The 278,619-nt window shown below is 47.5% G+C and overlaps 12 protein-coding genes across 52 annotated transcripts; 5 read left to right on the top strand and 7 right to left on the bottom strand.

Annotated features, from left to right (window-relative positions):
* The first annotated feature begins 6,672 nt into the window (after positions 1-6,672).
* Positions 6,673-56,664, top strand: CRTC1 (CREB regulated transcription coactivator 1). 5 transcript variants are annotated; one of them, XM_074851781.1, is made up of 15 exons: positions 6,673-6,831; positions 26,694-26,810; positions 28,362-28,409; positions 31,333-31,470; positions 32,251-32,312; positions 33,193-33,287; positions 34,598-34,683; positions 35,086-35,129; positions 35,453-35,673; positions 38,778-38,914; positions 39,484-39,735; positions 41,981-42,082; positions 47,316-47,402; positions 48,239-48,419; positions 49,184-56,664. In XM_074851781.1, the coding sequence occupies exons 1-15, from the start codon at positions 6,706-6,708 to the stop codon at positions 49,393-49,395; spliced, it is 1,908 nt and encodes a 635-aa protein (XP_074707882.1). In that variant the 5' UTR covers positions 6,673-6,705; the 3' UTR covers positions 49,396-56,664. The 5 variants fall into 5 exon arrangements, with proteins under 5 accessions (XP_074707882.1, XP_074707879.1, XP_074707880.1 ...); XM_074851778.1 differs by having other exon boundaries at positions 6,681-6,831; positions 48,320-48,419; XM_074851779.1 differs by lacking the exon at positions 47,316-47,402 and having other exon boundaries at positions 6,681-6,831.
* A 4,188-nt stretch (positions 56,665-60,852) lies between these two features.
* On the bottom strand, positions 60,853-100,348 carry COMP (cartilage oligomeric matrix protein). 14 transcript variants are annotated; one of them, XR_012626566.1, is made up of 25 exons: positions 99,044-99,609; positions 97,391-98,404; positions 87,427-87,516; positions 83,641-83,703; positions 79,255-79,376; positions 77,270-79,093; positions 75,095-75,180; positions 72,872-72,923; positions 70,511-70,683; positions 69,116-69,253; positions 68,244-68,321; positions 67,957-68,115; positions 67,170-67,274; positions 66,891-66,998; positions 66,281-66,440; positions 64,624-64,742; positions 64,183-64,235; positions 63,566-63,759; positions 62,984-63,162; positions 62,726-62,774; positions 62,278-62,474; positions 61,962-62,134; positions 61,655-61,794; positions 61,120-61,475; positions 60,853-61,031 (listed from the first exon to the last, which is right to left on the bottom strand). XR_012626566.1 is itself a non-coding variant. In XM_074851758.1 (25 exons), exons 7-25 carry the CDS (start codon positions 77,370-77,372, stop codon positions 61,429-61,431), a joined length of 2,313 nt encoding a protein of 770 aa, XP_074707859.1. In that variant the 5' UTR covers positions 77,373-79,093; positions 79,255-79,376; positions 83,641-83,703; positions 87,427-87,516; positions 97,391-98,404; positions 99,044-99,087; positions 99,880-99,898; the 3' UTR covers positions 60,853-61,428. The 14 variants fall into 14 exon arrangements, 13 of the variants coding, with proteins under 13 accessions (XP_074707859.1, XP_074707863.1, XP_074707861.1 ...); XM_074851758.1 differs by adding an exon at positions 99,880-99,898 and having other exon boundaries at positions 60,853-61,475; positions 99,044-99,087; XM_074851762.1 differs by having other exon boundaries at positions 60,853-61,475; positions 77,270-78,115; positions 78,958-79,093.
* Positions 100,349-100,444: 96 nt separating this feature from the next.
* UPF1 (UPF1 RNA helicase and ATPase) lies at positions 100,445-123,813 on the top strand. Of its 2 annotated transcripts, none has more exons than XM_074851743.1 (24): positions 100,445-100,798; positions 107,120-107,262; positions 107,691-107,780; positions 108,334-108,501; positions 109,408-109,588; positions 110,180-110,341; positions 110,985-111,069; positions 111,240-111,338; positions 111,521-111,638; positions 112,457-112,616; positions 112,741-112,859; positions 113,130-113,294; positions 113,500-113,614; positions 113,809-113,952; positions 114,390-114,603; positions 114,815-114,932; positions 116,450-116,606; positions 117,615-117,757; positions 118,443-118,617; positions 119,332-119,413; positions 119,930-120,091; positions 120,450-120,667; positions 121,114-121,236; positions 121,349-123,813. In XM_074851743.1, exons 1-23 carry the CDS (start codon positions 100,574-100,576, stop codon positions 121,231-121,233), a joined length of 3,363 nt encoding a protein of 1,120 aa, XP_074707844.1. In that variant the 5' UTR covers positions 100,445-100,573; the 3' UTR covers positions 121,234-121,236; positions 121,349-123,813. The 2 variants fall into 2 exon arrangements, with proteins under 2 accessions (XP_074707844.1, XP_074707845.1); XM_074851744.1 differs by having other exon boundaries at positions 111,530-111,638.
* Positions 123,800-129,085, bottom strand: GDF1 (growth differentiation factor 1). Its single transcript, XM_074851864.1, has 2 exons — positions 127,802-129,085; positions 123,800-126,738 (listed from the first exon to the last, which is right to left on the bottom strand). Exons 1-2 carry the CDS (start codon positions 128,076-128,078, stop codon positions 125,903-125,905), a joined length of 1,113 nt encoding a protein of 370 aa, XP_074707965.1. The 5' UTR covers positions 128,079-129,085; the 3' UTR covers positions 123,800-125,902.
* A 258-nt stretch (positions 129,086-129,343) lies between these two features.
* On the bottom strand, positions 129,344-143,808 carry CERS1 (ceramide synthase 1). 2 transcript variants are annotated; one of them, XM_074851835.1, is made up of 7 exons: positions 143,162-143,808; positions 133,774-133,933; positions 133,028-133,208; positions 132,491-132,652; positions 131,475-131,622; positions 130,724-130,872; positions 129,344-130,222 (listed from the first exon to the last, which is right to left on the bottom strand). In XM_074851835.1, the coding sequence occupies exons 2-7, from the start codon at positions 133,886-133,888 to the stop codon at positions 130,180-130,182; spliced, it is 798 nt and encodes a 265-aa protein (XP_074707936.1). In that variant the 5' UTR covers positions 133,889-133,933; positions 143,162-143,808; the 3' UTR covers positions 129,344-130,179. The 2 variants fall into 2 exon arrangements, with proteins under 2 accessions (XP_074707936.1, XP_074707935.1); XM_074851834.1 differs by lacking the exon at positions 143,162-143,808 and adding an exon at positions 142,277-142,606.
* Positions 143,809-144,830: 1,022 nt separating this feature from the next.
* Positions 144,831-150,372, bottom strand: COPE (COPI coat complex subunit epsilon). Its single transcript, XM_074851845.1, has 10 exons — positions 150,212-150,372; positions 149,815-149,877; positions 149,284-149,384; positions 148,924-149,076; positions 148,405-148,458; positions 147,846-147,927; positions 146,621-146,776; positions 146,289-146,357; positions 145,706-145,780; positions 144,831-145,169 (listed from the first exon to the last, which is right to left on the bottom strand). Exons 1-10 carry the CDS (start codon positions 150,335-150,337, stop codon positions 145,122-145,124), a joined length of 927 nt encoding a protein of 308 aa, XP_074707946.1. The 5' UTR covers positions 150,338-150,372; the 3' UTR covers positions 144,831-145,121.
* A 165-nt stretch (positions 150,373-150,537) lies between these two features.
* DDX49 (DEAD-box helicase 49) lies at positions 150,538-156,260 on the top strand. Its single transcript, XM_074851801.1, has 13 exons — positions 150,538-150,696; positions 150,781-150,904; positions 151,003-151,088; positions 151,334-151,455; positions 151,549-151,736; positions 151,876-152,016; positions 152,569-152,644; positions 152,738-152,814; positions 153,040-153,137; positions 153,482-153,556; positions 154,162-154,250; positions 154,628-154,699; positions 154,979-156,260. The coding sequence occupies exons 1-13, from the start codon at positions 150,582-150,584 to the stop codon at positions 155,168-155,170; spliced, it is 1,455 nt and encodes a 484-aa protein (XP_074707902.1). The 5' UTR covers positions 150,538-150,581; the 3' UTR covers positions 155,171-156,260.
* Positions 156,261-160,414: 4,154 nt separating this feature from the next.
* On the bottom strand, positions 160,415-190,229 carry HOMER3 (homer scaffold protein 3). Of its 5 annotated transcripts, XM_074851826.1 has the most exons (10): positions 178,729-179,155; positions 177,497-177,644; positions 175,418-175,574; positions 174,378-174,509; positions 173,832-173,939; positions 170,309-170,430; positions 169,262-169,418; positions 167,304-167,414; positions 166,409-166,489; positions 163,510-165,584 (listed from the first exon to the last, which is right to left on the bottom strand). In XM_074851826.1, the coding sequence occupies exons 2-10, from the start codon at positions 177,508-177,510 to the stop codon at positions 165,396-165,398; spliced, it is 1,071 nt and encodes a 356-aa protein (XP_074707927.1). In that variant the 5' UTR covers positions 177,511-177,644; positions 178,729-179,155; the 3' UTR covers positions 163,510-165,395. The 5 variants fall into 5 exon arrangements, with proteins under 5 accessions (XP_074707926.1, XP_074707927.1, XP_074707928.1 ...); XM_074851825.1 differs by lacking the exons at positions 177,497-177,644; positions 178,729-179,155 and adding an exon at positions 189,870-190,229 and having other exon boundaries at positions 160,415-165,584; XM_074851827.1 differs by lacking the exons at positions 177,497-177,644; positions 178,729-179,155 and adding an exon at positions 186,737-187,309.
* A 4,415-nt stretch (positions 190,230-194,644) lies between these two features.
* On the bottom strand, positions 194,645-219,880 carry SUGP2 (SURP and G-patch domain containing 2). Of its 11 annotated transcripts, none has more exons than XM_074851733.1 (17): positions 219,243-219,702; positions 216,429-218,111; positions 215,503-215,580; positions 214,770-214,887; positions 213,576-214,084; positions 213,277-213,388; positions 211,937-212,457; positions 210,947-211,011; positions 210,134-210,270; positions 198,895-199,039; positions 198,503-198,562; positions 198,213-198,317; positions 197,964-198,063; positions 197,685-197,795; positions 197,227-197,378; positions 196,735-196,910; positions 194,645-194,830 (listed from the first exon to the last, which is right to left on the bottom strand). In XM_074851733.1, exons 1-17 carry the CDS (start codon positions 219,355-219,357, stop codon positions 194,740-194,742), a joined length of 4,278 nt encoding a protein of 1,425 aa, XP_074707834.1. In that variant the 5' UTR covers positions 219,358-219,702; the 3' UTR covers positions 194,645-194,739. The 11 variants fall into 11 exon arrangements, 7 of the variants coding, with proteins under 7 accessions (XP_074707834.1, XP_074707835.1, XP_074707837.1 ...); XM_074851734.1 differs by lacking the exon at positions 194,645-194,830 and adding an exon at positions 195,369-196,569; XR_012626561.1 differs by lacking the exons at positions 194,645-194,830; positions 196,735-196,910 and having other exon boundaries at positions 197,259-197,378; positions 197,968-198,063.
* A 39-nt stretch (positions 219,881-219,919) lies between these two features.
* On the top strand, positions 219,920-226,611 carry ARMC6 (armadillo repeat containing 6). 3 transcript variants are annotated; one of them, XM_074851803.1, is made up of 8 exons: positions 219,920-220,039; positions 220,963-221,115; positions 221,575-221,657; positions 222,369-222,939; positions 223,431-223,576; positions 224,153-224,284; positions 224,802-224,939; positions 225,806-226,611. In XM_074851803.1, the coding sequence occupies exons 2-8, from the start codon at positions 220,995-220,997 to the stop codon at positions 226,016-226,018; spliced, it is 1,404 nt and encodes a 467-aa protein (XP_074707904.1). In that variant the 5' UTR covers positions 219,920-220,039; positions 220,963-220,994; the 3' UTR covers positions 226,019-226,611. The 3 variants fall into 3 exon arrangements, with proteins under 3 accessions (XP_074707904.1, XP_074707905.1, XP_074707903.1); XM_074851804.1 differs by having other exon boundaries at positions 219,937-220,008; XM_074851802.1 differs by lacking the exon at positions 219,920-220,039 and adding an exon at positions 220,285-220,404.
* Positions 226,612-227,872: 1,261 nt separating this feature from the next.
* On the top strand, positions 227,873-248,154 carry SLC25A42 (solute carrier family 25 member 42). 4 transcript variants are annotated; one of them, XM_074851838.1, is made up of 9 exons: positions 227,873-227,954; positions 236,687-236,809; positions 237,953-238,064; positions 240,406-240,431; positions 241,280-241,446; positions 242,099-242,215; positions 242,696-242,847; positions 243,229-243,550; positions 243,781-248,154. In XM_074851838.1, exons 2-9 carry the CDS (start codon positions 236,726-236,728, stop codon positions 243,806-243,808), a joined length of 1,008 nt encoding a protein of 335 aa, XP_074707939.1. In that variant the 5' UTR covers positions 227,873-227,954; positions 236,687-236,725; the 3' UTR covers positions 243,809-248,154. The 4 variants fall into 4 exon arrangements, with proteins under 4 accessions (XP_074707939.1, XP_074707943.1, XP_074707940.1 ...); XM_074851839.1 differs by lacking the exon at positions 227,873-227,954 and adding an exon at positions 231,647-232,138; XM_074851840.1 differs by lacking the exon at positions 227,873-227,954 and adding an exon at positions 233,976-233,995.
* A 1,162-nt stretch (positions 248,155-249,316) lies between these two features.
* TMEM161A (transmembrane protein 161A) lies at positions 249,317-254,977 on the bottom strand. 3 transcript variants are annotated; one of them, XM_074851799.1, is made up of 13 exons: positions 254,920-254,977; positions 254,212-254,315; positions 254,047-254,127; positions 253,671-253,768; positions 253,398-253,554; positions 252,926-253,077; positions 252,785-252,845; positions 252,507-252,650; positions 252,172-252,285; positions 251,803-251,977; positions 251,629-251,725; positions 251,193-251,376; positions 249,317-249,332 (listed from the first exon to the last, which is right to left on the bottom strand). In XM_074851799.1, coding segments are annotated over exons 1-13 (1,371 nt in total). In that variant the 5' UTR covers positions 254,923-254,977; the 3' UTR covers positions 249,317-249,331. The 3 variants fall into 3 exon arrangements, with proteins under 3 accessions (XP_074707900.1, XP_074707899.1, XP_074707898.1); XM_074851798.1 differs by lacking the exon at positions 249,317-249,332 and having other exon boundaries at positions 250,460-251,376; XM_074851797.1 differs by lacking the exon at positions 249,317-249,332 and having other exon boundaries at positions 250,460-251,376; positions 251,629-251,977.
* Between the last annotated feature and the right edge of the window lie 23,642 nt (positions 254,978-278,619).

Here is a 278,619-nt window from a genome sequence, read left to right on the forward strand (position 1 = left end):
GTAGAAAAGCTGTTAGAGCAAAAGTTACCAGAAGGTTTTATAAGCTGTGGAGAGCAAATCAAAAGGTTCTTGGCTCAGTCCCTGAGGCTTTGCAGTTGCTATTTCACACCCAGGCCCCTGTCACGTAATTAGCTAGAACTAGTTTATATGGCTTCTTAAAAAATGAAAATCTCTTTTGCTTGTTTATGCAGGCTACCAGCCAGTCTGCTTCTGGCTACACTGCTTTCTATCTGGAGCGATTCCTTTGAAGTCACTGGGGTTGCACTACATTAACACTGGAGTACCTAGAGCAGAATTTATCCTTTTAGCTGAGCTTAATAGTTTTGATGTGTATCTTCCGGTCACAGTGCTTTGAAAAATGTACTAAAAAGCATTTTACATATGGTTATCTGATGTTTGTAATCGGGCTGCTAATCTGTGTCTCCATACAAAGTTTGCAATTATTAGCTTTAAATGCATCCTTTTTTTTTTTTTTTTTTTCCCCCTCCTCACCATGACCTGGGGTCTTGTTTACACATTCGATCCTCCTTACAGATGTAGATTTACTCTTTGGCGGTATCAATACTTGCATTCAGTATTAGTGCCTTAAGGATAGTGGTTTACAACTGGATTTAGAAGGAATGTATGAATTTCACTGAGATTTGGAAGAGAGAAATCTGCCTTGCAGTGCAGTTTGCATGTCTGGACCTTCATTTTGCATGCTTCGGGGTTCTCACGTGATGAAAGCTTCCTTAAGCCAAAAGCACGTACTTGTTAATTCTTAGGAAGCAAATCAGAGCACATACCCTGGAAGGGGTCAGGTTTAGTCCCTGGATGAGCAGAGATGCTCTCCACCTGCAAGCACACTTGCGGTTGCCCGTGCGTTGTGCAGGCTGGGGCAGCCATCCCACGCAGCCTTCCATGGGGCTGCACCGTGCTCGAGGCTTTTCCTGGGGGCATCGGAGTCTTTCTGAGAGCCTGGTGCGTTCTGCTGGACCGCAGCTGCCGCCGTTATGCTGGGGGTGAGAGGAGGAAGGAAGAGGGACCCCATCCTTCCTGCTTTTGTTGGCGGTATTAACCTCAAAATGTGTCCACCCGTGTACGACCATCAAAGCAAACCTTGATCCCAGGCCAGATGTTGGGCAGGTTTTCAGCTGCAGGCTTGCAGTGGAGAACCTCCCATTTTCAGAGTGAAAAACAAGTTGTTACATTCCTTCTGAGGCTTTTTCAGGACAGCAATTAGAATTTGAGTGACTCGCTGCTGCTATCCAAGAGGCCCGAAAGGAACTTCTTCAAAATGCACTTTTCTGGAGAAAGGGATCCTTCACCTGCAAAGCCCAGAGACTCACAAGTAGTGCAGGGCATTCTGTGAGGCACTTAAGGTGGTATTCCAGTCCAGTGTTTGCTGTTAAACCTAAGTGGAGGTATTTTGCTGAAATAGGGTTTAATGAAGTTGCCGTGTACTGACGTGCTCTGCTGAATTGCAGCTACAGCCAGCGACCAGATCCACGCTACAGGCTTTGCAAGAGGAACCTGCCAGTGTCCCTGAAAAATAACATGGATTTCTCCCTTGTCAAATTTGGCAGGTTTATCAATGCAGCTTGTTTTGCTTCGGTAGCGGGAAGAGGGAGGGAGAAAGGAGACGCTTTTCCTTTGTGGCTACAAAAGAGTTTTGCAAGCATGGCTGCGCTGTAGAAGAAATGAATTGCAGCTAGGGCACGCTGCTGTTCCCGTCCCAGCAAAGCCGTCCTCGTAGAGACCTCCCCTGTGCTGCGTTTGCACACCTTGTTCACTTGGTGTGCAAATGAAATCGGTGGGCGTAGGGCAAAGAGAACAGCTCAGTCTCAGAAGTCACAAAAATGGGACTACTGTGGTGGTTGCTTAGTCTCCTGCTGAGAAATCGAATTTCTGTAACGCTCCAACTTCACTGAGAGTGAAATGATTGAAATTCAGGAGCTGCCTGAATTTGGCTGGCATGTTTGTCGAACTGTTCATCAGGTTTTCATGCAAAAATTACCCGTACCTGCAAGAAAACACACTGAGTTTTTCTTCACCCTGAGATTTATTTATTTTTAATACCTTCAGTATGAAAATCGAGCCTTTAACTTGTAGGTGAACGTCTGTCCTAAGGCATGGAATGAGCAGAGGTTGGTTTTGCACTGGGATGGGAACCAGAGGAGTATGCAGGTAGTTGACTCCGTGGAGCCTGCTAGCCCCAGTTGAAGCTAACGGTTCGTAGTATCGTATTTATTTCTGCTGGAGTATAGTAGGAGAGAGCAGGACAAGGCCTGATCCCCGAGCGGATTCACACCAGGGATTGTTGCCTACCCTATAGCTGTTTTATTATACACGAGTGCTCCGGAAACGTCTGCAAAAAACTTTGGATTTCAAATCTGTTACTTGTGACCCTTTTAGCACACGTGTCTGAAGCTGAACCATGAAATTTAAAAAGAAAATATTTTCTGCTACTTTATATATAGAATATCACCAAATTCTCTGAACTTGGATTTGACAGAAGGCTATGGAAGGAAACATCTTGCTCTCTGACATGCTTCTCTGTCTGATCTACAATTTGATTTGCAATGGTGTAATCTCTTGGTGGTAAAAAAGTATTTCCCGGTTTCCTGTTTGTTTCAGTAAAGTGCACGATTCTTACTGGTGCCTCCCTTTTTAGTGCTGACTGTGAATGTACCTGGGTAAGATACTCTGCCGACCGTCTGAGTGTTATCTTTGGAAAGACATGAAGTGGCTGCTGCTTCACCGGCTCACCACATCACCTCAGCATCATGGGAATACTTCTTGCTTCAGGGTGGCACGAAGCCAAGCCTTGATTCTGGGAAAAATAACCGTAACAGAATCCTCTGTGTGGTTGCCAAAGTATTTCAGAGCACCAGAAGATATGACTTGTAGAAATGAGAATAATATCTCAGTGTTTGCTTGCTTTCTGTAGTTTTAGAATTTACAGGGAACAATAAAGAAACTAAACGGGAAGGATGACCAGGGAATATTGGTATGGAGAGCAGAACGCAGCTTTCTGTGCCACTGTGAGTTAGTTGGCTTGGGCTGCTCATCAGATTTGATGAGTGGTGTAGAGAGGGTAATTCAGGTGCTTTCATCTGCCCTCTGGAAACAAGGATATCTTAAATTAAAGAAGTGGTCACAAATTCCAAGCGAAACGAGAATGTTTTGCTGCTGAAAGCACAATTTGGAGCTCAGTTCAAAATGACATTGGAACTAGGGACTCTGTGGACTTCACAGGATATTCTTCTCTGAGGATAATGGGAACGTCAACAGGAACATGAAGTAGGAAGTGTGAGAGATCAAAATCTTTGTGTCTGTAGGCAAAAAAAAAGTCAGCTTGTTTGTCGATCAAGGCACAATCTCATGCTGTCTGTTGTTGTGTAAGTTGTTCAACCTCACACCTTCCTCTGAAGCCTCCAAGGGAGAATACGGAAGTAGCTGGATCTCGTCTGCCAGAGCAATTCCAAAGGACCTGGAGGATAACAAACAAGTGATAAGTAAACACAACCTCCTCCCTGCAACCCGCTTGCTCTCGGCTGTGTCTGCTCTGAGAAGCTGCAGGTTGCTCAGTAAGGAGCTGTTTGCAGCAAAAGCAGATGTGAACACAACAGCCCGGTCCTCCGATGACTCTTTGTTTGCTTCAGAGCGAAGCTCTGATTCTCAGTTACAAGAAACTTTTTCATAACACGTCTGGAAGGCTGGGGGAGACAGAGCTGCTGTCTCAGGGGAGCCCATCGCAGCTTTCTAGTGAGATCAAGTTGTTCTCACATGGCCCCATATGTGCTCAAGGTGAAGACGGCAGGAGACATAAATAATACTTACGGTATGAGCTCATCATTTTGTCAAATGCATGGTATATCTCCTTCGGTGGAGGAAGAAGGAAACCTGGCACCCGTCTAAAAGGTCTCCTTGCCAATGCCTTAATGCAGTCAAGATTTACATTGTCTGCTAGGTCATGCACTTAGCAGCCATTCAGATCCACCCACACCCCAAAACGTGGAGCTGTGAGTGGGTGAGAAATTCCAGAAGCAACTCGGCAAACACAAATGTTGTATTGAAGAGAGGTTCGTTACGCAAACTGTTTTAAAACCGGAGAATTTAAGAACAGAAGCGGGGTCCAGGTTGCACACTGGAATTCAATCTGATAAAGCTGCACAGGCAAAACAATAAGAAAAGGGAGCCTTCTTAAGGGAGGAAGTTGTAGGCCCCCCCCCTCTGCCTCCCTGGCCATCTGCATTCCTTCCCTGCGAACCACGAGCAGGAGCAGCCGTCGGAGGGGAGATTTCACTCTCTTCAATCTCAGGAGATCCAAGAGGGGAAAATTTATCAAGTTTCATCTTAGGCACTTAATCTTTTGGTGCTAGAGAAGAGGCAGAGTGGCAGCTGGGTCACTAGATGTTTGATAATACCACCTATGGTATTAAATCCAGGATAAGTCAACAAATTATTTATCATCGTCTCGCTTCTCAAGCAAAACCGATGTGGATAATAGGTATCTTAGCGTTCAATCTTTGTGATTTATATGCTTTTAGCATGACAGGCCAATTTTGCAGGTCATACGCTGTTCATGTACACAGCTAGAGGGTATTTAACTGAATATGCGTGCCGGTTGTTTATTCCTGGTGAAAAATGCAAGAAGTGGTTAGCCTAACATCTGCCAGGAATGACAGAGGAAGGCTGAGCCTGCCAGGGCCTGGATGATCTTCTGAGTCCCAGCTCTGTTTTCTGCGATGGTATCTCATACCATTTTATAAACTCTTAAGTGCAAGCTGGCAACTAGAATTTAGGGTAGGACGTGACTTTGTGGCTAATACTAATCCTGACAGTTGCTGAACTGAGTTTCATCCATCCATCTTTAACAGCCTTGCAGCGGTGGATAATTATAATCTCTTGATTTTTACGTGGGCAGGAAATGCTTGTAAATGACTGGTAAACTGACTGACCCAAGGCCACAAAGGTGATCAGTAGTGGAAGTGAGAGCGGAGTCTAATTTCTTTGATCTGATAGTTCAGCCGTGACAGGATTTGGTTACTGGTGTAAGCACTGTTCAGGGGCAGAGCGACGCACCAAAAAAAGCAGAATGTCCACTTTATCTCTGTCGCTTTGTAAAAAATAAAGCGTAAAGGGCAACGTGTGGGTGTTGGGAATCAGTACTGTCAGGATTTATTACTGCCTAATGCGTGTGTCCTGCATATCACAGTGCTTTGCACCCGTCTGATGTTAACACAGCTGGAATCAATGGCTTAGCAGCCTAAGCTTGTGTTTCGAAACGGCTGGACTCCCTCGAACTGCCCGCTCACATCCCAGCAGGGTCATCTCCTCCTGTCATCCCGTCCCCGTGACAGATCCGCTGCGTCCCACACACATCACCGCCTGCGTCGGCCAAGGTCCTGACTCCTCGGCAAGGGGGAACAAGCCTCTGGTGGTGTTGACGTAGAGTTGGGGTTCACCGGGAAGAAGTCTGCGTCTTCAGGACGCCCCAGGAGAGGGAGAAGGGTGGAGCTGGAGGCGCTCGCAGGAGTTTGGCAGCGAAGACGTGCTTGCGTGGGAGGACTGTGCCGTTTTGTTCTGCGTAGTTTAGAACAGAGCTGCAGTAGCACCTTCTGCTTCGCTGTACAACACACCTAAACGGTCCAGGAAAAGGGGAGACTTTCCCCAATTGCTAAACCCTTCCCACAAATAACACCTTTACTTGGTACCTTGGTACTAGATCTCTGCTCTACAGGTATCGCCTGTCTTGTAGCTTCATTTATCTCGCAGGAAGAGGCAGCAATCGCAGAGTAGGAGCCGTTGCTGATCTTAAAAGACTCGCTAATGAATTGGAAGCTTGTTTTTCTTTCCCTGCTGCACAGGCGGCTCCATCCCAGCACGAGCAGGTGGATGAAGAGGAGCTGGGTAACTTTTTCACCTCACGTCTGAACAGGGCCCAGCCTGAACTGTGGGAGGTGCTGGGACAACCGGGTCGTGCAGGAAATTCTCCCGACTCCATCTTCTGAAGGGGGAAAACCCCCTCTGAGATAAGCGCACTAACCTCTCAGTAACTCCAGAAAAAAATGTAATTTTTAGAGATTTGGGGTTTACGTCCCACTTCAGGGTAAGGAGTTTGCTGTTTGAGTGCGCAGTGGGGACACACGAACGCAGACCCCCCTTTTTCCAGCTGGCATCCCCCACTCCCGCCAGGCTCCGTGGCCAGGCCGGCTCGCGGTGCTGCGGAGGACACGGGAGACGACACGAAGGACCGCGACAAGTTTGGGCGGGAAGAGCCCTCAGCCGCGACGCGCGGGGCCTGGCGGGGACGCCAGCGAGCTCCGGAGGAGGCTGCTGCGGCCCAAGCGAGCCGCCCCCCCGGAAAACACAACGAAAGCGACGGGAACGGGGAGGGGGCGGCGGTAGGAGCGGAGACACCGGCCCCGCCGCCGCCGCCTCAGCGCGCCCGGCCGGCCCCGCGCGTGCGCGCCGCGCGCCCCCTCCCCACGCACGTCGCCGGGGGAAGCCCCTGCACTGCGCAGGCGCGGCGCCGGCCGCCTCCTCCCGCGCGCGCCGCCGGCGGCCCCGCGCATGCGCCCCTCCGCCCCCTCACCGCCCCCTCCCGCCCCGCGCCGCCGCCGCGCAGGCGCGCTGCAGCCCCCCGCCCGCCCGGCCGGCCCGCCCGGCGCATGCGCCTCGCCCCCTCCGGCGCGGGGAGGGGGATGCGGACGGGGGAAGATGGCGGCCTCGAACAACCCGCGGAAATTCAGCGAGAAGATCGCGCTGCACAACCAGAAGCAGGCGGAGGAGACGGCGGCCTTCGAGGAGGTCATGAAGGACCTGAGCCTGACCCGCGCCCACCGGGTGAGCCGGCGCTATCCACCGCCCGCCCGCCTGCCCGCCTGCGCGCGCGCGCCCCCGCCGCCGCCCGGCGCGCACGCCCCCGGTGGAGGCGGGAAGGGGGGGGGCAGTGGGGGGGGAGGGGCGGCGCCCCCCGCGGTGCCCCCCTCAGCCCGGGGGCAGCGGCGGCGCGCGGCGGGCGGGGCGGCGGGCAGCGCCCCCTGGCGGGGGCGGGCGGGGCCCGCGGGCGGGGGGCCGCGCGCCCCCCCCCCCCCCCTCCTCCGGTTACCCCCCCCCCGTCCCCGTTTCCCCGGCACCGGGCCCGGCCGGTGCATCCTCCTGAGAGCGGCACCTGCCGCCAGGCGGGACAGCCCCGGGCGGCGGGGGCAGGTGCGCTGTGCGGGGCTCTCGGGGCAGGGCCTGGCGGCGAGGGGAGCCCCCGGGGCAGGGTCGGGACAGCCGCCTCACGTCTGCGCCAGAGCGGGCCCGACTGCGGGGCGGGGGGGGACTCCTCTGGGCTGGGCTGGGTCGGGGGGGACCCCCACTCCCCTTGGACGGGCCTGAGGAGGGGCCCGGTCCCTCACCCGGGACAGGCCCAGGTCTGAGGGGGGGCTCGGGTCTGAGGGGATCCCGGTCCCTCGCCCTGGGACAGGGCCCAGGTCTGAGGGGGGGGCCCGATGCCTCCCCCTGGACAGGCGCAGATCTGAGGGGGGGGTCTCGGTTCCTCACCGCGGGGCAGGCTCAGATCTGAGGGGTGGTCCCGGTTCCTCACCCGGGCCAGGCCCAGATCTGATGGGGGGGGTCCCGGTTCCTTCCCCAAGGGCTAAGGGGGTTCCCAGTTCCTCACCCTGAGACAGGTCCTGGGTCTGAGGAGGGGTCCCGGTTCCTCAGCGCAGGACAGGCCCAGGTTGGGGTGGGGGGGTCCCAGCCTTGCACCCACCTGCCTCAGGGCCCTGTGGAGCATCCGCTGCTCCTTCAGGTTTCCCGCTGCGGGGGTGTGGGGGCCCGGGGCCCCCACGGGTGCGCAGAGACCCCACGGGAGCTGCCGGACTTGGTGTCACTCATGTTGTTCCTGTTACACTCCGGTTGTCGTAGGTGCAAATTGCTGCACTCCCAAATCCTCTCTGGCTTCTGATGTCTCTGCAAAGCCCATCTGCAGAAATTACCGGCAGAACAAATGCGCTTTCTGAACATCAGATGCCTTTTCTGGTTTAGATACAGGGATGTCAGAGCTCTTTCATATGGTTCTTGTCTCACCTGCTTCTGTCAACACTTTTGTTTTTCTTTTAACTGTTTGAAGAAAATTTACGGTCTTGTTTGTGGCTGAACCTTTGGAGAGTGGGAACAAGAAAACGTACCGTTGGATTTGCAGTAAAATGTTTCCTTTTGTTCCTCTGTGTCAGGATAGGGTAAATATTTGTTTTGAATTGGTGCTGGTCAGATGTGAAAGAGAGACATCCTGCTTCTGTCGGCTCCCGCTTGGGAAGGTGCGAGGCCGAAGCTTTGCTCACGCTGAACTCTTTGTTGATGTTTCATAGAGGATGCTGTTAGAGTTACTGTCAGTTGAGAGGACAATTCAGAGATGTTTGCGGTCGCTGGAGTCGCCTTGTTTCTTGCACCTCTGTCGTGTAGCTCAGTACCCCGGGATTTTGCCTTTTGGTGGTCAGTCCTTGGCTGCCACTCCAGAGTTGGGTATTGAGAGAGAGAGTTCCTCAAGTCTGCAATTACAGGTTGTCCTTCAATTAGCTCTTATGTTTAGCATTCACCTTGCGCGAGATAAGTCAGAATCCTAATTCGTTTTCTCCTGAATCTGCGTGTTCCTAACCCAGGTTTTGCAGATGGAAACCCATCTTATTTTCAAGAACCTGGTATTGAGAAAAGGACCCAAGATTAATAAGTTGTCTGAGGATTCTGGGTACTGAAGTGATGGAAACACTGACCAAATAGCTGAGTAAAATGTCTCCTTTGTAGACTTTTTCTTCTAAATTCCATGATTTCATCTGTGTTTAAAATGCAGTATAAAGCAAAAGGGGTTAAGCACAACTTTGCTGTTTGCTCTCATTTTCATTTGGCAACCAACACTTTGCTGTCAGTTTGAAAATGCGTTACTCAGTTTGTGGAAGCAGCCCAAAATTTCTGTTGCCTTTTCATTATTAGTAATTGTCTTTTTGCAATGTTTACCATCTTGTCTCTTTTCTTGTTAGTTACTGGTCGTAGCAGAGGCAGAGAACTACTGCTCCACCATTTCTTGTGCATACACATGCTGTGTCTGACTTGGTAATCTTCCACCTATTTATACTGTTCGATCCATCGGAGATTTTTAAGTTATGATACGTCTTTCTTGCCCAGGACAAAACAGAGCATGATATTAACTCCTTTCTCTATGGCCCTGACCATTCAGTTGGAAAAAAAGGAAATCCTTTGAAAAATAAATCGCTTTGGTTTCAAAAGTGTTCCGCTGTTCTCAGGAGCAACAAAGTCCTGTCTTTCAGCTGGCAAATTCAAGAATGCATTTTGGCTTTTCTGGGAGACAGAGACCTTGCGGAGAGCCATGGAGGTGGGCGGCCGATAGAAGCACTGGAGCTGCTTAATTGTCTTGTGAGTGGGACCTTGGTGTTTATAATCCAGAGATTTCTGCGAGTCCCATAGTAACAAAGTGGGTGAGAAGAGGGGGAGGGTTTTTTTTTCTGGGTGACATTGACTCCTGTATTTTGCTTGTGGTTCTGCTCCTTTCCTTTTTTATGTGAAGCGGGGAATTTCAGAACTGCGCTGATTTCTGGGTTTTAAGGACGGGTTGTTTACCAGGGCCTACTCTCAATTTCTGTTGTAACGCAGCCCGGTGGTGCTTGCTGCGTTGCATGAATTTACTCATACAAGGCTGTCGCTGCCCTTTAAAATTGTAATTAACACAACATTAACATGCAGGATAACACAGATAGTGCTGAACTCTTCAAATACTAGAGAATGTAAGATTTTTTAAAGACAATTTGGGCATAGCTTGTGACCTGCATTTTAAAGGTGGTTCTTGTTCAGTTGGAGATGTTCTCAGGTTTTCAGGATTGTTTTTTTTTAGTATACGTTGTTAAAGTCACTTAGTTTTGAGGGATTTCAGCCGGAGCTGTGTTTGAGCTCCCTCTTATGGACCTTGTAGTTTTTCCTTAAAAAAAAAAAAAGACACCCCCCCCCCCCAACCCCCTAACTCCAAAAACCTGCCCACCAGTGCTGTCTCCCAGCCCCACCTGCCTGGAGAGCTGTGCTGATGTTGATGGTACTGGAGTGAAAACAGGGAAGAAAAACCAGATTAATGGTGATGTTTGGAAATATTCTGCAGAATTGCAGCACCGCTTATACAGTCTTTTCCTGCACACAAAGCCCCCCCCCGTGCAGGCAACTTGTGGAAGGTGTCTCAGTGAGCTACTACTAACAGCTCTTCTCGAAAAGAGGATCTTTAGTAATAACCTGTATTCCTCAGTGACACAAAACTTATTTTCTGTGTTCCCAAGTACGTAATTCAATGCTTTGTCAATCCGTATGATGGTGGCTGACAGGGTTTGTTTGTGTATTTTCAGGTGTTACCAAAAGGTGTGCGTGCCTGCGTTGCTTTTTCGAGTTCTTGAAAACTATGTGAAGTAAAAAGTCGGTGTTTATATTTTAAACCTGAATATTTTTAATATGAAGATCCCGTTTTAGTTTAATTTTTTCAAGTGGAATACATTGCAATGGCATAGCTATCCATAGATGGCCATTTGACTGAAGTGAAATTAAATAAAAATCAAGCAAAAACCCCGTAGTTTGTATTTGTGTGTACGACACATACAGAGGCACACACCTCCCTGTAGCCAAATTTGTACTTGTGTATGAGACAGTCACTCATTTACTTGTTCAAAATGGCTCTTTGTACATTCACAGATCATCATTCGATGTTGATAGTATGCAAAACAGTATTTAAAAGCTGAGTTAAATCAGGAATGCTAATCTGTGGCTTTAAAAATGAGAAACACTAATGATGATGATACAGTGCTGCAATGTTTCCTAATGTATTCAGCATGTTTTTATTAAATAATTTGATAAAAAAGAAATTCCTGACTACATAATAGTATTTTTGAATGCCTGAAAGATATTAAAGAAATACATCAAAATCAGGGCTGAGCCCTCCAAGCACGGAGATGAATACTTTCAGCTGGCAGTAGTTTTGTTCAAGTTAATAGTATCGTGAGTTTCTCTCAGAATAGAAATGTTAATTTGTCAAGCTCTAGATGGTGTTTTTCTTCTTTGTTACTTCCCCAGATAGAGGGTTTGGACCCTGAATTTGTGCATTTCCAGACCAAGAAATAGGTTGCTTGGGCTTCACCTGTGATCTTCCTCTAATTCCTCCGATGAAGCAGGACACAGACCCAAGTCAGTTGGTTTCCTCACCACCAGATTCGCTCCCCACGTCTGTGCTGGCTGTGGGCATCCTCCTTCTTTTGACAAACACGGGCTGGGCCGGTAACCGCACTGAGCGTGCTGAACTAACGGTGCAGTCTCGTTAATTCTTTGAGAGAATTACTGTAAATCAGAGAGTGAAAATGCCGAGGTGAGCTACCCACAGGGGCACAAAGAATCTCTTCTTGTGCAACACTCGGCTTTCCCTAAGGCGTCTGAGCTGTCCAAGGTAAACACACGAGTCGGCTTCTGATATGCCATGCTGGAGAGCTCGCATACTTCAGTTAGCAGTGTAATGTTTCTCCTGGTAGACCCAGTCAGGTTTTTGTTGTGTTTAAAAAAAGAAAAAAAAAAAGACTTTTTTTATTATTATTCCATCATTACCATGCGTTACAGCTGCTTGCTTCAGCTCTCAGACAAAGTCTTTTTCTGTGCAGTGGCCAAGTCTTTCTGTTTTAATGATGGAGCAAAGCTATGAAGGATCTGTAGGCACGTGAAACTAGGGTTGTACAACCGCTGTATTTCAATGTATTAATTGTAATTCACAGGATGAACATGTGGAACTCGGCTCAGCGTGCTGCGTTTCAGTTTTCTTTAGCTTCAGCAGTGAAGAGCATTTGTGGTAATTTGCATTTATAGAAGCTACTCATTTAGTAAGAGAATACGTTCTTAAGGTTATGTACAGTCAGTTTTTCCAACTCTTTGAGGGTGAATTGGGGTTTTCCCTTGAAGAGAATTACTGAGCTGCAAAGCCGTTCTTGCAGAGGTGATCTTTGCCTGTAGTTAAGATCCTGAAAAGTTTTAGGTCTAGATACTGATTTTCTTGGTCTTGTTTTTACAAACTGAAGTATGTGGCTTTGATGACTCTGAGTTATAGTTGCGAATATAGGAGCTACAAACCTCCTGTAGAAGCTAGAGAAGGCAAAACCATCAGTCACCAGGAGGAGTTGATGCTGTGTTAATCTGAATTACGTGCTGGCATCAGTAGAAGGGCAGAGGTGGATGAGTGTTCTCTGCGTAAGTAAAGCATTAAACCACAAAACGATACAACAGGAGTCGTTTCTTAAAGCAGTTTTCAAGAATATGTTGTACTGAAAAGTGATTTTAGTAGCAGTGTGGCCTAGGCAAAAACTTTCTTCAGTACCTGTTAGATGAAACAGAAAAGAGCTGTTCTTTACACAGTGGAAAAAAAAAAAAAGGAGAGGTGAAACCCCTAAGCCCTGGAAAGCCCATAATGTGATTGTGTGAGGATGCCCTGTTGAAAACCATTTTTAACTGTAGTCAGGTTTCTCAATCAGATGACTTTATTTGGTTATTTTTTTTTAAACCATATAAACTACATTTTAATTTTTCTAACCGTCTTGGATTACCTGTGCTGATTTGGAAGCAACGTTTATTTTAATCTGCCGTTCATCAAACGGCTACTTCTAGCACTAACTCTTTGTTTTCAGGTTTATAATCAATTTATTCATGTCATTGACTTTAGTTATGAAGCATTATTATCAAGATCAAGACCCTGATTCTTTGCTGAGGCAGCAGCATCGTGCATGTTTAAGCTTGTGTAAGCTTTTACTCCTGTGGCTGCCCAGCGCCGTGTTAATGCGAGCTCCGGTACGGCCGTGCGGTGGGTTGCACCGGGGGTTGACTGTATTAAATCAAACCAATGGGCTTGGGGTTTTTTTGAGGTGAGCTTTAGCCCAGGCAGTTTCCTGCTCTGACTAGACATGTAAGTTGTTCCGTTAGAAATTATTGAGCATTTCTAGACACTTTCATTGTGGGGGTAATAAAATACTAATTTGGCAAAAAGTAGATGTCATCTCAAAAATGATCAATAGGGATTTAAACAAAATGTCTTAAAGGCTAAATATTTGGTTTTGGTTTTTATTATCTATCTCTAATTGCAAAGGAGCATTTTCTTGGGTGGCGTTATAGTGGTTTTGTCAGACAGCATCGATCAGTCTCTAATGGTACGTTCCACTCTGGCATCAATACTTCTGTACCTCAAGTAGGAGCTGAAGCTGAAGTATACTTTGGGGCACTTTTCAGCAAATGTAACACTGTATCTTTTTTTTAAAAAAAAGGCAGATATGCTTTTCTTTTTTTTAAAGTAACATTTCTGGTTGTGATGGCTGGAATTTCACCCCAGTGTTTTTGTAGATGTGCTGGAGTAGCTGCTGCTTTGTAGTCAAGAGTATATGGTAGCTGACAGGATTGGAGTAAGTGGGTGAAAAGAAGCAAACTGTCAAAATCTGGTAGATTTTTTTTTTTTTTTGTGAACATAAGCTTGCAGCAGTGTTCATTTTGTGACAGCGACTGGTTGTGACCTTGGTGCTGCTTCCCTTTTTTTCTTCTTGGTCTAAACTACTTGCATTTTGATAACCAGACGCAGTCTCAAAGGCTTTGGTGTAAACTTCAGGTGGTAGCCAAGCTTGTGAGTCTTCATTAACTCATTAGCTAAGATCAGTGTATCTTAGTGTGTAGGAGTTAATATTTAAAATGTTGCTTTGATTTGTTTGAAATGATTTGCATAGCATGTTTAGTGCTGTGTAAGTGATATCCAGGAATAAGATTTCTGTCGAGATCTCTATTGGTACTTGTCGAGCCAAATGAGCATTGCAAAAGCGGGTATTTGTCAGCCAGGGATGTTTCCGTATGATCTCACTGGTACTTTATAAATTATAAAGTTGTAACTGAGTGTTGATAATAGCCTTGGTTTACAAATTATTTCTTGGGAACTGAAAATTCTTCCCCTTGTACCAGAACAATCCTTCGCAATAAAACACCACCACCACCCACAAAAAATGAGTCTTAAATAATGAAGTAGAGGAGAATGAAATGATACATTCTGGCTTTAGGCTTCAGTAATAATTCTACAGCACTTCATGATCCGTGTCTAAAAGTCTGTATTTTACAGGCAGATTTTCTCAAAGCATATTTTACTTTCTTGTCTGCGTGGTCTATTGCTTTTCTTGATGACTGGGAAAATATCCTCTGTGATATCCCTGCTGGGCTACTCGCTTGTGTTTTTTGGTATGGGTACTTATCACTGCGAAGTAGTAAGATGTGTTAATGGCAGACTGCAGTTCTGTTAGATGAATTTTCAATTAATTTTGATACCCAACTATTACTATTTATGTTAGTATTATTTTCCTTGGACGGCTGAAGTCTCAAAGGGGAGGGAATTTGAGTTGATTTTTCAAAATGTATGTATTTTCAGGCAGATGGTGTTAGTTCTCAACTCCAAAGCGTATCTGTTATTTGTGACCTCTTTAGGCCTGCTGTAGAAGCAGCATCTTGTAGCAATGTGAAGCTGTGCAGAAGATTTTTGTAGCTCTGGAGTCTTTAAGTAGTGTTTTGAGATCCGTAAACTGGATTAAGAGAGAAAAAACAACCTCAGTGGCAAAAGGGAAGACTGATTGTTTAATATACTGACTTTTTGTCTTTTTCTTTCCTTGCAAAGTCTTACACAGATCGTACTCATGGCATCTGTTCAGCAGCCACCAATTACTGGAGTGGTGTTACTGGGTGTTCCTCCTTGTTCTGTCTGTACACGCAGTGGACAAGGATTGTCCTTGTCGCAGTCTTTTAATCACACGAGACCCTGTTCCCTCTCACCACCTCTGTGGCATTTCTCTATTGGTGAGGGAAGAGCAAAAATAATCTTAAATATTGCACAAGTTTCCACCAGCCTACTCAGATTCAAATGTCTTATTGACCTTCTCATGGTAATTAGATTTTTCTCTTGTGCAGTGAAATGATTACATTGTACGAGCCTTTTGCAATCGAAGAATTTTGACTCTAATGGCAGATATTTTTAATACGTAGAGAATGGTCTGATGCCTCATCTTAAGAGCTACAAACAGTTTCTTGAGCTGTAATAGGAGGTTGAGCTGCAGCGGGAGGAATTGTTGGAGGGAAGAACACGCTGCAAAGGCCGCGGTGGTGTCGGGGACTGGTGAAGTGTTACCTTGGTATCGTGGACTGAAGGGCATCGTGAAATGGCTTTCTCTGTGCGTGAACCAACGTGAGCCTCGGCAGCAGCTCAATCACACATTTATTCTGTACCGATACGTTTTTAACTGAACCAGCTGTGCTTGTGCCACTATCAGTGCAGAGTTAGGGGCTCTCCCGGTCGCTAATACACTCAAAGAGTGCAAACATGCCCTGCTTGTCTCCTAGTTTACAAAACTTGTAGGGTTACATAACTGAATTTTCATTCTTTAGCTAAAAATAAAAAATGGAACATAAAAGCTATTTTTATCTTGCTTAATGAGGGCATCTCGGCTTTTATTTCATCTTTTCTGAGACATTTCAATAGGAGGAATGGGGATGGTTTAGGAATGCTTTTTTAGCCTGGACACTCCTCCTCTGCTGTTCTCTGAAGTGTTGTCCATCAACCAGCAAGCAGATACGTTGGCCTGCTCAGAATGAATATTTTCTTTAAAAGTACATTGTTAGCTAAAAATGATCATGAAAATAGATCTTGAGAGCATCGCGCTAGATTTAAATATATCAGAGGGGCAAAGAATTCTTTTTGCTCTCAAATAATCAATGAGCTTCAAGTATGAATCCTCTCTGGTGTATTACATGTTATATGTATATGCCTTTCTCTTTTCAAAACCCTTTCAGAAAAGAAGGGTGGCATTTGCAGAACTGACACGGGATCTGGTTTGTTTTTAAAAACAGTGCAAATCAGGTTTGGTTCATATTGTAGCTTAGCTTGGCGCTCTGCCCGGTGATAGAGCAGAACTCTGAAGAATAGTCACTATTTTAAGTCTCTAGTTGTGCTGTATCCTGTTTTTACTTGCTACTCAGTTGTGACTGGTAAGTTTTAAACAGTAAACCTTTGTTCACCAGAAATAGCAAAGTGTTTTTAAACACAAAGTGACAGCCTGTGTATGAAACTTTATTATTATTATTAATTTATTCAAATTCTGCAAGGTGTGTTCTTACCAATTCTTTGCCCTCAAACCCCAAAACACCAGTTCATTGTTTGGAGAAAGTTAAATGCAGCTAATGCCTGAAGAAGTGCCACTGTTCAAAGTTCTGCTGGTGTAAACCAGAAATAAATAATAAAAAAAAAAAATTGCAGCATTAAATGCTACTTCTTTCTTCCCTCTCTTCTCCTTCTTTCTCGACAAAAGTTAAACACTCTGGTTTGTTCTTTTTGGGTTCACAAGAAAAAGGATTTTTGATTTGCAGTGTAATGCGGATTTGGGGTGCTTTATAAATAGCAAGTGTACGTTAGGGGGTGAGATCTTTTCACTTTCACATGAATTCTAGAAGACATCTGGGGGTAGAGGTCTGACTATGTGTGTAATTTTTATAACCCCGTTTCCTCACAATTTTATAGCTGAGGCAATCTGGGGAGTTGGTTGCAGCTCCTGAAGGAGAATCTAATGGTGCCTTGGAATTTGTAGATGACTCATAACAGGACAAAACAATCCAGTTAAGCGATTTGAGGTCTTAAATAATCTCTTGAACAGGAAGGTGAAGAAAACATCATGAACTCATGAGTAATAATTGGCTCTCTTGGAGTGCTAAAAGTGCAGTGATCGCTAGTTGGCAGGGATTCAGATGATTCCTGTTTAAGCTTTGCTGATCAATATATATATCTCAGCTCTTATGAATGAAATTTATTTGGCTGGACTATAATGCTTTTAACAAAGCAGTATTACAGTTACCAGTTGGGAGAAGTTTATTTTAAGTTGGCTTATAGTAATGACACTTTGCACCTCAGCAGCGTGGGCTAGGGCTGTGTCTAATCTTTTCGGGTTTGCTTTTTCTCCTTTTCTCTGCTCTTTGCTACGTGAATCAGCCAGGTGACCAAGATGTTTTTTCCATGAGGAAGAACCTATGATAACGGCTGCACCTCGAAATGAAGAAAAAATGATCTTTGCTTTTGCAGTTCTTTGCTTCCTGGACATGCTACCTGCAAAAATTAAATGGTTTTAGATAGTCCCCAAAATGAACCGATAGGAATACCTTCCTCAAGTGACTGGGATTGTCACAGATACTGGAGATGAGAACTTTCTCCCTCATCTCCTTTCTCCTTTTCAAAGCACAGAATCATTCAGGGCTGCCTTAGTTTTGTAGAGGCTTTTATGCAGCTGCAAGGGACTCATGCAGGTATTCCATTAGGTGCACGCCCTCTGAGACCCCACGGTTTTACTGGTAAGCAACTGGAACTTTATTACCTTATTATTATTAACCTTTATTACTGTCAGGTAACCTTTAAGCTTAATCAGGTTTTTAAAATCTTAAGTTAGCTATCTTGCTGTTCTCTTTCCCCTGACTAGCAGTTTTCATTACTGTAATGATGCAAAACATTTCTTTTGATTCCCGGTTTGTTTTTTCATGGCATCTGGAGAGAGCTCCTGTTTCATTTCAAGAGATAGAGAGGGAGGATTCTGCTTCCCCTTCCCTCCGTGCAGACCCTGGTACCGAGTTCGTGTGAGCAGGGACACTCACAGGCTGTGGCAGAATCCCTTTGGTTCTGGTCCTTGAATATGTCACCTGCTGTTTTGTTGTTGATTTCTGAAGTCTTTGAGAAAATTTGGGTATTTTAGTGCATTGGGAAACCCCTCAATCCTTGAACAGTATTTGGTAGCATGCTATAGCTGTCCAGTGGTAAAAATCAAGTGCAGCGCTGGCCTTGTGTTTGCAGCCTGCCACGAGTAGAGTTGGTTGTGAAGTGTTTCAGCGTGGCAGAAACAACGCTGTTGCTCTTTTGTGGCTGCTAAATTCCAATATATTACAACAGATTCCTTCCCTAAAAAAAAAAAAAAAGGAAGCAAAAATAGGTTTTTTTTCTTTTCTTGAGTTTTTGTTCTTAATGACTGTGTTTGGCTGGCCTGCAGAGTTTTGCTGTTTGTGTCCTGGCATGTCAATGTGATAATGGAACAAATACTTGAAAGTGACTTAAATGACAGTTATGGTGATGGAAGAGTAAACAGTGATGTAGCAGTTCTAAAAGCATGGGTTCAAATCCAGTTCATACCATATGTCTGGATTTTTTCGTGGTAATTTTCACTTAGTTTGTAGTAGACATTTGGCTTCCTGTTTTGGCTTGGTAGGACTTTTCTCTGCAATATCTATTCGCGAGGATGCTAATAGCATTAGAAGGCCAAATATGATTGGCAGAGGCAACAAGGGAAACTTTTGCTCGGCTTGTCCGCACTTGTCTGCTTCTAGCCAGTGTTAAAATCTTCACTTTTATGAAAATAAAAACATGCTAAAATTAAAAAAAAACCCCACCATTGCAAAACATTTTGTTACAGAGCTGATGATGGAATATTTTAAATCCCAAGTGACCCAGACAGAGCAGCTGCTATCACTGCGGATTATACCTTTCCTCTAAACTTCAGACTTCATTTCCTTTACCAGTCTTCCTGGGAGGAACAGCTGTGCGTTTGGATCCTCTGCTGCTGTTGGATCAGTACTTGAAACTGCAGGAAATAAGTTACTTTAGAAATCTGGCTTGATGGCGTTTCTTCCTGATTGTGACAGCCCAAATGAGAGAGAAATGCAAGGGATTCTCTTTTCTTTTTCTTTGATAAATTAGTCTGTGTAGTCTGTCTCCATTAGGCAGGAAGAGTTGTGAAGAAGCTGGCTACGCTTTTTCTGTTCTAGCGTTACTCCGTGTGCCGTGTTCGCTTTTCGTTGTTGCTGTGAATGGTTGATTATTCAGAAATAAAAGCACAGTGTCGCTTGCTTTGCATTGAAATGTGTTCTGATTTTTGAGAGGAACGCAGTTTTCAGAGTTCCCTTTTTATATCTACAGCATGCATTAGCTTTAAGGGGTTGATAGCAGATTGCACATTTCTGTGTAATTCTAGATAATTTTTATCTAGCTCCGTGGTCAAGCCTTTTTCTAGAGAGTCAGTGTCTTTTACCAGAGAGCTTGAACTGTAGTTTCCTGATACTGTGCCTTTTTCTTTCTATTAGGCAGAGTAGCATTGGGTGCTCCAAAAGACAACATAAAAGAAGTGGATTTACATGATACAGTTTATTTTCCCTGTCTATCAGGACATGCTTTGGATTGAAAAGATACATCTATTTTATACACACTTCTGCGGGTGCGTGCTCAGATGAAAAGGGAAAGTATTGATGTTATTAGATTCCATTATCTAATTTTAATGACTTGGAGAATGAAAGTAAAGGGCTAAAATTGCAAATAGACGTCCATCTCTTCTTTAGCCACCTATTCAGTTATTAGGTAACGTGTAGGTGGATCTTAATCTGTAACATCTAAACAATCAAAGTCTTTTTAATTATTTGCAATAAATTGTCCAAAACCTAATAGAACTATAAAAATGGTCAGTATTAACTTACCAGTTCTACTCAAACTATAAAAATATTACATAGATTAAAAAGTCAAGCATTCCAAAAGTCTTTACAGTCTTCATTCGCCGCCTCCTGCGTGAGCAGTATGACAGTCTTTAATTAATTTATCAGATATTCCCCACTGCCCTAGTGAGAGGGAGACCCATGCCTCCTTCAGCACAAAAATAGATAATGGTGGCTTACTGGGAGGCTGTTAAATGTCTTGATTTATCTGCATTGTTCATTGTGTTGCTCTGGGCCTTAGAGTGCCCCAGTCAAACTTGGGTTTGCTGATAGGATAATTAAAGCCCCAGGGAAGTGCTCCGTGCCTTACACTGTTAAGGAGTCTGAGTAGTTCCAAAACAACTTTACAATATTCTTCCGGTGTGATTATTCTCATTTTATAGGAGGATAACCAGGATGCAAGCAGTAAAATAAAAGAAACTGATGCTTTCAATGTCCAGTTTGATGCCCTTGATACTCAGGGGGAAAACCCAAGAGCAGGTCTTCAGTTTTTAAAGTGCTTTAGGTGCTCACAGCACAGGTCCAGCTGCCCCCGGGAGAAGTAGTACTTTAGACCCCAACTGGTAATTTTGACAGACCCCCGATATTTTGTGTTGAGTGGCCTGAAAATTAGCAAATGCCTTCGCAAAAGGCCTTAATTGCTCGTGTAGTGTCCTGAGGAGCTTTGGTAGCAGAGAGAAGATAGAAATGCCGGGTTGCTGTAACACGAGGCCCCGTTATCTCGTCCCTCGTTTGACTCATTCTTTTCATACCTTCCAGCTTCCGTGAGAGTGAAGATGAGGTTTGCTCAGACATCAGCTTCAGTAGGCAGCCCTGAAACGTAGTGTGGGATGGGACCGTACAGCTGAGGGAGTCTGAATGGTGAAGAAACCGTCCTTTTGTTGGCTCCCGCTGTTCTCTCCTGTTTCCCCACTACTGTCAGAAATTCATCTGGTTGTGGGGTGAGCAAGTTAAGAGAAACCAAGCTAACCCACAAAGTTCTTCTGCTAGTTCAGCTTCTTTAACTAGATTTCTTTCAGGTCATAAGAGTTCTGGTGCAAGGAGAGGGGCAAGGTTATGCAGCTTCCCTGGGAAAGAAGAGGCAGCCAGAGCACTGGGACTGTGTTCTCCATGGTGTGATCGGCTTGGTTGTGTTACAAAGCTACATCCTCTGTTCCTCGTGAAACTTTTTTCTGCTAATAACTTTGTGTCTTCTCATTATTGGTATTAATTTTAGGTTCTTGGCTTTAATGAGATTGTGTCTGGGTCTGTTGATGTAGAGAGGGACTGGCAGCTGAATACCTGCTATAATTAATGCAATTGTGGCTAACATTTAAATTTTCTTTTCCTTGGCTTACTAGGATTCTCTTACTGATTTGTGAATCCTTCCTCATTTAATTAAATAAATTCTAGACAGCTTTCATGGAGGTTGGTTTTAGTAACTGAGCAGTTATTTCGATATATATTAATTTTAGAAATTGGTTGGGTAGCAAGGGCAGAGTTTTTAAAATTCAAGTTCTAATATGAACTTTAGAATTGTAACAGAAAAGGGTTAGTTTGAGGGGAAGGGAGGAGCCAAACTATTTTGGTGGTCAGAGCAGTTAGTTAATTGTTGGGTAGTTTTTGACAGCTTGGACACAAAGACGTAAAGAACTTTTAAAATGTAGTCGTTAGATGTGTAATTAGGTGATTTTTAGCTAGCGGCTGTATTGCCACTAAATCTAAATGCAATAACTGTGAATCATTAAGTTGATGTTAACTTATCTTTCTTTTTAAGACTGTTTGCTTTTCTTATCAACATGAGGATTGTGAATGGGAAGACATCTCCCTTTGAAGAAAATACTTCCACTGGGATTCCACTGAGTAACTGACTTGTCTTGAGGGTTTGTTTGACTTAGTGTTTAATTCCATGTTGGAGAAAGCTGGCTCACAGGAGAGACAGAGCGTGCACACTTGACCTGGAAAGTTTCTCTCTTGCTGCCCTACCTGTGCAGCTTGAGAAGTCCAGTTCTGAGGATAAAAGGGCACTTGGTCTTTACGGCCTATCTTGGTCTTTTCTGAAGAGAGGCCAAAAATAGTAATATAAGTGCCTTTTCATTGAGGCAGGCCTTTCTACCAAGAACTGGGCTCTGAGTTCATTCCTAGGGAGAGATTAGAAAATAGCAGTGACATATTATTGAGGATGCTAAATCAATCCCAGTCAGTTTAAAAACTCCAGTCTGCTGTATATTCTCTTCTGTGGCAGGTCCTGCCTCTGGTTGCTTTAGGAGAAAGCCTTCCTGAGAAATTTCAGACGTATCCAGCTGGGAAACTTTGAACTGATCCGAACAACAGGATTTACCTATAATGCAGTTGCTAAAACTTCCAGTTAATCCTTTAGACAGAATTTAATTTCCAATTAAGCTTTAATAATACATTTCTAACTTTAATCTGCGCTCATTTTACTGCTTATTAGCCTCAACATGCTAAAGAGAAAGCTTTCTAAAGTTAAAAGCTAAAATTTATAAGAAAGCTTGGTATGGAAACTGCAAGCCGGCAAAAGAGCAGTTATCGTGCAATCTTACTTCCTGTATTCGTCAGATATCTTAGGGGTTTTTATCAAACGGACACTCCACCCTTTTATTACGGTTATGGGAATCAAATTTTTATGTATTAAAAAGGGCATTTTAAAATAAATGGTTATGGTGGGTTTTGATTGACTTAATTCCAGCGTCAAATTTGCAGTTTGATTATAGTTAAGTTCTGTCCATAGGTTTGTAATTTGCCCAGAATTTTTTGGGAAGAATTTAGAGAAGCTGGAAGTGTTGAATTTTAATAAATACTTCATTTGATTCCCATCTGCATATTTTGGACACTTAGAAAGTCTCTAGGAAAACTGGATATGCTTTTAGGGATATGTTTCTCTCTCTTTTTTTTTTTTTTAAATTTATTGTATAACTTGAGTCTCTCCCTGCAAACACAGCTGTATATCCAGCAAACTTTAACCCAAAATGGAAAAGTTGAGGTAGTTCATATGTGAGGGTCCACACAAAAGCTAGTATCTGGCAGAATGTTCTATTGTTAGCAAGTCAGTAGTTGTGTTAAATCTAATATTTTTGATTTCTTACCAAAGTTGTGTGTGTCCAGTTCCGTTAACCAGAGTAAGATCAGGTTGTGTTACTCAACTCTTAGCTAAGAATGTAATTGCTTGCAAATTCCTACTTACTACATGGAAAAGTAACTATTCCTTTCCTGTTTGCTGTAAAGATGCTGCTGCTGCCTTGCAGATTGTTACTCTTGCACCTTTGCAGAAATTTATTGGTTTTAACATCAAATCTGGTAAACCCACGGTGTGTCAACCTTTTATTTGGGGAACATTTTCAGCTGTTCTAGAAAACTGCTTATGCAGAAGTATTTGATCTTTAACGATTAAATTGGATTTTAACTTAAAATCTTAATTTTTTTCTTTAAGTAGCATAAGAGAAACGCTGGTGGAGGGAAAAGTACAGATTAGGTTAGGATCTGTCGTTTGGGAAACATTTCTTCTGAAGAAGAATGCCAAGCAGAAATAAAATGGTTTAACAAGCAAAAAGCTTTTTCCTTACCAGAAGCTTTCTCAGGAAGGAACTGGAATATTTAGCAATGTTTTCAACTGTCAGGGAGCTATTATCTTGGCCACATAATACAGAAATGGAAAAGCTGTAATGTAGAGTCACGAAGTTCTCGTGGTTCAAGAAATTAATATATCTGGTGAACACTAAGTAATTCATTATCGTACTTCACTATCTAAAGTCATATAGAAAGCAAGTCTCCACTAATTGAATCTAACCCCAGGAGATAAAGCTAGAGTTGTCATGAGACTTGTTAACATTTTAAGAGTAATCTGAATTTTTCTATTAAGAAAAGGCTTTTTTTTCCCTTTTAAAATAAAACCCCACAATCCCCCTCTTCAAACCTAATCCCCAAACCCCAAATTGTGCAATAGACTTAATTCACCTCACAAGGTAGTTGTACAGAAAAAAGAGGAAGTGTTGGTTTTAGTCACAACCGATGTCTGTTTTCATTTTCAGCGCTGCTTTTCTTTGTGCTCAGGTCCACTTAGTAAAACTTGAGACTCCCGGGTTATCTCAGGCATGACAGTGAAATTTGCAGGTTTTTTTGCTGATCCTCTGCTTTGAAAAACTTGAGCTGCTTTGCCTTGAGATCTCCAGTTGGAATGACAGTAAGGTCTAACGTCGCAGTGATTAAACATGCTTTCTTGCCAGCTAAAAAGCTGGAGGTTTGAGGCGCTCAGCAAACTGGCCTGCTCTGCTTAGACTTGATCTTCATAGATTGCAAGTGGCAGTTGTTGATGGTCTCCAATAAACCACGTAGTCTGGGGGCCGCTCGCTGTTAAAAGGCAGGAGGCTGAAGAGCGGAACAAACACAGATCTACACGCTGGTGTAATGATATATGACAGCAATAACAAGCAATCGGTTTTCTTATTTTTGGCACGGATCTCCAGAAGTGTTTATTGAAGGTAGCGTTACTAAAATTAATGATACAGCAAAGCCATTTAACAAGCTCGTTTTTGAGAACCGCTTTAGTTCTCGATCTCTGGTGTTTCCTCATTTCCATGTTTAACTGCAGTGGAAAGAGAAATGGTTGTGACCTCCCTGTTACATTATGCTCTGAGGTAGGTATATACTGGGGAAGGCCAAAACATTAAAAAAACATAAAGCAACCCCCCCCCTTCCCCGGGTGCCTTATAGTAAGTTCTTTAAAAGAAACCAACACCTGTTGAAATAGTTACTTCCATGTTTGGCACAAATCCTAAGCAAGCCTTTTTTTAACAACAAAAACATATGTACGGACCAGGCGAAAAGCACAGCTAGTTCTGATATTGTGCTTTTAGTGATCTGCAGCTATGAGTTAGAGGGGCTGTGACTCATTAAGTGATACCGGCGCGGAGCGTTTCTCTAATTTCATGTATTGCTTAGAGAGCACTGGATTGTAATTGCGTGTCAAAAGATTGCGAAAGAAAAGCTTTTTAGATGGGATCTTTTTGAACCGTTTGAAATGGCACACTGAATATTTTATAAATCTTTGGGCTGAGGGGATTTATCTGCCCTTTTGTTAAGAAAAAAACCCATCAGCCACTTTGTGACTGGTGTCTTGCCTGAATTGAGGCTTTTGAGCGTGCCCGTTCCAGAGAGAGGTTTCATCTCTAAGAGCCGTCTCGTAAGTTGTGGATTAATTTGGTCCCTCAGCTAAAGCATAAAGGTTTTGGCTGTGTATTTGGAAATTGGTGACTTCTAAGGGAGATTCGGTGAATAAAGGGTGTTTGAGTTGCTTTCCTAGGGATAGTTCAAAAGCTGGAGGAGCGCACGCACTGCTGTCCTCGGGGTGATCTTGTTTTCTCCTCCTCTGTTCAGGGACTATTTTAATACATATACTGCGAAGTGTCGGCATGATGCAAACAGACTGGGCCCTTTTCTCTCTGTCCTATCTTGGTGCTCTCAGCGGGCAGTGTGATATCTTCTCTGTCAGCCCCGCTCCGCATCCCTGCTGGTGTTGTTACTGTTTTATCAGAGGACTCTGCATAGATCGCGTTGTCAACACGGAAAGAGCTAGCTCTTCCTTCGCTTTGCTAGAAACATCTTCACTCAACCTCAAGGCCTTTGTGGTAAAGCTGTAGAGGCAGGGCCACTCGTTTCCATCCTGCCATTTCCTTTGCTTGAAGAAAGTGTAAATTAAAAACCCGTGTAAACATCCAGTTTTGGGGATGCCGCATTTTCTAGTACTTTTCCAAACTTTGCTCTTCAAAATTCTGGTGTTGCGAGGCGAAGGCTTTCAGATCTATTTGAATGAAACTAAACCAGATTTGTTGATGTACACACTACAGTACCTTAGCAACCAACCTGCATCTAGTCCAAGATCTGAACATTTAGTCTTTAAACAATTCTTTGCTACCAATCTAGGAATGTTCTTGCATTTCAGAGTGCAAAAACAGCCAGTTGACATCTAGTGAGGAACAACATACATTATAAAATATGTACTCCTCCACAGTGGGAGGAGAGGGAACTTATGTAAGCTCATTTCTTTGCTACTTTAATTGTAGTTTCTTGAGTCCTTGGAAGATGCATCCCTGGGAGCAGGATTGTTGTGTTCAGATGATTACAAATTCTGCTTTATCAGTCTAAAATAGGTCTTTGGTGGCAGCGTGGTATTAAATCGAGCTGTGTTGTGTGGCAACGTTACAGAATTGAGTGAGAAATTATTTTAAATGTTGGTGCTACTAAACTAAAAATTTGAGAAAGGTCACCAACAAAAGATTAATCAAAACCCGTAGCTCTTACTAATGAGCGGTTGAGACAGTATAGTCGCCTGAAAGAAGTGACAATGAAAGTAAGTTGATGTTTGAGGAGAAAAGAAATGACTTTATTGCACACCAGAAATGTATACAACTATGGGAAAGCAAACTAGAATATTTAGTAGAGAGGTGTCATTCAGAACTGAGGAGTGATACCTGGCATTTATTGAAACTTTGCAGACTGTCACATTTATTCTTTGCTGTTTTTTTTCTTTAGTTGGTTGCGTTTTCTTTGAAAACCTGTGTGTCTGCCCTTCCTACCAGGCTTTTCCTGGTGCAAGAAACCGGAACGCTTTTCTAATGGTGGAAAGCTACAACTTGCTGTAACATCTCTGTTACCTAGATTGCTACAAGGTTGAGTGTTTCGTTAAACGGTATCCTTAATATACTAAATGAAGATGACTTTCTTATTTGTATGTCACACACATGACCAGCTGGTTAACCCTGATATTACAGTCATGAGCAGACTGACGCAGGTGTTCTACGTCCTGGTTTTCAGAATAGCAGGTGACATAAGAACCATGTGGTTTCACGTGGTGGTTATTTGTTGGAAATTGAATACGATTGCTGGCTATGGAGTTGATTTTTCTTCCATCACCTTACGCTATCACACAAGACCTAACATGGCAGTTTGCCAACCGTGCTTTTGTGGAGAAGGTTGACGTTCGCTCGCAGAAGTTGAATTCCTGCTGTTTATAGACGGTATCCGTTCTCGGTGATAACGGACATGGTGTCGAGTCAGTTAAAACAGTTGAAAAATAAATGAGTTGCCCTTACACTTTCCTACTCCTTTTCTTTTAGTTACAGCTGCAGAAAACCCAATATTTGCAACTGGGACAGAGTCGTGGCCAGTACTACGGTGGGTCACTGCCAAATGTGAATCAGATTGGAAACAGTGCCATGGATCTCCCCTTCCAGGTGAGTTTAATAGGGTGTTTCTTTTTTTCTTTTTTGTTGATTAATGCTGTGCCTGGATGCTATTTTTTCCTCACAGGAGACCATGAACTAGCTGCTGGTTCAGAACATAGCACCACAGCCTCGGGAGATCACAGTTTTAAAAATTTTCGCTCTTTTGGAATGGAGTATAGTTGTGTATGGGACGTGTAGAGATTTTTGTATTGGATGTATCTGGTGTTAGGTATTAGTTCTCCAGTCCCCAGTCGTGATGCTTTTGTGTCAGGAATACGCAGAGGTGATGCCATTTCTTTGTCAGTGAATATTCATGGTGGTGGGGGGTGGTTTTTTTGTTCAGTACCAAATTCATAATGAAAGCTTCTGTGAAGATACTGTAGGCTCAAAGCAAAAGTGGAAGCGAATAAGGCACGATGGTGTGGAAGAAGGTACACGACGGTGGCGTGCATGTTCCGTGGGAGTAATGCATGGATTTTAGGAGAGGAGAAGGGGGAGTGGGACACAAACCGGTATCAGAATAGTCAGTTTTCTTTGGGCTGGCTGAAAAGTAAATGTAGGGGTGTACTGGCTTTATTTTTTATTCCCTGCCGTTGTGACTCCAGAGGTAATGCACTGTAAACAGAAAATCAGTGCTTTATGTGAATATTTTGCTGTTAGTAAGCGTGTTTGGACAGAAGATGTTGTACAGTGGATAGAATTAGGGGATAGGATATTTTTGGGACTTGTTAGTTGATTACAAGGTTCTCAAAATAATTAAAATTTCTGCATTAGTTTTCCTTTCCTTTTGTAACATTTACATTTTCTCTCACAAGGATGTGGTAAGAATTAAATTTTGCAGCTTGCGGTTTGCTGATGAAGGCTGGCTTAATAAATATGGTGAAACTATCGATGACATCCTCTAACTATGCCTTTTGAAATACATGTAGGCAGCTGAATTTGTGGTGGTTAAAATCTTGAACCTTGTGCAAGAGGAGAAGCAAACGTCTATTTTAATCTGGTTGCCTTTAGGCAATACAGTGCGGAGGTTTGTAATGTTATGAAGTCCTTAGTCTTACTCCACAAGTGTCTGGTCTCTTCAAGATTTTGTCTTCAGTTTTCTTGTAAGGAGGTTCATATTTGCTGTTCTTTTTAAGCAATAGTATTTCAGTATTTTTGTCTTGATGGCCATTACTGATGGTTATTACATAGACTCTTTTAGTCCTGAAACTACCAGTGCTTGAAAGTGAATGTTCAAAGATTTGTGAATGACTGGAGGAGGATACAGAAGCACATTGTCTTTAAACTCCAGATTTTTATACATTTTTTTCACACACACACACACACACACACACACATCCGAAGTTGATACTATTACAGATAACAAATGGTGGCAAGCAACAAAATAAACCCAGGTATTTGTATCAGCGTTGAATGCTTTCCAGGTTTTTCAATTTTAAGCTAAAATATGATGAAATTGCCAAAAGATACTTGTACGATGTGCCGATCAGGTGAAGCCTGTCTGGTTGTCTCTGGTGAGAGCGTTAGTGTCTGAGAATCTTGGTTCTTTGCATTTTACAGCACAACGGAGCTCTGGCAGAAGCCTTTGGAGCAGTTCCTGTCTCTTTGGTAAACAAGTATTTAGGTTTGTGCAAATACGTATTTAGGACTGGTGTACTCTTTGCCCAGGTAGATACGTATTTTCGCACATGTTACACTTTTTTCTGGTATGCACAGTATTTATTTGATTCACCGTCCCAGCTCCAAAGGAGTTATGGTCTGTCACATAAATACAGGTTTTGCCATGCATCCCAGTTTGGAACATGCATAATAATTCCTGTACAGACTCCCTGGACTTGCTATGGTCTGTCATGTGATTACTTATGATTTATGGGGGATTAAGTTGATGCAGACGGTGGTTTATTTGGCACTGTCTTGGCCTGTGATTTAAGCAGTCTCTGAGCATGTGCACTTAGCTTGCATGTTAAACTCCATCGGGAAAGGCAGAATGATTACCCAAATGCTGCTTGTCACCAGGAGGCACCGAAATGTAAACTGTCAGTAGGTACCACTCCTCTTTGCCCCTCATCCACCTTGCTTGTTTTGATTTAAGTCAATGTCTTGATAAATCTTAAAGGGACACTGTTGCTTTAGAGCACTGAGCTTTTTCCTTCCTGTCTGTGAGTATTTAGTTTAATTATTTTTAATGTTTTGTGGAGTTTTGGTTCTGATCTCAAATCCTTGAGTGTTTTTCACGGGAGAGAAGCAGTTCTAGTTCTTCATTTTCTAAATAAAATTGATGCTGGGATCTGTTCTTTTTTTTTTAATCACGGTTGTTTACTGTAGTTAAGTATCACGTGCCCTGCAGGGTTGGGATTTTAATGAAGGCACCTTGCCTGGTGTTTGGACCAGACTAGGTTTCATGGGATGGTTGCTGAGGGAAGCCAGACTTGTTGGAGGAGATACCCATTTTCTCAAGTGTTTATACTCTTTTCTGCTTTCCCTAAGCAAGTTAGAGATTCACTTGGGATCTTTGTTCCTGGAAAGCCAGAGAACAGCATTACCCAAAAATTCCTCGCTCTATAAATTGTAGCCCTGTGACAGGGCATGGCCCATGTTTACTTGTGCCACTCTTGCACTCAAATTAGATTTCTGTTGTGTTTTTAATATGGAAGTTATGCCCCCAAAAAGGGAAAACTTAAGGAATAACTATTCTTGCATTCAACTTTTTGTCTGTGTACTCATATGCATTGGCTTCCTTTTAAATTCCAGGTGAGGTCTGTGTCCTGCATGCTTCAGACTGGCTTCTCCTTTTTTAGTAACGTTGTGGTTGAGACCACTGGCATAGGAAATTGCTTTTCCTGTTGACCTTCCAAGCACGCATGTATTTGCAAATTTTGCTGCCTTTTGGGGTAGAATTGATGTAGCAACTGTACAGGGAAAAGTGAGGCCTTTTTGTTGTTGTTTTGGATTTATGAATATTCCCAGTTCTGTGTGGTACCAGTTAGGTGAAACTAGATCGTTGTTTAGTGTTTTCAGCAGGGATTAAACCATCATGCTTTAACTTAAATTACTTAAAATTGAGATGCTATGACTTGAGGTTTCTACGTCTTCATAGAAGAAAATTATACTTACTAAGGAACTGAAGCAAAACACCACGATCCTAATGGCTGAGAGTACAGTAAAAAGTCACTGTGCTCTCTTGCTAATCCCATGTTGACTTAAGCAATATTCTGCTGAATATAAAGTGTTGGCCCTGGAACGAGAAAATAAACACCACAGCCACTTTGCATCCATTTATATTAACACAGGTTGTGTGTGCATAGAGGGACAGGAGACTAATATTTGCTAAAGAGAAAAGAGTTTAAAATAGTAGAAAGACTCTTTAAAAAATTATTACAAACAAAACATTTAAAAATTAATGTAAAACTTTTTAGAGATAGTAATTTAAACAGCAAAAGCTGGACACTTAAAAAAAAAAAAAAAAGGTAAAAAAGAATAATGTGGAAGCCAGATGGTTTCATGGCTTGGCAGACAGGACAGTGCATTTGCCACGTGCAGCACCTGAATGGAGGAGGAAATTTTGGATTTCCAAACAGATGGTGTTGAGGGACTCAGCAAAGCTGTTCACATTGGCAAGGAGTGGAAGACTGTGTAGCTTTTTTTCCCCCAGAGACCCATATATTGCTGTTGAAGTATGAGTAGAGGTTGACCATTCGGTACTTCCTTTTCCCCCCCCGCAGGTATACACTGGGAAGGGCTTTGGAAAATGTAGAAGTTTTCCAATTTAGCCTGGGAATTCATCTTCCCTGTCCTTTCTCTGCCATCCTCGTACTCCGAAACTATTTGCTGACAAGTAAACGCTCTCAAGATATCGGCACCGATAAGGTTCAAGGTGGAATCAACCCACCTTGGTTCACTGTGCAACCTGAATGAAATGAAAATCACTTAAAAAACATTGGATGCCGTAACTTTTTCTAGACAGAGGAGGAAGGAAACTGCTTTTCTTTTTCTTTCAATTCTATCAGTGTCCCCTTAAAATAATTATGCTGAAAGGAGGGGTGAAAGGAAGTTTTGAGAGAACACGGCGTGTTCTGGTGAACGTTAGGCTCACTGTGCATCTTCTTCCTGCATCTCCTGCCCTTGTAGTTTCAGCTCTGGTTGTCAGCATGTTCCTTCTGGATGCATGCTGCATGCTACGCCGAGGGAATGTAAACAGCCGCTGTCGGTAGGCTCCCTGCCACACTCACTTGTGGGATTTTAGAGATATGAAGGTTGGAGAGCAGTGCTGATTTATGAGAGGGCAGGTCTAGCATGGTCTGCCTCCACTTGTCTCTAATCTCTGTCTGGAAGAGATAGCCTTGGTAATTGCTTTCCATGGCTATAGTGAAAACGTTGGTGGAGGGAAAATTTACATGGTTACACTTGTCCATCTCTTTTTTTTGAGTTTCATTTCTTAGAATAACACAGCCTTGCATACAGTATGAATAGCTTCTGGGCAGACTGCTCCCGCATGTGTTTTTCTGCTTATAACTTCATGTGTCTCTCTCAGACTCCTTTTCAGTCGTCGGGGTTGGACACGAGCAGAACAACTCGGCATCACGGTCTGGTGGACAGAGTGTATCGTGACAGAAACCGTCTCGGCTCCCCGCATCGACGCCCTCTCTCTGTGGATAAACATGGAAGACAAATATCCTTTGGTTCGTGAGCTGGCAGCAAACGCCTTCCTTTTCAACAGTCTCACAGTTTTCAGTTTTTACAGTCCCCTTCTTCCTCCCCTCCTCACCTGTCAGCAGAGTTGCTTCCCATCTCGGTTAATGTCATCAGCTTTTTCTGAACTGTGATCTAGTCTATAAATACCTACTATTCTGTAAAGTAAGCATTTACCTTTCTGTTTCCTCAGCTCTAAGTGGAGATAATGATACATGTGAAGCTGAGAGAGATTGAGATCCTTTGATGGAAAAGACAAGGCAGTCTTGGTGAAACTGAGTTTCCCTTCAGAACTGAGTAAATCCAAACGAGAATCATTCTTTGTAGTTCATTGTATATTTTATTACAAGTTGATTCATCAGTTTAGCATTTGCCAAGCGCTATTTCTTCTTGTCATTTGCGAAAAATGAATTAGCTTATTATTTCTGACTGGCTTAAAATGTGCCGCAGTCAGACTGGCTTGATGGGGCTAAAGGGGATGTGTGAGTGGGAGAGAGGAGAGACGATGGCTTCTCAGGGAGGAGTTAGATGCTCAGAAGGAGGATGGTTGTCCTGTTGCTTAAACATTACAACAACCCAGATAATATTTGGAGTGTCCTTTTAAAGTCAGTATGTTCCCCATAGAGAGTCTGCTTGCCTTTCTCATCTGAGCTTAGAGGTTCTGACGGGGTAGTTTGAATTATTCTGTAGGAAAAGATTTCAAATAGGCCTCCCACTTAAGTGAGAAAGTGGAGTTGTTCTCCTTAACTGATGGAATCACGTGGACAGCTGTCCGTACGGCACTGTGTATCTGTCACCTCCGTCAGACACGAGCTGGAGAAGGTTGGTAGCACAATCGTGTGCGTGTGTGTTAGTAGCTGGGCTGTGTTCTCTGATACGGCAGCACTTTCATGTGCAACAAAGGCCTTTATTGTTCCCCCAGCAGCTGGTCATCTGAATTGCCATGCCTTCCTGAATTTAGAAATTGATTTTTTTTCTTCTATTATGCTTATTCTTTTAGATGACCCGCTTTTAAAATTAAGGTGTGTCAGCTAATGTGATCTTTTCAAAGGTAAATATTGCCAGATGTTCCAAGGCATACCTCAGAATTGTTGAGTTGTAAGAGACTTGGATATTTCTCACTGCGCAGAAACTGGGTTAGTTTGAGTGGAAAGGAGCACTGAGTTGCCTGTTCCTACCCCTCGTGCTCCTGCCACTCGAGGTGCCGAGTTGCCTGTGTGGTGGCCTACATTCCCACTCCAAGGATGGCTCATCACGGGGGATGTGTTGCCCGTGGAGGTTCCCATCTCCACGACATACTTGCATCCTGAACCAGTCGTTTTCCCTCCCTATGAAACAGGGACGCTTGCTTTTCAAAGACTAGTATAACCAAAGTATGTATAAGCAGCTTTCAACCTAAAAATTGTTATTTGATCATGCATAATCTTAACAAAGCATATCAAATTATTTTCTAACAATGGCAACCAATTTATCCTGTATTCCTCTCAATCCCATTAATGAAACAATTGTTCTTCAAACTTGAACTAATTTGTTCCGCGAATTGATTGTTGCACAAGGAAATTGTGCCTGGTATATGCCATGTATAGATTTTGTTTTTTTAATGCAGAACATTCACGTTTCACTGAGTTGGTTACATTTATCTGAGATTAAGCATTCTTTTATTTAGAGAAACTGACAATAAAAATATTTTTTTGCCTTTCAGGACAAATTCTGATTCTGCCTTGCACCAGAGTACTATGACTCCAACTCAACAAGAATCCTTTTCAGGAGGGTCACAGGACATGCAGCAGAAAAGAGGTAAACAATAAAAATATTTGTAACATTCAAAGCATTGTACTTCAGATTATATCCACGTGTATTGGTGTTCATCTCCTTCTATAAATGCGTGTGTGCATAACGCTTTCTAGATTGTTACACAGGAATTGGAACAAAGGACCACTTGTACTCTTCTGGGTACTGAAATAAAGAAAAGATTATACAGAGCTGAGATAGAACAACAGAATACGAGGTTCAGGAAAACGTTCTAAGACCTTGCTTTATGGGGAAAAGTAATCTGGGCTTGGGGGACTCTGGTGGTTAGACTGCCCTCAGCACTACTAGAGGTTTGCCATTTGTAGTAACGCCTAGACAAGTGTAGAGATCACAGGCATTTCATGGTCAGTGATACAATATCGTAAAGCAGCAAGACTTAATCTAGTTTTTATTTATGGGATTGAGGTCGCTGGTGAATACACCCGCAGAGGCAACACTTACAAACAGTGCTCTGATAACATTTGCAGTTACAAGCTGGAGCAGCACAGCCCTCCGGCACTAACAATTCTGGTGCCCTCTGCTGGCCCTTGTTCCTGCTGTCAGCTCAAGAAATACATGAAAAACTCTTAAATCTGTGTAGAGAAATATAATCCTTAAACAGCCACCCAGAGACAGGGGAACGTGCAACACTCAGAGGCTATTCCATATATTTCTAGAGCTGTAAAACATTAAATAATGATCATCTTAAAAGGATTACATAAGTACAGATTTATAGTCATCAATGGGAAGGCTTCTGTTGATACACCTCTCTGACGGGGCTTTCTTTGGATGTTTTTTGTCACCTTGCTATTAGGATGATGAAACAGTTGTTTGCCGCTTTGAGCAAACAAACGTGCTTGGGAGATGGAGAAGTACCAGCTTTATAGCGTTTCTCTATCCCGGGGGAGATGATCCGGGTTTTTCCCCACTGGAATTGTCCTGTTGGCCACTGGTTCGATGTGCCGGGTGTACATCGCTTGTGCGAAATGCAAGAGAGAGGAAGAACTAGGTCCCAAGATACACTCTTCCATTTAGATATAAACAGACTAAATTGGAGGCCAGATTTTTTTTTTTAAGCGTTATTTGGGATTTTTTTGGAAGCTGATAATGTCTCCTTGCTAATTAAATACAATTTTAGTCTTTTCTGGTGTTCTTTTTTTTTATAATTTTGATCTCATAACACTAGAGTGCCACTGTTTCATATTCATTGATAATAGGTTACTTCAGAGCTTTCAAATGCTTAAACTTCCAATCTGAAAACTTCTTACTGAGAAGCTTAATATAGTGATATGATTCCTTTTGTTCTCATTTTTTAGTTTTATTACTGACTGTCCCTGGAATGGAGGAAACCACCTCTGAGGCAGACAAAACCCTCTCTAAGCAGGGATGGGACACTAAAAAGGTAGGAATCTTACATTTCAAAGTGTAGAGATGTTATTTTCTAAATTTATTTAAGTAAATTAATGCTCTAAATATTGTCAAACCAAACCAAACTACTTGCAGCGATTAGAGGTGCTGTATTTAGCAACAAATCACTAAACATTAGACCAGGCACTTTAGATGTATGTGCCCATGCAGATGTTTGATTGTATCAGGAGAAACTTTTTAAATTTAAGCCTTGTTGTGTCAATAAAGCAAAAAAGGTTACAAATATCTTCTAAGAGCTTCATGGAGCTCTTGTGTTGAAGAATAGCTCTTCTGAAGAAATGTATTAAATTAAATAAAACTTACTAATTGAAATATATCCTAAGCATTAATTTCTAGCAGTATCTTTGCCTTTAAAAATGTCTTCCTTCTGTTTTAGACTGGGTCATCAAGACCTAAATCATGTGAAGTTCCAGGAATCAAGTAAGTTTTGAGCAACTTTTTTTTTAAAGAGCATTGACATCTTTAAGAAAGAATGTTGTATATTGAATGTCCTCTTGCTTTTGAGTTTTCTGAAAAGCCCTCGGACGCTATAGCACTGCAGTAGATACAAGAGAAGCCAGAACCTCTCTGAGTGACCCATTGGCTATTACATCTCTGGTTCATCAGATAGACAATATCTAGTTCTGTATATGGCACCTTCCTTTTTTAAAAAGACTTTATAAAGATCTGTCCAGGCTGAAATTGAGATGTCTTTTTTTTTTTTTCTTTTTTTTTTTTTTTCCTCCCCTCTCTCCCTTATTTAGCATCTTTCCATCAGCTGACCAGGAAAACACTACAACACTGATTCCTGCTACGCATAACACAGGTGGCTCCCTGCCAGACCTGACAAACATCCATTTCCCTTCCCCTCTCCCAACACCGTTAGATCCTGAGGAATCCACATTCCCAGCCCTGAGTAGCTCCAATAGTACCGGAAATCTTGCTGCCAATCTGACTCACTTGGGCATCAGCACTGCCAATCAGGGTAAGATCATAACTCAGGTGCTATTACAGATTGTCCATAATATGTCACTTGTGTTAAATTATGGAAGTCGCATTGCTGGGTAGTACTGTTTTGTCTGAGAGGTAATTGCACGTCACTGTTGATTGACATTTCTTTGTAAACAAGTTTTATCAAGCCATTTCTGTATGAAAAAGTGAGAAAGCTGTATTTAGTTATATGACTTACAAATTGTCTTTCGTTTTTCTTATGTTCTTGGTGCCCAAATCTGCTTTTTTTGGCCTTTTTTTGGTTTATTTTATGCAAAGGACATCGGGAGAGACTAGCATCCAAAGCGTGCCTCCCTTGTAATTCATCGTACTTAACCCCAACAGCACTTGTGTTATGAAAAATCTTCAGTAGGCCTTTTGTTTTCATTCCTGTAAAATGGCTTTTTTTCAGTGTGAGGATTCTTTTGGAGAGAGAACGTTGCTTGCTTCATCTGAAGCAGATTTTCTCTTTTGAGCAATCAAGAATAATGTCGGAGACTTTACAGGGCGCCCTAGGTTTTGTAAGCTGGACTGCTTAAGTTTTGAAAATATCCTGAATATACAGGCTACATAATGTAGCGGGGCTTTAGGAAATGATACCAAGTGCACACCTGAATTTCTCACAGCTCTCGCTGTGGTGCCTTTGTGTTGAAATTGTTGCCTTCTGAGCCGTGTAGTTTTTGTTGCAGATTCTTCTCGAGTGTTGCATCTGTTTGAGCTGTTCAGCGTGGCAAGTCTGAGTTATGTTTGTTGGGGTTTTTGGACTTTGGCAATACTGATAATTTTATTAAAAAAAAAAAAAAGAAAACAACCTACAAACAAATATTATTTGCCATGTGGTAATTTGTATTATTTGTACTGGTCACCTGGTAATTTCAGGATGTGTAACATTATGGGCAAATAGCCTGGTGATTGTTATTTTTTTAAATAATTTCACTGGGTCATACTCAAATAGTTGTGAAGAGGGTTGCATTTTTTTATTGTCAGTGACAGTTGCAGTCAGTTGATTCCTAGAATAGAAATGAGGCATTGTATCCAAAAATACAAGTATATTTCCTGTGTTAGGCCGGCTTCCCTCACCCACTTAAAAATCCTCTTATATATTGGGAAAAGGAAATAATTCTAATCAGGTTCATGTAGTGTTATGACTGAACAGTTATATTTAAGAATGAAGCAAGAAGACAGCTTAACTGTTTGAGTACAGAGTAGGTCAGCAGCTTTCAGCATCCTTTAACAAGTTTTCTGGTCTCAAAAGAAACTACACAAAGTTTCAGAGGTGGGCTGTCACACAAGTAGAACTTAGCGAGCCTGTGCTGAGAGCATTATCCTGTGTATAAAAAGAAACAACCTACTTGCATGGAGTTAGGCCAGATTGGGTCGCTACATTTTCTGCCGTACCCATAATTAGCAAAGTAAACGGTGTAAAACCAAACTGGTAAGTATATAATTGCTTTGAAAACATTTCCTGATCTATCAAAGACATAACAAATTAAAAAGATACACTCATTGATGATTTTCCTGCTTCTCTTTTGGAGACTATCCCATAGTTTAATCATTGGCATAGTCAGTGTTTGGTGCTTTTTTAACTGATTTTGTCCAAACTGTCCTTGCCTCTCTTTATCTTCTAGCTCTTTAGCAGAAAATGTAAAGGCTTTTGAACCTTTTGCAGGAGCTCTGTGCGTTGCACAGGCCTGTCCTCAGCAGCCCCAAGAAAAGGTGGGGAAACAAACACCTGTCAGGTTACAAAGAACAGCCAGCCATTGAAGACTCCACGTTTGTGCATTTGGGTTTGTCAGTTCGCTGACATGTTCCGTGAGACGGTGTTGATTTTGAAAACATGGCAGGGGAAGCCAGGCAGTCTTCAGAATCTGCGCGGTTTGAGCCAGTTTGCCTGCTGGCTCCTTGGCAGCCTGGACTTCCTGGCTCCCTGGCAGCCTGCCTGGAAGCCTTGAACATTTGCCAAGTGCCTAGGAGCTTGCAGGCTCTTGTGAATTCCTCCTTTCTGGCAGCTCAGGAAGAACAGCTCACTAGCTAGATTGTCCTGAAATCACTTTCCAGGGTGTCTCGGTTCCTCTAGGGTAAGGCAGAAAATAGGAGGGGTTTCAAAACTTCCAGATTTTTGTCTTGAATTTGAAGAAAATTACAATACTTGAATTGTTTATCACTACCCCCTGCCTAGGTCATGACTCTTTAGAGTGTGAAGGATATTTCCTGCCTTCCTGTGCCCAGGTATGCTATTAAAAATGGAGTACTTCCTGTGTAACCAGTTTTTCTGCTGCATTTTCCTAAATAGGTGTTTGCTTTTATAATATCATAGAATCACAGAACGGTTTGTGTTGGGAGGGACCTTAAAGCCCATCCAGTCCCACCCCTCTGCCATGGGCAGGGACACCTCCCACCGTCCAACCTGGCCTTGAACCCTTCCAGGGAGGGGGCAGCCACAGCTTCTCTGGGCAACCTGTGCCAGGGCCTCCCCACCCTCACAGGGAAGAATTTCTTCCTTATATCTCATCTAAATCTCCCCTCTTTCAGTTTAAAACCATTGCCCCTCATCCTACCCCTACTCCCCCTGATAAAGAGTCCCTCCCCAGCTTTCCTGTAGCTCCCTTTAAGGACTGGGAGGAAGTTCCCATATCTCAGGTGCCCTCTGATAAGCCTCGTTACATGATCTGTTATCTTTCTCCTGAAGTTTGAGCCCTTACAAATAGAGCAGGACGTGCTTTTCCCGGGTCCAACGTGTGCAGCCCGGGAGGGGTGCGAGAACAACACCTATGGTTTCTGTAAAGCACTGGAGATGCTCTGCCTGTTTCAATTTCAAGTCCATATTTGTGCATGAACCTGAACAACCAGGACTGGTTTTGGTCCAGGATAAACCACAGGGATCTTCCTCTCATCCTGATGCTCTTCAGCCTGACAAAATTAATTGCGAATTAGCTAACGAGTTTCCGCCTGATTGGCTGAGGCGCATTCAAGCACTTTGCATTAAGTGGTTGTCCACTTACACCATTCATTTTTCATCGTTTCGGTAATTACCTCCATACAAGTATCAATAAACCAGTGCCGTGTTCCTGTTTAAGCTGGTTTGTTCCTTCCTGGCAGGAATGACGACGACGCCGGCCCCTTCCCAGCAGCACCGTCAGCCAGCCGTCAGCCCCCTCTCGTTGAGCGCAGACTCAAGACGACCACAGTCACAGCAAATGTCTCCTACGCTTTCCCCTTTGTCACCAATTACTCAGGTAGGAACTTACTTGGAGAATTAAAATTTTTCAATCTTGGATTTATTATTTTACCTAGGGAGAAGCTGGCTGTAACTTCATCTCTTTCGTTCTGTAATTTTCTTCTTCAAATGTTTTCATTAATTCAGAGTCTTAAAAAGGGAGAGGTTTGTAGAGGGGACAGGTTTTACTTCCACTTTTCTAGAACCGTGGTGAAAAACATCTATTAGGACACTTTTCTGTAAGGGTATTGTCCCAAAGTTAGTTTTGAAATTTGAAAGACATTTCTCTAATTCACGAGAGAAGCTCAATCAGCTTTTTTAATTGATTTGATAAGTGTGACTGCGTGACTGACTGGGTTATCAATTTCTGAGCTGGACATTCAGCTGGACTTCTAGAGCATTTGTTCGTTGTACACTGGAGGTGATATTAAGTCTTTTGAAACGTGTTCTTGACTGTTTCTGAACCTTTAGGTAACATTTCTTAAATGCGAGATGAGATAGTCCAGTTCTCTTGGTGTGAAACTTGATGTTCTTAAAAATAAAGGGAGTTACCTGCCAACATGGATGATTTTGGTTCTTCTTTTCAAGGCCGTGGCTATGGATGCATTGTCTCTGGAGCAGCAGCTTCCCCCATATCCATTTTTTACCCAGACAACTTCCCAGCAACAGCAGCAGACCCAGGTGGCAAGTACCCTGCCTCAGAATACTCCTTTAATGCAGACCTCTGGTTTACAGCGAGGAACACAGCTCCCCCCACTCTCCGTCACGGTACCTTCTTCCATCCCCCAGTCACCTCCGGGTAGCCAGACCCAACCGTCAATGGGAATAGACATCAACTCGGTAAGCGGGGGCGCAGCTGAGAACGGTAGAGCTTCCCTTTGAAAGCCTGGTAGCGTACAGCGTGGTCTCAGAGATCCAGCTGGACAGCCCTCCTGAGAAGTGTTACACTTAGGCGGAGTCTGAAGTAGACCCAGAATGGGTTTGGTTGAATCCCATTTCACTGTTTTATAGAGGAAAATTCGGGTTTAAGTTGTGCTTAGGGTGGCCGTAGTTTCATAAAACCGTGTCCCTTATGACTCTGTGTTTGATTAGACCAGCTTAAATATATCAGCTTTTATTTCATACCGTGCTGCTGCCGTTGCACTGATACGTTTTCAGGCTGTTAAGTGCAGTGCACCCCCAACACAGTCCATGTTACAGTGTGCTATAGACCGGAGGCGTTGACAGGAAAAGTCCTAAAAGATAAAGAAACCTGCTAACAAGCATTTTCCAAAAGTTGGAGAGAACCAGGTACTTCCTAAACTTTCTATATTTAGAACCCTTTCATTTTAAGGAATTTTTGAGCGTATGTTATTATCTTCAAAAATTGGATTTCTGGCTGCCTTGCGATGCCCAGAAGAAATGGAGTGTATACATACACACACCAATGGTTTATGGACAGATTTCTTTTCTCGCTTGTTTTAACATGGTCTGTTATGAAATGTTCTGTCTGTCTCAGCATATGAAAATCCAAAAGGCAGAGCAGGATCAGGGTTACAGGCCAGTTAGGGAAGAATGTCACAGCTCGTTCTCTGCTCATTCTGCCCTGCTCTGTAGGATGTTGGTTGTCTGACATGTTGTGTCCTCCTGGTAGTGTCCTAGTGACAGTAGCTGGTTTGAGAATGAGAAGAAACAAACCATTGTGTATTGATCTAGCACTTCATCGTGGATTTAATTTGTGGATGAAATTTTTAACCCTTTGTGCTGATAAGTGCTTCTTGAAAGAAGCTGCTTCCCTTTCAGGGTTGGAAGGGGAAGAGGGAAGGACAAATCCAGCAGTGGAAAGGACACCGACCCACTCAAAATGTGGCCCAGTGTTTTGATTCTAATACGTAGCCTCCAGTACAGATGATTCTGATTTTCATTCTTTGCTTTCTGTGTTGCTTTCCTCATCCTAAACTTCTTTATGACCTTAACTTTTAGGGTGCTGTGCTTACCTTTTAAAGCAACTGAAATCGTACATAAATACACTTTAAATTTAAAGCTAGTTTATTGGAAAGCCTTTTGAGCTGTGTTACAGTCTCACTGACAGCTTTTATGTAGTTTTTATAAAGCAGTGCTGAAATTCATTTTGCTGTAGTTCGGACATCTGCTTAAAGTGTGTAAGTAGGAATGCATAGCAAAAAGGGTTAGGACACATTTGGTTGAGATGTAGGGAATTCAGTGTCAGAAAGCACTGGCAGTGCAGCGTTCTCCCCCGCTGCAAAGCTATCTGATTAAATTACTCCTTTTCATAGAACTACTGGATTGCAGGTTTTCCTCAGTCATCTGTTAGCTTCTAAAGGAAGTATAATGAGAAGAGCAGTTCTTACTATTTATGTTAATTAGTGCAACATTCTATTTAAATGCCATTAAGATTATTAATTTGTTCAAATCCAGGGTTCTTTATGACTAAAAGAAGGTAAATCTTTGAAAATGTGTTCTCAGGGCGACTGAGAACAATGTAAATATAACTAATATAAACCTTCAAAACATAATGTGAATTCTCAGACAACGTCTGTTCCGTGTCCTGGGGTAAAATGCAGCTTTGAGAAGGGTTTCAGTCTGCATGGTTCTACACTTCAATCTTGATAAACACCGAGGCTGTTTAAGACTAGGCAGAGTAATATGAGAAGGATTTCCAGAGCAGCGTAAACACAGGTTAAGAATGTGTGGGTATGGCGGTTGGATTGAAGAATAAATTACATTATTTTCGAGTTATTCCCAGCTTTCAAGACTTCTTTTTTGTAAATCGTTGGCTGACCAGATTTTTATTTTTTTTTTAATTGAACGTAACTGAGAACAGTGAGAAAATGCTTCAACAGTTTTGCTTGTACAACAGCACTGCCCTGCTCTCAGCCATTCAGTCAGACAAGGCCATGCCCCGCTGATATCTTAACTCTCTCCTTTTTGCGGCATTGTTCACAGTAATTGTGTCTTCATACATAGCCAAGAGCTGCTGAAGAGGATGGTTTCTCCCAGCTTCCTCGACCTGTATACGCCAGAAGTTTATAATTTTCCAACCTTCCATCAATCCCATGGTCTTTAATTCTGTGTTGTTCTGTAGGCTTCACTCCAGCAGTACCGCAGTAATGCTGGATCCCCAGCCAACCAGTCTCCCACCTCTCCTGTCTCCAATCAAGGCTTCTCTCCTGGCAGCTCCCCTCAAGTAAGGGACTCTGTGCTTCCACAGGCCTTGCTTCTTGTGTTTGTTTTCAGTTGAGTCTCTCCATTACTGACCCATAGTTGTCTCACTGTAATTGTACGTGCCTCATGCATTACTGATGTCTCATCTTGTTTGCAGTTTCATTCAGTTCCAGAGTTTTTCAATAGCTGGTGAATTGCCTTTTTATTGATCAAAGCTGCTATTTGAATGCTATTAGAACTCAGTTATTTCTTTGGGGTGCACTGTGGACAGAACCTCCAGGTAGACCCCTTTCAATTAGCAATATCGTGTAGGAGCTGACAGATCAGGTTGGGAGGGCAGGGGAGAGAGAGAGAGAGAGAAACTTAAGTGCCTCTTGCAGCAGAATAACTCCTGTGGCACTAAATATCCCTTGTGTGGCCAAATGTGTTTACATCAGCACCTTTTTTTACGTGGAAACATACACTTTGAAAGAAAATGCTGGAGGAAATGCTCTTGAAATTGGCAATTGTATCTTGTGGCTTGCAAGTAATGCGTTAGTAAGCACGCTCTCTTGCATGCTAGCTGGTTTTTCTTCCTGTGTATGTATATACTCATACATCCACACGTCCTAGAGGCAAGTCAGAGCTTGGGGTGTGTGTTAGCCTATGAAGGGCAATTTTTCTCTGCCAGCAGCAAAGACAGGTAAAAACAAGGCAGACTTTGGGGGTGCCCCTAATGCAAGGGACTGGATTTTCCGTACAGAAATAATCTGATGCTGCTAAAATAGCTCCATATGGCTGCCCTTTTCCTAAATCCCACCTGTAGGAACGAGGTGCAGGAAGTTCTTCCAGAGCATCACAACAGAGTCTGAAAATACATTTTCTGTTTCATCGTTTAACGTTTAAGGCTGTAAGGAGGATCCTATCTAAATAAGTGCTGCCCCTTCATGGTTCCAAAGCTGAAGCTTCGTCTCTCCTTGCCATTAGCCAGAGACAGGTCACTGGTAAGCTCAGTACTAGATCCGAGTGTCAGGACTGTCTGGATTTTCTTAACCCTTGCTTAACTGCTTCTTAACTTCTCTCTCTTCTGCCTGCTTCTGCCAGTTCTGCTGTGTTCTGTGTGTGGCTCAAAGAAAACAAGCGAACTTACTCCTCTAGGCTGTCATGTAGAGCAAAGCTGTTGCCAGTCTTGCTGCAAATTCTCAGGTCCAGTTCTCATTTGGGCAGTGCATCCGATTTTGATTTTTTGCATTGATTTTCTTTCCCCCTTGACTTCTCAATAACTCTTTCTTGGTTTTGTCCACAGACTTGTTGCCACTGGTCAGTCCAGAGTACTGGAGTGCAGCCAGTGCTCCCCAGTGGAGCGCACACTTGACTGTCATTTTTCCTGCTGGGCCTGTTTTATCCTGTAAACTCTTGCTTAGGTTCTGCTGTTTTCAAGTGGGACACCATAACTCTGCGTGAAAGGAAGCGGGTTTATTAATAGTGCCTACTTTCGTATTGGCCTCTTAAAAATACCCACACAATTCTTTATTTTTGCTAAATTAAAAACGAGACAGCTTTCCTGCCTCCATCAATGAACTACAAGCGAGTAGTGGCGAGCGAGCTATCTGTGGTGGTGGTTGCAAATACTGAGCGTGGAGAGAAGCAATGGGGGAAGAAAAAAGAGTTCGGAAGAAAAATTTGGGTTGGTTGTGATTATGGGGGCAGCTCCCAAATAGCAGCATCCATTAGACTGTAGAGTAATCTGCCAAAAGCAAAGGCAGATTGGTTGCAACAGCAGAATATGCCCATTGTGGAACAGTCTGGCACTGGCTGACAAGAGTGGAATAAAGTAGGTGTGACCGGGTAGGCGTCCTCCACTTGCTCCTGTTCCTCTGATTAATTTTAGGTTAAATCGTTCTGCAGCGTATCAGTACGATGAGTGACGTGCTCTAAAAATAGAAACCTGTGGTTTGATTTTATCACATACGGTTCATTCACCAGAAGTTATTTTTCATCTTTCCACATCTCCAAATCTATTTGCTCTTGTGTTTTAGATGTGTGTTTGTTACGAAGGTCTTCCTGTTCAAACACGAATTGAAAAGCTCTGCTTGTAGTTCTCAGCTTTGTGTTTGCATGGCTTTTCATTGACAATGGCTTGTTTATTACTACCTCGCTTTTCTCCTCTAACACCTGGCATACTGTTCCAATTAGACAGAAATCTGCTTTTTTTAGTAGAATGGCTGTATACTGGATAATATGGTATGTATTTTTAGATTAATAATTTAAGCCAGGGGTTTTGTGGTTTGGGGTTTTTTTTTCCTTGCAGTCACCACATCATTAACCCAAGAAGATGTACTGTTGACAAAACAGACCTCGTCTAGTGTTTCTGGAGGAGATGGTGTTAGCAAGATGTTTTTCACAGGGTTGTCGATAAATTATTCTGGGACTCTGAAGTGTTGAAGTAATGACATTTCCAGTTGATTTCCTTTGGGACTTTCAGTGCTTACAGATGTAATAACCAGTATAGTTCGGAGATGAGGAATAAATACAGGCTGGTATGTTTTGTTAGGAGTTACTAAAACAGAATTGCACTAATAGATTTTGGTCTTCTGTTTATTATTTTTCACGTTGCCCAAACTTTTTAGGATGGGAACAATGCTTAGTGGAATGCAAACATTTTAGGTTTTGCCCTACTTCTGAAAAGCTCCAGTAAAAATGAAATGTCGGAAGTTAAAGGGAAAAAAAAAAAAGCAAGCCTTGATCCTCTTTGGAGCTCTCGAATAGCAATTGTATTTCTCATGCTGGTCCAAACTGGCTTTGATTCACGTCGAGTACGTGACATCCTGAAGCGCACATTTTTCATTAGAAATTGTTATAAAGCATCACACAGTTTTGAAGCCATGCCTGCCACTTAAGACGGGAACGATTTTCCTGTGATAGAGTTAAGCTTGGCTGGTCCTGATGTGCTTGCTTGAGTTAGCTCTAGGTTGACTCCATTATTTTTTTTTTTAAGAAGAAGAAGGTAACACATGTGGCGGGTTGAATAATGTGGAGACTGAGTAGTTGATCAAAGTGTAACTGGGCAGCAAATAGGATGTCGGTGGTTTAAAGAAAAGTGTGGGGTTTCTTTTATTTAAGTAGTGCTTGGCTTTTTCTCTTATCAGGTATAATGTGGCTCTTGCTTGTGTTGTTTGATAATTTCCTCGTAGCCCTGTCTCATGCGAGGGATAGAGCAGCCACGGTAGTTTTGAGGACCGGATGATAAATTGGAAGACTGGTTCCAATAATAACCATTTTCTATTTTTACCTGCTTCTAAGGAGGGTGTTAAGCTGCAAAGATGTCATTATTGTTCTGTGGTCATTGCTGTGACAGATCATAAATGCCCAGGAAAGTGAATCAAAATCTTATTTTTGTCCGTAAAACCCTATTCTTGGCTCAGGCTCCATTTAATCAGTATTGAGGATGAGCTGGCTTCGTTCAGTTAAACCATTTCTTACTGAGAAGTCACCGTCACGATCTTCTCTGACAGAGATGTGGGGCAGTTGCCTGCTACCTCTTCTGACTCTGCCAGTGTCGCACTTTAACGTGCAGCACCGTGGAGGTCGTAAGGCTGGTGTTTCCAGTGTTGGGACGTTATCCAGCAGCGCTGTTCTGCAGCAAATTTCTCTCTTCTCCAAGTGCATTCAGATCGTTCCCTCGCATGCAGCCGGTGGGAAGTGCTTCGCGGGGACGCTCGGGGCCGTTCTTGGATCCCGCAGGATCTGCTCAGCGAGGGGTTTTGTAGCACGCGCAGCATGTGCTGAACTTTCAGCCACCTTCCCCCACAGAGTCTCATTCTGGGGCTGTGAATTCCTCCCTTGATGCCACATTTATCCATATAACGTGATAGCTGAGGATTCTGGCTGAAGGTGGCAAGGTTTTTGTTTGCTTTAAAAAGAATATATTGTTGCTTCTCTCCTGATAGTCGCCTCTCATAGAGGTTGCGGGCAATTAATTTATTTTTTTTATATACAAGACTTCTTTGCCTTGCATGCAACCTGCAAATAAGCTGCACTGAGATATGCTACTGATGCAGGAGGGAGAATGTTTAAAATGTGATGTTTGCTGAAATTTTTATGTTCACTGTTGTGGACATCATCCGGTGGTTTTTTGAGTATCTTAATCTTTGGCTGTGTTCAGTGCTCTTAACGGTGGTGGCTGGTGTAACTCTGTTCTGATACTTCCTAAGCTTTTGCTTAATTTCATATGCTGCTTAGGTTTTTAAGGAGAAAATTTGTAGCCTTCCTCTTTTCATGTGTAGATAAACCAGCTGGAAAATGCTATGCAAGGTATCGAGGTTTTTTTCAAGATTGATACAAACTCTCTGTGTAAATTGTCTTTTATAGGCACCATCTTTTATAGATGCTCTCTGTCAATAGGTGGAGTTTTTCAGCTGGAATATCAGAATTTGTCAGTTTTAAATAGAAGTCATCTCTCTGTGATTTCTTTTCTATCTGGCAATTCTATGGGACAGTACTGAATAGTATTAAAACATTGACCTCGAATTCTTGGTCACCTTTAGAATAATTGATAAATGATGGAGGATAACTGATAAACGCTTGTCGTGACAGAGGGGACATTAAAATTAGCAAGGCTGAGGAATTCCTCCTGAGATTCTTGCCTTTGAACTGCTGATAACATGCTTTACTGGGCTTTCTCGTTAACTTTTCTGAGCTGCAGCTAAAGAGAAATGACTTTAAAACGTCCGTTTTGTTTTGGCATGTTGTTGTCTCGGTGGCTGTTCCGTGAACACGAGGTCGCAGGGACAGTGAGCGGCCACTACCCGCGTGCTGGCAATCAGCTTTGCATTTTGTTTTAACGTGCAGTTTACTGCTGTGTGGGGTTTGTCTTTCACACACACACACACACACACACAAAAAAAGTTCACAAAAAAGCTGAAGTTGCAGAGTGCTTTTGTTCTTCTTTTTGTTTCTCGTGTTACCTAGTGCACTCGTCTGTTTTCATAAATCAGAAGTTTTCTGTGTTGTATGTCCTCCGTGAGGAAGTTTGTTTGGTTTACTTGACTGTATTTTTGTGCTTACCAAGAGGCAGCGTAACGTGGAAGGATTTGTGTGTTGGAGGGGAATACTGACTGTGTTTTGAATTTGCTGGTGGTTAGTGGTTGTTAATAATAAAGGGCACTGCTAACTAACTGTGAGAAGAATCGGTCGGAAGGCTCGAGCCACTCGCACACCGTGGGTACGTCTGTTTGTGAGATTTTTGCACCATAAAGACTCTGTTTTGTTTTCAGCATTCTTCCATTCTGGGGAGTGTATTTGGTGACTCCTATTATGATCAGCAGATGACAGCTAGGCAGGCTAATGCCCTATCCCATCAGGTGAGCAAATTCATCTCAGATTTTCAGCTATATTTCGGCCACTTTCAGCTTAAAATAAATATAGATCAACTTCTGATTATTATATGTGAGATCACATTTTGTCCATATACTTTTACTTCTGTTATTTTTAGTTTGCAATACACAGGATTTATTTTCTTTTTTTTTTTTTAATTTTTATTCCCCCCTCCACTCTTTCTTCCCCTTCCTCCTTCTTAGCCATTGTAGCAGATGTTTGTAAAGGTGTTCTGCCAAGTTTACTGGATTAAAAATAATGAAAATAGATTAAAAAAACCCCCACATCTCTGGCCATAGTGGCATTTAGGAAGGATTCACTTGTAGGTGGTAACAATATTTACTCCTGAATTTGGCAAACAGCTCATGCATGGTACCAAAACCTAGCAAGCAGACCCCTGCCTTCGTTAGTTCGGCCAACCAGCGCATCGATCTGTTCGACTGTGCAAAATGCTCTGGTAGCAGGGAAAAATAAGACAGCTTCTGAGAGGTGGTGCTTGATGGGCAGATCCCTGAGGTAGTAGCATGAATTATGGGGTTTTTTACTTTGTTTTAAAGCTACCTTTTCTTTTGTTCTTACGGTATCGAAAGCAGCAATTTTATTTTTGCATCCACCCCCTCCTCATTCCCCTGCACTCTGAAATTGGCAGTAAACTATTCTGGAAAGTTAAGTGAAAATAGACCATATTTGATCAACAAAACCTAAAGATGAATTTGTTTGCCTGTCTCTTTCAACGTTACTTCCCGTACTTGAGCTCTGTAAGTTGTTTTGCTGTATTTCTTCATGGTTAGAAGTAACAATTCCTTTGTGCCTTGGTCTTCAGCTTGAACAGTTTAACATGATAGAAAACGCCATTAGTTCCAACAGCCTGTACAGCCCTTGTTCCACCCTTAACTACTCCCAGGCCGCCATGATGGGACTTACCGGCAGTCATGGCAGCTTGCAGGACTCGCAGCAGCTGAATTACTCCAGCCATGGAAACATCCCCAACATCATTCTTACAGGTAAGAAAAATCACAGACTTAACCCACAGGTAAAAACATCCCAGTGTCGGTGTTTCTCTGTTGTGCAACGGCTCCCTTGGAGCCAAGAAAGGAGAAGCGTTGAAGGTTTTGTTTCACCTGGTGTAGAGGTTCGTGTTAGCGGTCTGGTGCGTCTCCCGAGTGCTGGGGAGCCCGACAGCCTCGTTTAATCCCAGCAAACAGGTAGAGCTGCAATGGCAGCACTAATTATCTTACAGATTTTCCCTGCCTCTGAATTTACTGGGTCCTCTGCCGCAGTGAGGGAGAAGCGGTGAAAGCTGAACTCCTTCCTCTGCTGCTCTGCTCGAGCTTGCCAACAAAGGATTTTTTTAGTGTCACATATGGTAGCGAATCTGGTCACAGTTGGACATTTGGAAACAATTTCTGCACAGGCCACTGAGAAAACTGTAGTTCAGTCCATACTTCAGCCAAGGATTCTTGCTGATTAGAATCACATAAATTAAGGTTATTCCTCCTAAACCGAAGGGAGAGAGACTCAAGTGACACCTTTGTGGCTCCTAAATATGAATTTTGCTTTGTGTTGGGTCATTGTGATGGGTTTGAGATGCTCTGACAAATCTGTAATTCATCCAGGTGGAAATGAGGATAGACGTTTCTTGTCTGAACCTCAGCCTTAGTTCAGTAAATTATTCCAGGATTTTTGCAAGCTGTTTTATGCCTTGTCTCCCTGGTGAATATGTATTTGCTAAGTCCTGCCGACACCTTTCTCGTCCTCTTCCCTGCAGTGACAGGAGAATCTCCTCCCAGCTTATCAAAAGAACTGACCAGCTCTTTGGCAGGAGTGGGAGACGTCAGCTTTGACACGGATTCCCAGTTCCCTCTGGATGAACTCAAAATTGACCCTTTAACCTTGGATGGACTGCACATGCTGAACGACCCAGACATGGTCCTCACCGACCCCGCCACAGAGGACACGTTCAGGATGGACCGGCTGTGAGGCGTGGACGCCGGGAGCGGGGGATGACGCTTGTTCCTGGAGCCCGGCCGAACTCGAGAGTCCAGTGGGTCAGTCGTGTCAGGACAGGACGTGTCCTGCACAACGTGTACAATGAGTAAAGCTTGTCGTTCTAAGCTTGCAGCGCTGCAGACCCCTACTCCCTGTCGCGCCGTATTTCACCCCTTATCCACTCATTGCCATTAATGAGTAAGGAGTTTCCATCAGCCTTTTCCTCTCCAGAGCCCCCCCTTCCCCCCACCAAAGCTCCAGCGTTAAGTTGTCAATTTATCCTTTGCACTAGAAAGGGGGTGTTTTTGGGCAGGCGAGGAAGGTTCAGAGCCAAGGGTAAAGAGATTCTTTCTAACGTACCGACTTGTTGGCTGCTGGTTGAGGCGGGGAGGGGGAAGCGCCGATTCCACACCCCCCCCCCCCCCCCCACTTCTCTCTCCCCCCACTGATTCGAAAGCAAATCCTGCGTTGCCACCCTCTGGGAGGGGCTGGGGGAGCTTCGGCCGTTTTGACTCTGCTTTGTGACAGCCGCTTTGTAGAGTAAAACGCTTCTTCCTTTATCGATATGCCATGTTTGTTTTCAGGTTTGTTTCCTTGATGTCGTCCCGCACCCACTGCCTCCTCTCGTGCCCTGAGCAAACGCGCGTTCTTGGCAAAGCGGAAAAGCAGCCTGGCAGCCCAATGGCCTTTTGTAGCCAGCTAGTCAAAAAAGGCAACTGTAAACACTATTTTCAAAGCTTTTTTTAAAAAAAAATATATATGTAATATATATATTTATAAATATATGTATACATATATAGAGAGAGCATTTCTGAGCACACAAAAAAGTACTATAATTCATTACTTGATTAGCATGGAGGAAGGATCAGAACATTTTAAAGCAGCTAAAAGAATATAGGAGACTAACTTGCAGAGCATATTTCTAATTTTACTTTTGTGAGAGATTCCTGGGCAACAGGAAGGGCATTTCTATAGCAATGCCTGGCTCAAATCATGATGACTATTTTTTATTTTTTATTCTTATTCATTACTTATTCTGTTACCATTATTTATGACCTTTTTGGGTTTTTTTTATTTAAGTGTTTGGATATTAGGAAAGTAGCTAAACTACATACAGCCATTTGAAGCACTCTACATAATACTTGTACAGTACATTCTTTTTTGTGTTTTTATTCCAGAAATATATTATATATATTATATATATAGGTATTTTTAACTAACTGGAATTTTAAACAGATGTTAAGCAGAAGTGAGGAAGCCTAAGGCAAGTCTAGATGTTTTCCTTTTATATAGTCAAAATAGGGTGGCAGGAACTTAGACATTCCTTCTTTCACCCTGGGGAAAAAATAGCTTGCTCCACAGTGAATAGTACTGTATCCTCGAACAGGTTGAGATTCTGTTAAATTTATAATAGACTATTTCTGTTAGTCCTTGTTAATATTCTGTGCTGCAGTATAACGGACTGGTGAATGACACTTTATCAAGGGCAAATTGGAAAGACCAAACCCAAACCACAAACCACCCATTGACTCTGAATTGGTGGCTTCACTTAAATGCTGTGGCTGAACTGATGAGGATTCCCAGATCTCGGCACTTGGGACTCTTCTCAGATTTGAAAAATGCGTTTAAAGATTTATCAAGAGCCCAGCAGGCTCGTAGTGATTGCCAGGGGCACTGCTAAATCCTTGTCTTCGTTACACTAGAACCTGCGCAGTAACAGAATCTGTAAGTACAGGACCCTTCTCTTCAGTAGAAGTTACGAATTAACATTATTTTCAGTCTTATTAACAAATTAAAAGTTACGTTGCGCCTAACACCCCGAACGTGAGATGGACAAACACCTGCTAGAGGAAAGCGTTTCCGTGCAGTAGGGCTTGAACACCCACCTCTCTTTTTGTTCAATACAGCCTCATTAAAGAGCCATTTTAGTTTCCATTCCAAGAGGAGTTGTGTTTTGTTGATCCCCCCCCTCTGGCATGGTAGTTCCACATCTGCTCTCTTTCCACTCGATCTGCATCAGCTGGATTTGCTTTTTGTCTAAAAACGTGTCCGCTCTTTCTCAGCTGTCATGACTTTAACGCAAAAAAAAAAAACAAACCCTCAGCGCTTCTCCCCGTCCCGTTCCCCTCGAGAAAGAGTTTTCTTTGCTGTTTTCAGCAAGTGATAACGAAGGTCCGCGGAGGAGCTGGCCTGCTCTTAATGAGTTATACTAGGTTTCTGTGTGCTTCCAGAAATCGGTGGGACGCCGTCCTGAGATTCATGCAAACACTGCTGAGCAGAATCGTTGTTGGGATCTCTCTAATCCGGGTGCGTGTTTGCTCACGTTTGTGCCATTAGTTGACCATTTGCACTAAAAATGTTTTTTTTTCTTTCGCTCTCTTCGCTTACCTGTGTCTTTTTTTTTTTTTTTTTTTTTTTGTTCCTTCCCACGCAATTGAAAGGTGATCCTGCATCTTTGTTGAAAACGGTTTTTGTCAGGATCTGAGCCCAGTAGTACGTTAACTCCTGGTGTCTGCTTATTTCAGATTGCTAATGCTTTTTCAATTTAAGGAGGAGAAAAAAAAAAAAAAAAGGTAGCTTCAAACAGGAGGATACCCTAAAAGAACAGGAGTAATTTGGTCACAGGTGACTCGGAGTCCTTTGCTTTGAAACAGCCAAAGGTACAGTGGGAGTTGACTACGCTTCTTGCAGTTCACGTAGTTCCCTGGTGGGATTTCTGTCTGTATCGCGCTCTCGTTCCAATGACTCTCATGCATGTAAATTCTTGTTTGTGATCTATTTTTTTTAAAACCAGAGTCACTTCAGAATGAAGCATCCGAGTAGGAGATGAGATTCCTCACTGGAGACTTTTACAGGGAGCTGTTGCTAAATGCTACCTTCTAATTTTTTTTAATCTACATGTGTATATAAGAAATCTTGTTTATTAGACTTGTAAGTAGACATTTAAAATGGCCTTAATTTAAAAATAACACGTCTGGATGCAACTGTCAAAATTAGGGACCATCTAGTTGAGAGAAATCCAGGTTTTTGTTCCTTTCGTGCGGGGCAGGCGGGGAAGGTGCTTTGGGAGTGGGAAGGAGGCCGCCGAGGTCAGCGTGGGAAGCGGATGAGGGCTGTGTGTGACACGATGTGCTTCATCTCGGAAGCCCCGGTAGTGGGCAGGAAAAAGCTGCTTTTAGTCCCGACCCTTTGAGAACCGGAGCAGTTACTCTGACAGCTCTTGCATTTTGCCTCCCGGGAGGCCGGTTTCCTGACAGCATCATGTAGGAGCTGCACTTCGAGAGGGATTTTTCTCCCCCTCTCCCCTTAAAATTTATGTTTTTGTAACGTGTGTGTGCATAAGGCTGATTTTAAAGCAAACCCAATCCATTAAGTTGTCAAGCGTAAACCTGGAGCGGATCCCCAGTGTTTTCAGCACAAGTAATCTGATTTGATTTGAAAATTCAGTGGTTTTCATTTTAAATTGTGTGTGTAAGAGCGAGAGCTGTGGGGAGCAGCTGGCCCTGCCCGCCCCGGGGCGGACGGGAGCAGGAAGAAAAAAGATCACTTAGCAAAAAAAAAAAAAAAAAAGTATTATTATTTATAACTTTTTGAGTTAAATGATGTTGAAACTGTCTGGTGTCTCAAAGGGTTACTGTCCAAACATACCTGCTGAGTGAACCCTACCCCTCCCTACAACATGTGTTTTTATATATATATATCTATCTTAAAAAGTTCCCAAGCTAGACTGTTGCATTTGCCAATACAATGGGGAAATAATAGGAATAAACCTTCAGTGTATTAAAATACTGTGATTTTCAACAGAAAACCAGAACTTTTGCGGTTGGTTGCGGGGCGGGGCGGGGCGGGGGAGGCTCTTTTCACTGTACATAGCGTTCGCATCCTCTCTGGAATGAATCTGCACAGGCCGGGTCCGGTCACGGCCGCATGCGTGACTGGCCGCGGGCAGCGCCGAACCTCTCGGCTCGCTACGGCTTCTGCATGTCAGTGAACACTTCGCAGCGACCCTTAACTGTGCGAAACCTTTCCTGTACAGAGACCTTCCGGTTGGATTTTTTTCCTTTTTTTTTTTTTTTCCTTTTTTTTTTCCTTTTTTTTTTTCCCAAGAGGGGAAAAGGTTTCCAGAAAGAGGCTGCAAATTCATTTAAGAAATTGTTAATTATTTGTACGTTTTTCTTAACCTTCTTTTAAATAGAATTGATTTTTTTTTTTCCACAAGCGTTGCCTGAGAACCCTGGTGCGAATCCGTGCGACGAGAACGCTTGTGGAGGAAAAGGAGCTGCCCTCTGAGTTTGCATAAAAGCAGCATCCGATAACTTAGAGAATCATTTAACTTTCCCTCAAAAACAAGGCCTTGACTGTGCTTGTTTGTAAAAGCTTGGATTTCTGCAGAAACAAATAATTAAGGCTTGAGATCTGTCCCTTAACGAGCATGGTCCTCGCCCTGGAAACCCCCTCTGTACAAGAAGGAAGAGGAAGCCCCCTCATCATCCCGTAGGTGACAATGTACGCTGTGCTTTCAGGAGACAAAAAAAAAAAAAAAAAAAAAAAAAAAAAAGCGTTTATTCCTCTGAAAAACGGAACCCCCGTCACTGTGATGGCAATGTGAAAGCGCAGGTAGCGTTTGTTACGTGTGTCTGTTCTTTTTAAAAAACAAAAAAGCAAAAAAAAAAAAAAAATAATTTGTAGTGTTCCTGTTCTTTGTATTTTTAGTTGCATATTATTTATACTGCGCAGTGTAGGCATGGATTGCATGTCAGTTTTCTATGCGGGCACCATGATGACATTATAACTGTGTATTATAAATCATTTTTACCTTTTTAAACAGAATCATTGTGTGGAATTTCTATACTGCAAAACAAAACACTACATTACGTACTATATTCATTTGTGTTATTTATTTTATTATTTTGTGGGGGGGGAGGGGGGTGGTTTTAACTGTGGTGTATATTGCCTTATGTGGGCTTGACCAATTTTATCAAAATAAAGGCCTAAAGGGGTAAAATTACGTTTACTGTTTTCTTCAGTAAATTGACTGGTGGCTGCCCCAGGGGCCGCTGCGGAGAACTGTGTAGTGGGAAGCTTAAAGGGAAGCGAATCCGTAGCGTAGAGGGTCTGTACAGAGGGAGCTGCGGCTGGAACGTGTTCGCTACCGGGAGCGAGAGGGGGTTTGAGTCCTTCAGGGCGATTTGCTGTCGGTGATCGCGTGGCGGGTACGAGGAGCCTCGTCGGGCCCTTTCAGATCCGTCTCTGTGCCCCGATAGACTCGGCACGTGAAAAACCTCTTCTCGCGCGACCTAAACCCAAACTGTTCTGCGATTCGGGGACTCTAACGCTGCCCAGAACCGGGCAGCAGGAAGATCCCGCTGCTCTTTCTCCGTTGCAGGTTTTCCGCTTTCGAAACACGAAGCGTCTTGTCTGAGCGCTGTGGAGTTCTGAAGGTCACAGGTAACCAGACCAAAGAGAGAAGAGCAAGACCGGGCGCCTGCGCCCCCATTTTTGGGCTCGGGGCGAGCGTGGCCGCCCAGCGCGGGGAGCCGGCCCCGCCGTCGTGCTCCTGGTCGGCGCTTTGAGGTCCTGGGGGTCGGGGGCAGACGCGGACCCTCCCCTCCTCGGGTTCGGAACGCGGCGGATCCCTCCTGCCCCTGCGTGTTGCCGGGGAGCCGCGGCGGGGGGCAGACGTGGGGGGCAGACGCGGGGGGGTGCTTCTGCCGCCTTGCGCTCCGGGCCCGGCCCTCTCCTTGTGACCAGCTCAGCCTGTTGCTTCTTTAAGGGTCACACGTGTCGTCTCGTAACTTAAGTTGCAGGAAAATGGCAAAATAGCGTTTGTTTTGTTTGATCTTAGTTCTTTTTACTTTATATTTTGCTGTTAAGTAGCTACAGGAGACTAATGTAAATGCTACGTGTTGTGTTTTCTGACGTACGTTTTCCGCTTGCTGGAGAATCCGTGATCTGACGTCGGTGTTGGTGTGGTCAAAGGTCCTATTTTGTCGATCGTGTTTTAATTTAGTAATTGGTCCAGCTTTAAGACAACAGAATTTCAGGCAGAAAACCCATGTGGCAAGACACACATCTGTTTTTTTAGGAGACAAAGGGAAAAATTCTGATGGTTCTTGACCCGTCTCCAGCCCTGTGCTGTCAGGCAGCAGATCGCTGGTGTCGGTTCGGCTGTCGGGAGCCGGTTGCTTTGAGTTTGTCCAACTGCTCGTCCCGGTTCCCAGGAGCTTTGGTGTGGCCGTGCAGCAGGGCAGGGCAGGGCAGGGCAGCCTCCGAACCGCTCCGCCACATTCCGCAGCTTCGGAGGGACGGGCGAGGCCTGGAGGTTTCCCCCCGGAGCTGTTCTGCTCGGAAGCCTCTGCAGGACCCGAGTCCTTGGGACAGAAGCGAACGCCTCGGGGATCGCTGCTGCGGGGACCTGGCGCCGCGGGATCTTCTCCGAAGCGTGTTGCTGCCGTAGGTGCTTCCGTCTCCAAACGGTGACGACGCTGCCGACGTTTTCTCACAGCGTGACAACAGGTGGAAGTGGAGGTGACGGTTCAGATAATTTTACTCCATAATCGTGCCTGCCTTCAGCCTGGACCGACTTCCAGATACCGCTACTTTATTTCTTTGGAATTTGCAGACAGTACTTCCCGTTGGTGGCTGTTGATGTGTTCAGGCAAGTGATAAAGCTACCAGCCGAAAAACTAATCCCAGCATTTGCGGGGCTGCGCGGCGTTGGGGATAAACCGCGTTTTTTCTTGCCATCTTTCTCCATTTTTTAAGAAACTGGGACCTGCCGCTGCGGACGGGCCCGTGTCACAGCGGTTTGTTTTGGAGCGTGGACGTGCTGATGTTGAATTTGTCGCTGGTTCTAGTCTCCTTTTATTGAGCTCAAAACCAAAAATAAATCGTGTGAGCGGTTGATCTGCTCCCTGGGAACATGAATTACCCGTTTCCGATAGCTGCGTTGTAAATTGGCAGTTCTACCCGTGTGCAGGAGGGGCGGCGTTTTCCGAGCTGGTGTAAGGATTCCTCCTCTTCGATAAATCGTTTTTCAGGAGTGACGGAGGTTTTCCGGGGGACGTAGACCTGAGCTCGAGGTTGGATTTAATTGCAGCAGGAGACCTGAGCTACCTTGGGACTGGTTTGCTGGTAACAGCGTGGCAGAAACCCCCCTGGGAGGGAACTTAACCTGGGCTAACGCCGGGAGCTCGGACGGATGCGCCCTGGCTTTGAGGCATGTTTGTGTCAGTTGGTCTTAAAATTGTGGATTTTTTTAATCTGTGTTGGATCAAGACTTTGTTTTATAGTCTTTTCTTTGCGCTGTGTGGTGGCTGAGGCAGAACGAGGTGGGCCTGGCTGTGTGAGGAGCTGGTGGGTGTTGAACGTGCTGGCAGGCGACAGTTGCTGCCTGATGCTGTTCGACTCTTCCGCTCAATGTTTTGCAAACCCTGAGAGGCCGAGGGGGGACACACACACCCAGTGAACCGACTCCAACCTGACCCTGAGTTCATCTCCCCTCTGCCTTAGAGAAGCCTTTGGCAAAGAAATGGGGACAAACAGCCCTGAGATTGTAACAGACGCTCTCAGAGTGGAGAGGCTGCACCCCCCGCCCTGCTGCTGTCGGGAAGGGTGCGTTCCCCAAAGGGGAGCCGGGTCTGTGCCCCATGTTAAGGCATTTTACGAACAAAGGAGGCGTCGCTCCGCTTCGAAAGCCTCTGAAACTGAGACAAAACCAAAATAGTTGGTGCTTCTGCTGGAGAAGTTGGAGACTGTTGAGGCTCCTGAGCAGCTTGTGCTGAGCAGAGCCTGGGCAGATCCCATCGTGCTGAACCAGCCCCATCCCCAGCTCCCAGGTTTTTGCAGGAGCGGATCCGCTCGCTCGCTGCACGCGTCTGCAGCACCGTGCTCGTGCTCGGCGCTTCCTCGTGCTCGGCGCTTCCTCGTGCTCGGTGCTTCCTCGGGAGGCGACGCTGCGTGGTGCGAGGAGAGGGGGGGACTGAGCTGACGCGTCGCTTTGAGCCGCTGCGGGACAGCGTGTCCGTGGGGGAGCGCTTTGCCGGGCTGTGAGCTCCGATTCATTCCGGTTTTCTGTATTGAATATCGTTACAACCTCACGCAGATAAAGCTTGAAAATCTGTCGAAGGGTGCCCTGTTCTGCGAGTAAGCTGAGAGGTTTTTAATTGCGGTTGAGATTTTTAAGTGGGAAAACGTAGAGTTACAGGGAAATGTGTATCCCGCCCCGGGGAACGTTCTCTACCAGATGCAAATTGTGTGAAATCTTTAAAGATCAGCCTGAGACCTGTGCAGATTCATCCACTTTCAGTTCTGCAATAGGAGTTTTTCCCTCGATACCTTTAAATCGTCCTCGTTGAGTTGGGTGTGGGCGATGGGCAGCCCTGGGTGAGGCGGGGTCGTGGCGGGGGCTGGGGCCGGGGGCAGCGAGGCGGCGGGGCTGGGGCGCGGGGGGCGGTTCAGCCCCCGCCGCTGGAGCCGCTGCGGCCGCGCAGCGAGCGGGAACGTTCCTGTGTACGTGTCCTGGGGGTTGTTCGAGCCAGCGGTTCCATACTGTGGTGTAAAGAAAAGGGATGAAAGGTCTCCGCTTAGAACTCGAACCGGTTTCTGCAGCTGGAGCAGTGGAGTTGTCAGTGTTTCCCTCAGAACTTTTACAGGCTTAAACTTGCTCGTAGAAATGGGAGTTGGATTATACCACACCAAGGGCAGTTTTTTAATTCAACAAAACCTGCTCTGGCTCTTTGACAAGAGAGAGGATCAGCAGTTCTCAAATCTCCTCGCTCGTGTCTGATGTCACAAACCTCCGTTTGAAAGGAAGAGATTAAGCTTGGCTCAATTTTGGAATGTCTACGACATTAAATATAGAGAAGATAAATAGGTAAAGCTTCTGTCCTTGCAGAGTAGATGAGGACTATAAAAGTTACATGATAATATTTATGGGGCAAAATGCTGGGGGGGGGCATAGGGCTCGCTTAAACAAAACTGGCTTTACTGACCGGGTCCGGAATACTCGTGGAAGAGGACTGTGTGTAAATGTCCCCTGCACCCCCCACCTCCCGGCAGCGTTACACCGCGTAGGAATTAAACTATTGTACTTCAGTCAGCTAGTAACTAATAAGACAGTAGATACTGAGGTTTTATTTTGGGGAGGAAGTAGAACTTTTAGATGCTTTTTCTTCTGACCTTAACAGAGCCCCCCCTCTGTGGAAGGATTCCTTGTAGAAGAAGTGGAAGTGAAATGTGTTAGTGCTCATGAAGGGAAAGTTTGATTTTAATAAAATTAAACACAGCTGCTTTGGGCAGCTTCTCTCACAGACTGGCAGCTAAAAACAACTTTATGTAGTTTGTTGAGCTTGGGGAAAAATGTCAAATTTATGCATTTTCAGAGACAGTATAATATACTGTTCTTTACAAGCTAAACTTTTTCTATTAAGATAATTTGTGGATTATTTCACTGATATATGCAATCCTATATTCAGCTACAGCGTTGGTGGCACAGGAACTCTGGAAAAGTTGTCCCTGCGACATAAAAGTTTTATTTATTGTGGTTTTTTTTCTATGGGTAAAGTGGAAAACTGAAGTTGGCTTTAAGTGTTTGCAATCTGAGAAATGATGTGAAAAAGCAGCTCAACTAAATGTACATTCTTTTCAATCTTTTCTTTTTGTGTGAAGGCTTTTGTCTTTGTATCTTTGCATTATTTGTAAATGAAATGTAATAAAAGTTCAAATGTTTTTGTCTCTGGCTGCTTAGCTTTTTCTTAGTTTTGTTTGTTGTTTGGTTTTTGACTGGTGGTTTTCAGTGTTGAAATATTGGCGTTTCAGTGCTTATAAACAGCAAAATCAAATGATTTTGGTTGGCTGGCTGCTTACAGCTGTGAAAACTGAACTCTTCCTCTGCAAGTGGAAACTGCAGACGGATCTAAAAGATGCAAAGCATTGTCAGGAGCCTCGAAATTTAAACTCTCTCCAGAAATATCCCCTGCGTTGTGACGTCTCGTGGTGACAGTCTTGACTTTTCCCAGGCCAGAGCCTCGGCCACGCTGCTGCGGAGCTTTCAGGGGTAAGGAGTGTCTGTCTGTCTGTCTGTCCAGTCCAGGTGGATTTTTGAAAGAGAAAAGCGTGTAAATGTTCAGACTTGCTTAATTAGGTTGTCGTACGTGCGCGCTTCACCCGGGCGTAGCTTCACCGCGGTGCCTCTGGCGTCGGGGCGGCCGTCGGGGTCATGTTTGACGTTCCGAAGGCGGCTGGGGCAGGAGGACCGACCCCCTCAGCTCAGGCGGTGATTTCAGAGCTTTTTGAGTGGAATTCATCTTTTTCTGATACTGTTTTACGCTCGTCTGTGGGAAAGGTTCCCCTGCGGTCAGCGTTGTGCTGGGCAGAAACCTGTCCTCGGGCTGAAGGTTGTGTGGAGCGTGACCAGGTCGCTCGGCCGCGAGGCTGCGCGAGGGCACCGGGCGGGCGGGAGGGAGTTCATTTGTTTCCACCCTCGGCCTGGAAACGCGCCGGCTCTGGCCAGTTCCACTTCAGAACAGATTTTTAGAAGCTGCAGAAGGTCCCTGCAGTACCCAGAGCCGTGCTGCGGGAGGAGGAGTTCTCTGAGCTGCTTCCTCTGCCTCTTTTCCTCTCGGGGGAAGAAAACTTCCCGGTGATTTTCGTGAGTCTCAGAACGGGGACGGGAGGTTCTCCCAGCGCTGTGACCAGCGAGCGGTTGGTTCTGGCAGGTCTCTGCTCCCGCTGCTGCCTCCGGAATGTGAAATTCAAATGCCGGAGACCCGCGCCGGGGGGAGTTTTTGCAGTTTTTAGCCATCGGCGTTGCGGGAGGGGCTGTTGCGTTTGCGCCGTGCCGGTGAACGGTGTTTTGTTGTGCGGCCTCCTCCTAGGGAGGAACCTTGAGCCAGCTCTCGTGGAGCCGCGCGGGGAAGCGTTGGACAGGAGCTGCCTTTCTGCTGAAACCGTGAGCAAGTCTCCCGAAACCACCAGCAAGTTTCAGTATAATTAAGGCAAACGGCTTACCTGAAGCATCTTGCAAAATCTGGCTTTTATTGTCTCTTTAGGCAGCCTGAAGGCTGCTGGGTCATTGTTACCTGGCAGGGAGCGGGGATTACAGCCGGGCAGGATTTAAGATTTCCCAGGTTACCAACTACAGAAAGGTTTTGTCTGCTGGTTCCAGCTTGGGTGAGCACCTGCGATACCAACCGGCTGTCCCGGGGAGCCCTGGCACGGTGTCACACACAGATCAAACCTAAAGCTTTCGTTCATCGTTTTAAACCTGACTGCCACTTCCCAGGACTAGCTAGGACGGCCTAACGCCGGGGAGGCTCCTGCAAGGAAAAGCAGCCCCGTGTGTGATGGAGCTGAGGGTGCCCCAGCAGCGCCGCCGGCTGTGGAGGGTTCTGTTACACATCTGTATCGGGAAGGGGTCAGAAGAGGAAAAAGCAACATGCACGTGACCAAGGAGAATCTAGTATTTATTATCCAACATTCCAAGGATTTATTACCCAACATTCCAGAACAAAGATACTCTCCTTAAAGTGCTTTTTTTTTTTTTTTAAATGTTTTGTGAGCAACTTGTACATAGGCTGCTCTCTGTGTCCTTTTCAGACTAGTGCTGGGTTTGCTTTGCAGTAGGTCTTGAAAAGGAAAACAAAAAACAACATTCACACTTGAGAGCCTTTGAGGAGGGAAAAGATTCCTGGGGATCATCCACTCTAAACTTACTCAAACAATTCCAGCTACTGCCGGTGGCCTCTCAGCACATCTTTCTCCGTGCAGCGTAGAGAACTAGTGTTTACAGCAGCACAGGCTTCTATCCACACTCGCCGTCTACACCTCTGCCGTTCCAACAGGGGTTTGTAGCGTTTAAAGAAAGTTGCTGTTGTAGGAAAGATGCCAGATAATGCGTTGCTGGGTGGCGCTGTGCGGAGTGCAGTGGTACGGTACTTACAGTTCTTTACACCAGAGCAAGAGGGCGGCAGCTGAGCACGGGTTTTAAAGCAAGTTTGGCTGGACAGAGGTTTAAATCGGAGGTTAGTCTTGCTGAACTCTAAATGTTTCGTAGTCTTCTGGGATGGTGTCTGAGGAGGAGGAGAGTAAAGGAAATATAAGATTATAAGTAGAACCAGAAATAAAAAATAGACTAAGCCGCTGCGTGACATCCTGTTAGAGCGGCGTGTGTAGGTAAGCCAAGAACAAATAAACATCTTGAAAGCAAAATGGCAAAAATGTCTGGATTTGACCTTCAAAACGAACTCACCGTTGCAGCGATAACGCAGGTTCGACCAAATGATGTTCTCCTGGGAGAAGCAGAAGACTCCCAGGCGTCCCCCTCGCATGGTCGTATCGAGGACAACTCCCGTGTCTGCTACGACCTCGGGGCCTTCGTAGAATCGAGCTCTGGAAGAGAAGAAGCGTGTGTAGGACACGAGTGTGAGGCTGATAGAGCCTCGTAGGAACCATTCCTCGGACACTCCCCCTCCTCTTCGCCACGGGACGGCCCTCAAGATGCTGCTTCTGTGTGTTCAGCGTCCGCTCAGCCCTGCGGAGGAAACGAGGCCCCTCACCTGATGTAGCCGACTTGAGGCCGATGCTGCAGGAACCAGCGGTAAGACGTCTTGTCCTTCCAGCCGGAATTGCGAGGGTCCTTCCACAGCAGCTTCACCTGGTCTGTGGTGTCGCCCGTGTGCCACAGAGAGTTGCGGAGATACTCGCCTGGGCCTGTTTTAGACTTCACTGCCTAACAGAGAGACGAGACGGGGAAAATGTGGGGATAAAGGACTGCTGGACCGGAGCTGCTTGTCCCACTGCGTGTGTCCAAGCAGCACAGCAAAGAAAAAGGCAAAAATCTGCTGCTGAATTCTTTTTCAATGGCAGCTTTACCTTCAGTTGGATTCCAGGTTCTGCTACTGCTCGGAAGGGGTTTGCCTGCCAGTATGTCTGTTCCATCTGCTTCCACATGACCACGTAAAAGCTGGAGCTGTCCTGGTAGCCAAATATAAAGCCGGCGTAATCGTCATCTGTGGCAGTGTTGACGTGGAAGGTGCCCTCGAAGTCCACACCATTGAATGCCGTGTAACCTGTAATTGGCAGGAAAACAAATACTCTGTATTCCGAGACAAAACGTAGATCCCGTTCCTTCCACATTCAGATGGGGGAGGTGGATTTTGCTAAGCCAAATCTGAGGCTCTGCCTACTACAGAAAATATTTTCCCAGGAGGTGGATGGAATCATTAAGTAGTGTCTGAAATACTTGTAAAAGCTGCACAGAGAAGTACGCGGTTAACGAGCGATAATTTTCCAATAGGACAAAAATAAGCGTGTGCCTCACCTACAGCCAGGCCCGGATCACTGTTCATGGTCTGGACGATTTCCATGCCCTGAGAAAGAGGAATGTTGACTCGTTAGTGTAGCTCCAAATTAACTTTACTTGTTACGTGATCGGGGGAGTACACCGGGGTTAGACACCACGATTAGGACACTGTTGAACAGCCCCAATAGGCCTGCAGAGTTTTTTCAGGCAAAGGGCAGCCCCTCTGGCGCAGGCTCTTCCCCCGGCCTCGCCACCCGCTCCAGAGCAGTCTCCTACCTGGTTGAGGACGATCCAGTTGGGGTCAATCTGCGCGTCACCCTCCGGGTCCAGGACAACTGTCTGGAAAGCCCTGAAGTCCGTTAGTGTCACTTCTGCGTTCTCTGGGCACACGTCGATTCTGTCAATCACCATGTCTCTGTCAAAGTCATCTTCACAAAGGTTTCCCACGCCGTCCCCTGAAGAGAAGGAGTAACAAGTTTTCATTTCTCCTGCCCCTTGCACCTGAGTGTTACTCGGCCAGCTTTTGGCTAGCACAAAGGTAGCCACATCCCTGCAAGATGAAGGGGTGTTCAGAGCACTGCTACACTCTTTAAGTCAGCTCAAAGAAACCCTGAGGCTTCTCCTGTTTGTGGAGCTGCTGCGAACAGAAGAAACACCTCAACTTGTAGCTACTTCTGGAAGATAACTTTCCCCAGCTCTGATCCCGCTGTCAGGGTTATTTGAGGTCTGAGAATGATGCAGGACCGTCTCACGCAGCGCTGTTCTTTCCTGTTTATCTCTCGAGGTCCAACCCCGGGGCGTTGGTCACCGGGAGCGGCAGCCGCCCCTGCAGGGCTGACGTGCCTCCGTTCCTCTTACCGTCTGAGTCTTCTTGGCCAGGGTTAGGGACAAGCCGGCAGTTGTCGGGGCCTGGAGGTTTCTCATCCGGAATCCCATCGTCGTCGTCGTCATCGTCACACTCATCTCCCAGCCCGTCGTTGTCTGTGTCCACCTGGGAGCTGTTGGGCACCGACGGGCAGTTGTCCCGTGTATCTTGGTGGCCATCCCCGTCACTGGTGGGGAAAATGACAGGTAAAGCTTATCTGCTGACATGTGCTTTTCAGATAAGCATGCAGCACCTTTCTGCGAGCTGAGAACAGCACAAGTTGGCGATTTTAGCCTTGTGAAGTTTTAAGCTGTTCCTTACACCAGCGATAGATCAGAAATATTCCTGCTGTAGTCTGTGAACAACCTGTGAGCGGTGGCTAACGCCGAGCACACCTGCTGTGGGCAAGCTTCAGCCGCCAGCCCTTGGGCCTGGTTTTTTGGGGCAAGTTTTTTTGAGGTCTGAGGAAAATTTCACTTCCCTTAACCTCCGTCTGTTTATCGGATGAGGCCAAGCCAGGTTGTCACGGAGTTGCCAACACATGCCTTTCCCCTCCTCCATCCCCAAGAGTTCATGCAACTGAAGTGAAATTTTTGCAGCAAGCTCTCACCTGTCCTGGTTGGTGTCACAGACATCTCCCACTAGATCATGATCGGTATCTTTCTAGTAAAATAAAGCAATAATAATTTAAACTTTCCATAGATCAGGAGGAGGATTAGCCTCAGTGCCACAGTTATTCTGACTGAAAACAGAGCTGACACCAGTGGGAGAGTCCCTTACTGCAGTATTTATGGGTTGCTCTGAATTCAAGCAGCGCTGTTTCTAAACACAGGTGAGCAGGGCAGGACAAGAGAAAGCCAGAATTCAGCGCTTCCTCTCTGACTTTTGATTTCAAGGGGCTGTACTTTATTCTGCAGCATGGCAGCTAAAATTTTCAAGTGGTAATGTGGGTGAGTTACCAGGCGCACACACCTCGGGCAGGTGACACGAGCACTGTCTTGAGTGAGAGAAATGAACCCGTAAGATGGCAGAACTGGGAGTGTTTGCTCACCTGGTCGGGGTTGCTGATTGTTGGGCAGCTGTCACACACATCCCCTACTCCGTCACCATCGCTATCTTTTTGATCAGGGTTAGGAACTCTTCTGCAGTTGTCCACAGTGTTTCTGATCCCTGTAAAACACAAAGTGGACCCATCAAGGTGACAGGACTATTAAGCTCTACGCAGCAAGATCTCTTTTGGATGTAAGAGATGGCAAAAATCTAGGATAGCTGAATTCACGTAATAACAATTTCAATTTTTGTGTCCATTTGACACACTTTTAAGTTATATCCTAGCGGCTATGGAGGATGGAAGAGATCAGCAGCGACTGATCTTAAAACATACTCCAGGCTGCATCACGCTGGATGTCTGAGCTTGTTACTGCACGTGAGCCTGAGAGGAAACGTCCTTAACTGTGTTCCTTAGAGAAAGCTACAGAACGTGGCTCCGACCTGGCACCGTACCTGTGCAGGAGTGAGGGGCCAGGAGGATGAAGATGAAGCTGTCTGCGGTTCCCTAAACCGTGACAGAGTCTTTTTCCTCTAAAGTAGGTGTCTATATATAAAATAAGTCCAGGTTAATCTTGGCTGTTTGACATGGAAGATTTAGACAGTGTCTTTTCAAGGCCCGAGACAGGACAGGAACAATCTAATTGGCAGCCTGTATGACTTCACTTCCCCCTTCTCTGCATTTACCTACTCCACCAGCAGATCATGGCAGCAGGGAGCTACTTGGCAGGATGCAGCCAGACCCAAACAGCACTAGATGCACTGGAAATACTCTGTAAATAAACATGTATGTCCCAGGCCAGCACCAGTTGTGATTTCTGGCTTTTGAAGGCAGGCTTTGTGCAAATACAGCGTCATTAGCGCACAGACTGTTTCTAAAGCCAGCCAGGTTGGTTTTTTTCTGCCAGAAGACAGCCCTGACACACACTGCCTTGAGCCAGAAGCTGCTAACTACTTGGATATTCCCGTAGTTCTTCATAAGCTTAAACTGCAGCACAAAGCAGTGTCCTCGTCTGGACTGAGATCAGTTTGCACGGTGCATCTTTCTTTTTTAAGTCTGACACAGGTTTGATGTGATTGTGCACAATAAGAGTGCTAATAAAAGATTGTCAGCACCATCCTGAAGACAGATCTTTAAACGCTGCAAGAGCTGAACTGTGAAGGATGTTGGCTTGGCTGTTCCTCTTGGCATCTTAAGAACTGAGCCGTGCTTCAGCCCATCAGAAATTCACACAGAATCCCAGAATCATCTCAGTTGGAAAAGACCTTGAAGATCACCTAGTCCAACCCTTCACCTAACATTGACAGTTCTCAACTCCACCAGATCCCTCAGCGCTGGGTCAACCCGACTCTTCAAGCCCTCCAGGGATGGGGACTCCACCCTTGCCCTGGGCAGCCCATTCCAACGCCCAACAACCCCTTCTGGAAGAAATACTTCCTAATATCCACTCTAAACCTTCCCTGGCGCAGCTCGAGGCCATTCCCTCTTGCCCTATCGCTTGTTACTTCGTTAAAGAGACTCAATTTGTTCTATTCTTGTAGAGCTCAAGCCTCTGCAGGCTGGCACCTGCCCTGAGGATCTCTAGCTGCCTGCTGCACGGCGTTCTGGTTTAGGGCAGTACATATGCAGCTCGCTGAGGATGCTCTCCAGCTGCTCTTACCATCTCCATCCATGTCATCGTCACACTCATCTCCCTTCCCGTCGCCGTCAATGTCCCGTTGGTCGTTGTTCTTCACTTGGCGACAGTTGTCACAGGCGTCGCCGAAGTTGTCCTTGTCCACGTTGCGCTGGTCTGCGTTGCGCGTGTACACGCAGTTGTCCTGCAGGAGAGAGGGTCTGGCTGAGGGGAAACCTTTGGCACTGAGCATATTACTGAGGAGCAAGAAAGACAAAAGCTCTGAGGTATGTGACCAGCTGCTCTCAGAAGCCCAGCAGCCGAACTGCGGCCAGGCTTGGTTTCCTCTATTCAGCCTCATCGCTGCCTGTTCAGGGAATACCAGTAGCACCTGAAAATCTCTCCAACTGGTGCTCGGCCAAGTGAGAGAGAGAATCCCCAGCTCTCAGGGGACCACAACTTGTAAAGTCCCTTCAGTGCCACGATGTTCTCCCCAGCCTGCTTGTTTTGTGCTTCAGACCATCCAGATGAAAAGGAAACATTGCATGCTGTGACCTGCAGGTTCTCTAAATTCACATTAAAGGTGTAAGCAGTTTCTTTGCAGGACCTCTGGGTACATTTGGGTAGGGCAGAGCTTAAACATTAGAATTCAAACCTCAGTATTTAATATCCCATCTCCGTCAGCATCGTCATCACAAGCATCTCCAATTCCATCCCTGTCTGCATCCTCCTGGCCAGAGTTGGGGACAGTCATGCAGTTATCCTGAAAGAAAAACAACAAAGGGCCTGCTAGCAAGCTGTGCGTGTCCTTTAGCCGGAGTTGTGAAGGTTGGGCAGGGTCTCACCAGCACCCAAGCCCTGCAATCGCCCAGTTCTGGTTAGATGTTCCTCTGACACCCTGTTTGCAGCAAAACACGAGAGAACTGCATCTTACCTTGCGGCATTTTTTGTCCGAGCAGCGTTGCTTCTCATCAGGGACTCCGTCAATGTCTGTGTCCTTCCCACAGACGTAGCCATTCCCTGCCCACCCCACGAGGCACTGGAAGACAGCAGATAAACAAAATGAGGCTGCCGCTGAGTCCCCTGATGGCTGTATGCCTCCAAAATTGAAGGCTTTACACGAGAACCAGCACAAAACATCACAAATCCAGGTACGCAATGCTCTCCAGGAGAAATGTTGTCTGGAAGAAACAGTAATGCTGTAAACAGCATTTTAAATAGCTCAGATACAAGCTCTCTGCTTGTTCCTGCGAGTATAAAGACAGCTGCAGCAGCAAAACATCTTGGCTGCAGCAGGTTGCTGCACAGTGCTTCTCCCTGCTCAGCCGTGTGTAATGTTCCATGACTGACAAATTTGTAGTGCTTCAGGCAAAAAATACCCCAGACAAGCAACAACAGTGGATCTGAGGTGCCAGGAGCAGGCCACGTCTCCAGAGAGCACTGAGACGGATCCTGCCCGAGCTGAGGTGTTAGTGGGGAGCAGGGCTGTGGCGGGAAGGCAGGCTCTCCAGGAGAGGGCAGTGGCAGACCCCGGAGAGCAAGCCCGGCGCAGAATCACAGAATCATCTCGGTTGGAAAAGACCTTGAAGATCATCTAGTCCAACCCTGAACCTCACCCTGACTGTTCTCAACTCCACCAGATCCCTCAGCACTGGGTCAACCCGACTTGTGATGGAAACCGGAGCGAGCAGCCCCCAGGCACGGGGAGGTTTGGCCCTTACCACGCAGGAGAGGGACCCGTCGCGCTCCACGATGCACTGCGCCTTCTCGTGGCACGGGCTGATCTCGCCGTTGGGGCAGCGTCTCACCGTCTGGCTCTTGCAGCCAGTGACTTGATCCCCAACAAAGCCAGGTTTACAAGCCCCGCACTTGTAGGATCCCTGCAAGAAAAAGGGAATTAACTATCACATGAGGCCTGGGAAAGCTTTGCTGTAACCTGCCACAGCTAACAGAGGCCCCAGGGCCTGGGGAAGTGAGAGCCCCCATGAGGCTTTCCAGTAATATTTACCCGTGTATTGATGCAGATAGAGTTTGGGACACAATTTCTGGCGGCACCCGTCTCACATTCATTGATGTCAGTGCAAACCTGCCCAGGAAGAACAAAATAGCCATTAACTTCACTCTTAAGCAGATACCACATCAGATTACAGAATTAGGGCATCACTAGATGCAGAAACAAAGCCCCTGACACACCTTACTAGGACCCACAGCTCAAAGTTTTCCTTCAGACGAGCTTGAGCCAGATCCCAGCAATACTCCTGACCCCAGGCAAACTGTTCACCCTCTACAGAGTCACCAGAGATTTTAGCCTGGCAAAATAGCTTAGCTCTGAGCTGAGCTGTCAGAGTATCTCCTTACTGTGAAAGGATAGAAGAGAGTCCATGGAGCAAGAAGGTCAAAGACTGCGTCCTGTGACCAGCTAGCAGCTCTCTAAATAACACAAGCCACATGCCGTTCCTGCTTTTGGCAATATATTCTTATAAACCATACTAACACTAGGTGGTGGTTGGTTTTTTTTTACTTTAATGTGTCTATAGCTGTCAGGGAAGGGGAGGGGGCAATAGCTGCATCAACTCTTCTGTGTCCTAGTATGAAGGATTCCCCAGGCCGGCTTCACAGCTGCAAAGGTGTCAGACATAACATTCTGTCCAGCATAAATTCAGCAGAGGTAGGGTCTGGGGGTGGAGGTTGCTTTGCTGCTGAAGTGCTGGGATGTCCTTGGCAAGTCTCCCCCCTCTCACTGCATCAGGCTTCCCACCAATACAACTCAGTCATCTTGTATCTCCCCCCATTTCTTTGAAGGATCCAACACTTTTTAAGTATAATTAGGGGAGAAAGTTCATGGCTTCTGAAGGAGACAGAAACATTTCTGAGCCTTACCTGTTTGTTGGCCCTGGCATAAGCTAGTCCAACCCCTTCGACCGCTTGCCCAGTGAAGCCGGGAGGGCAGGGATCACAGCGGAAGCCCGGGATGGTGTTAATGCACTGGACCTTGGGGAAGCAGGGGTTTGCGTTGCACTGTAAACATGAAAGAGGAGGTGCAGAACTGTGAGGCAGGCTCGCTCGAGGCCAGCTGTGAAGGCAGCTCTCAAAGCAAGCCTTGCTGGGTGAGCTCCAGCTATTGTACTTTTCTTTTGAAAGAATAAACCAAAAATGCATAGAAGTTCCTGGCTTTCCTTGCAAGTGGAAAATGCAGCTTCCCCATCTCAGTTGTTCTCCCGAGTTCTTATATATGCAGACAAGTAAAACAAATCAACTTTCAGGACTAATTCTTCTTAGGTGACATCAATTGCCCAGGCAAAGAGCTGGCTTCACTTCACACTTTCCTTCCTGGCAGTCTCTGAATCCAGAGAACTGGATAATTTCTTACTCTGGTTTTGAAAGACAAGAACAGTTGTTTGTGTACAACTCTGGGAAGCAATTGTCTTTCCAAAGTTGCTGTTAATGCTTGTTTATTTTCTCCAACACGATTATTTTCACTGAATTCTTATGCTCTGTACTGGCAGATGCATTACATTAATACAGTGGTTCCCACATTTTGGTGACTAACAGATTATCATCAGTCTCAAAATCTCTCCTCATCCCTTTTAACTTCAGCAGGTTTTCAAACTGAAAGGCTATAGAGGTGCTATGGTTTGCAAGACACTTGGGAGTTGCTTGGTGGACTAACCAGCAAGCACAGGACTATGGTTTGGGAACCACAGAACTAAGGAGTCTTAGGGACACGCTGATAAAGCTGTGCACACACACACAGAGTAAACTTGGGGGAATGCCACACTTTCTAAAAAAATATAAAATACAGTATCAGCCTAGCAAGGTTTGATTTAAAGGCAGAAGTAAAGCAATACGAGTAGTGTGGTAGGATTTATTGCATAAAGGACTGTTGAGGAAGCATTTGATTCTGTTCCAGACATAATAAATCTTATCTCTAACAACTCATCAGCCATTAGCTCGGAAGATTGTAAGACCAAAAGGGACCGTTCTGGTCTTCCAGACTCACCTTCCTGTGTGGTACAAACCAAAAGATTTATTTTGTTTGAGCCTATGTATCTTTTAGAAAGAAATGTCTAGCTAAACTGGATATAAAACCAACATGGAGCAGAGCCTAAGGGCGGCTGAGATACAGACTTTCCTCCAATGAAATGATGTTTCTGTCAAACTTCAGCTCCTAGGGGAATTGCAAGACTTTTCTTTATAGCCACAAGGCAAACCTGCAACACTCTAAGAGAAGCAAGCCAGTTTTGTAACTTCCAGCCTCTCCTACTTGTTTTTTACCTCATTGATATCTGTGCAGTGGGAGCCGTTGCCTGAATAGCCTGGGGGACAGGGTCCACAGCGGAAGCCGGTGCCGGTCTCGGTGCAGGCCACTCCAGGGAAGCAGGAGTTTGGGAGGCATCTGTTAAACTGTGTGACGGTGATGACAGGGCCTGTCGCCTCGGTGTGCATGCCTAGAGGACAAGAGGAACGGTAAGAACAGAGCTGTCGCTGTCAGAGACTATCATCAGGTGGCCCCATTGTCTCAGAAGATCTCAGTGTGCTTCACACACAGGACATTTCCTCACATCCTTTCTGATGGTTGAGTTGTAGCTCTATTTTGTAAACGGAGAAAAATGAAGCCAGAAGCAGCAGTTTGACAGATTTCTGAGTCAGTGCAGACAAAAAATAATTAAGAAACCCCACAAGTCTTAGCTCCCAGTCCAAAACTCTTGTTGTGCCACCCTCCTTGCTGGTGTAATGCCCTTGCTTTTGGAGTTCCAGAGAGATCGGTTCTCTCCCTGGTTCCTCCACAACTACACCTCACTGGTGGTATGGACTCAGACACTTGGCTAAAGCAGAACCCAGGCTTAAATCTGGGAAGCATTGTGGAGGGCTGTCAGCCAAAATCTCTGCTGCAGAAGGCAGGCATGTTAAGCAGGTCAGCTTGGTTTGCAGCAGAAATACACTCACATCAGGCTCACGGAGGGCTCTCAGGCCATAATGTTACGGATAAAATGCTACCTGTTATCTCCACAAGGGCTAGGAAACCTCCCTTCATCCTGGCAGATGAGAAATCCATCTGTAACTCAGATGGTCATCACTTCTAGGCTGGAATACAGCAATATGGTCTATCTAAGCATGAAGTACTGTGTGTGATGTGTAAGAAATTCTAACCCATATAAAATGCTCCTGCAGTTCTATTCAGCACTCTGAACACATCAAGCCTGTCCCCACACCGCTGCACACCAGCTTCCCTTAAGGTTTTAGGCCAAATGCCAGGTTTTTGTCCTTATCCTCATGACCTGACCCACAGCACAAGAAAACTTGCAAAATTAATCTCTATGGGACACAGAACTTTACTGAAGGTCAATTCAAGACTGTGGATAAACTTTCCCAGAATCTAGAATTGTCACATCTCCCACACGCACTACTCTAAGTGACAAGGACACTTTTTGCTCCTGTTTTCTCCAGCTTAAAAGCCCAACATAGAAAACCTGAAAAAAACCAAACCAAAACAAAAAACAACAGTCTACCACCAGCAGCAGCAAAATCTTCACTAAAAACAAGGCCTCCTCTCTTCATGCTTCTCTTTCTGCAAAATAATGAGAAGCACACGACTGCTGTGAGTCACGTTGTTCAATGCCTGACTAAAAGAGGCTCAAATTCTACAGTAAGGAGTGCAGGAGAAGAACGCATATAAAGCAGAATAGCAAGTGGGGAAGGCAGAAATCAAGTAACAGAGAGAAAGTTCAGGACAGTTTTACGAGCAAATTATTAAAACAATTGCTGTGGATGAATGCATTTCTGTACTGCAGGTCCCAGAAGCTTTGGCTAATCTCTTTTCCAGCAGAAGTACAATCTCTCCAAATGCAGAAAATGGTTATTGCTCCACCCTTTGAGTGTACTGGCAAATAACAGAGCACCTCCAAGAACCATGCTTTCTGAAAGCCAGATATACTGGAGGTAAGTTCCAGTCTAGAAAAAAAGCCATTTATTGGGGAGCAAGATTTATATGGGAAAATTTATGACCCTGTGTCCTGAAGCCTCTATAAACAACCTCTTTGCTTGGATGGTGGCAACACTAGGACGGAAGGAATAGCAGAGTGATGCCTCTTGGGGGTGATGTTCCCTTCCACTTGCAGCTCAGGAGTAGCCAGCTGTATCCCAGAGGATCCCAGTGTGCATTCCCAGGCAGTTCTGACACCGGCCAGGGGCTGGGTACGTAGGAGACGTGGTTGGGCAGCTTTCTGCTGCAGAATGCAGCTGCCCTGAGCAGCACAGCGTGGTACGTCACAAAACCACTAACAAAGCTTATTTCGGAAATAGTGGAAGGAAGCGAACGCTGGGGTTTCGCTGGAAGGAAAGAGGAGCTTTTTCAGGCTACTTCTGCACCCCGTGCCCAGGAAAGGGACAATAGCTTCAGCTGCTGTTGAACCACAAGAACAGCACGGAACACTGGCCCACGCGTGCAGAATGTTGTGGGGGAAAAAGAAGCATCACTAGTATTGAGTATTACCTTGTGACACTCAGGGTAATCGTGAAACAAGCTATTTCCTTTGGGGAGGTGGTCACAGGTGGCATTTTACTACTTGTTTGGACACAAAGGTATGAAGGACTTGGAGGAGGCCGTTGAACATAGGACTCAGCTCAGTAACTCACCACAGGCATCACACTCCATGACTGTATTCTTCAGGAATGTTATCTCCTTAATCTAGAAGAAAACAAGAATCACCACTTAGCCAAAGGCTGAGTTTTGCTCTCACACAACTAATCGCCCCACTGCCAGAAAGCAGGGTGTCACGGTGAGGCTGCACAGTTACTTACAACCAAATTAACTCTTAGCCCAAGGTCTACGTTGCACTTTCTGGAAGCTGAGGTGGCTTGTGTTCCCTGCTGTAAGTCACTCCCTGCTGTAGCGTTTCTACAGGCTAACTTGATAACACTATTCTATCACAGATGCAGGAAACACTTGACTTGAATACACAGAAACAAGTATCATAGAGCAAGAGAAATCTGCTTTATTTGGGTGTTCTACCCTAGAAGATGCTGAACTAGCAGTCCTAGAGAGGGCTGCTTTATCTGCAGTCCAGGCACTGCATAAGTCAAGTCAGGAGGACATTCCCCTGTGAGCGATTTTTGTAGATATACTAATAATCTCTGACATTGCTTATGCTATTCTTTGGCCCTAATGCCCTTGCCATGAGGATATTTAGAATCTGTTCATGAAAGCTCCTCCCTCCGGACTTCCTCTGATCTCCTCTAGGCTCCTATTCCTTCAAGCTTGCTTCAGTAAAGAGATCATCTGTAGCATCGGCAGTGCAAAGACGCTGTTCCTTTGGTGAAGAAAGGAATATGGGACAGGCACAAGCTAACGTTTATGTGACTCTAGCATCTTAGAGAGCAATCCTAGCAGGCTTCTTTCCTGCAAAAGCCTTACTGGCTATCTACAACTGATGCTCGGCACCACCCTTCCACACCCTGTGGACTTTATGTTTCTGCAATTAAATCATTTCACTTTGACAAAAGCTTCTACTCATGTCCCTCTGCCAGCTCCCAGGTATAAGAGCAAGCTTTCATTCTCCCTTCCCTCCAACATGGCCTGGGGTCATGTATTTTGAATAGTTAATGCAGAGAGAGATGTAACCCAAATCCCCAGAACAGGGCGACAGAGAGCAGAGCGGAGAACTCGGAGCACTGCTAATGAATATTAGTGGTTCCTTTGTGCCAAGAATCTTTCAGCCTTTGGCTCAGGAGAGTAGATCTGGCCTTTTATTGTTGTGCCTTTTGCCATCCTTACTGCCAACATCCCAAGATGCTGAAAGTAAGTTTTAGAAAAAGCTTTGCACAGATTAAGAAATGATGAACTGCCACCTTGGCTCTCCAGTTGTAGATGCAAGTTTCTCTTCTGAGGAAGAGCTTTCTTGAAAGCGCTGTTGAGAAAAAGGCCATGGATAAAAAAAAAAAAAAAAAAAATTAGGTGGCAAAAGCGAGAAAAAGAACAAATAGAAAACCTGTATGGAGAAGCAGTGCTAAGCTGGATGGGAACACTGGAAATCATTGCTCGAGGCTGCCAGGAACCATGTCTGACCTGATTCCTAGTAAACACTGGGTATTTATGCAGTAGCCTGAAATGTGAGAGTAACTCAATGCAACAGATGTTTTTGCAGATTAGAGGCCGCCCAGTTTGCACTGGCACAGAGACCCGTCTGCCATTCCAATTATCTGGCAGGCAGAGGCTGCTGCCCCCAGCTCCCAGAGTGGAGCAAGGGAGAATGGAACCTTTTTCTATACTTAAAGGAGAGTTGACCAGACAAACCACCATCTCCTCGTTAAAATGGGAAAAGATCTAAGCACCCCAGAAGTTCCAAATTCCCTAAGAAACTACCAGAGCCAGAAAGGTTTAGGATTAAATCAACAAGAGGAAAGAGTGAATACAGAGCTTGTTTAGACTCCATGACTTCCCTTTCCAGGACCCTAATAGGGCTGAAAGGTCTCTTCCATCTTCCAAGTTTGGACTCTCTACTGATTTCATAAGCCCACAAAACCAAGGAAAAAGTTACTTGCTTTTCCAGTGAAATATATACCCACTGTGTGTGCGTGTCTGTTTCTTAAGAGTTGATTCTCCATGTACGCTGTTTTTCAGCAGACACGGTTCTAAGCAGCAGAATTTGGAATTCAGAGGAATCCACTTTATTTCAGAATTACAGATCTTACTGTGACAACACCACTGTGGTTTGCAGCACAATAATTCTATTGCTTATTTCACTTAATGCAGGAGACAGCCCCCCAGTTCCAGACTGGCACAATCCTCAGCACGTAAGGCAGAGGATTCAGAGATCTCTCTTGTGCAGCATGTAAGGAACTAGTCCCTTTCTCCCTTACCTGCTGTTTCAACAAGTCTCGAACTTCCATTAGCACACGGTTAGTTTCTCTCATCTCTTCCAGCATTTCTGGCCCAACTTCACCTCCTAAAAAACCCAAAGTGGTTGGGAAAAACACAGAAGAGCCATTAGCAGTACAAACTGATATTATTAACTTCAGCTTAAAGATACAGACCCCTCCACACCAGTCTCTGCCAGTTCCTAACTAGAAGCTTGCTGGAATTCACAGAGACTTGCCCATCGGGTGGAATTAGCTCCGGGCAGGGCAGACGGTGATAATCAGCCATGCCTGTCAGGTAGGTAACAGTTACCCCTCAGCAAACAAATTGGCCTGGCAGGCTGGCAGTTGTGGTAGCTGTTAATCTGGCGTGGTCGCTGCAGTTCACACATAGGAAGGTTTTGCTGCCAAAAGAAGCAAATTAATAATTCAGTGCTATGGAAGCTGCTATGATGGGCACCACTAAAGGAAGGCTTTTTGCTGAGTCTATCCCAAATGTGCTGCCAAGCACTGAACGTGGAAAACCAGCACATCAGCCGTTGCCTCGCCTGTTCTCAAGGTGCAGACTTTTTTCTTGCTGGAGACGAGTTCTTTTTGGGTAGCGGCAGTTTCAAATTGCCATGTAGTGGCTTTGGGACACGAAGGATCCATCTGCTCATCCATGCAACACTGCAAAATCCTTTTTCAACTATGCTGAATAGAGGATATAAATCATTTTACAAGGTCATCTAGGGCAGATTAACATCACTTTTCCCTCCCATCTGCTAGATTCTAGACTTGCCTAGTTCTTTGAGCTAAAAATCTAGTCTAAACTCCAGCTTCGCTCAAGAAGAAAGAATGCAAGTAGCTCATTGTTTCTAGAATTATGTAAGTTTTAAGAAAACTTGAACCACTTTAAAACAATTAAAGTTCAACGCTGGTATTCTCCTGTCTGCCATGAGAAAGTACAACCTCATTTCTCAGTTTTTTCTAGATTAACTGATCCCCTAACAAGTCACACCTTGCCTACAGTGTAAGAAAACCTTTATGAAAAAAGAAATAGCAGGATCTTCTCCAAACAGCACTGTGTGTTCGGGAGAAAACGAGCTGGAGTTAGGGGTCTGCCTCCATGAGCGTGAGGAATTTGCCAGTGCCAGAGGCAGGATGTGAGCCTGTGCTACTCGGCACAACAACTTCAGCATTCTCATGTGACAAATGAGCCTGAAAGCCTCACGGGTCTTCCTCGCACAGAACCAAGAGGACTGTAGGAGTATCTGTAACCCCTCCAATACATTCTGGTTTGGGAACTCAATTGAAAGTACCACAAATGTGTCATTCTAAGACAGAAAGACTGAATTAAACTGACGTTTCTTTTTTTACTGAAAACAAGGAGCTTGCACATAATTTCTAGCTTCAAACAGAGGTTTTGAATAAGCTCTGCATGAAGGCGTCAGGCGGCTTCCGTTATTCCTGGGAAGAATTTTCCATCCCTAGTAGCAAGCTGTAATTTAAAATAAAAATTTGAGGGTTTTTTAATACTCAAATTCACAGTAATGATTCAGCCACGCAGGAGTGATTTCCAAAGCGAATCTATGCACTTGCAGACATTTCCATCACTCTGCATCCTTCCCCATGGACTCATTCTGTCTCCACAACACACACCTGAATCTCTGGTACACAGCCTGAGTCTGCCGGATCTCACAGATCCTCTTGGAGTTGAAGATTCCCTGAACGGGCTGTTCAGAGAAGTGGAAGTTTTGTTCTTAGCATGGCTATGTTCCTAGAAGTCAGGGCTTCCCTGGGCTCTATGTGCACAAGCAGAGAGAATATCCAAGGATCCTGGCTATAGGACATTCTGTATGATCTGTTTTTTTAACTTAAATCACATGCAAAATGCAGATCAATGTAAAGTGTCTCTTGCAGGTCATTACAAAACACAACAACATTTTCAGTTGCCCTTTTCTTAAAAAACTTCACTACTCAGGAGGGGAACTGGGGAAAAATCTAAGACCGAACATTTACAGTTAAGCTTCAAGTTTCATATGAAACTACAAAATCCCTAAACATTGCTTTTAGGATTCAGCAGATGCAGCTGAAATGTTAACCTTCTTCATCATTCCCTTCTGCAAAACAAAATTTTCATAGGAATCTAGAAAGCATACGAGTCCAGAAAATACAGAGAGAATTAAAATGACTTACCTGCTCTTCTCTGCTGACATGATGAAAAAGGACAAGAGAGGCAGAGGAGAAAAACAAATGCTAGAGCTGAAATCATCTTTGAATCTCCAGGCAGTGTGGACATATGGGCTTCTCTCGCAACGAATTTTTAACCTGCAGGTTTGCCTCTGCTCCCCATTAGTGTCTGTGGTTTGCTATTTATGAAGTTGCATTCCTTCCTCTGAAGTTCTTATTCTCTGATGCTGGACGAGGGGTGGACGTCATTTCTGGCTGCTAGTCCACAGAGAACGTTACAAAAGTAAACAATATGAGAAACTCATCAGGAGAGTAGTTTAATTTTTTTTTTTTAGACCGGCTTGTACCAAAATAGGTCAGAAAATTCCAGAATTAAATGGATTCTTTTTGGATTGGGGTTTTATTTCTTCTTCATGGACACAGGATAGACGGATGATTCATAGCCATAACCCTCACAGATTTTCCTTCTAAAACTGCTCGCAAGATCACAAAAGCTACGAGACATCTGGACTTCACTAGAGTTTCAGAAAAGACTCTTTAAACTCCCAAAAGACAGTTTCACCACTCACACTTGGGGTAGAACTATTGAATCATCTTCCAACTCCAAAGAGGAGCTGTCACATCCTATTTCGGAGAGGGGTCGAGCAAATGTACTAGAGGCTGATGTTCTTATTACCCCCCACCCAGGCTTGTCTAAAGGAAGGATGCAGTGCAGAAGTGACGGCATGAAAGGAAGGTAGACTTTGCTGTTTCTTGTCTGTGAAGGAATGAGTCTCAGTCCAGCATTTTCCATCAGTCAGCCTCAATCCAACACTTTCCATCAGAAGACACAGAGAGGATTGAGAAAGCCATCTAGACCAGCCAAAGAAAATCGGCCCAAAGAAAATCTTAAAGCTGCTACATTGCATGTTAAACTATGACCTGTAAGAAGTTTAGTGTGAAGACCAGTGAAATTCTTGATCACACATTCTCACTGTTTGATTGTCAAATCTGTCTGAATGTTGATCATACAGCTCCCTTGGGGACACAGACAGGAAAGCCCCAGGAAACAGTAGCTCAGTCTTTAAAGTGTTATAGCAGCAGGATCCCTGGATATTTACACAAAGATTTTTTTCTCATTTTGAGCTCAGACCTCCCATGTTCAGGAAAAAACTTGCCATCCTTGTGGCTGTGCACAATTCTGGAAGGTAACTGCGTGCAGTCTGGCAGGCACTGGTGAGCATGCAAGTTCACTAATAAATATTATTAGTTTTATATTACGGGAATGCTGCAGCAGACAGATTATACGTTTTCTTGCACCAAGCAAATTTATATGCAAAATAAGGTTAATTTGCATGTGTTACCTAGCTGGCATTTGCACGATTCTGCTTGTCTGGCACACATGCCATCTCATGTTACACACAGCAAGTGACTTTTTGCTGTCAAGCCACAGGTAAATCAGCTTTGAGGGTTTGATACTTGTGGTAAGCAAAAGTGGTTTAGAAGGAACTCAGAACAACTGAGTTTCCCAGGTTTTAGCATTTCTGGGTCCTTCTGGACAAATCAAAACCATGGCAACTGATGATTAAAGATAAAATATACTGGTTTTCCTAGTGATGTTCTGGGAAATATTTACAATTTTTATTTTATAGCAACAAATGGGGAGTGAATGAAAAATGCCCCGTCACACATCCCACAGGGAGCAAGTTTTTCACCAGAAACAGGAATAGTTGATGTCCGTCCAGCTTATGTTTGAAGGTGCTGTTGTCAAGAGGTGAGAGAGGCATCCAGACCTTGCAGACTGCTCAGTCCAGAACCCTGCTGGTGGCAAGCAAGGAGGCCCATTAGTACCTGTTATGGTAGTGGAGAGTTTCAAGGGAAAAGCACATTACTTCAACAGAAGCCTCATGGGTCATTAATAAAGGAAGATTCTTGCCAACTATTCAGAAAAAATCTGTTTTCTTCAAGTTGGGAGAAGTCATAAAACTCCAGTAAGAAAAGATGTAACTCACATGGAATGAAGAATGGACAAGGGTCACTTGTGAGGTCACCTCAGAAACAACTGACATCAGATTTGCTTTCTATGGAGAAATATATGTCCGTATAGAATGATGAGACAATCAAAATCCCAGTACTACAAAAAAGAAATTAAAAGAAAAAAGGAACTATTCAATACAAGGCAAATAAAATATGTATGAGCAGTAATGATGTTTTCTGCTATCTAAGCAAAGTATTACTCAATGATATTAGGACATAAAACCAAACCAACCCACAATAAAAAAAACCCTTAAAGTCAGACACCTAATAAAACAGGTGTTTGAAAGTCCAGTATCCAGCTACCTGGAAACTTCTGTGTTTCTACGTTTTCAGGGGCCAAAAAACCCCCAGGTTTTGAGAAGAGATAGTAGGCTGACTAGTAACAACTGTTTCTGAGACCACATGAAATTCGCTTGTAAAATGATGGGACCCCCAGCCAGCAAGGGAGCGGTATTTGTATCTAGGAAGAGCTCTCGAAGACTGTCAAGAAGAGTCCTGCTTCCTCTGTACAGAGTTCAGCATTTTTCCGAACACTTTCAGCTGCCCAGAATCTCGTGCCCTTTTACAATACTATAACCTGGTGACCACGTGTCCTGGTTTCGGCTGGGGTAGAGTTAATTTTCTTCCCAGTAGCTGGTGCAGTGCTGCGTTCTGGATTTAGTGTGAGAATAATGTTGATAACACGCTCATGTTTTAGTTGTTGCTAAGTAGCGCTTATCCTAAGTCAAGGATTTTTCAGTTTCCTGTCCTCTGCCAGCGAGCGGGCCTACAAGCAGCAGTAAGGGGGCATGGCCAGGACAGCTGACCCGAACTAGCCAAAGGGCTATTCCATACCATAGGGCGTCATGGCCAGTATATGAACTGGGGGGAGCTGGCTGGGATGGGCAGATCGCTGCTCGGGCATCGGTCAGCAGGTGGTGAGCAGTTGCATCGTGCATCATGTGTCTTTCTTGGGGTTTATTTCTCTCTCTTTTTGTTATATTCCTTTTCATTGCTATTATTATTATATTTTATTATTGTTGCTGTTATTATTATATTACATTTTATTTTAGTTATTAAACTGTTCTTATCTCAACCCTACTTTTTTTTTTGATTCTCCTCCCCATCCCACTGGGAGCAGGGAGGAGTGAGTGAGCAGCTGCGTGGTGCTTAGTTGCTGGCTGGAGTTAAACCCCGACATCACATTATACGTAAAATTCACTATATTTTCTAATATGTCTATTATTTAACATCTAAGTTAACTCATTAAAACCATATTATAGAGAAATTAGATAATTTTCTTTGGTTTTACTATGGACTGAAGAAACTCAAATAACTGACATTAAAAAGAAGAAATCTCCCAAGCTCCTGCAGTCACTGCACAGGACAAAAGGAGAAGAGTGAACCCCTCTCTTTTGAAGACTTCCTTGTATGGACAAGCTGCAAGTCACCAAAGTATTTAAAACACTCAGGGCTACCAGCAGCAAACCTGGATCTCTTCAAAGGAAAGAGAAAAAGAGAACTTGGGTAATGTGGACAATCTGCAAGTACATCATCATCTGTGCTCTCCTCTGCAAGAGAGTCACAGACAGTGAATTTATTAGTGGAGGCTGGAGCGTACACTGAACTGGCTCACAAGGAGCACGTGTTACTGGTAAGTAGCTTTGCAGTTAGCTGAGGTGTTACAGCACAAGAGGCAAACTGTGAGTATGTACTGAGAAGATGCAAGTTCTCAAACTCAGTAAAGTCAGGTTCACTGCTGAGAAATGACACTCATTTCCCTCAGCAATAATTAGTGTAGGACAGTATGGTGACAGAACAGTGCTGCTCACTTATTCTAAATGAAATGAACCAAAGCATATTAAATCTGCATTACACCCATTTTAAATATTTGAACAAATAAGTCTTCTGCATATTAAGGCAGCGATCGGTATGTCTTTACCTTCTTCTAGAAACCCAAAGCCATTTCTTTTTAGTCTAAAACAGTTTCTGGGAATCATTTCTGTTCACTGACAGTAGCAAAATAACTGTACAAATTAAAATGTAGCTAATTTCTACAGAGCTTTCTTGAGTTGAGCAAGACACAGTGTCTCCACAAGGTGAGGTCATTCCTACCTTTATTTTTCTTGGACTCATTCTACACCTTTCTATATTCAGATCTGAGGGCTAGAAATCCCTATAAATCACTACTCTTAACGTAGCTTAAACACACAGTAGCAGATCAGAAAGTGTTTGATTGTGGCTGGTTATTTTTGGGTGCCTGTGCCTGTTTAAAAAGGATAAATTCAAAAGTAGCTGATGTATCTGAACTTGTTATTATCTGATGGGGAAACATCTTCCAGATTTGTCAATATCATTTTTTAAGCATTACTGATTAAAAAAAAAAAAAAAAAAAAGTGAGCAGCAGATAGTGTTTATTTGGGCTCCAGTGTAAAAAGTGTTTTTGCACTCTGCGCAGTGCCAGGTTAGTTACACCTTTTTCCCTGACTGGAGTTGACATCACAAATGAAACCAGCACACAAACAAGCAACAAAAAGAAAAGCTCATACTAGTTTAAAGTTTAAATATTTTCCATCTCTGTGTTTTTAACTAATCTTTGCCAAGTGAAGGACAAAAGTCAGAAGGAAAAAGTTATTTTTCAGTCTTGTAAGGTCAAATTCTAAAAATAAGTGAAAAACATCTACACCCTCTGAAATTGTATGCTAAGTGTTTTACAATGTTTCTTATATATTTATGGTCGTAAGAAACCAAATTATATAAAAGATGATCAGCAAGGATTTCAGAAAACATCTCCTCCTTTTCCTCCCAGTACAGGATCAATATTACCAATGGAACTCGTCACTAAGCCTTCTCTACCCTGTTCTTAAACGCTTCCAGTGATGGAGACTCCACAGCCACCCCTGGAGCCTTCCAGTGCTTTATCTTCCCACTGTTAGAAAACGTTTCCAAGGGATGCTATTTAAGCCCATTGCTTCTTCTCTTATTCACCATGGACCCAAAGAGCAGGCTAGTCCTTCCTTTGAACAAGCACTATATATTTGAAAACTTGCATCTCAATTCTATGATTTCGTAAGAGCCTGCTAATGTATGCAGCTTCCAGGCATAGGCATTGCAGACTGTCAACAGTTAGTCAGTTCTAAGAGAAATCAAAGTCTTGAAGTCTCAACTAAATCTTAAATCGGTCATGATTTTTGTAGTTGTCACAATACATAAACTATCTATGACTCAGAAGACACATTATCTATCATGGTGAATTGCTTGATTACAGCTGAAGTTGAACGAATCCGACACATTTCACTCATGAGCAGATCAGTAAGCAGCCCAATCCATCAGAATTTTTCAGCCCAAGCACAGTATTTTTCAGCTTGTACTTATTCTGAATGCTATTGTCTAACATTTGCAAATTCCAAAGATCCACACCATGAAAAGGACTGGACACTGAGGTTTGAGGCCCAGCTGCCAGCAGAATCTTCAGTCTTGTCCTACCTTCTGCTATGTGCTTCCAGACTAAACAAAAACCTGCTTTCAAAAGTTTGCAAAACATGATTTTACAGCTTGATTATGTACAAATACTTATCAGTTGCTAAAACAAAATCTCAACAAACAGGATTCCTAAATGATCTACTTAGAGCTATTTGCAGTCCTGAGGTAACAAAGTTTAGGTATTAACTAAATAATGTAAATAATAGCACCAATGGTGCTTCTTTATGGAAAACAGATTCATTATTTGACATAAACACCTAGAGCGATGCAAATATTACCCACACAATCCATCAGTCAATAGGTGAGAACATCCCCATCCCCTCCCTGTACACTTCATTCATTGCAAGATGGAATAATCCATTCTAGGTTGTGGTTTGTTACATGTTTGAAGAGTTACAGTTTGCTGCAGTCTGGTTTATGTCTCTAACGTTGAATTTCTTAGCAAAGCAAGGCACTGAAGGTCACGGAAGACCTTTTATAAGTAAGTACTTTTAATGTTTTTTTCATTTAATCAATGGCAAACTGCAGTGACAGAAAATCAAGCCTGCAAAATACAATAAACAGACATGGCTCCACTGTGCACTATGCTAGCTTTATCATTCGGTCTTCTTGTTTTCTACCCTACTGATGGAATTCGACTAATGTCAGTAAAGCCGTTTACATGAGCTAAAAACAAAAAAAAAAAGTCACACAGCTTGCTGTGGCACTAGGCAGGATGACATAACGCTGGGCCACAACCACAGGATCACAGCCACTGGCACATTGTGACAGGGACATCTCCTGGGAGGAAGCTACTGCCTTCCACCGCAGAAAGCCCGGCCTTCCTTGAAGTAAGATGAGAGTTCCAGAAGGGTCAACTTTCCCGCTTATTCTTCCGATTTGATGACTTTTATACTTACTGCGTATGAATAGCTGACTTTCAAGGGAACATCAGTTTTCATCCTGAATATTTTCTTAGAGTTCTGAATGCAACAAAACAAACACCATAACGTTAGTGTACAAAAATAGCTGCAAAATGGTTTCTGAAAAAAGGCGTATAGATGCTTTCCAATGTTTGAGGGAGGAATCCCACAAAAAAGACACGATGAGCCAAGAACACATTCAAACCCTTTGTTTTATCCTCAGCTCCTAACCCCCAACCAAAAATAATAACCAGAACCAGTATGACCAGAGTAGGCATTTTCCAATATTTTTGCCATTGAATAGCCAACACAACAAATGCACATTTAATAAGTAGGAGACATTTGTAAGCCATCAGACACATATCAAGAAATTGCCAGCTTTATCACCTCCTTTTTCTTTCTTTTTTTTTGAATTCAGTGGGACAAGAAAGGTGCCAGTCTGAAAATTTCAAAGTGTGTCATCAGGACAGATTCCCTGCACCTCTGGACCTGACCTAGGAAGCTCCTAGTAAGAGTCGGAAGCAGCTCCTGTCCCACAAGGCTTTTTGTTTCTTGATCTCTCTAATGAGACTCCCAACAAGATAACCAATTTGTAGCAACCATGAGAGAGCTAATTGGCCTGACTCTTTATTGCCACATTACTCTTCTGAGGAAGCAAGAATCGTGCTCTGCAGACGTGGAACTGAATCACTCAGAAGTTAAGCAGCTTGCGCTAGGTCACACCACGCAAGTAAACTGAACCTGGAAGCCCAAAGCTCATGCCAGCACTGAAATAACTAAACCGTCTTTCTTCTCTGAAGAAGGGGAATCTTCATTCACAAACATTGGCAGGGAAAGATGCTAAAAAAAATAAGCACATGCACATTCATCTAAAATAAGTGATACTACATATTGTCTGGGCAGCCTTACCACCACTGTAAGTGGCTGATCTTCCTGGAAGTGACTTTCTGCCCACATGGGCTGAGAGAATGACACAGGATGATGTAGGAACTCTGAGAAGCATCGGCAAGAAAAGCTGTATTTTTGCAAGAGAAGAGAATATCAAACAACTATAGCCCTGGGACAAATAAAAAGTGTCTAAGTGCACAGTAAGAACATCACAGTTCAGTTTCATCACAGATGTGATACTGAACTTCCAGTACTCAGAGGGCAGCAGGAAGCATGAATGAGGCTAACCTAGACTGCTTGGGTAGTCTAGGTTACTAGATTACTTGGTTACTAGTAGCTCCATCCAGGGAGTGTCCTCAGGAACAGCAGGAGATGAGGCCAGTGACAGGACTGGTGACAATATGGGTCCAAGGTCTATCCAGAGACAGGGCTACAAGATCACCCTGAACATTGTCCTTCATTTAAAATACGGTCCAGAACTTCCCAGTGACTTGCTGAGTTTTGATAATTTAATTTGTTGTCTCTAGAAAGGTCGCAGCACTGTCAAATGTTCTGCACCCCTGGGTCCCACACTGATAATCCTACCCCTTCCAAAATGCCTGAGCCATTGTGTCAGCATAATCCTGTCTGAAGAGAATTAAGACACCTGGAACTAAAATGCTTTTTACAAAACTGAGGGCAGGAGGCCAATCAAAGGGCCCACAAATTTCATATCGGCCCTCAGTTTTGCTCTACCCCTCATTCAAGCTGGCCAGAGACACACTATGACAAATCCCAGGGGGATTTGACAAAGCCCAGGGGGTGAAAAGCAGTGGCATGTACAGATCAAGACGAGCTGTCACCCATCCTTCCCTTCCTTCTAGCTGCTCGCTGTAATGAACCTTACAGATGGGGGTGTAAAATCCTGCCAGAGCTCCTTCTCCCCACCGCCACCCTGCTCAAAACTATTCCCCAGCATATGTCGCAATCATACACCCAGGAGGGTTGTTAAAACCTTACAGGAAACATCTCACATTTTTTCCTTTACTATTCATGCCATTTTCTATTAGGGACAATAAAGACTTCTAACACTGGATTAAGCTCATTTGCAACAATGAGCTACTATTGCTCCAGGAGCCAGCAGGAGCTCAGACTCATTGAGGGAACTGGGAATAATTAACTGAATTGTACTGGAAAAAAGGAGAAGACTGAAGGCTGTTTTGACCAAGAGAGATGCAAACTGATGCGATGGTTTAGGCATCACATCTCGCAGGGAATTATTGTTGGGAGTATCATTAATGCTTAGAGTATGCAGTTTTTTTCAGTAAAACAGCTTTGGCCGTGGTGTCCCTTTTTGGATTTTGCTACTAAAAGACACCTCCCAGAGTCATAATGACAATAACACAGTTTTACTGATTGCTTTCACTCGTTGCTCAGTATGCACTAAGTCACTTCCCAAAACTCTTAGGGATGGCAAACCTTAAAAGCTTTTCGAAGCAGACTGGTTTTCCTTTTCCCCTAAATGATGTATATAATTCACCTCCGTGGTCAAACCTTCTTATTGTGTAATCCAGGGGTCTTCAGCAAGAGTGTAAACAGGAATTGTCTCATTACAGAAGGGACTGGAAGTGCTCAGTGCTCTGAGATCACACATGTAGGTGGGCAGACAGCATGTACACTTTTTAATAGTCTGGGGACCTCTCCTAGGGAGCACTGACTTGGTTTTGATCAAGTACCAAGACTTATTAACTCCAAAGAAACATCTGGCAGTGACCCCTTCATAGGCAGAATACTGAACCTGAGGGACCCTGGAAATCTACTCTGATATGTTGCTGGAGCTGTCTGCAGATGATTAGTTCAGTAGTCATACATAAATGCACATACTGTGTATGAATAATACTATTTCTGTATCTTATATACAAGTATTACATAGATGAGTATTTGCTGTCCTCAGATTACTGCCTTCTAGCCACAAGCTGGCACATGCCATTAGCCTTTTGACATGCAGCTTCAAAAAAAGATCAAGTTTCCATCACGCCTTTCAGCAAGGAAGATCCCAAGGAACCTGACAATCTATTCATACCTAATACCACCAGAACATAGACACCTTTGGGACAGAGAGCGCAGCCAAATACATAACAGAGTGTAGAACAGCATTAAAAAAAAAGGGAAACATTTGGCTTGGGACTCCAGAGAAAACCTTTGCTTTTTACAGGGAGCGCCAAGGAATGGTTAGCATCCATTCACGGGAGACAGAGCTGTGCTTTCTGTGGTCACATCCCAAAGACCCACAGAGAAAATTTGAACTTCACGGTTTATTCTGCCTCAGAAGTATGAAGTGGTAAGTTACCTTTCCCAGCAAGCTGGACCAGTAGTTCTAATAACTGTGTTCAGACAGACCACAAAGCTGTCCTTTCTGTGGACACCTCAAGGGAACACCAACAAATTTTCCATGCCAAAAGTTATATTAAGAAAACCTGTTCAGGTCTCCTGGATACATGCAGCAAAAAGCTGTAGCTTTTTAATAAGTGTTGATTCAAGATTAATGATAGTTCTCTTGACATTTCCTCTCTTACTGACTGCAACAGGGGCCTTTTTTTTTTTTCTTCCCATTTGCTCTTTTTCACATAACCTCTCCATAGCAATTAGCTCCTCTGCTTACATTTAAAAAAAAAAAGCACACCAAAAACCAGAAGGAAGATATCTAGTGTGATTTAACAGCTGGAAAATAGCAAAACCAGCACCAAGCAATCAGGTCTTTTCAGGACACCAGTGATCAAAAGACCACTGTTGAGGGACTCTGTAAAAATGTAATTTGCAGTCAGCTGTTTGCAGGAGACATAAACCTTTGCACTGTTGAAAATTAGAGTTAACTTGTAGGAAGAGGAAGAAAGGATAGATCACTGTATTACTCACCCCTCACATCTTGCACTGGCTGTGGGGATGCTGAAAACATTAGGTCAGAAGCCTGACCACTGCTTTCTCCAAACTCAACTCTTCAAAATACTGGATGGGACAGAGAAAAGGGGAAAAGAAGTTGATCACTAAATGCAATACTCTTCGTCTCATCTCAGGAAGAGGCTACACACTTAAGTTCAGTTTTAATATGAGTAGTTTAACACTTGCATGCAGAAATATGACTTTTTCTTATACAAGGAAAATGAGAAAAAAGCCTTTATGAATTACAATGAAAATTCTTCAAGCGTAGGTGCTTTCTTTGATCGCTGTGGAATCAGGATGACTAGGAGATTCATGGAGGGCACAAAAATAGAGGGATATAGGAAGCACCAGCAGATTGTCAAGGCTGTTCTCTAAAGTGGCCTCATTATCCATATGTAAAATAAGAATCCTGAATATGAAAAAAGAAAATGGGATTATTATAATAGCAGATCCTTAGTATTCCACAAAAATCATTCTTCCTCTTATGATGGTGGTAGAGCAGAACATTGTCTCAATCTTTCTTGCTTATACCCCACAGCAACTGATTAATAACTTCTGTTAGATTTTGAGCAAACAAGAATGAATCTTCTTTCTGGAAACTGTCTTTTATGCCTTCATTGATTGTTCCCAAAATCTTGACCACAAAAGGATGCCAGCTCCTCAAAGGATGAGCAGAGAATGACAAACCCAGTATCTTCTAGACAGACCCATTATAGCACAAGGCAGTATCTTCTCCACACTGCTGTCCCCCTTCTAGTGTTTGCCTGAGGCGTTCCACAGGCTTTCCGTCAGAGATAATTACGGCTGTCAGAGGAATGAATAGACAAAAATGTTCACAGGGCCCACGCTCTGGGGGCGGGGAAGGACAGGTATCGTCCTCAGAAGCAGGAGAACCTTGTCTCTCTGTAAAGAGAGATCTCATACAAAACGAAGATGAATTTTCCAACAGAAATAATAGCACAGAGCCAGGCAGCCGAGCCCTCATTCACGTTTGGTTCGATAACAACGTTAAATACTCAGCGATTCTCACGCAGACATATCTCCCCGCTCAGGCCTGAAAGCGCTCTGGTACGACTCAGAAATGTTATCTGAGTTACAGCTTTTGCAAAGCTGAAGAGAACATCTGTGCTACCTGGTCCAGACTACTAGAAAGTTATTAACAGATGCAAGTCAAAAGAATCACTTTGAGAGGCCTATTCGCCTTCAAGCAAACAGTTTCATTGGTGAAACTGCTTGTTTCACCAACCTCACGGACTGTGGAAACAAAGAAGCCACTGGCTACTAAATGCATGCTTTTCCTGGCGTACATACTGTCAGCTCATCTTGTCATACATCTCTTTTCACATGCACATTTTACTTTCATAAGCTTTGAGACATTACAGATTACTGGCTTTATCCAAAAAACTTTGTACAACATTTATAAACTCAAGAGGAAAATTCAGCATCATCCAGACTATGGGTTATGGGTTTTTTTCACCCCTAGAGAAATGGAAAAATGGCATGTATACAGGCTCACAAGTGGTGGGAAGCTCTCCAGAAAGATGGAGTCTGGAGACTAATCCAAACCTCTTGAGTTTTCAAGAAAATATCAGACCAGAAATCTCACAGGAATGAACTGGCTCTGGAGATTTCTGGCAATTCCTCCTCCTGACCCCACCCAAAGCTGAAAAACAGCCACAAAAGCAAATCTAATCTTTTTCACAGTATTTTTCAGTATCACGGTCTGTGTAAAGATTCAGACGAAGTCCTTGCTTCATCTAAACTGCTCTTCCCATCCAAACATTGCAAGGACACATATTTAGCCTAATTGCGATGGTCGCAGAATTACTCTACTTTTAATTCCACATGGAAACTAGAAGTTTGATCCTCTGTATTTTCGCAATGCTTCCTTCAATAAAGGCCAATTGCTTTTGGCTAGCACAGCAGTCAGCTTCTTCCATTAACCTTTACTCAAGCCAAAACACTTTGGGTGTAAGCGACATCGAGTTCCTGAGACAATGACGGCCAGAGAAATACCTATCATGAGAGTGGAATCCGAGAGCTCTCCCTTAACTCCAGCTGCCTTGTCTCTCCTTGACATCTTTTCAGTCTTTGAACGCTTTCTGCACAAGCCATTACACCCTTCAACACTTCTTCCAGGAAAGCGCACACAATTCCAGGAACCCCACGCCTCAGGTGAATAAATAGCAATGACAAAAGCAACTTTCTACTGGCAAGGCAGGAGACAATGTTGAAACTTTGAGTCTCTATACACAAATGCAGTAAAAGCTACCGTGAAGGCCAATATTTCCCAAGGAAATCAAATATCAATGCATGGTTTGGATAGGAGATCTTCTGGAAAGAGTAACGAACATGTCTAACCCTGTATACTCAGCAAAATCTGATCTCACAGCCTGAGATCATTTGCTGGCTCCAAGTCACATCTGGGAGTTACTCCTAACACAGCGGGAAGAGAAGTTGTTTCTAGGGAGATCCAAGTTCCACTTCTAAATCTCCCTATAAAACAGGAGCTTTTGCCATTTAATACTGCAGGTGCCCCCTCCCTTTCTTTTTTTTTTTTTTTTTTTTTGATGAGGCTTGTGGTGGCCTCTAGCGGAATATGGAACAAATGGTATAAAAAGGAAAAAAGGAGGAAGGCATGTGCAGTCTCCTACTAAACTGACCAGGCCTTCAGCTGTTCATAGCTGAATCCAGTGGGGATTTGTTTAAAACTACATGTACTTGCTAGTAAAGGGCTAATCTCTGTCCCCTAGCCTGAGAGTGATCCATCAATTCAGACCACTTGCAGCACCATAATGGGTCATCCCATAATGAAAAACCTATAACACAGTTTTTAAATGATATTTTTGATGTTTCCTGATGTTCATCAAGTTGTCAAGTCCACAAGAACAGTACCCCTTGTTTTGTTTCTGCCTTTCTGCTTCCTCAGTAGAGGAGGTGGATGCAGGTTGTAACTGGATTTGTTTGGAGCCCCAGCCCAAGATCAGCCTGGGATCACAGCAGGCCTGTGGGCTGTTCCAGGGCAACAGCTAGCCCAAGATTTGGCTTCTGACTTCAAGACGCATGGACCGATCGTGAGTGAATATACTATTTGACTAGAGTTATAATTCCTTCCTCCCCTCCACTTCCTAGTAAGCCCTCACGCTCATAGAAATACCGGGTTATTTATCCTGCCACTCCTCAGGATTATTCTAATATGGCTTTTCCATCATGACCTTGCATGCTTTGGACTTTCCACAGCTCTTTATTACCCTGTGCAACTTCTCCTGCTGCAGAGGTTCTTCTGCATCTTGGCTAGTGGCCCTGTGTTGCTCTTGATCCAAAGGAGTGCATTGCCCAATGTTTAACATTATTTTTTTGTTTAAATGACATCATTACTAAAGCACTATTTAGAATTGTTGCTCTCCAGACCTTCTTCATCAACTTTTTGCAATCACCCCTTCCAGCAAAGTCATATACTAACCTGCTGCCAGGAAGGTGGCCTCATATGTATCTTGTCTGAGACTGGAATGCCACTTACTTGCCAGAAATCTTCCCATAGCACCTCTGCTCTGTCTTCATACTATAGCTGAAATCAAGGCCGCAGGATCTAGTTTGACATTTCATTTTCTTAATAACATTTGCTAACAACCACCTAAAAAAACTTCTGTGTTCTGGGTTTCCTCCATATGACATAAGGCTCATGGATTTCTGGACCAGAATTGAGGAGCTGTTTGAAAACTTCTGTTTGATCATAAATCAAGTTCAGTAATTACCTTTTTACTAAAAACAGCCTCAGTTCACAGTTTCCAGACTCCACGATGGGTTCGGAGCGTTGCCATGAGCCTTGCTCAGGGTCCAGGAATTCAAGCAAACTCCACTTTCATTACAGCACCTGTAGCAGCTTCTGCAACGTGAATCTCCAGTGGCACCACTTGATAATTGCTGGTCTGCATGACACTGAGGGAAGAGCGTGAAGGACTCCTTATCTCTCTATCTTTTCAGAGCTCTTCCAGCACCTTTCCATTTACTTACTCACTGTCGCACCGGCTGCCTTCCACCGTGGCTTGCTGCCTCCTCACGCAGCCCATGAAAAAGCCAAAAGCAAAGGCTAGCTGGGTAGTTCAGTTGGAAGTGCCGTTGAAAGCCTGGTAGAAGGCAGATTGGATCAGGTCCAGAGAAGGTCCCAAGGCGTTGCCATCAGGGTGCTGCTGCTCCCAAGGCAGGCCAGTGGATCTTAAATCATCCAGCCTGAGGAAGTCTCAGTAACCAGCACCACCAGGCTGGGGTGAGAGAATTACTCCACCTCTGCCCTGGCTTAGCAGCTGAGGAGCAGGTTATGAAACTGCACTGAGAAAGGGAACAGCAACAACCCTTAGCAAAGGAACTACATGAAACACTCCTTAACACCAATCTGGTGGTGGGAAACCTTGTTTCGAGCAAGTAGGGGCAAATCCACTGGATTTTAAGCCACTGTGTTTAGGAAGTGGGTGGCATCCTGGCTTGTATTAGAAATAGTGTGACCAGCAGAAGTAGGGAGGTGATAGTCCCCCTGTGCTCTGCACTGGTGAGGCCACACCTGGAGTGTTGGGTCCAGTTTTGGGCACCTCAATACGAGAGAGATCTCGAGGTGCTGGAGCGAGGGCAGAGGAGGGCAATGAGGCTGGGGAAGGGCCTGGAGAATAAATCCTGTGAGGAGCCATTGAAGGAGCTGGGACTGTTTAGTGTGAGGAGGAGAAGGCTGAGGGGAGGCCTCATCACTCTCTACAGCTCCCTGAAAGGACGTTGTAGAGAGGTTGGTGCTGGTCTCTTCTCACAGGGAATTAGTGACAAAACAAGAGGGAACGGCTTGAAACTGCAACAGGGGAGGTTCAGACTGGACATGAGGAAAAAAATTTTCACAGAAAGAGCGGTCAGACAGTGGAATAGGCTGCCCAGGGAGGGGGTGGAGTCACCATCCCTGGATGTGTTTAAGGGTTGTTTAGATGAGATGTTGGGGGATGTGGGGTAGGGGAGAACTTTGTAGAGTCGGGCTGAGGGTTGGACCCAAGGGTCTTTTCCAACCTGAATGATTCTGTGATTCTGTATAATCAACTGAAACGTTCACTCTCAGGAGTACTGTTAAAATCTGGGACCCCACTGTCCTCTTGATCTTTTCCTGTGCTGTTTGATGAAATTCCACCACTGGCCTGGGTACATTTCCAAGGAACTCATGACTTCTGGGAAGGCATTACAAAGCTGCACTGTAACCATTCATGACCTGTGCTCAGTGCTGGCTTGGTTCCTCCTCAAATCCACAGCATTCTGCAAAGAAAACATTCTTTCCACTTCAAATAAGCTTCTCCATCCTGAAACCAGTCTGGTTCAGGCACCCAACCTCTCCTTGCCCTGCACTCACCCCCAGACATCAGAAATACAGGCTTTCTGATGGAAGGGCTTCCATGATGGCAAAACAACTGCAACACCATCTAGATTTGGGTTTTTTCAGGCAAGAAATAAACTAGAAGCAACTGTTAATATTCTGAGCCTTACCTATAGCTGCTACTGTGAATGTGTGAAAGTTCTCACACTCATTGTTTTCTGAACCTTTAATATTTGCAACAAAAAGATAAGGCCTAGCAGGTGAATTTTGTGTTCCACATCAAAAGGAACTGAGATGTCCTTGAAAAAGCCAGAAAGGATAATTCTTGAGAGCTGGAGACCAGAAAATGAAATGGTTCATGTTTCAGGACAAGGGCCTTCCTGGATGCAGGTGTTTAGCCCAGCAGGAATCTGAACCACCCCTGTTAAGTCATAAGTCACATTATATGGCTAAACACACATTCTTACATGCATGTTTAGATACCCCCCTCAGCAAAACCCAAAGGGCAACACACCTAATTATTGGATTGCTTACATTATTTCATTTTTAAGACAAGTGCCAAATTAACAGACTTCTCCCACAGCAGGAAGAAGGATTTATTTGGAAGGATTTACTTTACATGTAGAGAATGCAAGTATGTTATTCACTTAAACAAAAAGCAAAGAAAAAGACAGGGTGGGACTCAAAAAACACTGTTTTTCAAATGATTTTTTCTCTGAAGATAGTCTTTACAAAAACAACCTCATATTTAACCCTGCGCATGCTGCCTTCCCCAAAAGTTAAAAACATGTCTGTAAAGCAGTAATGCTTTGAGGAGAAAGCAAGCTGTTACCACATGAGAAGTCATGTTGCTAAAACTCAACGTATTTATAAATTTAAATGAGACACCAGGGATAACCTGAAAATTCACCACTCTTCTATTTTCCCCACTAAAACAGAGGGAGGAACACCAGTCCACAAGACTCAAACACACATCAAAACCCTTTGTGAAGTACTGGCTTTTACATTATACTGAAATAACCTCACTGCTTCTCCATCTGCCTAGGATAACTGCCAGAAATTAAAACAAAGAAACATGTACACTCTTTGTAGTCAATCAAGAGCTTCAAAATTTGTTTTTAAGCTCAGATACAACAACATCTGGTTTGAAGAAACCCCATTTAAAGAAACGTTGATGCCCCTTTAGAAACCGAATATTTTTAACAAGTCTGCTCCTTCCAGAACTCCTACCAAAGACAGATTTAATAGGTAACAGATACTCTCAAACATCTTCTTGAATATATCCATCAATTCCAGCAAATCTTTTTCTTGGATTTTATAAACTATGCCTTTTTGCTAGCGATCTCTAACTTCTGTGGCCAGTTAAAGAGAAGTAGATCACCTCACATAGTACTTTTGCCACCGAAAACCTGCAGAAAGCCAGAAGCTCTGTTCATAAAAAGATCTTTCCCCTACATTAGTTCCTTGAATTCAGATTCTGTGCTAACGTGGCATTGTTTAGGATGAACACACACTTCAGCTATTTTCAAGGAGTGGGAGTTAGAAAGGAGTTTAATACATTTTTGGAGAGAAGGATTTCAAATTTTATACTGAAGCAAAGTACTTTTAATTAGCATTTTAATATTAAGTTACCTTTTCACAGTTTATTAGTTTTTAGTATCCACTTAGCTTAGACAGTGAAAAAAAGCTGGTTTATAGCACAGAGTTTATAGCTAGTTTCATCCACTGGCTTTCATATACTGCTATTATCTTTTTATGTCACTCATCACCCTAATATCTAAGTACCTTCTTCATTCAAGATCACTGAAGAAATGTCAAGATCTTTTCCTTCATTGTTTTAAGTTACCTACCCATGACTTGTTTCAGGAATACTTTTTATAGCCACAATCAAACCTGCAGGTAAATCAGTCAAAAGGGAAATATTGCACAGTTTCTGGAAGGATAAAAGCATTGAGACTCTGCTGATAATGAGTAATAGCCCTTTTCTGTGAATTTTCTGTAGCACATTACTTGTACTCCTGAAATCAAAGCTGGGTTGCATCTACTGTTGCACTTAGATTTCTGGGACCTTAGAGAAATTCTTACATTTACACAACAATACTTTTCTGACACACTTTTAGCTTGTGAAAACATTCTATGCATTAAAGGGCTTTTAAAAAATGACCGTTCAACCTAGTACCACTTGATAGAGATCTTTTAACGTGATGTTAAAATACCTGTCATATAAATTTAGGCATTAAGACTGAGGTCCCTAAAGCAATAATTAAAAAAAAGTCTTTATTTCTACCTTACTCAAAACAGCCCTCTCTCACAGCATCACTGTTCAGATCCCATAAAGCAGCATGCCCAGCTAGTGGTGCCTCTGTCTCACCACGGCTGGAAGTAAAGCTGTACTGGCATTAGGGATTAATAGACTGCATATCCTTAAACATACACGCTGCATTACTTTCAATCTAGTGCATATTAAGACTGTGCTTTTTAATTCCACAAGAGCCCAATAAACCCTTCAATATTTACTTAAGGGGATTTTATGGTCCTCTTGTTTCACGAAGGCATTTATATGAGCTCTGATCTTACGACATTTGCATCATCAGCCATTAATTTGTGAAAATTAAATAAACAAAAATAGCTCCATAACCTTCTTCTCCACATGCCTACTAAATGCTGCAGTATTTGTTGGTCCAGCAGTTAGAGATGGAACAAAAATACAGCCAGCCCAACCGCTCCCTGTCCCGACACTACTACAGACATTCCAATAGGAAAAAGCTGAGGAAAGAATATGAAGTTCTGGGAAAAGATCCATTTTAACTCTTAATGCTTATTATCACATTTTCTAAGGTCTATAAAGCTTTTTAAAGATTATATGGGATGAAGGAAGCTATAGAAATGTTATGATCCCAGAAGATCTTCCTAAACAAAAGGAAAATGTATGTTGCTATGAACCTGCGTCAAGCTGTTCTTTTGAATTTTTTTTCCAGCGCTGCATTAGCTTTCCTTCTATGTCCCTCTTGTGGTAACTGAGAAGAACTGTAACATCTGCAATGGAATACCTAATTCATAGCCTGAACAATTTTTTGCTTTGTTGCTGCATTTTTGGTGCATTTTTTTTTAAATTAAAAGAAATTCTGTTATTGAAATTTTGTCATTGTAAAAGGGACTAGTTTTTCTTTAAAAAAACCCCAACAACAGGTATTCTTTTCTCTTCCATGTACTCGTACTCAGGCTAGGTAAACTAGGTAAAATCGTACAGAATTTTCATCTGAAGATTTGTTTTAGCGAAGAGGCGAGCAAAAGGAAAAACAGAGACACACAAAATTAAGAACTTTTAAAACAATATGAGCTACCTGAACATTAAACAACAAAGAAATAGAGATGTGAAGTGGCAGAGCAGATAATAAAGTGATTAAATATGCATAATATATTTACTGATTGCATTTATCACTCTACAATATGTTAATGTATTGCTACAGTACTTATTATATAGCTACTTCACCATCAGATGTGTAATGTGTGAGCATCCCTTAAGCATTCTTTGTCAAGAACATCTGATTTCTGCTTCATACTCATTTCCCTCTAACCTGAATTGTTTTATCCCAGGATAAAAATACACTTTTTTTTTTTTTTTAAATCCAACCCTGTCAATTGAAGTAGCAGTTTTGCAAAGAGTCCTCACACTCAGTTTGATTGGCTCTGGACCCCTCACGTCACGATGACACTTTCTAGCACTATCTCCATGGCTTGGAGTTTGCAGAGACCAATCAGTTCATTCCTTCTCATAACAGCTTGTTTTCAGCCCTCTCTTGTGCAGTCCTGAGTGGAGGAGGTTATCAAATCCCAGTGCTAGTGTGTCTTGGAATTGAAATGAGTTTCAAGGAAATTCCTCTGGCAAAGCCAATTATTTTGAGTGAGGACTGTTATTTCTACCAACACTCAAACTGCTGTATGCATCAGTTTTACACTTATAATCATCAGGAACCTTTATTATCACCTCTTCAGGATAATCACCTTAAACTTTTTAGCTCATGGAAGCAAGCAGAAAGCATCCTTTTTAAAATTAAATTCACCCACATTTGTTCTCTTGGATAGCTTCTTATGGCTAAGTATGTCCTGTGAATTCTAGCTTCTAACTATGCACAAAAATGGTAAAGCAGCAACATTTTCAGAGAATGTGTTCCAATTTTCTGAAGTGTTACCTTTTTAAATTTCATATTGAATGCACAACAGTAAAGACCAATGAGTCAGAGTGCCATCTCTCTGCATTAGCCCAGATTTAAAAAGAGAAAACTTTCACAAAATACGGCTTACACAAAAAATATTGTCTAGGAGCTTTGTAGTGTAACCTGCATATGTACCTCCATGTTCATCTTTAAAAGCACCAAAGTAGTCCACAGTTTCCAGCATGCAGTGAACTACGATTAAGCAATAATGGCATGAAATTCAAATGTACCCTCTTCACCAGCCATGCCTCTATATTGGTATAAAGACTAATCACAGCCTCCATTTTTAAACGCAGTAACCAGGAGCCCAATAGGCCACAATTAATTCCCAGTTTGATCCCTCGTCTAAATACATCAAAGCGACCTGCAGGCTTTTACTCACTCTGGTTTTCCTTCTGCGGTGTGTGACAGGGGAGCAGCCCTTCCGTGGGGTGGGGGAGCTCCTCGGAACCCTCCAGCTTCAGCACCTCAGACAGCAGCACCATCCTGTCCCGGAATGTGGCCAAGGGTCCCTGGTGCCTCCATTTCAGAGGAAAATTTACCTTCTGATGGCGTCGTCAGCTAAAGGCCTGCAATTTTCAGCGAGTTTTCCAAAGAACTGCTCTTTAAAAGCATTGTTATTTTCTGTATTGTGTAGGGGAAAGCGAAAGAAATCCAGCAGCGCATCAAAACTTGGATCGGTTTCCAGAACTTCTGAGGATTCTGTAAACCAGCCAAATGTTGCAGGTACGTTCAGTTTATTAAAAAATGAGTGTTCTCACCAAGCAGCCTACCTGGCTTTATAAACTTCTTCTTCAATTCTGCTTTCATCCTCAAGGATTTCATATTTTCTCACAGTTATGCTTTCCTTTGAACTACAAAACAGTCAATTCCTGGTTTGTTTTCAGAAAGCACCGCTTTAGTTCACCCATGGATGCTTTCCAACCAAACTTCTGGTGGGTTTTAATTCAGTTGTGTTTCACCTTTAGGAATCAAGAGTCTCAACATTCAAACTGTCTTGTAACACTTATGTACGGGTATACGCTGACTTCTCTTGACGTCACCATGTTAAACTGGAGCTGATGTGACAGGCATAATTCAGCAATCAATTTTCCATTCTGCCTTTTGATTTTAGTGGCTTGTTGCATTAACCTACTTTAATCTGAATCCTGAATTAGGATACATTTATGATAAAATATTGGTACAGACTACTCTTCCTAGAGGCTTAAAGCTAAAGATTAATTCAAACAGTCTGTATGCAGAAGTGATGACTCCTGTATTCTCTTTACTTGTTCTTTCCCCTCCTTTATTTAGTGCACAATATTCCTAGGACAAGGATGCTTTTCAGTCTTCATCTAGATCTTTTCAGCCTAACAGTTGCAAATTGGTACATGGTGTTTCAGTTCCAGGCTTTATCCTACACCAAAAGCAAAAATAAAATTAAAGTTACTTATAAAAGAAGATACATATTTGCATCTTATAGCTGAAGGCTTTAGTAGGGAAGAGGGACTGAATATCTAGCCTTTCATATCAATGCTTTTCAGAACACACAGAAGTTATCTTAGGAGACATTTGTTGTGTGCTAATAAAAGGATGTTGAGGGCACTCAAATCCAAAACTTTGTTTATTTATGGGTAGAAACATGTGCTAATCACCTTCTCTGAACAACCCAGTCATTCACCTTCCCTGACCCCGGAGAATCTCCGTGGCCAACTCCACTACCCTCACCTCACAGCAATTCAGCTTTCTGACTATCACACTGTTACATTAGGTATTACCGGCATAATAGGTATTACAGCTAGGGCAGGTATTACTATAATACCAGATCCTTCTTAATCAACATGTCTGTCTCAAAACACTTAAAGCCCCTGTGTAACTCCCTTACCCGGGCTATGCCTCTGTGAGACCCTACGCCCTCGTTTCCAACAGGAACACGAGGCAGGGAGGCCACCGAACCAGCAGCTGCAGCTCCAGGCTCACAGCGGCCACAGGGGGATAAAGAGCCCCACATTGCCTCCACAGGGGCAACTGCCACCACATCTCCCCTCACACAAACCTGGTACTGATGCCTGCAAGCAGCTGGTGCCTGCAAGTTGAGGCCTGTAACAATTAGTGATAAGAAAAGCATTCCATTATACCTTAAATATTAAGAAATTGTTTTACCAAACGTTTAACTTTGTATTTAACAAGGCCTGAGCGATTAAAATGTACAGAGAAGATATCCTAACCTTGAGAATAGATACACCCTGGCAGAAATGCTCAAACAAGGTGGATAAAAAAGAACATCTTGGCCAGACAACAGAGTTGAGAAACATCCAAGAAGAAGAAATTGTCCTCAAAAGACTTGTGACCATAAAAGGGAACAAGGAATAGGGGGCTAACTCCCCAAACAAGCACCGACGACCACCTGAGACCCCCGCGCATGCATGGCGTAGTTTTGCAACGCCAGCATTACGTAAATGTAATAGATAGGCAGAAAGGTGGAGACTTCTTGGAAAATGTGTGAATATTCACATCTTTAAGGTATATAAAGGATGAACTTTTGGTTCAGTGTATGCACATTAGGTGGAACGATCCCCCGTGCACCCAGCGCTGCAATAAAGAATGCCTGCTTTCTAAAACTCCAAAACGAGTCTTAGAGAGTTCCTCTGCTGGGTTTTAGGGTGACAGTATCACCGCAGGGCTCCCACCGCCCCCACAGAGGCCGCAGCCTCCACAGGGCCCATCCACCCCCACAGCCCCACCAACCCACCGGAGCCCACCCTCACCACAACCCCCCCCTCACCACACCCCCCCCCCCCATCGCCTCCACAAGGGTCCACAACCACCACAACCCCTCAGCTCCCTCCAGCCACCCCAGCGCCCTTCGCCACCACCAGCCCCCACCGCCACCTCAGGGCCGAACCGCCACCTCAGCCCGCCACCGCCTCCGCAGCCCGCCCTTCCTCCTCATCTCGAAGACCTATTGGCTGGAAGAGCAGTCAGTCAGAAGGCAGGCTCCGCCCCTCCCCGCGCGGGCGGGGGGGGGGAGCGCCCCTGACAGCGACCCCCGCCCCGCCCCGCCCCGCCCCGCCCCTCCCGCCAGGTGGCTCGCGGCGCCTCCCCCGCGCGCCGCCGCGCGAACCCCTTCGCGCCTTCCGCGGGAGCTCCGCCCCCGCCGCCCGCCCTCCCCAGGTGTGTGCGTGCTGCGTCACCCCTCCCACGCGTACGGGGCGTGCTGGCGTCGGCGTCCTCCGTGCGCTCCGCGTCACCGCTCCTGGCCTGGCGCGCGGCGGCGGCGGCAGCAGCGGCGGCCGGACGGTTCCGCTCGCAGCGCCTCGGGGCTCCCTCCTCCGGCGGCGCCCGCTCCGCCGCCTCCCTCCGCCGTTGGCTCCGGCCGCGTGGGACCGCCCGAGCGGGGCGGCCGGTAGGCTCGTTTGGTGGCCGGCTCGCGCGCGCGGCCTGGTGCGAGCGGCGGATCCCGCCGCTCGCGTAACGCGGCGCCCGGGTTCCCTGAGGTGAGGCCCGGCCGGCTTGGGTGAGGAGGAAGGGGGGGGGGGGGGGTGGTGGTGCTGGGGAAGAGCCGCTTCTCCTCGCCGCCGCCGCCATGAGCGTGGAGGCGTACGGCCCCAGCTCGCAGACCCTCACCTTCCTGGACACCGAGGAGGCCGAGCTGCTCGGCGCCGACACGCAGGGCTCCGAGTTCGAGTTCACCGACTTCACTCTCCCCAGCCAGACCCAAACCCCGCCCGGGCCCGGGCAGGCGGGGCCGGGACAGGGCCAAGGCCCCCCCGGAGCGGGGCAGGGACCGCCAGGACCGATCGAAGCACAGGTGAGTCCGCGGCCGGAGGCGGGGGGGGGCCGGGGGGGGGTCAGGGCGTCTCCGCCACCGGGGCGGGGGGGGGGGCGGGGGGGGGGGGGTCCGGAAGGGGCGGGCGGGCCGGGCCGTGGGGCCGGCGAGGGGAAGCCCTGGGCGGGCTGCGGGGTTGGGCGCTCTGCCCCCGGCAGCGGCGGACGGGGAAGTAGAAGCCGCATGTGGCTGCTCGCCTGCCCCGCGGAGAGGAGCCTCCCGGCTCCGGAGCGGGGCCGCCCGCTGCCGGCACACCGCGGCCCGGCCGCGCCTGGCCGGCAGCGGGGAGCGGGCCTGGCAGCCGGGCGCTTTGCTGCCGCCCGGGAAATGCAGGAGAACGCGCTGAGGAGGAAACTTAGGGCCGGTTATCCGCTGGTAAAACCGGCGGACTCCGCGGTGGTGTCGTGGCAGTTGTGTCGCTTTTCAGTGAGGTGTTGGAAATAGAAATCAGAAACACTTCTGCATGTCATTTCAGGTTCTTTTACTCTTTAAAACAAATAACGGCTATAGGTAGTATTTGGCTATCAAAAGTTGGGTACTGAGGAAATCCAGCGTTACTTTCTTTAATTTCTTTCTTCCTATGACTAAAAGCAAAATACGCTTTTAACTTTTTATCCTTATTATTACGTTTACCCTTACTTTTTTGCCACCTTTTCTGCTGCACAGTTGCTAGGTTGGTTTGTTTTGGGTTTGTATGGAAGTGCAAGGTGATATGGCCTGAGATTTAAGTTCAGAGGTCTGGTTCTTCATAACTTAAGAACAGGTGATATTTTTTCTTATTATAGTCGGTGATTGGTATGTACACGACAAATTGTATTTATTGAACAGTTCACAAAAGCGAAAGTAAAGAAGGAACTAGGGTTTTATGCTCACAAGTGAAGAAGGGTTGCAAATGAAGATACTGTCACTGTGCTACAGCTTGACTGTAGTAAAAACAAAAACCCTGAAGAACTCTTCCATGTCTTTTTAGAAGTCAAACTTTCTGCATTTAAAGATCATGGAATATTCTGCTAAATTTCATTACATCTAGATAAGTACTCATGTAGTCCCATTAATAATTAAATGTTTGTACACTATCCACGTTTTAAAAGAGTTGAAAGGCTTTTGGTAAGTTTTTAATCCTGAACCAAACATCGTTTGAGTGTGCTTGATTTTTCCTTTTGCTTGTAAAACGTGAGGTATCAGGGTCTGTAAAAGGTAGAGCTGTGAGTACAAACACTGGAAACAGGCCAGTGTGTCCAGGCTCTGAGAATCTACAGGTGTGCGGCGCAGGACTGAAGGTGGTATTATCCTGTCCGAGCCGTATCGGGTTTATCCCAGGACGAATTGAATGACTTTCTTGTGCTTGAAAGTGCTCAAGGTAGAGCCTGGGTGTAGCCACTGTGCGGTGCTTGCTCCGGGTTAGTGTGTTTATAAGACAGAATTAGAGATGTGACCCCATGGGCTGTTTACTTTCTGTTTACTTACAGCTTTTGAATTTGGGCTTGGTAGACTTAATCCAATTTGAGCATTGCAATATCAGAATTATTAAGTAGTAATAGTAGAATCTTGTCTGTGTACAGTCAGACTACACACTGATCGAGTAAAAAGGCAGTTTTATTAAAATCTTAGTTTTTAAAGCTTTAATAGGTTGTGATCATTCCAGAACTGAGTAGAGAATGTGGCCAAAAGAAGAAGAAAACCCACCCCAGTATAAGCCTCGTAAGCTAAAAGACCAGACGAGAGGATTAATTTGTCTTTTTTTGTCTAAACATGTTTGAAAAGCCTTTGAAGTAAAAAAAAAAAAAAAAAAAAATCTGGAGAGCACGTTCAGGTACTAGTATGTCTATAACCGTCTGTCCTGGCAAAAAGGAAGGGATTTTTGTTTTTTTTCTAAACCAAGTGCATTTATGATGTTTCTGCAAACTCTTGCGGTCATCCTGATCCTCGTTTTGACTCTAGAAATGTAGGTTTTGGGGAGGGTGGGGAGAGGGAATGGACCTATTGCAACAAGAACTCTCAGAAGGGTGGTAAGTACAGTGTCCTGAGCTGAAGCACAGCAGAACCCAGATCCCTGGATCCGTTTAGACTTGTACGTTTCAACGGTCTCCTGAGTGATAAGATCAGAAATTATGTGTGTTTTAAAGATTCTGGGGGAAATTTTGCTGCTTTCAACAAATAATTTAAACTTGTTACATCTTTTGGCAGGGGACATACTAAATAACTTCTGAGGCTCCAAAATTGATCACACACGTTTTGCTTAATTAAATGTTGTCCCTGCGATTATAATTAAAGCTATTTGAATAAATAATCTTTATTTGAAGCTGATAAACATTGGAGGTACACACTTTTACTGTGCTGTTTCACATTTTGGTATCTTTTTAGTGTCCTAATGTTAATAAAGATTAGTTGAGCGATGCAGAGCACCTAATTTCTTAAGAAAATGTGATTGATTTAGGCAGTCTATAAGAGCTTCCTTTCCCACTGTATATTTAACTAATAGTTTAAGAGGATGTTGTTACAATTGATTAGTGTCCAATTGACAAAAGGTAGTGAGAGGTTAGTAGCACAGAAGCAATGTCTGCTCTTTTCAGAAAACTCTATTTCTATTGTTTACATATAATTAAAACCAAACATAGGAATAGATTTTTATAAATATTTTAAGATAAATTCTGATTTCTGCCTTATTTTTTCACCCTTCCAGGCAAGGACTTAGTTATGATGCTAGGAAGCAGTCACATGCTCAACGGGTCTGTGATGGACAAGGCACATGGTGTTGATGTGTTAGAATGGTTGAAGGAGGCTGGGCCAGCTATTCGATTTTTGGTCTAGACTATGGGGGCTGGATTTAATTTCCAGTTCTAACAAAGACTTTTTGTCTTACCAAAATGACTTACTCCTTGTTGCTCAGGTCCCCATCTGGAAATACAGCTTTCACTCCACACTGCTCTGGGGGTGTTATGGGGGTGAATGTGCTCAGTAATAGCCTCTTCCTTATTTTGAAAGGAAAAGCAAATCAGTGTAAGAGACTCTAATAAGGTACAGTAAATACTCTATAGCTTTAATGTAAAGAATGTGAAAACAACAAATAGTTGGGTTATCCATGCAAGTCCAAAAGTGTATATTTTTCTCCTAAAGCACGAGGGAAAATTACCTGAATCGGGGCAGCGTGACTGGGTGTCCTGCGGCTGCCGTGCAGCGTTGAAGTGTATTGCTGCGATTGATTGGACTGCAGCCTTGTAACAGGAGGACTCTTCTAGCAACACACCTATTTAACTGCAATTAGTTTTCTTGTTACAGCTTGAAATGTACCACTTTAAAGTAGAACTACATCAAGTGGATATAGCTGCGTTCACCTGTGGATCAGCTGCTGGTGTGGGTGGGGTGTGTTAGCCAGAAGCACTGGGAGGAATTGAGATGGTAAGATTCTGGTACTGCTGATCTGGGGACTCCACACGGTCGGTAGAAGCCGCTGCATAGTCTGGTTTACTATTCTGTAACTCAGCTCCCTGGACCTTTACTGTTGTCTCTCAACCAGTATTTTAGTGACCAAAAAAGGAGCAAAGGAGGGGCCAGTACCTTGGTGATAGTTTCAGAGCACCTCAGTGTTCAGATCCCTGTAGCTGTTAAACTTGCTGTGCCAGAAGTTTCAGTCAACACTTTTAAAATAGAGAAGCCCCCCCCACCTCCCTTATACAACAGTTGATGGTGCCAGATTTTTAATAATATGCACATAGGCTAACATCACAGTAGGTTTTAGAACAATAGTTGAGTCACTTCCTCATTGTGTGCCTGCCAAGGCCGAGTACTCGCTGCTGGATTTTCATAGTAACAGGTGACATCACTCCTGCCGAACTCCCTGAAAGGGTCGGAGCTCCCCGGGGTGTAACTAACAGTCACCTGCTGCAGAAGTACTAATAATGTGCAGTTGTAGTTTCTTGGGTTTCTGCCTTAAAAAAAAGTTTTACAGTTTCATTACCGTTCAGCAATCCAGCTTTATGAGCACCCAAAAAAAAAAAAATTGATTAAACTTGTCAACTGATGTGTATAATAATGTATTATGGCTCTTTGGAATAGATTGATAGAAATGCACTTGTGAATGCGTGGTATTGTGCTTCTAAGAAATTCAAATTAACTGAAGGCTTTGGAATACCACCTGTTCCGCAATAAGTTAATAAGTTATCTTCATATTTTGTAAAATGGCACTATCTATTTAAAATGGATATTTATCATCAAACATCTGTGGAGTGCTATTACACAGCGAGCTGATCGGATTTGGGTTCATCGTACTAATGGGTTGTTGCGTGCTGCTGCAGTTTCTTTCATTTTTTTTCCTTGTTCCCTCTGCTGCTTTTGCACATTCTGTGCTGATGGTTCCTCTTGGCTGATCTTTCTATTAAAAGCCTCTACTTGGAGGTAACATCAATAAAAAGTCATACCATTTAGACTGTGTTTTGCAAATGTACCTCATTTCATTTGAAGATAATGAAACAAAGCTTCTGCCGTTGAGTCCAGTTCCTTACTGCTGAGGGCAAATGTGAAGTGGCTTGCACTTATTTTTAAATTTAACTCTTGCAATTGGCTGTTAAATTTTAATGTGCAATACTGAAACTAGCTTGTGTGGAATCTAAATTAGACTTTCGGAGAAGTAAGCTTGTTTTGATTTGCGTATGAGTTGTAGCTTCAAAATGCTACAGCTACTATTTTTAAGTTTCTTTTAATAAAGATTTAGTGTTCTTCTTGCTGTGGACAGCTTTCTTATCTCTTGTCAGAGAATTAAGTTACAGATACCAGATAAATTGCATTAAATGTCTAAGTGCAAAAGAGTTATTAAAATACTGTATTGATAGGCAAAGGCGTTGAGTGATTCTTATGCTCCCACTTATTAGCTAGTTAAAATTTTCAGAAATAAATATTTATCTCACCTTGTCTAACCCAATAACTTTAGAAACAGTTGGGGGGATTAATACATCTGATGATTTTGCTTTGATAGGGAAACTACCTCACAGCACTCATCTCGGATGCTTTGTTAATATTGCGCTAATCATTGCCGTCACTGTGGTGGTCCATTTCCTGCTAGAGCTAATGTGGATTATGGTATGCTTATCTCTTGGATTTTAGAGAGATCTTGCTAGAACCAAGTGACTGACCAGTTTTGGGGGGTGTGGGGGTTCTTGACAGCGTCGTGTTAAGGCGTGGAAGCTCCCCGTGGCTGCTCGTCTGTAGAGATGCGGCAGTGGAATGAAACCAGAACACCTGTGAGGCCCAAGGGGCAACGGCTGCTCTAGCTGTGCCAAAATCTGATCTGTGACATTCGCACTTCATGGTGCTTCTTCCTGGTGGTAAACGCACTGTACTCAGTATTGCCAAAAAGGAGTTATTTTTAACATCAGTAAGTGTGTAAAAGTTGCTGACGCAGTCCCAAATGTTGCAGAACTTCATGGTTCTGGCAGAATATTGTCTGTGGAAAGAGCACACCTGGTTTGTATGTGCTGTGTTAGCACACTTGGTCTGAAAATTTGAGCTGCATTACTAGTTTTGATGGACTTTTGCCATTTTCTTGGATAACTTAGACCTCTTTTTTAAAGGAAATCTTATCGTAGCTAAAACAGATCTAAAGTAACACAATAGTGACTGTCCTACCTGATGTATTTTGCAAGTACATTTGATTCAGTATTTGGTTAGTAAGTACATCTTGAACAAGCGATACTGCCTGGAGAGCTAAGACATTGCTGAAAACCAATTTCTGGTATTTCTTGCACTACTTAAATATTTTTTAGGCTTACATGAGAACAGGTTTCTGGATTACCTGCTCTGTTGTCCAAGTTGTCACTCTCTGTTGTCACTTGTCCAGGTGTCATGAAGTTGTGGTTCTAATATCCGTGGAGAAATATTGGTGGATAGAGAACAGCAGAAATAGATGGGGAAAGTGCTGTACAGTAAAGATCTTGTTTTCAGGTAGATTTCTGGACTAAAATGAGGGATGAAAAAATGATGTTTGATACTGCTAGAAATGTTTAAATGGAATTTTGTGTGTTGTGTAAGACTAGGGAAAATATAATCTGCAGAAAAGCAGTCTCCTTCTAACTTTTTTCTATTCATCAGTTGGAGTTTAAATAATCCTGTAAAATAGGAGCTAGTGAAGCAAATATTGATTATGTAACTGGTATGTGTTTTCAGCTTTTACCAGCGTTTTTCCTTCCTTTTAAGATTTTCTAAATTAACCACAAGTTTTTGCTTTGAGGAGTAGGGGTTACTGTCCTTGGCTTTATGTTTTGGAGTCTGTTTTGATTGTATAACCTAAGCACTGACATTGTCTTTCAGGTTAATGGGCCTGATGGCATTCTGCAGAATGGAGCTGTGGATGATAACGTGGCTAAAACCAGCCAGCTTCTGGCAGAGTTGAATTTTGAAGAAGATGAGGAAGATACCTATTACACAAAGGATCTTCCTGTGCATGCTTGCAGGTGAGCCCTAATCTTTGCCCCAGGCTTATTATTTCCAGAGGGCAGGAGCGCTTTGTGTGAGTGAAAGGTGTATGCTTAGAGGATTTTTGGGTTTTGAGAGCAACTTCCTTGGAGGCATCCGCGTTCTGGTAGGAAAATGGTGCCCTCTGGTGAGCTCTTGTGTACAGCTGCTGCTCCAGCAGGTCTTTGACCTCCTGTGAGGAATAGCAGGCTAAGCCAGCCTAGGGATGGTAACGGTGGGGAGTGTTAAAAAACCTGTGGCTCAGAACAGACGTTTTGCTCATGTTCCATGCTTTTACCAACACTCGTGATCCCTAATTTTCACTTCCCCTTATTTTTGTACACTACTAGGTAGTTTAAATCTTGTGTTTGAATTTTCCTGTAAGCAAGTACCCAATCACTTCTTGGTTTTTTGTTTTTGATTTCAGTTACTGTGGTATCCATGATCCTGCCTGTGTGGTTTACTGTAACACCAGCAAAAAGTGGTTCTGTAATGGACGTGGAAATACATCTGGCAGGTAAACGGTCAAGTGATGGAAATAACAGTCTTGTTTTAGAGTGTGTGTGTTTTGAGGTGGTATGAAGGCTGGGACTTGCATATTGGTGATAATCGAAGTCTAGTGACTTCAGTGTGAACTTCCAGCTGCCTCTTGCTTTTCCACTGTTACCAGCTTAACCTCGATCTCAGCAAAACTTGAATCACTTCTGTGAAGTGAGCTTGCTGCTTCTTCCCCCATCCTGTGTTCCTGCAAAGCACAGTAGAACTGATGCTCTTGACGTGTGGAGCTTCGGGAGGCTTCTTTCAATTACCAGTAACATGAAAAGAATTATTTTACACGTTTCCTATTCTTTCATGCTCATCTACCTTAAAGCATTTGTGCACTGAGACACCATTGAAGCTGTGTTAGCCGTATCTTTGCTTGGATGAAAAGAGCAAGATCTTACCAATGTCTGCTACAGTGTAAATAGAATTTGTTTGTGTCTCTTAATAACTGAACTGGTACATTATGTTAGGAATAAATCTGGTTTTCCTGTTGACTTCACATAAATGTATGTCCTCTCTGGTTTCAGCCACATTGTTAATCATCTTGTGAGAGCGAAGTGCAAAGAGGTGACTCTCCATAAAGATGGACCTCTAGGAGAGACTGTCTTGGAATGTTATAACTGTGGATGTCGTAATGTGTTTCTCCTTGGCTTTATTCCAGCTAAGGCAGACTCTGTGGTTGTTTTGCTGTGCAGGTGAGAGAATGCCTTTGTTGGCATGTTTGTGTCAAGCCTATTGCATAACCTTATTTCTAAAGGGCAGTGCTTGCTTTCATTTTGTACCAAAATATATTTTATACTAGTAATTTGCCACCGTTTTTCCTCTAGATGATCGTATAGACTTCATGAATACACAAGTAGATAATGCTATAAAAGAACATTCTGTTATGCTGGGCAGATGTCTTAGTTCTAGAGAAAAGTATTTCTCCCCAGTGAAATGGTCCTTAATGGAAGAAGGGTATTTTTCCCCTTTTTTTTTAAACTGATTTTCAGATTTGGAAGAGTAACAGATCAGTTCAGGAAATTACTCTGGAGCCCTACTGGAGCAGTGGCTCTATTACATTGGACGTTTTTCTGTCAGCTCATAGAATTGTTTGAAGATGACAGTAAATCGGAAATTGTTCTCTGACAGATTCTATCAGAAATCGTGATTTTATAATTGTATTTTAATTAAATGCTGTCACTTACCATGTATTTGACAGTAGAAGGTGTATTTCTATGGAACAAGTTCTTCTATTTATTTAAACAGCAGATGGGAGGTAATCCTGAGTGTTTTCTGATATATGTGTGCATAGTCTTAATGGACTGTAACCACTTTCAGAGGTGAGTGTCATCTTCAATATTTTAGATACTGAAACTTTCAGTTACAGAAATGCCTAAGAAATACTACTTTACCGAGCCTTCCCAGTGTTGAAACAGCAAATACAGGAACTAAAAAATGAATTGTCCCAGCAGGCTAGGGTTATTTTGTTTTTTTTCCTTTAAACTGAGATATTTGAGTTGTTTTCAGAGCATGATAAACATATTTTTACACTTCACACAGTAGACTTTTTCTTACACTTGTCTAATTTAATAATTTTTTTCAATATTTTGGTTGTGCAGGCAGCCATGTGCCAGTCAGAGCAGTTTAAAGGATATTAATTGGGACAGTTCACAGTGGCAGCCCCTTATCCAAGATCGCTGTTTCCTTTCATGGCTGGTAAAGATTCCATCTGAACAGGAACAGCTGAGAGCACGTCAGATTACAGCTCAACAGATTAACAAACTGGAAGAACTTTGGAAGGTATGTGCTGCTTTTTCAAATTCTGGTTATGTTTTACCAAGTGCTAATTTTGTGTTTTTATGAAGGAGGGACAAGACTGTTTTAGCAACTGCACAAGGCAGGGAACGTACTTAAATCACATGAGGTTTAAATCCTGCAGATTTGACAAGCAATGCAACTGGGAATTAATCAAAGGATTCAGGAAATTGTTTATCGAAGTAGGAAAGTTTCACCCTTAGGTTCTCCAGCTCTGTTCAAGTTGCACTGTCAGGCAAACTGAAAAAACAACTTTCCTTGCTCACATCAAATCTTTCACTTATTTCTGCTTTGCGTGATGACTAGCTGAATAGGGAACTGTCAGTCCATGCTTGGTATTCAGTTACTGCTTTTTGAGGGGGTTTTCTGTACATGCTTTAAAGCATAACAAACCTGGCGGGATGTGAGCGAGCATGACATATAATGTCTTGGTGAGGTTTTAACAGGTTATTATACCTTGATATCATTTCCTGTAGTAGTAAAACACAGTATTATCCATCCTGTTGCACAGTGAGAGCTTGTCACTTGTTTGTACTTCAAACTTGGAAACAAAAATGTGTGTGCTTTAAATTCTAGGAAAATCCATCTGCAACGCTTGAGGACTTAGAAAAGCCTGGTGTTGATGAAGAACCACAGCATGTCCTGCTTAGATATGAAGATGCTTATCAATACCAAAATATATTTGGTCCTCTAGTCAAGCTTGAGGCAGACTATGACAAGAAACTCAAGGAGTCTCAGGTAATATTCTTGAAATTGCCTGTTTGAGGGGGCTTCTGACCAGTTCTCTGGTACCAAACACATGGTCACCGTTAACAGCATAGAAAGAGGGCTCAAGTGAAATAAATATCTTTATTACAGTACTGCTACATCAAAGTAATGACAGTAGTAATGGTGATGTTTGATAGCAGGGAGAGGAAAGAAAAATCCTCAAACTGAGATTTTAAAAGGGCTTGAAATGCTTGAACTTCCATCTTTGTGTTCAGAGTTTCTTTCCAAGACCCATATTGTGTCATGGAACTGTGCAGCTTGGCCACCTCTTACGTTGTTATCCTCATAACCTGCAGTTACCTTAGAGTTTCCAGACAAACTTGAATTATATGAGGTCATGCAAACAGGGAATGTTTTAAAGGTGGAGGAAGAGAGTAACGCAGGTGGTGATTAGGACTTTGTTTCTCATTAAGTAACTCTTCTGTAGAACAGAACTATCTTCTGTAGATGGTGTAAAGCCATAAGAATAAATACAGGTGTTTGTCTACACTGTGATGCTGGAACAGCAAGTTTTGTATTTCTAAACTATTTTGAACTATAGGGCAGTGAGGACTGTAGGTAGTTGGCAAACATCTCTTTAAGAACATAATAGATGCCTCTTCTTTACCATTAGACCCAAGATAACATCACAGTCAGATGGGACCTGGGCTTGAACAAGAAAAGAATTGCTTATTTCACTTTGCCAAAGACTGATTCAGGTACTGACAGCTTGATTGTATGTTTTTACTGTTTTTTTAATGCCTGGTGAATAACATTCAGTGTCTAAAAAAAACTGATCTGGCCTGGGATATAAGTACTGTGAGTTTTGTGTTGGGGGATGGTTGTTCATTGGTGAATGTTCTAAGAGCATTTTTTCCTTCCTTTGTAGATATGCGTCTTATGCAAGGCGATGAGATCTGCTTGAGGTATAAAGGAGACCTGGCCCCTTTATGGAAAGGAATTGGTCATGTTATCAAAGTTCCTGATAGTATCCTTTACTTAGCGAGCCTTCAGGAAGGCTTAATCGAAGGTTCAAGTCTCTCAGAGATCAGTAAATGCATACAAAAGTAATTTTGAGATAATTTTAATTTGTCATGGGGATCTGCTAAAAAAAGTCAAAATTGGGAAAAATAAAATTCAAATTTTTGCTATAGATTACTACTTAACGAGGTTCTACAGATTATGGTGATGAGATAGCCATTGAGCTGAGGAGCAGCGTTGGAGCACCTGTGGAAGTTACTCACAACTTCCAAGTGGATTTTGTATGGAAGTCTACTTCGTTTGACAGGTATTGAGAAAGCACTTCAAAACTTGGCAGATAGCGGGTGCACTTGGTGCATATTTTTTCTTTTACCTTCAGTGGGCGTTTTTAAACAAGTTGTATTGTTTCGTGACGCTAGCAATCAGAAATCTGAGTATGCCCCATGTGTTGATAGCTGGTTCATAGAGCAGCAGGCCTAACTTTTACTAGAAATTGAAGCAATCTGAATGCCATCAAACTGTTAGTTTTTCTCATTTTGAAGGCATGCTTAAGGTTTAGTGCAAATACATCAAGGGGGGGAATCGACCTTATGTTTAGTAATACTTGGAATGGAAGAAGAAAAACTGTTTTGTAGTTCAGCTTCCTGAGCATGGCTCCATCACGAAGCATGCTCTGATTTTAGTTGGCATTTCTAAACTTTGAATGGCTTTAGCTGAAATTTGAAGGCTTTTGAGTCTGCTGTAGGGTCAGTAGGCTTCGGATGTACCTGTACTGCATTTTGTAAAATAGGAGCTTGTTTATTACCCTGAAAGAGATAGACTGAGTACAAATTTTCTTCCATTCTTGCACCTAAAATTACTACTGCAGATTCTGTCAAAGGCTGGTGTTTCTCTACAGGTTTTTCTGGTTATAATACTTTGTAGTATTCCTGTAGGGGGAAGACAAGATCTGTGTTCTCAGTCTAATTTTTGTCTCTTAATTCTGTTAAATGTTCTACACTATTCTCTTTTCCCAAGGTATATTTTAATTTGTGCCTGATGTCTGATTAACAGTAGGACAGTTGTGGATCGTTGTATTTGAGGTCATACTGATCATTTTTTTTTCCTGTCCTTCCCTCGTTTCAGAATGCAGAGTGCTTTAAAAACGTTTGCTGTGGATGAGACTTCGGTGTCAGGGTACATCTATCACAAACTGTTAGGTCATGAGGTAGAAGATGTAATTATTAAATGCCAGTTGCCAAAGCGCTTTACAGCACAAGGACTTCCTGATCTCAACCATTCTCAGGTAACCTCATCTCCTTTTTACTACGTGCAAAGAATATGATAAAGGATTTATGAATAGAGGCTGAGGAACTTTCTAACTTCCTATGCATTGAATGCTAAATAGCAATAAAAAAATTTTTGTATAGGTTTATGCTGTGAAGACTGTCCTGCAGCGTCCTCTGAGCCTTATTCAGGGTCCCCCTGGTACCGGAAAAACAGTGACATCAGCCACAATCGTCTATCATCTGGCTAGACAGGGCAACGGGTGAGAACTGCTCTCTAAATCTTTATGTATGAGGTTACTTTATTAATAGTCAAAGAATCAACTTGATTTTAAAAACTTAAATTTAATTTGTATCTTTGAACTAAAAAGACTTTCTAGAAGTATATTCTTCTGGGAAGACTTGTGCTTATTTCAGAAAATATTCTTCCCCGGCATATTTTCAGGGGCCATGTGTCATAACACATGATTTTATTACAAGTCTAGTGGATTACAGCTCACTGAGATTTACTTTTTGCTTAATTTTTTTTCAAGGCCTGTGTTAGTCTGTGCTCCGAGTAACATAGCTGTAGATCAGTTGACTGAGAAGATCCATCAAACTGGACTGAAAGTGGTTCGTCTGTGTGCTAAGAGTCGTGAGGCAATTGACTCTCCCGTATCCTTCTTGGCATTGCATAACCAGATCAGAAACATGGATAGGTAAGACATGGTTGAGGGGAACGAAAAAAACCAATTTAAGTGTGCTGGACACAACTGATTAACTGTAATGACGACAGCGTGCATTTGCTTGATGTGATAACTTTTTTGGTTCTATACATGTGTCATACTTAGTTTTACAAATGAGTTCCTCTGTAATCATATCAAGTTGTTAATTAGGCTTAAAACAGGTTGGGTTTTTTTTCAGCATGCCAGAGCTTCAGAAACTGCAGCAGCTTAAAGATGAGACTGGAGAACTGTCATCTGCTGATGAGAAACGTTACCGTGCACTGAAGCGAACAGCAGAGCGTGAATTACTTATGGTAAGGTTTTGTCTGTTCTAGCGGCCTAAATAATTGCCTTCTCCCACTTGAGGCTCAGTTGCAATTTGCTGGTGGGGATCAGGGTACAGTTTAACTTTTGGGGGGATTCCTGGGATGGTACTGAATATCTTCCATGTAGGAATGCTGTCTAGTGATGTCCTGCTTGATTAACTTCGGTTGCGTTTCTGTCTCAGAACGCAGATGTGATCTGTTGCACGTGTGTGGGAGCTGGTGATCCAAGACTTGCAAAAATGCAGTTCCGCTCCATTCTGATTGATGAAAGCACACAGGCTACTGAGCCAGAGTGCATGGTGCCAGTTGTCCTGGGAGCAAAACAGGTAGGAGCCGTTGGATTTCCTTAAAGAAAGAGTTTTATAAATAGAGAAAGTAGCATCAAGCAGTAACATTCACAGCGTAAGCATGTAGGGATACAAAATCCTTTCCTTTCATGGAAGACGCTTCCATAATATAGATCTAAATGACTTTATTTTGTCTTAGTCCTGCTAGTTTTCTGTTTTCGTGGCATAATCTTTGCCTAGAACATGTTGGTCCTGTTGGAACAATCTGGAGACTAAAGATTTTACTTGAAAATGATCAGCTGAAAAGCTAGTTGACACTAAAGGTTTGTAAGCCTTAGATCAGATCTGAAGCTTATTACAAGTCAAACTGATTTGTTCCTAATATATATGACAGTAGATTATTGCTGTTGTTTCTAGCGATTGATCAAGTTTTAGAAAATAAAAACTTGAATATCTGCCAACTTTCTTTTCCACAGCTTATTCTTGTGGGTGACCACTGCCAGCTTGGTCCTGTTGTGATGTGTAAAAAAGCTGCAAAGGCCGGCCTGTCTCAGTCCCTCTTTGAGAGGCTTGTGGTGCTGGGGATTCGTCCCATTCGCCTGCAAGTGCAGTATCGCATGCATCCTGCACTCAGTGCTTTTCCATCCAATATCTTCTATGAGGGTTCGCTCCAGAATGGTGTTACTGCAGGTAGGCAAGAGCGGGACTCCTGCAAATTACTTTCTTTGCCATTCATTAAAGATCAAAGAAAGGATTCTTTAATCTAGATGAGTTCCCAGTACATTTGCTTAAAAAGAGAATTGCCACTGCGCTTAGAGTTGAGTCATTAAGGTGCTTTGATATGAAAGTGTTCTTGCTCGTAAAGCTGTGCTAACTTTTTTACTTTTTTTGTGCTCTTCAGCGGACCGTGTGAAAAAAGGCTTTGATTTCCAGTGGCCACAGCCAGATAAGCCAATGTTTTTCTATGTTACACAAGGACAGGAAGAAATTGCCAGCTCAGGCACCTCTTACTTAAACAGGTAAGTAAAATTCAACAATGAGAGATAAACTTACACTGGGACGAAGTATTTTTAAGTATCTCAAATGTAAATCCAATATACAGTTCCCTCAGCAGACCAAATATCTGAACATTTCTTTATCCTTCAGAATCTCTGTAACAAAATTCATAATACTCTGTATTCGCCATGACGTCTGGTGCCTTGCTGTGTGAATAAAGGCATAACAGCTAAATAAAGGCTCGTGTTTTTGAAGAAGAGTTACTTTCTGTTTCTGTGAGGGTGGTATCTGTACTTCAACTGAGCCAACCCACAGACCTCAAAAGTATTGTGTACGTCAGTGCTATTGATTCTTATGTTTTGCAGTAGTTCTAAATTAATAAAATGTTTCCTATTTAACAGCTATGATTGAAACTGCTCCTGTGCTTTTTTTTTAATAAAAGGATAGTGCAGGCTGAGCCACGTTTCGGACTTGATTTGCCCTAGGCTCCCTTTACAGTAAATGAAGAGAAAAAGGCATCTCCAGTGGGAGCAGTTCAGATCTTAAGTGGGTTCAAATTGTTCTGTGGAGGTGCCTGTTTTCCTTCACTGGTAGTATAAGGAGCACAGGACAATTACGTGCCTAAAACGTGGGATGAATTTGAGCCAGCAAGTGAACGGGCTGCAGTTGCAGCAGGAAATGCTGATCAAGTCGCATTTTGAAGCCAGAATTCCAGTAGCTCCTGAAGCAGAGTGCGAAGTCTTGGATTTTGGTGGTGGTGCGAAAGGGATAGGAATTTAATTTTTTTTCTATCCCTTTTTTCTGCAAATTCCAACTTCTTTTTCAAAGAGTGAGTTTAAATCCCTTTGCTCCTCTTGGTCGTGTGTGTTTGTTCACGTGCCTGGAAGGGAAACCAGACCAACTTATGAAAAATATCTGCTGTGATATTTTTAATCTCGGTCTGTTTCCTGAACAGCATGTGCAAGACTGCTGAATGCGGCAAGCCAGACTGTGCACAAACAAATGGCACAATAGTTGGCTGACAGGGAGAGTGGCATTAAAAGCATTCTATATTTAAAACTTTAAGATAAAGCAACTGAAGGATCTGTTTGCACAGCAGCCTGGAAGGTTATTAATGATCTTGCTCATAAAAGTGCCCATGTACGTTTAACTCTACTAAGCAGTTCCATTTTGGAATGGTGGCCACCATGAAATTTGCTGTTCCAGGAAGTCTTAGCTGTGTAGCTCTGAGAAGGTGGAGGTATATGTAAGGAGAAATTTCTGTGTCGTTGAGACCTATTTTGAATGTTGGCTTTTGCCCATATTCCTCTGGCTGACAATATCTGTGTGTGGTGAAGTCAGGAGGTGACAGTGGTGGATGTTCCTGCAAAGCTTAAGTGGAATTAATCGGAGTGCTCGAGCAGTGTGAAATCGATCTTTTTCTCAAAGTAGCCTTTCTGACAAAAGGCTGGCACAGCATACATGTCCAAGATTTTTAGACCCGTTAACTTGCAAAAAGTTAGACTTGATTGTCATTAGATAAACAAATCTCTCTTTCTAGGACGGAAGCTGCCAATGTGGAGAAGATAACTACAAAGCTATTGAAAGCTGGTGCCAAACCAGATCAGATTGGCATTATTACTCCGTATGAAGGTCAACGATCCTATCTGGTGCAGTACATGCAGTTCAGTGGTTCCTTGCATACGAAGCTCTACCAGGTAACAGAGTCGTTGCACAAATGAGAACACTTGGATGCAGAGAGGCTAGAAAAGTCAGATATTGTGAAACTTCAATATTTTCATTTTTAGTCTGGCTTCTTAGGCGTCAGTCTGTGTTTACTCTTTAGTAATTTTTGAGTTTTTTAGTTGATTGTGGTTAAAATAGAACAGGGAGAAGAGCTTAGGAGGTATCCAATGCCAGTAAGTGTCAGGGGAGCAGCTGGCCAGATAAAGGAGAAAGGCTTGTTAAGGTCTGTTGAAAGGAAGGCTTCAGTGAGTCCATCCTCTGAGGACTCATTGAGGCACAGAAGGGAGAGGTCATCAGTGCTTCAGCTGTGGAAAAGCTTCAGTCAGCTTGTGTCTTAGATAAAAGCATCATGCCAAGAGACGTGCAGGAAGCCAAGCTCCATAAATTGTGATGCTCAGACTATTTATTTTCTGGGGAATATGTCCTCCCATCAGTGGAGCTCCTCTACCAAACATTAAAATTTGTTGCTACAAACAAGACAGTTGTATGTTTAATATAGTCTGTTTTGCAATATTGAGAACTTGGTCAGTGTTTTCACTGAAGGAAAACTTGGTGGAAATACTTCTACTTCTGCCAGGAATGATCTGTCCCTCTGATTCAGGTTTCTCAGTAGCGGGGAGCAGTGGTGCTAATTTGGACCTGTCTTACTACGAGGTTTTGGAATAGTCAGAAGCCTTTTTGGCAGCATACCTAGAAAAAGGACACTTTCCATAGCACAGATGCCAGTTTTGGGGAAATATGAGAACCATAAAGCAGTGAACATAAAAGTAATTTGTCCTAAACTGAGACTGTCTGTTCTCCTTTAGGGAAACTATTTAGTGACCAGTGGAATTACTAAATCATTCGTCATTACAAAAATAACATTTTTGTCAAACGATGGGAGCTGGTAGTGCACAGCCAACGCATTTGGTAATGCCTGTTGGTACCATTAACTGTTTTGCACTGTGCTTCCGTGATTTACATGTTTTGCTCTGTTTCAGGAAGTGGAAATTGCAAGTGTGGATGCCTTCCAGGGACGAGAGAAGGATTTTATTATCCTTTCTTGTGTGAGGGCCAATGAACACCAAGGAATAGGGTTTCTGAATGACCCCCGGCGTCTTAATGTAGCTCTTACGAGAGCAAGGTAAAGTAAAATTGGGCAAACTTTTATCTATTCTAGATATTGAATCTGGTCTGCTAAAGCACTGATACAGCCCGACTAACAAAAGGTGTTTTGTGGGTGACAGGCCCGTTCCCCACCCCGCCTGGTTTACGGGAGCCTTGAAGAATTTCCACATTCCCTACAACTTACAAGAGCAATCTCATCCTAATCAGCGTTACCTTTTGGCATCAGTAGTTTGCAGAAGCTGCCCTGTCGTTCCCCTTTGCTTGCAGGACAAAACTCTTCCCTTCACCTGCTGCTTTATCCCTTCCAACAACCGCTTTTACCATTTTGCTTCTCTCAGTGGATCTCATTACTGAGAAGGGGTGATGTGGAATTGACACTGCTGGTTGGCTTCCCTGGTTTCTGCAAACTTGCAAACCACTACGGTGCGGTGGTTGGTTGGGTACGCTGGTGGGTTTGGCAAGCCTGCAGAAGGAAGCTTGTGATTCTTGAGAAACTGGCTGCAGCAATCTCAAGTGTTTTGTCATAGCACAGAAATCATCTGCTGTAAACAAAACAATTGCTCAGGGTCTCCTACCACCGTGGGCTTCTGTGAGGTGCCTTGATTCACTGCAAAAGGGATTGACTTCGGGGCTGTTCTGACATTAATAGGTAGCGTGGCTTTACTTTTGGTCAAAGTTAATATCTGTCTGCTGTTGTACAGGTATGGAGTAATTATTGTTGGCAACCCAAAAGCACTGTCTAAACAACCACTTTGGAATCACCTGCTGAATTACTACAAGGAGCAGAAGGTTCTGGTGGAGGGACCACTGAATAACCTCCGGGAAAGCCTCATGCAGTTCAGCAAGCCCCGGAAACTGGTCAATACCATCAACCCAGTAAGTTGCCCTCTCCTGTCTCTCAGATGTTTGTGGCATGAAGCAACTGGGGGTTGATTGATCAATGGATGGAATAAACAGTCACCCACACAGCTGCACACACCCATAACTTTCCATTTTTGTTGCCTAGTTAATGCAGTGTGACCCAAATAAGTTGCTGATTCAGCTGTTTCTAAGTTGAGCTTTTATAGAAAAGCCTTTTTGGTGCTTTTTTTGTTGCTTTATTTACTGCAAAATTTTATGAGGGGGGTGAATGAAACATAAAGTAACTGTTTTATGTGGAAATGGCAAGCTCATTAGGTGTGTGTACTTAATAGCATTGCACTTTAATCCTCAACCTGCAAGTTTTATACTTTGTGCTTTAACATAAATAGTCATTTGGGGGAGGGAGGGAAGCTTGTCAGTCATCACAGGACAGTGGTGGGGATGGAGCAAGGAACTATCATCAGAACCTCAAAATAGACTGCAATTTCATCAGATGTTTCACAATTTGAGATAGGCTGCCTGTAGAATCTTACTACTTGTTGTCATGATGTAGTTGAAGTGGTAGTTGGATGTTTTCCGCGTATTAGAACTGTATAGTTTCCTCAGCACTTGTAAAGTATGCATGATCTGTGGAGTTTTACTGGGTTTTTATCCAAAATAACTTAGGCTGAATTTGTGGTGTGACGTTTTCTATGCCAAGGCTTTGTCTGACTCCTGTAATGCTTCCAGGGTGCCCGTTTCATGACTACTGCCATGTACGATGCCCGTGAGGCCATCATACCGGGATCTGTCTATGACCGGAGCAGCCAAGGTAAAGGAAGATGTCAAAATTAACACTTCCTCAGGTTTTTTTTTTTCCCCAGCTAGTCCTTGGCGTATGGTATCTTACAGACTTCAAACTTTTAAATGTTTGAAGAGCCACCACAGAAAAACACAGAATTTAAGATCTGAAAATGTTCGTGCTGTGCGTGGATTTTGCTCGCTGTATATAGAAGCCCCTACAGTCCAACTTGGTGTCTGCAGAGCAAGTGAAAAATGAGGGGAGAGGGAGAGTGTGTGTGTGAGAGCATTTCAGGAATCTTAAATGGTGCTGTAAAAGAGTAACTGTGTAGGGATGAACATGTGTTAGACGAGGCTCTGAAATTTTCAGGTGTGGAATAAGCAGTGAACTAGAACTGTTGGTTCTGGGCAGTGGTAGGCTTCTCCTTTCAGGTTCTGATTTATCCCGCTCACAACTCCTCCCGTTACTGTTAAAAACAGGAATAGGAATCGATTTTTAACTCTTCAGGCTGCCTGAGATCACTGTGGCTTTTCCTCCCCTCCCCAGGGCGCCCATCCAACATGTACTTCCAAACCCACGACCAGATCGGGATGATCAGCGCTGGCCCCAGCCACGTCACCGCCATGAACATTCCCATCCCTTTCAACCTCGTGATGCCCCCGATGCCGCCGCCGGGATACTTCGGCCAGGCCAACGGACCCGCCGCAGGTACGGGGGCGAGGCTGGAGTGGTACAAACAAACGGTACAAACGCCACATTTTAGGTCAGAAGTTGGAGAATGGCTTTTGCTGCTCTTGCAGCGGTGCTGATGAGGGAATGGTGATGTGCTCCAGGGATAAATCTTAGTTCTTTGGGGTACAAACACAACAGCGCTGCCACTTCCAGTCAGTGTCCCTTTGCCCTGGCTGTGCTGGTGGTTCTGCCTTTTGTTTTCTCTGCCCCTGCTGCGTTGGGTACATATAAAATGTTGCCTCTTGCGAGTGATCAAGACTTGATAGAAATACAAGAATATTTAATTCTCACATGTAAGACTTCTCACTGTCGGTTGGGATAAATGCTTTTCCAGGACGTGGGGCGCCAAAAGGAAAGACTGGTCGTGGTGGGCGCCAGAAAAATCGCTTTGGGATTCCTGGAACTAGTCAGTCAAACCTCCCAAATAGTCAAGCGAGCCAAGATGTGGTGTCCCAGCCTTTCTCCCAGGGTCCACTGACTCAGGGGTATATCTCCATGAGTCAGCCATCACAGATGAGTCAGCCTGGGCTCTCCCAACCAGAATTATCACAGGTAAGTGCAATTTGATACATAGTCTGCTCTTTCCTGGGTTTGTTGATCTGTGTGCATGTGCATCCTTGTTTCCTAGTGGAAACTGAGGAAAATGGCGACCAAATGTCTTCAGTGACTCAGCCACAGCGTTTCATACTCCTCTGCTTGGTGGACTTGCTAAGTACCCTCATGTATGAAAGTGAAATGCTGCTTGTGTTGACTTCAACTTGAGCCTTAACTTTGAACTGCTTGCCTGTTCAGCAGCCAGCTATCGCAAAAACCTTTATTTGTGGAAATTCTGCAGGAAAAGTTGATTTTATTTTTTAAAAAAGCAAAACACAACTAAAAAATCCCCAACAAAACCTCTCGGATGCTATCATTAACCTTGGCTGCCAGGTATTCTGCTTTGTAAGGGAGCACTTGGGCTTGATTTGAGTTAGAGGCTTAACACACACTTTCATTTTCAGGACAGTTACCTTGGTGATGAGTTTAAATCTCAGATTGACGTGGCGCTGTCACAGGACTCTACTTACCAGGGTGAACGTGCATATCAACATGGTGGAGTGACGGGACTGTCACAGTATTAGAGTGTAAGGCACCTGAGGTTCACTCCTCTGCTTCTTCCTCCCCGATTTAAGTTCATGAAAGTTTGTCTGGAGTGACATCCCTAACGCAACTGTTGTTTTGCCTCCTTGCTTTCAGGTTGAGGAAGAAGAGCTAAGCTTGCGTGGAGCTTAGTTCATCAGCATTTTATTCTGGGTAATAAAAAAAATAAAATAAAATGGATACCTGTTTTCCACTGCTAAAACTGAAGCACCACTGTGTGAGAGCAACAGGAGAAAGAAACCAACCAACGGAGAGGAGAGAGAGAGAAAGGAGCGCGCGCGAGAGAGCCCACTGCTAGCTCACTGAGACAAGGAGACTGACCGGAGAGGAGAGAGCGCACTGAAGGACTGGCTGGCGCCTCACCGGGGAGGCAACTCACCCTGAAATGAGTGGTCAGCCGAGTCCCTGCTCCCCCAGTCAAACAAGCTCGAGAGAAGGGCCTTAAGCAGGTTTCACTTCATTCCATACTTCTCTTTGCGAGCAGGGCATTACTTTTCAGAGCAGATGGGGAGAGGAAAACCCTCATCTCAGAGTTGTTCTCGTTTTAAAGGGGTACTATATTTTAGCAGTAACCGTTTACATTTTAGAAGCAGAGTATCTGAGAGAGAGAGAGAGTTCCTGACTAAGTGACAGCGAGCCAAGCAGAAATCCGGCGGAACACAGCTGATGCTCAACTCTGAGATGCAGGTTTTGTTGTCCAACACTGGCTCTGAAATCCTAGTGTCATCGTGTCGCCCACATTGTGAACGGGTCTTTCGTGACAAGGTGGTTTTTAAAGAGATTCTTTCAAAGGAGCACTGAATTTTTAGAAGTTTGTCTCTGAATTTGTAGTGGTGGACCTGGGAGATCCTTGTTCTGAGAAGCTTACAAAAAGTTTAAAACAAAACTAAATTAGAGCACCAACCTTGAGAACTTTCAGTGTGATTTAAAGTTGCAGCAATCAGCCTCTTCTTCCTACATTGGATAGCAGTTAGAGTGAAAGGAGCCTGCGCGCTCGGGCAGGAGGAGGGTTTCAAAGTGTTTTCTGTATGCTTTAATTGGCTACTGTCTGGACTCTACTCTGTGAAAAACAAGCCTTTCTGTAAGATGAACTTTGCGCTTGAAAGGGGATGGGTTCCTGTGCCCTTCGGCCCTGGAGGAAAAGATGCTAAAACAGGCCTGCTTTGCTCCCCCAGAGCTGGGGGAGAAGTAGTGGAAACTGGGGATTATATTGGTTCTGAAGTACAGACTCTACAATGTTACCGAAGCAGGTTGGAAAAATGGACAAAGCAGGCGGTTGTTGGAAGGTGGCCTCTGATCGCTGGGTATAATTAGAGATACTGGGTTAGGCTTTTGTGTGGCTTCTTCGGTGATTAACGCAGATTAGCTGAAAGATTCAGGTGTTAAACCAAACCCGGAGCCGATTTTTTCAGGTAGTGGACACGGCTGTGCCATCAACGCTGGCTTGAGAAATAGCTGGAAGTCAAAACTGAAAACAGCACATAAGAGAAGCCATCCAATTTCTAAGTTGTACCCATGTCTTAAATAAGTCATATGGGAACACTGGGAGCATTTTATTTCTGTCTAAACCTTTTTAGAAACAGCGCAGAGAATTTCAGATTCCTACAGAGACCCATTTTTATCAGATCCCTAAATTAGACTAACCTCTACCTCCTAATTGGCACAGAACAGTAGAGTGTGATTCACTAACCTAGGTGTTTTTAAAGTTGGAATTAAGTTAGCTTTATACTCAAAGGGCTCCAAGTGTTTCTAGTCTTTTTTTTGGGGGAACTCAAAAATACCTCTCATATGAATGTACTTAAATGACGTAAAACCCACTTTTTGTAACTGGGGGGAAAGCCCTTTCATTACTGTCCTTTCTGTAGATTGTTGACCCGCTTTCATAACCTGTATTTGCTGTAGTTTTTCAAGAGTGTCTCTCCCCCAGTGCAGACCTGGTGTAGCATACCCACAAACCGTGAGTAGTGTGCACATAAACATGGAACAGGTGTTCAAGATTTTTGTTCAGTCCTGCAGCGAACGTAGTTCAAGAACTGCAAAAGAAACTTTCCAGAAATGAAAACCATTCTTTTCTCATAAAAAGCCTCCAGAGTTTAGACTTCTAAAATGTGAAAGAATGGAGACACAGGCCACCTTCCTTCCTTGTAAGATGGACTGTTTTATTTATTAACATTGCCGAAGGGCTTTTTAATTTTTTTCCTTCTGTAGGCTGCGTAGTTGCATAGACTTTTCCGATAGGTTTAAGCTGTAACCCTCTGTGCAATGCAATCCATTGAGTAATGTAACCCCCTCCTCTCCCCTCACCCCCTTTATTTCACTGATGGGAATGCTTGCCTCTGCTTTGTGCTGGTTTTTTCCTTTGTAGCAGTTACTCTGAGTTTTATAAATCCAGACATCAGTGCTAGCACGGTGTTACTCTTTTTTGATTTTGTCTCAAGTTTGTTTTAAACCTGTTTGTCATCAATAAAATATTAATAAACAGCTCTTGCATTCAAGGTGGCCCCTACCTTTCAATGATGAAACCATGCAACATTCATTAAAACTTAGTCTGATTGTATAAACTTCAAGTTTATTACTTTTTTTTTTCTTAAACACAGACTAGTACAAAAGTGTGGTGTGTGCATAGCGTACATGGGTAAGCACATGAACGGTGAAAACTGTTAAATGCCCTCCCCTTCTTCCCCTGATTCCCCCCTCGGGCTCAAGGGGGCCTGGTCCCGGTGGGGGGGGCTGCAGGAGGCACAAAGGCCGGGCCTAGAGGTGACCTGGGCCTAGATCCGGGTCCTCCCACCTGCTGCCCCTGTGCTGCAGTGAATGTGAGCCTGGCTTGTACCTGTGGGTGCTCAGCAAAGCTCGGCCTGGCTCAGGCTGCAGCGCTGCCCCTGAAATGCTGCTTTAGGCCTGGTCTTGGCCCCAGCCTGGGCCTGAGCTCAGCACAGCTCTGGGGGCTGTCACCCACCTCCTTCCCCCTGGGGTGGGGGCAGACAGCTGCCCTCCCTCACGTAGGAGAAGCAAGTCAGGAGTTCAGTGAGCTCAGTCTGCCACAGCACAGGGACCAAAACCCAACACTTACTTAAAGGTTTTCTTAATCCTGCCCATCTTACACTGAAAGAAACAGCTCCTGCTCGCTTTAGTTAAGTCCTGCTCTAAGCCCTTAAACCACTGAGGTGCTGGCCCCAGGTCTCAGCTGCTGGGGAGCAACAGGGGCTGCGCTGCCCTGGATGCTCTGCTGGGCCCTGAAAACATGAGTCCAGGCCCCAAGTCCAGCACTGGGGTGTCACAAAAACACCCTCACTGGGGCCAGGAAGACATTTCCCCCCCCAAAACCCCCCCAGTGGTTAAATCTTTAGTGTTCCCAGGAGGGAGAAGGCCCAGCTCAGCCGGGTAACACATCATCAGACCTTGTGGAGACAACACATCGGTACAGACCAAACAAATCTATGCGAGGGTGTCAGGTTCACAGTTAAAAAAAAAAAAGACATAAAAATTCAAGTCTAACTCGGATTCCTTTTCCCCCCTTGCCCCAGACAAAAGCAAAGCTGCAGCTGTGAAAGAGAGAGAGCGAGAGAGATGGCTCAGGGTGAACCTTAAACACAGGCCATGCTCCTGTGAGGGGCTGGGTACCACAGCCAACCAATAAAAATAAAAAAACCAAAATAAACCTAAAATACACAACGGGGTGAACGTGATGCCTGACCAGCTGCTGCGCTGGGCCGTGCTGCCTGATGCTCGGGTGCCATCTGGCTCCAGCCGCGGCTCAGGCTGGTCCTGCGGCCGCCAGTGAACAGGGACAGACCCACCAATTTGCAAATGAGGTAAATAATTAATTACTGACTCAGAGCAGGCTGGGAGGGAACAAGATGCCACCAACTCCACTGCCCCAAGCCCCTGCTTTACCCCTTTCTTAGCCAAAAATGTGTCATGCAACAACCTGCCCCCCCCCCCCCCCCCCCGGGCCACAGCTCCCAGGGGCTGCATGTGGCCAATCCCTCCCCCCACAAACCACCCCCTCGCCAACCACACCATAAAAATAGCTCCGGGCCAAGTTCCCGCAGCACCAAACGCGGCTGGGGGGGGGGCGGCCTTCCGCCCTGACTCTGTCCCTCTTCCTGGAGCAGGACCAGAGCCACCATGTCACCTTCTTGGAACACAGCCACCAAACCCCGCACCCAGGCACCACCAGCACCATTTCACCAAAAAAACCCAAACAAATAAACAAACAACACCCTCCTGCCTTTTTTGCACTGAGAACGCTGCAGCATGTCGCCAAAAAGCACCAGCAGCAGCTCAGCCAAGTGCGAGAGGGGTCTGGGATTCACAACCTGGTGCTGCCATCACCCGTGGAGAACGGGATAGACAACCAGCGTCAGACTTGATCATAATCCCATAATAGTCTGCCGGCTGCGGCCGACAGCTGCTTGGAGGGCTGAGCTGCACCTAAATCCCAACTCCAGCACCGCTCCCTTCGTGCCAGACCTCCTCTCCCCGGCTGCATGGGGAGAAAGGCGGCCCCACCGCTCAATGCCCCCCAAGGGGAAACTCCCTGAACACCAGCACAGAGGGGATTTAACACACTTGGATTTATTCCATCAATCATCCACCGCCTCAGCCGGGAACCCCCGGCACACGCTCCCCCCCCCCACTGCTCCGCTACCGGCAGCCACACTCATCCACCACCATGTCCTCGTAGTGCCTCAGCACCACGTTGTCGTTGTTATCATAGTAGAGGATGGAGATGGGGGAGAGCCTGACGGGGACGCAGCAGGGCTGGGGGGTCCCCTTGGGGTCCAGCGAGTGCACCATGGTTTGGAGGATGGCATGGTTGGTGCTGTTCAGCTCCGCGGTCAGGGGAAAGGGGCACTCGCCCAGGCAGTAATTCGCCATGTAGCCCTGCGGGGCGATGATCCAGTTCTCCCAGCCAACGTCACTGAAGCTGATGTAAAGCCGCCGGGGCTTGCAGAGGTCGCTCGCGGTGACGGGGAGGGAGTGAGCACTTCTCCTCCTCCTGGCAGCTTTGCACTGCTGCTGGCTGAGGGTCACCACCAAGAGCGAGGTGTTCAGGAAGGAGTCGATGCTGGCGCAGAGGCTCTGCAGCCCCCCACGTGCCGGGGCTGAGGCCCCATCGCCGCCGCTCACCGAGATCTCCAGCACCAAGCCCAGATTCCTGCTGGACGTTCTCCAGTCCTTCGCCACCCCGCTCAGGTTGAAGAGAAGAGACTTGTGCAGCCGGGCGAAGGACTGTTCCACCAGCAGCTTTCGGCGGTGCTCGTGGGAGGGCACCCCCCGTAGAGACAGCTGGGAGGTTTGGTAGAGCCTCAGCTCAAAAACCTGCCCCTGGCTGGAGGCGTGGTAGGAGTTGTGGCTGAATTTGATCTCCAGCTGAGCCATCGTCAAGTGCTCGCCCTCCTCCAGCACCGAGAGGTTAAAGTACAGACGCTTCTGCAGACACAGCAACCTCTGGGGCTGCCCGTTATGAATGAAGTGGCCTGACAAAGAAGGAGAAATAGAGGTGGTGGTGGTTGAACCCTGTTGCACCGAGCGGGATCAGCCTCCCAGGGCTCCAATTTAAGCTCCTGGCTGCAGAGCAAGAGGAAGATGGGGCTGGCAGAGGCCGGCAGCCGAGCGCGCCCGCAGTCGCTGGATGAAGGTGACAAGGCTGCAGGAGGGGCTGTCAGCCCGACGGCACGGCCTCCAGACAGGGCTGGAGCCACAAACACAAGCCCGGGCTCCAGCCTGCGGCACTGGGACGCTCCAGCCCTTCCAGCACCTCCTCTAGATGCTACTTAACATCTTGGTGTGTTATTTTTCCCCAGCTGTAAATATCTCCCCCCAGGACAGGGGGGTTGCTGTTTGGGATGGAGGGGAAAGGAGGGCAAACGGCCACAGACTTTAGGAACTGGTCAGCTGCCTGTTGTAGCCAGCCCTGGGTTTCCAACTGAAACGCAGAAAGCGAAGCGAAGCGAGCTCCGCGGCGCCTCCAGACACTGACCAAACCCTTCCCAAGTCACTGAGAACAGCTCGGAGAGGCCACAGGCTGAAGCAGCCAGATGTGCCAGGTGGTCAGGCAGAGGCACGAGGACAAAAAGGAGGCGGGGGACACACACAGAGTCAAATGGCCGAGTGTCCCGTCCCTGTGTGAAGCGGGGTGCTGGTCCCACTCGCTGCACCCACAGCCCCAGCGCGTGGAGGAGCCACGTTACCTCAGGCCAGGAGCCACCTCCACCACCGCGAGCTCAGCGGGTCCAGCTGGTCACCTGGGATCAAACTGGAGCGCATTAGGTGACCAGGACAGAGCCTTACACAGCTCCACACCCTCACCCCCTGACTCATTTCTAAACTGTAAATAATTGTCTACAACATCCAGAGGGACCAGAGCTGTCACAGCTGAGATTTCTCCTGGAGGCTGATTCTGGGCACTGCCCGTTCTCCCCCAGCCTCTCCTACCTACACCCAACAGACAGAAAAGGAAGGACTGGAGCAAAGTCTCCCATAGTCCAGAGATCAGAGGGGCTTCCAAAAGACAGGACCCAAACCACGGCGTTTCTGTACCTTGGTCAGCGAAGACGCGGATGATGTTCCCAGGGACATTAAATTCCTCCACCCTACAGGCATCCGCCAGGTCTTTGTTTGGAGAGGGCAGCGTCTTTCTCTTCTGGAAGATCCGCCAGAGCACAGACGGCACAGGAACGGGGGTTTTCGGGCTGGGCTTGGCACTCAAACCCAAGGATTTTAACAGTAAACTTTCCTGCAAACTTAACTCCATCCCCAGAACCAGGCTAAGGAGAGCCCAGGCCAGGCTGGCTTTAAAGCTGGGGAGAAGCCACATTGCTCTGCTCTGGTCCCAGACAAAGGGCAGCCTGGGCCAGGGACCTGAAGACAGGGGCCAGGGGGGTGTTGATTGCCTGATTGGAGCCTTTGATCTGGTTAGTGCTCAATTAGCACAGAGGGATTCCCAGGATTGGGCAGAGGGTGTGAATGGTCCCTCCAGGCTCCTCGGGACCTGTTAACCCTTTGAGGCTGCGTGGCAGGAGAGCGGCTGCCCTCCTCCTCCCTCAGAGCTCCTACAATCTCTCCCACATCTCCATGCCATCGAGGTCCAACCACAAAGTCCTTGGTGGTGGGGAAGAGGCTGCTCATCCCCGCACAAAGCTGCCGGCAAGTCGAGTGCTGCTGCCATCCACTGCAGACACCCCAGCCAGATCCAGGGGCAGACACAGATCTGGGTCTCCTCTTGCTCCCTCCTCCCAAATCAGCTTTTTTTTTTTCTAGCCCCAATCACAGCATCCAACATTTCTCTCTCAAGACTGTCAACTTCCAGCACACCAAATCATCAAACTCTCCACACAGCCCCAGGGCCAGCACAAAAAGCCACCAGCACCCACCCCCGGCACGGGGTCCCTGCCCCAGCCAGGCAGAGGGAGCCCCACGGCCTCCCCGTTCAGCACGCCCGATGTTACACGCACACAACGCTGGCCAACAAGTTACCCAGCTAAATCTTGCAGCCTGGGCAAGCCAGTACTATAAAATTCAGTTTAGCCACACATGTGCTGACTAGGGACCACCGTTACCGCCCCAACTCTGCTACAACGGAGCAGAAAGAGGCCTGGGATATCTGTTCCCTTCATTTCCTCTTTCCTGCAAATCCCACTTGAAAGCCAAGGAACCCCTCTGAAATCCTGCTGGACAATGACGAGCGAGAAGACGACGGACCCTGCCACAGCCTGGGACAGTTTCTGTCAGCCCAAGTCACATTTTGCTTTCTGTTTACTGAGGAACTTTCCCTGTGGCTCACACAATGAGCCTGGAGTTGAATCAATACAACAAACCAAACATGATAAAAAAAAAAACCAACCCAAACAATTAACCACGCTCTGATGCCTGGAGTTAATGCCCTGAATCCCCCCTGCACTGTCTGATGTCCCCAGCTGGGAGGCAGCTCCGTTTCCCAGTGGGTTCTGGCCCCGAGAGCAGAGAGCGATGGGACAGTCCTGGTCTGAGGGGCTGTAACACCCACAGGGCTCCCCAGAACAGAGACACAGCCCGGCCCAGCAAGGCTCAGGGCCAGTGCTGCCTGGAAAACCAACACGGGGAGCAGAAACTATTTGTTCTTTACTCGAGCAAACAGCCATTGCAGGGTGAGAGTCTAGAGATCCCTCAGCAGGGGACTCAGAGGGACTGGGACTGGCTTTTTAAGCAACTATAGGACTCATACAGGCTTTTTAAGCAAATTAAATCTTCCGGCCTTCATCATCAGGACAGGAGGCTGGACTAATGCTCCAGGGCTGGGTTTCCAGGCAGACCTGCTCATGGGAACGGTGCTGTGGCTCCAGCTCTACGCGGGCAGCTCTGTGTCAGTGACCCCTCCTGAGGAGGAAGGCTCAGAGGTGTGCTGCGTCATCGCCTCTCTAGTCCCTGCTCGGCTGCTAGAGAAGAGCTGGCTTTGGGCTCCCCTCGCCTGGGACGGTGATGCCAGTGGAGAGGCTGTTGCGCTCCCCAGTTTGATGCTGGGTCAGAGAACCCCTCAAGGGCTGCTGAGGAAGGGGCAGGGTGAGGGTCCAACAATAAAGAGGGGAAATCACAAAGGGGCTGCGAATAGCCGGGGGATGGAGTGACAGAAGAAACACCAGGGGACCTAAAGCCAGCTCCAAATCCTACCTGGACCAGCAAAGCCACCAGCCTCTCAACTGAACCAGCACAGACTGGCCACGGAAAGCACGTCAGCATCAGGCGAAGCCGGGTCACAGGCAAGCCCTGGGAGGGGCCCGATCCTGTCAGTGGCATCTCTTCCCCGGCTCCGGGCAGGGGACGAAGGGGGGTCGGGGATGAAGTTCTTCCTTGTGCCTTTCATTCGCTGGGTTTGAGTGCAGGGTCCTGGGTCAGTCCCCAGATCCAGCCAGGCTGCCCAGGCTGCAGCAGCCACACTGCCCTTATAACCGCTTGTCTTTTACAAGTCCATTCTTCAGGTGCATCCTGTGAAAGAGCACAGCGGGCAGTGAGCCTCAGCCTCCGCGCAGACTCTCCCTTCCTCCCTTTCACAAATCGCTACCGAGGTCAGACCTGTCTTGACAGGCTCACACAGACAATTTGTCCCCTGTCAGCCAGACCAGCTCTGTGGGATCCAGCATCTCGCCAGCCTCTGTGCTCACCCCACGAAGTGCAGATGCTGCTCAGAGAGAACAGCCTCGAGCAAAGAGCCAGCCCGACACGGTGAGCAGGGGAACGGGTGGGCAAGGATTCACGGGACAGAAAGCTGGATGGACACGCCCCAGTGCTGAGGCACAGAGACACAGAGTCCTCCCTGCTACCTGCAGCAGTGTTTTACACTCTGTGTCAAGGCATCCTGCTCTTCCATCTTCCAGCCCCGTGGCAAACCCTTTAAGAATGGCTCCAGGGCCCTGGGGGGTCTGCCAGCACCCCTTCCCCAAGCCCACAGATGTTGTCCCTGCATGTCATGCCCCCCTGCACACATACCCTTCTTTCAGAGCACTGGGCAGCTGGAGTCCAGCCTCTTTCTTCTTGGCCGTTGTGGTTTTCTTGCTGTCCTCCACGTCGTACTCACGCACATCATTCACCTCTTGCATCTGCCCCATCAGCACCTTGGCCACAAACAGGACGATGTACTGTGGGGGGAGAGGCACCGTCAGCCACAGACGCCAAGGTTTAGAGCTGTTCCACCCAACCTGCTCACTCCCTTTTGCTAAGCGGGACCTTTCTCCACTGTCCTCAACCCCAAGGAGTCAGAGCAGACCCCTCCGGATGGCCAAAGCCCTGGGATGCAGCTGATGACCCGCAGCAGGGGAGGCAGCACTGCTGCGACTACCCTGAACCGATTTCATCCCCACAGGATGAGGAACTCGGCTGCTGCCCTGCTCTTGCTGATGTGAGCCCTCCAAGTCCACCCTTTTCACCCCCTCCCCAAAGCTTCAGGGGATGCCAGAGCATTTACACCCAGATCAAGTTCCAGCCTGCCCCAACTGCTGATATCGCTCCCTCCCCGTGGATCCCTGGGGTGCCAGATTGTCCAAATTCCAGCACAGAGGAGCCTCCTGGGCACTGACCTGGGGTCCCCTCCTCCCCTCTGAGCCATCCCCCAAGTTGTCCGAAGCCAGCTCCATCCCTGCAGCCCCCCAGCTGCCCCTGGGCCAGGCAGGCAGCAGGCGCTGTGCAGGAGAGCAAAGGAGGGAGAAGCTAGTGTAGGGGTTGCTGAGCTCCCCCTACTCACCAGAAACCAGTAGATGTTCATCAGAGTGAGGACAAGGAGCAGAGCATTGAAGAAGAAGTAGAAGGGGATATTAGGGACCGACTGGAGGCTGGAGTAGCAAGTGGCGTAGAGCACCTTGAGGGGGAACCAGTAGAGACGGAACCAGAACCTGCCAGGGCAGAGGGAGCAGGGTGGGTTTAATGGCCCACGGGGATCCCGGGAGAGGCGTGAGACCCAGCACAGCTTCCCCCAGCACAGCCTCCAGCCTCGGGGCAGCCCTCAGCAGCTCTCCTGCACCCCACAGTCCCTGCGCAGCTGGCTGGGGGCTGGACTTCACACAGACCCTGCAAAAGGGCAGCTGTGGAGGGCAGAATACAATTTCTGTGGGCAGACGAGGCTTGGCACCAGAGGCAGGGCAGAGAGGCAGGTCTACACTGCAGCTTCTCTCAAAGGGATAGGGGACAGGAGGGGAATATAGCTGGAAGGTTTTCTTAGTCCTGTGCATCCCCAGTTTATCACCAAACCCCTTCGCCGCTCTCCTCAAAGCGAGGGCTCTCGTTGCCACCCCTGCTGTTCAGCGGAGAGGGAGGAAGAACACAAAGGGACAAATGAGAAGTGACAACCTTCAGGTTCCCTATCTCTATTCTTCATTTTGTTTTTTTCTCCTGCCTTGCCCCAAGAGGAACAGCAAGGCTGGAATCTGAGACAACCCCATGTCCCGTTTTCTTCTTGCAAAAAGTGCTTATTAGTGCTAAAACCAAGCGAGTGGGAAAATGGAAACAGCTCCTCCTCCCCTGGGGTCATTTGTCATGCTGCAAGCGAGATTTCGCAGGCACTTCTGTGGTGACAGACAGCAAAGTGACTACAGAAGGATTCCAAACCCAGCATGGGGTCAGGCTCTGCGGGAACCTCTTCCCAAACAGTTTTTGAAAGGGTTTGTTCCCATGCACACAAACCCAGCCAGCTGCACCCCGAGGCACCGGGGGGATTGCAAAAGCTGGCAAGGACGGGTGGAACGTGGGATCAGACAAACTCACCAGCTGACGCTGAAGGTGAGGCAGCCAATGTTGGAGATGACGTCGTTGAGGCGATGATAGACTCCCCCCCGGTGCTTGAAGTAGACGTTGAGCTTGGTGAATTCCAGCTGCACATCATTGACGTCGTGCAGGAAGAGCACGAGGATGCCCACGTTGTGGTACCTGTAGAGGAAAAAAAAAAAAAAAAAAAGGAGCAGGGAGGGAGATGTGTGGGGAGGCAGGTTGACGTTAGCACCCAGGACCCACAGTCCGTCATGCCGGGAGCAGACAAACTCCCCGAATAGTCCAGACGTGGCACAGCACAGTGCAGCCACATGCTGCAGCGGGGGTCTGGCACCAGGCAACGGCTCACGACTGCTGGGGTTGGTGCCGTAGCAGGGAGGCAGGGGAGAATCCACCCCAAGCCAGCAAGAGCCCTCCTGCTACATGCCCGTGAGACGCACGTGAGCACAGAAAAGCTGCAGCTTTTGCTGCGTAGCTGCCCAAAGCTGGCCCGGGCAGGTGGCAGAGGGGCAGTGTCACAGCCAAGGGCCTCACCTGAAAGCGTACGAGAAGGCGATGAGGGTCAGCGTGACCACGTGGTGAAGCAGCATGACAACGGAGTCCTTGCGCCACGTGTCCATGTAGGCGGTGGCATAGATGGAGTGTCCGTAGAAACTGCACTGCAACAGGTAAGCGATGGCGATGTCCGTGGGCACGTCCATGCCCTTCTTCCAGTCTGGGGTGGGACAAAGACACCCAGGTGAACCCAGAGCTACGAGCGCTGGGCTCTGGCAGCAGCAGAGGGACAGGAGTGCGATGAGCAGGGAGCGAGCAGCAGGCAGAGCTGCCCCAGGCAGCCCCCGCGCTTTGGGGTGCTCAGGTGCTCCAGCTCCCTCCCCGGAGCTCATCAAGATGCAAAGGAAGTAAAGGCTGGAAGGGAACCCAGGCAGTTTGGCTCCCAAACTCTGCCTTTGGCATGAGGCCCGCTCCCTCTCCCAGATCTAAGGGAGAAGCCTTGATTTATTTCTCTCCTACTTTAAGGACTCAATCCCATTCCCCCTGTAGCTGACACATCCCAGCCCTTGCTGTCTGCAATAGCCACTAGATGACTCTCTCTGTAACAAAATGAAGGGAGACAGCCTGTCCTGCCCTTTCTGTACCCACAGCACCACAGAAAAGGCAATTGAGGGGTTCAGTCTTCTCTTCCGCTCACCCCAACTCCCACTCCCTTGTTCAACCCAGACGTTTTATGAACCTGGACATGCAAACCCATCCCCACTTCTCCCTGGTTCTTACTGTACCATAAAAGACAGATGGTGGGTCGTAGAAGAAGGGGTAGTCGGTGAAGAAGAGCAGGTAGATGCCATATGACCAGGATAATGTGTAGAAAAGCAGCTTCCAGGCACTCTCAGGCATCTTGGCAGCATCTTTTGGCTGCAAGTTGCACCACTCCCCAAAGGGCTGCAAGGAGAGGGGAGAAGTATCGTCACAAGGGGCAAACAGACAGGCCCTGGGGAGCCCGGGGCCAAGGCCACCAAATCCCCAAGAGACCTAAGCGCTGCACGGTGTGTGCGATACCAGGCAGGGCAAAACCAGGGCCACGAACACCATTTTTCTGGCTGCCTTTACAGCATGAAAAAGGAGGTCAAAGAGGCTCTAGAGAGAGCCTGAGAAACACGAGGCTGGAGATCCTTCCACTCAGCCTTGGGCACGGTGGGAAGCTGCGAAAGCAGAGCCTCGTGGAGGAGGCGGGGGCCCACGGCACACGTCCCGCAGTCTGGGCGCTGCTCCAGCACCCTCGCTCCAGGAGCAGGGCTGACCACAGCTGGCTTTTGCAGAACAGAGTCAATAACTAATAAAATAAAAATCAAGCCCTATCTGCACAGGGAAACCCAGAAGAGGAAGCTGTAACAATACTATCCTGTGCATACGGACCTCGCAGCACTGCCAGCTCCCAGAAAAGAGCCTTTTAACTGAGGAAGCAAAGGCTTTGCAGAGTCCTAAACACGTGGCCGCTGCTGCTCCCCAGCCAGCACGGCACAAGCCTCCCCTGCATGTGCATCCTGCGTCAGAGGGGGCCAGATTTGCACATAACGAGTCAGTAAAGGCTGGGGCACGGGGACCTCTTGCTCTCTCACACCTACCCATCCTCACCCACGTTCCCAGCAGGTTTTCTAGCTGACCAGTGCTGAAACACTGCTGGTTTTTCCCCTGGCTGTGGTTTGCAGAACCCCTCCCACCCGTCAGGACTCAGAAATAGGAGGCAAAGCCTCCCCAAATATGGCCAAAGTGAGGAAAGATGAGCAGTTCTGCGGGTTGCTCGCACTAATCAGAACGAAACTTTCTCAGCCTGACTTGCCCCCGGTCCTGAGGCTGCCGAGCACCACCCAGCTCTCCCGACTGTCTCCCTGCAACAGCAAGACAGCTGGGCCACCGAGGCCAGGGAAAACTGGGAAATCCCAGCCAAAGCAAAGCCCCAGCCCTAACCAGCCTCAGCTCCCCGGCAGTAAAACAGAGCAGCGGATGCGACCCTTCGCCTCGGAGCACGTGCTGGGGAGCGAGCGATGCCGCACATCGAGCGGGCCCAGGGCTTGGATGTTTTCCCTCCGTGGCAGCTGAGCAACACCAGGCACCATTTCTGCTTCTTGTCACAAGAGTGACGGAGCCGTATCAGCCCGGTCAACCTCCGCACCCCCCGGCTGGGGCCGCAGGGGAGCCAGTCAACGCGAGGGAGTGTTGCTTAAGGTCCAGAGGGAATCATCGCTACCCGAAACACAGATAACACCCAAACACCCCCCCAGCTGAGAGCACCCCAGGGAGAGACCAGATAAGCTTGAGATGAAAACAAAATGCCTGCAAAGTAACCATACCCCACCCCGGGTCAGCACTCTCTGCAGCCGACGCTCAGCTCCTCAATGCTCAAAGGCTATATTAAGGCCCCAGCTGTCTCCAGGCAGTGGCTGGTCTGGCTTTTAGCCCCTCTCTGCATCAGATTTTCAAAGGACTCCACTCCAAGCATTGTCCCAGCCTAACAGTGTTTTGTTCTAAGCTCTGAATTTCCCAGCACTGGTCAGACCTGGAATCACCGGCCCCACAAAGCGCTGCCAAGTTGTCCATATCCCCTCCAGCTAGAGGCAGGGTTCTGCCCGCCCCCCCCCACGCATCTCGCATTCAGAGCACGGCTGTCCTCACTGAGACCAGGAACACGCTGCTGCCAAGGCTCCTTCCAACAGGAGCCACGGTAGGAAAAAGAGGAGGAAGCTTCAAGGGTGAATAAATAATGCAGAGACAGAAAGTCCTGGGCCCAGAAAGCATGAATTATTTGTGTCTCCATAGAGTGGAGCATAGAAGCAGCTCAGATATGGGTTCAGCTCACCACGCTACCGACAGCGAGCTGCAGAGCCCCCTGCCCTCCTCAGCCAGGCCTGAATTTAGGATGCTGAGCTCAGCCTCAAATCCCTGCTTCAGCCTGGCTGCTGATCGCCAGCCAAGTCATTTCACTGCTTTTCTGAGCCTCAGTTCTACCTGCAAAGGGGGGAAGAACAGCACGTTTCTACCCCAGGTAGGCAGAGCTGACGACAAGGCCCATCACCCACAGGGCAGGCGTGTACTACTGAGACAACCCCCGTTTTACAGGCGCTTGGACCCTGGGCAGGGATGGCAACAGCGCAGCAAATCGCCACCACGAGCCTGATGAACAGTCCACTGCAGGCACGGCAGCAGCTCCCAGTCTGGAGGGAAAGCAAGACCCAGGGAAGGGCTACCCCCCACCCCAGCCGGTGGAGAGGTTTTAGCCCAACGCTCAGAGAGGTTTCAGCCCTCACTGCATATGTGGTTAATGACAAGACCTCGACGGAGCCCTCCTTGTCCCTTAATTAGCCACGGGGCACCTCAGGCTGTACCCAGAGCACTACAGAAATGGGAGCTGGCTCTGGAGCAGGCACACGGAAGGATCGGAAGGGAATCAGCATCACGTGGGGGGCTGGGGGGACAAATTAATGTCCCTGGGATGACCCCACCAAAACCTGGACGCTTGCCCGGGGAAGCACAAGCCCAGGAGATGCACAGACCAGCCCCCACCATGCAGAAGACTGCCCTCTCCTTGGGGGTGGGAGATGCACAAGGAGGGGGATGTCCTCCCATTACCCGGCTGCCGTTCCCACGGCAACGGTGCAGAGATGCCTGTTGCTAAGGGTGACGGGTGCTGCGGCAGGAACAGCGGATCTGGCTCTGGCTGAAAGAGCCCAAGGCTCTTGGCAAGTGATGTAATGGGGCTTCGCTTAAAGGGCAACCAGCTCTTCCTCCCTCCTCCTCCTCGTTACCCCCACGCAAACCTTCACAGGCATCTTCTGATTCACTTGTAAAATTAACGGGTCTGAGGGACGTGACTGTTCCCCCACAGCACCGCCCTGCACAGCCTGGGGGGCCGGGGGAGGGAGGGAGCAAAGCCGTGGGTGAGAGCGCGCTGCGAGAGCAGTTTGGAGCTGGAAAGAGAAACCAAATGGAAACTGTCGCTGCCCACAGCTCTGCTGAAGTGTCAAAAAAATACTCGTAGCAAAAAGCAAACACATGCTCTCTCCCTTTTTACAGCCTCCGGCACTAAAGGGAAGCAGCCAGTCCCCTTAAATCTACAACCAGCTAAAGCAGCAGGACACGAGTCCTTCCAGCACGCTGGCAGGCTTGCAGCGATGGGCTATGAATTGAGGCTTGTTAACAGGGGAATTGTACCCCCCAGACCGCCCCCAGCGCCTCTGCCACCTCCCCAGCCCAGAGACGAGGGCCTGGGCCAAATCCCAGCCGTGCCGCGTCTGGCTTCTGGGCACAACTTGTTCCCCAGAGGAACACAAAGGAATGGCTGGCACCAAGCATCCTCAGCCCAGGGAACTGGCAGCTTTACATCAGTTTTTTACTCAATGCAGATGATAATGATGAGCAAGCGGAGCTCCAATTCAAAACCTGGCCACAACCAACAACTACTGCCCCTTCAGCGGCGGCACAGCTCCCCGCAGAACCGTGTGTGTCTGCTCAGAGCTGTGACAGTGCCCTTCCACCCCAAAGGACTATGTCCCCTCTGTACCCAGCCCGGACACCGCTCCCAGACTGGCTGCCACCCCCTGCCACATCAGGGATGGGGCACAGAGCCTGCAGCATAGACGCAGGAAAATGTCACTGTTCTCTAAACCTGAAAAAATTAATCTCGTGGAACCTGCGGACCCAAGGGCAGTGGCTGTCACGCCACCAGGAAAGGGGGATGAACTGAGCACAGCATGAAGAGCTCCAGCTCTCGTTGCTCCACCCTACACCAGGCCCCGAGCCGCTCAGTGCCTCAGTTTCCCTTCCTGCCCAGCAGCTAAGACACTGGGAAGCTGGGTTAGGCTCTGGACAACACTTTCCAGATAAACATGTAAGAAAAAGGCACTATGACAATCACAACAAACCAACAGACATTATTTCTTCCTCGATTCCTCTTGCAAACAGTAAAAATTTGCCCCTAAGAGAGAAAAGCAATAGAAGACACTCTTTGAAGACAAGACACAGCTGCCCACAGGGTGCTGCGGGGGCTGAATAACCTCCTCATGCCTGACTGCTGACACAGCGGCACGGGGAGAGCAGCCCCCGCGCCGAGACGCGGCAGCGCAGCTTCAGTCCCCAGGGTGAAGAAAAGACCCATTGTTGTGGTTTTCTCCCCTTGAGTTTCCAGGGTTTGGGCTTCAAAGAGCGGGCAGAGCCCAGCGGGACGAGCCGAAGAAACGGCATGGCAGAGCCTTCTCCCACCCCGGGGCTCAGTCAGTGTCCTCAGCTCTCAGCAGAGATTGTGCTGGGGGGGCAGCTTTCAGGACAGTGATAATTCACCCCCCCTTCAAGTCACACGCCCAGTGCTGGGGCTTGGAAAAAACAAGCCTTGATGATACTGTAGGGTGGAGAAAAGTTGCGTACATCACTGAAAAGGATAATAGAGACCCTTGCTTTTCAGCTTCCACATCCCTCCCGGGGCTATACTGTATCACTCACCTAGAAACCCTGCTTTCCCGAGCACATTTTTCTATTTACACACCACTTTTCCTTGCGGAGGACACTGCAATGTCCTACAAATTTTGACACTACTAAGATAGCAAGCTGACTAGTGTCTGGGCCAAAAATGGAAAACATTTACCCACTGCAGATTAAAAACAGACAGCTGGTAAGGATGGAAGTGATACCTGATGAACATCACCAGATTCAGAAGCAGCGTTTACCCAGAACGGATTTTGCTCGCTTACGGACTTACACTTGGCTGACTTCAGGGACTTTAACTCCCAGCAGCAAAGAGAGCTCAGGGTAGTTGAGGGCTGGAAGCATCTGCCTAGGCTTGCCACAGCTATTCTGGATCACCTTTGAGCGTGGATCTAGGCGTGCTCTTAGTTTTGTCCATTCAAGCTCACTGTACTGCTCAAGACCTGCTCGGGAGAGGAGTCTGCCAGCACAGCTCGCTGAGCTCCAGGCGTTTCACCAAGCCTTTCCCACACGGAGCAGCCTGGTCCTATTCCAGCGGCACTTGGCCTCAGCACTGCTGGGCTCAGCTGCCCTCCAGGATGTTTAACTAATGCAGAGATGCTCAGGTTGCTGCTTTTTAATCAAATTCCTCAGAGCTTGGCTGCAGCCGCTCTCCGCACAGGGGACACACCAAGGACGGTGGCTTTCAGAGACTGGTGGAGCTCAGGCACTAACGGCGGCGGGAGGAGGGGGGCACACAAACCGAGGAGGCTTCCAGGGATGGGAACGCTTGCCTAGAACAGGTTTGGTCTTCATTTCTGGAGCTGGTCTGCAGCTCCAGCAAGCTCCTACAATCAGACATGCCCTGAGTATCATTCAAGTTGGTGCACTCAGAAGTCCAGAAGAGCAGAGACTCTCAGGTCAGACCCCAGGGAGGAAGGACACATCCCTCAGGCCCTCGCAGGGATGCCTGTGCTCCCAGTAGAGCTGACTCTGGGGGTCTCTCCCTACCCAGTAATCCACATTTGCTCACCTAACTGGCGTCTTTCCTACACCAAAACAACTCCTTCCCATGTTTACACCAAGTGAGGATTCTGTGAAGAAGAGACAACGGACCAAAAATTATCTTTGCTCAGAGGATGACGGGAAAACCACACCTAACGCACAGGCACCCACCGAGCCGTTGTAACAGGTGAAAGTCCGCACTTCCCAACGCCAACCAAAGCCCTCCCATCCCAGGCACAACCTTCACCCCTTCTTCAACCCATCTGGGAGGCCTTTTGTGACAAAGATGTTGCAGGATAAATGCTGCTGTGGCCCTAGAAGACAGCAAGGAGCCTACCTCCTCCCCTCGATCCCACTGATAAAAACGGGGTCACGCAGACAGCACAGGAAGAGGTATATGGCTTTAACGCACTCGTTTCTCAGAGGAGCGGTCACAGCCAGAGCTACATAAGGTGCACTTTATGCTCCAAGCTTCAAGGCCTTGTGGTAAGAGCCATTTCCTCTTCAGATGCAGAGAATCACAATCCAAGCTACAAGATTTATTATTTATAAATAACTGGCAGGAAGATAGTGTTCTCCGGACACTGAGCGGATTCATTTTTATAACTGTGTTTCAGTCCTTACAGGGAACACGAAGGGAGTCAAAGTGAGGAAGGATGCCCTTTGAGCCTGCACTGGGAAGCAAAGTCCTGTGCAGGGGAGAAGTTTCCTCCCAGGGTTGAACAGGTCTTTTTTTTTCTCCCTGAATTTCCTCCTGAATGACCCCACTCCAGTGCTGCCCATATAGGGGTCATGCAATACCAACTGATTTCCTAAATACTGCCAGAGGTTTTAGAGGAAAGCCACAACCTCCATCTTTTCCCATGGCAACTCCAGCAGAATAAACAGAGAAAAGTTTCAGATCCTTTTAAAATATATATATATAGGGAGAGAGTTGTCTCTCCCTGCTGCTACCCTTCCACCTCTTCACTGGGAGAGAACTGACGCTATCACAATTCCGCTCAGCATCTCATCACTGACACATGCAGATGTAGCCACAAGAACCGGCTCTGATCAACCCCCCCTCACTCTTCTGCAATTACAAGCGTGACCCATTTCTCCGAGGGAACGATCCCTCAGCACTCGCACAAGCTGCCAAGCGTCCTCCGAGGGCACCGAGCAGCCTCCACAGCACGGAAGAGCTTTTTTCACGCTCTGATCACCGCTGGCTCTGTAAAGGTGAGCGTCACACAAGGAGAACCTGGAGCACAAAGGAAATTATCTCCAATTTGTTATGACAGGGTTACCTCCAGCCTCATTCAGCCCAGTCCTGGCGTTCCCAGGCGCTGTACACTGCCCGCCAGTAGCCACAGGCAGACAGGGGTGCAGGTAACACAGGGAAATTCAGTCCTACGTAAAAAGCCAGCACGTTACCTCACCTACACGCCGCTTTGGCAGCGTCAAATGACTCCAGAGGACTTAGACTGGAACCTTCCACAAGGTCAAGATCTACCTGGCACTACTGGATAAGCAAAGAAAGCTCTGAACAGCAAAGAGAGCACCACTCATCCAGCAGACAGGGGCAGCAGTAACTCCCGCTGGCCTCATTATGGGATGCAGGCAGCTGTCTTCAACCTGTGAAACAGCCTCTGAAGGAAGCAGGAACGAGGCCTGTCCCACGTAGCTGCAAAGAACCACACACAGTCTTGTAGCTACTCAAGGCCTCGTGCCACCACGCTCAGGGGTAGGAGAAAAGGGTCATCTCTGTGTCCCTGAGAGCTGAGGACTATCCCCTGAGCCAAAATACTGCATTTCAGTAGCTTCTGCCTTTCGGGTCCTACCAAGGGCAGGGGAACCGCGGAGCAAAGCGCCCAGCGTCTCTCTAGGAAAGCAGCGTGGAAGAAATCACCTCGGCCAGGACTGAGCCATCGGAGGGAGAGGGGAGAGCTCCCTGCGTTCCACTGGCTTTTCCCACAGAGAAATTAAACAGAGCTGAGCTTCGCTCTCAGGGATGTCCTGCTCATCCTGTCCTTTGCAAAGTCCTGTATCAGCAGAGAGGGGACAACGGCCAGCAAAGCCCTTCGGAGGCTGCGAGGGCCGGACGCTCACATCCCCGCGTCCCCCGCTCCGAAGGTCAGCGCGGCACTGCGGTACAGCAGCCAGCCAGCCCCACGCCATCGCCGCCGCACCGGCGAGGGAAAGCAGGGAAGGACATTTTTCATGCAAACCACGGATGACACGCAGAAATGTGGTCCTCTCCTTCCCCCCGGCGAGAAAAAAAACCCCCAACCCCTGCCGGGATGCAGCTAAGGGAACATGGCGAGGGGGGGGAGCTCTCCCAGTGCAGCGGGATGCTCGGTCCTCCAGGATGCAGCCCCGGGGGAAGAGGCGGGGGGGTCCCTCATGCAACCCCCCCACCCCTCCAGGATGCAGCCCTAGGGGAAGAAGGGGGGATCCCTCATGCAACATCGTCCCCCCCCCCCCCCCCACCCCGGCATGCAGCCTCGGGGGAAGGAGAACGTGCTTTGCCACGCAACAAGCTACCCGAACCCCCGGGTGGAGGAGAGGAGCCCCCCCGGTGCAACCGGCCCCCGGTTGAGAGGAGAGGAGCCCCCCCCAGTACAACCGACCGCCGGGTGAGAGGAGAGGAGCCCCCCCGGTGCATCGGGCCCCCGGGTGAGAGGAGAGGAGCCGCCCCCGGTGCAACCGACCCCCAGGTGAGAGGAGAGGAGCCCCCCCGGTGCATCGGGCCCCCGGGTGAGAGGAGAGGAGCCCCCCCGGTGCATCGGGCCCCCCCATCCCGCAGCCCCGGCGGTCTCCGGTGCCCCCCCGGCAGCGGGGACTGACCCGAAAGAGGCTGCGGACGGCGGCGCGGCGCAGCGCGGTCCAGCCCAGGGCTCCGAGCCCGCAGAGCAGCACCTCGCCCCAGCCCAGGTGAGCGTTCTCGGCCCAGGTCCGGCGCGACAGCTCCCAGCCGCAGTCCCCGCAGCCCCGCACGGCCTCGGCCAAGCTGCCGTAGCCCCGCCGAAGGAGCTGCCCGTAGCCGGGCATGGGCTCGGGGGGCGGCATGGCGCTCCCGCCGCCGCTACCACCGCCGCCGCCCGCCCATGGCCCCGCCGGCTCCGCGCAGGCTCCGCGCGGGGCGGGACGGGGACAGGGACTCCCCTCCCCGCCGTTACCGGGTGCTAAGAGCCGCCCCCCCGCCGCCTCCCCGGCCCGGCCCCTTCGGGCTCTGCCGGCCCCCACCGCCGAGCTCCCGGGTGGGAGAAGCCTCTCGCCTCCCCCTCGCCCTCCTCCGGAGTGGGAAAGGCGACTCATTAGGTGGTTGTTAATCAGCGCGGAGGGGAGCAGCGGCTCATTAGATTCCTGTTAATCAGCACGGAGAGTCGCAGAATGAAGTTATAGCACAGTTTGTTACCAAAAAAAAAAAAAAAAATTTAAAAAATAATCAACAATGCGACTGCTCTCTCGGCCGATGAGCCGTGACAATGGGCTGGAGTCACTCCAGCAGCGAGAACCGGGGACAAACACTGAGATGTCAGCGCCAGGGGATGACAATTGATGCTAAAACAGTGGAAAACTGCGGTGCCTGCCAAGGTGCACCCTTGGGGGGGCTGGAAGTCACCCACCGCGCCATCGTCCAACACCACAGTTCTCCCTGTTCACCCTTAAACACCTTCTCATTCGATAGGCAAAGAAAAACATTTCTCCAGGTCTTCCTTTTTTCTGTACCTCTCAGCAAAGGCCTCCAAGCAGCAGCAGACTCCCCCCTTCCTCACAAAGAAGCCCTCGGGGTGTTTCCAGCCTACGGCCACAGCTGAGCGGCAGCACCTGTTCAGTCAAAGCAGCTCTGGAATGATGAGATGCACCTGAAAAATGCAAACACACACTCCCAAAAGGTCACCTCCGATGAAAGATTTGACCCAACGCCCCCTCCAGCAGGCAGGCAGCTTGCACTCTGGCTAGCTGCCGATTCACACAACTGAAATCTTGTTATGGGTATGTTTAAAATTAAAAGCCATACATCCAGAGTCACGTACAGACGCTTGGCTGGCTGGGAGAAGCATGACTTTAAGATGAGGATTCTCCTAAAATGCCAACACTTAAATTGTCTCATGGGAGGGCACCACAGGAACCTCGGACACAGGCAGCACTGTGGTATTCGGTTTCAGCCGTGGAGGAGTAAATGGGGTTCAGCTGTGTCCTCGTGCACTAAAATTATTGGCTAAATTGCAGCTGTGGGACCCTTCCTACATCATGATGATGACGATGGAGAATAATCATTATCATCATCACAGGCACTTGTGGAACTGTAACTTGAACCAGCTTAATAGGGAAAGAAAAAGACAAAATATGAGTTTTATCTCATTTAAAGTCATTCCTCTGACCACAGCCGTTCCGCCTTCGTTTTCTGGAACGTCTCTAATTGCTCTGGGGCAGCAATGAGAAAACACAACCCCGTTCCCCTCCGAGGTCCAAACAACATGTCCCCCCACTCTCACAGTGACAGCGCTGCCTCCTGCTATGCCACTTGCTTTTATTGTTTACATTTTTAAGTCAATTTATCATGGCCCATCAAGTGGGGAATGGCTGCCCTGAACACACAAGCCCCTTTCACATCTCCCTCCGACAGCTCCACAAAGGCAACATTCATTCAAGACTGGACCATGAATAACCCCTCGTTGAAAAGAGCTGCTCGCTAAACAAGCCAAGGAGAGAGACAATGAGCCCTTTCAGAGCGAGGTGGGCACAAAGGAAACGCCAGTTAGACACATTTACAGTGGAGTATAAACCCCTCTTCTCCCCCTCCCCAAACGCAACCCAAGAGAGAATTCAAAAGATAATTTGGGTATCAGAGAGCAGGAGGTCCCAGCTGAGGGCTCCACGGGGACATCTCTGCTCTCGGCACCCCTGGGGTAGTCTGAAACGCCAGACCGGAGCCCGAGGGCACAGCAAAGCGTGATCATGGGGTGCTGGATCACATCACGTTCCTCGAACCATCAGGTTCAACAACTACATTTTGGAAGCGCCGGGTGACAAGTGCCCTTCCACACACACTGCAGGATGTACTTTCCTGGCCCCAGGACACGAGCTACTGCATTTTACCACCTTAAGATTAAGGCTGAGCCTATTACAACCGGATTATTTTTATTTTGGGGAAGCTTTCCCTCTCACCAGCAGTAACCCCTACAGCTGTGTATGCTTCTTCCAGAGGATGCTGAAGTTAAGGGAGGAGTCATCAGTCAGACTGAAAAAAGAGCCGTAATTCAGGATTCATCCATGCACTGAATGCTTAAAATTAACCTTCACACTCCTCCCACAAGTACAGCCTTGGTACAGATGACAGAGTTCCATCCCAGAGTGGAATTACTTGAATTCCAGAAATTAAGGGGCACACAGATCCAGAAAAGGCTTTATTAGGAATGTTTAAGGTACAGTGTTGCATACTCGTGATTCGCACTGTATTTTAAACAGAGTTCAGGACCCAGGTAGGCCAGAACACAGGCTTTTCAGCTACCAAAATCCAGTAGCTACATGTTATATACAGGTTTAGCACCGGCTTGCTGGAATGCAAGACCCTGCCACAGCGAGTTAAGCCAGACCGACTTGCAGAGGGCATTTTACCCTCTTAGCACACCAACCCTGTTCCCAAGGTACCACAGAGCAGGTCTGCAGCCTCCTTCCCCTCTCCTCACGCGCTGGGGGCATACTGCATGGCCAGCCGGTCAAAGTCATTCTCCTTCAAACCGGAAACAAAAATAAAATGAACAAATCTTGAACTTTACTGAAAACGTAGCAAGATCTGCATTAGCTGTAGAGAACACTATCATGGCTCACCAAAGCAAAAGGAACTCTAAGAAGCAAAATCACCTGTGTAAGTTCTCATTTTTTTCGATTTGTTCCATTTTCCCTTCACTATTACCTTTATCCTTCTTCCCCCTCCCCAAATCCTCTCTTCCAAAAAGATGTTTCCTGTATTTAAGCACAATGTCTGATGGTAACAAACTTCTGACTCAGATTAAGAACCGTTATCTCAGAGCTGTTCTTTCAAGACGTTCCCAGGTTGGGGTACATCTCTCCTTGGCTGAACACCTGGTGTGAGCTTCCCAACACCTCTCACAAGGGCTAGAAAATGTGCTGGTAAGTGACATGACAGAGAAAGGACATGGACCTGCCCCCTCAGAACTGCAGTTGTGTACTGGTAAGGAATGCGCTTGCCCCAGCAGACACTGGTATGAGGCATGATAAATTCAATTTTATATTAGAAATTAGTACCTTTGCCTGATACTCCTTTATGAACGGGTGATTTTTATGTGCATCTTTCAACTGTGACAAATAGCGATTCGTAACCTGATGGGAGGAGACAGATAAATTTAAATACTGAGATAACATGAGGAGAAGCCAAGAGTTTAAAACATCACACTTCAATCTATTTGTTTACAGTGAGTAAAGACCTGATTTTCTCAGTGTCCTGAATGTTAGCAGCCCCAGTTAAAACCAGTAAGATCTGTGCATACTCTGCACTTAAAAATGAGACCTTTAATAGTGGGTTCAAGAAAACAATCAGTGAGAACTGAACTCAGAACACGAGACATTTCTTTTTCCACCCAGGCCTTCCTCTCAAGTATATACCATTGTCTACAACATCTGTATTTCCCCAAAGACTTTATTAAACATTGAAGAGGCGACCTCCCCGCACCCCAAACTATTCTATTTATTAATGCCAACCCCGATGAGAACACACAGAATTGCAAAACCCACACAAAGTTACCACGTGCACTAGGAACACACAACCTGCCCTCAGCAGCAGAACAGGTTGATCGTATCGGCTTGACGAGTACAATAAACCAAACCTCACCTCTGGTGGTTTGCCCAAGTGCTGCGACAGGACAACAAAGTTGATCAGGGTCTCAGGATGGCCACTGTCCTGAAAAGAAGAACAACCACCCGATCTGACTTACCTCTACCGTGACTCAGCGTAAGAACCAGCATAGCTCTGCAAGAATAAGTTCTGCCAAACCTACAGCTCACTTGGCTGGAAAAGGCAAAGTGGGAGAAAAGGTAGGTATCAACAGCAACCACCCTTAGCGATATATATTGGTATTTTTGTGAAGTTTAACAGTGAAAGTCCTTGCTGTTTTACTCTATATCCCCCTGAGAGCAAATCTGCCTGGCAAAACCAGAAAGTACCTTGTCCAACGCCTCCTGAAGTACTCCCTCCGCATCGTCCCACTTGCCCTGAGCCATGTAGCAGGCTGCTTGCCCGTTAAGCAGGAGGAGGGTGGAGGAGCATTTGTCTGCCATCTCTTGGAAGATGTAATAGGCATCCTGTAACTTCTCACCACCCTGCAAAGGGAGGAGACAAACACCCACAGCCTCATTACGTGTTGCTAAGAAGCCTGTACATTCTCACCATGGTCAAAGGACTGGGCACAAAGTCCACTTCTAGGGTTGTAAAGCCCAGGTACGAAATGCAGAACCACCAACATGCACAGCTGTTGGCATTCGTGTGATCTCCTGTACCACAACAGATCACCGTCAGACCACAGATGAAAGAAATGCAAAAATGTTAAAAATTAAGAACCATTTAAATGATCAAAAGATCCAGGCTTACATTCAAATAGAAGAAAACACTTCAAAAGAACCACTTCAGATGTTTGACGTAATAAAGGATTACGAAATGAGATTTTTATAATTAAATGCAGGTGTGGACACCTGGCTTTTCAAAAAGCTCCAGCTTCAGAAAGGTTCCACATGCAGTGGCTTCCACCAGCTAGAGGCGGGATCCCTCGTGGGAACTAAGATCTTATGGAAAATCTAACCCCACACTATTGTGAGGCAACGGCTACGTATGAGACACTTCATAGCAAAACCAAGTGAATGCTAAAACCAGAAATCTTAATAGTGTAACAGGTTATTGTAAGCACAACCTTGGACTTCACTGAGTTTTAGGAGACTACTTATTTTCAATAACCTGATTATCTGGACTACCAAGAAGTGTATGTTTTTGTTTGATTCACAAACATGCTTAAAGACAGCCTGCTCTAAGCAGAGAATTACTTTTTTTTTTTTTCAGTTTAACTGCATATTCTGGATGCTAGCAACACTGCAGCTTTCCATTTTATATTATAATGTTTTGTGAATTATTTAAGCGTGGTTTAGCTCCTTCTGGTGTGAGCTGAAAGCTAAAGAGAACAGATAAAAGAATGATGATCAAAATGGCCAGTTATTTGGTGAAACCAGCTACCAATATTTTCTGTGTACTTGAAGGAAGGGGGGAAAAAAAAAAAACCCAAACCAACAAAACCCTGCATGTTTTTCTGAAAGCATGATGTGAAAAGAGCAATCGGGAACAAGACACGGAGGGGTGTTTCTCAGCTGTTCTAGGCTTGGGATCCCAATTTAAGATACTCACTATGGCCAGGTTCACCCAGGCAGTTGCCAGCTGGGTGAGAGTTGCATCCTCGTCTTGCTCCTGCATCTTCTTAAGTTCCTTGCTGCAGAAGCAAAAGTGGGAGTCAGGCAACAAGGCAACTTCTTTAAGATAAAAACAAAAAGGTTGTAGTTTCTTCTCTCAGCTCCTCCATTGCCCAACAGCCACAGCAAGCTGGTAGCGTGGCACAAACACCTCTTAATATTTTACTGAAACAATCTGTGAAAAACCTCCCTGTTTTACTTCCCTATGGGAAGTTGGAAACCCAGGACTAGAGATTCAAATCACATTCTGCTGAAGGTTAAGATTAAACCAAGAGGTCCATCTCTTCCTTTAGCTGCCTCTGACTCTATCATCTCCACAGCTTTTGCAACTTGAAGAATACAAACGCTTTGCAGCACACCCAAACCTACACACAAGTTGTTCTGTCCACTGCAGGTGTTAGAAAGCTGCACCCCGGGGGAGGCTGGGTGATGAAAATTCTCTTATCAAGGCCCACCCCACCAGAGCACCCTTAAGAAGCAAAGGGACACAAACCTACCGAGCCAGATCGAGCCTGTCAAGCTTCAGAAGAATCTGGATCATCATGGCCATGCTGCAACGAACAAGAGCAAAGTGATTTTCACCACTGCAGGTTTTACTGCTCCCTACGCTCTGCCTGGGAGCCTGCTGCTCAGCAGAGAGAGGCACTGCCAGCGCCCCGGGACAGGCCTCCCTGCTGCGGGGAACGTCTCGGAGCAGGACCCGGGAGGGGGAAGCTTGTCCCTAGCCCCCAGCAGCTCCCTCACTGAACTGACAAAACGTTCATCTCGGCAGTTCTGAACACAGGCAAATCAATAAAGCAGCTTCTTAAGCTTCACAAGGGAGCAACAGTCTTGATATTGTAGGACGAGCACCAAATCACTTACTACTAAGACAACAAACTTCAAAGTAGTTTCTCAATGGTTTCAAGACTTTTTATAGATAAGCCAGACCTCAGCCATTTCCACGGCACCTCGCCCTAGACAAGAGAGGCTTTGCTAGCACACACCTCCGCGATGCCAGGTGAGTTAACGCTTACCACTCCAAGCTCTCCCCTTGATGCAGAGTACGCAGAGCCGCATCGGGATTTTTGTCGTGGAAATAGATGGAAGCAGCCATCAGCAAGAAAGTAGTATTGGCTATATCAACGCTTTTTGCCATTTTCTTGTCCAAATCAGCAACAATTGCATCCCTATGAAGAGCAAGCATGAGAATTTGGGAGCGTTTCGTTATTAAGTGAGACAAAGAGATCCTGCCCCCACACAATTCTGCCTTTTTGAGATTCACTACAAAACCACAGAAAATCACAATAAAACCCACACTTCTGCATGAAACTTTCCACATGGAAACATAAGCCCTGTCTAACCAGGCTTCAGTTCCACCTTGTTATCAGACTTACCTCTGACTCTCGTTTGAAAGATATTCTGCAAACATCCTCACTGCTTGGAGCTCGGGACTAGCACTGGCTTTAATTTCATCCAGGACAACACCATATTTTCTCTGTTAAAGGCAATGAACAAAAATCTGTGACTTACTAATTTTTCAGAACACAGGAAATACTTGCTTACTTTCTAAAACCTCTGTTAGAACAACAAAAACCAGGAATGGCAAATTTCTACTTTATGTCTCGCATCATGCTCTACAAACGCAGCCAAATTTCATAACCCCAAAGAGAACTATTTGTCCATAAGCCATTGTAAAGATGATAAAGTACCTCCCAAAGAGGTCTCGTTAGGCCATCCTGACCCTACACACAACATGTTGCATTCACAATTGCATTACTGCCAGGAAATACATCATGTTCCAGCGCTAAAGGTGGAATTATTACTAAACTATAATGCTGTAATCACAGGACTCAGATCCACAACCTCCTTGACTCCAGCCCCGCGGTCAGATTATGTTGCTGCAAATGCAGCACTTGCAACCTCACCTGGGCGATGTAGGCTCGGAATAAGAAAACATCCCTCTCCACTTCCTTCTCTGGATTAGACGGCTGAAGGGATGACAGGAAACAAAAAACTCTCTCAGGGATCTGTACAGCCATAACTCAACCTCGCAACAACACGCCTCCACACGTGAGACTTCCCCAGAGAAACGACACCCCCACACACGCATTCTCGGGGCCCACGGGACCTCCTCTTCCACCCCAGTGTCCCCCTGCTAGAGCAGGGAGGTGGAGAGCACTGAAAACAGCCTGCGACAAGGCGGGAAGGGACGAAGAGCCCTCGGGGAGCCCCAGGATGGCGCCTTCAGACGTCGGAGCAGCCATGGGGAAGCAGAACCCGCAGGCCACAGGCCAGCCTGCCCCCGCCCCGAACCACCCCTACCTTGACCCGCTGTGCCTCGTTGATGGCGGTCTGGTAGGCCCCGATGTAGAAGCTGTTCTTCACGTCGAAGAGCTCGTCAGCGTCACCGCCCTGACCGGCGGAGCCCGCACCCGCCCCGGACGCCATTTCTCCCCCTCAGACACGTCTCCGGAAGCAGCTGAGCCCCGGCGGCTGCCGGGAGCCGCGGTCTCCATGGAGACCTCCTGCAACAGCCAATAGAAACACGGGTCGGCGTAAACGTCACCAAAAGCGCCGGAAGCGGCTGCGGAGCAAAGCAGGCTGGGAGGGGCCGGCAAGAGGCAGCCAATGGCGGGCGGGCGCGCCCGGTGACGTAACGGCCGGAAGTGCCCCGGTGCAGGGAGGGGCCGCCATGGCGGAGTTCCGGGCGCTGGGGCTGGCGCCGTGGCTGGCGGAGCAGGCGCGGCAGGTGGGACTGAGCCGGCCCACGCCCGTGCAGGCCGCCTGCATCCCGCCCGTGCTGCAGGGTGAGCGCGCTCGCTCCCCGTCCCGCTCCCGGCGCCGCGGTTAACGGGCCGCTGACGGTCACCGTCCTTCTGCCTCTCTCGCAGGTCGCGACTGCCTGGGCTGCGCCAAGACGGGCAGCGGGAAGACGGCGGCCTTCGTGCTGCCCGTGCTGCAGGTGCTCGCCGAGGACCCCTACGGCATCTTCTGCCTGGTGCTGACGCCCACCAGGTACCGAGCGGCCCCGGGAGGGCCCGCACTGGGCGAGCCGGGCCCGGAAGGCCCCGCCGCGGCGGTCGGCCCCGTTTTAATTCTCTCCTCCCCGGCAGGGAGCTGGCGTACCAGATCGCCGAGCAGTTCCGTGTCCTGGGGAAACCCCTCGGCCTGAAGGACTGCGTGGTGGTGGGCGGCCTGGGTGAGTGCCGCCATGCAGGTGTTGGAGCCTCCACCCTTCTCCACCCCCAGAACGGTCGGGAAAGCGCCGAGCGCCCAGGGAGCTTCTCTTTCCCCATGTTTTCCTCGTGCTGACAGGCCCTTATCCTGTGCCTAAGGCAGCAGAGGCTATAGGAATGAGAGTGACGTTTTCCAGCTTTACAGACTAAACGATTCCAGGGTCTGTGTTCAGTTTCCCCTGACTGGGCTCTGTGGTTCTTGTTGCAGACATGGTGGCGCAGGCGCTGGAGCTCTCCCGGAAACCCCACGTGGTCATCGCTACGCCTGGCAGGCTGGCGGATCACCTCCGCAGTTCCAACACTTTCAGCCTTAAAAAGCTAAAGTTCTTGGTAAGGCAGTTTTCCAAGGGTGGATTTTTTTTTATGCTTTACCTTTGTAGGTGTGGGTGCAGCTGATCTCATTGATTTTTCGGCTGTGCCTAGGTTTTGGATGAAGCTGACCGGTTGCTGGAGCAGGGCTGTGCTGACTTCACCCCGGACCTGGAGGTGATTCTGGACGCTGTTCCAGCACGCAGACAGACGTTGCTGTTCAGCGCCACGCTAACCGATACGCTGAAGGAGCTGAAGGGCCTGGCCGCAAACAGACCCTTCTTCTGGGAGGCTGTGTCCGAGTAAGTCTTTATCCACTCTACTGAGCAGATGAAGAATCCCATTTTCTCTCCGTTATCTTGTCTCCTTACTGTCTTTCATATCCCTCGTGTTCCATCTTCACTTACCACCACTTGGTGCTTTGCCTTCCCCTCCTGACAGGGTGCGGACGGTGGATGAATTGGACCAGCGCTACTTGCTTGTACCCGAAGCACTCAAGGACGCGTACCTTGTCCATTTAATCCAGACCTTCCAGGACGAGCATGAAGACTGGTCTATTATTATCTTTACCAAAACCTGCAAGTGAGTGGCATTGTTCCGCATGATTCCTCTTAATGTAGACGTGCCTTTATGTTTCTAGTTCAGATTCCAAATTTGCACTGTTTGGGGTGTTGGGCTGGGCTGGCATTTGTTTCCATGGTCTGTTCTGAAATTTGGTAGAGAAACAATTTTTTCTTTGAGCAATTTGGCGCTGAACGGCCGCCCAGAAATGTAGCACGCCAGGAGGTCAAGCTGCTTTACTTCCTGGCATCTTCCTTTCCTTCTGCTGGCAAAGGGATGGGGAAAAATAGCTCTGTCTGCTGCCCTGTGCTGTTCCCTTCCTTCGGGTGGTTCAAGGGATGGGACTGAGCCGTGGAGCGTGACACTCCCCTGAGTGCCAGTGGGGTGCTGTCCCTGGGGCGAGCAGCTGTGGAGTGGGTGTCCTGCTCCTCCCTTCTGTCAGGGTGCTTCAGTAACGAACTGCGTTGTAATTGTAGTGTGAGAGCTGCTCGAGGAGCCCCAGCTCTTTCCTGATCCATCAGCTTTACATTTCCCTGTTACATTCTGATTTTTTTGGTTTCTTTTTCCTTCAAGGGACTGCCAGGTCTTGAACATGATGCTTAGGAAATACAAGTTTCCTTCCGTAGCTCTGCATTCCATGATGAAACAGGTGAGTGACACCGAGATGCAGGAGACGGATGCTTCCAGCTGCATCCCTGAGCCAGAGGCCACAACGTCCCTCACACGGGCTTTTTCTTTACAGCGGCAACGATTTGCAGCTTTAGCAAAGTTCAAGTCCAGCATCTTTAAGATTCTCATTGCCACTGATGTTGCTGCCAGGTAAGGGAAAAACACGGTCTCTGTTGCCAAAGGTCTCAAGCCTCTTTTTTCAGAACCACTGTGGAGAGCTGTATGAGGAGAGGGTCTGTCCTAGAATCAGCCCGAGCCAGTAAAGACTGTACTCATGAGAACAGGGAGCTCTTGGAGAAAGCAGAGGACAGGAACTTAACCTGCATATATTAAAATAGTGTTTTTCAACCTCTGTTCTCTTTTCCCGCATTCCAGAGGTTTGGACATTCCCACAGTACAAGTTGTCATCAACCACAACACTCCCGGCCTGCCGAAAATCTACATTCACCGCGTTGGCCGGACAGCCCGTGCAGGTGAGGGGGGAAAACCGCGTGCTGTTTGCTGGCTAAACTGGGATCCCAGTGCTGGGGCCAAGCCCTGGATGGGTGCGAGGAGGCTTTGCAGCAGCTGCCGTGCAGCCTTTTCAGTCAGCACCAGATCTGCTCGGGTCACTGGCTCAGCATCCTGCCTTAAGGTTGCAGTGATGGCTCACCCCGATCTGTGTCTGATCTGCACCCAGAGTTAACTGAATTTTCAGAGCAAATAAAGACCCCTCTGCGCACCCCGGCACCGTACTGTGCTACCGACTCACAGGGATGGGTGCTTCATCTCCCTCTGCTTGTCAAGATTCACCTATCGCCGTATTTTCATCATCCAGGTCGGAAAGGAATCGCTATCACGCTGGTGACGCAGTACGACATCCATCTCGTACACGCTATTGAGGAGGAAATCAGTAAGTGGAGCACCATTAGTGCTGCTAAAATGTGGGGTTGTGTATTTTCCTTTGTGTTTGTGGTGCTTGCAGCCCTGATTTTGTCAGTGCAGGATGTACGACCTAGAACATCAGCACAAAAATGGTTTCTCTTCCCTGTGTGGCCAAGGCTTGGGAAAGAGCGGGAGCACCTGAATCTCTGTCAGCTTTGATTCTGTTCTTGAGTGTGGCAGGTGTGAACGTGTTTGTATTCCTGCTATTTCTAGTGGAGGAGAAACAGCACGTTGAACTTTCTCTGTAGCCTTTTTATTAAAGCAGCCAGCTGCTTCCCTGCTACTGCGTATGCTGATGTGGACAAAAAGAACAGGTTGCTTTGCATAGGTTCAGACTTTGTATTTTTTTTAGGGAGTAGATCTCATAAATGCAGCATCTTGTGCTATTGGGAACTGTAGGCAGAGGGGAGGATTTAATCCTTTGTTGTAGGCTGAAGAAGTCAGAGTGATCATAGCATATGACAACAACTCCACTGACAATCGGTGGAACTATATCGGGTTTTTTACTAGTTGAAAATCTGCCCCTGGATTTTGTAACCAACCACAGTCTGTAAATGTCTCGCCCTGATTTAGAACTGAAGCTGCAGGAGTTCTCTGTGGAGGAGCGGTTTGTGCTTGACATCCTCACCCAAGTGAACGTCACCAGGAGGGAGTGTGAAATAGTGAGTGTGCAAACATGAAGCCCCTTTGCTCAGGGGAGATCTTGGGCACCTGGGTGTAACCAGGAGAGTCGCTGCAGTCTAACGCACGGCTCTGGATATGCAGCTTTGCTCTTGGGCACATAAATGAGAATTTTTGTTCCTTTTTCTAGTGGAAGCACTTGGATGTGTGTGTGTGGAGGGGTGTTTTAGTTGTCTTCCCTAAGTTTGCTCTATTACTGCACATCTTTGCAGCATTTTTATGAGGCTGGTACTTTGGGGGAAGGTCTGCAGGCTACCAAATGTGTGCATGCTGGGCTCTGCTGACCCTGTAGAGCTTTTCTCCGTGTCAGACCCGGTGCTTGGTTACTGATTCCCCTGCTGTATTTTTGCTTTGACAGGCACTGGAGGGAATGGATTTTGATGAGAAGAAAGAGATAAATAAGCGGAAACAAATGATCCTTGAAGGGAAGGTGAGAGTTGCTGCTATATAAACCACTTTGATCAGTAGCTGGGGTAATGCCATTGATGTGGAAAAGTTCCTCACTGCTGTAGTGTGTCTGCCTCGCTCCCCATCAAGGTGGTGAAGTTTTAGCTTAAAGGGTGACTGATGCTGAAAAGCTTTTGGAGTAGCATCTGACTCTCACAGCCTGCTTGGTCACGGGCTAGAAAGCAGCGTGGGCATCTAGGAAAGGCAAAGCCTGGCACTGTCCCTAGGCATGTCACTAGTGTCCTGGTGTTTGCCATTGCAGGATCCAGATCTGGAGGCAAAAAGGAAGGCAGAGCTAGCCAAGATCAAGAAGAAAAACAAGCAATGCCGTGAGAAGGTCCAGCAGACACTGCAGAAAAAAAAGCAACTGCAGCTGAAGAAGAAACTGCAGAAGAAGATGGAGCGGCGGAACAAACTGCGTGCTAAGGAAGAGAGAGAACCTCCTTCGGCCTGACTTGCTTGGCTCGAACTGCCCTGACGTTGCTGCTGCTTTGGGACTACCGGGATCTTGCGTGTTTTAATGTGGACACTTCTGACCCCAAATTGGTGGCGGGGGGGTGTGGGGAAGGTCGGTGAGGGGAGAAGGGACACTTTGATAAACTGTCTCTGTTATTTTCCTTCCTGCACCGTGCTGCTGGCTTGGGCCGTTCCTGGCAGGCTGGATCCGTCTCCTGGAAGAATGTCTTTCAAGAACATGTTTCCTTCCTCCAGCAAAGGAGAGGCCAGACCTGAATTCTTGGTGACGTGAAGGGAAATAAAGATCCTCTCTCTCTTCCCCCTTCATTCAGTCATTGCTCTTCCCCTTTCAAGGGCTGGTGCTTGCCACTCACCCTTGTTCCTATCAACAGATTCTCCCTTGAGCCAGAGTCTAAAAATACTGTGACAAAATGAGCTCAGCCCTTATCTGTGTCACGGCCCAGAGTTTTCTTGAGAGGAAAATTCCTGAAATGTGTGGAGAGGTTGTATTGTGTGGCTGGTCCTGGGGTCTTCTTGGGATAATTCTGCTTTATACATTTAAGTGATGCTCCTGCCTGTGATTGTCTGCCTTGGCTCGGACTCCAGCCCTGGGCTATCCCCAGGGAGAGCAGAGTCCTGGTTTGGAGACCAGGGCTGCTGGGGACTCTCTTTTCCCAGATAATCAGTTCAAAGATGGTTTCTGGCACAGAAGAGGAGCCCCAGGAGTAGGGTTGCCTTGTTTCTTGTACCACCCAAGCGGGGTTTATATTTGGGTGTGCTCTGTAGGTTTCTGGGCCTCCCTCTGTAGATTTACATCATGTATGTTTGGGACAGGTGGGTTGGGCTGGAGGGGGCTGAGCTCTCCTAAGAAACAGTTGTGTTTCTCTATGGAAACAGAACATAAAATCCCAGAGTAGCTCAGGCCAGAGTTGGGCCAGCTCTGCTCTGATGTCGGGTTTGATCCCCAGTGCCTTCTTTAATGTTCAGAGCTTTCTATGACTTGAGACTGAAGATCTGTTATTTCTGTCCTCTGGCTTACAAAAATAGTTTCTAAGGCCAGTGCCCAAATAAATATTTATTACAAGTGACTGGATGTTTGACCTTCTCCAACACACGGGGGAGTTGTGGGATCTTAGGGGTGGGGAGCAGTGCTTGTGTGGGCAAACAGCTTGGAGATAAAATCGGGTTTTATTTCAAGAGATGAGTTGGGTAAGGGTTGAGCTTCTTGTGGGTGTTACATGCCTCAGTCCCTTCACGCAACCCAAGCCCAGCTCCTTTCCCAGGAGCACGGAGTACCTGGGGTGACCTTGCCCGACTCAAGCATGGTCTGGGCGCAGTGAGGCCTCGCAGAGGAAAACTGGCATTTCCCTGGGGGAAACTCCTGCAGCTGCACACAGCAGGGCCTGGGGTGGCTCCCTGGGGAGCTGCGGATCCAAGATGGCTGTGGTACCATTGGGTTTCAGAGGTGCCTGAAGTGTTCCCTACTTACCCTCTTGGGTGCCCTCCAGGAAGGAAAAAGCCCTCGCTAGCTGCTGTGTAGCACAGTTTGCTGTCACGGGCAGCAGCTGCTGCAGCAGCAGCAAATAGATTTGTATCAGACTGATGCTTTCTGAATGCTAAATGCTTCTACAGCCTTGTGCATGCTAATTTGCGGAGGAAGCCTGTTAGCTGGAGATTAAAAAGACATCCTCGCTGGGACCGGCTGCTCCTGCCTTCCTGGGAGGGTGCTGATAGTGCCTCCGAGTGTCACTTCCCCTCCCTCTCGCAGACACTTCTTCACCTGCTGTCTGAAGGCTCTTTACTTCATCCTGGTGGGGGTTTCTCTGTTCATCTCCTTCCACATGTGACGTGTGGGGTTTGATCAAGGCTTTTGTCTTGAAGCTTTATTCAAAATTCCTTTTAATACATCCCTTGTCTTTCTTGAGCAGCCTTCCCTGTGAGGGTAGGACACGTGCTGGAAATAAGAGCTCTCTGTAGTGCTGACTAGATGGTCTTGCTTCAGATAATCAGTTTTGGGAGTGGCCGAGTAGAAAGAGGTTGCTGTGGTAGTTGGGATGTAGAAAGATGCCTTAAATTCCCAATCAGGAATTTACATCTTGCCCAGGGCGAAAGGACATTGGGTGATGTTTCTGTACGAGGTGTCAGTACTGCCCCCCAAGTAGGATATCCCATCCTGGGGTTTCTAAGCATTGTCAGAAACCTTTGGGATCCCCAAGGACTAGAAGGACTTCCTTCTCCTCATGGCCTAGATTACATTTCGGCTGTAAAACCACCCTCTTCTGCACACGGCTCTGCCTGCCAGTCCCCCAAGCAGGCGCTCGCACACTTCCCTGCCTGCGCTGTGCAAGACCTGGCCAGAGCACGGCTGCCTCTGTGCCCCAGTGGGCCCCAGCAAGCCTCTGGCCCCTTGCAGGCTCTGCCCGCTCCCCTCTCTCAGCCCAAGCTCCCCAGCTCGGGGGGATTCCCTGGCTGGGTTACCATGGAAACTCTTCTCAATTCAGCATCTCTGATTGCTGCCTCTTCTCTCACCCAGACCCTGCGCGAAGGGGGCTGTGCTGGGGGGTGTGTGTGAGGGGACAGTCCTGCACCCCTCCTCATCCTCCCGTCTCCTCCGGGTGCGATACCAGCACCCGGCCCTGCTGCTCCGAGGGGCTCGGCCCATCCTCCTCCGCCTCCCACCTTGCAGAGAAATTCTGTCTGGCCTTTACGCTGATGAGTCTGTAGGCATGTGCCAAGACTGGCCGTTTTGTGTGTCTTTAAGGAAATATTTGTTCCTGGAGCATTTCCCCCCACCTCTGCCCCTATTACAGAGGAACAAACCTCTCCGAGGAGTGCTTCCCGGAAGTTTTCCAGGGAGAGGCTGGGATCCTGAGATACGCAGTATTTGATAAACCCTCGCTCCTGGCAGTTCTGCTGAGCAAGGAAACGTGGAAGTGGGGACAGGCTTGGTAACACAACAGTCACCTTCAGCGGCTGGCACCCCCTCCCTCTACGGATGCTGTATCAGGCAGGAAAGCCCTGGATCTCTACAGCAAAGGCAGCTGCAATGAAACAGTCTGGGCTAATCTTCAGGCAGGGCTTTTGATTTCTCTCTGCTGAGACAGCAGTACTGCACTGGAGCTCGTGTTCCAGCTTTGCTGCTGCTGGCTGCAGGTGCAGCCATTTTCAGCTCTGCCCTTGCAGGGGCTGCACTTGGTGCTCCCACACCATCCCCGTGTGCATTTAACACACTGTACGTCCACGTGGGTTCTTCGTGCTGTCCGAAATCTCACTGGTCCAGCCTGCGCTGTGTCAGCTGCTGCTCTACCTTTGCATGCTCTCTGCAAACACAAACTCAGCTGTTTTGAAAGCCTTAAAAAGCTGCTTAACAAGTTTTTTTACCAGGAATGGCCTTGTCCCCTCCAAGCCCTTCTCCTGGGGGGAACCCTCTGCCAGTGTAGCCGGCAGATGGCTCTGGACACCCTCACCGCTGGCTCTGGTCCTTGTTCAGGGGGAAGTACAGCACTGGGCTTCTTGCCTGGGCAGCTGGATATTAAAAATTTGGCTTGAGAAAGCAGGGAGACAGTGGGGGGGACAGGGCTGCCTGTCCCCAAGACTTGCCCAGGCAGCAGTCAGGCCCCCATGGGGTGATGCTGCTGGCGGGACCCTCCTGGGTCAGCGCTTCAAGCCTCAGCAGTTTCCCTTTACTTGCAGGGCAGGGCTGATCCTGCACCCTGCAACGCTCCATCGTAGTTACGGCTGCTGCTCCCTTGCAGGGCTCCCCTCCCACCTCCTTGCAGTTTCTTTGTTGAATCTTCACCTTCCCTGCTGCACCTTAAAGCTCTTTTTGCTGATGAAAGCCCTTGTCCATGGCACACCCTCATTCGGGGCTCGGCTGTGGCTGCCTGGACGTGTCTTCACTCTGGGTATGACATGCTTGACACTAACTCCCCTAGTTCCTCCCTGCCAGCACCAGGACTCCACAAATGAAACAGAGGGAAGAAATACCTGGATTTTTTTTTTCTTCTTCTCTGCTAAGAAAACCTCCTTGCCAGCTCTGTTTAATTCATACCCATCTCTGACTCCCTGCAGCAGCTGTGTCTCCTGGGAACACATCCCTGCATGATTTGCTTTGGATTCCCATCACCTCTGGGAGGGAGAGCAGTTGTCAAGGAGCAGTCTTCTGCTCCTCCTCGCAAAGAGAAGCTGTGAGCACAGCACTAGTCTATTGCAGTGGCTCATCCCCATCCCTTCATCTCTGCTCAGTACTTCCCAGTATCATTCGAATTCCCAAGCCCAAACATCACAAGCTGTGCCGCTCCCGTGGTGAGACCACAGAAGAGGTGGCACTCGTGCCACCAATCTCTAGGCTCAGACATTGTTTTCATCTACCCATAACAAGGTCTGGACATTAATATCTCCAGCCAGCAAGGCTAGAGTGAAATGTTTTCCATCTGTTGCCTGCTGGGATTTGAAACCCTGTTAGCCCAGCATCGGTGGAAACAGAAGGCAGAGACTATATACAGCATCCTCTCTTGCTTGCTGTTCTCCCAGCCCTTGGGGAAAAATAAGATCGTAACAGGGTGAGGAGCTAGCGCTGAGGCAGAGGCTGCCCTCTTCTCTCTGGAGCACAGTGTCACACGTGTGCAGACTGGAGGATGGGACGTGTGAGAAAGGGGTGACAATTCCCACGTGTGGCAGCCTGGGTGAGTCCCCGTGAAGCCCAGAGGGGACACATGCCCGGAGCAGCGCGGGCTGCAGAGCCCTTCCCTGCACACCCTGGGGACAGAGATGCTGCCACGGGGACAGAGGTGACCCCAGTGTCCCGCCCCTCTCCACCCAGCAGCTTCCCTCAGCTCCAGTTGATGGTGGCACCCAAGGAGACGGGATTTGGTAGTTTTGGTTCTCAATTCCCAGGCTCGCACTCAGCAGAGCCCGGGGAGCCGAGAGGATGCAAACGGTGCTTCAGCTGTGAGCTGACGGGAGCGGGCACGCGCTGCTCCTTCAGATTACCTGTTGCTGGAGCTGCCACGTCTCTTGGGTCTGGAGTGCTGCTTGCTCTTACCACAAAGTGTCTCATTTCCAGCATTATTCCAGCCGCTGCTTTTTTGGTGGGGTGGAGGGAAGCTGATAGAGGAAGTAGGACCTTGTGCAGAGATGATTAGTGCTGTAGCTCATGTTCTTTTCCCTCGGAGCAGAAACTGCCTTTACACACCACAATCTAATAATGAAAATAATTATAAATTACTCTGGGAAAGAGGACTGTGAACCTCACTGGATTTGGGGGCTTTATTATGTGGACATTTTCCAAAACACACATTTAATTGCCTTCTCTGATGCACACGGAAATTGTCTTCCAGCGTGTGCAGGGAGGGGTGTTACACTCACAGAGTACGCTTGCCTGCGCTGTCAAGTGTAAACAGACCATTTCTGCACTAAAAATAACCTACTCTCTGAGTAACAGAGCAGCTGATCTCTGCAGCCCAGATGCAGGAGCTCAAAAGGGTTAGGTCACCTATTTTTCATTAACGGTGCTATTTAATTACAATTCCCCCAAGTTTGATCCTTTGGAGATTTAAAACAAAGCGTGTAGTTGCCTTCCCTCCATCAAGAACTTGCTTCAGTGTGTTCTCACAACAGTACAGATATCAAAGACAATCTGTTAAGTAACTTTGATGTGAGGCTGCCTAACAACACAACATGCATTACCAGGGGGCTCTGCAGTGGCTTTTGGGGAAGAGAAAGATTTTTATCTCTTGTTTAAAATCACTCAATGCACTTAGGGTATTAATCAGTCTGGCCTGTGCTAACCTTTTCCTCTCTTGGCTCTCCAGGCACCTTGTAGATGCTAGTAATTTAAGTCCAACAGTCCTTCAGGGAGAGTAATTATCTACTCTGTGGAGGAGGAGGAATCAAAGTCTGGAGAGGCAAGGGAGACGGCAGAGCGAGCCCGTGGCAGAGCTGGTGGTGGTCTGCTGCTCTGCCTGCCAGGGCAGCTCTGTGTCTGGACTGGATTTGCATTCCCGTTCAGCCTGGAAGGCCTGTATTGGCATCTGTCAGATGGCGTTTGCATTAGACACATCCTTTTTCTGAGGCTCTATTATTGGCACGTCCTGTAATAGCAAAGCTTCACTTCCTCTTGCTGAGCTGGGCAGAAGGAGCCGTCTTGGGTCTGGATCCAGAGCAGAGATCACACTTTGCTGCTGTCCATCTGAACGTCGTGCAAAGAGGGGAAGGTTGCAAGATTTTTTATTTGTTCATCCTGATCTCATATGTGAACCATTCCATTCCCTTTATTAATGTTCTGTCTAGGTTTTCTATGAATAATTAAGATCCTAATTTGCCAGAAGAATTAGGTCTCTCAAGGTACCTGCAAGCAGTAGCATTTCTCCTCCAGCAAGGAAGCCATTGTTAGTTGCTGACAGTAATTGTTATTGAGAGACAGAAGCAAACATTAAAACTGCAGGCTTGCCCTTCAGTGTTGGCTTTTGCAACACAAGATTTTCTCCTTTTGAAGGAAGAAAAGCATAAACAGGGAAGGGGTGAGGGTTGGAAAGCACGTGGTGGGGACGCGTTAGAGTGCTGCTGTTCTGAAACATAATTGAAGTCCTTTTTAAATGCTCGCTAGAGTGGGGCAGATGGAATTAGTGCTTTGCTGCTGTACCGTCTACAGTAGGGTTGTCTCATTGCTCACCACAGATTTAGGGCATTTGTGGAAATAGCAGGTGATGAATGGGTTTTCATTAGTTTAGAAGAGGGGAAGACTGCAACGGAAAGTGCCTCCCAGAACCATCCATCACACTGCCCTGCGATGCCTCAATAAAAGACTTTTAACAGACAGATCTCATCAAAAAGCCACTATTCAGATTATTCTGGCAAGAAAAAGAATTGCAACCAGCACCCGTGGGGAAGAGTGTAAAGGAAAATGGCCTCTGTTCCTGGTTCCTGACAATGGAAGAGCAAAGGAGCACAGCCAAGACTGGGACGAGCTGGCAGAGCAATGCACAGCCGACACACGCAAAGCGCCGCTGGCCTCGAGGTGCCGCAGCGCCGGGTGCAGGGAACCAGCTGCCAGCACCCTGCCAGGGCAGCACCAAGGGCAAAGCTCCCAGGGGCTGACAGCACCTTTTGTTTGCAATGAACAGGCTGCTCAGAAGGTTCAGTGAATGGGTGACCTTTGTTCTGAGGGCAGAAGCGTTGATTTCACAAGAGCCGAGTGGAAGAATTTGCTCTTCACAGTAGGACTGGGGGGAATAATTCCCCCACCAGACAGAAACAGGGTCACACCTCCTCAGGGTATCAGATATTGGGCTGCTGAGTCTCCAGGGGAGGCACTAGTTGAGGATCCCTGCACGACCAGCGCGTAGCACCCCCATCTCATTGGTACCCCAATTCCCTCCCTGCAGCCTGAGCTCAGCAGCACTCTCAACACTGATTTTACACACCACAATGATGGGGGAGAGACCTGCGTGTGCAGTCACACCCGGGCTTTGGCTTCATGTGGGTCACGAGGATAAGCAGCAGCCTAGAACTTGTGCTTTTTCATAGCATTGGGGTTTTTTCTCATGGCATTTTTTAAACAGAGTCTGGCCCCAGCTGACTCTCAGCCTGACATGAAGAGGTTGAACGTTGTGTGAAACAAGACGAGCTTCCTGCAGGATGTCAGTGGAAGGTTAGCTGCAGATCTCTTGTATTTGTGACTTGTTGCAGGACTTGTAGACCTTCTTGCACTCACCCTAGATTGTCACCGGGTCACTCGTCTTTGCTGTAGGTCTAGCTGGAGTTCTCCAGCGACACTAGGTTGTGCTTTGAGAATGTAAAATCCATAAGGGAGGCTGAAATAGTGGGGTCTCACACCATTCTGCTGCCTGACCCAGGCCAGAGAAGGTCCTGGGGAGAGCGGCCGGCAGCACGGTGCTCCATGACGCTGTCGGAGCTGCTGTCTCAGCTGAGCACCACGCTGTAGCTTGCGGCCGCTTCTCTCCCACTCCGAGAGAGTCCTGCTGGGCTGCACAGCAGCTTGACTCGGGTCCTCCCTCTCACTTCTTGGGAAGGGTGGGAAAGTGGCCTCCCTCGGGAGAGGTGACTCACCCAGGCGTGGCCCACAGGCGTCTGGTCAGCCCCCAGCAATGAGCAACACAGGCACTGGCCGAGTTGCTGGGCTATGAAATGGCCACTGCCAGAATTTAAGGGTCCATATCCAGCTCCACCTCGTGGGTCGCAGCCACAGAAGAGAAGTGTGAGAGCGTAGTAGTACAGAACGTAAGAAACTTTTGCTCAACTTTCTTTCTCCCATACTCCCAAATCCCACCCTCCTCCTTCCACATTCCAGTGACAGAGATGCAAACCAAACACACCTTTCTTGGAGCTGATCTCTATTTCAAAAGAAGGCTGCTCCTGTAGGAATAAAATATGAACACTGGCACAGGGTGGTAAACAAGTCCCTAGAAATTTTTGCCACCTAGTTACTTCCTTCTCTTCTTAAATACTCCAAAACAAATATTACTACAGTAGCTCCAGCCCCATACAGTTGTGAGAACACTTCATGCAAAAAAAAAAAAAAAAAAAAAAAAAAAAAAGTAAAAACCAACCAAAAAAACCCAACCCCAAAACAGAAAAGCCCTTCCCTGGCTATGCAGGTCTGGAAATCTCGCCATTTCCTCATCACCCCTGGGAAAGGGAAGGGCTTTGCTTAGACACAATCCAGCAGAGAGTCACCAGCAGTTCTCCACTCCAGCAGATTCCCAAGGTGCCAGACCCAATGCTGCCCTGACTTGCAGGCAGCGTGTGGAAGCTGTGGGTTCCTGCCGTGGTCACTGGGTGAGCGAACGGAGAGGCAGGCCCTGAGGAGTCACACCGCCTTTCCCCAGCCCTGCCGAGGAGAGGGCAGCGTGTACCGGAGTTTCTGCAGACCTGTGGGACGTTCCCAGGATTACTGCTGTCTTTGCGTAATTTATAGTGGCAAAGAGGGCAAAAAAACAACAACAAAAGCCAAATCCATCAACATCCTGTAAGGTTACTAACTACTTTACACAGACACTGCTTCGTCATTCAGCACAGGGCTAAGCATGCTCCTAGGTAACTACGGGGGCGCAGCGGGTGCCATGGGGGGGACACAACTTTCCAGGTTTCTGTGGTGCCTCCCTCAGGCCTTGCTCAATTCCTATTACTAGACAACATCTACAATAACTCACAAACTTCCCACAGGCCCTGCAGGGCACCAGTCCCAGCATGCTCCAAACGCCTCCATTCTCAGTTAACCTGGCCAGGCGTGGCAAGCTGGGACCCGTACCCTTCGCAAGGAATACTGCTCAGCTGACATGGAGCAGGACATCTCTGTGGACTGTTTCCCAATAAAAAAAGAAACCAAGAGCAACTGCGATTTGCTCCATTTAATTTCAATTAACTGCAGCCCTTAGAGGCTGGGAGAGATGCCAATCTAGCAGTTTGTTGGCCATCCCCTCAGGGATGTCCCATTTCTCAAATGCCCCTTTCCCAACCAAGCCTCTACTCTTCTCTGCTTAAAGTTTTAACAAGTCATTAAATCCCACTGTGTTAAACTAATAACAGCTTTAAAACCTGCAGTTCTTTTTCCTCTGGAGGATGTGACTGAATAGTGGAAAGGACCCACAGTCAGGCAAGCACCCTTCTCTGCAGTGGGGACTCTGCTACCTCTGGAAGCTCCTGACAGTGGCCAGTGTTACTGGATCCTGTTAGAAAGACACGATGTAGTTAGGGCTGGGGAAGAGAAAAGGGAGCAACTGTTGTCCTTGGTATGCTAGAACTCCTCCCTCCCTAAGTGGGGAAACAGGCAGCTTATTTGCAAAAGGCAAGTGGTTTCCTAAAAAACTACTGAAAAAAAACCATGAAGGCTGCTCAGCCCCTTCCCCTAGAAAACTGTAAAAATGTTGGAGACACAGAGTGGCAGCAGGGAGGCTGGGAAGGCAGCACAGGGACAGCTGCTGTCTCTGGACCACGCCACAGCCACGGCAGGGTCCAGAGAGGTCTGGCTGCGACTTGCAGCGCTCCCTGTAGAGGATTCAGGAGCTCAGGTCCTCCCTGCCCTCCGTCTGGGTGTTCAGCGGGCAGTGAGTGGCTGCGGCTGGTCTCCACACTGTCCAGGCAGCTGCTGGTATGTTGGTGTATCCTGCCCGAACAGAGCTCGAGGCTGTTCTTGCTGTCAGTGACCAGTCCCAGCTCGGGCTCCCCTCCTCCAGAGGTGTCTCCTCTGAGCGCGCTGCTGCTCAGTTGCTCTCTACCAGCTTGGCTAGTCCCTGCCGGATCTCACTGAGCTCAAATATCTTCACATCCATTATCTCTGCCACCTTGGTGACCTCATTCTGGATCTTCTCCCTCTCGGCCAAGGTCTCTGCCAGCGTCTGCTCAGCCAGGTGAAGGCGTCGCTCCAGCTCGGCGTTGCGTGCCTCCAGCTCCTGCCGAGGGACACCAGTGCAGTGAGCGCCGACACGCGCCGCTCGCAGACCACCGCCCCTTATCTCCACAAAACAGCCCTGCTCGCACCCTAGTGCCAGGCCACCCGCACCCAGCCAGCCCGGGGCTCCACCACGTCCTTCACCGAGGGATCGCACTATCTTGAGCCACAGCACCCTGCCACGCGCACGTGTGTGTTCCCCAAAGGTGTGTAAATGCAGATCTACCCCCCCCCCCCACGCCTCGCATCTCCAGGTCTGATGGTGTCTGGAGATATTCTTCTGCCTTGAAAGCCAGTGCCTGTCTATGGGGCCGAGTCCCGCAGCAGATCCCCCTGTTCTGTAGCTCAGAGGTAAACACAGGCAGGCCATGTCCCCAGAGACGGCACAACAGATCCTGCTTCCATCTGTGTCCTTGCCCTGAGGTGCAGAGCAGCTTGCATCCCTCCTGCCAGCCAGACTGAGTCAGAGCTCCGCTCCCCAGCCATCCCTGGCCATCAGCAAGCTAAGCAGGACTTCTGAGAGATGGAGGTCACGGGACATCATGGGTCTGGCTGCAGTCCCATGTCAGGGGCTACTGCAAGCACTGGAGGAGAGTACGTGAAGGCTGGGTTTGCTATTGCCTGCTGATTGTGCCCCGTGTCATCTCTCTGAGGGATACAGGGAGCATGGAAGAAGGCAGAAACATAGGCAAGGACCTGTTTCCATCATGCAGAGGCAGAGACAGGCATGGCAGCTCTGCGGCATTCACTCGTTGGCTCAAAGGGGAAACGGGGACAGATCTCTCTACTCTGAGTGCAGAGGTGTCCCAGATCTGCCATCCTTACCTGCAGCTTCTGCAGCGTCTCCTCCCGCTCGCCCTCTGCTTCCCATCGGCCACACTTCTGGCTCTTTAGCATCTGAATCTCCTAAAACACAAGGAGGAAGAGCACCATGTCAGACCCACTCCTGTACCTGCTGCCTCCCTCTAAGCCATTAGCCCCTAATCAAGACGACCAGCTGAGTGCCAGAAAGGTTCAGTGGTCTCTGCACCCTGCTGCATCCTCACTCCAGATCAGATCCCAAGCTCTTACGGCCAGGGTCTCTGCTCAGCTGTTGGGTGAAAGCCTCTGCACACCTTTGCCCCAGTGCAGGCCTGGGCAGGGGGGAAGAGATCTCTTCTCACTAAGGATCGGGAGCCCCAAAACACTTGCCAGCCCCAAAACACCTCCCCCCTTCAATCCTCCTTTTGCAGCTCCAACCCTAAGGCTCCATCCCCCCACCCTGCTGAAGCAAGGCCCCCAGAGCCTGCAGCTGTGTAAATCGGAGAGATTCTCTCCACATCTCCCTTCTTTCACAGCCTCTGTAATTAAAACTCTGCTTTAAATCATTCATTTAAATGCAGTGAAAGCGAGAAGCAATTACTACACTAGAGGCTAACTGCAGCTGCAGACGCTGAGAGGGGAAGGGGTAAGACACAGCCCTGTCGTTTGTGCAGTGGCTGAGACTCTCCACTCCAGGCTATTTGCACGGAAAACTCCCAGCACTTGACTTGCACTCAGCTTTGCCTCTCTGGGGAGGGGAGACCACTGAGGGGGCTGCGCTGCCTCACAGAGGCTCCAGGCTTCCACAGGCAGCACATGCAATGGCAGGAGGGGCCCTCTGATCTCATACGAGCTGTAATGACAGACAGGGCGTTGGTGACTGACAGGCCACCCAGCTTCAGGTTTTGCCGCGTTTTACCTCATCTTTAGCCTTGATCAGTAGTTCCAGCTCCTCCAGGGTTTGGCTCAGCTCTTCCTTGTTGTTCTCGCTGGAGGAATCGTGAGCCCCCTGCGACTCCAGTTCTGCTACCTACACGGAAGCAAGCCCAGGAAGGTGTGCTCAGAGGTACAGGAATGTCCTGACACCTTATCACCCACAGTCATTCTGTCACATTTTGGCTTCCTTGCAAACCCAGCTGGGCTTACAACAGGGCAGCAGCTCCCATCCTGGAGTGATGGGAGTGAAACTCTGTCTGGAGACTCTATCTCTGCTTTCTCCTGCAGCCTTGCACTTCAAGCAAAGCCTGCCTGGCAGACATCAAGCACGTGAGCCTACAACCCAAAGCCATGGCAAGATCCAGCTCCATTTACATCCCTGGGCAGAGACTGCCGAGGGCAAGGGAGTTACTGCAGCTCAACCACAGCAGAGCTGGGGGGAAGGCTTTGCCCAAGCGTACTCCCCATTCCTGAAAAATTCAGCCCAGTGGCTTAGATTATTCATGAGGAGGATTCGTTTTTAAAAGCTCACCAGAAGGTCTGCAGCAGCTATTGCTGGGGCCCAAGCTGTCCTGGGGCCTGCACGGAGCTCTCCACGTGCAGCTCCCATGATGGGCACCCTCACACCAACAGGACTCGGACCCTGGCGTGACGCTTTCCCACGAGCAGGGCAGCCGGGTGACACTGGCTGGATTTGGCCTCCCCCAGGTCCATATACACAGTGGTTGTGAGCTGTCAGGCTCCCAGGGTCATGGCCAGAACCAGCCACTTCTGCTCCTAAAATGCTCTGGTTTAGAGACAATAATCTAGATGTTTCACTGTATTACAGTTTCTTCTGTGATTCTGCAAAGTCCCCAGCAGCTGCCCTTCACCCAGGGCTCACAGAATCCTCACTCCTAGCTCCCAGCTGTGAGAACAGCCCCCAGACAGCTGAGTATGTCCAGAGCAACAGCAGGGAAAAGGCAGCCCGGTCCAGCCCACCCCAAAACCACACACATAGACACGCACAGCCGAGTTCTCTGCTGTACCTAGGGCTGACTCCTGCTGCAGAGGAGAAAATTTGTTCTGTGCAGCTCTTTTGCCACCTGACTCCAGCACTGAGAATTAGCAGCGGGCACAGGGAATCCTGGGGGACGGCTGCTTACTGCACAGACTGGCCACACAACAGCCATCAAGTGGCAACAGCTGTTAATTGCTATAAATCCCTGCTGTCTTTTGAATGAGCTCTCTAGAAGTGAAATGGCTTTACGCCTTCTTCTCCGAGGGCTCCAGAGTCCTTTCCCAGCCAAACCCCAACTCTCCTAAAACCCTTTCCCAAGTACTCCGCAGTTCTTCCCTCCCAACAAACCCAACCGTGTGACTGTCACTCCTCTGCCCAGACACACAGAGGCCTCCTCAGTTGATCCGTGACCTCTCTGACATCACGTAGGTCAAAAGATCCTATTATTCCAACCGAACAAGGGCTTGTTTGTTCTGTGCCACCCGGATTTCATGATGTCGCATCTTGGATTCGAGCTAATTATAGCAGACAGAGCAATCTCCATCCTTCCTGTCAGCAGCCAGAAGATTGCCCTGATGCCCAGCTCAGGGCGGGCACAGACCTTACTCAGTGTTGCTGGCAGCTGGGAACTACCCCCAGAAAATCTGAAGGGAAGCTGGTATTCTTTGATTTTGTGCTCTGACTTCCTCCCTTTATCCACAGGGACTCTGCACACCCCCAACCTGCTCTGCAGAAAACAGGAGCTCTTGTGAGGGCTCCCTAGTTATGTGGCCTTATTCCCTGACATGTTTTCCCTGCCAGGCTCATGCAGCATCCTGGATTTCCATCCCATCTCCTGCTGACACCCATGGAAACTGATGGGAGAATGGGGTCAAGGGCACCATCTGGCTCTGGGATGGGGCTTCCTCTGACCTGCTCTGCAAGGGCCCTCCTGTGCTCACCCGCTGCCGCAGCGTTTCCGTCTCCTCCTGATAAGCAGCCAGCTGCTTCTTCCACTGGTCCACGTTGGCGTTGGCTTCATGGAGAGCAGCCACAAGCTTGTTGTTGTTGTCCTGGAGGCTGAAGAATTCAGCCTCCCACTGGACCTCACTCACCGACCTGTGTGAGAGAACAGGGGAAGTGTTCAGGAGAGCACAAGAGAGTCTCAGCATGGAGGTTTCTTACCCCAGTGCTAACATGTACTGAAACAATGCCCTTGGAAGTGCTCCCTGCTCCTCCACAGTCTTCTATTCAGCTTTCATATCGCTTCCCAAATATAAATGCTTCTTCCAGCCCCAAATCTGCATCCCTTTCCTTTATCCCTGGATAATATTGACTTTGAGGCCATGTGTGCTTGCTTGAAACTGCAGAAACCACACTGTGAGATTAATGGGGTGGGGGGTTGGGGGATACAGCTACTATAAAGGAGCTTTACAGTGTGGGACTGTGAACCCATTTTTAAAATCCTTGTTAGATCCAAGTTTGCTTTGAATAAAACCCTACTACCCCAGACTCAGGAGAAGGTAGCAAAGGACACTCATTTTTGATTTAAAAACATTCTAAGTGTTCAGCTGGGAGCTCAACAGGAGCCACACGGCAGAATCCAGCCCAGAGTCTTTTGAACAAAGAGCGGAAGCAGCAGGGACTTTGCCAGAATCATCAGGGGAATTTACACAAATGCAGCCCTGGGCCAGTTGGAAAAGTGTGAGCATCTTCTGGTATCACAAACTACTGATCTGTAGATAACTGGCATCAACTCATCCCTGCTGCGGACACAAAGCATTCTCCTCCCCACGCCATCTGAGCAGCGGATTCACCTCCAGGCTGGAATCACCTTCCACTGGGGAAGAGGGGAAATTGGTACGGTGGAGGGTTTGAGCAGCAGCAGACATGGAGCATTTATCAGCTACCTAGAGAAGTAACATTTGGGATGACAGGGACATGCACCAAATCCTGCCAAAACAGACAGTTTAGGAGTCAGGAGCAGAGAGCAGTTGTGGCAGCCTCACCCTTCTGAAAGCATCTTCTTCAGCCGTTCCTTCTCTGTTGTTATCTCAACATCGGCACTTTGGCTCCGGAATAATTTATCTTCTCCTGGTCCATTGGAGCTGATGATGGGGCTGGGAAGTACCTGGGGGATGAGGAAAAGGTGGTTAGCACACGGCAGCAAAGACAGGCCACGTGGCCACAAGGTCTCGGCCCGGGGTCACAGGGCTAGTTCTCAGTCCCTGCACTCTTGCGAGAAATGCGGGCTTTCGCTCCTAACCCTTAGGTCGTGATGTGCTTGTCGAGGGGTGGCAAAGATCCTCGTGTATGGCTCAGCAGCACCAGTCACAGCACAGCAATGACTCCAGAAGCTACGGGGACACAGGGCTTTCTCCTGGGTACGTAGGTTAGTGCTTAGCTCTTCCAGCAGCTGTCCTGCTGCCACGTCCTCCCCTTCCCTGTCTCCATGCCATGCTGGGGCAGCGATCCCAGTGCACAGACAGCCCGAGCAGGTGGGCTCACAGCTTGCACACACCAGCTATTCCTCCCTCCCAACTTGAGGTACTGAATTCTCTGGCTCTCAACTTCCCCTTGACAAATGCCAGCGATGCTACAGCCTGTAACCCAAGTCCCGCGGCCGTGCACAACACTCCAAAATGCTCAAGCTGGTTGTTTCAGGGTTTTGCTGAATTCTTAATAGGATTTTCTCGCTGGTTCTCAGAGCAGTGGAAAGCCTTAATAAACTCTAAACTCAGACCTGCCAGGCCACCTGGGTTCAGTCGCAAGTCCAACTTCTGCACCTGGAATTAAGACACCAGGTGCCACTGGAACAGTGTTTCTTGGGTTCAAGGGAGGGAAACTCAGCTGTTGCTCAGATGACAGTGGCACCCACTTTCCAAAGATGTGGGAGAAGAAACTCGCAGACCCTGCACCAAAGTATACCCTTCTCTATAGCTTCGTATTCCTGTGCACATCAGAGCTAGCAGAGACAAACAATTCACTCTCGCAGGCTGGGGGGAACTGACAGTGCAGCAGAGATGGATACGTAGAAGCCAAGGCAGACTTTACATCCTCCAGCCCCTCCAGGAGGTCCTCTCTGCACGGTCTCCTCTCCCAGCAGGGAAGAAGCTTGGCACTGACAGAGCAAACTGAGCTATAAAAAGATGCTCGGAGCACTGAGTCTCTGGGATCCTAAGTTGGGGGCTGTGAGACCAGGTGGCTGGTGAGCCTGCTGGAGTTCTTCAGTAGCCCTCAAACGCCTGCAGTAAGGACAGCCACCTGCTTTCAGAGTCGGCTGACTTCTATAAATAGAGCCAGAGGGGGCCACGGGATGTACTGAACACCCGCTTCAGGAAGCCTTCCAGCAAGTGACTGAGCAGTGGGAGCTGCAAAACACAACCCTGCCTCACCTTTACCACAGGGTGGGGAAACTGAGACAAGGAAGGGGCAGAAACCCTCTGTGAGTCCAACTGAAACCAGTAACAGTTGAAGACACTCCACAATGTTTTGGTGCTTACATTACCCTCAGTGATATATTCTGTGATGGGGATTGGCCTAAAAGGTACTAGAGGACAGAAGAGAGCAGCTGTCCTGGGATTTCCCCAGCTCAGAAAATCTGAAGTTTAAGTGATCTAGTGCAGATGCAGAAAATGAGGGAGCCCTGATATAATTTCAGGAGACAGATCCGCTCTCTGCTCACTTGCAAACAGAAACACAATCAATTATTCAAGGGCGAAACTTATGTTTGAAGCTCTACTAATGTAGAGACCGTGAATCAGCAGTGGGAGATCGGCTGATGGACAGGCAGGCTGAGGACGGCAGGAAATGCAGGACAAGCTCTGCATGCCCGCATGGCAGGGGACACTGGGACACTGCCTGTGTCACTGCCAGCACGCTGGCTGCAGGACGGCTGCGAGCAGGGGCTGCAGATACGAGGCAGGCTGATTGGGAAGCAAATGGGGGTTCACATGGTGCAGTTTTAGCACTGCTGAGTCAGGCATGAAGAACAAACAGCCTTTGGCCATTTCCCTGATCTGTGTTTAACCTTCACCTTCTGACCTCCTCATCCCTTCTGTTGCAAGCTGCCATCACAGCACAGGGGAGATGGACATGTCCTGTTGTGGCACCTGATGAGTTCTGCCTGGTGTAAACAGGATAAGAGGGAGTATCCCTGCTCCCAGCCTCCATCTCCCGGCCAGGGGAGCTAGATGGAGGCCACAGCTGGTCATGAATCTGTCTTGGATAATTATTACTGACCAGAGTTTTTTACCTAAAACTTTCATTCTGCTATGAATGCTCTACTCTACCCCCTTCTTCATTTGCCACGCATTAGGCTGGGGCTTAGCATTAGCAGGAGCCTAAAGCTAGGCAGATTTTCCCCATTTTTGCACCCTACATGACATTGCCAGTCTCTGCAGAGCCACCACCTCCACCTCCCCCTCTTATCCCTGCAGGCCAAGGTACTGTTCACCCTCCCTCCTCCTCTGCTGCCACTCCACCTGTCCTCAGCCCAGAGAACACAGCGTCCTCCATCCTACAGCTCCTCTCCTACTGCCGGGAGCTCTGGGAAATGCAGAGCCACCTCTGGAGTGCACTGTTTGGGAGGGCAACTTCATCAGCAGCACCATGGGAAAACACAGGGTGGAGTTCTCCACAGCTTATGCCCTCCCCTCCAGCCCGCCGCTGCTGGAGTTGGTTTAACTGTACAGGGAGAAAGGCAACAACTGCAAGTGCAATGCGTGCAAGAATGATCTGTGATGGGCTTAACCTTTCTGGATGGGTCTCCTGGGGGAAAGAAAATTGAATAACTGGTTGTCATGTGTGCCGTTCTACCTTAGGGGAAACTTCCCAAGGGGGGTGTGATTTCTACTCTCACAGCACAGCTTCTCTTCCACAGTGGAAATATGACAAAAACAGAAGATGTCTGGCCAGGGCTCCTCAGTCACCAGCTCTAAGAAATCTCTCTGTCTTTCCATGGGCCCCCAAGGACAGCACCATCACCTATCAGAGACACTTGGAGAAGAATCCCCTGCAGCCCCAGAAGAGGAAGAAAAATGGTTGGAAATGGTTGTCTTCCTTCCTATGATCTTCAATCAGGCAGCATCCTTTCCTGCATGCTACTTGCCTGTTATTGTCACACTGAGCCCAGGGAGAGCCAGCAACTCCAAAGAAAAAAAAGAAACACAACAAAATCCCACCAAACCAAGAAATCCCATCCACCACAACAAACCCACACCTCCAGCATGGCTTTATAAGACAGCAAATGGTTTTGATAGTTTAACTGGCACAGAGGGAGGAGCGTGAACCTTCCCAGGAGCTCCACTTAAACACTGGTTAGTTAAATCTACTTCGTGTGTTTCAACAGTGACCTCAAGGCCACAGGTGTCATCAAAACGTGAAGCTCCAACCTCAGTGTCTGGCAAGAAAGCTCTCAGAGAGAAGGGGATGACAGCAAGAAGTTACTAGAGGAGATCAGCACAGTGGCCATTTTCCCCAGCTGTCATCGCTCTGCAGCGAGCTTTACTCAGGCCTCTGTTCAAGCATTACCTGGTGAGATGTGATATTCAGGGCCGGATTGGTCAGCTCTGTTTTATCCTGGGACTTCTCCCTCGCCAAACGGGCTGCTTCTTTCACTTCCTGGAACTTCTCTGCAAACTAGAGGGGAGCGGAAAAGTCACTCCAGTGCTATGCTGAAATGAGGAACGAACTAGAATAGATGACTGGGTTACTCCTCCCTTTGCAACTTTATTCAACATGATTTTTAATTTCTCTTCAGCTAACAATAAAATTCAGGGAATAGCCCCTTCCTGCCCCTGCCCATGATTCTGGCACTCAGGGCTGTGGGGTTAGCTAAATAGCAATGACAGAAATTGAGCCTAAAGTCCTAATTCAATTTGTGATGCTCAAAACACTGCAAATATTACTTTAAAACTCTTCCTAGCATCTTTGCATCTTACATTAGATTTTAGCACAGTGCAAACAGCATTACATCAGGTTCCTCAAGTCTCTTCTCCAGAGGCTGCTCTGCCCTTCAGGGTTTCAGGGACATTTTCCCTGCTAGTGGCAGGTTTCTGCCAGCACCTGCAGCATTACCTGGGAGAGATGTTGCTCCGAAGCAAAGCCCAACCCATACACTGTGTTGGCTCGGCTGTCTGCCCATTGTCCAAACTTCTGGGACGTCTTTGTGAAGGTCATGTTGGGGGTAATAGTGCTGTTGATGATTGCCTGTAGAGAGAGGCAACAATGAGAGTCTGAGAAAACTCTGGCCTGCTGCCCTGGGCTGGTGGTGTGGGACTGATCACTCTAATCCCTGTGTACTCTAGGAGCTAGGGGTAAAAAAGTCTGGTTTTTAATCTATAAAACAACAGTTCAGGCTTTTGGTGACCAAAAGTCTTTGTAGTCTGGCTACGTGACATAAACAAATCTCAATCATCTTGTCTTCTGAAAAAGAAAAAAAAAAAAAAAAGCCTCAGTATCATCGGCTTCCTCCGTTGCTGGAGAAGAAGATAAGAGACAGCATGTCTCTGGGGACTTAAAAACTTTCTGATGTTCTCCATTTTCATGGCAAGTAAGAAAAAAAAAAAGGTTTAAACAGCAGTCAGGACTGCTATTACAAAACACTCTCTACTGGTTGGGGTAGCAACAAAAGAAATTGCTTGGGAAGACTGGTGCATCTCTGCCACTGGAGGTCTTCAAGAAGGAGTCAGGAAAATGCCTATCAAGAACAGTTTAGGGAGAGTTAATTGCATTTTGTGGAAGCGACTGTACAGACTACTTCTGAGTGTCCCTCAACCTCTGTCTATCATTTTGTTGTATCTACAGGGGTTGGCTTTAGCACGGGATGAAGGCTCTGTGTTTTTGTATGCGCAGGGGGTGAGAGGAGCGTGGAACAGGGAGGGACAACATCTGACCCTAGGGCACATATTTCATCAGCACGAATTCTAGTGTCTAACACTAAATACACTTGAGCATGGAGGCAGTGTTTTACCTTCCATTCCCTGCAGTGAAGATGCCAGAGTGCCCATGCTGAGAACGGACCAACTTGACAGCAAAAACATCAACACCAGAACAGATTTTGGCTGGAGCAAAGCCTGCTGTCAAGCTGTGTGATGCTGTCAGCAAATGCCCCCTACCTTGGTGCCCCCCACGCTGATGATCCGGTACACATTGCGCGTGGCATCGTAGAAATAGGAGACAGTCAAAGCGTGCTTGCTGGCAGGGATCCAGTTCCGTTTGGTGGCAGGGTCGATCTGGAAAACGTGGGCCCTCGTGCTGAAGATCGGCTGCTCCCTGCAAGAGAGATGAACAGGGCTGTCAGGGCAGAGGGGAAGCTGAGCAACGGGGGAAGCGCATCGACTTCCTGGTGCTTGTGTTGCATTATGCACCGCCAGCAGCACTTCTGCTCTTCGCCTTCTCTCCAGGGACGCGAGGCAGGAGGTGCTCAGCAGTGCAGCCCCCAAGGACACAGCGTCTCCCAAGCAGCAGCCCTTCGCTGAGCCTCTGGGCAGGGAACAGCAGCTCCCCACTGTCTGGGCTGGTATCACCCAGTGTCCCTTCTTATGAGGGCAGTCACGACCCAAGTTCTTCATCGTTGCTTTTCCACAACCTCTGGGCTTCTCTGTGCTCCCTACAGGAGCCCTCCACATCCTGAGAACTCTCCTAAAGCCCATTTTAGAAGCTGGGGGACCACCGGCTGATGGCCCTGCAAAGTAAAAGCCCACAGCTGTTTATGCTCCTATTTGCCCACCATCCAGGCAGCACAACGACAGCAGCTTTCACTGCACACTAGTGACCTTGGTCTGTGAAAATACCCTTGGCACAATAACAAAGCTACCAAAAGGTGTTTAACTACAGGTACAGGTTTTTACCTTCCTCTAAGAGCTTCTCTGTCCTCCTCTGCAGTCTTCAGACATTTCCAAAGACCACAGCCTGGTCATTCCAGCAGTAACAGGCTGTGCCCTCAGGTTAGTAGATCTTATATGTACGTTCACCACGGATGGGCACAAAACTTGCAAGCAGAAGCACAAATAGGACATGACAATCTCATGTTTGGGGCACACCGGATGGTCCTTCACAATGCGGCCAGTTAGGCAGAATTATGCTAATGATTAGGGATTATATTATTTTTAGCCTGACTTGAAGCTTTCTTTCACCATCCCTTGGCACCTTGGTGGTCAGTTCATGGCAGCTCCAGCAGGTATAATATAGCAACCAAAGAAATCATATCTGTACTTCATAGGATACCTCCAGGCCAGAGCTCTAGGGAAATGGATGGATGGAGGATGTGTTTGGGATGTGAGCACAAAAAGCGCCTTCCCCTCAGCACAGCTCTTCCTCCCTTGACTCACGCTTGGGAAGCGCATCCTGCAGCGAGAGGTCACATCGCAGGATTAAAAGCAAGTCACTTAACAATGAATTAAAGGAAGCACTTCACCACACAATGTGCAGCTGCTGCAAGAAAGCACCGAACCAAGCACTGTGCGGCTTTTGTAACCAGTAATATCTGAGCTGAAATAAGAAGTTGAATCTCAGGCATCAGGATGTAACTCGAGTGTTTCAGGAGGCAGGAAGGAATGTTTCCATGACACAACAGTCCAGGTGCATCAGGGCTTGGGGTCTTCGTTTGACTTTGGTTAAAACCCAAGGCACTGGCCATAGCCACACTCCTTACCCAAACCGAGTGAAATCTGAGGTGATTGGAAACATCCCACGCCCCCACGACAGCTGCAAACAAGGCACAGTCACAAGCCTGCTACGTGCAAGCTCCCCAAATCCAGACATTTATATTTCCTCCCCATTCCAAGCCCTCACAGCTGCAATGAGCAGACCTTCCCATCAATCCAAAGACAAATGTATCTGGTGCTTTCTGAACTCATCACCAAAACTTAGGAAGGAAATAAAATACTCCCTGACACCTCCCAGTTTCAAGCCTTGTTCCCAGGTTACAGCCCTGACTCGGATCTCTTGTGACTGCATGAGGGTCTAAACCAGCCCCTTCTCCGCATCCTCTCTGTCTGGTTTTATTCGGCCACAGTCTGTTTTCGGAATGAGATTCAAATTTTCTAGGCTCCACTAACAGATACTAAATTTTACATGGATCATGACTTATCCTTTGAGACACAACCTCGACAGAGTAGGGAAAAACTAATGTTTCTGCACCTTAACCCCTGAGTCCTAGGCTAGTGTCAGAAAGAACAGAGGAAGGACATTACCTAGTTGTTGACATTTGTTAGTAAGAAGGGCAAGACAGACTACAGGCCAGTGGAGTTAGTATGTGTCTCTCCTCCAACAGCTTCCTTCTCTGGTCTCCTAGCTGGACTGAGGCTCCTTTTTGGTTTTGCCTCCACAGTGATTCATTTCCTAGCGATGGAAAAGTCAGCTGTTATTTATCACACAGAGCACAGAGAGAGTGTTCAACCAGGCAGCGTTTAGGGGCTTCATTTGTCCCAAACTCACAAAGCTTGTAATTTGTAATGATTTCTCATCACTGAACAAGTTTTCTTCCCTGTCATGGGAGATAATTGGGTGAGCTGTGTAACTGGAGTAAATCCCTTTGGCAGCAGACTGTTGGGAGGGGGCCACAGAGGAGCCTGGAAGGCTCTCGTGTTTCCAGTCACACACACGTGATGCTGGCTGCATGATGGAAAACCCTCCTCAGAGATCACCCCGCACACGCACAGCGGCTATTCCTGTGCTGACTATTCATCAGTGAGGTCTGCACCCAGAGTCAATGGAAACCATCCTGCTGACTGCAGCAGGTTTCGGACCAAGTGATGTTTCAAACAGCCCCCTGCCATGCATCCCAACGGAGCGCTCTGACGATCCCAGCACAACCTTTCTCTGCCCGCAGGGACGGGGTTTGCAGCCGCACTGGGGAATTCACCCACCATGTGCAGTCCCTGCCCCGTGCTCCACAGAGCCCAGCACGATCCCAGACCCCAGACTCCAGCAGTGAGGAGCCCCTGGGGCTGCCCTGTGCTGTCTCCCCATGCCATGAGACAGCTGTGCTATTCATTTGCTTTGTAAATGAGTCTCCCCAGTAAATGGTCCCCACCCTGCTCTCCCCCATAGCAACTGCGAGCGAATATCTCAAAAAGGGAGAAAAAGGGTAAGAAAGTGAATTTGCATCATGAAGGATGCCTGTAGAAGGGGTAGAGAGCCCAGATGTCCCAGCCTCTTTGCTAAGTCTGCCTTCAAGCAGATCAACTGAGACTGTCTTAATATTCGGAAAACCCCACTGCCTTCCTACTGATTACTCCAAGACAGGAGAGGCTCAGGAGGCCACGCAGATGTCGACTGTCCTGTAATTGCAGTGTCACTAACCAAAAAAGCCAGCATTACTTTCCTTCTGAGCACCAGGAGTAGAAAATAAAACGCCACTGGAAGGCCTGTCAGACAGAAAAGCCCATCTTCACAGGGGTGAGCTTGTGCTTTTTCTACTCACATGAGGCTGGCTTGGCTGCTCCCTCGCCCAACACACAGTCCCTGGGCATGCCTGTGCTTTTTCTGGTCTCAGATACACCAAAATATGCACCACCGATGGTCTTGATGGGGAAGGCTGCTCTATTTTTTTGTGCCTTCACATAATCACCGCTGTCTCAACACTCCTCACGCATTTGTTCATGCCTTATGGTCTTCCCTAGAGCAACAAAACTTCATGCTGTCTGGCAGAGGTCTATCCCTTCCAGTTAAAAATGTAGAAGTCTCGACTCTCCGAGCAGGCCCGCTGCCAGTTACACCAGATGTGCTTTGCTTCCAACAGATAGCAAACCGGCAGCAACAGCAGCAGGGCTTGTCAGCAACTTCACCTGCCTGCCTGGTGCCAAGGAAGGAACTCCTGCACCCACCTCCCTCCGAGGGAAGCAAAACATGCAGAATCTCCTGAAATTATCTTTCACGTCTCCCCTTTCCTCACTGCAAATGGGAACAGTTGCTGCCAACCTGCATGTCCCTAATAATGGCGCCTGGAGATTGCTTTATGAGGCCAACACATTACTGCCTTCTCACAACTACCTGAGCAGAGTGCCAGCCTGGCGTGGGGACAGCGCTTTCTAGGAAGCAGTTGCTTAATCTCTGTAGGTAATGCTCAAGGAGAGCTTTGTGCTCTGCCTGGGAACAGCACAGAGATGTTCATGCTCCCTTTGCAGTGTTTGTGCAGGGGAAAAAAAATGTTTGTTTGTTTGTTTTAAATCCAGAAAATGGTACAATTTGTATCCAGTTAGTACAAGAATTTAATTGTTGAGGATACTGGCTAGCCTGCAAACTTGCCTTTCCGTACTCGCTTGTCTGACAAGGTTAAAGCAAACACTACAAAACAAAAGCTCTCCTAGAATCTAAGTGGTGAAGCACAACAAAAAACATTCAGAACGAGTAGGCAGCAATGCAAACCAAGAAAGAAGAAAAGCCAGAAAGTCTGCAAATCTAGGGACACATCTCTAAGAAGTCACAAATGGCTTATTAAATGGAAAATGGCTCTACCTCACCCTTCCTATGATTCCTCAGCAGCAGAGAACCACACAGGGTTTGACAGAGCTCAGCACAACTCAGTGGATTCGCAAGGTGGGGACATAGGCAGGACTGGGGGCACTGGAGTATGTGCTGAGGGAAGCTCAGAGCGGGAAAAGCACAAGTGCCAAAAGCCAGATCTGACATGAGTGAGCACCCGTCTGCATTCAGCTTGCTTCTGGCCAGGCTGCTGACCTCTTGTTTCTAAACCCACTATAAAGCATTTAAAAATAGTCCTGAAAGTGCCCAGGATTCAAACTGTCATGTTCTCCCTCCCGCTACAGCCTCTTTCCCCCTGTATTTTAAGTGTATATGCTGGATCCACCACACATCCCTAAGTGCTGACACTTCTTTTCCTGCTCCCAGCTGGGAGTCCCCATAACAATACAGACACAGCAGTGAAAAGGGCATGTGTAAATAAAACCACTTACATCCCCCCAGGGCTGTTCTTCACAGATAATTAAGAAAAACCAAAGCAAATGACTGAAAGGACAAAGATCTGGCTGAGACACAGACATGATCAGCAAGTGCCTGATGGCAACTGGAAAGGATCCAGGTTTCATCACTGCCAGCATTTGTTCCCAGCCCAGGGGGGGAGGGCAAAATTCAATATCCCATGTCCCGCTGATAGTTTAAAAATGACCTGTCCCCAATGAATGTTCCCTAATGCTCCAGCGGCAGGCTTCCAGCTACCATGGAAAACCAAACAGCTAAAAACGAAACAAAGAGATGATCTGACTAATCTAGCTAATTCCTAATGTGTTCTTCATATCAGCAAAGCACCTGGCTCCAGGATGCTGCCCAAGTGAAGACCCAACTGCCTCTTCTGTGGCTTCTCCTTACAGAGAGGCTGCAGGAAGGTCACGGGGTGTTTGGGGAGGACACGTGAATACAGGGTGCGGATCAATCATTTCCAATTTGCTCACTGACTGGAGTCTCTGACTAAGTGGTCATTAAGACAACATGTAAAAGTGCACGCTGGCCTCATTCCCACTTTGGTTCTTATATTATGCCTCTCTCTACAGCATCCAAATTGATTTCTTAATGAATAGCTGCTTATTTCACCACTGCCAGAAGAGCAAATCATTATCTGTCCTCTTAATTTACGGTCTCAGCAGAGCAGCAATGGACTGAGGGGGCCAAAGGGTCCGAGTTCGCTAAGGCTGGATGAGGGACGGCGTCAGGTTAGGACACACGGACACACTGCCAGGACCCCGCAGGAGAAGCACGCCCTGCGAGCACTGCCCTGTGCCAAGGAGGTACAGATGGCATCAGTTCAGTCCCCTGCACCACTGCCACGTTTCACCTAGCAGGGGAATGGTGGCCATAAAAGGTGTCAAAGTCTGGAGAGGACTAACACCAGCGCTGCCCTCTCTATTCTCTGTAATCTGAACACGTATGTCACTGGGTGCACGGACTGTCCTTGAGCGTCCTGTCTGGATGTGGGCTCTACCCTCCTCTTTACAGGCACGTGTGCCTCTTCCCAAGTGGGATCTTCTAAAATAGCCCAGTGCTGCTGCAGAGAGAACGCAACAGAAAGGGAGACGAGCCACCTGAGAGGCCTCTCCAAAGAGGGACGGCAGCATCTCCCGTTTAGGAGTCAGCACCAGTGCCAGGATCATCCCGTGACGCACCTGCAATGGATGGTACCTACAGAGACATCTAGCACAGACCCATCACACCGCAGTAAAACAATGCCCAAGCTGAAGCAGAGCTGCTGGGAGCTGGGCTCGCCAGTCCTGCCTCAGAGCCCAGCTCGCACAGAGGGTTCAACACACACATTACCTGCTTTGAGCAAGCCACCTTTAATCCCTCTGCTAGGTATGTCTTTAATTGGAGGATTTCAGAGAGTTCTCTCTCTAATCCTCACCAGGAAAATACTCTCAAACCTGCAGATGGGTCTAATAGCAGAACAGAAGTAAAAATGTGAAGAGATTTTTGGTTTAAGCCACAGGAGTCACAGACAGCTGGGAATGGGGCACGTTTCCCACTGCATCCTCCGGCCTCCCACCACAAGGTAACGGCATACAACCCTGTAAAGAAGCAGATCCCATTTTAAGGAATAGACCAGGTCAGACGAAGGGACAGAGCTTTTTTTTTTTTTTTTTTTTTTTTAAGAGCTGTTCAGCAAAACATTTGTGTCTAAATGTCAGTAGCACTGTGGCAGCTCCAGTGTGTTTCAATGCATGCTTGCTCCCTCCTCTTTGCCCCATCCCAACTTCAGCTGCCTGTTAGGGTCTTTACACCTCGGAGAAACTGTGTTTTATTGCTTTTACTGTCTCAAGGTATTTCCAATGCAAATAGCACCTCTTTGGGAAAATCCTGTTTGACAGTGACAGGCTCTCTCTCCCTTCAGCAGGTTCCTAAACCTAAAGGGCCACTGCTAAAATGCAGCCCTCCTGGCCGACCTCTTCGAAAGGGGGAGAGGGAGAGGAAGAAATCAGGTTTTTATTGTTTGCTTTAGATTTTTTTATTGCATCCAGCGATGTCTTTGCTCGATAGCTTCTCCACCGGCTGTGGGGAGGGGTCTCTTTCTGACTGCACAGCTGCATTCGATTTACGCTTTGTCCTTGTTCTTCTCCGATTTTCTGTGCAATCTGGAAGATTTTTCCCACTGAGATCCTCTTACTTTTTTGTTCTCAGTAATTCTCACCTCACAATCCTGTCTGCCTGCCTGTGACATGGCCATTTAGTTAACTGAATTACTTACCACATCCACCCTTTGCTGCATGACCAGAGAGAAGAAACCTTATGTTTGCTGTGGAGAGGGAAGCTTTGAGAGTCACCATTCCCCAAATTTATATTAATGTTTCTGTCCTGTTTTCAGTCCCAAAGCGAGGTGTGCGACAAAACGGCAGGATTCAATCCTAGACACAAGTATAGAGTTTTAAGAAAGAGATTTGGTGGGTGAGTCCGAGTTCAAAGCGCTCCAGAGACACAAATACTGAATAGGTCTGAGGTTTAGAATAAAGTCTTTTAGCCACTTAAGGCAGCAGCTGGAATGTGCTGGGGAGGCTGAGCTCAGTTCTCATTAACTACGTCCGCCTTGGTGCTCCTGGATGGGGTTCAGTCAAGGGCATCTCTAGGAAGTCCACGTGCTGTTCCCCAGCCTGCACCTCCTCTCACTCACTGCAGCTTCTCTTTGCAGGGATATTCATTTACTTGTCAGAGAAAGGAGCCTCTCTGCACTTGGACACAGAGGATAATCACTTCAAATACCTCGCTCTGCATCTAGGCAGTCTGTGGTCCCTCTTCATCTAAAAACCAAACCAAAAATGCCTTGCAAGAAATCACAAAGTACCCGATCAGCAGGATCGTTTGTTTCTGTGGATCATGGGCAGAACAGTACTCAGGGGCAGGGAAGGGCTTCGGGGTGTGACGGTCCTGCTGACAGCAGCGGGATACCTTCAGAGCACAGAGACCTATGAACAAGTTTTTGCACCGTGGCTGAGCTCAACATGCAGCCACAGTGAGCCAGGCCCCAAAAAGAGGTCCTCTTCTGGTGAAGGCCCATCGCCAGCCACAGCGGGAGGTAAAGGATCTCCCAGCTGCTGCGGTGGGAACTTCGTAATTCTCACTGCCATCTTCCCAAAAGTCCTTTCCCTCTGCAAGGTCTGGTTTGCTGGACGGGTGTTCACAGGGCAGCCTGTGCAGAGCAGAAGGGGGTACGTGAGAGCATGCGAGCATGAAAGCTATGTGGCTCAGCTCTGGCACTCGGCCCACCGCCACGCTGAGTCAGCTGGGAGGCCGTGCTGGCTGCGTCAGGGCCAGGGCTCTCCCTTCTGTCGGATCACCAGCCAGAGCACTCAGCTGTGAGAAACCCTGCAAAGCAGCACGGCCCAGGATGATTTCAGGGAGGGAGTTGGCCAGAGTAGATGGGGGGCGGGGGGGGTGGAAATGTGTTTCAGACAGAGCCCAGTTTTTCAAAAGGCAGAACTGGAGAACAGAGAGGGCCTGAGAACCAATCTCCTCCTCCTCCACTGCTGTCTGTCTTTGTTTCCTTTTATCTTCCCTCAGCAGCTTGAATAGCTGCTGCTGTATGTCAGTGCTGTTTGGGGAAGGAGTGAGGGTTAGCGAGAGTCAAACCTCATCTCTTTCCCTTTGCATTTCTCCCCAAAGTCTAAGCCTTCCTCTGAGCCAGGGAAGGGGTGTAACTCGCCCCAGAGCCTATGGGCCCCACTGTAAATGGGTGCAGAGAGCGTGCTTTGATATTGCCAACCAGATTTGGGCACCAGCCCCCAGGACACTGACTGTTACACATGGAACTGCAAAACTGCTTTGGGAACAAAGTTTGGGAGGGCCAATTCCCAGCCCTTTGTTCTAACCACCAAGCAGGTTTTCAAGCCCTCTCAGTTGCAGCTTCCTTTTCTTTCCGTGCTGCACAACATGACCTTGGGGAAAATGCGTAGATGCTGCTGGGGTCCAGATGGGATTGAAGGACACCAGACTTCTACCCAAGAGCCACAGAGGGAAGGTGGAGCAGTGCAGCTCCAGCAATGGGGGCTGGCACGGGGCTGCTTTCCCTTCTGCCTCCCCCAACTCCTCAGAGATTACCCAGCAGGGTTTAGCACAGGAATGAAAAGCAGCTGCCTCACGGCCTGTCTGCAGATAAAGGGCAGCAAAGGAATCCTGGCTGAATATGCTCCTGTTGGATCAGCGTGGGGAACTGCGACAGGCATGCAAGGTCAGGCACAGACAAGGGATCAAGGGCATCTAAAGACACAACACAGCTGAGAGAGATTTCTCTTCTTTTAGAAACCAGTCTCCATCTACAGAGCATCTTGGCTGCTGAACACTATGCTGCTGGGTGTCTACAACACAATCTGTGCATTCACCTTCCTGGGACAACCGTTACTTCTGCTGCTAAACTTCAGCAGCTCTTTCTTTTGAGACACACAGACCGTTGTTGGAAGTCTGGACAGCAATTAAAAGTTAAAAAACCCAGCAGAGCCAGACTGCAGCTAAGTGATTCTTTATACATTCCAGAAAATATGTCCAGTAATAATTAGAACCAGAGAAGTGGAGATACATGCACATTTCAAAATGCTCCATGCCTCTCTATCTTCGTTCTAAGCTACAGGAGCCGTAGCACTTGTAGGCACAGATGCCTGCTCAGCTTCACTAGGAAGAACTCCCCAAGATCTGCTGCTATTTTTGACCTGCCCTTGCCAGACCTCCAAAAGCACAGCCAGCAGCCTCTCTGACAAGGACAGCTCAAACTGCCTGTTTAGCAGGGGTCAGGGGGATGACAGCATAGGTAAGAGTGGGCGAATTAGTTTGCTTAATATATGTGACAAGCAGGTAAACTCTATACTGCTCAAATTAGAAGCCAGTAATTTGCATCCACCTGTATTTATATTTGACAATGCTATCAGCAGAGTGAGAGAAATGTGAGTAAGTGTCCATTGAAAACTCAGCTAGGACCCAACTAAATTCACTTCCCTCAGGATCAAGTGTTATTTACAACTGTCCTCTTCAGAGAGGAGGCACTAATGCATTAATATCTACAGCGCAGTGGGTACAAGAGTCCACAGAGAATTCATCCATGAAAACCGTAACATGATGTTACAAAGAAATCTAATATGGAGCAATGAAACCAGAATTCCTGCTTTAAAAATAAGTTAACTAAGCTCAGCTGCCAGAACATAAAGGGTGATGTGCTTTTAATCTCTTTTGTATCCAGAGTAATCTAAATGCTGCTGAAAGCTACTCAATATCCCCATGTGATCAACGTACAAGAAAAAAAGACCCTTTTATCTCAGGAGTTAAGTGGAAATAAGGAATTTTGGGTGGAAACACTATCTCTGGTTTAACAATAGTTTTGCTACTACACCACTATAATTATACAGTGAAGTCTGAGCAGATGGAGATGGTGACACCATCTCAACATCTTCCATGGGAGTTGGCGACCCTCTAAAGAAATTACGTGTCTGCTGGGTGTACCTGTGGGTAGGTCCAGGAAGGATTCATCCACGAACTCCAATAAAGTGCTAGTCCCAAGGTATCTGCTTGTTAAACCCTTTCTGGCAGTTCTAGAAGTTCTACAGTAACTTTGTGGATCACAGGAAAAGTTACAGGAAAATAGGGACACTTTCTGATTTCACCTGGATCAGCACGTACTCTGCCAACTTCAAAGGATCTATGCCAGACTCACGCTGCTGTCACTTTTGATTCCTCACCTCTACCTTTTGTGCCTCTTGAATCTGTGTTTGTTCAATCATTTTATCTAGGTAGTCCAAGAGGAAAATTAGCAAAAGGAAAACAAGCCCCTAAGAATGTTATTTGTTTCTCTCGCACTGTCAAACCACAGGTTTGGAAGGAGTTGATCAAACAGGCCTCCCACAGACCCACTCTGCTTTCAAACAGTCACAGAGAGTTTATTGCACAAGAAACTCACAACACGTCAGGTCCTTAAAGTTACATGATTGAGACTTATAACTAGGACATAAACTAAATACCAGACTAAGCTCCTATTTCCATGCCAAAATCCACTGCCACATCCATGCAGCATTATTTCACTCTTGAAAAATCTGAGGTGGATCATAATCGAAATCATCAGGGATTTTCAATCAGCTATTTATCCATTTAGAAATGCAAACAGGATCCATTTTACTGAATGCCAAAGTCACAACAGCCAAACAAAATGCCTAATTTCTAACTTCTGGAAAAGTTTGTGAACACAACCCTACTCCAGTCCTCCCACCCAGCCTCCCAGTTTGGATTTCATACAACATATAGATCACTAGAGGTTTCCCTTACATGCAAGTTTATTTAAAGAAGTTGCAGAGACTTGCAATTATCTACTTTCCAACCCATAAAATAAAAGGCAAGTCTAAACTTTAAACCTTGCAATGTAGACAAAATGCAATTTAAACCCTTCATTTCTTTTGTCATTACCTTAAAAATAGCTGAGTGGCCATGAATAATAAAAGCAATTCAAGTCTCACCCCATCTCTGCCGGGTGTCAGCTTCTTTCTCTCCCGTCCTTTCTTCAGCTGCCTGAGATTCTCTCCACGTTTTGATTTATTTCTCCCTTCCTCTTTCTTTCTGTCTTTCTCCGGATCCGGATGCTCTTTAAATTTCCTCCGGAATTTCACTTTGAAATCTTGCTAGTTGCGCTGGTGGCTCCAAACACCCCGATATCCGCGAGGGTGCGGGGCAGGGAGGGCAGGGGCCGCCCGGACCCCCCCGGGCTGCGACCGCCCACACCCAGCCCCAGCCCGGAGCGCTCGCCGGGGAAGTTCGGCGGCGCCCCCCGGCCGCAGTGCCCGGCGGTTCCCCCTCTCCGGCTCCCAGGATCCCTCCTTCCCTTCAGCATGGGAGGGGAGCAGCAGGATTAGCTGGTGCTTTCGCAAGCCCTGTTAGACAAAGCCGGCTGCTGCTCCGGCAGCCCCGCAAGTTTCCCCTCGCAAGAAGTGCAGCTGCACTCCGGATCGTGATTTCTTTGTTCTTTCTCTCGTTTTTTTTTTTTTTTTTCCCCCCACTCTTCCCTATCCGCTTCCTCCCTCTACCAACTGCCCCATCTCGGTCACATTTCTCCCCTGCTTCTCCCGACTTTATTCCCGGGCCCGGGGCCGGCTCGGCGGCTCCACCTGCCGGGCAGAGCCCGCCCTGCGCCGCCGCCCCCGGGCCCCCGCCCGCCACCCCCGGGGCCCGGCCGGGGCACCCGGCAGCTCCCGGCGCTGCGCTGGGACCGTCCTGGGCGCTGCCTGCCCATGAAAACAACAAAAAAAAAAATCGCGTTCTTTCATCTTAGTCTAGACAGCTGCTATCAGAAATAGGGCGCTCTTTGTTGTTCTGTCTTTTATGAAGTCGTTTATACAAGTGGAAAATTAACGTCAGCCGTGAATACAGTTTGATGAAATGGGAAAATACCCTGGGAAGAAGGGAGGCTGAAGAGGCTTGGGGAAGCGGAGTGGATAATTAGCATCAGCCACTCCCAGCGTGCCGCTGCGGTCAGAGGAGCTAACGCAGCCCTCAGCCCTGACAACCAGGCACGGAGAGGAACCGGGACCAGGACCAGGCCCTCTGCTCCCCTGGGGAACCCTCTGCTCCCCTGGGGAACCCTCTGCCCACCCCCTCAGGATGCTGAACAACTGGAGAGGGGTCACAGGAGAGCCCTGAGAGAGAACAAAACACACTCTGCATCGGAAGAATAAAAGCGCTTCACCTGCTCATCAAAGAAAGGACACGGCCTGACTTGATCATAACCATAAAAAACTTCATGGTGGAAAGAAATTTTCTACACGAGTCCTTTTCTGTTTAGCCAGCACAGGCGTGACAAGCTCCACAGGCTGGAAGCAGACGCTGAACAGGTCAGTCTAGGAATAAGATGTATTTTTAATCATGAGGGTAGAGAAGCAGCAGCAGCCCAGCCTCATGAAGGCAACAGAAGGTGAGACCAGGAAGGGACCTTCCTTCGTCTGCTCCTTTTCAGGGTTATATCCAACAGGTTTGCAAACGGCAGCGGCTCCGGGTGCTGCTCGTGTTCTGCCCCATAGCTAAAGCCCAATGTGCATCCGCCCCAGCGTGGGCCCACACATGAACACCACCTATTCTAACCTGTTTGTGAAAAACATCAGAATTGACCTTTATCAGCTGTGCTGGGCAGGGTGCAGTTACTCTGGGCTTCAAGTCAGTAACTCTGAAGCTGCAGACAAGCTTTACACGGTTTGTAGAGAAGACAGTAACAGTGCGAGCGTCTCGTACGAACATGCCTAGTAAAGAACCCAAAGCTTGGCTTTGGCGGGAAACTATCCCCGCATTTCCTCCCAGACACCCCTACCAGTGCACTCAAACTCTAACTGAACACCAACGCTCCTCACTCGATTCCCACAAATGCCTCAGTTTTGCCTTAAAATATGCCACCACCCTAACACGAAGCTTCCCATGGGCAGACTCAGCTGAGTTATGTCACTGCTGGATGATCCCAGTCCCCTTCACACTTCTTACTTATCAGGACACTTTAATAGGAAATCTTCCCAAGAGAGATTTTGTTAATCCCAGACAGTTCTGCACATTAATTTCTCCATGGGTTAATAACTTCAGAACTTGCAGCAAAATAGTAAGCTCTGTACTACTAATTTTACACTAAAAGGTGGAAGTAGCATTCATAATTTAGCAATATTCATATCAGAGTTCAATACTAGCAGCATAAACACTAGCAATGACACCACTTCCCATACTCCACTTTCAGCGTTTTACCTCCACCCTATTTTATAACGTATTTCAAAGGGAGGTTTAGTGAGACGGGTGTAATTCCTCGTCTCCAGTGTCCCCACTACTATTGCCCCTGTGCTTGGGGTTATGGTTTGCTGCCCATAAGTTTAAGTGTGACATCAAGACATGTTTGGAGCACACTGAGGTAATGCTCAGCTTGAAACAATGGCAGCAGCTGCCAGCACAAAAGATTTTTGGCACCAAGCAAGCTGGAGTGAGGTTAGAAGCGACGGGGAAGGTTTGTGTTTCCACAGCATATTGGGGTACGCTCACAAGAGTCATTGCAGGGCGCAAGCCGGAGCAGCGCTGGGTGGCTGTCCTGAGCCGGCAGCTGAACAAGCAGCTCAAGGGCTGCCTCTGCTCTGTCGCAGCGCGGAGCACCAGCACTCCTCTCACCCCATATTCGCTGTCCTTCCGCCGTGCAGCGTGGCAACCAATGACAAAAGGACTAAAACTGCTCCAAAGACACTACTGAAAGTAGGGCACAGTATCTTTCATATCGACCTGTTAACTGTAACTTATCTACGACTTCTCTTAGAAGCTAATTATTTTACATGTTTAAATTAGGGTAATTAGATCAGCAGGAATTGAACTAAAACCAAATGCTGGTAGCCTTGTGAGGATTTTCTGAAATGGGGTTTTATATTCATCTGCACTTCCTTCCACTATGGGAAGAGAGTAAGCGTCCCCAAAGAAAAGAATGGAAATTTTGATCCTTTCCTATGTTATTAGTTACACACCCCTGTCCAGCCTCTATCATTAATTTCAATATAACCCTTTGCATACAGGGAGTAGGACTACAGGGAAAGGAACCCTGCGAGGAAGCAGACTCCCTTTCAAACCGCGAGACAAGATACACACCTCAGGTCTTGTTTCTGCATTGCACTGACACAATCGCTGACACGCAGCCAGGCAGGTCTTGGCATAACAGTTTGCCAGCAACTATCCAGTCTTCTAATTTTCAGACGTCCATTTTATATAGTTTTCTTGTTCACACTTCGTGTCTCTGGCTTCCCCTTGCTAGAAAGGCTGGTGTTGTCCCCACCTTGACGTCCTTCCACGGGAAGCGCAGACATCGCTGTGTTGGTAAAGAGCAGTGGAACAGAGACAGTAACGCGTGAATTCGCTTCTTGCAAGTTCAACGAGTGGCCTCAACCTTCCTTCTATGGTATTTGCACATAATACACAAGAACCTGTTGTTATGAAGCACAACAGAAGAATAATTTGATCCATGGAGAAAGCAAGCATTCAAAAGAAAAGAGACTGTGACTTTGCTCCAGTGTAAAGAAACTTAACCTATTTATGTTTTAAGGGAGAAAAAACACCAAATAGCCACTTATCTGGTTTTTCGTCCCATCCAATTATCTCTGATGTACACCTCATCTTCATTTCCAAGCATTCCTGTTTAACTGGAAAGCAGGGGTCTTGCTACAACTGGTAGACACTTCCACATAGGAGGATCCACTTCCAAGCAGGTTTCTCCTTCCATAGCTATGTAAAAACTGGGAAAAAATGAGCTGTCTGTGTCTAGAAGAGCATCAACCTTGTACTTTATGCATGTCTGGCAAGAGACAGAGTGAGGCAGCATAGCCTTTTGTTAAGGGATTTTCGTGATCAGGAACCCATGTTCTTTTTCAAACAAGAAAATATAAGAGAACATTTATTTGAAAACAAAGAAAGAAGTGTCTCAGAAAAAATGCTCAACTTTCAGTGGCCTTTAACAAAAGGAGCTACAATGCCTGAATTTTGACCACACCTCAGAAATAAAGTCAGAACAACGATGCAGTACATGAAATGACATTTTTGGACAGAGGAAGATGTATCATAAAGGTCACTAAAAACACATTAGAAAAATAAATGCATGGAAAGTGTTTTGAAAGCCTAAATAAAGGGAAAGGAGAGGAAAATAGAGAAAGATAAAATACAGGAAGATGACTCAGGAACTTCTAACAAAGCACCAGATCTGACACCAATACTCGCTATGGTCAGTGACAAGTAATTTAACCTCACATGTAAAATGAGGATAGTAGCAACCTCTTGGGGCACTGGGAGACTTAATTAGTTGCTATTCGTAGATTAAACAGAAAGTCTGAAGGTGAAAGCACTAAATGCTAAGTATTAATAGCTTCTGAAGTATTAATTTCTGTAATTGGGCAACCCCAACATGACAAAAAAGTGGATCAGTGTCAATTTTTGAAAGAAATTTATTCTTATGGTTCTATCATGTCAAAAAGGTACCCAAACAAGGAATTGTGCTTTTAAAAGCAGTAACTGGTAACACATCTATTTAATACACAATGCAGCTTGTCATCTTCAATTCAGAGTTTCTGACTCTTACCCAAATTTACATTCCACATTCCTGAACAGGAAATGTTATGTCATCTCGACCGAAGAGCTCTGTGAGCTGCAGACTGCCGGAGCTCTCGGTGACACTGGCACCGTGCCGCGCACGGGCGCTGCACTCCTTAAGAGAAGCTCGCGAGCACCGATTCGTTAACACCAGCTATGTTCGTCTGCGTGGCTGAACTCTTCCTCACACTGCCTGACCCCTCCGTAGCTGGTGCTGGACTTCCCAAGCCAGCTGCACCGGTGGTTTTTGACCTGGTTTCTCTGCTCTTCCAAGGCAGAGATAAATGGCCCCTGTAGAAGTTCCAAACCAACAAGAAAAAGAAAAGAAGAGCAAACCCAGCCCCCAGGAGTTTTAAAACAAGCTTCTCTATTTGGCTGTCCACAGATTCCTGTTTTGGTGCCTCATTCAGTAGAGAAGGTGGTACTGAAGACTGAAAACACCCAGCTCCTGCTTCATTATGCTTATTTGCTGTGGCAATAACATTTGCTTCCTCTGTCTTTTCTTGGGCATAAAGGGCATAGCGGGCCACAGTGGTAAGGAATTCCTTCCCTTTGGATTTCTCTACCGAGAGACAATCACAGAATCCAGCCGCATCGATTGTTATGTTAAATATTGCTATTCCTCCATCACAGAGTTGATATTTAGAGTCCTCGGCCTGAAGTCTGCTCCCATTAAACTTCCACACTATGTTCGCCAGATTCGACAGAGCACACTTCAAATGAACATTGTTTCCCAATGTAGAGACATTTTCTCACACTCTTTTCTGAAATTATGAAGATTTTTTTTTTAAAGACCACTGGGGATTTAGTTTAACTTATATGACCAAATACATATTCAAATAAATATAAAATTAGTTCCCCAGTCTTGACAATGGGTAATAAACAGGTAAGGGGTGAAGACAAAGAAATCCCATCACTAACATCTCTGACTATCAGTGACATCTTGCTGGCCTTATTCCCACTGATGTGTAACACAATGAAAATGGGACTAGAAGTTTAAGACTTCCAGATTTTACTCTGATTTGGCCTCACCTGTACACGTCATGCATAAACAAATTCACCTTTGTGTGCCTCAACCTCTATACTGGTTAATGACATCTCTTCACAGAGATGCTTTGATGTCTACACAATGCTTCTATCAGCTATGTGAAAGTTCTGTCCTGCTGATTGCCTGATTAACATTTGTCGTGCAGTCTAAAATATACAAGACTAAAGACAACTCTGCCTTTAAAGAGACATAAGTGGGGGTAAGAGATACATTTTGTGTCATGAAGAAAGCCGTGTATCTTGCAACTCATTATGAAGTTACTGCATAATAATACCAGATCACACACACCTGCAGTTCTACATTAACAGTAATTCATATCCAACTCCCACTAAAAATAATAAAAGTAATTTTAAATGGCTGATAACAAATAGCCTTCTTTTTAAGTGTACTCTTGAGTAGTATGTCATGTATCTGCAGAACAGCATCCTGAAGTAGTGACAGATTTAATGGGACAGCTGATGTGTTGATGTGTCGCATGATTTCTGCAAAGTGGGTGTGGGAGGGACACCAATAACTTCCAACGGGTCACATTTATGTCTCCCCTGAGAGTCAGAGATTCAGTCTGAACTGAGGTGTTCTGACATTTCGATTGAGAGGGTTAAGAGCATTAGGCAGTACCAGCTCAGTGTGGTTTTTAGTGTTAGTTCAAAAGTAATAATCAACATTATTTTAATTCTTGTGGTTTTCTATCACGCAAGAATTCCAGTGCGCACAAACTGAACAAGCATTTTGGTCCCATGAAGTTAAAATATTCTTTTGTAAAACAAACATTCACATACCTACACTAAGGCAGCTGGAAGCATCCCCATATTTCACGCTTTGAATTAAATTCCTGAAAAAAAAAAAAAAAACCACCAAAAACGAAGACAAAACCTCCCCAAAACCAAACAGATGAAAACACAGACAAGAAGTGTTCCAGCTTGTACCATTCCATTTCTAGGAATCACCCTGGTTCTGTGTTACAGCCATTACAAGTGCACTGATAAAGCAATCTCACCTCAGGCGTGCAGCTGAAACAGTAGCTTTTCACTTACTCGGTCTGAGCGGTTTGATTCGCCAGCAGAAGACATTCCTCAGCAGCCTGCGACCACGCGCAGTAGGGATCTCATGCCAAGACGCAATCCGAGCGGTGCTTGTACCGGTGGCACATGGACACTGGGACCTGCACCACTCGAGATGGGGACCCGATGTAGAGCATTCCCTGGAAGTGCAGGAGGGAGTTCTTTTACAACAGCGAGTGAGATTTTAAGCTGCTATTCTCTAACAGGGATTGTAAGATTTTCTGGTATTTATTAAAAATATCAGTAAATTAAAAATCTTGTAAGAATAAATGGTGATATGAATGAGAAAACCCCCAGCTTTCCATAGCAATGACAGAGTTCCTCCCCTAATTTTTTAATGAACATGAAGTCTTGTTTCAGTTATACTTTGACACACACAAATTCTTCTTCTACAGAAAAAAAGATGTTTCGTGCTTCCATTACTAACGAATACACGATAGAAGCAGAATGATGAGACATTTACAGGCTCTATAAAAGGCAGAAGAACAACACAGAAGAGCAAGGCCTGAGGCAAGCTATTTCAGCAGCTGCTTTCCATATGCAGGGACAGAAGTTCTACCTTTTCAGAAGAGAGCCGGAGAGATTGTACAGGCTCCGGAGACAGAAACAGCTGTAGCTCCTCCACAATGAACATTTCCCCATCACAATTGAAAGCTTTATGCAAATATCCATCATCTATATAAAATGAAATGTATTCTAAAGATAAGCTTGTTTAAACATAGCATAACATTTTAGCCTGATAATTCACATTGAATTTAGATAGAGATTCAGAAGACATTCCTGGGCATAGGGAATTTTTAAAATTCTTCAAAGCGATTCTTATTTTTTCTTTCAATAAGAGAGAAGCAATGATTTTTTCAGGGGAGAAAAAAAGACCTCAAACAACCCCTGAATTTGCAAATATTATTATGTCAAGTCTCCTTTGATATGGAAAGTTTCTAAAGAGAGCCTTTTAATGTCCAACAAGCCAAACACATTTAATCTAACTGGGATGAAAATATTAAACTAGCAAGACAGCTTCTGAATGCAAAACTTCAAACAGGGCTGATGAAACTTTCACTTTTTTGAAGGCTCAGAAAAGAATTCTGAAACAAAATACATAAAAATGTATACTATTTTTTCCTAAAATAAAAGCACTTACCTGTTCCTAGAAACATAACATTGTATGTTTGTTTATCTAGGCCAGTGACTCTGTCTACTACAATCCAGGTATAGCTGGAACCTCTCTTCAGTAGCACCGGTCTGTTACCAATTGGATTTACAGAATTATCCATTAGAGGGTGATCTCTAACAAACTGCAAAACTTTGTCAGGCAAGTCAGAAGAAGTATTATACCCAACACTCCGGGCAAAATTATCAATGCACTAGAAACAAAACATAAGGAACATGATTACAATTGCTTTTACATTTCACCGAGGTATATAAAAAGGTGTATTTCCTTCTAAACATTCAGTTATTTCTACTTATTGTCAAAAGATAAAAATCACTATTCTCCTCACACTATATGAACTAGATAATAATCCCACATCCCTTGTGGAGCAGAACTGTAAGCAAGGCAGCTTTTCAAGGAACCTTTGAAGGATGGAAGGAGAAAGCAGGTATCTCTCTGCTGATTGTAAACACTGCATTTATATTGGTAAAACATGAGCTAATGATTTGCTACCAAAAAAGATAATCCAGAGGCTGTTCTTTAATTAGAACAAGAAAATTCATATTTACAGCACCAGGACGTGGAACTGGCACTTCTCCCCTATATACCATCCACTTAACAGGGGAATGTTCTACCGTTACTGGTCCTTTGTAGCTTCCTTTGGAGAAGACTTCCTGAATATTTTTCATACTGTATGCACAAACAGCTGATATGTCTAATCTTCCCCTTAGAAGAAAAAACAAAACAACACACAAAATAAAAGCAAGTTTTATTGGCTTTTATATAGAAAGAAATACTGTAAAATAACCCAATCTCCACAGTGCACACTGCTGTATCTTTTTCAGGATTAGTCAAAAGATACCTAACACTAAAAATAGTTCTCTGTTGCAGTTTTCATGATTCACTAAGAGAATAAAACAAAGACATTCATAAAAGACGGTATTAATTATGTTTTTGTTAAAAATCAAGTAACCGCCCTCAAATAAATTGAAACAACTTCGAGAATGGGGACCTTTTGACAACCTTTCTTGTGAACAGACAGATGAGCCCAAGTATTATGGTAATCAATGTTTTGACAGGATTCTCCTCCCTTTGGCTCCACACTTCTGACACAGACCATTAATTCTTCTTCTAATCCCTTTAACTCATCTTACTGAAAAACACAATACTTTTCCTCTTTGCCTCCAATTACAATGCTTTTCAAAATGATGACTGAAAACTGAAGTAGACATTTGGGAGTGTCTGGATCAGACACTGATGTGATTTCAGTTCTACCAGTGAATACAAAGCCTAAATCTCTTTGCCCCACCCAAAGGAATAAATGTTCTACAAACTCCTGTTTTAGGACACATTGAACCCAACCTGCCATAACCAGAAATAAAACTCGCATTAGCTCCAGTGGGCATAAACTGACAGGTAAATAGGTGGCAGCAGGTTAAGCTGCACAGTGCTGACTGTGCTGCATTCCCACAATTCTGATGCTTTTATAAAACATGAGAATTACCTACTCACAGCTACTTTGTCATCGGTATTTTTTGACATGTAAAGTTTTGATCCACTTTGTCTTGTTTTTCTTCATTAGTCAGAGCATTAAGAAAAAGCTAGTTAATGCTAAAACTTGTATTTGTTTGGAGTCTGCTTTCATTTTCACAGAACATTAGACGAGCAGGCCACGACAGATATTTCTTTTGGAACAGGAGAATAATTCTGCACCTTGAAATGTCAGCTATTTCCTTTAGTGCTATAAAGACCAGAAGAATCCAGGGCTTTGTGTATGTAATTATGTAATTTTATATGTAATTAGTTTTAATTGCCCCACCATCCGACTAGAGAAAACATAACTCTAAAAACTTGGCTTAAGAGAAGCTTTTGGTTAGTCTTTAATTGAAGGCTCTGGCCCAGGAACCAAAAACATTTTGTTTCAGATGATAATGTTTGCTCAGTTGGATCAAGCTGTAAGAAAAACAAATGTGGTCCATTAAAACACGCAGCGTAAGTAGCTGGTAGCTTCTTGTTCTGAGTTAAAGCCAAAAGGCTGTACTCAGACTATTCACACTGAAGTGAGAACCCTTACTCAGTGCATTACAAAGTTTAGTCATATGTAGCCCTCTATCTCACCATTGTCGGGAAAAAATTCCATAAAATATAATGTCCTGCCACTTCCTTCTCCTGAGTAAAAAGATGTCCTGGACAATATTGAAATGGAAATTTAATTCTGGAATGGAACAGGAAAGGCGGGATTTTAAAAACGATGTCCATCTTCTCTGCAATATGCATTTTCCACCAAGATCACCCTAAATGAAGAAATAACATCAACACTGTAGAATGCATAAAGAAATAGACGTAATTTTCACCTAATAGCATTGGTTTGGGAAAAAACATAGCTGGCTTTTCAACACAAATCTCAGTGCAAAGGCAAAGAAAAAAGGTTTAAATCTCAAATGCAACCTGAACAGCTGATTCTGTTCTAGCAGGAAAAAGAGGAAGCTAGTCCAGAAATAAAATGCCTGTGACAGAATTTTGTTTGGTTAGCCAGCGTAGATACCATTGTTAATCACTCGACTTCATCTGAAATACACTAAACAAAATCTTTATGCTACAGATACTAACTCTGCAGATACGGGCAATTCTGGACACCAGAAGCTTGTCAAAGAATTCAAATTCAACAGCTGTTTCAGTGAAGAACACATAAATTTTATCATCATCTCCATTAGGATTAGATTCACTTTCATGCACTATTTCCATGTCGACAAAGCTTGGTTCTGAAACACATAAATACACAAAACATTTAAAGTTTATTCCAAGAAAAACATAAATGGCAGATATTTTAAAATTAAGTCTAATTGAACTTTTTTTGCAGATTAGTAGACAAGGAAAGGGCTGGAAAGTATTTATGAATCTATTAAACATTAAGAGAAGGAGAAGAGAAAGAGAATTTCTTTCAAATTCTGTCCTTAGTTCAAAAGTTCACACTACAAAATCAACACATAACATACTACTACATTCTAGAGAGAATTTATACACCAAATTAAAGTTCAAGAGACTGAAATAGATAAAAAACTTCTTACCATTTAGCCATGATGTTTTAAACTCTGTTCTTACAGGGTTTCTCATACCGTGGAGTATTATAGGTTCTGTTCCCAGGAAATTATTTGAAGTAGCTGAATAAAATTCCCCATCTGTGAAGATTTGGAAGAAACAAAAAAGTATAAAGTACTTATTTTTAAAAATGCAAAGACATATCATAAGGAAAAAACCTGAGGTTGAATGCAAAAATAGAATTAGGGTCATGGTATCCAAAAATTTAGTGTAGATTAAGAAAATCATTTCAAGTTGCATGTCAGTACCTACAAAAACAGATGCGTGCTTTTGAGCTGGTTCAAACGGACACTTTCTTCTGCTCTCTTCAGCTTTTCCTTGCAAGCTTATGTTTGTCCCATGGATAACCTATGGCAAACAATCATTTAAATACGATGAAAAAAAGATTTGATAAGTAATTTTCTGATCTTTCATACTTTTATAAAAGAATTAGGGAAGTTTCTAATTTTCAACAGGAATATTTTGAGACAGGTCCGTATGTATTCAAACATAACTACCATATGATCACAAGTCGGGTAATACGCGTCGGTTCCACAAACATGTAAGTCGGAGTCATTTATCTTATGGAGGCAGAGAATGTAGTTCTGGCATCTTATCTGAAACTAAAAATAAAATTTACAAAGTGTAGTGGATTGCATCTGAAAATTTCCTGGTGTCTTAGCAGCAAGCGAAAAAACCCCACAGATTTAAATGAATTTGATTTTACTTCATTTATTAAAAAGAAGCTTGATACTGTAGCCATTTTCATTTTAGTTAGTAACTTAGACAGGGAAACAGATGTTCCTACCTTGTCCTTTCCTCTAGGAATACATTCCAGTTGCCTTTCCTGTGTAGCAAACCAGTATTCCTAAAAGCCAAAAATACTTGTAAGGGGGTATGGTGCAATCTTTTTCCCACAAAATTATGTGGGAAAAAAACCCCTAACTAATCCTAACTTTGAACCTACTGCAGTAAATAAGTATTCTTCTATGTATCTCCGTAACATACAAGGAATAAAAAATAACCTGAAGCATTGCTTTGCTTAAAAAAAAAAAAAAAAAAAGATTCTGTGATAAAGTTTCAAGCCTTGAAATAGTACACTTATACATTTAAAATCAGAACATTATGTTCAAATTAAGAAAACCACAACCAAAGCAATTTTTAAAGAAGGTATGGGGAAAAAAAAAGTCTTTAATTTACCCTGGCTATTTCTCTAGAAATATTATTCAAGTCAAGAGCAAATACTGCATCTCTGCCTCCAACAAATAAGGTATTGGCTTCTTCATTCACAAGGAGATGGAAACATTGGATAATCCTTCTTTCATAAAAGTGTTTATACTTCCAGCTGCAACACATAGAAGATAAGTTATTTTAAAAATACTTAACACTAGAATCACAGCGTTATGTAATAAAAATTCCAGATTGAAAACAAATTGTAACAGAACAAAGGCAAAAGCTCATACACATTTCCAGAACATTTTTTAAATAACATGAAAGTATTTGAATAAATGCATGGCTATTCTTTTCCCAATTTATTACAGGAAAATAAACACCACTATTATTATTACTTATAAGCCAGAACCTCCAGCTACAGCAACTATTGTTGAGGCGTTCCTCACTATCATTTGGATGAGTGCATCTGCAACACTTGAGGTGAAACAGTCCATAGCAATCTTTCTATGCCTAATAAAAAATAAACTCCCAACATTCTGCTGTGTTTTTCTGCTTGTGAAATTACTATTTTTCACTTACTTTGGTATTTTACTGTTTTTCTGGGAATGCAGTTCACAACAGATGCTTTTGTCTCTTGTATTAATTGCAAAACAACATAAAGGAGAACAGCAGTGCAACCCATTTTCAGAGGTTCAACTAGAAATAAGTTCTTCCCAGTTTTTATTCCTTGTCATTAAATAATCACAGGCAGGAATCTCTTGATGGTTCTTGAAAATGTCCTGTGGAAGCCCTCCAAAGTATCGGTAGCCTTCAAATATTTTCTGAAACTTGTCAAAACCTCTTACATTTTCCGTTCAGATAACTACTTCCAGACGTCCTAAAATTAAAAGCAGTTTAAGTTCACTGTAGCATTTGGCTACCTGCATTTTTATAAGAGACGGACAGCCATGCCGTTTTACAAGATCTTCTAGCAATTACTGTATTTATACTAATCAGAAGTAGACACAACTCTGATGGCAATTCCAAGCTATTATAGCAGCAAACCGAGTTTTGCGTCAAGTCCGTGATTCTCATTTGCAGGCTGCGATGTTTCAGGTTTTCTGCATGGTATCTAAGCATTATTTCACAAACATTAAGAACAAGTGGGAACATTTTGCAGCAGTCAGCTATTTTAAGGATTTAAGGAAAATCATAGCTAAACCTGCTTTATTTACAGTAATTCACCAGTTTTTATATATGTCATAGAAAAATAATATATATACATATCAAATCAACCATATGTTATGAAAAAAGAATTTATATTTTATTAAGTTAATTAGAATCAGGTACTTTTATACCTGGCATTTTGGCAGTCCATCTAAATGAATATGCCCTCCAGCCAACGCTAGGAAATTGAGCAAAATGAAAGCCAGGTAGTTGTCATCAGCAATTAGAGAAAGCACAAAGCCAGATTCCAAATCTGCTTTAATAAAGAAGGGAATCTCTGCCTATTCTGCACTTTCATCAGTAAGCAAATGCCAACAGCTAAGGAAATAATTTGCATTAGCATAATCCAAGTAAAATACTGTTTGGGTTAGAATACTTTTAAATTAGTAAATCAGGTTGGAAACCTCAGAAAACTATTAAATAACTCCTGTTAGCCCCTCTATTGTAACCCAGGGCGTGAGTCTGCCTAGACAGACGTTACCCATGTGCCAAGACACTTCCTTGGCCGACAGCACCTATCTCCTCGGATGTATGGTATTTGCGAGCAGATTTTTCCACTTTTTCCCAGCTTTGTTCACAGCACCTGGGATGGCTGGTGCTGGCAATTAAGGCCACCAGGAATTTGCAGCTGTCCTGCCCCATCACATCATTGTTTCAGCGGATAAATCTTAATTCTGTCCCTGGATTCCCACAGCATGTTTTGCTTTAACCCCTTCCCTGACACGCACTTCTGGACTGCACAGGTGGCGCAGCAGAGCAGAGGCAGCCCAGCCCTGAGGGACAGGAGGGAGGTGACGGGCTCGTGTCCCCAGGCTCCCTGAACCACACCCGAACCCAGCCTCACTGCACTGAGCCTCCTCACCCCTCAAGGGACGCCCCCGCAGGCCCCCAGCATCCAACCCCGCTGCGCCCGAGGCCGGCCACCAGCCCCCCTCCCCTCAGCCCACGCACCCCAAAATGGCGGCGCCGCCTCAGACCCCTTCGCCTGACCAGCGACCATTGGCGCCCCCGCCCCGCGGCCACGTGACACCGCCCATCCCAGCCACGTGACACCGCCCACCCCAGCCACGTGGCGCCGCCCGCCGGGGCACGCGGGCCCGGCCCAAACCCAGCACCGGGGGGATGGCGGGGACGGGGCCAGGCAGCCTCCTGCGGGGAGGAGCGCTCGGTGCCGGAGTCTGGCGGGAGAGGGGAGCTGGGCGAGGCGGGATCTGGCCTGCCCGGGCTCGGGGCTGTGCTGAGACCGAGGGGACACCGGTGCAAAACCACTGTAGCAAAGCCCGGCTCACCCGCTACCCGGCCTAATGCCCGGCTTCTCGCTGGATCGGTGTGGTGGGACCAGCGGGTGGAAGCTACGGCTGCCGCTCAGTGGAAACACTTGGGGTTTTTCTGTCAAATTACACCCCTAATCAACTGAACGTCTTTGGTATTTATGTTCGGTTTTGGGAGTTAGGGGAAACAGACGTAAATTACATAGTCATAGGGATGAGAACTGATACGCATCCTCTTAGCAACTTAGATTCAATTATGAGGATTGAACAGGAAAATAAACCATGGCTTTTTCTGTGCTCAGTGTACACAACAAATGAGAACTTGGCAGAACTCCCTCTACTAACCTTCCTCCCACTGACATCAGTAAATAACACACAGTAACTGATAAGGCATCAAAGAAAGCCAGAACTTACGGATTCTCTTTTCATTTTTGTGTTGTGTGACCTCTTAATGATCTCTCATTTTAGATTGTCTTTCAAAATTCTTATTTCCCATCCAACAATAGTTCCGGTTTCTGAAATAGGTCTTGTAAACTGTTCAAAGATAGAACTTTTGTTAACCCTGCGAATCAAATAGTCTTATCATGAACTTCTGCCAAAGAGGCAGCTGTTTTAAAAATCAGATTTTATTGCTTTGTATTTGCTGCCTTACTATTGCTTTATTACCTAGTGGCAGGATAACAAACTATGACTTCCCCTTCAAAGCAAAGTCTTGCCTAGGAAATAATTTTCAAGGAAATTAGCACAACCTTCTAATGACATGAATTAGGCACAAAAAGCTGAAGAGAACACACTGTGTGCTAGCGCTTTCTTAAACAGCAGTAACTTTATTGCCCACAGATAATGCAAACATTTTCCACACTTGCTGCAATTCAGCAAGTTACCTACTTAACACGGTTCACAAAAAACTATTTATTTCAGAAGTACCCTAGTGTTTTTTGAGCATATTCTCATTTAAGGTGTTTATTATTGCTCAAATCTACAGTCTGGTTGTGATTGGCCACTCAGTCATGAGATATGCAGAATTAAAGATGATAACAGGACTTTCAGGAATTCATTTTTAATTAGAAAATACACCTGCTTGTAGGATAGAAAACAATCCAAAATAACAATATTTGAATTTCTGAGTGCAAACTTTCTTTGGGCACGATACATCAGGATTAACCTCAAAGCAGAATGGAGTATCAATAGAAAAAAATACTGTACATTGATTTTGAGAAATAACATCTCGGCACAGATTAAGTGTTTACACTAAGGATGCTGTAGTGTCTAAAAAAAACAACAAATAAATAGGAAAAATGTCACTGGTATTAAACCAAAGAAAAGCTTTGAAGGCGAAAAACTGAAAACATCTCTATCAGTCCCACACAATTACTCCAAACGGGGTATTATTGACTGTAGATGTCTTACTCTTGTTAGGGCACCTCCCCCAAAATGGGGATCTCCTCATTTCTCTCCAGCGAGAGCAAGTGTCCTTTCTTCTAGAACCAGGTCCTTACATACAACACATTTTTGAAGGAAAAGGAGGAAAAAGGTGTAGCCAGGGCTTGAACTTGCCTCTGTAAGCTTTTCCTAGCTGTCAGTATAAAAGCAGGGGGCAGGAGACCTGGCTGGTATCTTTTGCAAATGAACACTCTCGTTTACCTCTCAATAGAAGGCGGCTGCACAAGTGTTAAATTTCACTTCGCTGCAATTTTCCCCCTCATATCCTGTCTAAAAAAGGAATTTGAATTTAAAGGCAACAGTAAACCACACACATATGTAAAGAGAAAGTTTTGCTGTTTTAAAGTCAGTACACCAAGAAAATCAGAGACACAACTAATTCCTGGGATATGTGAATAAAGGGTAAAACTCTTGCATTCTGACCGGGGCACAATGGGTTTGGCGTTCATGTGGAAAGTAACACTGTTGTGTATGGATTTAATGCACTAGAAGCCACATGAAAAAGTAACTAATAAATGATTTAGTGGGTATTCTCAACAGAGACATTTAGCAGCACAGAAACAGAGGGACCTTCCTTCCCTCATACACTATAAAATCCTGCTTTACACTAATATAACACTGCATAATCTCAATTCCACTTGTTAGTGCCAAAATGATGCATATCTCTTACAAATGGCCAAATTCACAAGCAAAACATTTAAACCAGAAATTGTTTAGTTCTACATTTATTGCAGATATTAAAAGATTAACAATGCTAACATGTTTACTTACACTAAAAAGAAATGTCAGTTATCCAATAACATAAGCATCTAATTGTTACTAGCTTAGCACTACTGCCAATTTGCACGGAACAGAAACTAGCAAATTGCTCTACAAGATTAATGGCAAAAAACAACCAAAAGACAGTAGACACACCACTGAAGTTAGTTAAAATGTTCACTGAAGCTTGCAGTCTTCATGGAAGAGAGCCTGGAACTAAAATAACAGAAAAGAAGCTAGTAAACTTTAAACAAGGCAATGTATCTGCATAACAAATGTTTCACATGTAAAAGTATTTAAATTTTTCAATTCAGAGCTGCCTGCAAAAGCAGGTCAAAATAAAAGGAAATTCCTTTTGCAAAAGGAGCATAAGGTCATCTCTTGGTAAAACAAGATCAAAGTGGCAAACGGTAACCCACTTGAGAGCAACACTGGAATCTCAGCACCAATACCGCTCTGCTGATATCTTGTCCAAAATTAAAAGTTTGGCACAAGAAAGACAGACCATACCACAGTCATCCAGGGTAGCAGATTAAGATTTTCCCAATGTTCACCTTTATTCTCAAGGCAGCAGTATACTTTAAATTGAATTGCACTCAGAAAGGACGGTACCATTTTCCGATCTGGATACCAACAATTCTTCCAGATTGGGTAAGCAGGTGGTTAGCAAATGCACCCCGAATGGTACTATGGCCAACAAACTCAGGTTAAATCAGAGCAGCGCAGAATGCCGATCTGGGTCTGAGAGAGAGGATTTCAACCTAGTGTGAAACTCCACTTTGCCTTGTGCCTTTCTGCCAATAGCGTAACATATAATCAAGAATCCCTCAAAAATGTAAATGTGAAAGAAGAGGTGAACTGGAAGTTTGCAGGGAAATAAAAATTGTGAGCAGCAACACTGGCAGCTTCATCACTGAGACTAAAAGAAAAGCTAAACCCTTCTGAGTGGGTCTGAGAAATAAATCAGAGCCCAACAATATTGGTTCCAGAGTGTCATTCTAAACCAGACTGTGACTGATAGATCTCCTTTTCGAAAGGCTCAAGTTTTACACTGTGTAACTGCTAATTAGGCACAGGAAAGAAAGAGGGGCTTAAGAACACACCCAAATGGGACCTTAACAGGTGAGCATACACTGCCAAATACTGTAATCGATGATCTTCCAAGTAGCCTGTGGCCCAAAACATTTAAGGATTTTGAACATCTCCAAGTAAAGCCTATGAGAAACATCTGGGCTATCAAATGTCTTTAATCAAGTGTGATAACCAGATAAACTTATTCGTATTTATAGCCTTCATGCTTCAACTTCTTGTAAAGGTGAAGACACATGTGATGTTCATGGAAAAACAGAACTACCAGCATATTTTTCTATACCTGCCATCGTGGTTTTATTTAGTGATTACGCGCTTCAAGGCAACTGAGTGATCAAAAAATTACACTGTGACATGATTTTGTTTCTCATGGTTTCAAAGACCCATACAGTAAAGAAAAAAAAAAAAAACAAGCACCTTGCATTCATAACTAAAACTGGTTGTTACAAGCAAGGAAAAGTTTGTTGCTATAGAATGAAAATGAAGACACTCCCTTTCAACCAGTAGGGTTTTTAATGGAGAAAGAGTTATCATTTTGTTCTTTAAACAGCAGGCACAGGCAAGTTGATAACTGAAGAGCACATTTTCTTGCATATGTGTCAGTTAAGAACTTGAGATGCTGCCACGTTACTGTGGGGTGCTATTAGTGGTGTACCACAAGCTCTTTGCTCTACAAGAAGCATGGTGCAGGATGAAAACATCAGCAAGACAGCACTCACTGCGAGTAAGCAAAACATGCATCAGCTCAAGATCAACTCTTTAAAGAGAGCTTCAGTGAAGGAGGTTTTGGTAGTGTAACATTCAAGTGAAGACTTTCGACTAGTTTTAGAAAGGTAATGATGGAGAATAAGTACACTAAAAAGTGCGATATGAACTTCTGTCCCTTTCAGTAATCCAGTCACAGATCCCTTATTGATGTGCAAGTCGGAAAAAGATGAATGATCAGACCGTGCATGTTTATCTGTGATAACACTGCTAAAATCTTTCATGTCTTCAGAGCTGCTTCACCAAGCAGTTAGGTAATGCTTTGTTGTTGAAGCACAGTAGCTTAATCCAGTCTTCTCTTTCAGTAAGTTTTGAAATAGTCCCTTAAAAGTACAAGCTTTTTGTTTTATTTCTTGGGATTTTTCAATAAAAGAACTTCTGCAAAGCAAATATTTAATGGAAACAGAAATGACTCTCTAAACTGATGGTCTTATAAAACTGATGATCCACTTCCAGATGACTTCCGAATATCTGACTTCAAAGTGTTTTCTTCAGTATTCTCTGCAGATACATGAACTGCACCTGCTCGCGGCTTAAACTTTGAGAAGGAAAGAAATTATTCAAGAATTTGTCAGAGAAGAGCTGCAAATTTGTGTAAAAACAAAAAGTACACTTAAAATATGTACTACTTGTTCATTACAATGAAAAACCTGAGCAGCTGAGGTTTTCAAGGAAGAGTTTAGTGTTCTCAGACTCAGATGAACTCAGTTATTCATCCTACACTTTAAGTCTAGAATCCTACACAAAATAAGCACGCAGGTAGAGACTCTTCTTAGAATTGGCGTATGGAGCAAAGGAAACTGCTTTATGCAGACTCCAGAAGTAGATCAGAAGATCAGCCCATCAATAAAATGTAGTAAAATAAAATCTGAACTGCCTTGCAAGAAGATCTGAATTTGAGAAGACTCTTGGCTTCAGAAAGGATCAGAGCCAAACCAGGCCAGTCATATTTTTCACGTTGCTTATTCCATTTTTTGGTAAGCCATCTCATCACAAAACAGGCAAACTTGGCCAAAGAGAGAGGTAAACAGGCACTTCCGAGAACAAAATCAGTTGTTTCTTCCTCAGAAGATGACATCCAAGTTGTTAGCTTGCACAATTAAATACAAGACTAACTTTAATCTTGGAAAATGTTTTAATACATTAGTATTCAAGTCCACTACTATAGAACAAAGTGTTCTTCGTACTGGCATACTCTGCTGAAGATCTTTCACACAGCAGCCTTTGCATATCCGTGCACTTTCTAGCGAGCGAGTCTCTTATGTCAAACCTAGAAAGTAAGATTTGGGGTAATTCAGCAGTTCAAAGCAGTTCAACGTAGGTCTGGATTCTCATGAAATGTTAAGAAGCCAGATATACTCATGGAAACAGTAATATTTTCTTGGTAAAGGAAGACTTAAAAAGCCCTGGTATTTTAATGTTTGCAGGAATTCATAAACCAGACGTGTCCATTGCACATACCTATTTACTTGCTCTTTTCTGCCTGTACATTTGTATCATTCTTTGACGGAAAACATCAAATGCATCTTCTTTATTTTCTTCCCCTGCAACACCCAAGCCCTCCCCTGCAGAGGTAGCACCCCTAGGGAGTAAAATGAATAGTTAGAACACTCTGTTGCTGTTACATTTGACAATGTGCAGAAGAGATCTAAACAATAGCTTCCAACATAGACACAATTCAAGTGGAAAGTAATTCTGCTTCATCTGGGGGAGAAGGGGAGCGGAGGCTTGGTACCTGACATACCAGATCAACTGTAAACCAACTCCCACCTCCCATTACACATGCAAATACCCACCAGAAGAAAATGCTCCGATGATATGAAGGGAGCAGTGAAGATGTAGTCATCTAACGGATCAAATTCTTACATGAAATTTAACCACTTTATTCATGGTAGATAGGATCCTCTGTTGAAAAGATGGCAAAAATTGCCATGTTTCCCACATTTCAGACATGACAGAAGTCAGAGACTTTGAGGAATAAGTAGGAAACACCACATTAACTCTGGATAAAAGATTAATTTTTTACCAAGGGAACATAATGCTGCTTGCTTAAAATTTCGAGCACCCAAAGCAAGCTGAAGTCTTGCAGGACACACGCTATAGACAAAACCTGGAGCTCCCACCCTTCCAAGAACAATGAGTCATTAACTCATCTCTCTTTGTCCACACATGCCAACAGAAGCAGACAGGCCTCAACAATATCAAAACAACTTTCTGCCCTGGAAGTAGACAGAGAGGATGACCCACAAGAATGTAGAGATACAAATAATGAAAAACCATCTCTTTCTCCAGGCTATGTGCGTAAGAACATAGACGTTGCAACACTAAGATTAATGAAACCTCTGCCACAGGAATGATCCTCTGTACCAGTTTTATCCTCAGGTCAGTTACATTAGTATTATCTATAAAAGATTTCATCACATGAAGTATGAAAAATTTTTTAGACTGCCCCATGTACTGAAATGGGGATTGCCACACCATCAGGGTAAAATCTGAGGACCTTAAGTAGAATAAAGAAAAATTATTCTTATCCAGTTTCTGTAATAATACTTCCACTTAAGCCGAGTCGATTGTTGTGCAATTCTAAATTAATATTCACAGACTCTAAAAAGCAAATTCAACTTTACAGTCCACAGTAGAAACCCCGGGTGCTGTTTCTTCTTCCAATGGTACAGTCTGACTTGGCAACTGTATGATCAAGTTAAGTTACATTTTAAATTACTAATCACAGACATGAGATAAGTACTCAGAGGAGGGTCTATCCCATAATAATATTCTGCCTTGGAGTTTGGTTTGTTTGGGTTTTTTTTTTTTCAAAGCATCTCCTGAACCATAAAATTGGTTAGACCCATAGCTGTGACAAATCAGTTCTCAAGAGAGGGAACAGCTCACAAGACTAACATGAAACTCCATTGAAAACTTCTGGACCATCATTTCCATGAGAAGTCACCATGCAATTCACATATCTTTTACCGTAACATAAATAAAAATCTTCTCAAACCTGGCAATATGACTTGCTCTCACAGCCAGAGACAAGCTTTAAGCTTTCACAACAAAAAAGGTCCTCAAGTTTCTTTGTGTAACAACTGATGTGCCTGAATACATCAGCTTTAGGTATCAGTGCTCTGTAATGATCAAGGTATGTTCCACACTAGAATTGGGAGTCTCTCCCATTATTACTCCATCCCTTTTTGCTCAGAGAATGAGATCAGACAGCACGTGGACTTTTAAACAAGCCATCAACTGAAGAGCTGGTAGTTTTCAAAAGGGGAGGAAAGAGTAGAGGCTACAGATTACTAAATGAGAAAAAAAACCCCACACTGTATCAAAGCAACTAACAAGAGAGCAAAATGTCAAATTGCACTGGTTTCATCCTCACTGAGATTGTCCCAAAGTATTGTCCAAGGAATTACTTTGATGGGAAAGTGAGGTGCACACCATGAAAATAATCAACAGTACGGAGTTCTCCCTACATTACAGAAAAGGTCAACAAGTTTTTGTAAGAGGTACAGACAGCAGTGCTTCACTACTCTTTGCAGGTGTCTTTACAAGAGTGACATAGCAGTAGTCTCAAGCTGGAAAAACTGTATTTTCACATATTAAAAATTCAGTTCTTAAAGATGGCCAGAAACTTTTAGAATGTGGTGGGCTGTCAGACCAGATACAATTAAACAGCTTGTGATTAGTTGTGCAGCAAAACTTGTGCCAGGAGCTACAGAAAAAAAAAAAGATTACTCATATATTTAGTCCCAACAAGTTCTGAGGTTAAGAACCAAGGTTCTAACACTGGTGAACACAAGAGAGCTACAGATGTAGTAAGCTGCTTTCTCACTGTTGGTTTGCTGCTGAAGAAGGAAACATAGAAAATATAGTGATGGCCACTGGACCATAGGAGCACTAAGAAAAAAAAGAAAGCAAATAACCAGAAGTATCCAATCAACTAAAATGACCAGTACTGTCCAATGCACGAAGAAAACAGAAATCCTTGGAGAAAGAAGATTGTTAAACCACAGGCTACGTGGTGTGGACTAGAAAGCTTGTTATATGGGTTCAGAGAGAAAGAAATAGTTTCTGCCTCCTTATTCAGTCAGTGAGTTGAAGGAGGTATTATCCATTCTCCGTGCTGGCAGCAGTGGACACTGGATACAGCAACTTTAAAAGACAAAATGAAGATTCAAAAACAAAAGTATGTTTTACAGGAAAAAGCACACTTACCTTCTGGCAGATGCACTTACCTCTTTCAGCATGCAGTGGAACGAATCACATAATTAGAGTGAAAAAAAATTTGCTGCCTAAACCTGGGAGTACTGTGTATGATATTCCTAAAGTCTATTTATATGTTATGTACCTGGCGTGGTAGCAAGGAGATCCCCAGGATAACAGGTTAAAAACACCTACATACACCAAACAACAAAAACCACCTCCTGAAGAACAGGGGCACCCATGTATCTTTAGAAAGTGTCCGCACACTGCAGCATTCATGCTGCAGCCTTCAGTGATGTCAAATTGGATGGCAAGAAACAGCCACCTTCCAGACCAGACTTTGCCCAGTCTGGCCAGAAAAATGCGTGAAGTCTCCACGCTCAACTTTACGGAGGCCAGAGGCCAGTGCCAAGAAGGAAACAAAACACTGAACTGGCCACCTCTAGGTGGGTTAGATAAACACAGTTACTATTAGAATCCCAGCCTTTTCCAGAGCTGTCAAATTTCTGCAGTGTGTTCCCATTACATACACTTTTACAGGCTCTCTGATTCCTTTTCCTCGTGTACCAAGGCCATGTCCTTCTTGCCAGCCCATCTTCTGAAGCATCTGGAAACCCACATTCCTGTTTGTCAGTTTCTTGTGTGAAAATTCTAAATCTTTTGGTTTCTATGGAGAAGAAAAAACAGAAAAACAAAGGGTCTTTTTGTTATACAGGGAGATCACGTATTTAAAATCCCTCAAATTCCGCCCCATAAACTGTGTTTGAATTTCTGGATATACAGAAATATCTTCTAAGCAGCACTTAACTACCTACACAGAAAACATTTATCAAAGAGTAAATACCTGCCTTGCCAGTTTATAAAAAAATAAAATATATATTCCAAGTTCTCAAACTGTTTAATTACATTATTAAAAAACATAACTACCTTTTAAAATATGAAAGTGTATTCTTTGCTATTTTAATAACAAATATGGAATGACCTGATGACTGAATCCCTATCACAATTACAGAAGCAGTCAAGTAACATCTCACCAGATTTGGAAAATTACAACGTATTTTCCAGACAGCAAAGCACTGATGTCCTCCTTATTTTTTTAAAATGAAAGACAAGATTAACACACAGCTTTTCAATAGTGCTCTAATTGTAAAATTTTCATTTTGACACAGGTAGTTAGAAGACAACAGGAGCCACGGCTCTCCTCGGATTTAGTCCAGTCTTTTTCAGGATCAGGCTCTTCAGGTTTTAATTTAATTTTATGACAATGACACATCTTCAGAGGCTGTCCCTTGTAAAGACAGTTGATTCTCAGAATGCAATGGCAAACCAGAAGAGTTCTTTACCTTCTTCTTCTTTGTAACTGGGCAACCACGAGGCCTATCATAAGCAATTCTGACAGGTTCATGCACTGCAAGTCAAATCAAAGACAAAATTCAGCTGTAAAGAAAAACAATTTTAATACAGAAATCCAAAAGTACACCTGAAGTGGGACTCTTAACTCAATGCTTTGGACTAAAATCAGAACCAACAAGAAAGATGAGAATTAAAAAAAAAAAGAGAAAAGAAACAGTAAGACCTTTTTTTCCCCTCCACCACAAATAAAGTAATTAGTACATGCATGTATTTACTTTCAGACATACCATGCCAGCAATACACTGATGGATGACATACTGTAAGGACTTTAGATCTTTCATTTCCCTGAGCTTCTGTAATACTCTGATAGAAAATTCAGACTGGACTTAAATGAGGTTATTGTATATCATTTTCATATCACGAATGACAACCTTCACCAATAAAAATCATTATGCAAAGAAAATACATTTGTTCAAGTAGCTGCAGAGCACATATAATCGGTTTTAAGCTACTTATCTCTCAATTCTTAGAATATCATGACCTACCCCCGCTGTAGCCATATTGACAAAATTTGACAGGCCAATCCAAATTCTAAATATATTTAGTTAAACACTCAAAATGGGTTCAGTGCTATACTTAAATCTGTTAAACCTTCCATACACTGATAAAATAAACCCCACAAAAACTACTACTGTGAGTTTTTTAAGCAGCAGAGAGAAGACAACATTCACATATACTTAAGAGAATATTTGCAGAATGATGTTAGACACAAACTTTGCTATTGCACTATAACACAAAAACTGTTACACAGTTTCTTCAGATCCTCCTTTGTCAGTTGAATGAACCTTTAAAGTGAACATTGTACTCATTTTTGTATTAAAGAAATGTAATTCTTTTAGCCAGTAACAGTCAGTAACAAAGTATATAAAACCCAGGAGTTCTGTACTGATACCTACAAAGTACTTTTAAGTACCACTCACCTTTTGGTTCTTCTATGAGGCAAATCCTTTTAGATGCAGGAATCATACCAACTTTCAGAGACTTGCTGCTGATCCGTTTGCGAGGAAATAGGGTACCAGGAGCAGGAGTTGATGCCTGTGTCGACAGATTTGGCATAGCACCGTCAGATGATGTGGCTAGCTGCATTTCACCTGCTGAAGTTTCCTCTCCTGTTTTGGAAATCATCTCTTCAGCTAGGTTTTCCACACTTCTACCTGCTGACATGTCATCCTCTTCTCCCTCCTCTGCCTGCTCCATTTCCATTTCTTCCAAAGGCTGGGAGATATCCTCCTCAAACTCAGCTTCCTCCTCATTATCTTCTTCCTCTTCTTCTTCTTCATCCTCTTCCTCTTCTGAAATATCCAAATTTCTCTCTTCAGGCTTAGCACTTTCCCCAGCATCAGTTGCTTCTGACACAGCACTGAAGTTAATAGATGGACATAGCTCATAGACTTTCATTCGGTAAAATTTGAAAGCAGAACTGTTTCGATCTTGTAGAAACCTGAGCAAAAATTACAGTGAAAATAATATCAGAAAGAGATTTTTCTTTAGCTAGCATGAAGCAAGACATTAGAAATAAATCTCTTATTAATTTTTGAACGGTCATTCTAGGTGTGTTTTTGTAGAACTGTAGGATTCCCCGACAACATGTACCAAGAACAGCACTCATTCTCCTCAGTTCTTACAGACTGCTTGTTATCAGCACTTCTCACACTGTGTTGTAAAGAATTCAGTACAAATATCTTCATTACATAGATGGAGAAACTAAGACAAGGTGCTAGCTCTGGGTGACCCAGAAGGCAAACAGCAGATCCCAGAAGAGAATTCAGGCCTTCCAAATTTCAGTCATGCGGTCTATGTGGAGATAAGTGTATTGATTCTGAGAAACAGATAATAGGGCTCCATTTTTTGTTGGCACAGTACGACTAAAAGAGAAAAACCTGTGCTAATTTCCACTAGAGCACTTAGGCCACTGTAATCAAAACCTCACTTAAAAAAATAACAAGATTGCAAATACTTTGGCAGACCACTGTTTCAAGATGCAAGCTGATTACTTAGGACATAAAAGAAAAATATATATATCAGTGCATGTACGCATTTGGGAGAATTTTCTTTCTTAGATATTTCAGGTATTCACCATTAACGGAGATGCTGAGCAGGACAACAGAGCATTGCTCAAAATCCTCTGTTCCTATACGGGCTGAATAAAAGCATACATCTCAACAAACAATCAAAAGAAATGTCTCCTTAGGAATTGTTCAGATGCATTTTGATTTTTCTTATCGGCCCATTTACACAGATAAAGGTGTAGGTTACTCACCAGAGGTCTGGGTTATCTGCACTGTTGTCTATGCTGAACTGCTCAATTTCTGGTCCTACCTGAGCAACAAACTTGGCAAGCTTCTCAGCAGTTTCCATTGTTTTAGCATCCACTGCAAGAAACAGAATGCTCGTTATCTACAGCTTCATACAAAATCTGCATCACTGGAAGGTCAATACAGTTAAGAACGATCTACTTCAGCAAAATAAATGGTTTTTACAATTTCCAGCAGAACATTCTATGCAATTCTTCTCTCATATAACTTACAATTTAAAATCTAATCTTGACTCTTCACTTACCATCAGGAAACTGAGAGGACAATGGTGGGAAAAGTTCAGGTGGTGCTAATAAATCCTCAGAATCTGTCCTTTCTTCTGCTGGCAGAGAGACCTCAGAACTGGTGGCACATTGTGAGGATGAGGTGGTATCGAGGGAGGAATTCTTCTCAGACAAGCTGGTTTCTGATACAGATGGCTTTGACTGGACTGAACCTTGAAGGTGCTTGTCTTGGTGCTTCAGCACTGTCCCTGCCGAAAGCACGGTCTGTGTCCCTATGGTGGCTCTCCTCACCTTCCTTCCTCGAACACCATGTTGTGCGACAATTCCAAGCCTTTTTCTTTTAAATAGCCTTCTCTTAATACTTGCAACTTTCCTGGCATACAACATGGCCCTGACGGATTCTGTTGCAGATTCTTCTAGTGTTCTGCCCTCACCACCTGCTTCCTTTCCAGATGATGTCCGCCTTTGCATCTCTGATAACTTCAGTCTATAATACTTGTATTCTAGACTATCTTCATCTGACAAGAACCTAAACAAAATCATATAAATAAAATGAAAACCTAAGCTGAAAGCACAACTATTCTCAAATTCTCAGAGCAGAAACTCAGTAGCAATCCATCTTTTTTCCAGGGATGTACACAAGTTGCTACATTAATGTTAGTCTGCGTAGGTTTTTCTCAGAATAACAGCCAATTCCACTTCTAGAGCAGTAAGTACAGTATGCTAAGCAAATAAATGATGGAGGGTTTTGACATAAATCATCTGGCTAGTAATTAATCAGCTATGCTGCAATTCACACATGAAGAGATACTGTCATATTAAAATATCATTACACCTGGAAGTGTTGCAGCTTTCCTTGGCAACATTATTCATAGAACACCAGATCCGTAAGTCTGTTACCTTACTGTAATAGTTTGCTTACTATTTTCATCTCATAAATGTAAATTGCTTTTAACATCTTGCATTTGGATTGACATACAGTCATTACTGACAGATCAAAAGGAACATGATCTACTAGAGAAAACAGAAGCAACAGGACAATTTCCAAGGATATCAGGAAGTATAATTAGCTGAGAAAACATCTTCAGTAAGTCTGATTAAAAGTACAATAGGCCATTTCACAGCCACTGAATAAAATACTGAATTTAATTAAATATATTCCAAGTATCTTCATCAGAGAGTAGTATTACATCATCCTGTTCAAACACACCTACCAATATTCAGGACAGTTCTTTTGAGCGTTTCTCTCTTTGGCAGACAAGGTTCCTGAAACAATGCTAGTCACTAACTGTTCAATTGTCTCTACAACTTTCCGATCAGCTCGCTGTGGGGCTGTAGGAAGAAACAAAATGCAGTCATTGTCTTATTCTCATCAACAGAGTATCAATATGTCATCTTTTCTATTCTTTGACACACTGACATTTGAAATTTTTCAACATATTTGTCCTGGTTATAGCTGGGATAGAGCTAGTTTTTCTTCTCGGCAGCTAGAACAGTGCTGTGGTTTGGATTCAGTGTGGGATTTGGTAGGAGAATGTGGATAATACGCTGATGTTTTCAGTTGCTGCTAAGAAATCAAGGACTTTTCAACTTCCCATAGTCTGCCAGTGCGCAGGTACCCAAGAAGCTGGGAGGGAGCACAGCCAGAGCAATGGACCCAAACTGGCCAAGGGAATATTCGTATCATGTAACGTCATGCTCAGCCTATAAACAAGGGTTGGCTGGGAAGTGGGGGGGGGGGCTCTTGCTTCTGGGATTGCAGTTTTTGGGATCGGATCTTCTCTGGGATCACTACCCGGGAACGGGCTGGGCATTGGTTGGTGGGTGGTGAGCAATCGCATTGTACATTACCCATTTGTATTTTCTATTATTGTTTCTATTGTTATTATTAGTCTATTTTGTTTCGATTAGTAAACTGTTTTTATCTCAACCTATGAGTCTCCTTACCTTCACCCCTCCAATTCTCTCCCCTATCCCCAGGGCGCTGGAGGGTGAGTGAGCAGCTGCGTGGTGCTTGGCTGCTGGCTGGGTTTAAACCACAATAATATTAATACAAAAAAGGCTGCACTTAATACTTAGAATAAATTAAGGAAACCTCAGAAACTTTCTGACTGTTTTCTCAACTCAACTTAGATTCCAGAACAGTTTAAGAAGCACTGTGGTTTAAGAAACTTATCCTTTACCATTCTGGGCAAGTTAAGCCATCCTTTAAAAGGCAATTACTTATTGCACCAAAAGGATTTTGGGGAAAATAAGTATATTTGAACAGCACTCTGAAGGGATGAGCTCCAAATTATAAGCCACTCAGTGTCAGTGCCCCCTGTGAAAGTATCTGAAGTTCAATTAGGAAAAAACAGATGAGTATAGTAAAGAGGAAGAACGGTTTAGAGAGGATGAACTAGATGCCCTAGTACAGCAGAGGAGACAGTACTCCTAGAGTATCAACAACTGCAAAGAAATACGCCTGCCTCTGATGAAAGCAGTAACGGTAACATCTCTGAATTTGCTTATACGCGAATACTTACTCTGTGATGTAGCCAGTTACAGCTGCGGTCCTGGCCTCCCTACCTCGAAGTTATGAAGCTGGAGGGTAGGGCAGCTGAAGCTGCCAAGGGCACAAGGTGAAAATCCTTGGTTTAAAGTATAAGCACGTGCAGGAGAGGGGAGGAAGGAGACATGCTTTCATCCACAAAGCTGAAAGCGATTGCTACAACAGATAGTGTTTACTACCTGCCTCAGCACTGCCAGGGATTTACATGGAATTCCCAGAATTAGGAATTCCTGACCTAATGAAACCATAAAAATTACGATAAAATGCTAGCAACAAATAAAAAAATTACATACTGTGAAGTATCTTACAGCAGTTCACTCACTTTTAACTTTTGTGTCAGGAGAGGGTTTTTTAAGCTGTACTGTGGACTCTGGTTCAGTTTTTTTCATCTGAATTGGATATCCACTCTTCTCCAACCAAGCCTTCAAGTTTTCAATGTACTCTCTTCCAAACAACGTTGAATCATCAAAGTTTGGGAATAGTGTTGGTGCTGGAGCCATTTCCTGAAGTCCAACAGCTTCAAGTATTTTCTCCTGCCTGAAAACAGATGCTAGTGCAAAGGTCTGACCCAGAAGTGCTAAAGACTTACGACAAAGAGAAACAGTGGTCTCAAAAGCACTCGCCATTTCTCTTGGATTACCAAACCCGCTCGTCTTAATGCTTAATTCATAAGCATTGCAGGCCATAAGCAGCGGCGTAACACCTTTTAGGAGGCGGTCTTGTAGCCTCATTATGTATTTATCAAAAGGTTTTATTATTTCGAAGAAGCAGTTCTTTGTTTTCACAGCACCCTTGTCCAATAGCATATTTAAAAACTCATTGTCCACTTTGGGAGTTTTCAGAGCAGCATGTTGTAAACTCTTGATAGTAAAGAAACAATAATCTCTGTGTTCTGGCTTTAAGGAGCATTTGAACGAAGCAAGCATTTTTGCACAGGTTTCTGTCTCTAGCTCAAAGAGAGCTCCAAAGAGCCGGGAAAATTCTGCATCGGTTTTTATTGCATGAAACCCAGCCCATTTTATAATTTCTATCCCAAATGTTGAAAAAATGTCTGATTTGTCCACAAGGTCAAAATTGAGATTTCTGAAAACATGCGCGGGCTTTGGGAGCCTGAGAATAGGTCTCTGGGTTGTAATAGTTGGCCTCTGATTAAGTCGCGGAGGCAACTTTTGATTAGGGCGCTGGAGGGTCACCGGCCTCTGGTTAGGTCGTTCAGCAGCTTCTGGCATTTGATCAGGTTGCATAGCCGGCTTCTGATCGGGGCCTGGTTGCAGTTTTTTAGTGTTCCATTTCTTTAGGGGAGTTTTGATATCTCCTTTGAATACTTTAGTTTTAACAGCGCCCCTTGTAATACGCTTTCCTCGCAGAGCTCTTCCCCTGCCAATGTTGCCCCTCCGTATCGGGGGTCGGAACTCGCTGTCAGATTGAATTCCAAAGTCCACATCATACTCCTGATTCTCCATGTTGCCATATTCATCTTCCATCAGTCCTGGTGATCTAAAATCACCTAAAATATCTGAAGAGCTAAAATCAGTTTCATGTGGTCCGGTGGATTCCCAAGAGTCAGGAGGGCCATAGTCCTGGTCATGAGAAGCCAGGCCCCCATACTCCCGGTCATGGGAAGTTGGGCGCCCGTATTCCCGGTCGTGGGAAGCTGGGTGCCCGTACTCCCGGTCACGAGATGCTGGGTGCCCGTAATCCCGGTCGTGCGAAGCTGGACGCCCGTACTCCCGGTCGTGTGAAGCTGGACGCCCGTACTCCCGGTCACGAGACGCCGGGCGGCCAAATTCCCGGTCACGAGACGCCGGGCGGCCGTACTGTTCATGGTAATAGTTATCTTTCCTTATGAGAGGACTAGTAGATCTATATGAAGGTCCTGGATAGTCATCTCTAGGGTCTTCGCTCCAGTCATCGTGTGGATGGTGCTGGGTGTTGTCATGAGTATATCTTCCATCATCCTGAAAACTGTCTTCGTATCTTGGTCTTGGGACTGGCCTTGAATGAGCTGTAATGATAAAAACAGAAATACACCAATGCACTGCAAGTAGTATTAAGAAAAAAATTTAATAAACATATTTAGACACTTACAAGTCAACACATCAAAACTTCTGAAGAACAGGACACATATCTAACTTTGGGATATTCCCATTTGCTTCCTCACGTACACTGAATAATTCACAACAAGCAAAAAGCAGCACACAATGCCTAAACACACATGACAAAACCATTTATTAAAAAGTCTACTCTCGCTGAAGCTGAAACGCAAGTTCTGCTATAAACCCCATTTTCTACTTGCTCACAACTTTCTCAGTCTAGGAAGATGGTAATGTGCTCGAATGCTTCTACCTGGATTTCTCAGATGTAAAAATACCAAAAGCGTGCACTTTCTGTTTCCACATTGAATGTCAGAATTCCAGTTGAACAGAAGATCGTATTTTCTACAAACACATACACAATTATCTAAGATAACATTAAAGTCAGAAATACTAGAGTCTCCTGCAAAGTATCCAAGAATCCCTATTTCCTAATTCCAGTAGTTAAATTCAGAAAGTAAAGAACACTTGAACAAATTAAGTATTTAAAGTAAATTATTTCTTTAGAGCTTATACAACTCTAAGAAAACAGAAGAGATCTCATTTTAAAACTCTCAATTTCCTATGAATGTAATCCAAGTTATTTTTCTAGACATTTTAAATATCAAATTTAGAAGATAAAAGAATTTGCAGATCATGCTTTGTATACGTTCACACAATTTATGTCCTGCTCTCCAAAAAGAACATGAAATACAAAGACCCAAAGGCTTCAAATGCACTCCTACATTTATTTAACTTATCAGACATCAACAGAATTCCATCCTGCAGCGATGTCTCTGGAGACCTCTCTGAAATTGGACCCACTCTCTGATGCAGCCTGAACAGAATTCCTTTGTTTGAAATTCGTTTTTTTGCCTAGAATTTGCATTCCACGTTAAAATAGTGTCAGTCATACCATGCGATTCGCCTCTTAAATAAAAATGGATGTGGAAAAACACCAGCACAAGTCCACATTTTAGGTAAACGGAAGGCAAGCAATCTAACGTAGCTGTTACCAGAATAGCTGGTATAACCCGCGGCACATCATGCCCGGGTTTCGTTACCTTTAAAATGATGGATTGTGTCCTCTATAGCATCACTCCGGTCCATGCGATACCTTTTAACTTTGTCCTGCACCACGGCATCAAACGTCTCCCGTGTGATCCGCCGAGAGGCCATTTTTATCCTGTAGCAAAACAGCACAATGCCGTCCCTGACCGGGACACGGGCGCCGGGGAGGGTCCTCCCCCTGCCAAGCCACTATCGCTGCCGGCACCTTCCCGACGCCCCGGACCCCCCACGTTGAGCTCGGCCCGGGCGGATTCCCGTGAGCACGGCGTGGGGGTGCGGGCAGCTCCCTTCCCCGGTTCCCCCCACGGGGCGGCCCAGCCTGAGGTGAAACGCAGCGTGAGGAGGAAGCTGCGGTTGTTGGCGCCTTCCCACCCCTCACCGGGCGACCCCCCGGCAGCTTGCTGCCCGCTGCCACACGCGCAGGCACCGCGGGGAGGGGGAGGGGGGGGAGGAGGAGGAGGAGGAGGAGGAGGAAGAGGAAGAACCGCCCCTGGCCCGCCCCGCGGCCCGCCCCCGCCGGGAGCCGGCGCTGCCCTCACCGAGGCGGCGCCCCCCGCCCCGGTCCCGCAGCCTCCCCGCCACACGGGAATCTCCCAGCAGCCCCCGCGGGACGCTGCTCGCCCCGCCCACCCCTCCGCCGCGCCTGCGCAGTGCGGGTCCTGCCGCCACGCAGGCGCGGCCGCCTCACACCCCCCTCCCCCCCCGCCCAAGGCGGGTGGTTTCGGGGCAGCGCTGCCCTGGCGCGGGTCGGTGCTAACGGTGAGGGCGCGGCCCCGGGTCGGACGGCGCGGTAAGCAGAAGGGGAGCGGGCGGGAGCGGCCCGCAGCCTCCCGCGCCGGCGGCGGGGCCGCGGGGCACCCGCTGCCCTGTAGGCCCGCCTTAGCGGTTTCCCGCGTAGTGCGCATGCGCAGAAGGAGCTGGGACGGGCGGAGCGCGCGCGCACTCGGGCACCGCGGTTTAGGCTCCAGAGGGCGATTGGCGTGAGCTGTGGGCCTGGCGCATGCGCAGTGCCAGGGCTGAGGCGGCCCGGGGCGGAGCCAGCGGCACCCGCCGGCTGCGTACGGTGGCCGAGTAGGGCCGGGCCTCAGCCCGCGGCTCTTTGTCAGGCGGGAGGAGCCCGTCAGGGAGCGGCGCTGCGGGCGGCGAGGGACGGAGGTGGGTCGTGAGGAGAATCGGGGCCCGTTGTCTGCTCGGGAGCTCCCCCAGTACCTGCAGCCGCTTTCTGGCTCCTCTCCGGGGCAGGCCTCGCCGAAAGACTGAGGGGTGGGATCCCCCCGACCGGCTGGGCCTGCTGAGGGGGCTGCGGGGATGAACCGGGCCCTGGTGCGGGAGCGGGGACAGAGGCAGGCCGAGGGGCTTTGGGCTGTGATAGCCCTGGAGCGTGGGGGGTCTCAGGGCCGTGTGTGTCTGGGCAGGCCGCCCACCGTGCCCCTGCGGCAGGGGAAGTGCGGTGAGAGCCGTGTCACAGCAACACCCATCTGCAGTAGAGCAGCAGCAGCTTCCCGATCCAAATCCTTGGCCTCTGAAATCCTTTTTTTTTTTAATTGTTATGTTTCTGCATGTTAAAAAAAACCCAGTCATCTCTTTGACCATAATTTTTGGGGGTTTGAGCTCTGTGCTTTTGTTTTGAAAAAGAGCAATTCACTTCCTTTGTTTCTGATTAACATTAGAAGGTTTTGCACCAAAACTAGTTGTGAATTATCTTAATGACAGGACAAGGAGGCAGTTTATCTCCTTCGAGTAAAATGGGATCGAAACAGATTGCACAGGAAACATTTGATGATGCCGTGCAAGAAAACATTACAGAATTTGAAATGGATCCAGAAGAGGCTGTGAGAGAAGCTGTGCAGCAGTTTGAGTCCCAAGGTATTGTAAATTCATCTGCCTTTGCAGTTCAGATTATTACAGACTGAGGTTTTACATATCTTAAAATTTAAGAGAACTTGCATGCAAAGATTGATCATCCAGTATTGAAAAGAAGCCTTTGTGTAGTGGAACAGAGACACTATTAATGCTAACCCAGTTTCATGGAGTAATTATGACTGAAAAACTGCTTTGAGTGAAACTGCATGGTGCAATTTGGTCAATGAAATTAAGCTCTTTTTTTTTTTTTTTTTTTCCCCCCCTAGTTGACATTTAGCTAAAATTGATGCTTTGTTCTAGGATGTATTTGACCGTTATAGTTAGACAGAACTTTAGCAACATTTCAGCATCTTTGTGCATTGATCCACGCTTTACAACAAGTTCATCTTTGTTCACTGTGGTTAACTTGGCAAATTTTACCCAAGGTCCCATAACTATTATTAATCATGGTTTTCTTTTTAGGTGTTGACCTAAGCAATATTGTGAAAGCTGTGCGGCAGCCTGCCTCTGAAAATGGGCAAAAGCAAAAGCATGAAATTTTGCTGGTAGGAGCACAAATTTGTGTTGTTTTCTGAGGATCAGGGTTATATAATAGTTGAAGTAATAGACTAAGAATAATGATACATACCTCCTACTTCTGCCTCTATCCCATTTCTCAATGAGCTCTTCAACAAGCAGTTAATCCCATCTATTCTGCAAATTAGGAATAATATAAAAGTTCAAAGAGCTAGCTTGCACTTTTCAGTGGAAGTATCTGTGTAAGTGCAAAATGCCAGCATCTCCTGCCTAGGAAATGCAGAGACTGCCTTTCAGAACTTAGAGGCAGATTCTGCTGTTGTCAGTAAACTCAAGCCACAGAAGAACTGTAATGAAAGAAATACAAGTAACCTAAATGGTAGCTGTTAGCTAGTTCTTCTGAGGGTGGGTGAAAAGATGGAATACAGTCCCTCACCAGCAAGAATATAAAAATACTGATGCACACCACTGACCCCTGTGAAATGTGCTGGTTGGACCCAGTTCACCTGCTACTGGTCAGACTGGCGTACAGTGATGGCTGAAGTGCAGAGAGGCCCCCACTCCTCCAAGGGTTCTGTGCGTGAAGACAAAAAGCTGCTCTTTGACAGCCATTTCTTAGATATGTCAAACTAATTGAAAAGAAGACTTTATTATAAATAAACAAATGCGACTGACTATGAAGAACTGCTCTTGTTCCTTCACAGTTCAGATTGAAAATTAATTCTTGTTCTCTTCTTCAGACTTTAGATTCCCTTGGAAGAGCCGTTGCTGACGCTGATCTTGCTGAGATGGCCGAGCAGCTAGTGGTCTTCACTGATCAGTGCAAAGAACAATTGGCTTTCCGCTACCTGGCTGGGCAGAATGGTGCCTATTCTGTGGTATTCTCTGCCTGCCAGTTGGCTTCAGGAGACAGAAATTTAATGCTGAAAGCCTTTTATACTCTGTCTGCCATCTTGGATGGGCAGCCAGACCTCCTTGACGCCGCTGGCCAGGATCTACTGCTTCAAACCCTGAAAGAATATAGAGAGGATGCAGAGATGACGCTGGCTGGGATCCGGTGCATTCGGCACGCCTGTCTGAAACACGAGCAGAATCGTCAGGACTTTGTGAAAGGTGGCGTTCTGCCGCTTCTGACCGGAGCTATCGTCCAGCACGGAGACAGTGCCGACGTCGTCCGAACGGCCTCCTCAGCGCTCAGAATCATGACGTTTGATGATGACATCCGTGTGCCCTTTGGTCACGCTCATGATCATGCTAAAATGATTGTGTTGGAAAATGATGGGTTAAGAGTCCTCATTGAAGCTGCAAAAGGTAAAATTAACCCCGTGACTGTTGAGCCTCGTTTTGAATCATCTGTGCTTTCTTATCTCAAAACTGTGCTTTGTCATAACTTGAAGCTCCCCAGAGATGATTCAGAAATCTGCCACTAAAATGATGTTTAATTCTTTTGATGTGCCCTGAGAGAGAAAAATAATATGACTGCTCCAGAGGCTATCAGCAGCACCAAGGTGGCCGTTATCAGAGCTATTTGCCAGTCTATCTGGGAAATATTTTACAGCCCGGTGCAGGTTTACAGGCATGTTATCCCTGCTGAGGTGCTGTGTTCTTGCCAAGAAAAGATACTCTGTCTCAGTCTAGATACAGAGTGAACAGGATGTCGTCCGTGTGCTGCTGTGTTTTAATATATAAAGTAAAATTACTGTGTCCTGTTGGTTTTTTTTAATAAAGCAGAGTAAGCCACCTTGATTCTGCAGCACCCCTCCTTGCTTGTAGTTACTCCGTTCATCATCTCTCCTCTGCAGCTTTCACAGATAACTCCAGTGTCCTCAGTGAACTCTGTGCCACCCTTTCTCGCCTCTCTGTCAGGAATGAATTCTGTCAAGAAATTGTGGACCTTGGCGGCTTAAATTTTATGGTGGCTCTGCTGGCTGACTGCATCGACCATCCCGTGAGTGATATAAAGTGTATTTAAGAGTGGAGGTAAACGTAGCATTTTAAGGAGGTAAACTTTTCATTTTAAAGTCCTGGCTGTGAATGGGCCTTAGACTGTGCATTATTTTAGGTTCAATTAGGGTTGAAACCCAACCATCGATGCCTATTTATGGTCTTATATACAGAACTAGGTTACAGGTGCTCTGTCAAGTAAGACTGTAGTAATTCTAAGACCCTTGCTCATGGTTACTTCCTCTGTCCTCCGCGCTCTATAAGCAGAACTTGCTCCCAGAAAAGCTGAGCTGGTTTTCTGCCATTCTAGCTAGAAGAGATTCAAGAGGATTTAGATGCTCAAGTCCCGAAAGGTTGATGTTTGATTCTTTAAACTTTACCAAACTAACAAGGTTCATTATTACTCTGTCTAGAAAGTAAGCTGTGCCTGAGATGTGAGTGGCTGAGAACAGCGCTGCTGTTCGTAACTGGGAAGGACAGCTGTTTGAATGGAGTTACTGGGGGATGTTCTGCCTGGCTTTCAAAAGTCTGTAAAACTCTCTCTGCGGCTTTCTGAGCTGTTTTTTCTTGATGAACGCAGGACGTGGTGAAGCAGGTGCTGAGCGCCATCCGAGCGGTTGCAGGTAACGACGACGTGAAAGATGCCATCGTTAACGCTGGGGGAACAGACCTCATTGTGCTCGCTATAAGCCATCACCTCGCCAACCCTCAGGTACGCACCAAAGTGGTTGATGAAGTCCCGCAGGGCTGGGAACAGAGGTCAGGTTTGGGCTGTATAATGTAGCAGCCTAACTTGTCTTGTGCAGGGGAACAACCCGCAGCCTTGCTCTGACTTGTGATAAACAGCCTGTGCTGGGAGCAGGTGCCTTCTAAGCACAGTCGTTGAATGATTGCAGCCAAGCAGTGTGTTAAACCTTTAACATCCAGTTGTCGAGCGGTTAAGTGATGCTTTGGCAAATATTTGTGTAAATGTAAAGGTATGTCTGCTTTACTATATTAGAGTTTCTCCTTGTTCCTGAATCAGATGGATACTGAATACAGTGTTTTACACCTTTGGATTGTAAAATTTGGTTTACATGCCGGAGAAGCAGAGTGTTTCAGTGGAAGAAACTTAAAAAAAAAAAAGTGTTAAAAATTGCCAAACAAGGAAACAAAACTCCAAACGCTTTTTTTTTTTTCCTTAAAGTAACATTTTCAGGCAGTGAAATCTCTTCCCCTTTGTCTTGCAGATCTGTGAGCAGGGTTGTGCAGCCCTGTGCATGTTGGCTTTGCGCAAACCCGAGAACTGTAATGTCATCATGGAAGGCGGAGGGGCGTTGGCAGCTCTTCAGGCCATGAAAGCACACCCACGAGAAGTGGCTGTACAGGTATTTGCCTTGAAGCACTTGATTATTTATTCAGGATCGGTGTTGTCTCTGTTCACTGCTTCATGGGGACTTTGTCCTTTACTTGACAAATACCAAAAGGTTCTGAGTGTGTTGGGAATGCAGCATCTAAATGCAGGACTCCCTACATCTGTCAGCCTGATGCGATCAGAGCAAAATTTAGTTTGGGCTTCAAACCCACCCGAATTCAGGTTCAGGTGACTGTGGAATGCCATGCTTCTCTTCCAGGCATTACTTCTCCTCCTCGAAAGAGCAGGATGAGGACAGGCTCCTTCATTCCCAGCTTGTGCTATGGTGATATCTTATGGGAGACATTGCCCTGTATTCTCCAGAGTCAAATAAGACTTCTTGCATGGCAAGAAATTAGCCTCTGGTTTCTCATGCAAGTCTCAGCAGATTCTGTGTTCACTTTTGTGCTCTCCAGACTATTAAAATACCATAGAAATTATTTTCTGAAAGAGTAGTTTAAGCTAAGTGCCAGAGAAGGTGCCTGGAACAGCATACAAGGGGGTGGAAAGGTGGGTCTGCTGTAATTGGAGAATTCTGGTTTAGCACTGTTTAAAGAAATACTTGATATTGCTGGGCTGATGGTTGAAACTTGCTGGTGTTCTGACAGAAGCAGGAGGTTTTGTTGTACAAGCTTCAATGTGAACTACCAGCCACACTTTTGTCCATAGATTTTATTCTTCCAGGAGATAGTTTGTTGCTGTCTACAGCATCTCACATTTGGCTGCCCAGAAGAAGTTCTTTTAGTTGGAGCCAGATCTGCTTTGTGTGTGCCAGCATCCTACACGCTTGGTGTTTCCCTTCAAAAGATGCTGATACCTCTCACTTACCTCTCTCCTCAGAAACAGGCTTGCATGCTGATCCGCAACCTGGTCTCCCGGAGCCGGGACTTTTCTCAGCCCATCTTAGAGATGGGAGCTGAGAACCTGATAACAGAAGCTCGTGCAACACACAAGGACTGCGACGATGTGGCCAAAGCCGCGCTGAGGGATCTTGGTTGCAAAGTGGAGCTCCGAGAGCTGTGGACAGGTCAGAAGGGAAGCCTGGCTCAGTGAACTGTCACTCCACTGAGCTGCGGAGCTTCAAGACATCTGTGTATGGGAAGCCCAAGGCAGGAAACAAAGTGGCATGGATTAATTTGCAGTTCCATTGAACTGGAATATCTGAAGCAAATGCCTGGCTTGTGAGGCTGCAGTGAACTTTTTATTGGGAGCTACAGCTGAAATGGCTTTTATGCATTCACAGGCTGCAAATCAACTCTGTGTAGTAATCATTCCCCGAATCATCTAATGCCTGAAGATGATCTGCTCCCCCTGTTATGTATGTTCCTCGTGTACAGAACGGGGCCCTTCCCACGTGCTCAGTTCTGTACAGTAAGAGCAGAAGTGGCTCATTTCTGGTAGGAGTGTGGTATGTACCGTGGCAGCTGGTTCCGATTTGTTCCTCCGCTCTCTGCTGGAGGGGGCTGGCAGCCTGATCTGGTAGCAGAGTGGATGAGGAGGAATCCCATCGTTTGTGAATGTGTTCTGTCCTGTTGTACTGTTCTACTAACTGTTACTTTACTGCTGACCGTATTATGTGTTTGCTTCTTTGTTTTGGGTTTTCAGCCAACATTTTAAACAAAAGCAAAGTAAGGATTTACACAGTATGGCCCAGAGCAATGTACTTTCTTGCCATTTGCATCCAGGAGGAAGGTTCATGTTCTGTTTCAGGGAGATGAGTGAGTCGGGGACTGAGAGCGAGGACGGTAGTTTCAAAGCAGGGACAAACTGGCAGCGGTGCCCTGCAGCAGGAAGCTGACGCGGGGGAGCCCAGGCTTTGGTTGTCTCTTAGCAGGGCGGCACTTCCCTGGATCCAGGAGTGCTGTGGGTAATGAAGAGGCCATGGACTGGAGACAACTGCGGACTTGGGAGCAAAAGAGGAGAGGTGAAACATCCGTAGAGGCTCTGAAGTCTCAGCTAAAGGCTTCTGTGTGCTCCCATTTCTTGCTGGGCTGTGTTGTTACCGGCTCTGCTCTGGGTGCTGAACCTTCCTCCTGTGCTGCTACTGATGTTGTACTTGCGTGGAGGTTTTCTAACGCAATACTCACTGGAGAAATGTTGACCCTATAAAACATAAAAATGGAGCCTTTCTGAGGCGGGAAAAGAAAGGTGGTAGAAATGCCTCGGTGATGAGTTTGTAGATCTTCAAAGGCCTCTAACCTCTTGGAACGTGCGTGAGGAGAGGCTGTCTGGGTCTCCTCTTCCCGCTCTGTGAAAAGCTGAGGGGTTTGTGCACTGCTCAACCTCCGAGCCAAGATCCTCTGTGGCAGAGCGGGTGTGAAGAGCTGCCGAAGAGGCCCTGAGGTCCCGTGAGAGAGCCTGGGTGCTCTGCGGAGCGTGTTTGGAGCAGCCTGGCCCTCCGGCTTCGCCTTGCTGCTGGGTCTGTGGGGGCTGAGGAGCAGCACCGAGGCTTAATGTGCAGGGAGAGACTCAACCATTAGATCTATTTTCCTTGGGCGTTAAACAAGCCTTGGTGCAATGCTGAGCTGCTCTCCCCAGTCTCTGGGTTTTAACCCCAGACTGAGGCGGGGGCAGCGCCCAGAGCTGGGGTGCCGGGGCTGTCGGGCAAAGCCCTGCCGGGACGCAGCTGCAGGCCTGGCGCGCTGCCCCGGGGGAGCCGGGCAGAGCACGGACGCTGAGCGCGGCCCTGCGCGGGATTTGCGCGGCGCAACGCCGGGCGCACCCCGCCCCCCCCCCCGCGGGGCCGACCCACCGCGCTCCGCCCTACTCCCGCGACCGCGCGCCACGCCCCTTCCCGGCACCGATTGGCTGGCGGCACCGCCTGTCTGCCGCGGCGTAGCCACTCCCAGCGCACGGTACTGCCCCTGCGGCGGTGATTGGTCGCCCCTTGGGCTAGGCCCCGCCTCCCGCGGGCGCAGCGAGGGAGGGGGAGGCCTGGCGGCCGCGGGGAGACAGCGGCTGAGGCGGCGCCGAGTGCGGAGCGGAGCCGGTGAGTGCGGGCCGGCCCCGGGCCCCTCCGCGCCACGGCGGCCACCGACACGGCCCTGGGCGCCCGTCGCCGCGGCCTCGCGCCTGAGGGCCGGGCGGCCCCGGGGATAAGTCGCGGCGCGTGGGGCCGGGTGACATTGCCGCGGCCTCCCGCGGGGTCACCGCCGCTTCTTCCCCCGCGCCGTCTCCCTCCGTGCTGCCCCGGCGGTCCGGCCAGGGGCGGCGGGGCTCTGGCTCCTCCGGCCGCCGCCTTCTGCCCGGGAACCGGCCCGCGCTGCGGGAGAGCGGCGCCGGCCTTCGCCGTGGTCACCGCGCCGGAGGCCCAGCCCGCCCCCGAGTCGCGCTGCCCGGCTGCCTGCGGGCTGCCCGCCCCGCTGCCCTGCCCGGCCCCTGCCCGCCTGCCCGGCCCGCTGCCCGCCTTGCCTGCCCACCTGCCTGCCCTGCCACCTTGCCAGCCTGTCCCGCTGCTCCTCTTGCCTGTTCCTGGCCCCCCTGCCTGTCTCCTGCCTGTCTCCTGCCTGCTGCCTTGCCAGCCAGTCCCGCTTCTCAGGTGTTTGGCAGGTGTCTGTGCCAAGCGCGTCAGGCTCCCCTTCACAGATCAAAGCTGGGCTCAGATGAGCGTGCGTCTCCAGATGCGCACTAAAATACGAGGTGTGATGTTTGGTTTTTAAGCTGATGCGAACCTGAGAATGAGGCAAGCTTGAGTTCCTGTGCTGAGGGGCAGATACCAGAGGGCGTGGGAGACATTAAATGCAGATCTCTCGATGTCTTCTGCTTCTATCCTACTTCAGCGTAAGCCAAAAGTTGCAGAGCAGGGGTGACTTCCCTGCTTTGCCTTCAAATGTGGAAAGTGTCTCGGGTTGGGTTTAAATTGTAGCATGAAAAGACACATGGAAAATGCTGGAAATGATTGTGCAGGCTTAATAAACTCTGTTCCACCTTCTCCACTGCGTGCAAACGTGTAAATCGCTGTGCTGCGGGCGTAGCAGTCGGTGCTGCAGCTGCTTTGACCTTAAACCTGTGCTCCCCTGAAGTTTGGAGGAGTTGAAGATGTGTTTGCGTTTGTTGACTCTGTTTTTCCTGTTGGCTGTTAATTTAACAAACTGCGTCGAGTGGTTTTGGAGTCTGCTGTTACTTGGCTCTTTTTTGTGTTGGGTTCTTACGGTCACATTAACTGCAAAGCTTTTTTTGGAGGTTGTGTGCTCCTCCGATGTTTTTCTGTGGTTTGATGAATTTAGAGTGTTTTGAAAACATTCTGGTTTTTAAATGACTCTAGTTTGGGAGAGGGGTGTGTGTGTAAAGGAATAGAAGAGATGTCTGTGGGTGTTGGAAAACAGCTGAGGGAAGAGAGACTCTGCAATAAGGGCACCAGAGGGTTGGTGTAATCATACCAACAACCTGGGGGTGAATTTATTTTAAAATAATCGTGTGATTGGGTGTCTAAAACACCAGGGCTGGATGCTAGGTAACTCTGAGCATCTTTACATCCCAGTAGAGTGGTGAATACTCAACGCTTTTTTTTTTTTTTTTTTTGCCAGCAAGTCAAAAATCATTGTTTAGGACCTCTGAATGTTGGTCTTGAGGGGAGCTGCTGTGGAGGGGGCACTGGGACTGTCCTTGGTGTTGGATTTCAGCAGGAACTCTCCGGCCCCAGTGATTGCTTCAGGCAGGGGAATTTTAGCTTTTGATCGCACAGCAGTATGAGTCAGGAGTTGCAATAATTTCTTTTTTGCTTGACCTGCAGCTGTAGCTAGTACACAGACTTAGGCAGTCCCTGCTGCGAGTGCATGTTTCAGGTGTATCTGGTGTGTTAAACTTTGCTTCAAGAGGTTACATAAAAACGTAAGGTGAGCACCGGCGCAGTGGTGTGGTTACCTGGTGAAGCAGCTGGGCTTGGTACAGGTCAGACAGGTTTGCTGTCAGAAAAAAAGCTCAGGAACCAGGAATAATTTTCTTCTAGTAACTTTGCTGCTAATTGTAGGAAGGTGCGTTCGGGTTTGTACCTTCCTTCTGTGAAACTGCTACTAGTACTTCACGCTGCAGTGCTGTTCTCTTGTTTTCCAGGTGATCCATAAGTATTCCTGGTAGCTGTCTTACAAAGGGAGATTGCTTTTTGTGTTGTATGGAAAGGTGAACTGAAATGCAAACAGCTTACTCCAGGTCACAAAATAAACGTATGTTGGAGGAGTTCTTTGCTCTCTGGTTGTGCTTTAAATCCGCTACTCCTTGTTGTTGCGCGGTTAATGGTGAAGGTGTGTCAGTGTTGTGTTAGTGTTGCTAGGCCCTTACAATAAAGTAATCAAACTCAGTTGAAATCTGCAATGCTTTGGCCAAGCAGAGCTGATGCTTAACTTTGCATTAATTTTTGTACAATTTAGAGTACAATAGACAGTGGGGTGGGTAACTCGCGGTCTAGTATGATGCTGTACAGTCAATGTGGAAAGCATGGCTGTTAGGAAACGACACCTGCTTGGCACACTTGTGGGTCATTCTGCTTAATCATGGAAGATTTTAGTTCTTTATTTTCCTTTTTTTTCATAGGTAATTTAAATTGGTGGGGTTTTAGAGCAGAGATTGTAATTATCTGTTATTGTGTTGAAATAGTTCCTGGCAAAGATTGCTCATGTGTTGACTGGAGGTTGCTTGTGTTCCAAATAATCTCAGTTTGAATTCAAAGATTTCATCTGTGCTGGGATTTGTCACTTTGGGACCTCATGTGTACCTGTGGTGACATTCAGGGGAATAGCACCCAGGATCCACTGGTGGGACAGCTCGTATTTGCATGGGCCTGCGGGACGCCTGCTGACTGAGAGGTCATATATAATATTGTTATTTCTTTATGACAAAATAATTTTTGAGAGGAGTATGCAAGCTGGGAGGGTGCTTGGGGTTTTGTGTGTGTGGTTGGTTGGTTGTTTTTCTGCCTTCTGTTCCTGAAGGAGGGTGATTGCTGTCTGACAGAAAGTGGGTTCAGCAGAGGGCCCCTCTGATTCAGTCCCCTTGTTTAAGTGCTCTGTTCTCCCTCAGATAAAGCTGTTATCTGTCTTGCAGATAAGAACTGGTCTTCAGTTTTTGGCTGTGGAAAGCATAGTTGAGGTGTTCCCAGCAACAGTCTTCTTTTAGCAACTGAAGAATGAAGCACTGTTTTTTCTTGCCAAGATTTTCTCTGTTCTGTGGCTCATGCCTTCCTTCCAAGCTTAGTTCAATATGCGAGTCTCCTGGACTCCTCTGAATAATAATACAGCTGGCTTTGCTAGCAGAGGTTTACATTTAACCATTTCTCAGTGTTCAGCAACTGGCTTAATTCAAGTCAGATAATCTAAAACCATGCGAAGAATTTGTATCTTTATCCTCAGTTTTATTGGCAGACTTGAGTTATATCTGGCTGAGGGAGGCAGGAGGAGCGTTTATTTTGTACTTTGGAGCTAAGAAAGCATGTAAAAAAAATCACACTCTTCCCAATATTGTAATTTAGTGAGTCTTTTAGTCAATGATTCTTGAAAATCATGCTAACAGTTTCTGTACAGACCTTTAAAGGAAGAAGTGCAATGGACTATTCATAGCTAATGTTTTGAGCTCAGATTTGTATGCAACTGAAAGATGAATGTGACTGAAGAGAGTTGAGTCTGCAGGGCATATCTGGTTTTGATTTTTAATGGCTTAATCAAACTGGAAGGCAAAGATGGACCTCAAGGGGCCATCTAGTTATAGTTCATCCCCCTGTTCTGAGTGTTTCAGCCCTTTTTTCTGTGATTTCCTGTGATGCTTTTGCTCCAAGGGTGAATTTAAGGCTGCAGTAATCTCAGCTTTTACCACATCTCTTTCTCTGTCAGGCTCAATTGCTCAGTTTAACAATAACAATTGAAGGAAGCTTAATTGAGCAACTTCCCTGGGTACTGTTTAACTTCAGCCTGCCTGGGAGAATGTGTGAAAATTTCCGCAGGAACTCTCTTGGTTTTCTTTTTTCCTAATTTAATTATACGCTTTCATTAGTGATGTTAACGACATTATTTTTTTTAAAAAGTATTAGCAACTGGGTAGCTGTTGAGGAATGAGGGAAGCTGGCATATCTGAATGGAGTTATACAAGTGACTTTACCTGAACGGAATTGAAATTCTGCCCCAGAGTTGAACTGTGACTTCATCCAAGTTCGTGTAACAGTGATGCCTGTGAGCTGTAAGTGTGGTAGGTGCTGCACGCCGCCTTCTGAGTTTCCGTATGCGCCTTGTTTTGTCTCCTCGTTTTTGGTGAGATTAGAGAGGAATGGATAGCAGGACTGTTTCTTCTGCCTATCTTACGAATGCAGTACACTTTGTGGGCATCAAGTCATAGCAGCCCTTGCCTGCTGAAACTGTGTGGTTTTGCCATTACCTGTCTGTCAGGGCACTCCCATGTCCAGGACTCTAAACTCCTTTTGTAATTACTACTGGGGCTGTCTGAGGAAAAAACCAAATATTTCTTAGCAAATAGCTGCCACTGGATCCAGATAGCTGATGGTGCTGACTGTTTGCTTTGCAGCGTATCTGCTGTTCTTGCTGGATAGATGATACTCTTTCAGAAATCTTAGTGTTTTGCGAGAGGTCTAAATTCCACTGGAGAATATCAGACAAACACGTTTTTTGGTAATGACACGTTCCAAGCCAGTCTCTGGGCTGGATGCCCGAACTTCTCCTGTTTTCTGACTATGTAGTAATGTGAAAACTGTAATGACTAGGTCTGCTTTTGTAGTTAAGGTATTTTTCTATTAACAGGTAGTTTGGGGTCTGCCCTGCTGTTGGCAGAATGGGAGTGGTTCGGATGTTAGTGAAGCCTCGGGAGGATGAGCAGGGTGATTTCTGCCTCCCTCAGCTGTGAGTTTTGTGCAAAACCCTGATCTCCTCCTTCCTGCTGCTCCTGGAAGTTGGTGGTGGTGATCTGCCATGGGAAAGCTTGTGAGTAGCTGGTAAAATACATAAAGGAGGGGTTTCAGGCACGTTGCGCTGTAATAATGTGAAGTCAAACTTTTAAATAAGGTTTAATTCTGAAATATGGAAATGCATAATAATCTGTGAGCCTGTACTTCATCAATGTGATTTTAGTTGTACACACCCTAACTGGAGAATTTGTGCTTATTTCTTAGTTGTGATGCTGGTCTCTGAAACTCATTGGCTCTTCTGCTGAGGAACTAATTGTCTTAAGAGTGTGTAATTTAAAATATGTTCAAATAGCTGAAATAGAGGATCATGATTGGATTCACAAGTGGCTTGGACAGCTAGAGCTGTTTTTCCTCTGAACCCCCACCCCCTTTGGGCAATGAACTGGCACCTGCCTGTAAGACATTCTTCCTAGTACGCTGCTTTTATCATCTGAATAACTTGATTCTGTCTCGCCTGTCCTTTTAATCAAAATCACCACCAAGAAAAACAGAATGTCTAGCTTGTCAGAGAGTCAATTTGACAGCTTGATTGAACTTGCTCAGGTATTCATTAAGTGCCGCTAGAGAGAGCTGGGAGAATGGAAAGGAAAGACTAACAATGCTCTAGTTTTTAATGTGCAGAGCATATTTTGTGCATCTCCTGGTATGTAGGGAATGAAACTTGTTTTAGCGGGCAGATGTTTCTGCAGTTGCTAGAACACAGGCAGGATACCTAGAAAGAGTCGCAGGGCTCCGAGGACCATCACTAAACAGACCACTGCAGCCGAGTTTATCAGTTTGTCTGAGATGCCACTGCCAGCAGCAAAGGGCCTGAGCTTCCCTGTTTCGCAACTTGGTAAATAATCTTTAATCTGTGACTGTAAATTAGCATGGCTAAGTTACAGGGCAGTGTTTTCTGGTGGAGTTGAAACTAGATGCCGGAGTAAGGGCTTTGTACTTCCAACAAACTACCGTGAATTTTGTTGTAAAAGCACAGCGTATGTTACTCATTAAACCTCTTTAACTTTTGAACTCGCCTTCGCCAGCAATTTTGCTTTCTGATTATGTATTCTCTTAGGGGAATGGTTTGCTCTACAGCAGACTCCTCTGCTGAGGAGTCTGGATCCAGATGTGTGACAAGGACTTGTGTAACTACAATGTAAATAACACAGGAGTGTGTTATAAAAAAATAAATTGAATCTGCAGCTATTTTCTCTTGTTTCCTGTGGCTTTGTAAACATAAGTAATGACTCTGTACAGAGCTATACAAAATACAAGGTTTTAAAAAAATACCCAGCTGCTCCATGTTGGGTTTCAGTGGATTACTTTAATGAGCGAGTCAGATTGCTCTAAATGCAGAGTAATGTCTGGCTTCTAACGGCCAGGCACTACAAATTCACACTGAAACTCTAAAGCAAAGCTTTGTTCTCTGTGGCTCCAACGTGCATTATTGGTCATAACAGCCAGAATTCACTTAATAACTTGCTGACATCAGAATCCAGCCCAACTCCAAAATAAAATACAGTAGCATTGCTTTGCAGCAAGCAAATATGAATAAAAATAATAAATGCTATTTTTACATTTAAGCCTCTGCAAATTTAGAGCCTATATTTATGTAGAGCATGTGGGCAGTTTTAATGTGTAAAATTGAGCATATAGACAGGTGTCTGTAAGATCAGGGCATCGGGCACTAAAAATAAAAGAACATGTCTGAATAGGATCAAGGAGAATATTGTTGAGTAAATGGATATCATCTCTATGCATGTGCATGTTCTAAAATAAGTCCAGGCTCAGTAACATCAGTGTAGTTTTTAAAATTTCCTTTTAGTCATCTCTTTCTCAACCATCTTTCAAAATCATGTTTTAAAATAAAGTTGCATATTGCATTCCTAAGCTCTTTAGCATGATTTCTATTTTTGTGGGTTTATTTTTGGTAGAGATAAATCTGATATTATGACCTACATTTCTTTATTTGAGACAGCTAGGGGTAATATCTCTACCTGTGATTTCTTTCACGCTTTTGCTGAAAGGCATTGTTTTACAATAAATTTTCCAGGAATAAGAAGGAAAGGAGGTAACTGCGGATAGTAATTAGAAATAATCAACAGTCTGGGTTCTTCAAAATAATTTAACGAAGCGCTCTGCTCCGTAGTGTTATGAATCATCTGTGGTCTTGATCCTTACAGGAGTTTTTATTCACATGGTCTGATCTGACCAAGCTTCCATGATAGAACTTTTCAAGTGCAAACATTGATGCTGTTTAGGTCACGCTTTGGTCTATCAGACGTTATCTTTCATTAAAATTTTAAGTTATTACTCTCTGAGCAACGTCCAGCCATCTCTTTTCGAAAACACCCTCAGGAGTTGTAAACACATTGATATGTGTCTTCCCAAAGCTCTAGCAAGTGGCGTCTGGCGTTAAAGATACCCAGGTGTGTTTGTCCTCCTTCGGACTAAGCGCACGGGTCGGGCACAGCTTCATCATCACAAATTGGTCATGCACGAATATAGACAAGGCTGATCTGTCTCTGGCTTTGCGTTAATATCTCTGCTGCAACCGAGGGGTTTTGAAAGTGAAGTCTGGCACTAATTTATGAGAGCGATGTGGGGGGGGGAAAAAATAGGTCAGCAAGTATGAAAGGTGCTGACAAGCATATAATATCTAGAGATTGTTAAAAAGGGGGGAAAAAAATAGTCTTAAGATGGTCTTTCCAAGTAAGCAAGCTGTTATGCCTGAGGTTTCCTCGGCATCAGAGCGGGGCAGAGGTGAAGTAACTTGCTGGAGGACACATGAGAAGGCTGTGGCAGAACTGGGGAGCAATTTGGGAATTCAGATTTCCTAATACCACATCCCTTGATAGGAAGCTAACAGAATGGAAATGTAGCTATTTGAGCAGGCTTGTTGCTCAGAAAACCGATCTTTGTGGTTACAGACCCCGTTTGTGAATTGATTCAGAACTCAGAGAGGCCACCTTCCTGTGCTAACTCAAATTTTTCAAAGTTCAGCTCTTCCATTTCTGCATATTTAGGGATGAAAAAAATTGCATCATAAAAAGCAGAAATATTAGAAAGTTAGATGCTAAAGCGATAGCTTCTATTTAAAGCACTATCTCTGCGTTTATACTCTGCAGCTGAGGTTAGACTGATGTTGCCTTTCATGAGGCAAGTGAGAGCGTGTATCACAGCAGGAAACATCTGTGCAAACTGCACTGATTCACGAGCTACAAGCACATGTGCACTGCAACTGCGAAGAAAGGGAGTTCTGAAATCACTGTTGTGCTGCTTTCAGTCAAATCGCTAGCGTCATCAAAATAGCCTTCGTGGCACGTGTGAGGCATTGGATCTATCTCTTTCCTAAAATAACCTCCAATTGCTTATGGCAGGCTTTTGGGACTTACTGCTGTGACTATTTTTTCCATTTTCCAGGGCTGGGTTTTAAATTTCTATATGCCTTCTCCAATATCTAGATGCTCAGCAGTCAGACTGAGTAGCAACCAAAATCCTCACTGTAAGTGATGGAAGAGGACAGAGCAGGGTCTGATTCTTTTCTGTAGAAACGATGAATATTTTGGTGTTGTAACTTGCAGCTGATTTCCTTGTGGGCTAAAAAGAATGGATATGATTGACACAGTTTTTACATAGCAACAAAGTAGTTCCCCAAATACACTTGCACCTTAAAGGAGGGAAATGGTGCTAGGATCCTGGAAATGCTCCCCGTCTGGGAGCTTGGGAGAGGGGTTTTCCTACTGAAAATGGCCCTGGGAGTAGGTTGCTTTTTATTACCTGCATATTTCCTACTTTTGACACTAATTCTTGCTTTGTTCTTGATTTCAATTTAGGAGCCATAGCTCTTCTGCCCACTTGTAAGTGCAACTGGTATGGGTAATGGTGTGAGAGAAGGTCAAGTGGATTTCAAACGGCAGGATGTGGAGCCAGTTACATCAACCCATCTCCCGTCAGAGGTAAAAGCAGGAAATTGTTGGGTCTGTGCGGTGGGTTTGAGAGAAGAGCTGCGTGGCTATGCTCCGAAGGAAGCGTCGCAACGGGATTTGAGCTGCGGACTCCTGAAAGAGCTGTAGTGTATGTGCAAGCCACATAATGTGTAACTTCTGGTTTCTCTGAGGATGGCCAAGCAGTTCCAGCCCTCTGGGAGGAGGCTGGGCATCGCTCACAGCAGACAGGCATGCAGGGCTGCGTTCCTTGTTCAAGGTTATGTCTTGTTATGTCTTTAGTGGCGGAGCTGGGAAGAGAGCCGTAAGTCTTGGTTTCCCTGCTGTTGCTAGACTCTTGTTAGAAACACTGGAAGAGAAGGTGACACTGAACCTTGGTCTGATTTAGACCAAAACTCAGGCTGAACTTCACACAGTGTTGCCTTTGCATGGCTGCCCTTGCATTTAGCACCAGACAGGCAGAGATTGGAAGGGAAAATTGAACTGAACCATGTATTTTGGTAATAAACATTAACTTTTTAGTTGTGAAATATTCTGGGGGAAAAAAAAATGTTAACTCCTCTTCTCCATGAAAACACAAAGCATGTCAGAAGTTAACGTTCTTAAGCCTTGTCTTGACTTGTCTTTCAGTCTGTAACCTTCACGGTGTTAGATTTCAAGTCATTTACTTGCTTTCTGCCCATGTGTTATGAGAAGATAGCTGTTTTATAAATATGAGCTGTGGCAGCAATGTCAATAACAAAACCACTTCCATTCCATTTCTCATAGTAGGAAACCTGTCTTGGTTTATTCTTAGGATCTTGGGAACAATGTGGAAATAGGGCTTGTGTGTTGCTGGAAGGTCAAGAAAGAAACTTCCCTTCTCTATATGCCTAAATCATGAGGAGGTGGAAATTTTAGAATTTTAACTTTTAGAAATCTTAATAGGGAGGAAACAGTACATGTAAGAGGTGGCAGACCTTGGAACTTTGCATCTTGGCAGACAAGTCTAATCTTTGCGCTTTATGATCTGACCAGGAATTTACTGTGCTTGAAATTTTGAAGATAATTTTGACCCAAGTTCTTGAGAGAGGGGGTAAATGCTGCAGCAAAGGTAAAATATTACAACTTTTGCTTAGGAATGACTGTGTCATACTGAACAATGCTTTGTTCCAGGATAACCAGGAGAAAAAGAAAGTACTCAACTCCCTGATGTCTGGTGCATTGGCTGGTGCTGTTGCTAAAACTGCAGTAGCCCCACTGGATAGGACAAAAATCATGTTTCAAGGTGAGTCCCGTTGGCTTTTGCAAAACGCTCTCACTTTATTGTTAGCAGAATCCAAACCAGCTTCTCTGATCTGTTCAGCCAGCCTGTTCTCCAGTGCTTTGCCCTCCTTCCCTCTGCAAAGACCTGGCAGGATGCAGACAGAACAGTGACGTTACCACAATGAATTGAGTCTAAAAACCTATTGTTTGACTCTTGGTAGGATTATTGCAGGTGTCAATCAGCTGTGCATCTGGCCTGTACTATTGGATCCAAGTCTCATGGTAGTCAGCAAGAGTTTTGCTATTTCAGTGCATTTCAGATGCATGTATTGCTGGTTAGAGACAGACATCTGTGGCTCGTGAACGTTTGCTGGCCACGTGTATTCTGTGACAGAAGGGAGAGTTTTGGAGTGCCAGTAAATAGACACTGTAAAGGCAGTGTTTGAGGGGATGATTGGTAACACCTGGGATTTTTGTGTCTGTTCAGTTTGGAGAAATAAGGTGGGGAGGAGAAAGGAGCAATATAAGGAGATGTGGTGACACTGGAAGGAGGTATTTGAGCTGTTTGAGTTTCTTGCTAAAGGCTGGATGCCAAGCTGTGCCTGCTCAAATGTATGCAGCCTTTTCTACTAAGGGTTGCATTGTATTGCAGCTGAGTTGTTTTGGTGAGAGTTGAAGTTAATGATGAGAAGTACTGCACGAGAGACGTTGAAGCTGGCATACCTAGCTTTGTATTACAAAGCCCTTTTTGGAACCTGTAAAGTGTGTAACTGAAAATGAAATTCATCTAATTGGAATCGAAAATTCTCACGTGTTTGGCAGGATCTGGGATTCAGCCCCATCATGGGCTTTGTTCAGTTCCCCTGTTTCAGTGCCCGAACTGTCAGCTACACTAATTGTCCCAAAGGGAAGAGCGCAGACAGTTAATACAGTAGACATTTGGTGAGGCCAAGAATTTTAAATCTGGTTGACGTCCCAGATTAAATGAATTGGGTAGGTTTAATCTAATCCCTGGATGACATTTAATTTTGAATTGACTTTCATTTGACATGATTCTCATTCTCAACATAGCAGGGGCTGCGTTCTGGAATAGTGGGGATAGAGATCAGGGGGTTCAAGCTGTGGGGAGCTAAAGCCTGGGCTGGCTGCAGCCTGGGACTGCATCTGTGACCAGATGCTTGTGCAGCGATGAGTACGCACTGTGCTTTCTCTCCAGAACAAACACTGTGGTTCATTTAAGGTTGGAAATGTCAGGATCGGAGGTGAGGTGGAAGCTGCAGAACTGGAGTGAGTCAACAACTGTCCGTATAAATCACCTTTAATTTGTACCAGCCTACATTTATAAAAAGACCTGTTTGGTTTGGTCCATTAAACTCGCTGCAAAGGATATGATTAAAATGTGGCCATTCTGACCAATTTCTCAGTGTCTAATGGATGTCTTGGGCCCTTGCCCTCCTAAAGGTTTTTACTCTGGGGTCTCTTCCCTGTCTGTGAGGAGGGAAAGCATCTTTGGGTCATATAAGGGTAGGAAGGTTGTCCCTTGAACTAGAGACTGAAGAATTTTCCTATGGAAGTGGAAGAGCAGCTCTTTTCCATTGCAGAGCCAGCTGCAATGGGTTATTGAGGTGTTTTTATTTCTTAAAAAAAAAAAAAGTGTTGAATTGCATAAAGGAGCAGCGTGGTGAAAATGTATTTGCATGGGATTGTTTGATACACTTGAGAGGTTACAAGTCTCAAAGGAGTTTGAAAGAAACTGCAATAGACACTTAATTGGAACCGTGTTTCATTAGCGTTGCTGTTGGGGTTTAGCCTGGGTTTCCTTCCTGCTGTAGGAATGTTACAAAACAGAGCTGCTGTATGCCGAATAAATCTTGCTTCCAAATGCCTTGTGTGTTACATAGTTAAAGAGATGCTGTCAGTTTGAATGGATGCAAGAAAAGAAACTGAGTGTTCATTTGAGTTTTGCTAGGATGAAACCATTCTTGCGTGCAGCCTCACTAAACAGACCCGTTCTTTGCTGGATTCTGGCATTAGGCTGGAAGTTGTGCATGGAAATGCTCTACTAAAATAAGTGGTTGGTGCAAGGGGTTTTTTTTTTATTTATTCATTTATTTTTAGCGCTTTAAGAAGTGTGACAGAAACTGAACGTTTTCATAACAGTAGGTGGAAAAATAAACTTAATGTGCTAAATAGAGTTTGGGAGCACTTACCAGTGGAAAGTCTTTGTTTATAATAAAGAATCTCTATTTTCTCTTGCATTAATTCTTTTGCTTCTATCTTTATCCCTTAGATAAAATGCCTGTATGGTTTATTTGATCCATCTAAATGTATTGCAAGACCTAATGCTCATTTTTTCTTTTTAGTGTCTTCAAAAAGATTTTCTGCCAAGGTGAGGTGATGTGTCTGTCTCCTGTTGACCTGAAGTGTTTGATTAATGGTAGTAATAGCCCTAACAGCATCTTTTGTTTGTATTTATTTAACTTTCTCACCTGGCTTTTATTAGCAGCGCTCATAGTGAAAGAGCACAGAGGGAACGACTGGAAACAGTGTTGTTTATAATACTCCTTGGACCGTGCTCTTTCATGTTCATGTTTTTGTCCTGTGCCTAGCACAGAGGAGCCTCAGTTCCTCGTTCATACTCCAGGTTCTACCTGTGACATGACAGGAAATGTTGTGGCATGGCTCAGGGCTTTGTTTTCCTGGGCCTTCTCCTCTAGTGGTTGTTTTCTTTCCCCCAACCACCGTTGGAGTTGTTTCCGAGTATATAGGAAATCTGAATTTGGGAGCTGACCGCTATCATGGCTTGCTGAATGTTTTGTTGCATGTGCATTCCAGCTGTCCCATGCGTGCTGCGCTAATATGTGTAATCCAAATGTTTCTGACTTATACTAAGCAGATTAATTTGGGTTGAGAAATGGTTTGTGCAAACAGCAATCCAGCTCTGTGCCTTGCCCTTGGAGGGAAAATTAAGATGTCTTGAATGTAAAGCTCTGTATTCCCGACTCTGGTTCTTTTTCGCTCTGATGTATCCGACTCAGTCTCCCCAGAGAAGACATTTTAGTTGTCTTACTCTGGAGTCAGGGTTGTGAGCGTAAACAGCTGATATCAGCTTACCATGGTTGGGGTGGGAAGGAGGATTTGGAGAGGTTAAGCTATAGGGTCACCTTTTCCCCCTCTATTGTTTGGACTCCCTCTTATCATGATCTCCCTGCCTGACCTTTGATCCGTTGCCTGCAGGAAGCCTACAGGCTGATTTATCGCACCTACCTCAACGAAGGCTTCTGGAGTCTCTGGCGGGGGAACTCAGCCACCATGGTCCGTGTGATCCCTTACGCTGCCATCCAGTTCTGTGCGCACGAAGAGTACAAGCAGCTCCTGGGGAGTTACTACGGCTTCCAGGGAAAGTAAGATGCAGCGTGGCTTTGATCCTTGCAGAGGAGGATGGAGCAGTTTGTGGGACCGTAGACTGTAGGGAGGGAGCACGTCTCTCTGCTTTGTGCAGGTCTGCTGAGTTGAAAGCTCTGTTGGTACAGAGTTGTGCTGGCCACTCGTGATGGCTTTGCAGAACAGGGTGTGTGAGGGGGCTAAGCAAAGGGCTGAGCTTCTAGCTGTGCACAGGGGAGATCTCTGTGAGAAGAGGACCCTGTCTTCTAGAGGCGTGAGCAAGAAGTGGCCTAGACACTGAGTTAGCACTTCCCTGTGCTGAGAGTGGGCAGGCAAAACAAAGGGCTTTTCTTTGCAGGAGGAGCAACAAGATCGAGCCTTGCGCTGTTATCTGAGCTGTGCGTGTGGCCTGAGCCTCTCGCTCTTGGGCACGTAAAGTCTGAGAGACCCCAAGTCAGGCTTGCTGTCCTCAACGGAGATTTTCTCTAAGCCTGTGTCTTGAATGGCTGTGGCAACCCACAGCTGCTTCAACCCCACCCCCCCCCCCAACTCTCTTCAGTACACAGGCAGGGAAGGGATTCAGTAGCAGATAGAGTAGAGCCACGCTCAGAAGCCACGTAGTATTTCCATCTCCAGGTGATCTGTTTGGTCTCTTCTCTCACCTTACTTTAGAGCGCTGACACCCTTTCCTCGATTCATTGCTGGCTCTCTGGCAGGCACAACGGCTGCCATGTTAACCTACCCCTTGGATATGGTCCGTGCTCGAATGGCTGTCACGCCGAAGGAGATGTAAGTGCCTAACAAAAGCAAGTACAAGCACCACAAACAAATGCAGAACTTTCTTTTAAGGTCAGATGACTTTATTCCCATTTTCTGGGTCACTTCTTGCTCGGAGCCTTTGGTGTAATAAACTGCTGGAGTCTGAGCACTGATTAAATGACCAGAGGCCTGGTTAGTCCAGGGGCTGGAAGGAGATCGGTATGGGAGGACCTCACTAGTCAAAGCTGTGTGGTGGTTCTGTAGGAGGCCAGCTGGCACAGTGCCTCCAGAAGGGAGCTGACAGACAGGCTAGCGTGCTGTGGTAGGGCTGTAGGAGAGCTGGTGACTGGCTTCTCCATTTCAGGCTTCTGAAATCCCTCCTGAGCTGTTTGATGAGCTCAGAGCCGAATTAATTAATTGCTGATCCTTCAGAAAGTCCTGTTGGAAATGTACCTGGTGTGTGCAGTCACTAACCGGCACAGATTTGCTTTTCCTGTGTCCACGTGTTAGGTACAGCAATATTGTTCATGTCTTCATCCGAATATCCCGAGAGGAAGGACTGAAGACATTGTATAGGGGATTTACACCAACCATCCTTGGAGTGATTCCATATGCTGGGCTTAGCTTCTTCACCTACGAGACGTTGAAGAAACTACACGCAGGTAAAGGCAACTTGGTTTGCTTTCAAGTGAAATGGTGTAGGCTTCTGGCTAACTTGAGATGTTGGAATTCAGTGGTACAAGTCCTTTTCCTGGCCTTGAAGCCAAAGTTCTGTGCTTGCGGAGGATGCCTTGTGCCTCCCTCTCTCCAATCCCAGACTAGGAAGAAGGCAAGCTGCAGAAATCAGTATCTCTGTCTTGCAGAGAAACGAGAAGGTGCAAGTTCTGGCTGCAGAAGGACTTGGTTACGTAGCAAGTCAGCTAACAACCAAGTTGGGAACAAAATCTCCAGAGCTCTCCTCTCTTTGGCTCTCAGCCCACTTGACCTTAATCACGTGTTTATTACAAGAAGCTTTCTACACTCTGCTACTTTCTCTTTCCCAGATCACAGTGGGAAACTGCAGCCATCCCCTCCGGAGCGGCTTTTGTTTGGTGCCTGTGCGGGCTTGATTGGCCAGTCAGCTTCTTACCCCCTGGATGTGGTTCGCCGACGAATGCAGACGGCGGGGGTTATGGGACACACGTACAGTTCCATCCTTCTCACCATGCAGGAGATTATAAGAGAAGAGGGACTAATCCGTGGCTTGTACAAAGGACTCAGCATGAACTGGGTCAAAGGTCCAATTGCAGTGGGAATAAGCTTCACAACCTTTGACCTGACGCAGATCCTTCTCCGTAAATTACAGCACAGCACTAATGTTGAAAGGTAGTAGCTTAATCCCCACAGCCCTTGCTGGGGAAAAGTACAACACGTGTAGAAAGAGCAATGCTAGCGTTCCCTCACTTTGTACATGCTCTCCCCCAGCTGAGAACTTACCTTTCTTGTTTGTTTGTTTTTCTGTTGTTGTTGGATTTTTTTCTTTTTAATGAGCCTCTGAGTTATTTAGAAACCTCAACCTGAAACTAACTTTTTCCTAAACAAAATTCTTTTTACAGTTCTGCAGAACCGAGTCCTCTAAAGTAGCTGCCTCACCCTTCTGTATTACTCTTTGATACCAGGAGTGGAGCCTCTCAAACAAACATGTGCTGCTGCTGGCTCCTCACCTGGTCTCTGTGGGCAGATGAAGCGGTGGATGATGAAAGAGAGGACTCGGTGCTGTTGGAATGAACCCCTGAATCTGGGAAGTGACTGCTGCTCCTGGTAGGCAGTTTTTAGTTACTGAACATGTGTTAGCTGGAGGCAGTCTGCCAAGTGCAATATTCCAGTTAGTCTGTAGGGAATGCCAGATTCCTCTGACCTATAAGCATCGGTCTCCGTAAAACAGGACACAGCAGGATTTAACAGGTCCAGGTCACTTCTTTTGTTCTGGAAGATGAATGTGAGCTCTGGCTGGAAATGCTGCCCTTTTTCAGATGTTCTTCTCATTTCTGAGTTGAGTTGCATAAAATATCCCTTGCTTGCAATGTCCCTCTGAGATTACCAAAGACTGTAGACAGCAGGGGAGGAAAGTTCTGAGCGGTTTTGTAAATCAAATTCTCATGTTTGTCGTCAGTGTTGTCGAGTAGGGGCTGTGCCTGGATTCACAAACTGGATTGAATCGAAGGGCAGTAGTGCTTTCGGGCTACCCAAACTCTTCTGTAGTTGTCCTGGTCTTAAAGGCAGTGTTTTCCGAGGGATTTGACAGACTGTAGTGTGGTCATGACTTAACTCCTCAAATTTTAAGTATGTAACACTTCCTTTTCTAGTGCATTAAGCAGTTTTATGCTTCAGTATTATTGTTGCTGCTTTATGCACGATGCAAGAACAAACACCTCAGACGCACGTGCGATGCAGACTTCGCTGTCCTGAAAGGCTCTTCGCGTCTGGTGAATGCAGCCGAGTAGTTGACCCAAGCTGCTGGCCCTGCTTCTGAACAACTTTGTTGTCTTTTGGTGCCTGCTGTGTAGGTTGTGTCGCCTCCGTTCGTTAGTCCACGCCTAAGCCCGCTTGCTTTTATTCCTAGAGTTCTTCTGGACCAACCGAGTCCTTGGGAGAATGGGCACCACAGCCAGTATTGACCCTTCAGAAATTATATATAGTGCCAATCATTTCCAGTTGTAATTTGAAAATTAATGGTAAAGTACCTTTCAGTGTTTCTATTTCAAATCAGTTTTCAGGGAGATGGAGATTTGGGGGTGGTTTTGGTTTATGTTCCGTTCCTGTATTAAATTTGGAGTGCAAGAGAGGTCAGAGCAAACTTTAGACTTCTCTGAGAATCAGATTACATAAACCAAGATTAAAAATCCCTTTTTGGCTGATAGAGTCCATAATGTATAAAAGAAGAATAAGACATAATTTAAAAGCTGTCCTTTGCTGGTGTATGTATTTTAGCCATTGTAGTTTGAGCCTTGTGTCATGGCTTTATTAATGGGAATGGAGGTAATTGCACAATTGGTAGAAATAGCTTTCTCCTTTCTTTTGTCTTTGCACTTGTTCTTTGGAGCATAACTTGCTTCTAATGCCAAATATTTCCCTAGGAATTGAGCGCCTACACTTCCGTTTTGTGGACACGGCAGCGCGCCAGCATACTGAAGTATTAGCTTGCGCGTTGTTCCCGGAGCACGTGGGATTGATCATACTTTGGTGGTTGTGGATGGGCAGGGTAGTAACCTCAGTAATTTCTGCCTCCAAGCCCACAAATGATAATTTCCGTTGTGAAACTTGACTGCAGTCACTGATTTACCTTGTAATTAAATGTTAGGTGGTGTTGTTTTAAGAGTCCTTAGAGAGGATAGCCATGAATTCTGTGTTATTTCTTGCTCCCATTGCTAATGGAAGATGATCAACTGTTCTCTTTGTTCGGGTGAAATTTTGTTTAGTCCTTTGCAAGAGCTCTGATTTCTTTTCTCCAATGGAGAAGCCAATTACTTCTGCTCTTGTCTTTCTCTTCTCTGGCCCAGTGAGGAAATCCTAAGGCAGTTGCATCCTGCCACAGCAGTGAGGTACAGACCGGCACTAGGTGTGTCAGCGGTTGACTGTGCGTACGTGCCTCTGTGTGTGTCACTGTGTGTCCAATCCACGGCAAGTCCTCTCGCAGCTTGGAGGCTGCCAGTTGAAAGCAGAGGCCTTTCTGCCCAGCCGGTGGGTGCTGTGTGAAGACGAGAGGAAGCTGAACTGTGGCATCCAAGTTAGAGCGGGCTCCTTCGCTCCACAGTAGGTCATCTCGGAGGCAAGCGCAGCAGACCTTGTCTTATGAGATGTTGAGCATCACTGAACCCCTATGGCAACAGAGGTGGCTTAATTCCTCCTGGGTCCTGACTGAGAAAGGATTTACACTGGATGACTAGCCTCTTGTTTGGGACTGAGCAGGAGGGCAGGTCTGCACAGGGTACTTCTGCCAGCGTGTTAAACGGACAGGGAGCCTGGGGAGGAGCCTGGGGACTCTGAGCTGAGAAACAGGACCTGCAGCACAGCCTGACTTGGGAACGTTGGGCTCAGAGAAGTTGTTCCTTAATTAGCAGCTCCACCTGATCTTAATTCAATGGAAATTTAGCCAAACATGTTTTTCCAAGTTTTGCAGGCTGAGTGTTTGTTCAGAGACAGATCTTTGAATTCAGTTTGTAATGGTTTTGGTCCTTTTGTTTCTTGGGCAAAAGTGTTCAGAGTAACTGTGTGTTATTGCTTTGGGTCATTTTAAATAGCTTTTTTTTTTCCCCTTCTCTGATTTGAATGTAGAAAAGGAGAAACAGAGTGTTCTCTTCCCTTCTCTTATGCCTCAATTCATGCAAGGATTGTTCCAGATCTCTCTGCTGCCTGGAATGAGTGCCTGAGGAGTTTGGGGCATGCTGATTGGGAAGGGGAGGGTGCCTGTGTGCTGGCCAAGAAGATCCATTGCCTTTAGCTCTGAGGAAGGAGACAAGTCGAACAGGAATATTCTGTAGTCCTTCTTTTCTGTAGAACTTTCTTACTACCGCAAATTATCCAATTCTCTTTTATTCTTCTCAAATTCCTTGCTTTTATTTTCAAGTCACGTTTCTCATTGTTCCTTAATGCGCTACCGCCAAACATTGATCTGTGCTTTTTTTTTTTTCTTGTCTACTCTCCCTCCCTCCCTGCTTCTGCACCTTTAGTCCCGCACTAGCACTTCGAGAGAGTCAGGTCCAATGAAATGCACCCAAAATGACAAAATTCCAGCTTTGATAGCAATGCCCCAACAGCCCAACTAGGCTTCCTGCTCACAGGCAGGGCTGCTTGGGGGCGGGGGGGTGGGGGGGGCACAAAGTTAAAGTCACTAGGTGATGGGGCAGAAGGTTTTCTTGAAAATTCCTTCAACCACTTGTCCAGCCTAACGCCTTCACTCCTCCTAGCACTGCACCTTCCCCAGCTGTGAAATGCTGCTGCTGCTTGTTGTCTCCTCTTTCGGTACCTCCGCCTGCCGCCCGCTTGCTCTGTGGGTTGCTCGGGGAGAGCTTGTCCTCCTGGGAGGCTCAGAGGATCAGTCAGGGAACCTGAATATGTGAGAGGTGGGACCTGAGCTGGATTCTTGCCTTGCCCCACATACCCCGTGCAGACCTCTGGCAGTTCCCCGGAGGGCAGAGCTGCCGAAGAGCCGGGTGATGGTTGGCAGGACCGTGGTGGAAGGGTCAGGAGAGGGGTCACAGCCTCCCGAGGCGTGAAGTCACGGAAAGCCGTGGGGTGGGTACTGTGGGGTGGCACTGGTACTCTGTGGGAGCTCTCCCAAAGCAGTTTCATAGCTTCTGTGGAAAATTAGTGGTACTTCTGTTAACTTCTTAGCGCCTTCCACCTAGAAGATGTCGAGCACTATCATCTTCACCCTCTGGTGTCTTTAACACAAAAGCAGGTGAGGCAGGAAAGGAAACTTTGAGCAGAAGCACTGTGGCAACACTGAGCGAGCCTGGTGCCAGTCCTGGGCGGGCAGGAGAGGGAGGAAATGCAGTGGGGTACTTCCCGTGTTTCCCCAGTGCCCGACTGGGGCTCTGCAGTACGTTACGGACCCTCCCCACCCGGACTGGGCCAGAGGAGGAGGTGGCCTTCCTACAAAACAGCCTTTTAATTTTATTGTAGGGGCTGATTCCTCCCGCTCCCCCCGTCTCCCCGCTCAATGCCATGCGATGCAGGGTTTCCCAGCACTGTTCACTGCCTGTGTGGTCTATGCATATATTAGCACAAACACTGTTAAATGCCTTTTGTCAAGACGTGTCCTCACCATCGATGTGTGCGTGTATGCGTGTGTGTCAATTTTGACTGCTTTTCTTGGATCTGGAGTTCTATTTTATTGCAGTGAAGACACTTTGTTATATAATGTTTATATATTTTAAGATTTGTGCCAAGAGAGGATGTATATTTAATAAAAAATTTAATTGACTTTGCAGGCTCTCTGAGGTTGTTTCCTATTACATGTTGCTCATGAGAGTGAGGGGCCTGGCACATCTGGGTGGATTTATGGAGGGACTAAATGTGGGGGTGTCTCGGGGGGGATTGTGGCTGGGGGTACCTCATGTGGAGCTCACTGTGCCCCCAACCACTCAGGTCTCCTGCACACGGAGCACCCTACGAAGAGAACCGGCCTTTGCATGGAAGTTGGGAGAAGCTTGAAGGAAGGAAAGCAACTCTGGTGATGGTTCAGAGACCTGTGGTTCCTCCTCCTGCGCTGTCCCTGTCCCCAGCGCCGCAGTGTGGGACGGGGACGGGTGTGCAATGGCAGCAGGTGGCACTGTCGGCTTAGGCATGGCCCGACGGCTTCCCCCAAGTTGGGGACCCCCGGCTGCTGCTCAGCCCTGCTGGGATCCTGGGCCTTTCAGCCTAGTTCCAGGTCTAGTGGGGATGTGACACCGCGACGCCTGGCAGGGCAGGACGGTCTCAGCAGGGAGGACGAGTCCAGCCCTCCCGGAGTAGCCTCCCTGCAGCCCAGTGCTGCTCCCTGCATCACGGGGGTTGTACCCCAAGAGAAGCTGAGACTTGCGCCAAACCTCGCAGGAAGCAGCAGAGCTGGAGAACATTCCCTGGACCAGCTGCTTGACCTCACCAGCTGAGGGTACCACCCCTGCCTTTGCCTTCCTGGCTCCCTGGGTGCAGGGGAGTAGCCCCCCGAGTTGGTTTGGGCTGCCAGCCATGGAGCGAGTGTCATATCAAAATGTCACCTAAATTTTGTATGACATCAAAATACGCTTGGAGCAGCAGGAACAGCTCGGCAGGGTGCAGGCAGTACGGAGGGCACGGGGATCTCATTTTGGATGGAAGTGGGGTGGGAGGGCACCGCTCGCTGCTTCCTCCCTGCCAGGGCACGACAGAAAACCTCTAGGAGCTGCTGCCATCCAAGGCCTCTCCCCAGCCCGGGGTTTCTTGCCAAATGTGGCTCGGTGGCCACTGAAGGAGCACAGGGAGAGCAGGGGTGATGCCAGGCCAGATCCGGGTCACAGCAGGGCCTCCTGGTGCCACTCTGAATCTTGGTGCCAGCGGAGCTGCTGCAGCAACAAACACTCTTGGTCCCAGCTGCTCCCCTCAGCCGAGAGCCTGAGCGTGGCCTTGGCGGAGCCCAGCCCATACTCTAAATAAAGCAAAGATACAAAGAGTAAAAGTAATTCTGGGGAGAGGAAGATGGGGGGTCTCTTTCATTTTATTTGATGTGGCCCAATTTCAGTGCCTGTGGATCTGTCTCCTGCTCTTGGCTAGTCTATCAGTCATTGTCCCCGCCTGAGAGGGTCACGTCTGGGCAGATCTCGGGGGAGGAACTGTCTGCATGTCTGAATGCAGCACAACCCCAGGCCCTAGCAACCGTCCTCCTGCCGCGAAGGCTTCCCTGCCAGCTCAGCCCCCGGCTGCTTCCTCCACATGCTTAAGGAAAATTAGATAAATGAGCCATCAAGGCAGTCGGACTAGCTTTTAATGGGACGGCACAGGCTGGAACAAGTCCCTTCTGCATCCTGGCCCAGGGGGAATCGCTGCTTCCTTGCACCTTTTCCCCCACGTCGTGGTGATGGTGCTGCTGGAGCCAAATTCCTCCTGGCCTTGGGCTGGTTAATGGTGCTGCTCTGGTTTCCCCAGCTGTTTGCAAAAGGGAAATTTCCCCATAATTTTTCACAAAAGGGCTTTTGCTGTGTCCCAAGCTCGGGTAGTCGGGAACCAGGCGGAGGAGGGCTGTCCGGATTAGCCCTGTTAACACCGGGCAAAGGGCTGCCTTCTCATCCCAGCCTTTAGCAAGAGGGAATTAAGACCATTACAAGGCTATCAAATAGGATCAGAGCCCCTCTCCCTTTCTCTGAGCAGCCCAGACCTGCTAATCCTTTTTCATGGAGCTGGACCAGCACCCACCGTGCGGTGGGGAAGAGCTCGGCTGAGATGGACAAGGGGCTGCATACCCTGTCCCCCCCGCAGCACTGGGTTGTCAGCCGGGGTGCCGTCCCAGTGCCGAGGGAAGGGCCAGGAACAGGCAATGAATCGGGCTGGGATGGGGTGAACGTGGTATCTTCTTCTCGAGGGTGCTGAGGCTGGGCTGCAGGGTTGGTTCAAGGGCTCAGCCTCTTTCACTTGCCCAGTAAAGCCCACAGGGCTTTATTGCTCACCCACCCGCCCCAGGGCAGCTGCCCTCACACCATCAGACCCCCTGCCCTGCTCGAGGGGCTTCAGGGCCACAGAGCGCACACAAAGCAGCGGCGTTCGGAGGGGCAAACAGACTCTGGGTTACTCATTTATTTCTAAAACAGCCAACAGCCGAGGCTGCTGGGCCTGAGGATTTCACATGAAGCAGAGGGATGACCCCAAGGAGCTCTGACGCAGCTGGCCAGAGCAGCAACCCTACAAAAATACACTCGTCCTCAGCCAGTGGAGGCAAACACAGGCAGAACAAACCGCAAAATCTGCGCTGGCAAGCCAAGCTGCCACAGCAGCCCGGCTCTGAGGTCTCCACCATGCAAGGGCCGTCCCCAGCACGTCCCGCCCGGGGCTGGCAGGAGCCGCTGCCCTCGAGGAAAACGCGGCAGCAGAGCGTCCCTGTGTTGGGTCAGAGCAGGCAGCAGCAAACCCAGCTGTGGGGTTTTGGCTGTTCCATCACTGTGCAGGGCCAGGAAGGGGACGAGGGGCTGGAGGGACACAGCCCAGAGCGGCAGCGGGGCAAGAGCAGGCACGGTGGTGATCGGCGGCAGGAGCAGGCGATGCCCACACTGGCCTGGATGCATAAAACCTGTCATGCCGAGAGCTGGTGGCAGAAATATCCCCGCGTGTGTGTCCACGTGTCCCACCAGCACGTGCAAAGGGGGAAACCAGCCAAGGCAGGAACCAGGGGACCAGCAGCCAGGCCCCAATTGCTCCCCGAAGCACGTCCCAGCTCCCTCCAGTCTAGGAGGCTGCTAGGTACTGGTGGAAGTAGAGGCCGAAGAGGCTGGTGACGACCTGGCAGGCGGCCACCCACCAGGTGAGGAAGGCGAAGAGTCCGCGGAAGAAGAGGGGGGTGAAGATGCCGCCCAAGATGCCCGTGATCTGCTCCACCGCCGCGCGCACGTCCTCCTTGTCCTTGCCGCCAGGACGTGGCAGCGCTGCGGTTGTTGCCGGAGGGAGGGGAGGGGGCTCCGGGTACAGCCCCCACGAGTGGTGCCCTGCGTGACAGAGGGGACAGGTCTGTGGGGGGGGTCAGTCCCTGCACTGCAGCCCCATCCCCGTGCTACTGCCGTGCTGGTGGCTGAGTCCCAGCACGCTCGCTGCATGCATTAGGCTCACGCCAACTGCAAACCAGGTCTTGAAAGCCTGGGGATGCTGCGGATGCTGATGGCTTGACGATGACTTACAGGTCTCATCCTGCCCCTCCCAAGCCCCCCGTGTTCCCCACATTCCCCCCACTGCCTCCTCACCCAGCGTTTTGAGGAGCAGTGTGCAGTGGAGGGTGAGGATGACGGGTCCCAGGTACTGCAGGCTGACCACGGAGACGTAGCAGTAAATCCTCGTGATCTGTGGGCAGTGGGGATCAGCAGAAGCCAGCGGCCATGCCCGGACCCCCGCTCCCATCCCAGCTCCCACGTCCGGACCTTGCGCTGGATCTCCAGGACGGCGATGCGCCCGGCTTCCTTCCTCATCTGCTCCACCCAGCGCTCGGCCAGGCCCAGGTACGCCTGGAGGTGATGGCGGGTGACGGCCAAGCGCAAGAGGCAGAGGCCGACGATGGTCCAGAGGCGCGCGGTGTTGTAGGCAGAGTCTGACATGCTGGGGCAAGAGGAGGCGGCTGTCAGGGAGATCTTGGGGTCCAGACCCACCCCCCCTGCACCTCAGAGGGTGTCTGACAGGAGAGGTGGTGGTGGTGGGGAGGATGGGGGGCTACTGGTGGTGGAGGAGGTGGACTGGTGCCCCTGTGCCTCAGTTTCCCCTCAGAGCAAGGCTGCAGGGTCAGACCCACTTACATCTGCACCGTCTGCTTGCCCATGGGCGCGTGGAGCAGGAAGTCCCGCGAGATGGGCTTGATCCACATCACCACCACCAGGACAGGCCCCAGGAAACTCAGGTGGAGCAGGACCCTGCGGCAGAGCTGTCAGAGACCCCCATGCAGCCCACTGTGCCCCCCACTCCCTCCATCCCTCCGTGGGCCAGGACCAGTCCTCACCCACACCCCCAACCCCCTCTCCCACCACTGAACCTCCTCACCACCCTGCAGTCATGGAGCCAGGGAGGGTCCTGGCCCCTGAGGTGCCAGCACCGACCCCTTTGCCTCCTTCCCCACCCACAGATTTCACCCAACTGGGTCAGGGGCTTGTTGGCCGCCATCCGAAGAGCATCGAGGTGTGTCTGGGCCAGGCGCAGCCCCGGGAAGGTCAGGCAGGCGCCCAGGAAGGAGCACAGGGCCACCAGCCCCAGCTTGAAGGCCAGCTTGGCAAGGGGCAGCCTGTGGAGAGAGAAGGTAGCACAGAGGGGGACAGGTCACCCGTCCCCAGTGAGCCCCAGAGGGGTTTTTCACCCCAAACCTCCAAAAAACTTCCCGAAACCCCCATTTCCCACCCTACCCAGTCATTGACTCACGTCCACTCCCAGCCCCGCTGCTTCAAGATGCTCTCCAGGTTGCTGCTGACGCTGGCCAGCCCTGCAGGGAGCGAGCCCCCATGAGTGGGGTCCCCACAGCCCCCAGGGACCACGGACCTCTCCCTGTCCCCCCTCACCCACCAGGCTCAAGGCCGAACTCCAGGTAGTCCTCACGGATGATCAGGGCCACCATGGCAAGGAGGAGGAAGAAGAAGGCGAAGGTGAGGCAGACGGAGCGCTCGCCCCCCTCCTCTGAGCGGAAGTAATGGCGCATCACCATGAAGAAGACCTTGCTGCAGGCAAGGGGTGGCCGTCAAGGAAACCGGGGGCTTCGGGACCTCCCCCAAGAACCAGTGGGACCCCCTTGCTCATTAGCACATCGTAAAGCACCCCCATCATTAGGCCACTGCCACCTTCTCTGCGAGGAAGGCTCTCATTAGGCACCTTTACAGCTCATCAGTGAGGGGTTTATAAACCCATGAATTTAAGTTTTCCACCTCAACTGGCTTTTGATGGAGAAAAACCAAGGATGGTGGGTTCCCTCCACTGCCCACCGGCAGCCTGGACCCGGCGGGTGGTGGCAATCGCACCCTGAAAGGCAGCAGAAGGATACACGGAGAAGACAACTGTCAGCAGGCACCAGAGCACCCCGATGTTCGTCTCCTTCTGGGGGTCCGCCAGGCAGTAGTAGCCCTCGGTGAAGACGTACACGGCGGTGGAGTAGACAGCAAAATCCACAAACCACTGGTACTCCAGGAAATAACGCAGCACTGGTGTGAGAGAGGGACACGTCACCGTGCTGTGGGGACGCACGGGGGGACCCCGAGGCCAGGGCAGTGCTGGGCCCTGCGTGCAGAGGGAGCGGTGGGAGCACGGGGGGCGTTACCGAGAGCATCCACGGCGGTGATGGGGCTGGTGTCCAGGCGGAGGTCGATGTCCCGGGGCACAGAGAGGGGCTTGTCATCCATCACGCCGTTCACCCTCCTGCAAGGGAAATGCGGGCTCGGGATGGGGGGCAAGGAGCTGGCTTGTCCCTTGTGTCCCACGGTGCTGAAGCCTCTCACACAGTGGCACATCCCCAGCTTGGGGCTCCTTGTCACCAGCACCAGCCCCGAGCCCGTCCGTGGCCGAGGCTGTCACCGCCACACCTCCCCAGGGAAGTCCCGCGGCACATCGCGACAACTTGCATTATACCAAAACACAATAATTATGGTTTTAAATCCCACCCGCCCGCCCGAGCCACGGGTGTGAGCTGAGCTGACCTGTCCCGCTTGCTCTTGGGGCGCTGCTTGCCTGCCAGGGCGCAGAGCTCCTCGTCCGAGGGGTGCTTGTAGCGGTGCAGGCTGGAGGGGAGCAGCGGGGGGTCAGCGGTGCCGGGTGTCCCCGAGGCCCCCCGGGGATAATCAGGGAGGGACCAGGCCACGTACCTGCCGTTGCAGAGCAGCCAGCGAGCGAAGGAGCAGTGCGGGGCCATCTTCTGCATGACGCTGGCTGCCAGCAGGCTCAGCACCACCTGCACCCCCATCACCGCCTGCGCCGGGGACACCCTCAGGGGCCAACTCGAACTCCCAGAGCTGGGGGGGGGGGGGGGGGGAAGCTGGGGGGTGCCCCCCCCGCCCCGCAACACCCGGGCTGTCTGCTTCCCCCAGCCCCTGTCGCTGCCATGGGACAGCGCGGGCACACACCCCCCGGGCATGCCCCCCCCCCCGACAGCCTGGCTATGCACCTCCCAGGCATAGCCCCCCCCCGGGCAGACACCCCTGAGCATGCACCCCCCAGGCATGCAACTCTGCAGAACACGCTGGGCAGGCACCCCCCAGGCATAGCCCCCCCACCCCGGGCATGCACCCCCCGGGCAGGCACCCCTAAGCATGCACCCCCCAAGCATAGCCCCCCCCGCCCCGAGCACGCACCCCGCGGGTGTGCAACCCCCTGGCACACGCTGGCCATGCACCCCCCGGGCACAGCACCGCCCCTCCCCGGGCAGGCACCCCTGAACATGCACCCCCCGGGTGTGCAACCCCCCGGCCAGCCCGTGCGTGCTCCCCCAGGCATGCCCCCCCCCGACAGCCTGGCTATGCACCCCCCGAGCAGACCCCCCCCGCCCCGGCCAGGCCCCCCCCGGCCGCGCTCACCATGCCGGGGTCAGCGCAAAGGCGGCCGCAGGAAGCCTGTCCGCTGCCCCCGCCCCGCGCCGGCCAATCCGCCGCCGCCCTTCCTCTGATTGGCAGCTGGTTGACCAATAAAAATGCGGTGTTGGGTAGGGGCGGGCCCTCCGCGGCGCCTGGTTCCGTGGGCGCTGCCTCCTGGGAGCTGTGGTCCCCCCGCGGCCCTGGGATCGCGGGTTCGAGTCCCGGCAGCGCCGAGCGGGTCAGCGGCACAGCCCCAGCCGCGGCCGCAGCGATGTATATATATATATAATAAACCATGCACGTGTATGTGCCTGCACCCCCTCTGTGTATACGTGTACACATGTGGGTGTATTTTGCACGTGAAGAGCCCTTTCAGGCTGAAGCTCTGTGATATTCATCCCTGCATGCAGCCCTGGGCATTGTATTTCAGGGGCAAAGGAGGGCACAGGGGTTTGGGTGGCAGCAGCTCCATCGCTGTGGCCTCCCTGTCCTCCTCCACCCTGTGCCGGGGGCTGGCTGAGCTGGGGCCTTCCCCTCCCCATTGCCCTCCCTGGAGCAATGATGCCATGGGGCAGGCTGTAACCATCTCATCTGCTTGTCCACATCTTCCTTGCCAGATAAAGAGGCTCCTCTCCTGCATTTATCCCACCGCTGCTGCCCGGCTGCCTCTCCCTGTGGGCACTGGAGGAGCCGAAGGTGGACAAGGCCAGGGCAGAGCCTGCTGGGTGCAGCTTGTCCAGGCTGATGGTGGGTGAGGGGCTTCAGGGCCCACCACGGTGCCAGCATCTGCGTCACGGTGGGGGTCTGCAGGTATTTCAGCTGAGCTCGGGGTCATTGAGGGCTGTGACAGCCCTGCCCTGCAAGGAGCACCCGCTCACCCTGACGGGGATGGGGGCTCTGCGGGTGCTGGTGGGTGCCCCTGGTCCAGGCAGGGTGCTGGTGGCCCCGAGGGGTTGCCATGGATATTGATCTCCCAGGCGACGGGATGCGCTTCCCGCTAGATGTCGCTTCCGCCCGTGCCCCAAGCATCCCCCCTGGGTTGGGGTACCCAGGCTTGGGGGGTGCCACTTCCCCCCCAAACCCCCTCATGCACCCCCAGGGTGGCCTGGGTATGCAGCCCCTCATGTGCCCCCCATGCCAGCCTCGTCCAGGAGCCCAGAAGCCCCTCACTGACAGGGGGAGAACTCAGGGACTATGTTGCCAAAAAATCCCCCCAGTCCCCAAAAGTGGCCCGCTCCTGGCTGCCAGGTGCCCCTGGCCACAAGCCAAACCACGGTTGGGGGAAGCAGCCTGCTCCATCACTTCTGCTGGCTGGGCACAGCCTGTGTCCCGGCTCCCCCAGAACCCCCCAGAACCCCCAGACCCCCCCCAGCCCTTGCACCGGGGCGCAGCGCTGGCCGCGGGGTTTGCACAAACCCGTGCTTGCTCCTCTCTGGAACGAATGCAGGGCCTCAGGATCCTCGCAGCCCCCACAGCGTCGGCTTTCAGCTCCACCGAGACACAAAAAAGGAGGGAAAGTTGGAAGATGGATGCTCGGAGCACCCCCAGCCCGGCCACCCTCCCCCAGGACACAAAAGCCTCTTTGAGGACTGATTTTACACCGCTCCTGCCGATATGCCTGAATTAGCATCAGCAAAGGGAGCTGCCGCCACGGGCGTTGTCGGTGCTGCTGTAAAGTCACTGAATTAACGGGGCGCCTCGGCCCTGTGCCCAGTGAGGGGGTGCCAGGCCCAGTACGGTCCCCCTACACCCCGGGGGGGATGTTTCCTTGACTTGGCAGCTGCGGCACGCACCGAGCTGGAGCCCAGCCCGGGATGACCGAGCTCCCACAAGTCCCGCAGCCGGGGGACCCTACAGGCACCGTGGCCAGGGACCGGCTCGGGGACTTTCTACCTCTGGGAGATGCTGGGGGGCAGCTGGCGGGCCGGGAGCCGGCCTGTGCCCGTTCCCCCCCGAGAAGTTTCCCATTTTGCACAAAGGCGGCGGCGGGCGGCGGCGGGCATTGTCCGGGCTGCATCGCATTACCCAGGGCTCCCGGAGAAATCACTTGTATTTCACGCTCCATTGAGCAGCTGCCTGTATATATTTTCTGTGTTGCACTTTTAGCATGACAAAAGGAGAGGGCCTGTGAACTCCTTGCTCTTCAGACCTCTCCGACATGTCCCCTGAGCGGAGCCCCCCTCGGTTAGCATAACAAACTGCCACGTTCCCTCCGACGTGCTCCGGCTCCCTCCCGGCCCTTTCCCCAGGGTAATTTAATGTATAGCTCAATATTTGGGCGTCTGGGTCGCTGGCGGTGGCGGGCGAGCGCGTGCTGGGGGGGTTCAGAGGCAGGGATTTCGGCGAGGCCGTCCTTCTGATGCATCCACAGGGGAGCCGGCCCAGCCCCAGTCACCCACCCTGTGTTTAACTGGTCACCAGAAACACTGGTGGGACCTCGCAGCCCTCCCTGGGGAGGGGATGGAGCCGTGGCAGCCCCGGCTGGACCCGGCACCGGCTCCGCAGCTCCGGCGCTCCGATGCTGGGTGAGCAACCGGAGCCACCAACCTCTGCGGTGATGCTGTGCATCGTCCCCCGTCTGCTCCTGGAGCTGCAGGTCTCCAGGCTTTATTTTTGCCTTGAAATTTGACTTAAAGACAGAAAAACGGGGGCTGCAGGGCTGGAGTGAGTCTCAGGACCAGCAGCACCAGCTGGGGCTGGAGCAACCAGTCAGTGCACTGGGAGCTGGCGGTGGCTGGGTGTTTGTCCCTCCCAGGTCCCTGTTTGCATAACCCGTCCCACCCGTCCCCCACTGCCACCCCCCCCCTCCCCCCCCCCCGGGAGCCCTGAGGACCGGAAAAGCGGGGCCAGACCCAGTTCCCAGGTCTGGGGTGGAAATGAGGAGAGGAAGAGGGAGCAAGTGTGAGGTGAGATGTGCCTGTCCCCACACCGTCCCAGCCCAAAGCCGAGCTGATCCTGCCTCCCCCCAGCCCAAAAGGGACAGGACATTGTCTCCTCCAGGCCTGGGACCCCCTGGGGACACCCCTCACCTCCGGCCACTGGGAAGGAGAGGGATGGCAAGATAAAAGCTCGGAAATACACCCCTGACACCAACTCTTGCAAGAATTTGGGGAATCCTGCAAGAAAAAGGGGCAAAATTCTGCTCAAACACCAGCGGCGCGGGGGACACCAGGCTGCGACACGGCTGGGGGCTTTGGACGCCTTTAATGCATGTGATTTTTTTTTCACTTTCGCCTCGTTGAGCTGCAGACCTCATCCTCCCGATGGCTCAGGCTTGGTGGCAGCGGCTTTGTGTCCTTCCAGCTTCCTGGGATGTCACCTCATGGTCTGTGCACTCCGTCTGGCACCGAAGTGTTGGAGGGGAACCCCAGGTGGGACCCCCTGGGCACGTCTGGCTTCAGCCTTGGGGCTGCTTCTATGGGAGAAGAGGGAGCAAGCCCTTACCCTGGGGATGGGAAAAGCATCTGCACGGATCCTGCCCACGCTTCAAACCGAGCCTTGGATTTCTCCAGCTTTTCTCGGTCACCTGGACCCCACGGCTCCCACTCATGTCACCTGTTAATGGGAGAAATTGGTGTGGGCCCAGTCCCAGCCTGGTGAGAACCAGGGCTGAGTCCCCGTGGGCGGGCCAAGAGGTGACTGACTGTGTCACCACCGTGCCAACTCCCTGCCTGAATGATTGCTACTGTCCCTACAACTGCAGCCCCCATCCCACCGTGTGCTTGGGGATATTTCTAATGGGGTCTGGCTCCAGCCTCCCGCAACAGGGACAGGCAGGAGTTTGGGGTCAGCGTGTATTTAAGTGGCTGGTGACACCCTGGGGCATCTTGAAAGAGGGCAGGTGACTGGGAGCAGGAAAAACCACGTCGCTTCCAGTGTCTAGCGGGGACAAGAGCTCCCACCCGCGCAGCAGAGGGGGTCGTGTCCTGCAAAACTCATCTAAGTCCTTTAAGATGATGCTCCCAAATCAGTCAGAGCTCTGGAGGGACCTGGGCACTGCTGTAGGGTTCAGGGGGTCCCCACCTCCCATCCCATTCCCATGGGCTGCTCCAAAAAATCCTCACCGAGAGCCACACTTTGTGCCGGGTCTCTTGCGAGCAGGCTGGTCCTCCCGCCGTCCCCAGGGCGTGCGGTGGCACCTCTTTCCTCATGTCCTCGCTGCTGCTGGTCGCTGGCAGGGCGTCCCGATGCCCCGACTGTGGGGTGCAGTCAGCAAAGCCCCTGGTGCGCTGTCGGGCAGCCGTCTGTGGATGAACATACACGGCGTTAGCTGCTGCCTGCACCGGGGCTGCCATGCTGCGTGCGGGGTACACCCCCCCCCCCCCCAGTTCCAATCTCTTCCTGCATTTTCCCTTTCTCCCCACGGCTGCACACACACACACCCCCCCAGCCTTTTTCTTACGTAGCTTTGCAGGGCCTGAGCCTGAATTTGCTCATTAATTGGCCAGTCGGGGCACCCTTGCGTTCTCCCTTCACGTTCAGCCTTCGGCGTTGCTTTATGGGGTGCTAAAGCTGCGCTGACAAGTGCTGCATGGCATAAATCCCCGAGAAGTGCCTCTTCCTGCTGGCTCACCCGGCCCTGATCCCCTCCGCGAGGGCTCTGTCAGCTTTGGGGTTCGAGTCCAGCTCCCTCCTTGGTCTGTGTGGGGTGTAGACACCCTCCTTTCCCCCAGCCCCCCCCCAGCCCTGAGCCCACTGATGCCCTCAGGGATGCACGTGGGGCCCTGCATCCCCCACCCGTGCGCAGGGATGCCCACGCAGGGCTGGGGAAGGCGTGAGCACGTTTACATGTGCTGAGATCGCCTGATGCTCCAGCGTGAATATTGCTCTTAGAAAAGCTCCTCCTCGATGCTTTTATGCCAGGGGTTTGCCCACGCCCAGCTGGGCTCTCCCTCCGGGATGCTGCAGAGCCGCTGGGGTGCAGGGAGGATGCTCGCTGCTGGTGGGGTCCCCTGCGAGGCCAAGCTCCCTGCAAACCCAACCTTTCCCACCACAACCCCACTTCAAACCCTCTTCCCGGATCTCCCTCACCCCTCACCCACGCTGACAATACCACATCTGTGCCCCCTCTCAAAGGAGCCTTGTCTGGGGGACGCAGATGCCCCGGATCCCCCTTTCTGGGGGCGGCTGCGTTGCTTCCTCACGGAATCGGGGCCACTCACAGGGGCTGCCCACACTTCCTGGGAGCTTGGGGTTCACTGCGGCGCTTGCTCTGCCTCCTCGTAGCCAAGGGGGTCCCTGTCTGCACCCCACTTCCCCAAGCTCGTGGGGTGAGACCGCTCGAGCCGAGCATCCGTGCAGCGCCTGGCGCAGGGACGGCTGGGGCAGGGACGAGGATCCCATCCACTGCGACGGGAACGGGAAGGGCTCGATCCTGCTGCTGCACCCAGTGGGACTTTAATTAATAAACCAAGGTGTGTTTGGGGCAGGAAACCTGGTATTTCTTATTTATAAAAATGCCCAGCTAGTTCCTCTTTTCCTTAATGAGTTGATCAAGGCCTGTGGCTTATGGGGCAAAAAGCAACTTGTCTGGATGTTCCCCCTGACCTTTGCCGAGGTGCAGCGAGAGCCACCAGCATCTTCTCCCTGCTCCCACACAGGGGTGAGTGAGACATGAGTGACTCCCAGGGAGCCCCGGGGCAATTTGTGGGCCCAAAGCTGGGTTTGTGGCACAGCTCAGCACTGCTGGGGCAACTGCCTGGGGGGGAATAACCCCCGTGTGATGTGGCTGTAATGGGGGAAGTGGGGTACGCGGGGGGTCTGCACTCCCCCCTCCCCTGGCTGCCCTGCCCTCGCCAGGCTGGGAACAGCTTGAGTGTCCAGGCAGGGAATTCATTTAAATAAATTTCCATAGGGATTAATTTCACCCCTTCTCCAGCAGCGTGGGGGAGGCGAGCATGTGCATGTGTGTGTGTGTGTGTGTATGAGAAAAGCTGAGCCTGTCTGGGGGGAGCTGGGGACACAGGGAGGATGGGGGGCACCACCCTCTCCCCGCAGCCCCATCCACCCTCGTCCCTTCATTTCCAGCTTCGGGAAGGTTTTGAGCCCGTCCTTGCCCACAGACAAGCTCTGCCCAGCGGGTGCTTGGTGCCAGAGATGCTGGTCCCAAGCTGGGGGCATCATCGAGTGCAAATCATCCAGTGCCCCAAAATTTCAAAACTTTCCAAACAGAGCTACAGTGAGCCAAGAGTCAGCGTCAGGTGGCCCGAAATACCATCAGGGAGAGAGATTTGGGCTGTGCAAGCTGGTGTGAAGGAAATCCACAGGATTTGCCATGATCCAAAGCCCACAGATGCCCCCCCCAGCACCAGGAGCCACATCCCAGTGCAGGGTTTGCCCTGACCTGGGTCCTTCTGCACCAAAAATCTGCATTTTGCATTTCAGCGCTCTCCCCGAGCAGCGCGCTGGGACCCCGGGGCACAAAACCACGGCGGGGCCGGGATGAGGAGGGATGCAGCGGGGGCTTCTCCGTCAGCACCGGTGGGCTCCGGCACGGGGGAGCAGCGGCACAGGGCAGAGCGGTGCCCGGAGATACCACCGGCAATTCTCTCCTCAACGCTCCCACCCCACTGAGTAATTCAGCCCACGGGTCCCCCCCTGAGCTCTGCTCACCCGCAGCTTTCCCCATCACAAACGGGGATATCGAGGGCTGGGAAAAATACTCTCGGAGCGGCCGCACAGTCCGGATGCTGGAAATCCCAGAGGCTGATAATGCCATGATGTTTTTCAGCTTTTCCAGCCCTCCCCAGGAACCCCAGCGCAGGGGACACCCTTTCAGCGAGGAGAAATTATAATCCCCCCCTCCGTTAAACGAGTGCAAGAGCATCTAAATGACAGATGCAGGTTTTTTTCCATCCTGCTTAGGATTTGGGATTCAAAGCGTGAGATGGATTCAAATAACTGGGGTAAATAAATCAGGGCTAGTGAACACTTGGAAACAAGCAGAGCGATAGCTATTTTTGGCTGTCAAATTTGGGAGGTTTTAAGGCTCCTTCAGGGCATGAACCGCTGCAAGAATTCGTTACCACTGCAGCAAAATAAAAGCACAGCGAGGAAGGAGTTTCCTTTCTCCTCCCGGGCATGGAGATGGGCAAACCCAGCAACGCCAGGTCTGTCGGGGGTCTCACACCCACAGGAATGCTGATTTGGGGCTCTGGGGTGAAAAATGGGGACCCTGGGTGATTTTTGGAGGGAATGTCCCCATGGAGGGTCCATCCCAGGAACCTGCCATCGCTCCCAAGTAGAGTTTTTTCCCCTGAGGATGGAAATAGCAGAATTAAACCCTTTTCTTTGAAAACGCCAAGTGGAGCACAGAACATCGCTGGGATTTTTTTGAAAATGAAGAAATACCCTTTCCATGTGGATTTTCTGCAGGAACCCCAATTTTTAAATGACTCACATGCCCCTTTGGGAAAGCGAGGCTGCCGGAACGGCAGCTCTCACCGTGCAGTGCTGGCCCCCACCAACTCAGGCTCTAAATCCCCTGCCCCCCCCCATTTGCTTTGGGGCTGCAGCACCCACCAGCACCCAGCGCTGTCCCAGTGTCCTGCACCTCGTTCGTTTAAGTTTATTAACGCAGGGAAGCAAGGAAAGCTCACAGCCCCACTGGCAGCTGGGCTCATTAGTGAAATTTTGGAAGCCTGGGCTGCCCCGCAGCTGGGCACGGCTCTGCCTTTAAACCCTGAGAGTGCCAGAGCCAGACACCAGCTTTTTTGGGGTGCACAGTGTGTCCTGAGCACCCTTTTTTTGCAAGAAGAGGCTCTGCATGCTGCACACCTCCTGTTCCCAGGTAAACCGTCCTTGCTCTGTGTCCCCAGCCCAGCCCAGAGCCCAGAACTGGCACCCATGGTCCATCCCAGGTGGGCAGCCCCCATGGGTGCTGGGGACCTGGCCCATGGGGCAGCACCCAAATAAAAAGAGCTGAACTATAGTTTAAGGCAAAGCTCAGCATCAGCATGGAGGTTCTCTGCTCTTTGCCATGGAAACAAGCGTTGCTAAGGGATTGCTTAATAGGGAGTAAAATATTCTAAAAATCTAAGTTTATGTGGCAGCAGGATTGAACCTCCAGTCCTGGGGGTGGATGGGGCTGTTGGGGGCTGCCCTGGCCACAGCTCCCACGCACAGCCGAAGGCTCCAGTTCTCCATCCATATGGAGAAAAACCCCAGCACTGGGAGAACTGGGCACAGGGCAGGGTGCTGGGTGATTTGGGGTGGGCACGGGCTTCCTGACCACATTGGCATGGCCCTGGGGTTGCTCCAGCACGGAGCTGGGGATGTCAAATCTGCAACCATTTAAGCATATATGTTATTAAACAGACTCACAAAAGGGTCCCCAAGGGATAAAGACACCTCAGCGTGGGTGCAATGCTGGGCTCTTGCCCAGTGCCTCAGTTTCCCCTCCTGCTGCCACCCATTTCTCCTGGCAACCTCTGTGGGCATGCTGAGCCGGCGATACCCAGTTAACTTTTATTAATTTTATGGGCACGAGGGAAGGAGCTGGGGGGGGGAATAATACAGGCAGGGGCCACCTCTGACCTTGACCCCTGTCCTGGCTCCCCGCGGCAGCTGGGCCGTCGCGCCTCCGCCGACAGCTCAATGGGCGCTTTGTCTACGCCCGCCGGCCCCGCGCAGCCCCGTCGCCCCCAATAATATTTATGGAGTCGGCAGTCACCTTCTCCCCTGCTCCCTGCATCTCAATAACAGCCGGGCTGGGGAGATCCAGGGAATCTGGGGATTTATAGTCTGGAGAGTTGCTGCTCTTTAGCCCCATGGGGTGTGGAGTGGTGGATCCTGCCTCTCGGATAGTGCCTGCACATGAATAACGCACCCCCGCTTGGTTTCGGGCGCTGTTCACAGCTCTCCAGCTTTTTTTTTTTCTTTCTTAAAAAGAGCCTGTTTAAAAGCAAACAGGTGGGGGGAATTTTCTTGCTTTTCCCAAGTCTCGCAAAGCTGTTCTGCTCCCAAACCAGCTTTGGGGGGGTGGAAAAGGGGGTGAAAACGCACTGCTGATTTATTTGATTGCGTTTCTGCTCACTGCTCAATTCCTCCATCAATTAAACCAATCAAAAGCTCCTTTCCAAAGCTCCAGCAAAGAATATTTTTAAGATCCTTCTGCCAGAGATGCTGCAGACGGGTGCAGCCCCAGTACCGCCGGGTGTGGGGGGATTCAGGGTCTGCCCTGAGCCCATTTCTTCCCCCCTTGACATTTGGGGAAGAAAGAGGAGGGTTGGTGGAGGTGCAGGGCACAGTGATGACCCCAATATCCTGATAAAGGGTAACTTCTCCTTGATGGGTGATTTGGGGCAGGAAAGGATGGGGCATGAATCCAAGCGCCTGCAGCTATTCCAAACTCTACCAAAAACCAGGCTGAAGCAGTGGATCTCTGTGGGTGGGAAATCGGGCCAATGTGGGCTGTTTAGGTTGTTCCCAGATGTTCCAGCTGCGCAGAAATTGGTCATCTGAGTCGGATGCTACCACCACTATTCCCACATGGATGAGAGTGAGAGCCTGGCAGCGTGATGGGGAATTGCCAAGGCTCACGTCCGTCCCTGCTTCTTCCAGGGGGGAAAACCAGCCCAGAAATGATCCAGTAAATCCCCCAAATGACTCACTGGACACCCCGGGAGTGACACCGATGGCTCTTCCAACAGCTGGGCTGGATCTTCAGGGACACTAAATCCCCTCCGTGATGTGGAGCTGCTCCCACGCACCGTCCCCAAAGGCACATGCTGCCCCTTCCATCCTGCAGAAAGTGGATTTTGGGGCTGTTTTGCTGGTCTTTGGGAGATGCCCCAGGATAAACAAACCAAACTGGTCCTTTCCCAGATTTGCCATCATCTTCTGATAAATCCTTTCGTTTGGAGCAAACCAGCCCCCAGCTGATCCCGGTGCTGAGCAGAGCAATCCTCCGGTGCCAACGGGCGTTTCTGTGCTGATTTGGTGCTTCCTTCTGTCACTCGAGCTGGGAGGTAACGGGCAGAAAGGATGACGGGTATGTCCACAAATCCCCCTGCATGCAAAATCCTCCTTTTGGGCTGTTTAACCCCAGAGCTGCAGGTACCGCTGTGCTTCAAGCAGGGTTTTCCCTAGGGCTGGGGTGGGGGGGATGGCCTGTCGTGACCCCCAAACACCGCACGGGAGAGAGGAGGAGGAGGAGGAGGGGTGCTGGGGAAAGCAGAGCCGTGATTTCCACGCATGCTGAGCTCCCTTGTAGCTGATCCATCAGGGGAACGGCTACAACCTCTGTCCCCCCATCCCCATTGTACCGGGGCACCCCGGGGAAACACAAGCATCCCTCAGCATCCCCCCTGACCCGGCTTGAGCCAGCGCAACTTCCAGCCTATTTAAAAGAGGAAACAAATCTATTTTCCTCCTCCGCCGCCAGATGCGGGCTGGAAGGTGCCATGGAGCGTCGTGTGGAGCCGTGTCTGCAGAGCCGCCGCTTCCCGAGGCCGCAGCACAGGGGCTGGTTCTCGTTGTGCTGCAGAGCAGCTCCCGTTGGCCTCGAGTGTGAGCGGCTTCTTCCCGTTCCCCTTCCCCAGGGCTCGTTCAGGGAGATGCTGCGTGACACCGGCCCTCGAGCGCTGGCGGCTGCAGATGAATCTGGAGTGTCACCTCCTGCCACCGCCCTCGTTCCCGGCCTGCGGAGCGGATGCGTGGGAGATAACACACCCTTGCAAAGAGCGGGGTGAGCAGAGGAAGACGGGAAAGGGAAAGTTCTGGGAGGCAAATATAAACTGATTTTAGTGAAGCTGGAGTGTCAGAGCTCCTTTATGCGAAGGGTTTGTGTTGCTCTCCTTGCAGAGCAAGAGCAGCCGGGTGCTGACAGGGCTGGGGGTGGATGGTTTTTTGAGGATGCCTCCGACACTGTGGGTTTAGTCCGGGTGGGAAACGGGGATTTTGCTGCAAGAGGAGGGTGGTCGGGGCCCAGGGAGAGCAGGGGGCAGCTCACCAGGGGATGCCCAAGCAACGGCTGCCACCAAGCCCCAAACCAGCTTGCAGAGGGTTGGCCCCACCGGGACGGGGTCTGCCCGCAGCCCCTCGCCGGCCTCACGCTCCCTCCCGACGGCGAGGGCCGGGGCCGGCGCAGCCCTCCCGGGAGCCAGCTACCGGCGGGCGGGTGGGCGACGGAGGGTGTTTGTAACAGGCATCATTGCCGGCTTGCTGAGCTAGGCATAATTGTTGCAAAACCGCTGCGCACATGCTGAGCTTCATAATTATCAGGCTTGTCTGCCAGCCTCTCCCTTCCCCCAGCACAACGGCACACTTGATTATGATTATGGTGGCTAATTTTGTCTGGTGCATCTTAGGCATATGGGCCCCCACCTGCTCTGAATATGCAAACGCCGCTGATTTGCTCCTCGGCGGCTGCTCTGAGCTGGGGCCCGTGGGCAGGCGGGGAGGGGGAACCTGCCCAGCGCCGCGAACAAAGAAACCCCACGCAGCGGCGCGGGCACAAAGAGCCGCCGGCACCGGAGCTGCCCGCGGCACGGCGTGGCGGTGCCCGCGCGCGGCGAGGCCGCCGGTTTTGTTTCCTGTGGATGGGATGGAGCATCCATGAGTGGAGAAAACATACGCCATGGTGTGCTCACACACACGCCGTGGTGTGCTCAAACACTCCCTTACACAACCAACACCCTACAGCCATCCCCACCATCCAACCCCCCGGCGTTTGCCTGCTCCAGCCTGGTTTTTCCCCACCGCCGGTGGACGCACCCGCATCCCGCAGCCTTGCAGAACCTTCCCTGCCCACCCGAACGTGTTGTTTTGTGAAACGCGTGAGCGGGGCTTTGCTCGCACGTCGGTAAAGGCTCAGAAAAGCGTCTGAGGGAGGGTGAAGGGCAGCTGAGGTGGTCTCACGTCTGCCTCGCCGGGACCGCTGTCAGGGGGGCTTTGCCATGCTAATGGATAATTAGATAGGCAGACAGACTGACAAGGATCCAGATGGATGGATAGATGCCACGAGGATCTGGTGACAGATAAATAGGCAGATGCTAATGGGCAGCGCAAACAACAGCTTAGACTCCTGCTAATTCCCACTGTAATTTTTAAGCTCTCTCCATCCTCCCCCCACTTTTTCCCCCCTCTCTACCTCCCCTCCCCAAGCTCTCACCAGCACACATCCATCACTTATATTTATATTAATTTTTTTTTTTGCACGGAAATAGCATAAATGGTTCTTAAGGGCTCTAAGGAATAACGAGCAGCAGTGAGCTGAGGTGGGCGTCGTGCAGGCGCTGAGGGAGGTGAAACCCCTGGGGTTACCCTGGGACCGGCCAGAGCCAGGCTTGGCTGTTGGGGCGTCTCCATCCCTCCTTTCCCAGCGCTGCCATCACCTCCCCGACACTGATTTATTTTTCAATTAAAATAAATTAAAAAAAAAAAAAAAAGGTTTGTCCCTTTTCTTCCACAGCAGAGATGGGGAGAAGAAAATTGTGAATGGAGGGGAGGAGGACGAGGTGGATTAGAGCTGGAGACCGCGGCCGAGCGGGCGGCGGAGACAAAAGAGAGCATCTTCGCTTGTTTTCCCTTGCCGCGGGGAATCCACGTGGCGGTTGCGGGAAGGCGGAGAAAGTGGGAAAGGGAGATAAATCCTGCTGGAAGGCTTTCGGCAGCGCCCGCACCACGCGGGAGATTTATAGCCCTGTGCTTCGCAGCCACCTGCCTGCGATGGGTGCTGCTCCCCTGCTCCACCGGGCCGGGCTCGTTAGCCAGGCCCCCTAGTTAATGAGATATGGGGATGCTGATGTGATTGTAGACCTTTGGGTCTTTCCAGTTTGGCGGGGACATCACCGCCGCTGTTGCCACCCCTCTGTTCCAGCTGCAGAGGGGTTGAGCTCTGGCGTGAGCTGGAGCCTCGAGCATCCTCCCACGGGTACCAGCTCCGCAGCCTCCACGCTCTCCTCCTGCTCGCTGCCTGGGCTCCTCTCTATCTTATCTGCCCATCTCCCGCTTTATCACCTCGCCCTGATTTGTCTTTGAGCCCATCAGCCCCTCCATATCTGCTCTTTTTCCCACTCTACCCCTTTTCCCTTCCATGTTTTTTATTATTTTTCCTATAGTTCTCTCTCTCACTGGTTCATTCCTCCTCTGCTCTATAGATTTCCCTCCTCTTCTCTTCTCCTGCTCCTTTTCCCTCTCTCCAGTGTATTTTCTCTCCCCTCTGCCATCGCAGGAGGGGTTGGCAGGACCGCGACAGTGGGGACGAGCGCCCTGGGGCTGGTGTCCCCGTGAAGCTGGATCCCTGGGCTGCCAGCGCAGGCGGGTCTCGTAGTCCTATTTCGGACTGAGCTGTGAAATACAGCCCAGGAGATGCCTTGAGAGCGAGCCGGCGATGGGGAGATCCCAGAGACATCCCCAAAGGTGCCCAGAGCATCTCTGCCAAGCTCCCTGTGCCTGCCCCGGAGCAGGAGCGGAGGAGAAAAACACCATTTCATCTTTATTTCACCCAAACTGAGGCCAAGGGGGAGGTTGGGGAAGGGCCCCGGCCCCTCCGTGTCTGTCATCGCAGGCGCACCCGCCGCAGGGAGGGGGTGTTGGGGGCGGCTGCTGGGGTGACCATATCCAGCACCTGCTATGTAGGTCAGAGCTGGCACCGCAGGGGAGCGGGGGGCCCCCAGGCCCAGGGTCACCCCCCCGCCACCGAGCTGCTGGCTGGGATTAGACCCCTGGGAGCCTCTTACCAGCACCATATATATATACACACCATATCACCATATATATATATAAAAAATATATGTATAATCTTGGCCTTTTTCTTGTTTCAGGTGGAAGCATCTTGCTGATACAATTAAAAGTTTTACCAGAAAATATTCCGGTTTTTAAAGAAGCTGATTCGAGTTCTCAGCTACTTGCTGAGAAAGCGCCCGGGGGCTTTTCTGACGAGCTCCCGCAGGTATTCCCAATTTCCTTCATTTGCTTTACAAGGTAAGTGGAAAAAAAGAGAAATACCTTCCTTATAAATATAGATAGATAGAAAAAATATTCCAGGGATTATTTTTTTCCCTGCACAGATTCCTCTTTCCAGGAGTTTTCCAGTCTCTGCGCCATCACCTAGCGCAGGTGGATAAAGGCCCAGCGGTTACAGGTTGAGGTGACTGGATGGACACTATTAAGAAATGTCAGAATGGCAAAAGTTTTAATTCCCGGTTTAAAAAGAATTCCTTTTCTGGGCACAGATGTTGAAAGCTCCTTCAATTCTCGATTCTTTTCCTTCCCATCACAAAATACCCTGGGAGAAATCCCCAAAGCAGCTTCACCCATCCCTGTGCATCAGCCAAGGGCAGCCCCCGAATGACACCAGGACCCCCACGGGCCGTAGGCGTTGGGGAAAAAAAGACAATCTTGGGAATGTGAGGATCAGAGAGGCTTAAAATATGACCCAGCTTTTGGGGAATTAATTTTGGACCGATTTCTTGCTGCGGCCATCACCTGCCAAAATCCCACTTCTCCTTTTGGGTAGTTGCCCTCATCCCTCTGTGAGCATCTGGCTTTTTTGGGGGGGATAAACGGGTGCACATGGGATATGGACACGGCCATTGACCAAGACAGACGGACGGCGCCTCCAGGACGGACAGAATTTGGCGCGGCAAAGGGGGCGACGATGGCATTGCCTAGACGAGGCGTTTAATTAAGATGCAGGAGCGGTACTTTGGGTGCAAAAAGCGGAGGGGGAAGGGTTAAGGGGCGGCGGGAGAGAGGGGTGAGAAGAAAGCCCGAAGAAAAGAAGGGACCTCATAGCACCCGGCGGGGCTTGATGGCTTAATTACCATATTCAAATCTAATTAATTCCCCTTTGCATAAAAAGGCCACGGCGGGCGTGGGACCAGCCTTGCAGATGGCGTCTCATGCTCAGCACCATTTTGGGGCTGCCGGCCATCTTAGAGCGAGGAGGAGGAGGAGGAGGAGGAGGAGGAGGAGGAGGAGGAGGAGGAGGTGGTGGAGGAGGAGGACGGCTTCGCCCGCGGCGCTGAGCATCTGCTCAGGGCACCCATCAGGCACAGGGCTGTGCTGGGTGCCGGCACCTACAAGCCCCATCAACCACCATTAATATTGCTTTGAGGAAGAAGAGGCTATTTAAAAGCAGGGAGACGGAACGAAGCAGAAATGGATGGGGAGGGGGGGTTCAAAGCGATGGGGCACCATGATTTGGGGGTATTAGTGTGACCCTTGCCCTTGGTTGGGGTCCCCGCTCTGTCCCTGCATCTCGGGGTCTCTAGATGGGACGACACTGGACTCCAGGTCGATGTGGGGATTAGTGTCCCCAGGGGTATTTGCTGCAGGGGGTGGGCGATGGGAGTGTTAAAAACCAGCACCGACACGGCCCTGTGCCACGGGAGCATCCCAGACCCATCTCCGGAGGGTGATCCCATGGGGATGCACCCCACATCCCCCTTGGGGTGCCAGCCAGCAGGAAAACCAGCAAGAAAATCCAGCCTCAACAAGGAGATACCCCAACCCCTTCCTGCACGGGCATTGTTTTGGGGGAAAACGAGGCATAATGTTCCTCATCTCCCCGTCATGCATCTGGGGGTGAACCAAATCCCTGCTGGAAAACCAACCCCAACGGGCACCACGGCAGCGCCTGCACCGGCTGCCAGGCTCACCCTGGGAAAGGTGAAAGTTATTTTTCTAATGTTTTGGACAGCTTCACCGTCACGTGAAAAAAACTTGGAGGAGTGAGGACCGCGGGGGATGTGGTTTTTCTCCCTTGACTGACTCCCAAGGATGCGATGCTGCTGCTGCTGCAGGGCTGTGCTCCTCCCCACCCCCTTCCCCAGCGCTGCTGGGGGCTGGGATGAAACTGTTACCCCAAAACAGGCTCCCAGAAGGAGCTGGAAGTTGTTTGTGCGGCTAAATCCAGTGTCTGCCAGCAGGAAAAATGGGGTTTGGGGGGTTTGGATGGGGCAGAGCAGGAGGATCTGTGGATGGTGGGGGAGGCTGCACTCCCAGCTGGGAGCAAAGTGAGAGGTGGGGGGGGAGATTCCCCCATATGCTGTTTAGTCATAAAAAAAGGATGGTTTTGAGTCACAGAGGAAAGATTTTTAGATGTACATTAAAAGGGAAATGGGGGGAAAAGTCAATTATTTGGCAACCAAAAGCTGCTACCAGTAGCTCAGTCTTTCACTAGCTTTGAGGGGGGAATCTAAACGTTTTCAAAGGGGAATATAAATAAAATGAGGACAAAAGATGTTTTTTTTTTTCCCCTGAAACAATGAGAAAAAGATCAGCGTGGCACCTTGCAGCCTGGCAATTGCAGCCACCTGCCTGGACCCAACAGCGAGGAGCAGCCCAGCCCCACCAGAGCCATCGTGGGTGCCCCCCGCCGTGGTGCCTCTCCCTGCTCCCCCCAAATCCCCGGTGGCAGAGAGCCCGGGGGGAGGTTTTGCGGGGAACACCGAGCACCGGCTGGTTGGGCTTGCAGGAGGGGAAGAGGAAAGCAAGAAAAGCCCAAACTTACCCCATCCGGGCGAGGCGAAGGGGTCTCGAGCATCCTTGGGGGAGCGAAGGTGACTTCCCTCGCCTGGCTCCACCGGCGCTGCCCTTGCCATGGAGGGATGTGACCAACCAAAGTACAACTTTGCCGCTGCAAGCCCGTGCCAGGAGCAGCCTTCTCCTGGCCGGGTGGCTCCCACAGGCAGGAAAGTCCAGTCCACGGTGCCCCACGGGGCTCCTCCAGCCTTTGATCTCCAGGGTGAGGGTGCTGTGGGGTGGGTGATCGCCCCAGGGCTCTGCTCGCGCTGGTCTGGCTGCTCCCCTTCGCTCTGGCCGCTTCGCTTCATCCCCGTCCACGGCGATGGATGCTGCTGGACCCCCATGATCAAAGCAACGTGGGGATTTCTCCTCTGCAAAAAATAAAAACAGCAATGCCGTCACCTCCAAAACCACCCCGATCACCTCCAAAACCACCCCGACCTTGCTCTGCTCATCACCGCGCCATCTTAAACATCCCGCAGCCGCGCTGAGCAGGCCCACGTGGCCAAGATAATGCTTTAAGGGGATTGCAAAGGTTTCTCCTGGTACTGCCGGAGCCTGGTGAGGGGTCTCGAGGTCTCTGCACCTGCCTCTGTGTACAAACCCCGGGCGGTTGGTGGCCGCTGCCAGGCTCTGGCTGCTCACATGGGTCCCTGCTTAGGGACGGGTTCCTGTTTGACCTGTCCGTCGGGGTCTGGAGAGAGGGTCGAGCGGCTCCATCACCCCATGGATCACACCCTGGCCTGCATCCCACATCCCCTTTTGCAGACGGGATGGTGTTGGTGGGAAGAGGAGCCAAACCTTCCCCGTCTGTGTCAGATGACAGGGGCGAACCCCCTCCAGATGTGCCCTTGGTCATCTCCCCCATCCCCCAGCACCCGCTGCCAGCTTGGGGATGCCTTGGTCTGCACCAGATCAGCCTTTTTATCACCCAAAACCACGGGATGTAGAGGTGAGGACTTCAGCCCTCGCTGGCCTCAGCACCCATGTTCACCCGGCACAACCCTGCCTGGGGTGGGGGCACCCATCAGCCCGTTCACTTTGCTCCCAAGAACTCAACCCCTCCAACACCCCTCAGCACTCCCGAGAGTGTCCGATGGGAAGAGAGGACCCCAAAAAAGACTGGAGACAGGGTGGGTTGACGACACTGCCCCAGACGGGCGGCGGGAGCTGGAGGGGGGGACACACACACCAAGGGGACGCCCAAGGGGTCGGGGGGCTCAGACACAATGCTGCCATTGAGGGGGCCGCGCTGTGGGTCCCGGCCCTTCCTGCCCAGACACAATAGGGGCGGCCCCGCGCGCCACTTGTGCGCATTGTGCGGCGGCCACCCCCCCCCCCCCCCCCGGCCCCTCCTTTCTGTCCCCCATCGGATAATGGATCCGCTTTGTGTGCTTGGCTGGACAAGGACTTTGTGGCGGAGAAAGAACCGGTGTTTGTCTGTCAGAAGAGATCGGCCAAGAAAGGGACGGGGAGGAGCGGTGGCTGGAGCGGGGCAGGGTCCCTCGCCGCAGCATTGGCCTTGCACGGCCCCCGCCGCTGGCAATATTCCCAGCGGTGCCGGGCTGAGAAAAGTCCTTCCTGGGAACTCAGAGAGGTGCAGCCCGGTGACCGCGGTGCGGCCAGCCCTGTCGCTCAAACCCCATCGCTGGTCCCCACGAGCATCACACCAAATGCCAGCTCCCCTCCCCGAGCCCAACACAAATCCCAGAGGGTCCATGTCCCCCCTACACAGCTCCGGGTTCCCCAGCCCTTCCGCGTCCCCCCTCAGCCACCGTTCCTGGGGATGGGATCAGCAAAACCTACAGGAGAGATTAATTCTCCGGCCGCCTCGCTCTTGCTGTACCGGTGTGCGGGAAGGCAGATGGGATAATCCCCGACTTCAGCGTAGCCAGAGCCGCAAAGAGCAGGATTAATAAGAACTAGGCTTTAATTTTGGTAGCCCTGAACAGATACCTTGTCCTGCAGCATCCCCAAGTCCAGCACGTTGGACAATTAAGGGACAGGGGAGCTCCGCGGCCAACGGCCACGTCCTAATTGCTCCGGGAGGGGAAAGCCAGCCCTGGCCAGGAAAACCGACGGATTTCAGCCCAGCCAAGCAGCCAGCATTGCGTGTGCAGCTACACATGTGTGCCCATGACTACATGCTAACGTCATGCGTGTGCCACATGGTCCCACACGCTCTGTGGGAGCAAGCGCAGGGCCCCTCCAGCAGCAAACCACGCGCAAAGCGGGGCCAAAAACCAGGATTATTTCCTGTTAAACCAATTCAAGAAATTGTTTACGTTTATCCTATAGGTCAGGGCAGGTTTTTTAATTGTGAAATTCTGACTTTTGAAATCAGGGCTGTGCAAATACGGGTATTTAATGAAAACGTGGAATATTGTTTCCCAAAATTTTAGCTTGATAATCCGTTTCTCAATGTGCTGATGGGTCTGTGCTCACTTGCCGGGCGCTCAGGGGACATTTGCCAGCCCAGACCCTTCCTGAGGAGGCCAAGGCGGGGATGTGACTTCAGGAAAACCCAAATCCCATCACACCGGGAGCGGGTTCATCCCACCCGAGCTTCATCAGCATGCCGGGCCTCCCACCCCGCACCCCACGCACGGGTGGCATTTTGAGGTGACAACAACCGTGGGGCTGGAGGTGGCATCTCAGCAGCACATTCCCCTTCCCCAGTATATTTTGCTGCTGGTGTTTGGGGTCTGGGTGCCCACATAGGCTGAGCATCACCAGCAGCATCACCCCAGGGGACCCCGAACCCGCATCCCGGGTGCTGTGGGGCTGAGTCGGGCGGTTTTTCGTCCGCCGGGGAAAGCGGCTGGGCCGACGGGATGATTAGGGTGGCCTGTGGAGTAATTATCTCATTGGGCAACTAATACCCTTTCAGCAGGAGCGGGGTGGGGAAGTATTGTTCGGGCTTAGGGATTACATCAACCCGGCTGGAGCAGACAATGTGCTCCCCCTGGGAAGAGGCAGCTCAGCCCCAGGGGGAGAGGAGGGAGGCAGGGGCTGAAGCTGTCTCAATTAGTGAGTGTCCCAATGAGGAAGAGGGTGGGGGGGGCTCATGGGGGGACGTGGGGAGTTTAGCGGGGAAGGAAAGCATCCTTAACCCTTCGTGCTCCTCCTGCAAGGGGACTCAGTCCTTCACCCCTGCAGGGACAAGGAGATGCCAGGAGGACTGGATGCATCCCCTCCTCCCCGTGATGCTGGGGAAAGCAAACCACAGTCGGTTTTTCCCTTTTTTTCTGCGTTTTTTTTTCTCTTTGACAGCCCAGTGCCAGCCCCTTCCAGCCTCCCTGCACAGCAGCAGCACGTCAGCCACTTCGTCCTTGTATTGGGAACAGGCAGCAACTGGGCACCGTGGCCAGGGCCACCAGAGGGGCCAGCCAGGCGGCGAGCAGGGGACTTCCCCATCCCCAACCCCAAAAAAACATGCCAGGAATGAGGGGAATGACAACCCCCTGCACCTACACCCAGCGACAGGCAGCATCGGGGCACAGCAGGCCCTTGGCATCCCCCTAAACCGCCAGCTCCGGCCCTGAGCCCACCCGGCACGGCCGCCCTGCTCTGGCTGGCACGGGGTTGGGGTTCGTTTTGGCTGGGTTCATGGTCAATCAGGCGTGAGGCCGGCGGGCCGGCGGCAGCCACCACGCCAGGTTACCGGCGGAGCAAGGGGCCGGCTCCACCTGGCCCTCACCATCCGCGGGGTGATTAAACACGGGGCTCCCAGCTGCCATACATTTTTAAATAAATGAATAATACATAGCAGGGTGATAAATAAATAACGGCCATACATTTGAACTTAGCCTCTGAGAAAATCCTTTTAGTTCAAAAGGACCGGGGCGCTTGGAAAGGGGAGCCCATGCATTTTGAATGGGCTGCCATCAAGTGTCAGGGCTTGGCAAAGGAGACGAGGGGGGAGGGATAAATCTGGCCCCGACACAAGCTCGGGGCGGGGGGGTGGACATACAGAGATGAGGGTCCTTGGGCATTGCCAAGGGCGGCTTTGGTGGGAGCAGACAGCGATGGCACCCAGGGATGTGCATGCCCCAATGCTGGGCACCGAGAGCCCGCTGTGCCCCAAATCCCTGCGAAGGAAGAGGATGAGGATGGAGGGTGCCGTGGCAGGAGGCGAAGGGCAGCCCCCGGGAAAGGCGAGCGGCACATGAAAGGTCCAGTCCTGCTAACCCCAACTGTGCCGAGGAGGAGTCCCCGTTTAGCAGAGCAAAGGCAACGTTTACTTAGCAGTGGCCCTCTAAAGAGGTGGGTGGCCCTGGAAGGCGGCCCAGACAAATACGAGGGGATTAGACAAGTGAAAGGTGTGAGCAGAGGGGCCAAGGGGAGGAGGATGCTCAGGGAAAGTCGTTAGCGGGGGCATAACCAAGTGCCCTGAGAGGGGAGGGGGTGGTGAGGCAGAGGCGGGTGGGAGCTGGATGGAGGGAACCTTATTGTCACCTTTTTTGGGGGGGAATCCAGAGAGACCCCATGTCGGAGGAGCTTGGGGGGGCTGGAATTAGCTCTGAGGCTGCTCCAAGCCCCCGCACGGGGCAGCTGACGCCACACGCCAGCCCTGACATGTGTCCCTGCCACGCACACGTGTGTTCTGGCCATGCACAGCCACATACACACATGTCCCGGCCAAGAAGATGTATGTGCCAGCCATGCACACGCGTGTCCCCACCATGTACATGTGTCCCAGGACAGGGTCCCGCTGGGGCTCGCTCCCTCGCCCTTCACGAAGCCCAAGAGCCGCGGAGGCAACTTTAATTCTTCACACAAACCGCTCCCGCTCGCTTGCATCGCTAAGTGGGTATTGATTTATTAGGCTGTAATTTAAGGCAGAACGTTTTAAAATGAACTCACACACCAAGCCCAGGCACGAGAATAAACAAGACCTGATTTATTTGCTGCCCATCTCTTGGCAGATGCCGGGTCGGCAGCACCGCGGCGCGAGGCGGGACGGGGAACGCTGCAGCCGCATCCTGGTACGGGAAGACCAGGAGGGGAGAAGCCCCCTCACCCCCTGTGCATCTCATTGAGGGCTGCAGAGCAGCCCCACATGCATCCTGCACCCCCCCAGAGTCCCCCCGGTGCTGGGGTGCGCGGGATGGGGATGGTGGCTGCGAGGGCAGGGGCAGAGCTGCCCAGACCCCAACTCGCTGCCCCAGGGGATGGCAGAGTCCGGCCACACTGGGACAGGCGGGAGGGCTTGCTCCTGCCATCGCCCGTGCCCTGCACCATGCTGGGACTGGTGTGACCCCCCCGGCAGCACCGGAGCCACCAGGATCCCTCCCCAGTTGGGCTCTAGAAGCTGCAGGCTGGGGGGTTTGAACCAACCCTTTAACTTGTCCCCCAGCAAAGAGCCACCACTTCATCCTCCCGACAAGCAGCCACGAGGCCAAACCTCCGCCAGCATCAATCAGCCACGCTCCCATGAATGCACAGAGCCGGGATGGGGGGGTCATTTCATCCCTCCCCCCACCTCCCCAAGCTCCGCATCCCCCATCCGCCTCCGCCAGCTGAGTCCCGGGTGTCAAACCCCCGCCAGGTCCCATCTGCGGGCCCCGGCCGCCGCGGTGCATTCCTGCGAGCCGGCCCCGGCGCAGCAGCTGCCGGCCAGAGCTGATCGTCGCCACCGCGGCGCAGGCAGCTCGTCTTGACCTTGCCGGTCAGGTGTTGGGGGGGGAAATAAAAAAAAAAAAACATAAAAAAAAAAATCCCTCAGTGCCACCAGCCGTTGTCGGGGCACAGGGAGGGTTTAATGCAACGGGGACCATAATGGGGCCGGCTGGGGGAGCGAGGGCGAGGAGAAATTAGTGTCAGTGTGTGTGTGCCTTAAACAAACCTGCACCGGGGTGACGTGAATGAGGGCACAGCCTGTGTATATATTAGTGATGGGATCTGACCTCGCTGGGAGGGCTCCTTCCCTCGCTCCGCTCCTCTGGGCGTGGGAAAAAGGCCTGGGCTCTTTTCACAGCTGTTCTCGCTGCTGCACTGAGCTAATGGAGGGGCTGCCCGGCTCCCTCCTCCCCCCGCCGCCTTTTCAGTCCTTCAGCAAAAACCCCCCTTTCACAGTCCCTTAAAAACACACCTCATTGTTCCCGCCTGGATTGCATTGAAATGCCACTCGCACCCCGTCTCCTGGAGCAGCCGGCCCCAACTCCGGCTCGGCTGCGCGTGCACACGCGTGTGCAAGACCCGGTGTGCGTGGGAGCACACGTGTGCCCGTCTGAGGCTTGGGCATGGCAGCTGGTGTGAGGTTTCATGCCTAAAGTCTGCTTGGAAAGGGGTGTCTGGCAGAGGGGGGGGAGAAATGTGGAACCAAGGGGGCTTTCCACGCCTCAGGCAGCTGAGCCAGTGTTAATGCCCCCAGCCTGGACCCTCCCGTCTCTCCCTTTTACCCAAACCCTTTAATTTTGATATAAGAAATGAGCCAAAAGGTACCAGCGCCCCTCCCTGATTTGCAAACCCAGAGGCTTGATGAGCAGAGGCGACGCATGGCCGGTGGCTGTACCCCCATCCACGACGCAGCCACGGGGTCCGATGGAGACCCCAAACACCCCGGCACCACCCTGAGCTCCCCCGTGGCCCTGGCCCTGCCCCAGTTTCACAACCAGCGTTTGATGCTCTGGGAGCAAATACTCCACGTTAAATCCCCGCCTGACACGCGAAGTGATGGGATTCCCCAGGGACGGGGCAGTTTGGGCACCTCACACCTTGATTTCCCCCAACATCGAGCCCGTGGGTTGCTCAAAAACCCCCTCCAAGCTCTGCAGAAATCCAAGATTTACAGAAAACAATAAAGAGCCGCGCAAGGATCAGCCCTCGCCTGGTTTCCCGGGGAATTAGGGCAGAGAAAGTCTGGGCTCAGCCTCCCAGGGAGCTACAGGGACAGCAGAGCTGGGGGTCCTGCTTGCCACGCAGCCATTGTGGGGGGGGGGGCTTGGTCCTTGAAGCCAGCGGCAGCGGCAAAGGCGCAGCCCCCCCCCCCAACCAGTCCTACCATCTTCCCTTGTTTGTCAAGGCCCAGCCCCAGAATAGCACCGGGATCATGCTTTTCATTAAAAATAAATAAATACATTTCTGGTGGCGGCGGAGGAAGGCATGAAAACACCATCCCCAAAGGCTCGAAAACCAGAAGGCAAAGGCGGCGAAACCCACAGTTATTATTTTTTGAAGCAGCTGGGATTTTTTAAGCTAATCTCCTGCTATCCTGGGCGGGAGGGG

Source organism: Strix uralensis, chromosome 27 (assembly GCF_047716275.1).
Source record: "Strix uralensis isolate ZFMK-TIS-50842 chromosome 27, bStrUra1, whole genome shotgun sequence".
Taxonomy (NCBI): Eukaryota; Metazoa; Chordata; class Aves; order Strigiformes; family Strigidae; genus Strix; species Strix uralensis.

What these genes read in the sequence shown, in the direction of transcription:
- CRTC1 (XM_074851781.1), top strand. Translation starts at nt 6,706, where the DNA reads ATGGCGGCCTCGAACAACCCGCGGAAATTCAGCGAGAAGATCGCGCTG. An exon ending in AGGGATGGGACACTAAAAAG is followed by an intron (nt 34,684 to 35,085) that starts GTAGGAATCTTA and finishes CTTCTGTTTTAG; the next exon opens with ACTGGGTCATCAAGACCTAA. An exon ending in CTAATGCCCTATCCCATCAG is followed by an intron (nt 47,403 to 48,238) that starts GTGAGCAAATTC and finishes CTTGGTCTTCAG; the next exon opens with CTTGAACAGTTTAACATGAT.
- COMP (XM_074851760.1), bottom strand. Translation starts at nt 77,372, where the DNA reads ATGTCCACACTGCCTGGAGATTCAAAGATGATTTCAGCTCTAGCATTT. An exon ending in ACGGGTCCCTCTCCTGCGTG is followed by an intron (nt 67,275 to 67,956) that starts GTAAGGGCCAAA and finishes GCTGTCTTCCAG; the next exon opens with TGCCTCGTGGGGTGGGCAGG. An exon ending in TGGCCAAGAAGACTCAGACG is followed by an intron (nt 63,163 to 63,565) that starts GTAAGAGGAACG and finishes CCTTCTCTTCAG; the next exon opens with GGGACGGCGTGGGAAACCTT.
- UPF1 (XM_074851743.1), top strand. Translation starts at nt 100,574, where the DNA reads ATGAGCGTGGAGGCGTACGGCCCCAGCTCGCAGACCCTCACCTTCCTG. An exon ending in TTTGCCAAAGACTGATTCAG is followed by an intron (nt 111,070 to 111,239) that starts GTACTGACAGCT and finishes CTTCCTTTGTAG; the next exon opens with ATATGCGTCTTATGCAAGGC. An exon ending in CTGATCTCAACCATTCTCAG is followed by an intron (nt 112,617 to 112,740) that starts GTAACCTCATCT and finishes ATTTTTGTATAG; the next exon opens with GTTTATGCTGTGAAGACTGT.
- GDF1 (XM_074851864.1), bottom strand. Translation starts at nt 128,078, where the DNA reads ATGTGGCTTCTCCCCAGCTTTAAAGCCAGCCTGGCCTGGGCTCTCCTT. An exon ending in CCGCGTCTTCGCTGACCAAG is followed by an intron (nt 126,739 to 127,801) that starts GTACAGAAACGC and finishes CTTCTTTGTCAG; the next exon opens with GCCACTTCATTCATAACGGG.
- CERS1 (XM_074851834.1), bottom strand. Translation starts at nt 142,498, where the DNA reads ATGCCGCCCCCCGAGCCCATGCCCGGCTACGGGCAGCTCCTTCGGCGG. An exon ending in CCGTCCGCAGCCTCTTTCGG is followed by an intron (nt 133,934 to 142,276) that starts GTCAGTCCCCGC and finishes CTCTCCTTGCAG; the next exon opens with CCCTTTGGGGAGTGGTGCAA. An exon ending in TGAACATCTACTGGTTTCTG is followed by an intron (nt 130,873 to 131,474) that starts GTGAGTAGGGGG and finishes CTCCCCCCACAG; the next exon opens with TACATCGTCCTGTTTGTGGC.
- COPE (XM_074851845.1), bottom strand. Translation starts at nt 150,337, where the DNA reads ATGGCGTCCGGGGCGGGTGCGGGCTCCGCCGGTCAGGGCGGTGACGCT. An exon ending in CCTGGGTGAACCTGGCCATA is followed by an intron (nt 146,777 to 147,845) that starts GTGAGTATCTTA and finishes CTCCCTTTGCAG; the next exon opens with GGTGGTGAGAAGTTACAGGA. An exon ending in ACTTGGGCAAACCACCAGAG is followed by an intron (nt 145,781 to 146,288) that starts GTGAGGTTTGGT and finishes TCCTCCCATCAG; the next exon opens with GTTACGAATCGCTATTTGTC.
- DDX49 (XM_074851801.1), top strand. Translation starts at nt 150,582, where the DNA reads ATGGCGGAGTTCCGGGCGCTGGGGCTGGCGCCGTGGCTGGCGGAGCAG. An exon ending in TTAAAAAGCTAAAGTTCTTG is followed by an intron (nt 151,456 to 151,548) that starts GTAAGGCAGTTT and finishes GGCTGTGCCTAG; the next exon opens with GTTTTGGATGAAGCTGACCG. An exon ending in GCCACTGATGTTGCTGCCAG is followed by an intron (nt 152,815 to 153,039) that starts GTAAGGGAAAAA and finishes CCCGCATTCCAG; the next exon opens with AGGTTTGGACATTCCCACAG.
- HOMER3 (XM_074851825.1), bottom strand. Translation starts at nt 189,934, where the DNA reads ATGCCAAGACCTGCCTGGCTGCGTGTCAGCGATTGTGTCAGTGCAATG. An exon ending in ATGCAGAAACAAGACCTGAG is followed by an intron (nt 175,575 to 189,869) that starts GTGTGTATCTTG and finishes TCTCTCTTGCAG; the next exon opens with GGAGCAGCCGATCTTCAGCA. An exon ending in AAGAAGATGCTTTCAGAAGG is followed by an intron (nt 169,419 to 170,308) that starts GTGAGGCTGCCA and finishes TCTCTCACACAG; the next exon opens with GTCGGTGAGTGAGGTCCAGT.
- SUGP2 (XM_074851733.1), bottom strand. Translation starts at nt 219,357, where the DNA reads ATGGCCTCTCGGCGGATCACACGGGAGACGTTTGATGCCGTGGTGCAG. An exon ending in AGAGAATTGGAGGGGTGAAG is followed by an intron (nt 214,888 to 215,502) that starts GTAAGGAGACTC and finishes TTCTTCCTACAG; the next exon opens with CCCCACAGCGAGCTGATCGG. An exon ending in ATCAGAGAGCCTGTAAAAGT is followed by an intron (nt 199,040 to 210,133) that starts GTATGTAATGGG and finishes TATGTGTTGCAG; the next exon opens with CTGGAAGTATAAACACTTTT.
- ARMC6 (XM_074851803.1), top strand. Translation starts at nt 220,995, where the DNA reads ATGGGATCGAAACAGATTGCACAGGAAACATTTGATGATGCCGTGCAA. An exon ending in GCAGCAGTTTGAGTCCCAAG is followed by an intron (nt 221,116 to 221,574) that starts GTATTGTAAATT and finishes TTTTCTTTTTAG; the next exon opens with GTGTTGACCTAAGCAATATT. An exon ending in AAAAGCATGAAATTTTGCTG is followed by an intron (nt 221,658 to 222,368) that starts GTAGGAGCACAA and finishes TCTCTTCTTCAG; the next exon opens with ACTTTAGATTCCCTTGGAAG.
- SLC25A42 (XM_074851838.1), top strand. Translation starts at nt 236,726, where the DNA reads ATGGGTAATGGTGTGAGAGAAGGTCAAGTGGATTTCAAACGGCAGGAT. An exon ending in TACTACGGCTTCCAGGGAAA is followed by an intron (nt 241,447 to 242,098) that starts GTAAGATGCAGC and finishes ACCTTACTTTAG; the next exon opens with AGCGCTGACACCCTTTCCTC. An exon ending in GTTGAAGAAACTACACGCAG is followed by an intron (nt 242,848 to 243,228) that starts GTAAAGGCAACT and finishes TCTCTTTCCCAG; the next exon opens with ATCACAGTGGGAAACTGCAG.
- TMEM161A (XM_074851797.1), bottom strand. An exon ending in TGGCTGCTCTGCAACGGCAG is followed by an intron (nt 254,128 to 254,211) that starts GTACGTGGCCTG and finishes GCTCCCCTCCAG; the next exon opens with CCTGCACCGCTACAAGCACC. An exon ending in CTGACAGTTGTCTTCTCCGT is followed by an intron (nt 253,078 to 253,397) that starts GTATCCTTCTGC and finishes CCTTGCCTGCAG; the next exon opens with CAAGGTCTTCTTCATGGTGA.